Source organism: Apodemus sylvaticus, chromosome 5, assembly GCF_947179515.1.
Source record: "Apodemus sylvaticus chromosome 5, mApoSyl1.1, whole genome shotgun sequence".
Classification (NCBI taxonomy): domain Eukaryota; kingdom Metazoa; phylum Chordata; class Mammalia; order Rodentia; family Muridae; genus Apodemus; species Apodemus sylvaticus.
The window spans coordinates 13,740,237-14,020,797 of record NC_067476.1 but is presented as its reverse complement, the minus strand read 5'-3'; the positions used below and the strand labels follow the sequence as shown (position 1 = coordinate 14,020,797).

Here is a 280,561-nt window from a genome sequence, read left to right as displayed (position 1 = left end):
GGCCATCTTCCTATGGGGGGAGGGGGCTTCAGAAGCTTGTCTGCTCTTTCCCTTAGTTGGCCAATGAATGAAGATAGGTCAAGGGGTTGAATAAGCACAGAGACCAGACAGATATCCTAAAGACCACCATCACCTTTCCAGAGACAATAACTCAGTGCTTGCTGCCCTTGTAGGTGGATTTTCAGAAGACGCAGAAATCCCTGGCATCAAATATGTCCTCTCTCCCTACACACTGAATTTGGTTGCTACTCCTCTTTTCTTGAAGCCCGGGATTCCATTTCCCATCAAGGTAGGTAAGGTGGTAGGAGGCGGAGAGGAGAGAAAGCCATTTCAGATTTGATCTGATTTGAGACATGATCTACTGGAATCAATCTGAACTGTTCTGGCAAACAGGTACAGGTTAAGGATTCACTCGAGCAGTTGGTAGGAGGGGTCCCAGTAACTCTGACGGCGCAAACAGTTGACGTGAACCAAGAGACATCCGACTTGGAAACCAAGAGGAGCATCACAAACTCGGCTGACGGAGTAGCTTCCTTCGTGTTGAACCTCCCGTCAGAAGTAACAGGGCTGAAGTTTGGGGTGAGCTAAAATCTTCTTGCTGTATTTCTTTTAAAACAGCGTGAGCTTTGGTTGTGTGCTTTGACTGGTGTACAGACAGATGTGGCTGATTTCATCCTCAAGTCCTGAGACTAATTCCATTGTTTTGCACCCAAGATGAAGCGATTACCTTATACAATCTGCTAATGTAGTGAGGGGGAAGAACTATCAAGAAAAAATAATTAATTATTTCCTTTCATACCAAAAAGATTATATCAGAATGCAGGCATGTCAGAGTAGCAAAACAGTGTAGATCAGTGGGGGAAATAGTCCCTTCCCATACATGTGTATTTTACCTTTTCCGGAGTCAGATGTGAAAGACCCACCCTCTTTTTCCTGATATATGAGCTATTCTCTTTCACAGTTCATCTTCTCTCCCAGAAAATGTGTTTAAGTTCCCAAATAAAATCCCAGTGAGCTAATAAAATGGGTCACTGGGCTGAAGCTGGCTTATACTGGCGCTTACTGAGCCCTCGTGAGGATAACCCGGGCCACTGGCTGAGGCTTACACTCATTGGCATCTACAGAGAACACTGTGCTAAGAGCCTCATAAAAGACACCTTTCATCAGTGCCATGAACTGAGATCATTTTCTTTGCCGTTCTGTAGCTACAAAGGGGAAGCTTCTAACCTCCCTTAACTCGATAGTGGATCTAGAATTAGTAAGTGATGTGGTTGCGCGGGAATATATCTAACTCCAGGGCATGACCTGCGGCCCCTCCCACTGCCCGAAAGCAGACATCACTGCTCCATGGGTTTATGAGCAATCTTGTGTCACGCCTCTGCATGGAAACTGGGCCAGACCGCCACTATGCTGTGCATCCGTAACTCCTATGCTCCAGTCCTGAGCAGTTATGTCCATCTCCTGGTCATTTCTCTGACTGCAGAGTCATGTCATCCCCCAGGAGGAGTCTCCAGTGCATCAGGATCTCAGGCGTCCATATTCCTGCCTCAGAACACCCTTCTCTTACCTTCGTCAGGCTCCTCCGCAGAGCCCACTCTGCCCTCAGTATTTCCCATACACTTTCAAGGGTTCCATCACATTCCAACTATACAAACAAACACCGGCATGACTGACCAGGGTGTTTCTTCTCTTTAGCAACCAGCATTGTGAAATTTGGGAATCTGAAGAGACAAAGAACTTAAAAGACATGTTTTTACAGAAACCATTACTCACAGACCATGTGGGCTTTTGAAATTTTCCTTTCTAGGTCAGAACTGATGCCTCAGAACTTCCCGAAGAAAATCAAGCCAGCGAAGAGTACGAAGCAATTGCGTACTCATCTCTCAGCCAGAGTTACATCTACATCGCTTGGACTGAAAACTACAAGCCCATGCTTGTGGGAGAATACCTGAATATTATTGTTACTCCCAAGAGTCCGTATATCGACAAAATAACTCACTATAATTACTTGGTAAGGGCAACCATGAGCGATCCCCACCCTTCCCCCACCCACGACACTGCCCTTCTGATGAAGAAGTCGCTGAGACTTTTGCATTCATTTCCAAGCATGTTCAAGCACATCGCCTCCAGCTTTCTCAAACTACTGGGGCAGGCACAAGTCTCATGCTGATTTCAGAGGGGGGATGAGAGGTTACAAGACCACACCTCCTTGGAGTTGAGAAAGGGAAGGCTGTGGTTTGAACTGAGGACTCCTGGTTTCCTATCCAATGATTCCATCCAAGCCAGTCCATCTCGTGTGTCATACACTCTATCTCTCCTCTGTTTACTGGGGCAGTAGCTCTCCCTGAATCCAGAACTTACTAATCAGCTAATCTTGCTACCCAGAATCCTGCTCCTGCCTCCTGAGTGCTGGGGTTACCGGCAGCGGCTGCACCTGCTTGTATGTGGATTCTGGACTTGAACTGGGTCCTCCCCATTTTGTGCCAAGAGCTTTATCTACCTGAGCACTCGTTTCTTTAGTGGAGATAAATATTCCTGTCTCACTGGTGTATTGTGAAAATTAAAGAATTGTAGTAAGTGTGAAACACTCAGCACACCATGGAAACTGTGTGAAATATAGACCCCCTTTTCAGCATAATTTCTGCTCCAGCTCTAAATGGTGCCCTACCAAACAGGTTCCATTTCTGTGTTTTTGATTGTTGCTGCTGTTGTTTAATTCCAGATTTTATCCAAAGGCAAAATTGTACAGTATGGCACAAAAGAGAAACTTCTCTACTCATCTTACCAAAATATAAACATTCCAGTGACACAAGACATGGTTCCTTCAGCGAGACTCCTGGTCTATTACATAGTCACAGGAGAGCAGACAGCAGAATTAGTGGCTGATGCAGTCTGGATAAACATTGAGGAGAAGTGTGGCAATCAGCTCCAGGTAACACATGTCTACAGCACAGTGCGATTCTCTCGTGGCTGGAGGAGTGGGCCACAGCAGTGGCCTCAGATTGGTTTTGTCACACACAAGCGATCTTTTCTTTTTTGAATGACCTCTTAGGTCCATCTGTCTCCAGATGAAGACGTGTATTCTCCAGGCCAAACTGTGTCCCTTGACATGGTGACAGAAGCAGACTCATGGGTGGCACTCTCTGCGGTGGACAGCGCTGTGTATGGAGTCCGGGGAAAAGCCAAAAGGGCCATGCAAAGAGTTAAGTGCACTTGCATGGTGACCATGGGGTGGGGTAGCTTCACAAAGTATGGGGCAGGTTGTGGGGGAATAAGTAAGGGGGCTGTCTTGTTTAGGGTTTTACTGTCATGAACAGACACCGTGACCAAGGCAACTCTTATAAGGACTACATTTAATTGGGGCTTACAGGTTCAGAGGTTCAGTCCATTATCATCAAGGTGGGAGCATGGCAGCATCTGGGCAGACATGGTACAGGATGGGCAAAGAGCTCTACAGCCTCATCTGAAGGCTGCTAGCTGAATACTCACTTCCAGGCAGCTAGGATGAGGGTCTTAAAGCCCCCACACACACAGTGACACCAACAAGGCCACACCTCTTCATAGTGCCAGTTCCTCAGCTGAGCATACTCAAATCATCACAGGGGCCCTGGGCTCCTTTTCTACAGTACATTCAACAAAGAGCTTCTTCTGTCCCTAAAGCACAGGTCAGCCATCTTTTTTGCCGCTTCCAAATGTAGTGCCATCAAAGGCAGATGGGACTATGGAAGCTGCAGTCCTCAGCGGAAGGAGATGGAGGATCTGGGTCAGAGGTGGTGGTAGTTACAAAAGTAGCAGAAGGAACCTTGCTCTAGAGGGAACTAGGAAATCACTGCATCTGTTTGGATTCTCACTTAAGTCTAAATTTAGAATAAAGAATTTGGAAATGGCCAGAGTCCATATGTTCCCATCTATTTCCATGACAGTCAGCTATTATTTCTAGGCTTGAGTTCCTTTGGAGAGGCAGAAAGAACCAAGAAATTATGAAGTTATAAAACACTTAGAGAAGAAAGGATATGTTTTGAGTCAACATTAAAGCTAAAATAAACCACTTACAGTGCTTTCCCGTGTAGAATGTAGACTTTTTTCATAAAACAAAAATTAATGTTGTTAGTTCATTCGTTCATCCTTTATCGAATTAATTTACACATACATACATACATACAATTTATACACATTATACATACATATTAATTTATACATACATATAGCATGTTATATGGTATATGCATGCATTATATTATACATAACATATACAATCATGCATTCTATATAGTACATGCTCTGGGACAATTCCTAAGACTCTAATGCTATTGCTTAAGGCTTCATTCTTGGCTAATTTTAGATAGGAAGGTTTTTAAATATATACAGTGGAAGGAATGAAGTTGGGACGTGAGGTCTTTGGGCATTAGGTGCATGAATGTCCATGTATTTCACAGATGTGTTGACACAGCGTGATGATTAATTTCTTTAGTCCTTTGGAGGAATAAATTCAAGAGATTCACCTTTCCGGACAGGTGTTTCAAGCTTTCGATGATAAGAGTGACCTGGGCTGTGGGGCAGGTGGTGGCCGTGACAATGCAGACGTATTCCATCTGGCTGGACTCACCTTCCTCACCAATGCAAATGCAGATGACTCCCAGTACCGCGGTGAGACTCTCAGCATCTTCATAACTGACAAATACCCCGCAGACCTCACTCATATCCCACTCCTACGCCTGGCAATGGCTGTGTCTCCTTAAGGTGTTTCATGTGCGCATGCGCACGGGAAGGAGGCGACAAGCAGATCCCTCGAGCTCACTAGCCAGCCAGAGAGCTCCAGGCTCAGTGAGGCCAAATCTGAAAAAGTAGAGTGGAGGGAGGGGCTGGAGAGATAGCCCTGTGGGTAAGAGCACCTGCTGTGTTTCCAGAGGGCTGGGTTCATTTCCCAGCATGCACATGGTTCACAACCATCTGCAGCCCCAGTTCCATGGGATCTGATGTCTGCTCCTGGCTTTTACAGGCACCAGGCATGCACACACTTCACGTAGACACATGAAGGCAAAACATCCACAGATAGCAAATTAATAATGGTGGAGAGTAATTGAGGAAAACACCTGACACCTTTGGCTGTCACATGCAACTTCACACATACTAGCACGGACACACACCGTACACACTCAAAAAAAATTTTTTAGAGCTTTTTGTTGTCTTCAAGATAAGATACAACATCTTTACAGTAGTGCTCAGAGCCTTCCCTGGCCTTCCTGGACCTTTCTCACAAGGAAAGGGCCTTGTTCTTGGCTGGTGCTGTGTTATTTTATACCTCTGGATCTTTACCCATGGAGACTGGCTTCCCCTCATAAGCTCATGCGAGCTAGAATAAGAATTACCTCTGATGCAGTGGTGCACATCTACAAACCCCAATCATTCTAGGAACCTGAGCCAGGAGGATTGAGTTTGAGGACAGTCTGGAAAACACACAGGCTCCTGTCTCAAAGGAAAAAAATCATCACTTCTGTGAGGTATCATTTCTGTACAGAATTAATCATGGCTCCGCCATTTCCATGGAGGACTTTATAAAAACTAGATCTGTTTACACTGCAGGCATGAAGACCCATAGGGTGGATAATCTAGTTTAAGTTGCGTTCTAGAATCCTACAGTTCTGTTATACTGTAACCAGTAAGTCACATGGTTGCATGTCCTTATACCTTTATGTCTGACTCACCTCTGGCCCCGAAGCCGTTCCACAGCACACGTCACATGGCAATGGCCTTCTCTCTGTGGCTTTCAAACGTTTACAATTCTACTTGATACCCTGATATCCATCCTTGTATTTACAATAAGGTGGCTCAAAGAACAAATAAGAGAAATAGAGGCCAGGGAGGTGACAGGGTGGCAGGATGGGCACAGGTATTTGCAAAACCTAATGAGCTTTGCAGACCACATTGTAGAAGGAAAGAAGCATCTGCTGCAAGTTGCCCTCTTGGGCCACAAGCACACACACACACAAACACACACACACACACAAACACACACACACACACAAACCCCTAAATAAATATTTAATGAAATTAGAAAAGAAAAAGATAGCTCAATAAAAATTTTGCTTCCTCTAAATGCGTAGGTAGTTCATTAGTTCGCTGTAGTCAGTGGATTCAATAAGCAGTCACATTCAAAACCAAGATCATAAAACCAACCAGGTGTCACATTCAAAGGTGCGACACACCGAGCCTAATCTGTTTCTTTTTTTTCTTGTGTCCTACAATACATCCCAACTGCAGCTTCCCTCCCCCCACTTCTCCCAGATTCTCACTACCTCCCTTCTACCCTGATCCATTCCTCCTCCATTTTCCTTCAGAACATAGCAGACCTCCTGATGCTATTGATGAAATGCAAACCCTCATACAAGGCTGGATGAGGTAACCCAGTAGGAGGAAAAGGATCCCAAGAGCAGGTGAAAGAGTCAGAGACACCCCCTCTCTCACTGTTAGGAGTCCCACAAAGCCCCGAGCTATCCAACCACAGCATGCGTGCACAGGAGCTGGCTCAGTCCATGCAGCAAAGCCTGACCCGAATCATCCTCAGCATGGATTTGTCACATGCACACCGGAGCTGTTTCAAGCGATGACTTTCATGAAACTTATTTTCATTCAGATTTATATGTCCTTTGACCCATGTTCTAATTCTCTGTCTTTTTCTAAACAGACGACTCTTGTAAAGAAATTCTCAGGCCAAAGAGAGACCTGGAGCTCCTACAGCAGAAAATAGAAGAACGAGGTATGCGTGAAGTTTCCTGTGACCATAAAAACATTATGATCACATCGAAAGCTGTAGAAATGAGACACTGTAGAGCCTCCCCAATTCCAGAAGAATAGGTAAAAACAGAGATGTGTGGAGGTCTAGGTCACCCCTTTTAGGAAATGTAGTCCAAACCAAGCCAGTATTTCTCTGGCCATAATCTTGACTCGGGGACTCTCCATCTCTTCTGTTGGCATCATTACAGCTGGGGGTGCGCACAGCTCAGTGTAACTCACGCAGCGCGCACAGACCCTGCATCCAGTTCCCTTCTTAGTATAAAAAGGAAGAATTTCTATCTCTAAAAACTGAAAAATATTTATTTTTATTCATCACAAGTGTTTCCTTTCTATAGACTTCACCTAATAATTAGGAGGCATGGTCTCTAACTTTGTTCTGGCAAAGTCCATGATTAACAAAAAACCTATTTCTTTTCTATATGTAACAGTTAACAGTGCTTAGATCAGCTTTCTCAGCCTATGGGTGGAAACCCCTTTGGGGGTCAAACAAGCCTTTCACACCGACTGCCTCCGACCATCGTAACAATAGCAAACTTGTAATTATGGAGTAGCAACAAAGTTAAGTTTATGGTTGGGGGTCACCACAGCAAACTGTATTAAATGGTCTTATTAAAGCATTAGGAAAGTTGAGAATCACTGACTTAGACTATTCTTTATAAAATATAGCTAATGACAATTATTTAAATGGCAATATGAGAATTAACCATCTTTTTATAATAAATTTTAATTTTACTTACTATTTATTTACATGTTAACATGTAAAGAGTACGAACTAAGAAGGGTAATCTAGACAACTTCATCGGTTTTGATGCTGCCACTAGGAAAGAATGTAGAAAATAGGATGATATCCTTACTGAAAGTCTATAAACCATTTCAGAAAAAATGTTAGAAAAAGCAGGGTATCCAGTTACTATATAATAGCAAAAACCATCTTCAAATATGTCAAAGTCTCCTGAATATTGCATTTGTTTCACTCAAAAGGGGCTGAAGTTTTTGAAAGTTAGCATTTAGCTTAGTTGCTGGGGGCCCTTCGACCATTCAGTATGAATTGGAATGGACTACCTGCTGAGGACACATTATCCCTGCTTTTGGAGAGGTTACAGGGAGAGGCCTGTCAGTCAGCCAGCTGAGGCTGCTGAGTGAGGGGGTCCTCTGATGATAGGGACCAAATGTCCCTTGAGAGTTCTAAATCTGAGGTGCCTCAGCTGCACATGATAAGGGTTCACATGTTGCCACCACTTCAGCTGCTAAATACAAACACCAAATACCAAAGAAATGTTGTTACGATGGGGCCCGAGAAAACAACTACGAAACCTGTGAACAGCGACTGGCCCGGGTTACCATCGGCCCAAACTGCATCAGGGCGTTCAACGAGTGTTGTACCGTCGCAAACAAGATCCGCAAAGAAAGCCACCACAAACCAGTGCAGTTGGGAAGGATCCGTAAGTATGAGTTTTCCTACCAGGATTCTATCTGATGTGGGAGATTCTGTGTAAATTAATGCTGCTAAGACAAGCAGCTTTGATGCTTCCGTTAAAAACTAGAAGTGGAAAAGAGACTTTGTATGTATCTAAATACCTCCATTATTCTTGGGGATTTGGAATGGTACAGTGCCCAGTCAAATCTGGATCCAGATCTGGTGGAACTCTATAGCCAATTCATCCCCAAGTCTTGAGTGATGGTTTATCCTGTGAGCCTCAGGCAGGAACCTCTGCCTGGATAACTGCATTATACGCTTGAACTATAAAATTCCATGTGACGTTAGAGCCACTGAAAATGAAGTTTGTGTTTACACTGACCAAATACAGCAGAAGACTTGTAAAGTGAGCAAAACATTAAGTTTACTTGGGACTGGGAGACTTATTTCAGTTTCAGGCAACAATGTGACTTTTAGAATCTAAAACTTTCTATGTGTTCGAAACGCTTAGGATCTTCATTTATGCATCATTTTTTTTAGGAAAAGAAGCAAAAGCGAAATGGCATCTCCCCCTTTCTACTCTGTTTTGCTTAGTGGTGTGTTGTCTATCTCAGTGGATACATTCCACAGCCATAAATGATATTGCAATTTCAAAAACAAGCTCTTAGGGATCATTTACCATAACCATCTACTCTAAGTTACCTCCCAGTTTTTGGTTCTCCGAGTGTGATTCTGATGGATAATCTTGTACATATTTGTTTTTTTTCAACTGGCATCTTCCAGTTTGCTTTAGCTACATGGCACCCACCCTCACCAGCCCTTCCTCCCTGCTGAGTCTATTCCCCATTCTAGACAGCATGGCCTCCCCACAGCCTGATCTGTGCAGCCATCAGCCTTCAGGGCTGTGTTGTGGCTCTCTGCCTGTCCTGGCTTATGAATGGTCCTGGTCTGGACTTAGAACAGGTCAAAGCCAGTTTGCTTTGCTCAGGGATCTAGGCCCATGCTGCTAATGTCTGGGAGTCGCTGCTTCCCATAGTGTATCTGGTTTTAGGTTTCTGAGACTCAGTCCCTATTAGTCCATCTCAGATGAAGCAGAGGTTCTGTCCATCTTATTAATGGAAATAGAAATTGACAAGCCAGAAATCGCAGAAAACCTCCATGTTTTCTGATAAAAAAAAAACCTGTCAAATTCACAAAATTATAAATAACTTTATAGACTCACTGATGTTTTGTAAAGTCTCAGAAAGACAAAACATTCAACAGGAAACAAATGCCCAGATATTTCTTTGCTGTTTTGTCAGTACAGGAGCATGCTGAGGTCTAAAACCTCAGTTTTAAAACCATTAAGCGATGCCTTACTGACCCTTTTTGAAGAATATAAGTCATAGGTGAATGGCTTTACTTAAAAATTCACCTATAAGCTGAACTAATATTGATTTCTGTAACTAAATATATTTTCTCCAGACATAAAGACCCTGTCACCAGTAATGAAAGCAGAAATCCGAAGCTACTTCCCAGAGAGCTGGCTATGGGAAGTTCACCGTGTTCCCAAAAGGTATCTGTGATTTTCCTCTGGATAAGAGTGTGGAAAGTTACCAAAAATCTGTATTATTGCCAAAAATCTGGACATTACCATTTCCCCTATAGTTAATATAATGCCACTATTGGGGTAAATTTTTTGTGTTTTAATTTTACTTAGTGTACCTTTGTCTAAGAATTGAGTACAGGCTGACATTAATTATTAGTAAAGAAAGATACCACTCTATTTAATGTGTCTTTAATATGCATTTGCTGCATACAGCTATGTGTTAAACACCATATTGGACAACTATTTTCAGTCAAAAGGTATCTATATATAAAACAAAAAGATAAAACAAAACGGAGTTGTATTTTGTTAAACCCTTGGTTAGAGTTTTAATTTTAATGGGAAGGCTCTCTTTAGCAGGTATTGGGCCATGTTGGAGACATGGAGCCCCACCTAATCATTCTCAGGCCAGTCCCACACTAGCGATGGGCCACGGCACTCTCCCTGTGCCTCTCCTCACCCTTCCCATCGGAAATCCTTTTCCACATCATTGTCCACTCCCTCCAACATTGCTCCTAGCTCAGCACTTCTAGTAAAATATTCCAATGCTATCCTGCACCAGAACATGACTGAATTGATTACCCCTGTTTCAGGAATCACGTGGTCTTACAGTGGCCCGTATCTTTATGTATCTTCTTAATTAAAGTAAGTCAATACCTCCAAAGCAAAACCTGACTTCAGATCTATACTTTATATCCAGGACCTGGCCTAGAGTTCTGCTTGTAGAGACCCAGATTCAAATGTGTGGAAGGAACTCTTTCAACACCATCTTGATCCAGGGTTTACACTGACATGCTACTCATTTTTGTAACTTTCTTCCACTAGACAGAAAACCAGTGGACAGCAGGACCATAGCTTACAAACACTGTGTACTTGGTACATTATTGATACTATGCCTGATAAAGAATCCGTAGGCCATAGCTACAGTAAGGACACTGGCTCAGTCATAGGCAGCTGGTTTTAGTTACACAGATTTGTTACAGGCAGTGTTACAATTCATTACTTTACTCCTGTATTTTGACACATAACAATAGGGAATGTATCTTTCTTGTATTACATGCTCTGACAGGGGACCAGTTCAAAGATATCCTTCTCAAATCCAATGTTCACACTGCAGGTGCAGTGTCTCCAAACCTGAGATGGGTGGACAGATGCTGAACATATTTGTCTGGATGCGTTTTTCCTTACTAGCCACTCTAATGTTTCGCTGTGGTTGAATATTGTATTTGTTTCCCTTCCTGTTTCTGTGATGAAATACCTGGCAAAAGCTACTTAAGGGAGGATGGGTTTGCTGTGGCTCACAGTTTTGTGGCTCACAGTTTTGTGGCTCACAGTTTTGTGGCTCACAGTTTTGTGGCTCGCAGTTTTGTGGCTCACAGTTTTGTGGCTCACAGTTTTGTGGCTCACAGTTTTGTGGCTCACAGTTTTGTGGCTCACAGTTTTGTGGCTCGCAGTTTTGTGGCTCGCAGTTTTGTGGCTCGCAGTTCTAAGATTCAGCCCATTGCTGTCGGGAAGTCTTGGGGCATCTACAATTAGGAAGCAAATATAACAAATGTTCTGTTCAGCTGGTCTCTCCTCCTTATGTAAGGACCCAAGCCTAGGGAATGGCACTGCCCACATTTAAGGGGGATCTTTTCTCCTCAGTTGACCCAATCACGAAAATAGTTCCCAGGCACACCCAGAGGCTAACCTAATCTAGAAAACCCTCCATGGGTACAGCCAGAGGTTTGTCTCATGGGTGGCCCAGATCTTACCACAAACAAATCATCACAAACATCAACGTCTGAACTTCCAGGAACCAGCTGCAGGTTGCACTGCCTGACTCACTAACGACCTGGGAAATTCAAGGCATCGGCATTTCCAACAATGGTAAGAAACCCTAAGTCGCATGCTCACTTCAGCAGGATTTGATTCAGCAAGACATAGTTCGCTGACCCTGTACATTTAATTCACCCAGGATATGAGGCCGAGTTTTTAATTTTCCTTTTCAAAAGACTCCAATGTACCTTTGTACCTTTTACCTTTGAATCTCCTGAGGCTCTTCTGCTCTTCTACTAGCTGCCAACTATAAAGCTGCAACCAAGTCCGTGCTTTCCTTCACTTTTGACAGAGAGTGGGAGCTAGAGGAGAGTTAGAAACAACTCTGTTTTCTGCCTCGGGCTGACATTCCTGAGAAGTGACTAATGCAGATACTTTATAAATAACCGCTAGATTACTTTCATTTGTTTAATTGTTCTTTACAAAATCTTGGTCTCTACAATCAAAATTGTATACTCATTAGATGGATCCAACAATAGATGTCTTTAAAGATTTGGTATTCTAGTTAATAAGCATTCTCATGTTTTAAATAGTATTAAATATTTGGCAAGCAAATGAAATATTATTTTTTTGAAGAAAGCAAACATGACCCATTAATGCCAACAAAATGTGACAAGAATTCCCTAACGTGATCCTACTTTGCCTTCCCGTTGGGCTGAAGGTATCTGTGTTGCTGATACGCTCAAGGCAAAAGTGTTCAAAGATGTCTTCCTGGAGATGAACATACCTTATTCTGTTGTACGAGGAGAACAGATCCAATTGAAAGGAACCGTTTACAATTATATGACCTCTGGGACTACAGTGAGTAGTGCTTTATGATATACTAGAATAAAGAGATAAATGTCATTAGGATACACACACACACACACACACACACGTGCCCACAATTCAACTCCAATAAGCACAAGCATTAAATGTCATCCTGGTAGTACGCATTGGTACATGAAGAGGACAGAAAGGTGGAAGGGACAGACTAAAGGTCATGTGAAGCCAGTTGGAAGGACATTGTGCAGTAGATGAGGAAGGTGCTGTGAATGTGCTGAGAAAGGGGAGCTCTTGTGTGGTTCACTTCAGTTTCTCAGTCCTTAGACTCCCACTCTGCTCTCTCGGCCACAGCCTCCTTCCCATTTTCCTAACTCACCATTGTTAATACCCCCACAGCAAGTCTGAGTGACAAAGAAAGGCCCAACCCGCTGACCCAACCCTTCCCAACATCCTCCAATCGGCGGATGCTTTTACTCTCCTCTCTGTCCAAGCTAGTGATCACGAGTCATCATTGAGCAACACTCCCTAAAATTACCTCAGCTCATCAACTCCCCAACCCATGGTGGACAGCGATGAACTCTGACAATGGGGAACCTCAACATCTGTCTTTTCTTTGTAGAGCACCCCTGAAGCTAATTATATAATAGGTTCACAGGTTTTATCACAGTCACAAGATGTTAAACAGGAACCCAGCTTCACAAATCTAATTATATTTTTAAATTTCTAATTTTATTCTTAGGACTGAGTATTTCAGTGATCCCTCAACCAAATTTTGTATATATATATGCATATATAAGTATAAAATATATATGTGTGTATATATATATATATACACACACACACACACATACATACATAAATACATTTCAAAGAAACTATGTATTCCATAAGTATACTTTCAAATCAGCTTCTAAAATTTTCATCTTAAGTTTTTTAAAGATGCCAATCTATAACTTTTTAAACACTTTTAAATACTTAAAAATTACATCAGTAGTTGAAATAAGACTGATATATCATTTAAATGTATGTAGTAGACTCTAACTGGCAAAGTCACCCTTTTTGGAGAAGACAGGATTTATAGATGAAACGGAAGCTTCCAGAGTATACGGCAGCAAACAAGAAAGGCATTTTCTGGGAACCCGTTGCTAAGGTGGCTGCAGAAGAAACAAGGGGTTTGGCTTTACTGTTTCAAGTGTCACTACGGTGGACAGATATTCAGTGCAGAGGAGGAAAGATAGAGGAGTGCAGAGCTGAGTGGTGGAGAGACAGAAGATGAGGCGGGGTTGGCAGTTGTGAGAGAAGCCTGTGGTGGATCTGGGGAAAATGCATTGCTGAGGATGGATGACAGGGTGGGGTGCAGCAGCCTAGAGCTTACACTAGGACTCAGCCCCCAAATACATCGCACAGGCACATGATCAGTCACCCTGGCTCTGAGCAGCAACAGGATGTCCAAGATGAAGAATCACTCATTGTTGCTATTGGACTTCCTCGAAAGACCTCTATGGTCTGTGCTGCCCATGGAAGCCACTTTGCTATCCATGGTACACTGGCCTATGCTCCTACAGTAGCTAGGAGCCATGTTTATGTCCTTGGCTCAAGTTAACCATCAAAGGCCATGTGGATGTCCTTGGTCTGGTCTGCTACCCAAGGCTATGGTGATATCCAAGTCCATCCAGCCATCAAGGACCATGCCCAGGTCTGGGGTCCTACTGCAGCTGGAGTCTATGTCCTAAGTCTATGTCCGTGTTACCACCAAAGACCAAGCAGATGCCACCTGAGCCTCGTTGATGTTCATGGGTTGGGCTGCCACAGGAAACACAGTGATGATCTGAGTGGGCCTGTGTTGCCACCTAAGGCCATGGTCATGTCTGGGAAGGGTCGTGCTGCCTCCAGGGGCCATGTGTGGGTCTGTGTTCCTCCTGCAACAGGGGTCTGTGTTGATGTTCATGGGAGTCCGTGGTCTGTGCTTCTGTCTCAAGAAACCATGATCCTGTAGACTGTAAAGGACAGGGAAGCTACTTTTGCCACGGTATTGATGACTGCAGAGTCACAGTTAGAAAAGGGGGCATAAAAAGCTTGTATAACAAACCCATCCTGTCCCTGCCCCCAAAAAAGTAACAGCCTAAAACAGAAAGCCACTGAAGAGAATTCTTTAAAATTGTGATAAGGATGCTGAGGTGAAGCTCTCCACAGGAGAGGGCTTCTGAAGGGGGCACGGGTGGGAGGGACTCAGTTTCATTTAAGGGGCTAATGACCAGGAGTTTGACCATGCTCCAGTGAGTATATAAACAACACAAATTATACCTTTTTTTCTTTCTTTTTTCCTGTTTTTAGAGGTAGGTTGGGGAGAAAGTCTCAAAAGATGGGAGAGTGAACCTGTGAGGACTGAGAAGTGTACTCAGGGATCATGATGTGAAATTCCCAAACAATCAATATAATTATGAAAAGAAAGTAAAAGTTTACTATTAGTCTAATGACTATGGGTATATATTTATTCTTAGAAATAATAGTAAGTTCAGCAGAAATTCTACTCTAAGTAAATTACAATCATTTTAATAAATCAAAAAATTGGAAAACTAGAATACTGTTAATTTTATTATCCTTATGTCAACATATTTTTATAGAATCATTTCTACTTTAAAAACTGAAATTTGAATTCAGCTTTTTAATTCTATGTCTCTGAATCCTAGCTGTGTAATTCTAGTTTGTACTGTCACAGTAGTGATCCAAAGCCACCGTGACATACAATGACACAATTGACACTTTGGCTTACAAGTGCACTTCCATTACAAGTCACCATGATAGTCCAGAGCCAGCCCTGTTAGCTCCCTCTCCTCTCTTAAGTATAAATTATGTTGTCCTGTGCCCTGTTACCTCATTAATTGAAATTATATAAAGACTCTAGGTTCTATTATGTTTCTCTGTAGAGGTTTGTTTTCATTCTTTAGCAAGCAATTAGCTAGATATCATCCCAAATGCTAAAATCTCTGTTCAGTTCTTTCTGCCTGAGCTGAAATGCTTAGAGTCTATACTGTGCATCGTTCAAGGTTTAGCAGGGTTTCAGTAAAGGATATACGCAGAACTCAGAGTGCCTTCAGTTTTCAGCTGTGGTGACCTTTTGTGCTCTGTCCTTGGTTCCTCAAGCCAGCTAAGCGGAGGTTTCTGCTGGGGTATCACTAATGGAGCCATCCTCAGTTTTACAAAGAGGCTGTTGTTTGCTTAACCAGAAGATGAGAAAGCTCACACAATCTGTTTTCATAACACAGTTCAAACGAGGAAGGCCCAGGTTTAAATCTACATCTTTCTAGAGCAGGTTTTATTAGAGAATGGGTCACGGGACTTCCGTTGGGTACGTATTAGGTAAACCTTTGAAGGAGCTGCATACAGACTTTTCAACCATTTATCACTCTACCATTTATTATAAATCAAAGGCTGAGGTAAAGTCACAGGTAAGACACCCAACAGCTAAACCTAAGGCTCCTGCTACCCAAGAACAAAACAGCTACGTCATAGTAGCATGAACAAAGGATGCTTGTAGCTGTGATGTAATCAAGTGGGCAACACCCTGAGGAAGGCATGACCATTCTAAACTAAGTATGGAGTTTTCAGATACCCCATGACATTGCTATGACCCACATCGGTTTGTATGTACCTGTAGGAAATCTGAAATGAGCCTTCTACCAGGCCTTAGACCCAGAGGGGTTACTTTGATACTGCTAAGAAACCAGGGGAGAGTTTGTATCCAGACCAGCATAATTCAGAGCGAACACACACACATACACACACACACACACACACACACACACACACACACACACGCACGCACGCACACACACACACCAAACATACACACATATACATGTTGGTCTTTCATTAAATGTGGCTCTCAATGGCGAGCTATTCTTACACAGTTCTTTACCTGTTGTATTTCAGTTCTGTGTTAAAATGTCTGCTGTGGAAGGACTCTGCACTGAAGGAAGCTCAGCTGCTGGCCCCCAGACCTCCAGGTCCTCCAGATGTGTGCGCCAGAGAATAGAAGGCTCGTCCAGTCATCTGGTGACCTTTAGCCTGCTTCCTCTGGAAATTGGCCTTCACTCCATAAACTTCTCACTAGAGACCTCATTTGGGAAAGAAATCTTAGTGAAGACATTACGGGTAGTGGTAAGGAAAATATGGTTCTTTAAAAAAAAAAATCTGTTTCTGGGGGAGATGCTATCAACAGTTTGTGTCCATAATGGCGTCTGGGGCCAGGAGCAAGGGAGAGAATGACGGTGTAAACAGAAAATGGTAACAGTTGAGGATTCCCACAGAAGCTCGCACACATTTGTGGTGCTTTCTTGTAATGTACACATTAATCTGAAATTGTGCATGAAATTGCTAAATAGAAAAGTGGTACCTGCTTACTGCAGAAAATAAAAAATACCAAAAGCCACAAAGGAAAAGAAAATCACCAATTAAGCCCAAACTCCGGGATTCCCAAGTTTTGCTATTTGCTGTGCACCTTCTGGGTTACCCCCACCACCCTATTCAGAAAGTATATCTTGAAATCTATGTGCAAGATATCAGGCTAAATACTGAATATAAAGAAGTAACAGACATTTAAAGACCTCGCCTTGTAGATTTCCCACTTTATAAATTGATAATAAGCAGGCCCAGGGTATAACAACATCTCATTAAGTATTGTCGGCCCCTCCATCTGCTGATTGGTCTCCTGACATTAAAATTCCACAATTATGGTTTTCTAATTTTAAAATGAAATATTGTTCCACCAAGTGTTACACGGCTACTTTGGCTAGTTCACGACCTCTCGGGTCGTCTGAAGCCATTATTCTTTGGGTTGTTTTGGGCTATGCCATTAACGTCGGCAAATACGTATTTAGCCCGCACCTTGACTTATTGTCTGTAATCCCAGCTACTCAGGAGGCTGAAGCAAGTTTGAGGCCAACACGGGCAATTTACTGAGTCCCTCTTGAAAAGAAAAGCTGTGACGAATCTTTTGTGCAGATTCTTTTGGGCCCTGCGCATTCCTGCGCATGTCTGGTTCACACTAGGAAATGGAGCGGGCTTCTTCGCTTTCAGCCCTGGCTCCGGAGTTTCCTAGCAGCATTAATTACACAGGATAAATTTACCGATCTCCACGTTGGCGTCCTCTGTTATTGTAGCACCTATCTCCCAGAGGTTCATGGGAGCTGAATGAGTTAATGCATACAACGCATTCAGACCAATAACCTGACCTATAAGAACATCTGTTTAAGCGTTCACTCTGATCAATATTCAAATAGCCAGAACCCTTTCATTGCATGTATGCATTGAAGTATTTAAATCCAGTTTGCCTTTTCAGAGAAGGAGGGTTTTTGTTTGTTTGTTTGTTTGTTTGTTTGTTTGTTTTAAACTGGCAAAGTGGACTGGAGAAATTCGATCCAAGGAAATTCATGTCTTATAAATGTAATAATGCCCTTAACGGAATTCTTTCTGGTTTCTCTTTAGCCAGAAGGAGTCAAGAGGGAAAGTTATGCCGGAGTGACTCTGGACCCTAAGGGAATTTATGGTAGGAAAAATGATTTCAATTTTTATGTGTAATCTTTCAGCTACAGACTTAAAATGTAACTTTAATGTAACTGGCTGGGATCTGTGTGAGTAAGGCTAAACAGACACTCGATATAGTCTAGTCATAACGACAGTACCACGGGCTGTTTGATTATAAAAGCCCCTGTCTAAAGAACACCTGAAAACAGGACATTCTACAACTAAAAATCACCATAGGAGACACTGCAGTCAGATGAGTCACTCAGAGTCCTCTGACTTCTCCGTCTCTTCTTCAACTGATATGCTGTGAATCTTCTCAACGCAAGAGCTTTTCACACATTGGGAACTGAATCTTGGGCTAAGTACAGGCTGTTTCTGAAAGTTACCATGGGCTGGGCTAACAATGTTCAGCGGGACAGACTGCTACAGCCCTTGTTAAATTGTTACATCACTGCACTCGGATCCTTTGTCTGCGTTATTTTTACCCTCAAAAAATTCTTTGAAAACATTGCTACCTCTCTGTAACTAAGGAGTAAAGCAACATAAAGACTCTGGGCCCTGCTTATTGGCACAAACAATAACTAAGTTCCTTAAACTCTGTGCCCTGTCATCCTTAGTTCAAACTTCCTAAACACCTCCACTGACTCATTTTAACACGGTATCTTCAGGTCTATTAAGGGCTAAATAACAAAGATACTTCTTGAGGGATGTTCTTGTATCTTTACCAAAGCCAGGTAGCTCACCCACGAGATCTCAGAATTTATCCATAGCATCTTCCTCTCGCCAGGGACTATGCTAAGTACTAGAGCTGGATTTTCACCATGGTGACTTTGATGAGCCCTACAGTTAAGCTGTGGATCTTGCCCCCCCCCCCCCCCGTACTGTACTTGTATAGTGTTAAAACAATAAAAACATCCAGGCATGGTGTTGCATGCCTTTAATTCCAGCACTTGGGAGGCAGAGGCAGGAAGATCTCTGTGAGTTGGAGGCCAGCCTGTCTACAAAACGAGTCCAGGAGAATCAGGGCTCTGTTACATAGAGAAACCTGGTCTCAAAATATAAGTAAAATAAAAACAGATCTTGCATATAAGACTTTAAAAAAAAATCGTGGAAACTTGGCTTTCTGTCAGTATAGCGATAAATAGTTCCATGTTTTGAGGTGTGGTAGGATATTTTAACAATATTTTTATTCTTTAAATTTTCATACATGACTACAATCTCAATCATAGCTAATCCCCACTACCCACCCAACTTCTCTTAAGTCATCTCCTTCCCAAGTACATGTCTTCTTTTAATCTTTGTATTTATTTTCTTCATTTTTAATATTTTAGCACACTGGATCCAATTAGTGTTGCCCATATATTCATGGATATGAGGTCATCTATCAGGGTATAGGTAACTTACCAGTGTCTAACTCCCTAAAGAAAACTGACTCTCCCTTCTTTAGTGGCTCCCAGTTGCCAATACCTTCCTCAGGGAGGAACAGGGTCTGTTGTGTGACAATAGTTTCCCTGGGGTGATTAAGCACACATCCCCTCATCTGCCATAGGGAACCCCCAACAGACCAAAATCAGAACACCATAAATGTTCAACTTGGTGAACCAATGAGTTATACAGGGATATATACTTACCAGAATATGGGTGACGGGTTACTCACAGAGGCAGACATGATTCACAGACAGATGCATCACCAAAGGTCACTTCAGTGTAAGTGACAATTCACAAAGCTGGGAGCATGGAGCACAGCGCACAGCCTGTCGGCAGCTCGACAGGCTGGAGGGTGTGATTTCCCGTTACCTCTGCTCTAAACCTCCTCCGGGAAGCCTGGTTGGTTTCTGCTTCCCCCAGGCAGCCCGTCTCCTTGCAGACTCTTCTTTACAGCTTGGCTTGTCTGAGAGGCTGAAGTTTTTCTCACTTAGCCTGACAGGGAGTGACCCAGTGAATCTGGTCTTCCTGGAACTTCCTGAAGCTACTTTTGAGTCCTGCTTAAGAGCTTCCTGCAGGGTGGAATGTTTCAATCCTAGAGGAAAGTGTTACACAACAGACCTCAGGGGCCTCTCCCTCATCCCTGCAGGACCTTTTAGCCAGCTTGACCGTGAGCACCTAAGCACCCCTGCCCTGGGCTCGTGGACACAGCAGTCGTGTCTCAGCTCACAGACCGCAGTTCACAGAGCTCTTCCCCATGTTCTGGCTCTTACATTCTTTATGCCCCAACTTCCAAGATGTCCCCTGAGCCTAGGAGTCAGGGGTTCATCTCTAGTATTCACAGCCAGTTACTCTTAGCACTTGGGACAATCCTGAGTCTCTGTGTAACCACTAAAACGGTACTATTTATGACATAAAATAGGAAGCGGCTGTAATTTAAAATCCTCTGACACTGACATTCTGAAGCTGTGGAGCTCTGGGCATATAGAAAACTGCTCAAGTCAGACTGGGGATGGGAGGTAGGAAGAATGTTTGTTCACAATTCCCGACAGAGCTCACAGTCAGACAACCCAGAGATTACGTCAGTGGTCTGGGGCATGCTGCCTCTTCCTAGTGGATAGCCTTGATATATGTAAGAGATTTATCTCATTTCTTATAAAAACCAGGAATCTTTATTAAACAAAACACCAAATTCAGTGTTTTGTTTAAGGAAATTATATAAGACTAGGGTTTGGTTAAAATCCTTGACTATTTTTCTCTTTTTAATACTTTAATGTTGTTATTATAAATGTTCTTTATTGTTAAAAATTATTTGTTAGTATATATAATCTAAAAATAGTTTTTTCCATTAAGAACTCTGGGCATGCCAGAGTCAGGGGATACCCAGGGGAACCCTACCCACTCAGAAGAGGAGGGGAATGGGGGAAGGATTGTGGGAGGGGGTGACCGGGAGGGGCAGTGAGCAGGATGTAAAGTGAATAAGTAAAATTAAAATAAAATTTAAAAAAGGAACTCTGGGCAAATCTATTATTATTTATTATTATCATCATCATCATCATCATCATCATCTAATATTATTATCATCATCATCATTATTTTTACAGGTATTGTTAACAGACGAAAGGAATTCCCATACAGGATACCATTAGATTTGGTCCCCAAAACCAACATCAAAAGGATTTTGAGTGTAAAAGGTAAATCGTAAATCCAGTTTATGGGCCGGGAAGGAAGCTCAGTTGATGGAGCAGCAGCCTAGCGTGCATGAAGCCTTGGTATGGTACAGTGGTGCCTGACCGTAACCCTAGCCCTGGGTACGGTGGTGCCCACCCGTGATCCCAGCCGTGGGAGATGGAAGCAGGAAGATCATCCAAAATCAAACGTATCCGTGATTGTTCTTTATTTCGCTTCATCTCCACACGTAGGTTGTCTTCCGGCAGAACTGTCTTCCATTTTCCTCATCTTCAAACACTTGATTCCTTTTCCAACTCCCTTCCCCCAGTATACTTGGAAATTGCCCTGTGAGGATATGGCGCCTCTTGTTAGCCCAGTGACTTCTCTAGGATGGGGTACAGCTGCTTCACACTTAACTTCCCAGGGTCTCAGCCACCAGTCCTGCCCCCACTAAAGACTCTGCAGCCTGCAAATGTCCGTGAGGTAGCAGCACTACTTCCAAGCCTCGGTCCTGGGGAGGTGGGGCTTGCTTAGCCTTTGTGCAGCTACAATGAAACACCAGAGTCTGGAGGTTTATAAAGAACAGGCTCATATTCCAGAGTTTTGCAAGTCCAAGATCAAGATGATGGGTGCCTGGCCACGGTTGTCCCCTGTTCTTACGGCTGCTGCCGTGGTGGGTCACCCTCACACGGCTAAAGGTAGAAGAGCAAAATGGCAGAGGGTGAACAGCTCCCCACACCCTCCAGAAGCGCTGGCCTTCTAACCCTGTTCCCTGTGTGGGTTAGGCTGCAGCAGCTGGAGGGTCAGAGGCGTTCAGACCGGAGCACGGATTCTCTGTTTGCAGGAGGGGCATTATTGATCAGTTACCCAGAAGCTTCCGTCTTTGCAGTGAGGCAACACATCACCAATAGGACAGAATGTCTTGGCTACATTTCATCTCAGATCAAATGTTGCAATCACAGAGTATCAGACCTAGAAATGGCCTTTTTGATCACGTGCGATCTTGATGTTAGACTTACACGAAATTCGCTTGTCCGGGGTCACATAGTATCGCTCTAGATTGAGGGGGTCAGTGCCTTCTCTGTCCTGGCTCTTCTGCCCTGCATCACCTAGGATGGGTTAGTGTGGGTTATGACGTTGGCACCTAAATATGCCGCCATCTGCCTACCACATTACCTTATCTGCCACCAAGACTTCATGCTCCTAATCAAATCCAGCCTTCTCCCCTGGTTTCGGGGACATAGGTAAACTACTTATATTTTTAAAAGAGAGACATTGATCATTTCCTCTTGAGAGTACACTGTTGGGAGCGGATAGCGAGTGGTTGCGTCCACTTGGGTCTCTCTCTCTCTCTCTCTCTCTCTTTTTTTTCATTTTTAAAAATTAGATGTTTTCTTTTTTTTTCTTTTTTCTTTTTTTTTTATTCAATATATTTTTTATTTACATTTCAAATGATTTCCCCTTTTCTGGCCCCCCACTCCCCGAAAGTCCCGTAAGCCTCCTTCTCTCCCCCTGTTCTCCCACCCACCCCTTCCCACTTCCCTGTTCTGGTTTTGCCCTATACTGCTACACTGAGTCTTTCCAGAACAAGGGGCCACTCCTCCGTTCTTCTTGTACCTCATTTGATGTGTGGATTATGTTTTGGGTGTTCCAATTTTCTAGGCTAATATCCACTTATTGGTGAGTGCATACCATGATTGATCTTTTGAGACTGGGTTACCTCACTTAGTATGATGTTCTCCAGCTCCACCCATTTGCCTAAGAATTTTATGAATTCATTGTTTCTAATTGCTGAATAGTACTCCATTGTGTATATATACCACATTTTTTGCATTCATTCTTCTGTTGAGGGATACCTGGGTTCTTTCCAGCTTCTGGCTATTATAAATAAGGCTGCTATGAGCATAGTGGAGTGTGTATCCTTATTACATGCTGCGGAATCCTCTGGGTATATGCCCAGGAGTGGTATAACAGGATCTTCCAGAAGTGAGGTGCCCAGTTTTCTGAGGAACCGCCAGACTGATTTCCAGAGTGGTTGTACCAATTTGCAACCCCACCAGCAGTGTAAGAGTGTTCCTCTTTCTCCACATCCTTGCCAACATCTTCTGTCTCCTGAGTTTTTAATCTTAGCTATTCTGACTGGTGTAAGGTGAAATCTCAGGGTTGTTTTGATTTGCATTTCCCTAATGACTAATGAAGTTGAGCATTTTTTAAGATGCTTCTCCACTATACAAAGTTCCGGGTCTCTTTTTGTTTCAGGACTGCTTATAGGGGAATTCTTGTCCACGGTTCTGAGTAAGGAAGGCATCGACATCCTAACCCACCTCCCCAGGGGCAGTGCGGAAGCAGAGCTCATGAGCATAGTCCCGGTGTTTTACGTTTTCCACTACCTGGAATCAGGGAACCACTGGAACATTTTTCATCCTGATACACTGACTAGAAAACAGAGCCTGCAGAAAAAAATAAAAGAAGGTAAAAAAATTATTACTTTAGACATCATTTTACAGAATTTTAAGCAAATATCTTATTGAATATAATATTTAGATTGTTAAGAATTATGCATATATGATATTATAAAAAAATCTTAATAAGAAAAAAAACATGGCGTGTTTTCTTTCTGAGGCATTTTGGCTTAACTTACCAAATGCGTGGATGAGAAACAAGACACAAGGTCTGGAGAGATGGCACAGTGGTTAAGAGCATTGACTGTTCTTCCTAAGGTCCTGAGTTCAAATCGCAGCAACCACATGGTGGCTCACAACCATTCATAAGTGTCTGAAGACAGCTACCGTGTAGTTACAATAATAAATGAAGTCTTTGAAAAGAAAAAAGACACGGGGTGGGAGCAGAAGGTTCTATTTAATTCCCAAGTAGTTCACACAGTTCCCATGAGAGACCTGGTGTCAGCCACAGAGCTCATGCCACAGAGGGTCTGATCCAACGTGCCCTGAAGTGAAGGGCTGTGCTCTGTCTCCTCTCAGGGATGGTGAGCGTCATGTCCTACAGAAACGCTGACTATTCCTACAGCATGTGGAGGGGAGCAAGCGCTAGTACCTGGTGAGTAACGGATTCATCTTGTGGTTTCACACAGTCCTTGATCCATTCACTAAGAGTAACGGCCATGGGACCCTGGAGATGGCCCGGTGGGTAAAGGCGCCAAGCTGGGTGGCCTGAAGTCCGTCACCAAGACCCACATGGTCTAAGGAGAGAACTAGCTTCCACGAATTGTCCTCATGTCACACATGCACACAGTAAATAATCGATTAATTGAATGAATGGATGGATGGATGGATGGATGGATGGATGGATGGATGGATGGATGGATGGCTTCCGTAGTGAAGCTCTCTTCCATTTGTTCAGACTGACACCCCAGTCCTTCCTCGCGCCTCTCTCTCTCTTATAACCACATCTGATCTAGGTGAGGGGTGTGGATGCATCTTCAAATACATTCTGGGCTTGACTGCCTTTCCCCAGCTTTGGGGCACCATGCTGGCTGCAGCCAGCTTTCTCTGTTCTCCCTCTTCTGGCTTCAGACTTGATCTCCTGTGCTGACACTGAGCACGGAAGCCCCAGTGGCCTCAGGGCTCAGAGCCATTCAGCCGCTTCTCTTCCCACCTAGGGTGAGAACCCACGTTTCCTCACTTCCCTCTCACCGTGCACCTTGCTCTATGCTCCGCTCGAGCCCTGTGGTCCCTTGTTGCTCCCCTAACACACCGGATCATACGTGCTCCCGGCTCAGGGACTGCACTCTCTCCTCCCTCAGTCTGCCAAGCTCCTTCCTGGGTCAAGACTGGATGCCTTCTTTCCCTCGGGGACTTACTGAAAGTTACCTTCTCAAGGTGGCCTCGGCTGTGTCATTCTGTATAAAACCACACCCCACTGCCCCCAGCGCGTCATCCTTCCTCTCTCTGTGCCCCCACAGAATGTGTGCAGTGTGTGGGCAGCTGCGTGAAGTCCTAGGACCTCGGATGTTCAATAAATCTCATTCAGCGAGCAATAGCTTCTGTAATCTTTATAATTTAAGGGAAGACAGTCGGAAGGAGTCAAATGTGTATACAACAGTCAGTTTTCAAAACATGCTCTCCTGCTTTGGCAGGATTCGTAATTTTATTTACCTTTATTGTTTTTGTATCCTCCCTTTGGAAGATACTTAGTTTTAACAAGTATGAAACCAATAACTGGGCGTGGTGCTGCATACTTACAATCCCAGTACCTGGGAGGAAGAGGTAGGAGGAGCATAAGTTCAAAGCTGGGCTGCATCACAAGGTCATAGCCACAAAGAGAGAAAGATAAAACAAGACTTGATGTGTCCAGCACTCCATAGGCCCTGCCGCACGACACACGCTTACGGTCTGCAGTAATTTAGAGTTTTTTGACAGAGCCTTTTTATGTAGCCCTGGCTGGTCTGAAACTTAACTATTTAGATTGGACCAGGAATACAGCCATCCCCCTGCCTCTGCCTTCACAGTGTTAGGATTGCGCATATGTACCACCATTCTCAGCAGGGTACAGTAAGTGAATTTTAGATGTTTTCAAAATTTTCATCCTTGGCTTCTTATTTCTTGTAATCTCTCTTGAACAGTCTCACTTCTGCTGGAGACATCCATCATGTCTATGTAGACGACTCCTTGACCAGTGTCTCTAATGAACTTCTCTTCTGGCCCCAGATCCACATTTCTGGGTGTCTGAATACAAAGAGCGCCAGATCCGATGCATCCCAAAGCCACTACTCTCTTTCTCAAACACACTTTCCGATTCCTCACTGACCCCTCTGTCTCTCACTAAGTCAGAATCATCAGTTGGCTTTAGAGACCCTTCCCTTTAGATCTCTGTCCAGCCTCAGCTCACAGGGCATCCAGGGCTACACAGCAAGACCCTGCCTCAAAATAAAACACAAAAACCCCAAAGATATGAATGGGGGAAAGTCCCAAGGATGGGAAAATGTAAATATTACACTGGTGTTTTAATGCAGTAGAAGCTGTGTGCTAGCTAACGATGTCATGGATTTGCATTTGTTGGTTGGATTATGGATGCCTGTTGAGAGACGGAAGGGGACTCAGAGGAGAGAGTGTTGTTGTTTAACTGTTCTTTTGTGCTTTGAGATTTTTGAAACATTTTGTTCCTGAAATTTTTTTCTTTAAAATACATATTACGAATACAAGTCAAGCTCTTTCCGCTCTCTCTCATCCACTCTCACCTCTCTGCCCCTTGGGCTCTCCTCCCCTCCCCCTCTCTCCACGTGGTCTTGGCCAGCTTCCACTACTCTCTATTCTCTCCCTCCCCCCCCCCTCTCTCTCTCTCTCTCCCTCTCTCTCTCTGCCTCTCTAACTCCCAACCTGAATAAACTCTATTCTATACCAAAAAAAATAAAAAAATAAAAAACCAAATACAAGTTAAAACAGGATTTTTTCCCAAGATAGAGTATCTCTCTATAACCACTCTGGTTGTCCTGGAACTTGCTTTGTAGACCACGCTGGCCTCGAACTCACAAGAGATCTGCCTGCCTCTGTCTCCCATGTACTGGATTACAGGCATGCACCACCACACCTGGCTAAAGCAAAGTTGTTAAGTCAGGAGAAAAGAGAGTCAAAAACAAAAACAAAAATTAAAAAAATAAAAAAAAAAACAAAGGACACGAGAGGGCTTTCAAGAGTGGGCTCTTGGGCAACTAGCGAGGTCGTGAATTCCGTCTTTGGTGTGGGTCTGGCGTGGCTGTTGGTGGGCAGGCGCCACTTTCTGTCTAAGTAGGTGAGATCAGTAACACTTCTTGGGCAGGGAGGGGTTCTGAGTCTACAGCAGAGCCTAACCGGAAGAGAGGCTGCGGAAAGAAGCCAGACCTCAGGGAGGCTCGGACACCAGTGACTTTCCTCCGGTGCATATGGATCAGTGCTTTGAGTCAAAACTGTTCCCTTCCCCTGTGACCTTTGAATGTCACATGGCTTTTTTGTTGTTGTTGTTTTGTTTTTGTTTTTGTTTTTACCAGAAGTCAATTTTTAGCTGAGTGCTGGCTAACAGTGTCTTAAGCAAAGCTGTCCTGCTTAAAGTTGTTGACTGAATGTTTTGAAGATTTTTCAAATATCTTCTCTTGTCACCTTATAAAACAATGACTTACTCTAGAATTGTATGTCCGAATAAAGTCTTCAAATAAACTACTCTGCCACTAGAAAGCCAGGAGAGAGAGACTCAGTGTTCTAAAATCTGTGTGGGGTTTTGTCTTGAAGGCTGACAGCTTTTGCTCTGAGAGTGCTTGGACAGGTGGCCAAGTACGTGAAACAGGATGAAAACTCAATTTGTAACTCTATGCTATGGCTGATTGAGACGTGTCAGCTGGAAAATGGATCTTTCAAGGAAAATTCCCAATATCTACCTATAAAATTACAGGTGAGGAAACCCGATATGTAAATTAACATTAGTTTTATTTACAGTCTCTCATTTTATTCCCATCCTATTATGGGGGGTTAAGGAAGAGGGGAAAATATACAATTGTCCTAGCTTCGCTATCTTACCATGATAAAATGCCCTGACAAAAGCAAGTTCTGTGAGGAAGGGCTTACCTCAGCTCACAGGTACAGGCCATAGCCCGCTGTACCCAGATAGTCATGGCCGCACGATCCAAGCTAGTCAGACCATGAAGAGAGGATGAATGCAGTCTCCCAGGTGCTCAGCTCCCTGTGACCACTCTCCTGTGGTCCAGGACCCCGACCTAGGGAATGATGCTGCCCACAGGGGGCTCATCTTCTCACCAGCAATTACCTACAAAGATGCCACAGGCCAACCTGATCTAGACAATGCAACTCCCTTTCCAAGTGATTTTAGATGGGGTCAGGATGACAATAAGCATAAAAACCAGACATGAAAGGTTTTCAAGTGTGTTATACTTGTTAATGAAAGGAAGGCCCCTTCATTGACAGCAGGGGATCAGTTCTACATTGGTGCACATGTGATGCCTGGGAAATGTAGGAGGGGCAGAAACAGGACCCTGAGTCAACCGCATGTCTGAATCTTTCTTCAAAGTCAACTGTTTGTGTTTATGATATAAAACCTGGTTTAGAATGTGTATTGGGTATATCCCAAATCTTGTGATTATGAACAGTGCTGCAGTAAACATGGGAGTCTTTGAGATCCTAATCCCCACCACCACCAGGTGAAGCTGGTATACCAGTAGTTTCGTTTTGAACTTTTTGGAGACCTCAGTACCATGTTCTATGTGGCTGGGCTAATTTCCCAGCAATGGTACACAGCCGTTCTCTTTCCTGCACACCCTTGGCAACATTCACATCTTATCTTTCTGTCCTATCCATGGCCACAGCCTGTGGTGGTGCCTCCTTGTACTTCTAGTTTGCTTTTCCTATACCTATTATGCCTGGAAATTTTAATTCCAGAGTGGAGGAGTAAGGAGAAATGGAAAGAGAAGAGAGAAAGGAGAAGAAAGGAGAAAAAAGGGTGTGGAATTTATTCAAAGAACCACACCCAAGAGAAGTAGAGTGTGAGTGCACAGATGAGTCTGGAGAGGTAGAACGACTCCGCTGGAGGTCTGACAAGTGTGGCACTGGATCACCCCGAAAGGCCTGTGCGGAGCCTCAGAGAAGATGTGGCGTTTTAATAGGATCTTGAAGGGGGGATGCATGTGGTGAAGAATCATGAGATGGAGCTGACAGATGAGGATGGGGAGTCAGACTAAGGCAGACGTGACAGAGCTCCAGGGTTCTTTGGCAACAGCAAGCATCCAGCAGCACAGTCTGATGTAGAAACATAGAGACACACCCAAAAGAGATATGGACCAGATCTTTCTCTTCTCTGAAAACATTGTTTGTTCTAGGGCACTTCGCCTGTTGAAGCCCAAGAGAAAACTTTGTATCTTACAGCCTTCTCTGTGATTGGAATTAGAAAGGCGATCGACATATGCCCCACAGTGGTAAGTCCAAGTTTGCCTTCCCTAGCCTGGCTTAGCCTACCACAAGCTCAGGGACAGGTAGGGCTCACCAGAGCACACTTCATTTCACACTGCTTTGCACACTATTGGAAACAGCCTTAAGACCCGAATGAAAGGGTTTCCTGACTGGGAGAGATTCCAGCAGGTTGTCTGACCTGTAGACTCATCATGAGATGAGAGTGGACAGAGCTGACACCTTAACCCGGAGACCTCCCATAGCTCAGTTACTGATCACTAAATTATAGTGCTGGGATAGTTAGCGGGGACTGTGGTGGGAGAATGATTCAATGTGTCTAGGTCCCCACTCTCTTTAAATTTAAACTTGCATCTGTGTGTGTGTGTGTGTGTGTGTGTGTGTGTGTGTGTGCGCGCGCGCGCGCGCGCGCGCGTGCCTGCTTGTTCACCTTAGGCCAGAAGGGGATGTCAGATCTCCTGGAACTAGAAATACGGGTAGCTGTGAGCCACCTGCTATGGATGCTAGGAACTGAACTCGGGTCTCCCTCAAGAGCAGCCGGTTCTCATGCCATGCTGAGCCATCTCTCCAGGCCCTGGGTTCCCACTCTCATCTCTGCTCTCATCTCTGCTAAACCTTGCTCCTGCCTTCAGCAGTGTGGAGACTCCCTGGCATCCAGTCAGTTCTAGTGTTTGGGACTGAACTCTTTCATTTGCTTGGAAGCTGGGGAAGTAAAGAGAACCCCTCCTCCTTACACTAGCACAGGAGGGGAAAGATGGGAGATCAGTAACGTGCTTGCCACTGAGGCATGAGGGTCTGAGCCCAGATCCCCAGCGTGACCATCAAAAGTTAGGTAGACATGAACACCACACAACCACAGCCACGTTCCAAGGCGTAGGAAGGCTGAGGCAGGAGGATCCCTGAGACTTGCCGGGCAGCCAGTCTAGCCTATCAGGAAGCTCCAGGTCTGGTGAGAGTCCATGCTGTAAAGAACAAGGCTGTAAAAGCTTCTGAAGGTTCACAGAGATGACAGCCCTTTGTGGAGAGAGCTAGAGACCTGCAACGAGGTCACGGACTCCTGCCTGCAAAGTCGAGGTCAACCAGACATGTCCTGTAAATCAGGCTACACAACTGAGCTGAAATTTCAGTTCCCAATGAGATTTGCTGAACTCGAGTCACAAAAACAAAAGCATTCGTCTTGGGTACTTCCATGAGCACTGGAGATCACACTCAGGAGAAAATAAGCAACAAGAACCAGGTCCCGGCGGGGCAGATGCTGGCTGACACACCCACAGGATGCACAGGCTGATCTAGGAGAGGAGCCCGGCAGGGTGCCAGCAGGCTTTCCCTGGCCCCTCCCATAGCAGCTCTCTGGCAATCTCAGAACGTGACAGGAACTCTTCCTAGGCATTTGGAGGGCCAGAGAGCCCCGGCAGCTCTGGTTCTTCTGCCGCTTTGGTTCTGTTCTGTTTTGCTTGGATATACTCCTTTCTAACCCGAGACTGTCTCAGTTCTGATGACACAGGATGGAAATCCTGTCTGTACTGGTGCTTCTCCCCAGGGGCCGGGCCAGTGATGAATTAGAAACTCAAGGGACTTCTCAATGGAAACGAGAACTCAATAACAAAGCATAGGCCAAACTGGACACCCCCGTGGTTTCTTCTAAGATAGTCTTCACCCCTTCTCTCTAAAGGATTTTCTTCATTGGTTGTATTCATAGGTCTCCAAGGTCTTCATATCCCACACCTCGCAACCTCCCCCTTCCCCCCTTCCCCCTCCACTCTTCCACCTCCCCTACTTTCCAACCCTTCCCACCTCCCCCACCTCCCTCATTCTCCCACCCAGCGATATGTCAGCACCTTTAGAGTTGCTCTCATCAATTTACAGGCTGATGTTGGAAAAGGAAAGTTAATTGTCTTCTGCTCTTGCTTCTAGAAAATCCACACAGCGCTAGCTAAAGCTGACTCCTTCCTGCTTGAGAACGCCCTGCCATCCAAGAGCACCTTCACACTGGCCATTGTAGCCTACGCTCTTTCCCTAGGAGACAGAACCCACCCGCGGTTTCGTTCGATTGTGTCAGCCCTGAAGAGGGAAGCTTTGGTTAAAGGTAGGACTTGCTCCACACAGTTGCTCAACAGGCGCTGACTGAGCCCTGAAGGTCTGCACTTCCGAGGGCAGTGAAAGCAGAGGAAGATGTCATCCCTGTCCACAGGGAACTAACCATCACGCCAGAGGGTGATGGGTCCTGCTACTCGAATCATTATTCACTCAGAAAAGTCCTCTTCACTCATTCAACACAGAGGTGTTAAGCATCCTTTGCATTCTTCCTATGTCTGGGCACTGTTCTACACTCAAGGGACAAGTCAACAAATATAACCAGAGCTGAATAAATCTAAGCTGCCTGGGTGTGGTAGTGCACTCCTGTAATCCCAACATTGGAGAAACTGAGGCAGGGGGATTGAGAGTTCCAGACAAGACAAAACAAAAAGAAACAAAACATCCAGGGCCAGCAAGATGGCTCAGTAAGGAGAGTGGCTTGCTGCTGCCCAGCCTGACAAGCTGAGTTCAGTCACCGAGACTGGTGGGAGGGGAGACCGGGCTCCTGCAGGTGGTCCCCTGACTCCCACAAGCATGCCGTGCACAAGTGCACCCGCTTCCATACACATACAATAAGTAAAGTTTACATTATGCAACTGGGCGTAAGCCACAAGAAGATGATAGAGCAGAGAGCCAGTGTATTCAGAGAAATGTTTTCCCATTGCATCAGAGTATATTGACATGAACCTAAGTACCATGGCCATGGAGACCATGAGGTACATAATGTCACATGTGGTCTGCCGTTGGCCAAAATATCATTGTGCAGCATATAACTGTATTTAGGTGTAAATATGAAAGAAGAAGCAAGTGTCAAGGCTATAGAGAAGGATGTTTCTGGAAGAGAAACAGCGTGTGCAAATGTCCTGTGGCCTGATCATTCCTGGTGCTTCAGTAGCAGCATGGAGGCCAATGGGGTGCCCAGCAGTAAGAAGAAGAGCAGGGAAGGAGAGGTGAGGGAGCAGTGGAAGGCAGGGTGGGACATTAGGGGTCAGTAGAGGGTCTCCATGATTATGCAAACAGTTTTGCAATGGTTAAAGTGCCTGTCTTGGTGCATGTTCTGTTACAATGGCATACCAGAGACAGGAAAAGGAAAGAGATTCCTTTTAACCAATGGCTCTGGGAATCCAAGCACACAGCCCAGCATCATGGTGGCTTCTGGTGAAGCCCTCATGGTGGAAAGGAAAGAAGACACTCTGGGGAGACAGAAGAGAGGACTGAACTAGAGTAACTAACCTATACCCCCCAGAAAAGCACCCACTTATCTGTCCTCATGACCCGGGCTCTTTCTATCCAACACTGGTTCAGAGAGAGCTAACCAGCATAAGCCACAGCAGAGCCCGGGCAAGCAGATGAATTGAAGCTGGAATTGGCCTGTGCCGCCTCCACTTCCCAAATCATGTTGTCCAGGGCAGGGCTGCCTGTCTCGGGCACAGCAGGCTCTAACTTGCACTCTGAGCCTCCAGAAGCCACTGAGCCAACGAGTGTGTGACCTGACTTACTGTCACTGGGAGGCAGTAGTGGCTGTCGGCGTGGCTGGCAGCTCTGAGCCTTGTACCAGTCCGAGTATTTTAAACATTAAACAAGTTTTATGTGAGGTTTCTGACTGTCTACAAAATGTCACCTTTGTCATCATTTAAAAATGTCTAAGTTCTAACTCCTCGAAACCACTTCTTTGATGCTTCGGAAATAGCACAAAAATGTCTTGGGGAATTATAAATTGCATTATAAAATCATACACTTTAAAAGCTAGGGGAGGAACTGAATAATTCAAATAATATTTAAAAACCTAAATAAACCTTTCATTTTAAGTATGGTGAATCTGAGTAGGAGCAGGATAAAAATATATCTTGTCAGAAGATTAAAAATCATATGATAATTGATTGTAATGAGATACCTCAAAATTATATTAACCTTCCAAAAATATCTTACCTTACTATTTAAAAAAGATTTATTCCAAGAAAGGTTTGCAGTGATTGCTTCATGTTACTGGAGCAGCAGCAAATAGAAGTTACAATCTGTGTTATGGGGAATGCTGCACATAGGAAAACATGGGTGTTTTCCATCATGAGGAGAGATCTGGGGTTCACCTCACACGCTCCATGCTATGATATTTTTTTCCTCCAAGGAGAAAGATATTATGTCAAGTTTGTTCTACCAATGTGAATAACAATAATCCTTCATCTATGGATCGTGTTTGCTGGCCTATAAATTCTTTCTCCTGTGTATCTCTCAAGACTTTCACCAAATGGAAGTGAATATTATTAGGAGACTGGGTCCCACAGAACTAATAAACTTCCTGGATTGATCAAGTCAGTTAATAGGAGAGGATAGAGGCTAGAGACAGATAGCCGGGTTTGCTAAGTCTCAACAGGCTGGCTGCTCCACTGTCAGACTGGATGTATTCCCTGACATGTGTGGCCAGCCTTCTACAATGGGGACGAAGGACACTGTATTATGGGATCTTACTTTTTCTTGGCCACCTTGGTGAAGTTCTTACAGAGAAGAGAACCTTCTAGAAGTGAGAGAGCAGTCACGACGTGCTAGGATTGCATCAGGTTCCCATTTTTTACTTTTACTGAGGAATGTTCTGTGTTGACCTCAGGTGATCCACCCATTTACCGTTACTGGAGAGACACTCTCCATCGCCCTGACAGCTCTGGGCCCAACAGCGGCACAGCAGGTATGGTAGAAACCACGGCCTATGCTTTGCTTACTAGCCTGAACCTGAAGGAGATGAATTACATCAACCCAATCATCAAGTGGCTATCTGAACAGCAGAGGTATGGAGGCGGCTTTTATTCCACCCAGGTAACATGTCCTTAATGTGTCCTTAGCATGTCCTTAGTGTGTTCTTAGCATGTTCTTAGCCTGATCCATGTTCTTGTTTCCCAGATACACCTTTTACTCTCATTCTGGCCTCCATGTCTCTTTCTAACAAATCAGCTGCCTGCCGTAGGTACAAATCAAGTCTAGAATCATAGGACCCTGGAGGTTATCAAATACATTTTATGTTCTGACCACTGTTATGCAGTTGGATAACGCACGGTCATGTATTACATAACAATGCTTTGGTCAATTGCAGACCACAAATATGGTGACTTATAAAATTATAACAGAGCTAAAAACTTCCTATTGCCTACAACTAGATTTGTGGCTGTCTCAACATTGTTTATAACACATTACATGTTTGTGCTAGTGCTGATGTGAGCAAACCTACTGCCCCGCCCATCACATACACATGTAACACCTAAAACTACGTGCAGTGACACTTGGCAGGGATGCAGGCAACTACATTACAGGCTTGTGTGTTTATTTGGGGTTTCTATGGATTAAACACAGGATCTCTCAGCTAAAAAGCACACGTTCCACATCCAAACACATCCCCATCCATACACCCTAACTTGTCCTTATTGAGAATGTATTCATTCTGCTTCTAAAAGGGAATTATACTAATACATGCATGTTTCAGAAGCAGCACACTCAGGTGTCATGTTCACTGGGTCTCTTGTTTGTGATTGACTTGTAGTACCCAGGTTTGTGTGAGCACACTCAGTGATGCTTACACAATTATAAACTTGCCCAGAAATCCATTTTTAGAGCATGCTCTGTCTTGAAGTAGTTCACAACTATGAACCGTGTTTAAAGTTGAGCTCCGATGTTAACATCTTTGCCCTCTAGATGTTTAAATAATGGTAGTTTGTCTGTGTAAGACGTGCAAGGGTTTCTCTAGATTAATATAGTGGTTGTCTAATGGGTTTTATTGAGAAGACAGCTAAAGTTAGCAGGAAAATGTGCTCTATTGATTAGCAGTGCTGCTAGAGACACAGGAGAGGCCAGTCATTTAGTATCTAGTCAACAGTTACTCATATTATAGAAGAAGATCCAGAACGATACAGTTTGTTCAAGTATTTCTTCCTCAAACACTGTTCGAAGAACAGCCAAGAATGTGTCCCTACTAAATGCAATGTCTCAGTCGTGGCTATGGTGGGATAACATCGCTGAGTAATTTATAATTAATAAACGCATATTAGCTCGTGTTTCTCAAGGATGGAAAGACCAAGACTGAGGGACCACAATTGGCTGCATTGTGTACCATCCCAGGAAGAACAAAGGGGAGGAGAAAGAGGAGAAAGAAGAACAGAGAGTGGGGAGGGAGGAGGGGGGAGGGGAGAGGAGAGGGGAGGGGCAGAATCATTCTTTTATAAGGATAATGGCATTTACCTACTTGTGAAGAAGACAGCAATCAAGTAACTATAAACAACAGTATTCTAAACTGAGGGGCAGGAAATGAACATGAAGACGATCAGGAAGGGACAGCTTTGGGCCTCACTGTGGGGTGGCTAAGCTGAGACAATGGGGCAAAAAAGAAACAATCCTACAGAATCAGCGGCAGTTTTCAGTGACTTGCCCAAGCATATGTGTACTGCCTACATATGGATCCCAGACCTGAGGCCATACTTCCTTCCTCTTCCTGCTGAAAGCAATGTCCTCCCAGCAGAGGAGAGCGACCTCCCTTATGCCTCCCCCAATTGCCCCTCAACCTGCTTCACTCAGTCAGCTAAAGTTTCCTCTCCCGACAGTGCTGCCTATCATCTCCCAAGAAGGGAATTTGTAGAGTTGGGTGCGCGTAAGTGTTGGGAGGCGGAAGTAAAAGCATTTCACGTTTAAGTCTATGTATCAGGGTCCCATTCTCAAGGAGATGGGTCTGTCTGTGAGCCGAGCACGAGCAAATGAACTAAATGTGCCTTTGTGCCTTGTGGACTATCGCTAGGATACGATTAATGCCATCGAGGGCCTGACAGAATATTCACTCCTGGTTAAACAACTTCATTTGGATATGGATATCAACGTCTCCTACAAACACAAAGGTGATTTCTACCAGTATAAGGTGACAGAGAAGAATTTCCTTGGGAAGCCAGTGGAGGTAAATTTTTACAATATTTTGCAAACAGATGAGACCATTTAAGCCATCCCTTCCGTTCTTACTGTATGAGTGCTTTTATTCATTGTTTAAACAAGTATTGAGTACCTCCTGACTACTAATCAGGGATCCTATTATATCATCATCACTGGTGATTCAAGAGTAAAACACAAAGAACTCAAGTTCTGGGGCAGGACAGTCATTTAAATAAGCAAGAGTTCTGAAACACTTCTGTGGAAGTGGAGAGGGGGACTCCTGATCCAGGCTGACATGTTCTATATAGGGGAGGGCTTAATATGTCCATGTCTATAGGCTATATCTGGAAGCATCAGAACGGGGTAGCCAGGTAAAGAACAATCATCATATTTAACAGCACACAAAAAAAGTACCATTGAAGAGACATGAAACACATGTTCGTCACCTGCTGCTGGTCCCTTTTACCCCTGGCCTGGCACACGGACTGCAGCTAGCTTGGACTGTAGCTAGGTCTGGGTCTCTAGACTCCTTGCTCCAGGTCTTTTTCCAAAGCTAGATTATTTTTTAAATGGAAAACTCTAAAGGCTTATGAAAGTTTTCCAAAGAAAAAGATACATTAGGCAAAATATATCCTATATTATTATGGTTGACAGTCTACAGTCAACAGTTTGATGCACATTTTTCTACTTACCGTGAGTGAATTTAGTGCATTTGACAGCTAAGCAAATGGAAATAGTCCTCACTAGCTACATGCCCTACAGATCCGTGCTTGTCAGAGTAAAGAGATATGAGAAATAAAACTTAGGTGAAAATCATGAACCGGTGGCTCATAGGAAAGTAATAATATAATAACAATAATAAGGACATGGTCATAGACAAAAATCTATGCCAATAATTAATGATCTAAACATTTCAAATACATATCTGATTTCCAACTTCCTTTTAAAAAATCAGTTCTGACAACAGGGCTATAGACATTAGACATGACCTTTCTTCTCTTTTAAATAATTAGTTTTTATTTCATGCGCATTGGTGTTTTGCCTGCATCAGACCCCCTGAAACTGGAGTTACAGGCAGTTATGTGCTACCACGTGGATCCTGGGAATTGAACCCAGGTCCTCTGGAAGAGCAGCCAGTGCCCTTGACCACTGAGCCATCTCTCCAGTCTAGGGCATGGCTTTTTCCATCTGTACCAGTCACATGAAATATGCATATCCATTTATGTCCATATTTTCTCTCCCTCTGGGTGGCATGCCATGGCCTCTAGGTTGAGAATATGTCTCTTGCCCAAGGGAGCATTTAGAAATGACCAGAGACACAGATTAGGACTCTAAGCTCTAATGAGGGGCTATGGGTCTGAGCGGCATAGCAGGGCTGTAGCCTATTTTCATATCCTGTGCTGTGATGAAAATACCCAACAAAAAGCAATGTATGGGAGAAAAGGTTTAACTCATAGTTCCGGGATACAATCCATCATTGCATGGAAAGTCAAGGAGGCGGAGCTTAAAGCGCTTACTCCTGCCTGTAATCCAACCGGAACTAGAGTGAGTGTGGGAACACTTACATTCAGCTCACTCGCTATAGTTTTCTCAGTCTAGCACCTAGAGAAAGGTGCTGCCCACAGTAGGCGGGCCTTTCTGTATAAATTAGCACAATTAAGGCTTGCTCTACAGACTTGCTCACAGCCAACTCAATACAGACCGATGTAGTCCCTCATTGAGATGCTATTTGTGGGTGATAATGATGTCACGCTGACCTCTAAAATGAGCCACCGCATCCTCCTTTGAGTAGGCAGAATGACTTCTCTCCTTAGGAGTAATGCTGTGAGAGTCCTTTTGCCATCTTAAAAAAGCTCAACCTCAATGTAGATGCTCCCACATGAAACCTGTGCTGCCGGCTTGTCTAGCTTGGAACTCTCTCGGGCAGCTTTCCCTAATAGGGGCCACATGAAGCGATAAGGTAGGTAGTTGACTAGTAGGCATGGGCACGCTAGTCAGAGTGCAGTTAAATCTGGTCTCTAATGTTGAGAGGTAGGGGAGCAGGGATGGGGTACAGTACAGTGCACAGCATTTCCTAGACTCACTGAAAGCTTTTCTCATCCGGCATCTGGAAGCACCCGTTCCCTGAGTAACCGCTGCTATATCCTGTCAGGGAGATCAGGAAAGGTGATCTATTTCCCTGGGTTTACTAAAAGTTGAAGGAAAGATTGGCAAACGTAAATGTGCACTAAGCCCCCTTTGCATCATCGTGCCAGGCAAAGAGACGTGCACAAGGCAAGTGTGGAGAGTGAGGGCTGAGTCTCCAACCTTGATCCAAGCCGTTCCTTCTGTAATGTCCCTGAAGGACTGAACGTGGGGGTGACCGGGTGTCTCTAGGGAGGACCGTTGTTTAGCTGAACCCGTGTCTTCTTTTCTCTCAGGCATGGGAAGAAGAACAGCAAGCAGATTTTTAGCAGGATTATGTGGGGTAGCCAGAGGCTTGGGGTAGAGTTACAGAGCCTTGGGGTGGGGCACCTGGGCAGGGCTTAAATAAGCACAAGCCAGTCAGAAGCAGGGGAGATGCACCATCAAGAAGTGGAAAAGAAGTTGAGCATTTTTAAGATGCTTCTCCGCCATCCGAAGTTCTTCAGGTGAGAATTCTTTGTTTAACTCTGTACCCCATTTTTAATAGGGTTGTTTGGTTTTCTGGAGTCTAACTTCTTGAGTTCTTTATATATATTGGATATTAGCCCTCTATCTGATGTAGGATTGGTGAAGATCTTTTCCCAATTTGTTGGTTGCCTATTTGTCCTCTTGATGGTGTCCTTTGCCTTACAGAAACTTTGTAATTTTATGAGGTCCCATTTGTCAATTCTTGATCTTAGAGCATACGCTATTGGTGTTCTGTTCAGAAACTTTCTCCCTGTACCGATGTCCTCAAGGGTCTTCCCCAGTTTCTTTTCTATTAGCTTCAGAGTGTCTGGCTTTATGTGGAGGTCCTTGATCCATTTGGATTTGAACTTAGTACAAGGAGACAAGGATGGATCAATTCACATTCTTCTGCATGCTGACCTCCAGTTGAACCAGCACCATTTGTTGAAAAGGCTATCTTTTTTCCATTGGATGTTTTCAGCCTCTTTGTCGAGGATCAAGTGGCCATAGGTGTGTGGGTTCATTTCTGGATCTTCAATCCTGTTCCATTGATCCTCCTGCCTGTCACTGTACCAATACCATGCAGTTTTTAACACTATTGCTCTGTAGTATTGCTTGAGGTCAGGGATACTGATTCCCCCAGACTTTCTTTTGTTGCTGAGAATAGTTTTAGCTATCCTGGGTTTTTTGTTATTCCAGATGAATTTGATAATTGCTCTTTCTAACTCTGTGAAGAATTGAGTTGGGATTTTGATGGGTATTGCATTGAATCTGTATATTGCTTTTGGCAAAATGGCCATTTTAACTATATTGATTCTACCGATCCATGAGCATGGGAGGTTTTCCCATTTTTTGAGGTCTTCTTCCATTTCCTTCTTCAGAGTCTTGAAGTTCTTGTCATACAGATCTTTCACATGTTTGGTAAGAGTCACCCCAAGATACTTTATACTGTTTGTGGCTATTGTGAAGGGGGTCATTTCCCTAATTTCTTTCTCAGCCTGCTTATCCTTTGAGTATAGGAAGGCAACTGATTTGCTTGAGTTGATTTTATAACCTGCCACTTTGCTGAAGTTGTTTATCAGCTGTAGGAGTTCTCTAGTGGAGTTTTTTGGGTCACTTAGGTAGACTATCATGTCATCTGCAAATAATGATAGTTTGACTTCTTCCTTTCCAATTTGTATCCCTTTGGCCTCCTTATGTTGTCTAATTGCTCAAGCTAGTACCTCAAGTACAATATTGAAAAGATAAGGAGAAAGGGGGCAGCCCTGCCTAGTCCCTGATTTTAGTGGGATTGCTTCAAGTTTCTCTCCATTTAGTTTGATGCTGGCTACCGGTTTGCTGTATATTGCTTTTACTATGTTTAGGTATGGGCCTTGAATTCCTGTTCTTTCCAAGACTTTAAGCATGAGAGGATGCTGAATTTTGTCAAATGCTTTTTCAGCATCCAATGAAATGACCATGTGGTTTTTTTCATTGAGTTTGTTTATGTAGTGGATTGCATTGATGGATTTCCGTATATTGAACCAACCCTGCATTCCCGGGACTTTAGGGAAATGCAAATCAAAACAACCCTGAGATTTCACCTTACACCAGTCAGAATGGCTAAGATTAAAAATTCAGGAGACAGCAGGTGTTGGAGAGGGTGTGGAGAAAGAGGAACACTCCTCCACTGCTGGTGGGGTTGCAAATTGGTACAACCACTCTGGAAATCAGTCTGGCGGTTCCTCCGAAAACTGGGCATCTCACTTCCAGAAGATCCTGCTATACCACTCCTGGGCATATACCCAGAGGATTCCCCACCATGTAATAAGGATACATGCTCTACTATGTTCATAGCAGCCCTATTTGTAATTGCCAGAGGCTGGAAAGAACCCAGGTATCCCTCAACAGAAGAGTGGATGCAAAAAATGTGGTATATGTACACAATGGAGTACTATTCAACCATCAGAAACAATGAATTCATGAAATTCTTAGGCAAATGGATGGAGCTAGAGAACATCATACTAAGTGAGGTAACCCAGACTCAAAAGGTGAATCATGGTATGCACTCACTAACAAGTGGATATTAACCTAGAAAACTGGAATACCCAAAACATAATCCACACATCAAATGAGGTACAAGAAGAAAGGAGGAGTGGCCCCTTGTTCTGGAAAGACTCAGTGAAGCAGTATTCAGCAAAACCAGAACGGGGAAGTGGGAAGGGGTGGGTGGGAGGACAGGGGGAGAGAAAGGGGCTTACCGGACTTTCGGGGAGTGGGGGGCTAGAAAAGGGGAAATCATTTGAAATGTAAATAAAAAATATATCGAATAAAAAAAGTAGAATAAATATACATTAAAAAAAACAGAGTAGAGTATGTATATTTCACAACTTGTAGGAATTAAATCAACTATTCACCAAAAAAAAAAAAAAAGTGGAAAAGAGGGGCTGGAGAGATGGCTCAGTGGTTAAGAGCACTGACTGCTCTTCCAGAGGTTCTGAGTTCAAATCCCAGCAACCACATGGTGGCTCACAACCATCTGTAATGGATTCAAGGCCCTCTTCTGGTGTGTCTGAGGACAGCTATGGTGCACTCAAACACATAAATAAAGTAAAATCAAAAATGAAAGAGAGGTGCAAATGGGAGATAGTAGAGAACCAGACACATATTGTGGCCACTTCAGAGCCTTGCATCTCACATCTCAGTGCTTATGAAAATAGACCCCACTGGCACATGAGATGCTGAGTCTTCAACTAGACTCCAAAAGAAATTTGTTCACTTAGAAAGGGAAATAAGTATCTGGTTTCACAATGAATATATATGTGTGTGTGTGTATATATACACGCACACATATATATAACACACATATAAATTATACATATATACATATATACATTATATATATTATATATATAATTAGTGAGCATCTAGCTTCATATAGAATGTATTTTATGTATTTTTATAAATATATATGTTATACATATTTTACATAGAATATATATGTATGCACACATAAATACATACATATATGTGTATACACACACACATATATACATGTATGTATGTATATATATATCCCTCTGCTTTGTTGCTTTGGTTGGCTTGCTAAGGAGAGGCGCATCCTGTCACAGGTGAAAGGCAGGGGTGGAGGTCATAGCATCCTTCAGAGCCTGCTGTGTGCAGATCTTCAGTGTCATCCACTTAGTTTCACAAGATCCAACAGAGGAGGCTGGCAAGCCCCTGCCGCCCCAACTCTTTTCCTGGCTCTGTCAGATGAAGAATGAAAGCATGGTTTCTCTGTCCATCCCTGCAGGTACCTCTCAACGATGACCTCATTGTCACCACAGGCTACAGCAGCGGCCTGGCCACAGTACATGTGAGTATCTGATGGGTGCTGAGGAAAACTGTGTGTCTAGGTAACTCAGAAAAAAAATACTTTCCTCAAAGTCACAGAAATATGACTTGGATCGCCATGGCTAAAGTAGGATTCACTTGTCTAATTCTTTTAGATGTCTTAACCATTCTCATGATTTATCTTAGATAACTGGTGATCCTCGTATGCATACCCTCTATGCATTTGTGGGAATTTTTATATTTTGCATATATCATGTCCTGCATCATGACCTTTCTGCCAACAAATGGCTACCTATGTTACAGTCACGTAAGGCTACAACAGCTAGTGATGTCATACTGTCTTAGTCTGTATAAATTTATTCTATGATGTTTGATCAATGAAATCTTTGCCTAACAAAGATGTATGTATACCTAAGGCAACTTGGAAAATATCCACATTGTCACACAGTATGATCTGTAAATTTTACAATTTTGTGTGTGTGTGTGTGTGTGTGCGCGTGTGTTCATGAGGCACATGGCATATGTGTCGTATGATTTGCCATATAGTTGTCTCATTTATTTACTCGGTGTCTTTGGGGGTGGATGTCCTTTGCTCTTTCAGTGTAACCACACAGCTTAGAGCTGCACACCCTGAGCAGAGATCACGTCGATGCTTCTGATTATGCTCCTGCTTTTTGCATGTTTGTTGCTTGAAGGACTGTCTATGAGATGGTGCACAGGAAAGTGGGTTGTCTGGTTTTCCCTCCATTCTGGTTACTGTCAGTGTATCTATTTTTCACAGTATCCTACTCATCCAAATGTTTCCAGGGACTTGTTTGCCTTGAAGTGTAGAGCAGTCAGCTCTTCCTAGGCTAGCTGAGACTAGAATAAGAAGTAAATCTCTTGGCCCAGGGAGCTAGCCTGCACACAGTGAGGTGTGTTAGCCCAGGGAGCTAGCCTGCACACAGTGAGGTGTGTTAGCCCAGGGAGCTAGCCTGGACGCAGTGAGGTGTGTTAGCCCAGGGAGCTAGCCTACACGCAATGAGGTGTGTTAGCCCAGGGAGCTAGCCTGCACACAGTGAGGTGTGTTAGCCCAGGGAGCTAGCCTGCACACAGTGAGGTGTGTTAGCCCAGGGAGCTAGCCTGCACACAGTGAGGTGTGTTAGCCCAGGGAGCTAGCCTGGACGCAGTGAGGTGTGTTAGCCCAGGGAGCTAGCCTACACGCAGTGAGGTGTGTTAGCCTGCAGAACAGGGTGTTAGCATTAGACTGTGCTTGGCCAAGAGTCATCATTTGGGTTTTTCTGGTTCTTCGAATCTCTAGCACAGTCCTGCCAACAGCCTTTCCATTTTCCCATTTTTACATGGACTCTTCTTGTTTCTGTATCCAAACACAGGTAAAAACCGTGGTTCACAAAACTAGTGTCGCTGAGGAATTCTGCAGCTTTTACTTGAAAATTGATACCCAAGATGTTGAAGGTAAGACAGCCAAATGTGTGCAGTGTTTTAGCTACACATTAAAAATGTCAAGCAGAGAGTGTCCCTAATTAGGAAACATGTGCTTGTGCAAAAAAAAAAAAAAAAAAACACAAAAGTTCTTCATCTAGTAGGCTGGCATCCAAGTAAACTTTACTACCATTTATTACAGTAGATGTGATAATTTTATATACCATTTTAATTACCATTACAAATGAATATCAAATGATAGAGCAGCTAAACTGAATGCATTTGGAGCTGCTATTTTGTAATTGGTGCTTTTAAAGAATGGAGCGGGTTGTGCAGAATGGAGCGGGTTGTGCAGAATGGAGCGGGTTGTGCAGAATGGAGCGGGTTGTGCAGAGTGTAGCGGGTTGTACAGAATGGAGCGGGTTGTACAGAATGGAGCGGGTTGTGCAGAATGGAGCGGGTTGTGCAGAGTGGAGCGGGTTGTACAGAGTGGAGCGGGTTGTACAGAATGGAGCGGGTTGTACAGAATGGAGCGGGTTGTACAGAACGGAGCGGGTTGTGCAGAATGGAGCAGGTTGTGCAGAATGGAGCGGGTTGTGCAGAGTGTAGCGGGTTGTACAGAGTGGAGCGGGTTGTGCAGAATGGAGCGGGTTGTACAGAATGGAGCGGGTTGTGCAGAGTGGAGCGGGTTGTGCAGAGTGGAGCGGGTTGTGCAGAGTGGAGCGGGTTGTACAGAATGGAGCGGGTTGTGCAGAGTGTAGCGGGTTGTACAGAGTGGAGCGGGCTGTAAGGCTCAGGGCTGCTTTTACTTCCAGTTGTGTAAGGATTCTATTACAAGAACCCTCCTCTCCCAGGTTTCTTTCTAACCTCATTCACTCCTCCCTGCCCACTTTGTCCTTGCTGTTTCTCTAGTACTCATTGTCTTTTTTTTAAATGTGCTTCCCCCACCTTTCTTGAAATATGCAACCTCCCCGTGCCTCTGCGAATCGGCCTGAGCGTCCATGTCCAAAGCCGAGTTCACCTGCACGCCCCTGCCCTCCTCCTCTGACCTTCGCTCCAGGGTGACAATGCCCTCTGATAGCTTCCTCATCAGTAACTGGGGCCTGTTCCTTCGGGAAATTTCTACTGTGGTTAGTAGCTTTCAGATCTCCACAAATGTCAACCTCCAGATCACAAATCATGCTTCGGTGTGTTTAAAGACTTTCTCATTAACAATTCTGTCAGAGCACGCTCCAAAACAACTTTTCTAAAATGTACTTCCTACTTTGTGATTTGTTTGTGTGTTTCTTTGTCTGCCAGCATCCCGCTTCCCCAGCTACAGTGACTCCGGACACAAGCGCATAGTAGCCTGTGCCAGGTGAGCCCAGGTCCACAGCGTGGAGTGGGTGGGGCTTCTGAGGTCTGGCTTTTGCTGCTGCACCCTCAATTTGGGCCTTTGAACATATCCAGGAATATTTGATTGCTCATTTTTGGTGATGGTTGCCGTGGTGGTTGGTTGGTTGGTTTTGGAGGGTTTGGTTTGGTTTTGTTTTGTTGGTTTGTTTGTTTTGTTTTGTTGTTTGGTTTGGTTTGGTTTTTGGTTTTTGGTTTTTCGAGACAGAGTTTCTCTGTGTAGCCCTGGCTGTCCTGGAACTCACTCTGTAGACCAGGCTGGCCTCAAACTAAGAAATCCACCTGCCTCAGCCTCCCAAGTGCTGGGATTAAAGGCGTGCCACCACCTGGCTTTTGTTGGCCTTTCAAGACAAGGTTTCTCTGTATAGCCCTGGCTATCTTGGAACTCACTCTAGACCAGGCTGGCCTCCAGTTCAGAGATCCACCTGCCTCAGCCTCCTGAGTGCTGGGTATGCCGCCACCGCCTGGCCAGCTGTTTGTTTTTAAGTGTAGAATACAGCAGGAATTCTTAATAGCTGCTTACTCTATCTAGAAGGCCGCTCCGGGATTGCTCCTATGTCATCTCTCCTGGGTTGTTTGTTTGTTTGTTTGTTTTTGTCTTATTATGATTCAAACAGTATATATAATAACCTTTGATAATCTTTCAGAATGGTAGAGATCTTTTATAATTATTAGGGAAAGAAAATACAGAAGGTTGCTTGTATGTGGATCATGTCCTCAGGGGGAAAATATCTCATTCACCAGCAAGACCATCCTTACAGTGGGCTGCTCTCAGCTCAGGCTGCAAATTCAGGTCAGAAACTTCAGAAACACCCAAAGCTCAGGCCCCATCTGATGCTGCTAGCACTGAGAACTGTTGATGTCAAACCATGTGCTGGCTAAACTCAAAGCCCTAAGCTGGTTGCTCTCTTAGTTTCCTGTGGCTGCTAGGCAGTGTCCTGGCTCACTCTGAATTAGAGCCTGGTCATCCTTACGCCTTCTCTGCTCTCCTTCATCTTCCTTATAAAGTGTCTTGTGAGTCCAGTGAATGCCTGCAAATAATACACACACACACACATACACAGAGCACACACCACACACACACACACACAAGTGCATACACACACACACTGAGCACACACCACAGACACACTAACACAGCACACATCATACACACACACAGAGCATACAACACAGACACACACACACCACACACACAAAGCACACACACAAACACACAAGTGCATACATACACATAGAGCATATACCACAGACACATGCACGCAACACACATCATACACAGAGAGAGAGAGCACACCACACACACCACACAAAGCACACATACACACACACACATACCACACAAAACACACACACACCAATCCTGAATCAAGTCACATGTATAAAGCCCTATTACCGTACAACATCATCACAGGTCAGCAGATTAGGATGTGAGCATCTTTGGAGTCAATGAGTCTGCTCGCTGTGGCCTCCTTCCTAGTGTGTCTGTAAAGTGTGCCCTGGTTTTGAAACACACACACTTCTGGGTTTAGTGAGCATAGAGTGAACTGTTAGTGGCAAAGTCAGGGCTAGAACACAAACTCTTTCATCGCCTCTCAGACCCATCTGCCACGTCCTGTCTCCCTGAGTCTTATCAATAACAGGTGAAACCCAAATCATATTTGCTGGCTATACATACCTGTAATCATATATGACATGTCTAATGTGTACTCGATTCTAAGTGGAGGGACTTTGATGGTGACCTAGGAATTCCTGCTGTAGAAATACAAGCTGACATCCAAGGACATGAAGTGACCTGCCACAGTCTCCATTAGAGGCCTAAGCAAGGCCTTGTGAGTCCAGTGAATGCCTCCAAATAACATACACACACACACACACACACATACACAGAGCACACACCACAGACACACGCATGCAACACATCATACACAGAGCACATACCACAGACACACACACACAAATACACATGCACACACACTGAGCACACACCACACATCATACACACACAGAGAGAGAGCACACACCACAGACACACACATGCAACACATCATACACAGAGCACACACACACACAAACACACAAGTGCATACACACACATACACAGAGCATATGCCACAGACACTGGTGCCCACTCAATTCAGTATCTGATACACCTCTCTCAGTCTTTATACTGTAAGACAGTTAGTCCCAAGAAATACCCGCTCCTCCTCAGCTGATTCTCAGCTCTTTCATTTGTCTGCATTTTGTTACCACCTAGGCTCCATTTCCTGGCAGGAAGCCCTCCCTCCCTCCTTAATGCCTCCCTCCCTCCCTTCCTCCTTTCCTCTCTCTCTCCCTCCTTCCTTCTCTCCTAACTTCCTCCTCCTCCCTCCTTAACTTCTTCCTTCCTCCTTCCCTTTGCCCCTCCTCCCTCCCTCCTTCCTTCTTTCCTAACTTCCTTCTTCCCTTCCAGCTTCTGTACTTCCGCCCTTGGCAGTTTTGCCCTCTGTTTCTTCTCAAACCTTTTTCACCCAGTGTCTGTCCTCCGAGGTCACCTCCCTCCCTCCCGGTAGCTCTCCTCCAGCTAACTGCCATCTCTCCTCTCTACTACTCAGGTGCCAGAGACAGGGCAACGCCACAGCTCTCTCTGAAACCTATAAGACAAGTCACAGTGAGGTCTAAGCAAGCATCTGGGGAGAGCTAGGATCAGCACACAGGACCCGAGAGGAGACATCTGGAGCTGGGGGGGGGACACTCTGGGATAAGGGGTGATGCACTTGAGGGTATCCCACTGTGGGGGGGGGGAACACTCAAATAATCCTCAGCAGAGCAGTTCATTCTCTGGACCTTTCCTGTAAAGTGTACCTGGACTGTCCTACCTCTGAGTTTCTGCCAGTTTTGATTGTCCCCAACCCTGCTGTACACAAAAAAAGTGCTTTCAAAAGTCATTCTTGTGACATTTTTGACAAGATGCCTAATGCCAACGGTCAACATACAAAAGAAGAATACACGGCATGTCTCCTGGGGGGTTCCCTTGGTTGGGTTTGGGAGTTTTGTTTTAATGTTTACTTTATTTATTTATTCATTTATTTATTTATTTATTTGCTTATTTATTTTATGGATTAGGGACAGAGGGTTTTAAAAAGGGCAGGTAAAAGTTGCTTTTGGTTCTGTGACACTGAAGTTTGGTTGGATAGATTCCAAAGTAACTACGCAGTCCTTATTCATCAAAGACATTCTTTGCCTTCAAATATTCTCTCCTAATTAAAAAATTGCCAGCACAGGCTCGTGTTCAGTGGTCTTTTTAATTTAGTTTTCTTTCTTTCTTCTTTCTTCCTTTCTTTTCTTTCTTTCTTTCTTTCTTTCTTTCCTTTCTTTCTTTCCTACATCTTGTTAGACTCATAAGAAAAGCGGAGGGGGCTGGAAGGTTTTTCATTTCTACAACAAAATGCCTCTGGGGAAGATTGCTGACTTTGGCACAAGCAAAGGCTTCTTGAAGGAAGGATTTCTGTTCCACGATTGAAACGGTTCCCATGGCAACCAGTCATCAAGCTCCACTGACCTTTTCACAGATACTCCCCACCCTGGAGTCCTTTTGCATCCTGCAGAAGTAGTATTTGCATGTGTGAGCCGGAAATCCCTGCTTCCTGGACCTATTTAAGGGGATGCTGAGATGCCCCTTCTAAGTGGCTCCTTTGGTGGGGTTGGACTTACATTTTTATGAGTCAGGGATTATTTTTAGTGCCTTTATTTATTGTGGTAAATGAGATATTTTTAGATTCCTAATAAGAGCTGTTTTGTGTGCTCTGCTTGGGGAGGCTGAGGAAAAGATACACTTCAGCCTCTGTTGTCCCCTAGTCACCTGCTTCCCAAGACGGCCCCTTAGGGTGAAATCAGTTGTGAACTAACTCTTCATCCTGCTCTCCTGGGCCGGAGCTCCAGCATGCAGATGCTTTTGTCTCTCCTGAGGTGAGGCTGGAGCCAGGGTCACCTGGTGTCACTGGCGCTCTCTCTCCCAGCTTCTCCTACCTCCGCCCCAGGCCCCTTTCTCCTCAGTGCTCTGACTCAGCCTGCTGGTGGCTCTGAGCATCTGCCCTCCAAGCCCAAGAGTCAGAAAGAAGGTTTAAAACACATGTTCATACTCCTGGAAAATAAGAAAATGATTTGTGGACATTGCTCAGCAAGACTGGACATGACCCAGATTGACTGATCCTCTTTCAGAGAGAGAGAGAGGGAGAGAGACAGAGAGAGAGACAGAGAGACAGAGAGAGAGACAGAGAGACAGAGAGAGAGACAGAGAGAGAGACAGAGAGACAGAGACAGAAAGACAGAGAGACAGAGAGACAGAGAGAGACAGAGAGACAAGACAAAGAGACAGAGAGACAGAGACAGAGACACAGAGAGACAGAGACAAAATGAAGGAATAAATGAATGAATGAATGAATTTCAATCTTACCCACTTTGCTTCTTCAAACTAGTCAAATTCCTAGACAACAGTCTTTGGAGAGTTTTTTTTTCCCATGGGGTACCCATGCCCGAGAACCTAGAAAACAGACAAGAGTAAAGGAAAGAAGAAATATAACCAAGCACAATCTGACAGACACAAGAAGGAACTGCTGACACATTAGTTCTTGGGGTTAGAGCTAGTTTTAGGGCTTGTGTTAGGGTTTCAAGTCTCTTTCTGCTATACAACTAATATTTTACCTTGGAAGTAGTCTATTAGAAAAACTAGGATAAAAAGCGAGCCGCCTGGATTCATACACTGCTCTGCATGAACCAGCCGTATAACCCTGAGTGCATGCCAGACTCTGCCTCAGTTTCTTCGTCTGTTGTCATGGAGTGCATGATTTCTATGCTCCAGACGGGCAGTGGGGTAGGATTGTTCCTTAAGGAAAGCGTTAAGATAGACAGCTCCAAGACCTCATGCAGCTCTAAAGCTCTCAGGGTCTGACCCATATACCTTAATACACAGAACCAAGTGTAAATTTTAAAAGCTGGTAACAGGTGTAGTGGCACACGCCTTTAATCTCAGCACTTAGGGAGGCAGGGGCAGGCAGATCTTGGTGAGTTTGAGGCTAGCCTGGTCTACATAGGTAGGTAGCTTCAGGACAGCGAATGGCTACATAATGAGACCCCGTCTCAAAAAAATATAAATAAGTAAAGTCTGCTAAGTAACAGGGCCTTTTCTTAAAGAGTCTTATCATTTATTTAATCCATCTCTGGATTGTTAATCAAGCTCTGATTTATTTTAGCTACAAGCCCAGCAAGGAGGAGTCAGCATCAGGGTCCTCCCATGCGGTAATGGATATATCACTGCCGACTGGAATCGGAGCAAACCAAGAAGATTTACGTGCTGCAAGTGTTTGCTTTGAGATGTCCTGAATGCTTGGGTTTCTTTCCTATGTTGTTTTATGGGCAAACTTCTATTCTTTTACTTCAATATCTCACTCTCATACAACCACCCAAAACATTCTTTCTAAAGCAAATATGTAACTGTGATTTGACTTATGAAAATGAAGCAGGAGCACGCACAGTGATGCTCTCAGTCCAGACTGAGGAACCGTCCTTCCTCTCAGAGTAGTGGGCTATGGCGCGGCTTAATATTCTATCAACAGGGAAGTGTAATTAAACACAAATATTAGAAAAGTAAATTCAAGCTCCCCTCCCCACTTTCTTCCTTAGCTTGTGGAAGGAGTGGATCAACTCCTAACTGATTACCAGATCAAAGATGGCCATGTCATTCTGCAACTGAATTCGGTAAGCTCCGCCTCCGCACCTTAGCACCACATCCTCACCTCACCTCTGAAGCATCAGGAGTACCTCTTCCCGTGCCTTCCTTAAAACCTTCACTTTATCGAGCAGATCCCCTCCAGAGAGTTCCTTTGTGTCCGGTTCCGGATATTTGAACTTTTCCAAGTTGGCTTTCTGAGTCCTGCTACCTTCACGGTGTACGAGTATCATAGACCAGGTAACTGGCTCTGATCTGCTCTACAGTTTTCCAGAATATTCTGCTGCCATCTTCCTGTGACTTAGAACTGCAAGGAGGCCCTCACATCTTGCAGACTACATTTCTTAGTGTGTAACTCAGGAAGCCCATCCTGTACACTCATTTTAAGTTCTTCATTCGACTTCATTCGTAGCGACTTTGCTAATCAACCCAATCAGCTTGCATTTCGGCTTCTTCCTTTTTTTGCCTAACCGGACTGTGTCACCCTCAACCTTAAAATGCTTTGCCTCAGGTTCCTTCGTGGTAGTCACTGCCTGTATCCCTTGAACCTCTCCTCTCTAGAGAAGCCTCATTACTACTCCAATTTTTTCATCAGAAAGACCCCCCACCCTTTCTGTATTCTCACAGTTGGCACAAATCAACAGTTGCCACCTTGCACTGAAATTATATGGTGTTATGCCATTCCCGCCAGTCCCTGACATATGGTCATGTTCATGCCCTTAGTATGTACCGTAGCATCAAGCACATGTGAACTCAGTTCTGCTCCTTCTGAGATGGGGAGGGATCACACACAGCTTTTTTCTACTTTGGGCAGTTCTGTTTGTTAGAAAATCCTTAAGTGGAGCAAATGATGACCCTAGTTTTAACCTCTGAAATCACATAGAACACAGCTAGTCTCTCTTCACCTACATACACATGTATGTGTGTGTATGTATATATCACACGTCTCTCAAATATGTGCATGTGTGTGTGTGTTTGTGTGTGCGTACATGCATGCATGCCTGCTCATCAAGCGAAATAATTATAATTCCCTTTAAAGACCCTGGAGTAATATAATTTACTTTCTTCCCATTCTTTGAAGCATATAATACCTTCATTCTAAGAAATAGCTAATGAACAGTAAAATTCTGAGCACAGAGGCAAATAGCAAAGGGGGAGGGGTTTTCTTCAGGATAGCCCATTCATAATTTAACCTTCTTGGGCCTTGAGCCCTTTCAGAGACCATCTCTGAGGCCCTTTATAAGAGACCCAATGGCCAATAAATACTGTGTTTCAGCCCAACCACTTCCTGTAACCATGTCTCCGTCCTCACAGAGAAGCAGTGCACCATGATTTACAGCACTTCCGACACCAGGCTTCAGAGAGTCTGTGAAGGAGCAGCTTGCAAATGTGTTGAAGGTAAGCGCCTGCTCAGTCTGTCTTTGCGGGTCTGAGGGTTGAACTGGGAAGCGGTTTTGTCAAACGATCCTTTCTCCGAAAGTAGATAGTAATTGCAGCTGAGCTATAATTGCAGCTGACTGAAAAGTAACCATTCCTTAGCGCTCAAACACCTGGATGGGACACTGTTCAAGAATGGACCAAGGCCACCCAGATGGTTGTTGGGGTCCAGGGGACACATGTGCTCTCCTTTTTACTTTCACCTACTTTTTTTTTTTTGCAAAGAACACTAGCCAAAGAGAACAGAGGCAGAACTTGGCCCCCAGGTCTTTTCCTCTCTCTTTTAATTCTGGGGAATCATTTTATGTTCCATTAGGCTCTGAAAATGGAAAGTTACTCCCCACTCCCTTCCTTTGAAGGAAGACTGTGCATTTCTGAAGAGCTGGCCATGGAACCAAGAACTTATGTAATCATAAGTCATATGTTCAAGACTTTGGTCAGCTGGTTTCACTTTCCTTTTGCAGTGTTTCATTTCAGAGAAGGGAAGAAAATGGGCAGGTCTTAGGAATATGGCGTTTGTATGAAAGGTCTCAGCTTGTCTCGGGGCTCAGTAGAGACGGCTCACTCCCACAGAGAACGCCTGCTTCAGTCGACTAGCCTAACTCTCACCCTTCTCCACACCATCCAGCTGACTGTGGGCACCTGCAGGCGGAACTGGACCTGGCCATCTCTGCAGACACCAGGAAAGAAAGAGCCTGTAAGCCAGAGATTGCTTATGGTGAGTGCAGATGTTCAACAGAGCTCCTTTAAATATGAGATGTCATCAGTGCATGTTCAATTAGAGAGATGAGACACTGCACACTGGTGGCACCACAAGGATGTCACACTCCTCTGGGTCCCTTGTTTGAATAGGAGTACTATACTTCTTCCAGGAAAGCTTTAGAAAAAAACCACAGAAGTTGGGACTTAAGGCGTGGCTCAGTGGTTAGGCATGTGCAAATGCTCTTCCATAGAGGCTGAGTTTTAAAACCCCTGGTTTTCCACGAATGCCCCAATTCCCCAATAACAATTTGGAGGGTTATTTATTTATGAATAAATGCCTAGACCATAAGCTTTGGCTCCTTCCCTGACTAGTTGGTAAGTTCTATAATCTGTTTAAACTATTCTGTCTTCTGCCTCTCCTCCATTTCATTTCCAATTTCCTCAGAGTCTGGGATGAATCTCTCACCTCTGACTATCTCCCAGAGTTCCAGTCTCTCTACCGGAACTCCCGCCTACTTCCTGCCTTTTGCTAATAGGCCATCAGATTTTTATTGACAGATGGTGTTTCCACGCAGTACACAAGAGATTGTCCCTACAGAGTTTAGTCCCCAGCACCCATGTTGAGCAACTCACAACTGCCTGTAACTCCATCTCCAGAGATCCAGCCCGTGGCCTCCATGAGCACCTGTATACCTGTGCATAAACTATTGGGCTCTGAGAATCGTTGCACAAACCACTCAAACAACAATCTCAGTCAAATAGGATGACTTATTGATGACCACAGCCCAAGACTGATTGATCGATCGATCATCAGGGCCATTTTCCAGGCTTGGGAGCTAAACCTTGAGTCAGGCTCCTGTAGGACTTTTTAAGCCTGAGCTCTACAAGCATCTGTGCCAAGTTATCCCACCAATCACGATTTAGGGATGGGGTCTTCCTTAGGAACACGTCTTTTTTGTACACTTATCCTTCTCCCACTGGTTGGGGTACTCAACTGTGGCCTTGTCTAACATTCATGTCTTGTCTACCAGGAAGGGACTTGTCTACCATTCCTTTCTTAACTTGTCAAGCAGGATGTCAGTTTCCTACACACATGTCTCTTTCTGCCAAGTAGGATGTCAGTTCCCAGGGAGGTCTTGGGAACTTAAACTTTACTTGACCCCTACTCAAGATGGAAGTCTTATTCTAAATAAGTGCAGGTGCATCTCTTATGTTGGGGTCCATCCCAGGGGAAGGTTATAAAAGCAAATACCATAAAAGCTTACACACAGGTGCAGGGAGTGCTACTGTATGGTTGGCTCAAGTCCAAGCTTATTGTGGAAACTATACAACCAGTTCTACTGACTTCCACCGTGACTTCCAACAGTGACTGGTTTCCAACGTCACAGAATATAGCAGGATGTGTAATCAACGTGGGCATGAGAAAATCTCCTAGTAACAACAGAAACAGCTTATGAGAAAGTTTCCTTATAACGTTAGTAACAGCAGGAAGTGGCAAGTTTGCCAAATAAGTTACCTAGGCCTTAATATTTCATCTAGGTCTCTTTTTTAAGATTTATTTATTTCATTTATATAAGTACACTATTTTACTTATATGAGTACATATAAGTACTTACACTGTAGTTGTCAGACACACGAGAAGAGGGCATTAGATCCTGTTACAGACGATCGTGAGCCACCATGTGGTTGCTGGGAATTGAACTCAGGACCTCTGGAAGAGCAATCAGTGCTCTTAACCCTGAACCATCTCTCCACTCTCCCATCTAAGTTTTAATAATTTACCCAGACCCTAACACAAACCTAACAGAGACACACAGATAATTTTAAAATATTTTAAATTTTTAAAATAAAATAAAATTTAAAATACACATAATTTTTAAAAAAAAATTAAGAAAGAGATAGACAGAGATAGAGAGGGAGAGAAAAGCCACAGTCTTAAGATTTCATCTGTGTGTTCTTACAGTGGAGCAGTAGATAGAGCAGGGGATGGGGAAAAGGGTTACTACTTTAAATTTCTCTTTAAAGCAAAGAAGACTACTAAATGATTTTTGATATGTATGGAGTTACTATCTGTGCCTGAGGCTCTCCTTATTTCTCATGGTCCGGAGCTCAGATCTAAGTTTCCATGCACAGCAGTGACTGTCTCAAGTCCCTGAGAGAATTAAGTCCTTGTGTTGTCTTGGATGAGACTGGCCACCATAGGCTCATATATTTGAATACTTGGTCCACAGTCGGTAGACATGTTTGGGATGGAGATGTCTCACTGGGGATGGACTCCAATCTCTCTCTCTCTCTCTCTCTCTCTCTCTCTCTCTCTCTCTCTCTCTCTCTCTCTCTCTCTGCCTCCACCTGGGTCGAGATACTAGCTCTCAGCCGTTCTGTCGTCTTGAGCTCTGCCGTCATGAGCCCTAACTCTCTGAAGCCATAGGCTGTTCTCTCTGCTATGAGTTGCCTTGATCAATGTATCTAATCACATCAAGGACATTAAATGTTTGCTCAAGGCCATGAGGTGCATAGGAAATGGGAAGATATTTACCAAATAACGTAAGTGACCCTGGTCCTGATGTAGGTACCATTGCTCTCTATGGAATCTTATCAGTACAGTTACTGACGTCAGAATGACTTTGGATTCTTTCTATATTTCTTTCCTTGGAATTCGTCATTTTTTTTAAATCTGGTGAATTGGCTGAGGGGGGTTGGGAAGATCCTTGGAATGAGTGAGAGCTACTCCGGGGTACCCTTGACAGCTGCTGTCTTTGTGTCTCACCTGATGGACGGCAAAGCCCCAGCCTCCACTGTGGGTGGCACTGGCTGTGTTCATCTCACCCTGGTTTGTTTCTGCCAGCTTATAAGGTGAAGATCACATCAGCCGCCGAAGAAAACGTCTTTGTCAAGTACACTGCAACTCTTCTGGATATTTACAAAACAGGTGAGAACTTCCTTCCCCTTCAACCGTGAAAAGCAGGCATTGAATCAGACCCCGAGGAGATGACTTAGCACAGGAGCAGAGGGCTCACCTTCGTGAAGCTTCTGTTTCTCATTGAATCCTCTTATCACAGACCTCAACAAATGCTCTGTATGTCAGCAAAAGTCATAACCACCTTCGCCTTCAGTGTTCCCGCTTCAAGTTACTTAAAGTGCCTTTTAAGTCACATTTATTCATGTGTGCATGTGCGCATATCTATGGAATGCGTGGGGGAAGTCGGAGGGCAACTTGCAGGAGCTGGTTCTCTCCCTCCACCATGTGGCACCTGGGCATCGAGCTCAGGTCATCCCGCTTGGAACCAAGTACCTGTCCCCGCTGAGCCATGCTGCTGGCCTTAAAACACGCTTAAAATGGAATAAGGGACTTATTAAATGACTTAAGCTTATCACCCTATTGATGTCTTCCAAACAGCCAATCTCTCATTTCAGTGAATATGAATTCTCCAGTAGGTGTGATTTTGAGTCTGAATTGTAATGCATTTTTATTGGCATGTATCTTCTTGGTAAATTCTGTCAAGAATTTCAAGTCAGAAAACACTTTGTTCTTGGAGAGGGACAAAGGGAGAGAGGAGGAGGGAGGAGGAGGAAAGGGAGGGGAAGATTAGATTGAGCTATAAAGATATAAAAGAAGTGGGGGGAGGGGGCGGCACTGGGCTACAGTGCTAGAATGTTTCCCTAACCTGTAGAAGACTCCAGATTCAGTCTCTGTTACTATTACAACGGAAGTGAACAGGGCGGGCTCAGCTGATACTCTGAGATGTGAAGGTTAAATACGACTTAAACACACGTGAAACTCACAGGCCAAACATGGGGAAGCCTGCGTTCAGGGCAGTAGTATCAAGTCACGGTTACTTCTGAGTCCCTTAGGAATGCCAACGTTATCTTCCCTTACATTTTTGATCCCTTCACATCATATGGCTTTCTAGAAAGCTGACCACCGCCAGCTACCAAATACTTTGTTGATCAGGGAAATAACACGAATAGATAACTAGTGCACAGCCCTTGAACAGTGGTCCTGGGTCTTTGAGAAGCTGCACCACTCCTCAGCTCTCGCTTTGCTCTCTGCACTTCCCCGGGTTTAAGGGAATAATAGCCCATTCAGTCTCCCTACTAGTTCTGCAGTAACAATGAGTCAGCGCTCAGAGGAGGAAGTACACATCAGTGGCCAGAGCCACACGGTGGGAACCAGCACGGCTGGGCCTTAACCCGGACAGTCTGGCTCCAGAGTCTCAGTCAACCACAGGAGTAGAACACCTTCAGCAATACTCACCTCCCTGAGGATCAGAGCAGCTCAAGAGAGGTCATAACTAAGATTAGTGTGACTGTGATAACCTGCCTTGTGTGTGTGTCTCAGGGGAAGCCACTGCTGAGAAGGACTCTGAGGTCACCTTCATTAAAAAGATGAGCTGTACCAACGCCGGCCTCGTGAAAGGGAAGCAGTATTTAATCATGGGCAAAGAGGCTCTGCAGATCAAACACAATTTCAGTTTCAAGTAAGTCACCAGCATTGACCTCCTCTCTGGCTTGACTGTCTTTTACTCTTAACTACATTCATGACCCATTGGTAATTTCAACCAATGAACCATTAGGAGTGTAAAAGAAGTACCTTGAATTTCAAACGAAGGATTATTGGCCACTATCACAGTACCCAAAGCCTTGACTGAGGGATCAGCCATCAAGAGCATGATAGGAATTGAGAGTACATGTACATATCCTCTGGCCACCAGCCTGCTCTCTCATATGCAAAGAGTTCTAATGTTTAAATATGTATCTTATTATCTGTAAAGAGCTGGCCTTGTGAGCTGAGGTGACAGCTTCGTCAGTGCAGAACTGATGTCAATGACAAGAACCCACATCAAAACAAAAAAATAAAAACAAAAGCAGGCATGTGGGTCTAGAAAGATGGCTCTGTGATGGAAAGCACAGGCTGTTCTTTCAGAGGCTCCAGGTTCGACTCCCAGCACCCATATAATGGCTTACAATAACCTGGAACTCCAACTCCAGGGGAGTGTATGCTCTCTTCTGGGCTCCGCAGGCACCAGCCATCATGTATGGTGCACAAATATACAGGCAGACAAAACAGCCACACACATTAAATTAATAATAAATAATCTGTTTTTTTAAAAAAAAAAAAAAAAGACAAACAGGCTTAGTGGTGCACACTTGTAACCTCAGCGCTGGAGAGACAGACAGGTGGGTCCCTGGGGCGTATGTGTCAGGCCACCTCTCCTGCTGGCAAGTTCTAGGCCAGTAAGAGGCTTTGTCTCAAAAATAAAATAAAATTGTAGATCGTGAATGAGGAAAAGCACCCAAGTTTGGCCTCTGGCTTCCATGTGAACACACACACACACACACACACATCACACACACACACACATCACACACACACATCACACACACACACCACACACACACATCACACACACACATACACATACACACACACATCTCACACACACACACATCACACATACACATACACACACACATACACACACACACACACACACATCACATACACACACACACACACATTACCATCATGTATGGAACACTTCTGCGCTGTTACTAAGCAACGCTGTCTCCCTTTTGCCTTGCTAGGTATATATACCCTCTAGATTCCTCCACCTGGATTGAATATTGGCCCACAGACACAACGTGTCCATCTTGTCAAGCATTTGTAGCTAATCTGGACAACTTTGCTGAAGACATCTTTTTAAACGGCTGTGAAAATGCCTGAGGACGTTCCACTTCGTGGCCTTCCGAGGACTCCTCCTGGTGGCTTTGCTCCTCCTCCTGGGAGCCAGGCTGGCTTGGAAACCGGTTCATCCTAGAATCCCTAAGCACAAGCTGAAGAGTTATGACTTCGTGAAATGCTATAGCCTTGTGGGGAGGTGAAGACAGGTTCCCCCAAGGCTATTGGCCATCAGCACCAGTAAACTGGAACACGTCTGTAAAGTTAGCAGTCAGGGGTGTTTGTTGGGGCCCGGAAGAAGAGACCCACTGAAATTGTAGCCTCTCATCAAAACATGGAAGCTGGAAAGAAAAACACCCAGGACAGAAAATGCCATAAAAGCTTGACTTTGCTCTCAACTGTATTGAAAATGGTGTTATTTCCTGCTGCCTCCGCTTCAGGCACACGGAGGGATGAGACGGGCCTGTCAGTAGAGGACCCTGACCCCGGTAGGCCACCCCCAGTGCCCTGGCCTCCTGAGCGGGCAGGGGAGTTGCTCCCTCTCCTGCTTTCTCTGTGCCCCTGACAGGAAAGCCTTCTGCTCTCCCAGCTGCCTCTCCCTCTCAGTATCCATTTCCCCAGAAACTTACTCTTGCCAGTAATGGCTCCACCAGAAGGCAGACCCCAGCGCAGAAGCCCAGTGAAAGGAAACCAAGACTCAGGAGACTGTCGCTCTGGCCCGGACCTAGTCTCTCTTGGATCCCCAGTCTGTGCTGTATACAAATGACTTATGTAGAGGTTAGATTTCAAGTGACGTTCCATGTCGCACTTCAGGTCTCAGGAGTTCGTGTCGATATCCCCATTCAGCAGCTGGAGAGTCTCACAAAGTGCAGGGACACTCATAATCATCATCTTAGAGTTGCCAAAATGGAGGCTCTAAAACATAAAACAAAACCCCAGGGTCTCCCAGGTCCACACTCCCCGCAGCCCACCGCTTGCACGGCTTGATTTTCGCAGAGGAAAGCAGAAGTAACCAGACTTTCTTAAGCATAGGCTAACTAGTCGCCCTGAATTAACGTAAGAAATGTGTAAACAGGTCAGCCAACTGGGGACCAAGGGCAAAGGGAATCTGCCTTTCACCACCACGGCTGTGAAACTGGCGACGACATGTAGCATTACTGGCACGGACTTTTCTACTTCCAGGAACTTCTGGTATCACAGCCCACACTGCACAGAGTGCGGCCACAATGCCAGGCAAGAGTGGAAGGGCTCCAGCTAAGGGCGCCTGCGCAGGGCTCCAGCTAAGGGCGCATGCGCGGGGTTCCTGCCTCGACTTGCTGATCGGTCCAGGGATAGAGGGGCTCTGCTCCCCTGGCACAGGCCTACAAGATGTTAGGCTCTGTCCCCAAGTGTGGCGGCACCTAAACCTGACCACAGTCACCAGATGAAGCCGTAAATACAGCTGAACTGTTTGTTGATCAAGCCGTAAATACAGCTGAACTGTCAGCTCCTCCCCCACCCCCACCGCACCTTCTGAGCACACTTCCTTTAGTCACGTTTGTGTGTGTGTGTGTGTGTGTGTGTGTGTGTGTGTGTGTGACACTCCAGACTAAACCAAATCCTGACTCAAGACTCTTGCACACCTGCTGTGATTTGATCATCTAGAAATGTGTAGCACCCTGAATCCATTATGAGCATGGGCAGGTGTACCAGTGTGACTGGTACAAAGTCGAACAGTTCTCTGAGGGGGAGTGAGGATGATTATAGGAAAGATGGAAAAGACTCAGAGACAAAAGATTAGACATCGGAAGGGCTGCCCAGTCAGTGCTGCGGCAGCCCCGGGTTTAATTCTTTTAGGCTTTATATATTTTACAGCATCGTGGGAAACAAGGCCACAAGCTAACATAATTTGCTTAAACATACACAAGATATTCATTCCCATCCCGAAGGCCTCTGTTCTTTCCACCGAGGTTAGCAGACTCTTCAGCTCCTAGCCTTGCGCCTCAGGTGCACCCCTCTTATCCGTCCATGTCTCAGCATGCCGGGAAATCTGCCAACAGGCCCTGACCTGCCTTGACTCTGCCTGGCAAGCCTACATTTTCTCTCTTTTTTTTCCCTCTGCTTCAGGGAAGCGGCAAGATGGCTCCCGACAGGCAGGGTCTGAGAGCATTCTCTTCACCTTACTTCCCAGGGCCTGTCACAACGCCAAGAACTTGTCAGGGATTCAGGAAGCTCTTGCTAGTGGGCTACCCTACCGACAGATGGTGAAGAATGTGAAGTTCTAGACTCGGCTTTGCGCCTAACTGCTAGATTAAACTCCCTTAACCTCTCTGATGGTCTGAAAAACAAGCGGCCTGGATGTTTCTCTCTGTAGTGCTAAAATTATCTAATAATCTTATGAGAAACAGGAAACAAAACCAAAGGCACGCATGCTCGCAGCAGTGGGGTGTGTATTTCTGCCCTTAAATGTAAAGAGAGCTGAAGGGGTTGTCCATAGCTTCTGAGAGAAGGATGTGGAGACCTAGGGAGGTAAGGGGGCACAAGGGTCTTTAAGGCAGAGAGGAGACACATAAGCTAATCACCCCAGAGGTTAGTCGGAATAGCAACAGTTTCCACAGAAGAGCTCTATAAAACATATGCTGGGAAACACAGCAGCAGCTCCTCCAAGTCCTGGTTTAAAATGTTCTTTTACCATACATGTGTCCAAAAGCAACTCTGAGGAAAAGTGTTGAGTAAAAGTCTAGATATTTCTTAAAGAAAAGCCAACTTGCCGGGCGGTAGTGGCGCACGCCTGTAATCCCAGCACTCTGGGAGGCAGAGGCAGGCAGATTTCTGAGTTCGAGGCCAGCCTGGTCTACATAGTGAGTTCCAGGACAGCCAGGGCTACACAGAGAAACCCTGTCTTGAAAAAAAAAAAAAACAAATCCAAAAAAAACAAAAAACAAAACAAAAAAAAAGCCAACTTGACACATAAATAGTTGTGATTTAAGAAGTTCATCTTACGTTGGGCAGATGGCAGAGTCAGGAAAACTTAATTTCCAGACTCTTATAAAGATCTGGGAGTGGTGGCATATACTTGTAACCCCAATGCTGGGCAGGTGGGGACAAGTGGGTTAAAAGAGTAGTCTGGCCAACCATCCTTGTTTTGGTGAGTCTCAGACCACGTCAAAGGAGAAGGAGGTGGAGGAGGAGGAGGAGCAGGAGGAGGAGGAGTTAGAGGAGAAGGAGGAAGAAGAAAAGGAAAGGAAGGGTTGGTTTTAATAAGCATATTGCTTGATCATCTTTGTCGTGGCCTGGACTCAAGCTTCTGTAAACACGTCAGGCGACCCAGGTCATGTGGCCTCTGTAGCAGCTGCTCTGCAACCTCGCAGTGCAAACACAGCTGAGGACAACACATAGGGAGCAAGGTGAACTTGACCCTAGGGCAGCAGCATCCCCTCCTTGACCATGGCAACCAGCAGGAGGCAGAGCGTGTGGCGCAGAAGCTAATGGCGGGCGAGCGAACATGCTGAGAAAGCTCATGTCTCAGAAACCAGCAGAAAGATCGTGGAGGCTCAGGATGGAAAAAGCCAACTGAGGCATGCAAGGGAAGTGATCGTCTAGGAGGAGAGAAACCAAGCAGGTTACGGCAGTGTAGGGCACTGTGCTCAGTGGGAGGAGTCCACTGGAGTTTCTCGGCACGAATTTAAAGAGTTACTGGTTATCCTGGGTTCTGGGGTGGATGTTTCCTGCCACTTTCAGAATCTAAAGCCACAGACCATGCAGTCAGTTCAACCAGGAACAGTCGTACTTGGATAGAATCTGTTGATTTTGCTGAGGAAGAACACATCGTAGGGAGGGCACCAGCAAAGACTTATGGGATTTGTGCTGTGGTCAGGGGCGAGTCAAGGGAGCAGAGCTCCTCTCTAGGCTGAAGCCAGGAGCAATCCTAAGTGGACATCTTGACTCTCTTCTAGTTGAAATAAAGATGTCTCTGGCTCGCAGATTAGCCAGAAGATGGGGATGCGATAGTCTTGTGGTTTAGACAATGTTTTTGTTTTTTATTCTCTACTCAAACATCATTATAGAGGTAATCTCTCCTTTTTTGTCTCCAGTTTTGTCTGGCCTTGGCATTCTGTGACACAATACACAATGAACACTACGGCCTGACCTCACACGCCAGGCCAGCTCCTGCAGACAACAAGGCCAATGTCCACGTCAAGGGCCGCTCCCCCTCTCCTGCACAGACATACGGTCTCAGGGGTGCCCCTGAAAGGCCATGCAGAGACCTCTCAGAAGTGAAAACCCTTGTCTCCGGAGCTGAGTATTTAGTAGCCAAATCTGAAGGTCCCTGAAGACACAAGACAAGTCTGGGTTAAGTTTCCTACACCTGAGACTGGTTCTATAGTTAGTGTGACAAGGACATATTACCAGTGACATGATCTTTAACTTTGATGGGGAGATCGGGCTGTACCTTTACAGGGCTAGAGAGACTGTTCAACTGATGATATTCTTGGCTTGCAAGTATGAGAACCCGAGTTTGATCCTCTAAGCATACATTATAAACAAACAAACAAACAAAAACCAGGCTAGCTAGTGCATTGTGTTTTATAAAAACACGATATGTTTTGTAGAGCACAGTATGGTGAGGTGGGAGGCGGTGCCTCAGCAGGCCCATGCTGAGGCGTCCCTCCCACCTGAGGGACCAGCCATAGCATAGAATAGTTTATTTGGGGACATGGGAAGGAGAGTTGAGAAGGGAGAAGACAGAGAGGTGGGGGGGGGGAGGAGAAGAGGAGGGGGAAGAAGAGGAGGAGGAAAAAGAGGAAGAGGAGGAGGAAGAAGAGGAAGAGGAGGAGGAGGCCAGCCAGGAACACGTGGAAAGATGGGGGAGAGGGGAAAGAAGAAACTAAAAAGGGGTTAGGGAGAGAAAAGAACCAGAGAGGCAGGGGAGGGGCAGAGAAAGAGGGAGGAGGGTCCAAATAGCCCCTTTTATAGCAAGCCAGGCCTACCTGGCTGTTGCCAGGCAACTGTTGGGTGGAGCCTAGAAAGAATGCCAACACAGTGCATGCTTACAATCACAGTGGTGACTATGGAGGTCTCAGTGAGCTAGCCATCAGCCGAGGCATCCTGGTGAGTTCCAGGCCATTGAGAAACCATGTCTTGTGGCCTCCACATACAGATGCTCACATGGACGCATGCAACTACATGTGTGCGCACAAACACATACAATCAAATAAAATAAATAAACTATTCACTAGACCAGGACACAAGTCCAAGACCTCTGACTGGACCCACAAAAAAAAGTTGAGGGTGTGGAGCAATCAGTCCTCCTTGGGGAAGCCATATCCTTTTGGCCAGCACTGTTCAATGATAACACAGAACTCTGTAGGAGGAACCGAGCTTCGAGGGGGCGGGGGGGGGGGGGGGGTAACCAGCAAAGTGCAGTTACCATGGTCCAGGAACATCGCATGGGCAGGAGGAAGCAGGCCTTGGTGATGGCACAACGCCCTTGTTGTACCTGTAAGGCAGAATAATAAAGAGCATTTTACCTCCTTGGGTCTCAGGTCTCACACCTCACAACCAGAAGTGCTAATAATTCCCAAGTCAGAGGATCTTTGTATAAAATGGCAGGCACAGGGGCTGGGCGGTGGTGGTGCACGCCTGTAATCCCAGCACTCTGGGAGGCAGAGGCAGGCGGATTTCTGAGTTCGAGGCCAGCCTGGTCTACAGAGTGAGTTCCAGGACAGCCAGGGCTATACAGAGAAACCCTGTCTCGAAAAAAAACAAAAAAAACAAAAAAACAAAAAAAAAAAAAAAATGGCAGGCACAGTCAACCCGACGGACATCTGGCATCACCTACACAACTCTGAATTTGCCTTGAGGGATCTCCTTTATGGGCTGCATTGAGGAAGGAAGACTCCCCCTAAATGTAGGTGAGACCATCCCCTAGGACGGGGATGAATAAAAAGGGAATGCAGACTACTGCGAACCAGCTGCCTCAGCTCCTGCCTACAGTCATGGGCTGTGCTGTCGAACCGTGAGTCCTGCTACATACAACCCTTCCTTAAGTGACTTCACAGCAGTAAAATGGTAACCGGTGCATGCATGCCTCGCATATAACACATTTTCTGGCATACCACAGGTGATATCATTAAACAAACAAAAACCTGCCTCCCTAGTGGACACAGTACTTAAAGTTAGAAACTGTTAACATTCCAGGCCCCCCCAAAGTCACATGATCAGCACCTCCTCGGTCCACAGGTAGACCGAGGAACCAAGGATTTCACAACACTCAGAATCACAGTGCCAGGCTCTACACGCCTCTGTTGGTGGCCTGAGCCACGCCCACCAGCTCCAGGACAGAAACGGCACCAGAGCAGGGAGGCGTAAGAAGAAGTGAGACACTGAATCACGAGTCAGAAGAGTTCTCCTCGGAAGCCCAGTACAAAGAAAACCCAGTTCTACTGCTGTGTAACTTCTGCTTACATGTGGGGAACCGCCCGGCCTGTGAGCCTGGGAAAGTTCCAGAACCTCACCCATAAAGCGAAAGTGACATTCTTAGCCCTGAGGGCCGCAAAGATTAGAGGCAGCTATGTGACAGCCAGGTAGCAACAGCCGCCCTGGCTGTGGAGTTGACCTCCTCTCAGTGCCTCCCTGCTCTTGGCAAAGAGGTAATAGCTCTTCCCAGGCACAGCTTGCAGGCACGAGATGGCTCAGCAAATAGGAGCACTGGCTGCTCTTGCAGATCTTTGTTTGATTCCAGCACCTACACAGTGGCTCACAACCATCTGTAACTCCAGGTCCGAGGGACCTGGCGCCCTCTTCTGGTCTCCATGGGCAACAGGCACACACAGGGAGCACAAACATACATGCTGACAAAACACTTATATACGGGGAATAAACAAATAAATAAACCTTTAAAAAAAAAAAAAGAAAACAGGAGCTGGGCGGGGTGGCACACACCTGTAATCCCAGCACTTGGGAGGCAGAGGCAGGCCGATTTCTGAGTTCGAGGCCAGCCTGGTCTACAGAGTGAGTTCCAGGACAGCCAAGGCTACACAGAGAAACCCTGTCTCGAAAAACCGAAAAGAAAAAGAAAAAGAAAAGAAAAGAAAAGAAAAGATGCTGGTGAGATGGCATATCAGTTACGAGCACTTACTGAGCAGCCAGTGAGGTCATGAGTTCAAATCCCAGCAACTACTTGGTGGCTCACAACCATCTGTAATGAGAAACAAATAAAAGACCTATGGGCCAGAGCGAGCGAGTAGGGACTGGAGTGCTCAGGGCCGGAGCAAGAGGGGGAAAGGGGGGCAAAGGAAGAAAGCAAGCGTGAAGAGCGGTCCAACTAAAAACAGGCAGGCTTAAGGAGAGGCATACCCTGGCTTACAGTTCCTTGGGGTACAGTCAATTACTGTGGGGAAAGCAGGAGTGTGAGGTGCGCTGGTCACACTGCGTAGGCAGTAAGGAAGTGGAGAGAGAACAGGAAGTGGGACTGACCCCAAGGCCCGCCCCCAGTCACATACTTTTTCCTGTAAGACTCCACTTAGAGATCTCACAAATTTCCCAAACAGCACTGCCTGGGAACCACGACTACACAGATTCCTGAGCCTGAGGGGGACTCTTCACATTCAAACCGCCACAGACAGTAAGTAGTAACTAACACCCACTGTATCGCTCTGTGCTGAGGGATCACAGAGACTTTGTACTGTGTTTAAAAACTTTATAGGGCTAGAGGGATGGCATCTTTGTTAGGGTTTTTTAATTGCTGTGAAGAGATACCATGACCACAGCAACTCTATAAAGGGAAGTATTTAATGGGGCCAACTTACAGTTCAGAGGTTTAACATGATGACTTGAAACATGGCAGCCTGCAGACAGACAAGGTGCTGGAGAGGTAAATGAGGATTCTACACCCGGATCCCTGGACAGCCGAGAGAGAGAGAGAGAGAGAGAGAGAGAGAGAGAGAGAGAGAGAGAGAGAGAGAGAGAAGGGGGGACACGAGCGCTTATGGGGGCCATCTTCATCCAAACCGACACAAATGGCTCAGTGGCTAAAGCCCTTGGCACACCGCCATAAGAACCAGACTTTAGACCACCCAAAACCACATAAAAGCCAGCAGACATGGTGGCCACTGTAATCCCAGCACTTGGGAGACAGAGACAGGGAATTTCCAGGGTAAGATAGTTAACTATACTTGTTTAGGAAGTGAAGTTAGAATTCAGTTGAGAGACTCTGCCTCAATAAATACAATGGAAAACGGAAGAGGAAGACACCCAATGTCAACTTTAGGCCTCCACAATCAGACACACACATGAGCATATCTACCCACAATAAACATGTGTATATACATATACTACACGTGAAATGATGTTTGGGAAAATGCCACTATTTTAAAAATATTCTTCCCCACTACTGGCTTTCCCTGTTAGCAGCTGTGTTCTTGCCTCAGTGCCCCTCAAAAAACATGTCCTCTGTCTGGCAGCATCTGTATCACCTAGGAGACTCTCAGACGTACAGAGTCTCAGTCCCGTACGGTCACTGGAAACCTATATTCAACAAGTTTCCAGAAATATTATAGGGGAAATAAAGTTTAAGGAGTATTGTTGGTTCTGATTCTGTGGTTCCTGACTGGGCCACAGCTTTTACATCTACATGGTGCTAAAGATGCAGCGTGGACCATTCAAGACACTGTGCTATTGTGTTGGTTAGTTTTAATTATCAATGTGGTACAATCTAGAATTACCTGGGAAGACAGACTCAATCGAGGAATTATCTAGATCAGGTTGGTCTGTGGGCATGTCTGGGTCGGGGGGGGGGGGGGGGGGGATCCTCCTGATTGTTAACTGATATAGAAAGATCCGGCCCATTGTGGGCGGCACCATTCCCTAGACAGAGTCCCAGGATGATGTGAGAGGAATGGAAGCTTGCTGAGCACAAACAGAAAGAAGCAAGCATTCGTTTGCCTTAGCTTTCGGCCTTGACTTCCTCGGAACTGAGGCTGTAACCTGGGGCTGTCAGCTAAATAAGCCTCTCCTCCCCTAAGTTCCTCGTTCTCAAGGTATCATATCAAAGCCACAGAAATGAAAGTCAGACAGCAATAGACACTGAAGACACGGGGGATGCAATTAAGTAATTCTTGGCAGCCAGAGTACTGTGGGGAACTGCATGGTGTCCTATGCAGAAGTCCACACCAGAGAGGAACATGGGAGAGAGTGCACACGCCATGTGGACTCACACAACGACTACAGAGACATTCACCTAGAGGAGGAAGAGTTCCTCTTGGGGAGCCTTCTTGGCTTGAGGCCCTGAGCAAATTGTGCTAAAGATGGCTATCAGGAAGGAGAGGGACCATGTTCTACAAAAACTGGGTAGGAAGATCCAGGAAATATTGAAGAAAGGCAAGAGAAGAAAGGCCTGGGTGAGAGGCAGGCGTAGGTCTCCACGAACAGATGGTGCGGCAGACCTGTTTGTGCTGAAGGGTTTGAAGGTTTAAGGGAGTGCCCCACCCAAGATGGAGGCAGGAATCTCATTGTTTAGATCCAAACATAACCACAATAAAATTAAGCCCACCTCTGCAGCCATCTATCCACCCCCAGAGCTCTTAAAGCCCCTCATCTTACAGAGGACACTGAGGAAAAGACTCGCTCATACTAACTGCTGTCTAATCGGCATGCTTGCCCAGCACGGGCAGAGCATGCTCACACCAGCCACTTGGGAAGGAGCGAGGCATCACTATCTTGGTAAGAACTTGAGGGAACCGAGACTCACACAGTTCTCTCCACCTGACCCATAGTCATATCCCGGGAGGCTCTGGTCCAGCTCTTCCCTGGACATCTTCCCAGAAAGCCCCACAGGGATGGCCTTCTTTCTATTTTACAGATCATGAGAGAAAGAGCCCCCGGGGGTGGGGGGAGGAAAATGACTTGCCCAATGCCACACTCAGGGCTGAAAACCAGGCCTTTTTTTAACTCCATATCCTGCTGGCCACAGATTATCTTGAAAGAAGAACATAGAGGTGGGGACCCAGGTGAGGCACTCTAGCAATATAGCCCGTGAAGAGGTAGAAACGGAACGGCAAGCCCTAAAGTATGCCCTTCAGTTATTCATCCTGGTGACAGTTTCTCTGGGGCTTGACTAACCTGCTTCCAGCCAAGGCCCTTGTGAGTACCTGCATGACTGAGCTACTGTCCTAGTACCTCTCCTAGTCTGCCTTTTATAGCTACCGGGGGTCGGGGGAAGAATAAGGTTTATTTGGCTTAGACTCTCCATCACAGTTGGAGCAGGAACCCAAGGAGAAGCAAAGGCAGGAATCATGGAGGAGTGCTGCTTCCTGGCTTGCTCCCCATGGCTTGCTCAGCTTGCTTTCTTATACAACCCAAGACCACCTGCCTAGGGGTGGCGCTGCCCACAGTGGACTGGGCCCTCCAACATTAATCATTAATAAAAAAGTGCCCCATGAGCCAATCTGATGGAGGCGAGCAAGGTTCCCTCTTCCAAGTGATTATAGTTTGTGTCAAGTTGACATGACAGAAACTAACCAGTATATCACTCGTGGCCTTCCATCCCAGGGTTCGGCCACTCCCTTGTGGCTACAACGTGTGCACGTCTTACCTGCATTTCTGTCTGGTACCCAGGTTCAGAATTTTTCCTTTCCTTTAAGCAGTTTGTCCTGCCCCTATGGTTTGTCATTCCCTATGAGCCTCTTCAGGACAGGGTCTCTTGCTCTGTCCTCTCTGTCCTAAGCATGAGATCTGGAGCAGGGCAGATACGAATTATGGTCTATGCCACTTAGCAGAACATCAGATCAGAAGTTGGTTGTCTTAGAACTTCCAACACAGCCTGTGGATAAGAGGGAGCCTCTCATCTTGAAGACATCTGGAGCCCCAGAAGGAGGACTCTGGAAGTCAAGCACAGCCAACTTTTGTGCTGACGGTTCAGTGGCTCTGACTGAGGCAGGCACACACTCTTAGCTGCAAGACAGATACAAACACCCCCAGCTGGAAGAACTAACCAGAAGAGGTTCATTCTACAGTGTACCAAATGCAGTCCCTACATGCAGTAGGCAAAACCCATTACATACACTCAGGAATCCACTTTCTCTCCTTAGCGCCTGTAAGAACATATTCAGGAGGAAAGAAGAGGGAGTCCTGTCTCTGCCTTCCATTGGAGCCTTAAACACCTTATGACATTCTTGATCAGCCTTGGGTCCTAGGATCTTATCGCCAGCAAATAACATTCTGTATCCAGTCCTGTACAAATGGAAGATTCCAAACTTGATTTAAAATGTGATCTTTTTACCCAGGCTGGCAGGGCCCACCGCAGGTGGATTCCTGTAGCCTGAGGGTTTGATTGCAATGGCTGCTTTTTCTCTCAAGTCCTCCCTTCTCTGTTTTCTAGCTGTGGTATCTCTGCTGGCAACTATGGTGATAAATCTTAAATGTGTGGTGTGCGATTTACTATCACAGTGTCTGCTGACTGAGCTCCAGCAGCACTGAGTGCATTCATATTCTTCCGCTGCCCTGCCTGGGCAGAGGGACAGATAAGGAGGAGACATGGGGACAAGTGACAGAAGAACTCTCCCCTGATCAAAGCTTTGAAAGATGAGGGTTTTGGTTCTGTGTGCGCTTGTCCGTGGGGTTTGACAACTCCGTCTCTCCGACTTCTCGTCCCCATTTGCGTGGCTGCTCTGTAGCGCCTTGCTAACATCCGCAGCCCTCCGAATCCAGCAGGACCTGATCTCTGATCCCTCCCCGGTCTGTGATTTGTCCTGTCCACCATGAGCGAGAGAAGCCTAGGGGGACGTCACATCTCCTTTGCGTGTGGCCATCGTCTTGTACACAACAACAGGGGGAGCTGTGGCTACTGAGAGCAGAGCCACTTCCCCTCCATCTTGCTTGTCTCAGTGGGTGCCCACCTCCCAGGCTTTCCATCCTATGAGACAGTGTCCACCCGGTCTCTGCTCCTCAAACCATTATGCCACGGACTAACTTTGAGTAAACTCAGAAAGCTTCCCATTCTGGACTTGAGAAGTAGAAAAGCACATTTATCTCCAGCTTTCTTTAGCAACCTCCTTTTCAACCCCAGTCTGTTAATAGCAGAACTGATTAAGTAAGAGTCTCGGGTCTCTTACTGCGCACTGTGATGCCTTTTGGGGGGGGATCATAGGTGAACCTGCTAGTTCCTCAGGATGTTCCACCCACTGCAGGGCCTGTGAGAGAAGAGCGAGGCAGGGTAGTTCTTGCTGGAGTCTGGAGAGAAGGCTCCACAGAAGTAACCTCTGAGAGGGGTTTGAAAGAGTGGCCAGGATTGGTCTCCAGAGCCAGGTGTGGTGGTGTGTGTTTGTAATGCCAGCTCTAGGAAGGCAGAGGTGGGAGACAGGATCCCTGGAGCTAGCGGGCCAGCTAGCCTCCTCTCAAAACACAAGGAGCACAGCTGCTGAGGAGGAGCGCCCAGGGTTGACCTCTGATCTGAACATGCACGAAGGAAAACAATTAATTAGTCAGTCAATTAAAAATAATGGCCAGGATTTGGATTTCAGACAGGAGTCATAAAAGGAGATGAGGACAGGCAGTCTTTTGTGTAAATGAGACAAGGGGGAAGGAAAGCCAGGTGGGACCTGGGGCGGAGGGAACCGTCTCTCGCTGAAATATGTTCTGCATTTCCTTGCGCCATTAACCAGGACCCTTTAAAATGAAAAGTAAACCCAACGCCATCCAGGACCCGTTTTCTTTCAGGACAACTGCAAAGCAGAACTGAGTATCTAGAGAGGCTCCTAGGCCTGAATTCACTGCTCTGGCTGATGTGGGGGAGCCCCAGTAGGGCTGGGAACAGCACCCTAGGAAGAGTCACTTTCATCTCGGAGCTGGAGCACTGTGTTGTGTCTTGTCTTGGACTCTGCTCTGAGCCAAATGGGGAAATCCAAGAGTCTCAGAAGACGAGAGGACGGCAGGTTGGATTCAAATCCCAGGACAGTTCCTCCTGTTCTTCCTCATGTGAGACCTCTGTCTTAATCTTTAAATCGAGAACAAAACTACACAGTCTCAAGAGGCGTAGGTAAACGACAGAGATTTCGCAGATTTAACTAGCCATGGGCAGGTACTCAGAAACGACCCTCCCTGAGTCTCAGCCTCCCACTTGTTAATGTAATGGACACTGAAGAGGCTGAGTTAGATGATGTCCCCAAACTCCTGTCACTGGTCCCACTCAGGGGCCCTAAGTAGAGTCCAGAACCTTTAGTTAGAACTCAGAACGTTTTTTCTTTTATTTTTAATAGTGTAGACACACACACACAAAAGTCTACCCACTAGTAGCACACCCATTAACACATACTTAGGATGAGCACACACATCCCAATATCCTCTTAGCCACCCTTGGTTTCCCCATTCGATGACACTTGAGAGAGTCCAACCACTTCCCCTCTGCAAGTGCCCACTAGGTTGGGAGGGTGGTGCCCAGCAGAGGGCGCTCCAAGTGTAACCTCCTGGCCAAGGTCCTGGAGAAAGGCAATAGGCCAAGGAAATGTCTGGTGGAAAAATAAGGGAAGGATTCCAGGTTTACGAAACCCAGACTTTGAAAAACAAAACTCCCAATTTGTCTTCTGGGTTAGGGAGGGAAAAAAGGAACACCACAGCCTCAGTCAGATTTCCAGGAAACTCTTGGTGAAGACTAGGTGAGGATGGCACAGGGCAGGCAGAGAGAACTCGGGGTGGTCCAGCTTAGTCTCTGATGCCCTAGGAAGCGAGAGATGAGGGCAGGACATGCATGACGGAGCATGGGTATGCACACGCTCTTGGGTATAATGGGCTATGCATGCTTATGTGTACATGTCTGCATACATATTTGTGTGCAACTGTAAGTACAATCCCTCAAGTTATTTGTTGCATGATTTCTATCTTCTTATGTGATTTTAAAAGGTACCATTGCTAAACTCATGGGGCTTAGCAAAGTAACAGGCAATTTCATTTTGGGTGTCTGAGAGGTGGCTTGGGTTGTATCGACAGACACTGGATTTGTGGTCAGACAACCTGGGGTTCCAATCCAGCCTCCCGCTAGCTGCATGGCACTGGGCAACTTCTTCAACATTTGCTCTTCTTAGATGAGAAATGTGAGCATTAAGACCAGTCCTGGGAGAGAGCATGCGCGTGTCAATTTTCAGTGATGGCCGCGATCCACATCTGGATAAACACTTAGAAAGTGTGTAGCCCAGGTGAGTGGCATCTCATCAAATCCACACCTTTATGCACGATGTTTAAAAAATGCCATGTTCAAGCAGAGGTCTGCCACAGTGACCCACAGACAGGAAGTGTGGACAATCCCATGTGGTCTGAGGGGCTTTTTGTTGCTGGGTGGTTGGTTGGTTGATCTTGACTTTTGTTCATGGTACGTTCTTAAAAATCACAGGGAAAAAAAAAATCCAGATTTCCAGTTTCCTTGGGAGGCTTCTGCAGCCATGAGCGTGTGTGTGTGTGTGTGTGTGTGTGTGTGTGTGTGTGTGTGTGCCTGCATGCCACAGCCACTGCTCCTCAATAGACATGTTCTTCCCAGGACACCCTAGTCTCTCGCCTGGTTGGTTCCCAGGGCAGTGCTTGGAGGGGATCTAAGGCAGCTCAGGGATGCTTGCGGGCAGACATATTCTCTGGGAAGGAGAAACAGGGCAGGGACAGAAGTTGATGCTGGAGTACTGGCCTCCTCCATCCCCTCTGGTCTCAATGGAGGACAGAGAGGGCCTGTCTGCCCTCCATGGAAATCTGTGGCTGTGAGCCAGACACTAGTTATAGAAAACAGTTGGCAAAATGCTTGCTGTGGTAGCCTGAGGATCCGGGTTTGGATCCCTAGGACTTACATAATGAGCAGGGCACAGCAGCATGCACCTGTAATGCTGGCACCAGGGAGACCCCTGGGGCGTACTGGCCATGAAGCCAAATCAGGAACTCCAGGTTCAGTGAGAGACCTTGTCTTAAAATAAATGAGGCAGAGGATAATGATGGTCTCACTCCAAAAGCAGTCTCAGGCCTGCACAGGCTCTGTACGCCCACACGCATATGCAGATGTATACATATACAAGTATGTATGCACACACACAAAGATTGCAAGAATAGGTCTGAGATACACACAGTAGACAATAGCCTCCCCAGAAAGTATTTAGCCGTCTTTTTTAAAACCGAGTTTGTTAAATACATTTTGGAAGCTCACGGATGCAAAGCCCAAGAATGATGGTTTCCTGGCGTCACTGGGTCCTCTTAGGATGACAAATCTATTCTAGCTGATATTAACTGGGCTCCTACTGCATGCAAGAGGTAGGCTGGGGTGTGCAGGGGTCCTTCAGAGACATCTCTGTCCTGCCCATTGGCCCTCGGGATCCTGTCTTGAAGAGAAAGCGCCATCTGATCAGAAATAAATGAAACACCAAAAGTAGAAGGTATTACTGAGACGTTCTAGAACAAAAGGTGAGGAGATGGAAGGTGTGTGTGGCCCTTGGACAGACTGCAAGCTGGGTTCTCTCTCTGGGCTCCCCACTCCCCTGTGTAAGGAAAAGAGGTCAGAAACGATGAGCAAGCAACAGCCCCCCTTTCACAGCCTGCCTGGCCCCTGGTTTTTGATTCTTTGAGGAACAGAGGCCACTGGCGTGATTCTCAGTCTTACACTCCCACCTGCATTCCTGCTCCCAAGTCTTGGCTTGTGCTGGGAATTTATCTAGCCTGAGCTGTAAGAGGAATCCATCAGAGGAGTGACTGCACATAGCTTCCCTCAAAAAAAAAAAAAAAAGAATAATAAGTCCATAGTTCAAAAAGACTAGGCCTTAGTAGAAGCTTCCAGCATTTTCTTACCATGGTTCCCGGTACCACTGTAAGCCCAAATATGGAAAGCAACTGGTGTCTTGTACCCGCTCCCCAGCATCAGAGTCTGAATAATAAAGGATACAATGAGAAACTTCTCGCTGCCTTTAGGGGGAAATGTGGTACACGGATGGGGGAGCAGATATTTCTGCCATTGCTGCAGGGGGAGCAGAGGCAGGTATCGGGTTTCTAAGAAAGAGCCCTCCCCACACACACCTTGTGCAATGGCTATTCTTGATTGTCAAATAGACCACATCTAGAGTTAGTAAAACCCTAAGCTGCCAGGCACATCTGTGAGGGATTTTTAGTTTATAGGATCATTTGAGACTGAAGAATCTCCTTAAATTCTTATCTTTCAAGGTTAGAAAACATACCTTTAGTCTAGACCACACCTTCTAGTGGCAGCCTGTATAAAGGGCACAGAAAAAGAAAGCTGTGTGTGTGTGTGTGTGTGTGTGTGTGTGTGTGTGTGTGTGTCTGTGTCTGTGTCTGTGTCTATGTGTGTTTCTGCTTATTTTCCCCCTTGTTGGTAAGTCCATTCCTTCACTGGCATTAGAGTCTACTTTTATGGAATTCTGGTGTATGCTGAAGACCAGCTAAGACATCCAGCCTTGGGGACTGAACACTCCTGGATTCTTGGACTTCCCACTGGTGGACAGCCAATATTGAACTAGCTGGGCCACAGTCTGTAAGCCACTTTAATAAATCCTCTTTCTCAGGAGCAGTGGTTCTCAACCTTCCTAATGCTGTGACTCTTTAATACAGTTCCTCATCTTGTGGTGACTCCCAGCCATAATATTATTTTCATGGCTTCTTCATAACTATAATTTTGTCACTGTTATGAATTGTAACGTAAATATCTCTTTTCTGAAGGTCTTAGACAACCCCTGTAAAAGAGTCATTCAACCCCGAAGCAGCAGCAGCAATCCACAGGTTGAGAACTCTGGCCAAGACACCTTATTTTTCTCTGAGACTGAGTCCTCGGGATGATGTGACAGAGGACCATCAGACTGCATCCTGCTTCCACCAGGTTCCAGCTGCCAGGGACTGAGAACATTAGCCTCATTCTTCTGCACTAGCCAATAGCCAGCAAAAACATGACTCACACAGTGTGGAGTAGTAATTTGGAGGCCCCTGCTGATGTTCCCACTCTTGGGTTCATAAAAGAGAAAGAGATTTAGAGAGTATGGTATACGGCGGTGTGGGGGAAGGGGGTGCCCCAGTGGGCATCTCTTCCCCGGAGAGACCAGACACACACAGATATGGTATGGAGTAGAGTTTATTCAGGGCAGAGGATGGGAGTTAATGGGGTAGTGGAGGCACAGAAAGGCAGAGAGAGGGAGAGAGTGGAGGCTGGCCACCACCACGTAGAGAAAGGGGGAGGGGAGGAGAGCCCAAGAGGGGCAGAGAGGTGAGAGTGCCAAGGGGTAAGAGAGATAAGAGAGAAAGGAGGGGGCCCAGCCCCCTCTTTTTTAGGCCAGGCCTACCTGGCTGTTGCCAGGCAACTGTGGGGAGGGGCATACCTGGCTGTTGCCTGGTAATTGTGGGGTGGAGCTTAGATAGAATCCTAACACCCACCATTGGGAGAGAGCCTTGATTTCCACAGTCCATGAAAGAAGGAGTTGATACACAGCAAAAACTGTCACAGATCATGGTGCATGAGTAGCCAGAGAAGGAAAATAGAAGTGGGCTCTGGTTAAGGCCTTCCCCAGTGTGGGCATCTCAGGGGGTGTGTTTTCTGTCAAGGTCTTTCCCTGGACCTTGCCACCTGCTGTAACCTCCAGCTTTGCCACCTACACCCACGTTCCCCAAAGTAAAGATTCCAAGACCAATTTCTTTTTTAAAAATTGATTTATTTATTTATCTTATATATGTGTGTACACTGTAGCTGTCTCCAGACACACCAGAAGGGAGCATTGGATCCCATTACAAATGGTTATGAGCTACCCTGTGGCTGCTGGGAATTGAACTCTGGACCTCTGGGAAAGCAGTCAGTGCTCTGAACTACTGAGCCATCTCTCCAGCCCCAAAACTGAATTCTTTATGAATAAATGTCTAGACCAATAGCTTTGGCTCTGTTCCCCAATTAGCTCCTATCTCAATAATCCCGTTACCGCTCCTTCAGTTTCATGTCTCTCTCCATCTGTGTTCTGGTGAATTACCCATGCCTCTGACTCTCCCAGAATCCTCTCTGGGCACCGGAACTTCCGCCTCCCTGTCTCCTGCCTAAGTTAACATTACTGACAGGTGAAGCTCCCACACATTGAAAAGATTCCCTTTACGACCTGCTCCCGAGGATGGTGGCCTTTCCGTGACATCTACATCATCTGCAAAGTGCCCAGTCAACAGTTATCCGAGAAAATCCCAGCAAGCCAGCGCTTACAATGCAGAGAACTTCTGCGGGGCTTGGGTATTTTAAATTTAGACTCTGGATCTATTGAGATAGAAAAAAAAAAACACCAGACAGAGTCTCTGCCCTCAACAAACCCAGACTTCTTTTTTTTCAATTTTTTTTATTAACACATTATTCCTAACTTTACAACGTCTGAAGGGTAACATCAAAGGCAAACTTAATGTTTTCTGATGATTTCATTATCCTTAACTACTTTTTCCTGAAATAAAGCATTTATTTACTTGTGTCTGTGCACACACACACACACACACACACACACACACACGCATGCACACACGCACATACACACCACACAGTTGCGGCAGTTGTGTCAGCTCCTGAGATGCTGCCCCTGCATTGCAGAACCCAGCACTTGCTGTTCTAATTGGCTGCTGCTAGTGGCCCGCAGTCATCTGTTTAACCAAAAGTTATGAGTCAGACGTCAGCAGAGATTAAGCTGGTAGTGGCTGGAAAGCCGTCCTGTATGTGTCTTTTCTGACATAACGAGCCCTCTCTGGCCCTACATTTCCTTTTTTCTTTTTCTTTTTTATGCATAAGTACACTGTAGCTATCTTCAGATACTCCAGAAGAGGGCATCAGATCCCATTACAGATGGTTGTGAGCCATCTGTGGTTGCTGGGATTTGAACTCAGGACCTCTGGAAGAGCAGTCAGTGCTCTTAACCGCTGAGTCATCTCTCCAGCCCTGGCTCTATATTTTAAGAAGGGTGAACAAGCAGGACAGTGTCAGGTGGCTGCTTCGGGCCAGGGGGATTCATTCACTTCCTTCCGCACGTTGTCCTGTTCTGGGAGACAGCCACCAGGGCACCAGGACCTTGCCTGTGTGGACTTTACCCGTGACACAGTGGAGCTGTGTCTTCCCCAGGGGCTGAGCTGTCAAAAGAGCCCTCTAAAGTGGAAATGTGCATCGCAGTGATTCAAGGTCAGCAGTCTGAGAAGGAAATGTCAAGAGTTAAGAAGGGATACGGAGTCAGGTGGCCCCAGAGTTCCCAACCATCACCCTAATGATGTCGTCACGCAAAGTGTCAGAGGAAACATAATTTCCATCCTGTAACTTTGCCACTCCACAACTGAGGAAACTGAAGCCCAAAGCGGGAGAACTATGTCAGGTTTGAGTTTGGCTTTGTCTGGTGTCACGGTAGAAAAGTACTTGTATCTAGAGCCCTTCCCAAGGCTGTTTGACCTGAGCCTAGTTATGTATTTCAAGACCTCAGTTTTCTAAAGACGTGAACGAGATGCGTTCAGAGCCATGACTGACATTAACTTAAAGGGAGCCACTTATTCTCGGTCCTACACTTTTACCACGACCACAGACCCCAACGTTCCAGAATGGAGCGGGAGGCTGGTGACCCAGGCCAGGATAAATAAAGCCTTTCTTCTGTAGCAACTCAATCCTAAAGCCCAGGAAGTGAAAGTGGGCGTGTCGGGGAGGGGAGGGGCGAATGGGCGGGGACTGCAGAGGCCGGCTAGCCACAGAGAGAATCCCCTTCCAGTATATGGGACCTGAGAACATCTAATTCCATGCATTATTTGTAGATTGTGTTTCAATGGGGGTGGGGGGTAGAGCCCATGATCCAGTGATCCAGGTGCCGTGGCGGCAGTGGGCAACCCGCGCAAGGCTTCTGGCTTCCTGCCCTGCTTTCATTCTCTCTCCTCTCTGCCCACCTGCTTGTGTATTTGGGCTCTTTATGTTGAAAGTATATGAAGATAAGATCTTATAGACAGACTAAGTTTGAAAAATCCAGTGTGTTTTATGATCATTAAGGTCATTTTCTGCCTTAAAACAAAATCTGGCCGGGCAGTAGCGGCACATGTCTGCCATCCCAGCCCTCAGAAAGCAGAGGCAGGTGGATCTCTGAGTTCAAGGCCAGCCTGGTCTACAGAGTGAGTTCCAGGACAGCCAGGACTTCATAGAGAAACGCTGTCTCAAAAAAACAAACAAAAACCAAAATAAAACAAAATTCTCTAAACTGGATTGGGGAAGACAGTTCGTTCAATAAAGCTCTTCCTACACAGACTTGAGTACGTACCTAAGGCCACACCCTGGAGCCACACAAAAACAAGATTCAGCATTGCCCTGGGCACTTGTAATGCTGGAGACAGAGATCTGCTGACCTCTGGTGCTTGCTCCACAGCCAGCCTGGGTCAATCTTCAAGCCCCAGGTCTCAGTAAGAAATCCTGTCTCTCTAAAACAAGATGGACAGCTCTGGGGTGGGGGTTGGGGGAGGTGGGAAACCCAAGGCTGACCTCTGACCCCCAGCCACACATGCACTGCATACACAAATGCAGAGGGAGGGGTCAAAAGTATCTATAAACTATTATGTCTTACATTTTCTGCTTAAGCGTTCACTTACATCTCCCTTCCTAGAAAACAACTATTTGAGAGACTGAGATTAGCTCCCAGCTCGATGCTCATTCTGGAGTGCCTGGGGCTATATCTGGGTATCTGAGTATCAATGCTATATCTGGGGGTAGGGGCTGGGCACAAAGCCTTTCAGCCCAGCCCTAAGCCATCAAGACCATCTCAATTTTCGCCAGCTTTCTGCTCTGCGTCCTAGAATTGGACCATAAGTCTTCCTCTAGGAAACAGGGCCAGACACTTAGAAGCAGTTCTAGGGCCTTCCCCTGTGTCTTATGCTCCTCTTCAGTGCACAGTGACTCACAACCTATTAATTAGCCAGCATCCCCCTGTTGTTTAGCCCACAGCTGCATGGTAGCTGCCACAAACTCTACATAAACTGTAGAAAGCCAGGCAGTCCCCTTCAATGTCAAAGGTCTGACTGCTGCGGAACTGAGACAGAGCTTGGGACTGAAACCTTTGTGGTTCAGTGCCTCTGAGATCCAAAGGAGCAGGTGTGAGTGAGAAGGAAATGGGCGGAGACGTACGTGATCACGTGTTCACATGATCACGTGCTTCTCTGCATAATTAAGGATAACCATGAGCTTCTGATCCCCTTCACCCATCTTCGGGGTGCTAGAATTACAGGTGTTTGACTCCATGCTCGGTTTCATGTGGTGCTGGGGAGCAAAGCCATGTCCTCAAAAGTACCAAGCAAACACTCCATCAGCCAAGCTATGGCCTCGCAGCCCTTGTCTGCTTTCCTGATCCTCCCACACAGCCCCAGTCACCGACTACCAGACATGAGGCCTTCGCCAGGGAGCCGATTCCTCTTTTGAAACTTCTCTTTAGAAAAGTAAAGCAAGTGGCCTGGGTAGAGGCGAATGGTCTCCAAAAGGTTTATTTTCTTTTCTGAATCGAAAGCTTCATTCATGCTCGGCTTTCGATTTCCACTGCCTGACTGATCCCTGGGCACTTAGGGGTCCTCCGGTGAAGCCCCCGCTGTTTCAAGAGCCCCCGAATTTAAGCCGGGTGACTACAGATGAGTTTTTGGTACTTTCCGAAATTAGACTATTTCCCTTGGTAAATTTCCAGCATATGAGCTCACTCATCTGCAAACAGGATGTGGCATCCGAGGTGTGAAGTCAGATGCCTGCTCTTTTTTCTTTACCCTAGGGCAGAGAGTAAAGAGGGGTGGGAGAAAGGTGGGACCAGAGAGATCTTACAACACCCGAAATGTCACTTCGCCAACTGCACTTGAGAATCAGTGACTTTTGTGTGCAAGAGGTAGATCAGCCATTAAAGCTCAGGTCACAACCAAAACTAAGAGAGAACCAGTGACTTTTAATAGCCAGGACACAGGGAGCTCGTAGAATCCTTTACTGTTAGAATTCAAAGGCCCACAGGCGGCTGAGCAGTGTATTCCTGTGATCCTAGCACTTGAGAAACTGAGGCAGGAGGATTACCAATTCTAAGCCTGCCTAGACTACATAGCAAGACACTGTCTCAAAAAAAATTAAAAAATTAAAAGCAGACAAATGGAAGACCCTTAGAAGTCACCTCTGAGCATGCGTGCACAGATCACAGAGGTTGTGTTTTGGGGGTTCCTGAGACACAATGCTTGTCTTTAGGCAGACATCCCCTTTCCAAGTCAAGCCCCAAAAGTCTTTATTCCACCAGGTGCAGCCCGATGCAGTATCACCTGCCTGCTAGAAACCTGAAGTCAGCAGCAGGCCTGCCATGCAGGAGATATACACACTTCTCATTTCCAAACAAAAGTAAGTGTCCTGCCCGTCCTGCCCGTCATATCAGTGCTTTGGGAAGTTTGGAGTCGCAGGGCTACACGGGAAGACCTTGTCTCAAACAAACAAACAAACAAACAAACAAACCAATCCAGTTAGAAATCAAGTGAGGAGCCCAAGCCAAATTAACCAGGTAAAGAATCACTGACCATCAGACCAGGAGGCAGTAGACGTCTGAGGGCAGCCCTTGTGAGATTGCTGGTTTGCAAAAAATCACACGGCTTGTTTGTTTTTATCTTTTAAACTAAACTTATATCCTGACACCAACTCTTCAGATTGTGTGTGTGTGTGTGTGTGTTTATGAAATGCTGTGTGTGTTTAGCTTAAAAACACTACTTCACCCTGCTTCACCCAATTTTTTTTAGTGCCCAGTGCCAAGAGAACTGCACTATCTCACTGCCATCTGCACCATTCACAGAGACTGGCAGAGCTTGCAGGGCACTGGGCTCTTAACAAGAATCCACTGCAGTAAGGCTTGCGGCTTTTCCACTCATGCCCGGCGGGATTTCAGGCTGGAGCTCAGTGTTGTTTATGTGTGTGTGCTGAGTATCTCCTGTGTGCAGCCACTGAAGGAGTGCTAGGAATCAGCTCCTGTCGGGACCCCAGCAGATGCAATCCAGCTCTGTTTCCTTGAGGAGAAGCGCTCGGGCCCGCCCCGTCCGGCCTCGGAAGCCAGCCCAACCCAGTTCCACCGGCCTGCGCAGGCCCTGCTTCCCTTGGCTTCCGCCAGCCAGCCCGGTTCTCTGCCCCAAGGACGCTCCCGCCCGGTGCAAGCAGGAGGCGGTGCACAGGTTGGTTGCCCCTCACCACCACCACTCACCCACCCACCCCCACCCCTACCCCCACCCCACCCCCCCCATCCCCCACCCAGTCCACAAGTGCAAGCAAACCCAACCCCTCTCCCTTCCAAGCAAGCGGGGTCCTGGTCCTGAAGCTGTCACTTCTGTTCTGCCCTCAGCTCTGAGCTCGTCCTGATGTGGCAGGGGCACATCAAGTGATGAAGGAAAGGGGGTGGACAGGCAAGGGGTCATAGGTAGACAACTGGACAGCATGCCCAGGCTATGGGCAGCATGTGCACCATGGGATCCCAATCTGGGCACTGTCACCCAGACCTTCCAACATGAGGGCTGTGGCCCAGGTGGGTCCCCAAAGACTACAAGGACGCTGGGACGCCTCTGCTCCCCATTCTGGGAGCCTTGGGGATGGGACTAAGAGAGAGTGGGACGGTGAAAGAGGCCCTGAAAGAGTCACAGCAGTATAAAAATTAACTCTAAGGTGGGAGGGAAAGTGCTGTCATAGAAGGGAAGGCTAGAAGCCCATTGTCCCACTTCTGATAGGGCTGAAACTAGGCAGGGCTGGAGCATTTGACAGCGTATGGGCCTAGAACAGGGTTGAGTAGACTCCCTGGAGTTTCAGCAGCTGTGCGGACAATCTTCTTCAAACTTGTACTGCAGCGTGAGAAGAGAGAGTAGATATGAGAGAGGAATTTGGGATAATAGCCAAGTTCATTTTAAAGCGCAGGTCTGGGCTCCGTGTTTCCTGCCTCACTATCTTTAAGGTCTTGAGCAAGTCACTCGATTTATCTATGCCTTGGACCCCTGGGCTATCGAGTAGGGGCTCTCCAAAGACTAGAGGGAAATACTGACAAAATGTTTGTAAAAGTACTTAAAACGAGGCTGAAACTGTGGCTCAGTAAGCAAGCACTTGTACGCAGCCTTGGGTTTGATCCCAGTACTGAGGAAAACAAACCACTTAACTGGCAGCACCAAACAGCAGCCCCGGTTGTTTTAACAGCAGCGCCTATGTCTTACCCCACAGTCCTGTGGGAATATTCTAATGCTGATCCCAGGAGCTGGGAGATGTGGAGACAGGCGGGTAGGAGAGGAGAGGAGAAAAGGACCCAGAACATGGGTGGAGCAGAAGGCTGGGTGACACTCCCTTGGGTCCCAACCAGAGAAGGTCATATGGGTACAGAGGGTTCTTGCACAGGCTGAGGACCGAGTTAAGGGAATGCCTTTCTGAGTGTAGGGGAGAAAGCTGAGCAGGCTGGGCAGGTTCAGTTGAGAATGGAAGTCCATAGGATGGAGTAACCTCTTTGCCAACAGTCACTAGATGTTCTGGAGTCATCCCAGGATGGTAGAGGATTGGCTTTATCTAGAGTCATATCAGAGTCTAACTTGACCTGACTGCCAGGGAGAAGCTGATAGAAGCAACAATAACAACAACAAAGAAAACAAAACAAAACACTATCTAAATGTAATTTGCCATTTGAAACCTCTTTCACTGTGAGGAACAAGAAGGGTGTGGCCACCACCTGAATAAATTATCAAATTTTTGGAGCATGTCACTTCAGACAAGGCCCCTGCCACACCTTTGCCTACAGTGCCAGCTGGCTGTAACTGTGTAACTGTCAACTTGACACATGATCTGCAAAGAGAGTCTCAAGGAGAGGTTGTCTACATTGGGTTGGCCTGTGGGCACAAAGGAGGAGACTGGCATAATTGAGTTCATTGATGTGGGAACATCTGGCCCACTGTGGGTGGCACCATTCCCTAGGCAGGGGATTGTAACTAAGCTGAGTGCAAAGGAGTAGCATCCATGCTTTTTCTTCCCTCTGTCCCTCGCCATGTATGTGATTTGACTCGCTGTTTAGAGTCTGACCTTGACTCCCCGACCCACCCCATCAGTCATGGACTTTAACCTGGAATTGTAAGCCAAATAAATTTCCTCTCATGTTGCTTTTTCTGTTTTGTTTTTTGGCCAGGGTGTTTTATCGCAGCAAAAGAAATGAAACTGGAACACCATCTCATTTGATCGCCTCAGCGACTGGGTAAAATGGACGTTTTCATCCCCCATTTTACAGATACAGAAAGTGAGGCTCAGACGCATTGAAGAGCGTGTTGGTGAGTGGGGTGTGGAGAGTCTGGCCCAGTGACTCATGGTGGTGCTCAACCTCATTCCCAGCACTTGGGAGAAGAAGCAGGTAGAACTCTGTGAGTTTAAGGCCGACCTGGTCTACCTGGCAAGTTCTAAGCCAGCCGGGGCTGCAGAGTGAGACCGTATCTCGAAATAAATAAATAAATAAATATGAAAGACCATGTGATGGATCCCAGAGCTGTCTGGGCTCAGAGCAGCATGTATGTTTATCTCCAAGTCCTATGGCAGTCTGTGGGATGGAAAGGTACTCCCAAGCCTGGGAGAGGCTGAGGCTCGGACACACAGCACGGGCTCTGAGTCGTCACCAAGCTTTCCCATTCTCACCTCTTCCACGTTGGAACAGCGCAGCCCTGGCTCGGCTCCCACAGCTCCACCACAGGCTGTGCCTCCTTGAGCCTCACACCTCCCTCTATTGAGCTGTATGTAGCTACAGAAGGATTGTAAAGACGACAGGAGAAAGTCTGACCAGCGCACAGTCGGCTGTATTTCCCCCTCCCCCCCCGCCCCCCCCCCCCCCGTGTTCTCGTTTCACGCACGCGTGGATCTCCAGTCGGCTGCTGAGAGCAGATCCCATGCACGTGGTCTCCTCTGGTGTTAGTTCTCAACGGGGAAGTGGCAGCTCCTGACCAGAGATACACAGCCGCCTATGACTTCCTGAGTGGGGCTTGGGAGGAAGGCGCTGCTGAGTCTGAGGTGAGGAGGTCTTGCGCTAAGCGAGGGAGGGCCCTGATCTTTTGTCACCATCATGACTCATGCACAATGCCACCGGCAGGGTGGGGTTACCCGAGGCCTTTCTGCTGCCTCTGGTTGCCTCAGTCATAAAGCCTAGAGACCACTTGTTGCAATCAATTTTATTTCAGACATAGGGTAGCTGAGTGACACTATGAGAAAGTGACATTTACCTGAGGCCACCCAGATACCCTGAAGGACCCAGAACTTGAATTTTGGACCCTGCGGATTCCCATCAGAAAGGTGAGCCGCACTGTCCTAGAGGTACCTAGAGGTACTGCGGGTGGGAGGGCGCAAGAGAAGTGGCCAACCCTGGCCTCTCCACCCAGGGCCTGGGAGGGGACGAGGAAACCAGCCAGCGGCAGCCTGTGGTTCTCAGGCAGAGGAACTGTCACTCCGAGAGCCCAGGCACTACTCTCTTCTTCTGAATCTGTCTCTTGCTCTTTCTCACTCTGAAAAATGCTGGGGCACTCCGTAAAGTTTTCAGCCTCTGTCCAGGGGATTTCTTTTTAACCACAAAGGGTAATTCCTACTCCACCCTTGCTGTGACTCAGCTATGACGTCGTACCACACAAGCCAGAGAAGAGAAGATAAAGTCCCCAGAAAGGGTGGCCCGGGGCCAGAACCCACCTCTCTCTACAGACTCCACAAGCCTGGTCCTCTATTCTACTTAACAGACCTTCTGGCCACCTGAAACCTCAAGATGGCCTCCAGCTCAGCCCCTGATGAAAACGAGTTTCAATTTGGTTGCCCCCCTGCTCCCTGCCAGGACCCATCAGAGCCCAGAGCTCTCTGCTGCACAGCCTGTCTCTCTGAGAACCTGAGGTGAGGGGACAAAGAGCCAAGGGTCGGTGGGAAAGACTGCCAGGGAGGAAGGGAAAGACTGACAGGACGCAGGGCTGAAGGGAACTGTGACTATGAGCAGATAACTTTACCTCTCTGGGCCTAAATTTCTACACTCTTTTCTTCTGAATACTGCCCACACTCTGGGCTGTGAGTGGATGGATCAGTGGCCCCAGAATGCTGTCAGTCAGTCCAACTACTATTAAGGTAGAACTTTAAGCATCACTCAACCACTTCCTGTGTGGCCTGATGTGGACCTTGGATGTCTCCAAGCCCTGATCTCTTATCTTTGGAGCTGTCTTCTGCCTCACAGAATTGTTCCAAGACTCCATCAGTAACATTCCCAGAACTTCTTACAGTAATGAATGTGCACCCCCCCCTTGGCAAATATCAAATTGTGATTTAAAAAAAAACACAATTTTATGTTATTAGACCCAGTTACAGGGGGCAAAGATGAAGTAGGGTATACATTTATGCTTAAAGAGTGAATAATTGCATCAGTAGCAGCACTAACACCCTGCCTTGAGCAATTGCTATACACTTGCTGTGTGCCAAGTACCCAGGCCCTGTGCCTGCAGACCAACTTGCAGAAGGTAGTACAATCACTGCCCTATTGCATAGATGAGAACTGCAAAGTCTCCCAAGAGATCAAGTCTCCTTGCCTCCTGTGAGTTTCCTGTAAAGGAGACTCCTAAATGGCCATGGGCCACGAGCACGATCTTTTCTTTGGGACCTTCAGCGTAAGAATATGGGGAAACTAAACCAGACAAGTGAGAAGTCCTCGTTGGGTGACTAAGGGGAGGAGGCTGCAGGAGCAGGGCCAGAGGTTGTGGCTGTGGAAAGGCCAGGCAGGGGTAGAGGCTGAGGGGCTTCCTGGCCATCTGATCCTCTGAGCTTATATGGGGTCCTCCAACCCCCACCCGCTGAGGCAGAAGAGTGAACAGATGCTGACTGGAGCGTGCAGGCAGGGGCCCAGGACATATTGTAGGGGATCCAAAGTTTGGAAAAAGCACGTCAGTGCATGAGATAATTCTTCCAGAAGAGACCCTGTAACCTGGCACTTGCTGGCGTGTGCATGGGTATTTCTCCAGTGGGACCACCATAACCACATCACATAGGTAAGGAGGGGACTCTCAGGTGAAGGCAAGCAGAGCTGCAAACACAGGTAACAGCAAGCTTCAGGAAATAGTACCTGCCCATGGTTTTGAAGACCTTAGCAACAGGGTTCTAGGATTGTAGAGTTACTGCAAGAGGCAAGGTCTGGGCTTTGGAGTCTGTCAGGAAGGTCCGAGTGACCCGTGGCAGGTGGCAGCAAGGTGTGGAACCTTATTTGAAAGACTTGTTCGTGTTTCCCCAGAGATGATGAGGATCGGATCTGTCCTAAATGCAGAGCAGACAGCCTCCAACCTGTGAGCCCAGGAAGCCCTCTGACTCAGGAGAAGGTACGTTAGCATAGACAAGGAAGAAGGTCTGTCCATCTTTTGGAGACTGATGAAATGTCTCTGTCTGTGCCGGCCTGAGTTTGGTCACTAGAACCCATGTAATAAAAGCTGTGTGTGTGAGGAGACGCATGGATCCCTGGGGCTCACTGGCCTACCCTACAGAGTGAGTTCCAGGCTAACCAGAACCTTGTCTCAAAAGAAAATGAAAAAAAAAAAAAAAAAAAGGCAGGGTGGCAAGCTCCTGAGGACCAACTCCTGAGAAAGAGGAGGGAGGAGAGGGGGTGGGACTCAGCCAGATAGATGGATGCAAAGCAGGTAGTTACCCGTGGGGCCCTGCTGGTGCAAGGCAGGGTGTTCACAGTGATGGCAGCACATCACCCTAAGTCACCTGTCGGGCTTTGATCCGTTTACAACTGGAACCACCAACTGTAGACTAGACTAGAGCAGAGGTCTATAAACCGGCTCCTGAGCCGGATCCAGCCCACCTCCTGCTTTTGTCTGCAGCCCACGGGATAAGAATGGTTTAGATGCTTCTAATTGATGGAAGAAGTCACATTTAGGAACTCGAGAAGCCTCTATAAAATGCAGTCTATGTCCACAAATAAAGTTTTATTTGCATCTAGCCAGCTCCACTCTCACCTGCTATCTGTGGCCGCTTTCTCCCTACAGCAGCAGAAGTGAGTACTTACAATAGAAACTTCAAACCCCCAAAATATCTTGGGCCCTTGACTTGAGAAAGTCAGCCAGTTCCTGATACAGAGAGAAGCCATTCTCAGATCACCTCTTGTGTGGGCAAGCTGTGAGTCCAGTAGTAAAAGGACCTTTGGAAGGGGCCAGAGAGGCATACGTATTCAGCACAGCCTTGAAATCTGCCCCCAAAGCTGAAAGGACCTATGTGGGGTACCTGTGGAGCACAGAGGTCTTCAGATCCCACCAGCTCATGACGACATGACAAAAGTGTAGAAAAATATTCAGTTTGATAAGTTCAATTATCTCCGCTTAGAGAGTCAGTCTTCACTCTGAATGTTTCCTTCCTTTATATTTCTTTGTGGGAGTGACATGAAGGTGGCTGGGAGTTTGCAGTCAGTCTTTTACTAGATACACAAAAAAGATGGCAGTCTCTATGTTCACAATTCAAATCCCAAACAAAACTTGTGTGTGTCCGAAAGTCCAACCATGTAGAAGCCACTGCAGAAAACCCAGCTTCCTGGTTTACACGTGAGGAGGACACCTGGGACTTTCAATGCAAGAGCTCCTCAGTGGCCAGTCTAATTTGGTCATCCTCTCTGTGCCCACAGTGAGATCAATACAGGCTGCTTTCAGCCAGAGCTCCCTCTAGCAGTTCACAGTGGCCTATAGATCCACTATAGGTGTGCAGGGCTGGGTTTATGTCCCTCAGTGTGTGACTAGAGACAAAGTCTAGACCCTATCTTTTTCTTGGTAAAATGCTTAGAGATGCTAAGTTGGTTCTAGAAGGTTCATCCCAGGATCTGTTACATCTGAGTCATAGATGAACAGCTGCCAGGGCTCCCTTTCCTCCAACCCATTGGTCCAGATGTAGTGGGGACTCCACACCTATCCCTTCCTTTGCACCAGTCCCTGTCATTCAGAGAGTGCAGGGACTTCCTGCCCTGCCCAGAGCTGACTGAAAGGCTTTCCCTTCTATTTCTCGGAAGCCCTCTCCCTCCCCTCCCCCCCAACACCCAACCTCTGGTGGACTCTCAGACAATAATAAGGATCAAGTTCATTTCCACAGAAGAACTTCTGAGCCTCCCTGTTTGGTTGTCTTTGGATACCAGCTACCACTTGAGAACAGACACAGACGCCTTACCGTGGGCCTCTGCAACCCGTGTGTACAGCACAGGAAACAGGATACTTTTCGAGGTTTGTTTGTCCTTTCCTCTCAGGAAAATTAAAACACACCACTTATATAAATGTTAGGTAACACTGCCCAGATACACTTTAATGCCACTTAATCTGGCAGCTTTAATTATTTTCATCTTTATCAAGATAAAACCCAATACAAGCAGAGGGTTTGGATGGAAGAAGCGCCTGGAGCCAGGTCTCTTACTTAACCCATTTCTTTCTCCTGCCCCAGCATCTAAGAGACTTGAAGGATGTCCAGGGCTCTGCAAGGGCACAGGCTGAAACGTTCGGCCTTGGGACGGATAAAGTAAAAGTCTGAAGAGATGGCTCAGTGGTTAAGCCACAGGGTAGTTACAGTAGGGATGACTCTGCTCCTGCCCTGATGGGAACTTTGGGGGACTTTCGACCTAAGGAGAGTGACTAATACTAAGCCAGCCCTTTGCATGTGGTCACTCCCATGATTGCCTGTGTGTCTGAGTACTTAGGAGACAGAACTGGGCAGAGAGGCCAGGCTAGAGAGTAGATGAGTTCAGTCCGAGGTACCCATCTCGCACACCCTCCCCACACCATCTGCGGATCAGCCCGTTGTCATCCCTAGTCCATGATAGATCAGTATCTCCTTACTAAGGGCCCAGTTACCAACAGAGCAAGCAAATATTAGAAGGTCAATGAAAACCGAGTTCAGAGGAGCCATTTTTGCCTGGAATGAGCTTCCTGAACAATGACAGTGGAGTAGGAGACAAACCAGGGGCTGAGGAAGAGCTGGGCAGATAAGGGTACCTGCCTGGTGTGTGAGTATGGAGACCCAAATCCCTAGCACCCATGTTCAAAAAAAAAAAAAAAGAAAGAAAAGAGCTGGGCGTAGCCATGGATACCTATAACACCAGCACTGTAAAGGGTGGAGACAGGAGGATCACTGGGGTTTGTCTACCAGCCTAGCTCTAGGTTCAGTGAGAGACTGAGTCTCACGGTGGAGAGTGATAGTGCGGGTACACACACAAATCAGGAGCTAGAAAATAACATTTGATTCTATTTGCTGAGACCACTACCCCCCACTCCCAAACAGAAAACTGTTTTTCTCACTTTCTTCCCTCTGAGGTTCAGTCAATCAGAAGATTGATTTGTGGCTCATAATAATGCCATGGCTTTTTCTTGAGCCCCAAATGACAGGAGTTTAAGCAGTCAAGTGGAACTTCCAGTGTGTATATACAGTGGACTTCTGCCACATGGGATTATGTCTAGGAAATGTATGGCACTATCAAGTGACCCACACATACACTCATATATTGCGTTCTGGCCACAGCACTGACATCTTTTTTTTTATACTGAGCTGAAGCAGGTTTCATTTAAGGAAGGCCATTCAGTCTTCTGGTCCCAGGGTCCCTGTGTGTATGAGTAGACACTAATCATTTCTCACCTGCATTTCTTCCCTGTCTCTGTGTCTGTGTTCTCTAAAGTGTGACAACCAGTGTGAACTCCCCATCCTTACACTCCTAAAGTGGACAGTTTGCATCTTTAATCTTGGCACGCCAGTGGAATCCTGGGGGTCCCATTGATAGGCATTATATCAAGGCCCTAGGCAAAGAAGCTTCTGGTACCTGAAGCTAAGTCATACGGCAAAGCTGCTCCCCAATGCCCTGCTTCACAGACTGGTGGTATTTTCTTCATTTCAACCTCAAATGGAAAATCAGACCCAACTGCTTTATACGCGACATATGAACCTGGCAGGAACAATCATGGGAGACAAAGATTGTAGACACGCAGGCTCCTGAGGTGGGGAGAGTGCCCTAGTGCACACAGAATAACCACAGGGGCCTCGTGAGAAGGAGAGAAGCATCTGGGGAGATCGGAGGGCGATGCAGACTTTAAAGTTGGAGAGAGGGTCCGCAGGCCAGGGCTGCAGGCAGCCTCCAGAGGAACATGCCACTGCCAGTGTGTCCTGGTAGACTTGTAGCCTTCAAAACCACGAGATTGTAAGTGTGCATTGTGTTAAACATGTGAGGTGTGTTTTCACACCAAGAGGCAACCACTGTGAGCAGTTATGTATATAGCCTCACAGCCTTATGATAACTGTAAGATGTGTTAGGGCTGTCTCATTTTGCAGATGGGGAAACTAAGACATGGCAACTTAATAACTCTCCCAATGCCATGACACTAAGAAGTAATATGACAGCAACAGTAATACACACACACACACACACATACAGGATGCCTCTGGAGCTCATACCCTGAGTACACCGTAAGGAATGGGTGATTGGTGTCCAAAGCTGGCAGCCTGACTGACCCTAGGGCCTCAGAAGATCTCTTGATCTCTTGATCTGCCCATCTTTCAGGATCCGAGGCTAGTCACAGTAAGGTCCTGTGCATGCCTCCTCATTAGGGTGAGCCAGACATCTACGAGGCCCACAGCAGGCTGTCCTACCCCCAAGCCTGCTTACCTGTGGGTACATCCCACTGTGCAGGCAATGTCCAAATTCCAGTGTTAGCTCTACCACTTTCTTCTCCTTATCCTTCTGAGCACTGTCAACTTCAAGCCACAAAGGGGGGGGGGGGGAACTGTGGACATGAAGGAGTCATCGAACCGTAGAGGGTCCCAGGTCAGAAATACCTGCATCTGGTGTCCCTGGACCACATGGCAACGGCAGTGACCTGTGGGAGAGGCTTCACTGAGATGGATTCCCAGAGCCACTGTGTCTCCCTGATGTGGCCACCCTCTGCTTGCTCCCACTGGACATCTGTTTCCTATTCTTGGTTGGGAACAGCTTGTCCCTGCAAACAGAGGGCAGTGGGGCAGGTGGGTGGGACTTTGCTAGGCTGGACTCTGCATCCCAAACCAACCGCACAAACCAACTGTGAGAAAAGCAAGTCCTGTGGCCTTGTGTCTGCTCTGTCTGAAGCCCGCTGGCTCCCCTCCTTCCATCCTAATCCCCTTTGATTATTCTGTCAAAACAAGTTCTCATAGAATTGAGCTATTATTTACATGTGGAAAAAAGTGCTCATTTTAAGTGTACATTTTGATGAAGTCCTGGTTAATGTACAAAATCAAACAAGTCCCCACTGCCAAGATGACAAATGTCTCTGTCCTACAAAGAGCTGGTCATTCACAGCACACACAGCCCCTCCAGACTAGCATTAGGCAGCATGTCTGCTGTCAGTCATGGCCACCATGCTTCTTCTGGACCTCTTAAGAAGGATATCCTGGAGTAGGAGGTTTTTTAACACTTGACTTCTTTCCTTTAATAATAGCTTGAAAGTTCTTCCATGTTATAGCTGATGTTAGTATTGATTCCATTTGATGTCTGAATAGAGTTCTGTAGGGAGAAGATACTTTTTGTGATCCGTTTGTGATCCATTCTGTGATCCCGCTGGCTGTTCCCAGCTGGTTTCCAGGTTGGGGTACACCTGTCTCTTACTACTTTCTCTCACCCTTCTCCACCCTCTTCCTTCCACCCTTTCAGCCCCTAAGACTAGATAGGAGAGAGAAAAAGGATAGAGAGAAAGGCAAAGCCATCCCTGAATAAAGTCAGGGGCTAGAAAGGGGGAGACACTATTGTTAGACTGCTTCCTGCTGATTAGGGGTGTTGGGTTCTTTGCAACAGGTTTGATCTTCCCAGCAGGTTATCTCATTTCTTTTTCTTCTTTCATCTTCTTTGCGCATGACTACTTAACAAACCACAACCAACAGAGACCAATCAACAACCCGCCCCCACCTCTCGGGCCCTAGCATTTATATACTCTCTAAAAAGTCCCCAGAATCCCAAATGTCACACAAAATCAGAAACTGTCTACAGCTGTCAAAATCCCACCTCTGCTAGAGCACCAGGCAAATCATAGTCAGCTGCTGTGGACAATCTGAAGCAGTCCCGTATCCCCACCCCTGGGATTAAAATGAAAACAGAATCTTATAATATTCCTTTGATTTTTAAAGAAATCAAAATGCCAGGGTTGTCAGTACTTTGGGATTGTTGTGAATTAAGTCGCTATTGTGCATTCACAACGTCTCTGTGCAGACATGAGTTCCTGTTTCCCTGAATAAATTCCTGGGAGTGGAGTATGGTTGATTACGACAAGTAAGTAAGGCTTGGCTTTTTATAAAATACTTCCATAGGGCTGGGAACATAGCCCAGTTAGTAGAATGCTGTACACAAGTTAGTAGAATGTGGCACACAAGGCCCTGGGTTCAGTCCCCTGGTCTCATACACCAGGACTGTGACATATGCTTACACTCGGCATGCAGGAAATGGAGGCAGGAGAATCAGAAGTTCAAAGCTGGCTGAGTATGAGTAAGATACAACTTGCCTCAAGGAACTCAGCCCTCCCTAATCAGCGGGAAGTAGTCTAATGATAGCACCGCCCCCTCTGACCCCGACTTTATTCAGGAATCTCTGTCCTTTTCTCTTTATTCTTTTTTCTCTCCTATCTAGTGTTAGGGGGTTGAAAGTGTGAAAGAAAGAAGGACCCACAGAAGGGCCAAAGGTCACCTGCAGCACAGTCCACTTGCAGCTACCTTTTTTTTGTGATGTATCTGCTCAGCATTCTGAAACCGGAGATTGAGGGCTAGCTCCATTTTGCTGTGTGTCTGTGCACAGTAGGGCTCTGGTCCTCTTTCTGTAGGACAATTATAGAAGGGCTGAGACTCCTAAAGTGGAACACAGTAGGCCAGGCAGAAGGAACAGAGTGGGTCAAGTCATGTGCCTGGCCAGTTCTGGCCTTATCGGTTCTTGTTGCTATGAGTGATCCTTGGGGACGCCTCTCAGCCTCCAGTGACACGGTTTTCATTTCCAGGTTCACCCTGATGTAGCTGAGGCTGGAATCATGTGTCCCTTTGCAGGTGTTGGCTGTCCCTTCAAGGTAAATGACAGTGTCAAATCTCCATGGTCCCAGACCCTGTGTCTCTCACTCTCCAAACCTTCCCTTCTGCATGACTCCTATGCTAACGACCTACCAGGCAACAAATCTATTACATCATTATTGCATTATGGGAAGTGGTTCTTAATGTCTTACCTAAGCTCTTGTTGAAGCATCACTCAAGTGTCCCCCCAACCACCACACCCCTCTCCATGGTCCTGAATTGTTATGATGCTGAAGGGCAGGGCAGGATGGTTACACTAGAGACTAAGATACATAATGCTCCGTTGTGGCCATATCTAAGGACCATATTCCTGCATATAGCTCCACTCCATCTCTACCATATACAGACAGCTACTTCCACTTTGCTTGGATAGTGGGTCTGTCTTTGCTTGGTGGATTTTGTTCCATGTTTCCTTGCTGGTCCCCAGGGTCTCCTTCTATTTCACTGTTTACTAAAGACCCTCACTCACTCTGTCATCAGGGGAGCCCACAATCCATGCAGGAGCACGAGGCCACCTCCCAGTCCTCCCACCTGTACCTGCTGCTGGGGGTCTTAAAGGAGTGGAAGTCCTCACCAGGCTCCAATCCAGGCTCTGCACCCATGGCACTGGAGAGAAACCTGTCAGAGCTGCAGCTTCAGGCAGCAGTGGAGGCGACGGGGGACCTGGAGGTAGACTGCTACCGGGCACCTTGCTGTGAGAACCAGGAAGAACTGGCCCTGCAGCACCTCGTGAAGGAGAAGCTGCTGGCTCAGCTAGAGGAGAAGCTGCGTGTGTTCGCAAACATCGTTGCTGTCCTCAACAAGGAAGTGGAGGCTTCCCACCTGGCACTGGCTGCCTCCATCCACCAGAGCCAGTTGGACCGAGAGCACATCCTGAGCTTGGAGCAGAGGGTGAGTGAGACGGGCATGTCTTCAGAGTCAGCTCAGGGAGCCCCTGTGCCTATCCAGCCTTCTTGCCATTCATCCCTCTCAGTGCAGTTGCCTCCATCCAAGACCAACTCCCCTGTGTACCAGGACCTACTATCAACACCCTGAATCAGGAGCTTGAGTTAAAAACCAAAGCCCCACTATGCAATGCAAATCAGGCCTTCTGCTTCGAACGCTCATTCCATTGTTGACTAGAGGCCATTGCTATAGAATTCTTGCCACAAAACCGGGTCTTCCCTGTATTTGTTCCTGGCTGTGAGTGTGCCCTTCCAGGCCTGTGGAACAACCTGCATCCTCTTCCCCACAGCCACTCAGGACGGAGAGTCAGTGTTCACATCCTAGCAGAAGTCTCCTTCCGTGCCTTCACCTGCTCCTCAGAGCACGGTGGGCTGTGATGTTCTCTTACTCTCTGCTTCAGTCTCTACAATATTCCACATGCAGACTGTAGTCCCAGACTGTAGTCCCAGACTTACTTGAGCCTGTAGTTCTCAATCCCTCTCCTTTACTCCAGAGACTACACTTTCCACAATGTAGCCAGTCACCCTGTTACTTTACAAAAACAGCAACATTGTCTCATTGTCTCCCATTTAACTGCACCTGACTTTAGTTCCACCCCTACATAAGTGGCTGAAAAGTGATCCATTCACCTTCTCTCTCATGACTGAAGTTTGTTCTTTCAAATTTCTTTGGGGAAACCTACACAAGGTCCAGGCAGGCAAACCTATACTATTTACACCCTCACCCCAGTTGAAGAGCACATTCCCTGGGGCAAAGAGTGTTTCCATCTCATCAGACTTCTGGCTCCACTCTAGCAGCTGGGCACTATGCAACGTGTGGACAGAGAGGAAAGCAGCCCACCAGGGGGTGAGGGGGGACAGCAGCGTGGACAGGGTGGAAATCATCAGAACTGTGAAACACAGTGAGGGAGACCAGCCAGCTAGGGCAATGGCTGGAGGCTTTACCAGAAGGGATATTTGGGCTGGGCTCTTGCTGGATGACTAGGAGTTAGTGGCCAGGGGAGCAGGAAGAGAAAGGGACTCCAAGCATGGGGCAGCATGCAATACAAATGCAGGCTCAGGCTCTGGATGATGTTTGGTCAGGAGAACCTCTTTGGGGTGAGTGTATTCCAATGCCCCACTATCCTCAAGAGTCCCTCCCAGTTGGGTGCTGGGCTCTCTGGCTGACCAGCCTTCCTGCAGGTGGTGGAGTTACAACAGACCCTGGCTCAAAAAGACCAAGCCCTGGGCAAGCTTGAGCACAGTCTGCGGCTCATGGAGGAGGCGTCCTTTGACGGCACGTTCCTGTGGAAGATCACGAATGTCACCAAGCGGTGCCACGAGTCAGTGTGTGGCCGGACTGTCAGCCTCTTCTCTCCAGGTGACTCCTCCTCGCGGCCACAGAGTCTGGTAGGAGAGACAGGCCCTAGGGGGCCCGGGAGACATGGAGTGGGAACAGACATGCTAGGTCAGGCTGGGATCCCGGGCAGTGATCTGAGGGAGACAGACACCGTGCTCTGGCCCATGGCTCTTAGGAGCACGGCAGCAGTCCTCTCCCCTCCTGAATGTCACCTGCACTCCGTAAAGAGGAACAGAAGTCAGGCTCTTCTCGAGGTTGTGGGATGAGAAGGGATCTGGGAGCCTCAGCTCAGTGGTGAGAGTGGAGCAGACGAGCGGCTCTCCAGGCTCTCCAGGCTCTCCAGGCGGCCATCTGCAGAGTCGGGCCCTGGGGCGCTGTGTGCACGATGGGAAGACCACGGCAATAGGACATGGGTGGCTCTTTGTTTCTGGGTCCCTTGCTCAGAGCAATGATTTAACAGATAGCCATTGCTATTCACTAATAACAAAATGTTCTTGTGTGTGTGCATGTGTGAAGTATGTGTGTGTATGTGTGTGTAAGTGAAGGGTCTGTGTGTATACATATAGATGGCATACATATAATATTTATACACAGCTCTGGGTCTGTTTAAGCTACACCATCTGCCAGAACCAGGCCATTCCTGGATGTGACATTTGAGAGCCTTGCCAAGTTTTTGTCCTCACAGCCTCATTTTACAGAGAAATAAACTGAACCCAAGGGGGTGGGGTCCCCAGCAGGAGCTGCTTAGAGCTCTGCCCAAGAATGTGCCTCCAGGGATAGAACCCCCATAGGACCCCAGGCTTGGTCCCAGGCCATGTCTTGCTTCTTGGGGCCATTCCCAAGGATTTTTAGCAAAACCAAGAAGTACCCTTCTCATACCAGCCTCCGAGGAGGGCCCAACCTTTGGGCAATAGAGAAAATTTAATGCCAAGATTTGGTAGGCCTGGGCCTTAACCCTAATTCTGTTCCAGGATGTAAAACAATAACCAGCCACTTCCTCTTCCTGGGCTCAGTCTCTGGTTACTTGGTGGTTGGTTAAAATGGCAGCTCCCATGTGTAACTGGGAGATAAGCATCAAGACACCCAGGGAAGTATCAAAACCACAAATGCCAGCTCAACCCCGCTGCTAAATCAGCACCGTCAAGTATGGGACCTTCCCTGTGGTCAGAAGGCCAGGTGCCAGCCCCAGGGCCAGGCAATAAGAGGATGGCCTTCCTCAACACTCTCCTAGAGAAGAGAGCTGGACCCCAAACCCCGATATCCTCAGGTCCCTGCCTGCTGAGCCCCAACCCCCAGCCCCCACCCCACCCCATCCCCCTCACCCCCGATCCACACTGCCCAGTGCCGCCCAGGCGCCCCCGACCGACACTGGCTTGCCCTTGCAGCTTTCTACACTGCCAAGTACGGTTACAAGCTGTGCCTGCGCTTGTACCTGAACGGGGATGGCTCAGGCAAGAAGACCCACCTGTCCCTGTTCATCGTGATCATGAGAGGAGAATATGACGCTCTCCTGCCCTGGCCTTTCCGGAACAAGGTATGGGCCCCAGAGAACATGGTTTGGGGAAGGGCATGGTAACCTGGGTCCTGCTGACTTTAGCCATGGACTTGAGACCAGGGCTACTGTAATTAATTTCATTTTATAAAATGAAGCCAAATGCAAATCCTGTAGCCAAGACCCCCTCTGAGCAGGAGCTGCAGTGTCTGGAACAGAGCACCCCGAGGAGGGTGCAGACCCAAGCACTAGGCTGTCAACGGCCCTCCCCAGGAATTCCGGTGCCAGCAAGTTTAAGATCAGCTTCAGTGGGTGATGAGAAGCAGTGTTTCCTGGGTACATTCAAGGGCTTATGCCAGGGCAGAGTTTGCATCAGGCTTAGGTGAGCCACTTCTCAGGGAGGTTACATGGTCTGCTCGGGGTCTGCAGATTCTCCATGGAAGTCCCAAGACTTGACAGAAGCCCTGCCCCCAGCGGAAGTTTGCTTCTGCTTCTCAGCGGGGGTGAAGGGAGGTCCCAGCTCTCAGCTTCTGAGTCAGGAGCCAAGGCTGGGTCCTGTGTCCAGCCTCCTTGTCAATACATCTTAGTCTCAGCTGCCAGTGTAACCATGACATCAAAATCCCCACTGCTGTTGGCCTAAGGATAAGGCTCAAATGGTGAATCCAGTTCCTTAGAACCCACATCAAAAGCCAGGTACAGGCACTTGTCAGCCCAGAAAAGAGAAGGAGGGGACATGAGGACCCTTGGGACTTGCTAGGCAGCCAGCATACCTTAACCAGTTATCTCCAAGTCTGAAAAATACACACACACATACATACATACATACATACATACATACATACATACATACATACGGAAAGCAATTGAGGAAGGCACCTGATGATGACCTCTGATTTACATACATACATACATATATACATACATACATACACACACACATACATATACACATGCACACACACATACATATACACATGCACACACACACAGAGAATTTCCACTGCCTTCCTGCTGTGTGGGCCAGTGTAGGACAAAGCCTGAAGCTGCCACATGTCCCTTCCAGTCCCTAGCACAGATCTGAAGTCCTGCCACTGCCACCTTGGTGTGAACTAAGGGTCAGAGGCACAGCCCACGCAGTGAGCATGCAGCCCCTTCGACCCCAAACACTGGGCTTCCATGAGGAAGGGCGCCATCCTCTGACCCTCCGCCTGCCCCTACCCTACAGGTCACCTTTATGCTACTTGACCAGAACAACCGTGAGCACGCCATTGATGCCTTCCGGCCTGACCTGAGCTCGGCTTCCTTCCAGAGGCCGCAGAGTGAGACCAACGTGGCCAGCGGCTGCCCACTCTTCTTCCCCCTCAGCAAGCTGCAGTCGCCCAAGCACGCCTATGTAAAAGATGACACGATGTTCCTCAAATGCATTGTGGACACTAGTGCTTAGGGCTGGGGCGTCTCCTGACGGGAACCAGCTTAGACTGGGGGACTTAGCTAGACAGCCAGGCCCCGCCCTCGGAGCCCACAGTCCAAGACAAGGATGGGCCGAGGCTGGCATGACTCTGGCGACACAGCCTGGCTGTGGCTGATGTGAGACTGGAGGAACGTGAGTTGTGCACACAGAGTGGAGGAGAAGACAGAAGTGCTCTCTTCACGAAGTCTAGACAACACCAGGAGGCCAGCACGCCAGCAGGTCCTGACTGTTGAGACCGGCCTAGATCAGGATGAAGAGAGGCTAGCCTGAAGCATGGACATTGAGCCAAGGCTCTGGGGCCTAAGTGGACGGTCACTCCTACTAGGACATTCTCTGGAGGCCAGGGCATAACTGGGAAAATGCCCCATCTCTCTGTTCAGACTCAAAACTAGAACCACAGGGCAGAAGGGTCAGACATTAGTGTGAATTTAACCTGTTCTGGACTGAGTTCCTAGGTTAACAGATATGCAAACAGGTAAACCCAGAAGCTGTCCCGGGAAATGCTTACTGGCTGGATCTGAAGACCGTTGATGTTTTTACACATAAAACAAACAACAAACGCCTTGAATCTCAAGCTTCCTGTCCCCGGGGAGACTAGACCCACAGAGGATTCTGGAGAAATACCCAGGCTCCTCATCCCCTCCAGCTCCCCAGTCACCTAAACCTCTAAACCTAGCAGCCCAGTTACCCAACAGATGGAAGCAGGCCCAAGAGCTTGCCATGCAAGTCTGGAGAGAGCTGCTGTCCAATGCACAATGCAATTCACAACTGCGCACAGTGTCCAGCCAAAGAGAGACTACACTGCTACGGTCTGCCATTCCTCCATCCATCCATGCATGCATCTTCCTTCCTTCCTCCCTCCCTTCCCCTCTCCTCCTCCTACTCTTCCTCTTCCCCCTTTCCCTCCATTCTCCCCTCCCCAGACCCCATCCCCTTCTAAAAAAGGTCTCATGTAGCCCAAACTGGCTTCAAACTAAGTATATAGTCAAGGATGACGCTGAATTCCTGATCCTCTTGCCTCTCGCTCCCAAGTGCTGGGGTCATAGGTGTGTGTCACCCTGCCTGGTTACATGAGGTGCTGGGGATCAAGCCCGGGGCGTCCTGCATGATGGGCAAGCATTCTGCTTAGCTACACCCCCACATCTTTAATGATGCACTTCTGATGGTGGGGGGGGGGAGAGAATGCCGGCTTCACACCGTATGAGAGGCACTGTGCTTTCAGCGAAGTGTTACGGACCGCTGTGTGTGTCGTCTGTGCCTAGACGCCGCAGGGGAAATAGTGAGACAAGCAACCCACTCTCCTGAATCTTCTAGGTCATCGGGAAACAGCATAATAATAAGTATCACTATGAGCAGAATGGCGGGAAAACATAGAATCCATTGGGCAGATGAGGGAAGGCTTCATGGGAGAAGTGAACCTCAAACCAGCCTGAAATATGTTAAAACGCAGAGGATCTGGGTGTGGAGGAGAGGACGGCCTTGGAGGGATGGGATGTATCTTGGCTGCCAACAGGGGCTGGGTGACCAAAGGCTGGACCAGCCAAAACATAGATAGGCCAACTGGCTAGAGCACAGAAATCATCATATACTGAGCTGTTGTACACCTGCAGGGCCCTTGGCCTGTTAACAGAAGGGCAAGACAATGGTTTAAACAGAAAGGTCATTTACCTTCCAAAGAAGCCCTGTGCTGCTTTTTCTCTTCCAGGTGACCGAGGGGGTCAGGGAGGCAGGCCACCGGCAAACCTCATTTCACTGCGTCCACACTGTGCCCACTGAGGTTCACAGGTTTGCACCCATTTGCAGATGGGAAAGCTGAGGCCAGAGCAACCACGGCAGGGAAGCCGACATGCAAGCCTTGCCTTCGGTGTCCCGTCTCCCTCCCCTCCTCCAGGTTTCCCTCCAGTGACACCTCCAGCCATGACAAGGTTGGAAGGCAACGGTCCCTCGCCCAGCCTGAGGACCAACTCTGCGGATATTGCCATCCCTGCATTTGCTCAGAGGCTGCACTGTGGTGTCCACAGGTGGCCCACAGACAAAGATTAAAAAGCGGGATGAACTGATGTGTGCCTTTAACTTTGAGGTTCTATGTAGATGGGAAACACTTGTAGAAAAGCCGTAAAAGAAGCACAGGGCAGAAAGAAAACTCACCTCGGGTCCTAGAGACTCGAGGGCACTGCTGGGGATATTTTAGTAAGTTTTCGTATCTTTTGAAAACAGTACTTCCTGGGTGGAGAAGCCAGCTCAGCGAGGTCAGGCAGTTTTCTCAAGGGCAAACAGGCAGTAAGCAGATCTCTGCCTCCCAAGTCTGAAGCTTACGACTCTCGGTGGTGGTACCCTCCCCAGGGACTTGGGTGAGTGGTAGGACATCAAATGAGAAGTGGCATGCCTCCTGGAACAGCTGCCAGCCCTCCGGGCTCCCTCCAACAGAGGCGCCTTTTGCTCGCAGCACTCTGCCGTGGCGGGAGGCTTCTTGGGTGGGATCCCCTAATGACCCTGCGCCAGAAGCTGGATTTCATTCGCCTCCACATCTGGGGCATGCATGCACACACATGTATGTGTTTAAGCAGAGTGCACGCATGTGGTGCAGATGGGATTTAGGGAGCACGCCAGAGGGGGAGCAGGGTAGTATAGTCACCTGGGCCATTGGCATTCTGCTAGGAACTTTCCTCACGGCCCGCCCCCCCCCCCCCCCCCCGCCCCCGCTAGTCCCAAGATTTTTCCTCCTGGGAAAGTCCGAGAGGTGCAGCGTTAACATGGCCAGCCAGAAACCACTGAAGAGCAATAGGACAATCCAGAGGGGACAGACACTGGATCAGGCCACCTACCAAGTGCAAGCTTTTCCTCCCCTCCCACAATACCTATATCCTCAACCTCCCAGAGCCAACGGAGTGCTCTCTCTCTCTCTCTCTCTCTCTCTCTCTCTCTCTGTGTGTGTGTGTGTGTGTGTGTGTGTGTGTGTGTGTGTGTGTGTGTGTGAGTATAAACACACATGCAGGTGTGTGTGCAGGTGCTTGTAGGTGGCCTTTTATGTAGATGCTGGGACTGAATTCCAAGCATCACGCTTGTGCAGCAAGAACTTTACCGACCAAGCCTTCTCCCCAGACAGGCCCCTTTGTAGAGGTTTTAGGGAAAGAGCTTGGGGGTGAATCACTCAGGGAAGCAACCCCTCCAGAAGAGCCAAGCCACCGAGGGCCTCAGTCTTCGGACCATGGCTCATGGCCTGCCTTACTGGAACAGCCAGGGCCATGCCGGGGTCACTCTGTGGAAGATTCCTTGTACACACAACTGATCTTGCTCCACCCCTGAGGACAGACCCATCTATGCAGTAGTCCCCAGCCAGTAGTGACAGTAGAGACACAGCTCCTCCCTGCTACCTCTGTCTTCCCGGGGACATTCATGTCCCATAGATATTGGGTACTGGGGGGTGATGAGGATACCCCAAGGCCCTCAGAGTCCATGCTGTTAGAACAGTCACTTGCTGTCCCTGAGCTCGAACCACGGGCAGGAGGGTGGTGAGAGACACAGACCCTGAGCAGCAACTATTTCAGAAGCCCACGTTCACTTGGCCTCAGTCTTCCTATCTATTAAATGAGGCCACTAAGCCCTGTGAGCAAACTTAGCACATTACTGCACACTGCCAGAACTCAGGTCTCCTACTACACGGGAACATATATATACCACACACACATACCCCATACTACACACCACACACACACACACACACCATACTATATACCACACACATATACACAGATACTACGCAGCACATACCACACACCACACACGTACATACCATATCACACAACACATACATACAACAGATACATGTATACAGAGATACACATATACTACACACACACAGAAACACACACACATACACAGATACAACATATACCATATACCACACACCAAACACCACACACACATACCACACTATATACCACACACATATACGTACACACTACACAGCATATACCACACAGCACACATACCAAATCACACAGCACACACATATACACAGATATGCATATACCACACACACAGAGACACATACATATACACACATACCATATACCACACACATAGATACATGCATACACCACATACCAAATACCACACACATACACACACACATACACAGATACACCATACACCAAATACTACACACACACACACATACACACACACACATTTCTGCTGGGAAAGCTCCCTTTGCAGATAACAAGCACTTCATCTTCTAATTATGTTGTCTTAATCTGCACAGGTTATCAATTTCACACGTAAGACAAGTGTAGTCGTGTCTTGGGATATGAAGTAACTTGCCCCATGGCCCACAGTTAGTTTGTGACTGAGCTTTGGCTTCAGGAGGAGTCTGATTATGCTCTCACCTTTGACCCCTGGAGCTATCTGTCCAGAACAGTGATCACTAATGCACGTGGGCATATGGCAGGCGCGAGGCAGCGGCTTGACCATGGGAATGTGTCGTGATGAAGTTCAATTTCTTTATTTGAGAGAGCATCTTGGATTCCCCAGGGGGCCCAAGGTCATCACCAGGGGGATTATAAAAAGAATCATAAGAGTCCAAGGCAGAGAAGACAAAAATGAAGAGTGACACAGAGATGACAACAGAAACTTGGGTCTGTAGCTGACCTAGAGGCCCGTGTGCAGCACAGGGGCATGCTGCTGCTGTGTTTGTGGTAATAAGTTCCAGCAGCCACAGGAAATGAGCGCAGCCCTCGGATTGTGGCGGCACCCAGCTGGGAAGTTCTGAGACCTACCCCACCCACGGACTTGATAGCAAAGAGAGAATATTGCTTATCTCATTAGCGTTTCATGTGGCTGACATGCTAAAGTCATTTCAACATTTTGAATATTAGACTTCTAGGAAACTTAGAAATGTATCCATAGGCCACGTGAGCTTGACCCCCCCAGCCACAGGAGAAGACTCTTTCCATCGCCTTGGCCAGAAGAAACAGGCCCTTCCCTCTCCGAGTGGCCTGTGGCCAGCTCTGCAGAGCTGGGGAGGGGATCCCCCTACACACACACCACACACACACACACACACACACACCTTCAGGTGGGGAGTACTGTGGTGGGTGAGTGACCCCTACCCCCACCCACTCCCCACTCCCCGCCCCCGGTGTCCCTTTAAGATGTGATGGTTATTTTTAGCTCATGCTGGCTCAACACAGCTGGCTCTGAAACCTTGCTGGCTATAAGCCAGGCCCAACGGCCATCTTCTTGCCAACGAGGGTCTCAGGAGAGGTCAGTTCAACGGCTCTAGGGCCTTTCTGGGCCTATGAGCAAGCTCCCAACCTCCCTGGCAAGGATAATCATAGTTCATGGTTTTGGGATTACAAAACTGAGGGTCCTTTGAGGCTCGGAGGTGACCGCACTGGATCTTAGAAGGAGACCTTCCTCTGGCACTGTGACACTTGGCAAGGCTGAAGCTGTGGGTCTGTCCGCCCAGTGCCAGATGCTTTGGGGCCTCACACAAGCTTCTCTGAGGGGCAGAGGGGGTGGCACTTTGTACTTTGGGAAGTCTTCTTGCTTTGATTTTTATTTTCAGTGATAGGCTTGACCCCAGAGCTGCTGGTATACTAAGCTCTAGGAAAGTATTCTAATCAAGACAAGAGCGGGCCAGCAACATGAAGGAGGCTGGCACGCAGACCCTTCACTTGTTGAGCGTCCTACCAGCCCAGGGGTAAGAGTGCTTGTGAGAGTTCCTTTTCCTTAAAACGGCATCACGGATGTACTCCCGTACAAGCTCAGTATGAAAGGAGGAAAACAGTCTGCATAAATTCTTAGCCCCAAGCCCGGTTCAGGAAACGATTCGTTATAACTAACGCTAATCGATGCCTCACTGGACCTTCCCAATCACCAGTGTGTAGAACAGAACACATGCGCTCAATTTATGTTTGGTTTTGTGCGGGGGATTGAATCTAGGATCTCACATGTGCTAAGTACATGCTCGACCCAGAGGCTCTCAGTAAACATCCAGTGGCTGTGGTACCTGCTTTTATAACCTGCAGACTGAAACCCAGGCTGTACAGCAGGATCCTGTGAAACGCAGGAGTAAGTTATTGTCTCAAAAAGCTATTAAACGAACCCCTGCTGCTACTGCACCTTTGTCTGCCTAGCCAGGCCTATCTTGATGCCTCCCTCTGCACAGCACTGCTGGCTCCTTGCTTCCGCCTCAGCCTCCAGGGAAGTCCTTGGCTCAGGCTCCTTCCCTTGTTCTCTTCGTAGCCTGAGGAGGGAGCAATTTCATCAATGCCCTGGTTAAATTGAGAGAGCAATCTGGCTTCTTTATGGCCTCTAATTATTCAGTAATCATCTAGGTGTGACTAGAAAGGAATTTTGTGGGTGCCATTACCATTTATAATTGGTCAGTTTTAATGAAAGGATTATCTGAGTTGATCTGTTAGCAGGTGCTTGGAACCAAACTGAGGCATCTCTGAAGCCAAAAGTCACCTTGTGTGCAGGAAGGGCAGCTGGCCTTGCCCACTGCCTGCTCTGCGGTGGGCCAAGGGGGTGTCTACTGTCCTCAGCGGACCCCGCAACCAAGCCAGTTATTTGCAATAAATCGATCTAAATGATTTAGTCTACAAGACCTATTTTGTCCTCACACAATATGATCTCTAAATGTGAGTTTGTTTTTAAGTGTACAAAATAAATCATAATTCAAAGTAAGGTTGCATCTTACTTTAAGTAAATAGGACATCAGCAAAGCCATTCGAATAATTATACTGAGGTGCCATTTAGCTATTATATAAACAGGTGCAGCAATCATGTTCCTAGAACCCTGGATGCTCGCAGCAGAGGAAGGCTGAAGGCTGGCTTCTGTGCTTTGTTTCCTTAAAGGGCCAGTTCCTAACCTTAGGAATCTTAGTTACTATGGGGTTTCAGGGAGGAAACTCAACCAGGAGGCCAGAGGAGATGGAGGGGGCTTCCTCCCTCCTTAGGAAGCTTTAAGACCTCATTGTATCTCCCCCATGCCTTCCCAGAACCCTGCCCAAGGCTAATGCCAGTGCTCTGGGTGCATAGAGAGAACTCAAGGAAGCCGGGCGTGATGGCGCACGCCTGTAACCCCAGCACTCTGGGAGGCAGAGGCAGGCAGATTTCTGAGTTCGAGGCCAGCCTGGTCTACAGAGTGAGCTCCAGGACAGCCGGGACTACACAGAGAAACCCTGTCTCAAAAAACAAAACAAACAAAAAACAAAAAAAATGAGAGAACTCAAAGGCACTGTCTGGTAGCCAGAGGTGTGCCAGTAGCTAAGGGGTAGGAGGGCTTAGTAGCTAGACACATTGGCCAGTGCCCCTGCCCCCTACACCAGGAAAGACATTCCAAAGGAACTCTAAACCTGAGGCTCCTGCAAGGCCCCCTGGGGTGGGGCACATTCAGCTGACAGTTCACCCCCTGGCCTGCAGCTTCCCCCACCCAGCCAGGTCAGGGCCCACCTTGCCTCCAGGTCAGGCCACCTCTTGGGAGGTGATCTGGAGACAAGAGGCCAGGTGGCCCCAGAGATAGCAAATTCCAAGGACCTGTGGCTTTGTTGAAGGAATGTAACCTGAGCCTCTGGAGGCGGGATGGGCAGGGAAGCCTGCAGTTTGGCGGATGGTTTTCTACTTCTCCTTTATCTTCCCTGCTCTATAGCTGAACTTCTGTAAGGAAGTTCATGGCTTCTGGATTTATACTTTCAATCGTAAGTTGATACTCAGGATAGGCGCAAACCTAAAATTTAAACACATAAACCATGTTAAAATGATCCCTAATTCTGATGTCAAAGACTAGAAAGCGAAGATGGCAGCCTGTCTCGGGAAATTCGATGGACTTAGGAGAGTCGTATTATAGGCTATTATGAGGCTGACACTCGGGACCTCATGGGACCAGGGCCCTTTGTCCTTCTCCCTGTAGCTGAGGTCTTATCATGGGGTTGGGACTGTCACAGAACAGGACTGGTGGAAGCCAGTGTGAGGACGCCATTGCTTCACATTCACCATCTGCCAAGCAGGTGACAGTTTCACCAGACTTAGGGACAGCTGCTGTTCACAAACTGAAATCCACTGATACATCCAGAGGTCCCAAACCTGGCTCTCCCATAGGTTATCACACAGAGTACCAGGCAGGTGGTTTTATGGGATGGAGGAGTTGTATTTGTGACAGGCTCCAGTTGGTGCAGATGCCCTTAGCCTGCAAGTCCCTACACAACGGTGCCTCTCTGTCCATGGCTGCCACTTAGGCAGACCCTGAATTCACCACAGGCCACTTGGCAGTGCTTGAGAGTTGGAATTTCCTGACTGTCCTGGACCGTGACTTGACCTTCTGGCTTCATAGTTGTGCATGTGTCACGTGGCATCCTGGAGAGGTCTTGGGGGTGATGTCCAGGATGACACTGGGGGGGCTAGGGGACAGCAGGAAAATGTTTGCCTCTCAAACATGCCAACCTGAGTTTAATCCTCTGACCCGCTTGGACCCATGGCATAGCAGTATGTGCTTTTAAGTGCTGGGGACCTGGAGACAGGAGGATTTCTGAGGCTCACTGACCGGCCAGCCTAGCCTGCTTAGGGAACTCCAGGTTCAGTGGAAGACCCTGTCTCAAAAGAGAATTAAAAGCATTCCTGAGGGTGACATCCGAAATTGTCCTATGATGTGTATGCACACACAACATATACCCGCATGCATGCAACATAAACACTCACAAATACGCATGCACACATCTACTTAAAAACAAAAAAGATGGCTGGAGAGACAGGTCGGCTGTGAAGGATATTGCTGTACTTGGTTCTGAGCACCCACGTGGAACAGCTCACAGCCATCTGTAACTCCAGCTTCAGGGGAACCTGATAACTCTGTTATCTGGGGCATCTGCACGAATGCACACCTATCCACACGAATGTTTAAAAAGTAACCTTTAAAAAGATGACACCATGGAACTCATCTCAGGGCCATGGACAGAGCTGGGAAGCTCACAAAATAATTGTCAGAGACTTCCAGAAAACAGACACGGAGAGGGCAAGGGCAAGTGAGGTGAGTGGTGGGGCAGACAGGAAACCCCTTCATCCCCTAAGCATGCTGGGAGAGTAATGAGGCAGCCACTCGTGGAGCTGCTCGTACCCAGACTTGGTAAGAAGGCGGGGAACAGAGAGAACATGGACACGTGTGGATTTCTTGCCAAGACTCTTGTCACGTAATGGGAAACAGAATGGCCTCACTCGGGCACAAACCTCATCTATTAGATGCCTGAATGACATTTATAGGCCAGGATGAGTGTTGATTATCAAGATATCCTCAGTTGCCTCTTATTAGGTGGCTGTCCTGTACCAGGCACTGTCCCTCCTCAGTCTCATCCAATCCTCTCAACAACTCTGATGAGGCAGGGTCTGGGGTTATCACCCTTGCTGCATAACTGAAGAACCAAGGCTTTGGGGGGGGGCTGTTCATCTCCCGTCTGTAAGCCCCGCCCCCCACTTCACCGCCACCCCGCCCCTGCCCCACCTCTAAGCCCCGCACCGCCCCTGCCCCATCCTGTAAGCCCCTCACCGCACCGCCCTGCCCTGTAAGCCCCTCCCCCACCTCCCCCACCCCTGTCCTGTCCAGAGCACCTGCTCTGTGTGACGCCCTGGGTGGTTCATTCTAGTGGTGACTCATCAGAACAGTCGCTTATCGGTCATCTTTTCTCTTTTGGAGACTCGCTATTTATCTGGACTTACTTGTTTATCACATGCCTTATTCCAGAAAGCACTTTGTGTCTTTGGTGGAGGGGTAAAAGAATATCTTTTGACAGGCTCAGCTATGACCATGTGGAAGGATCAAAAGAAGTCAGGCGTGAGACACAAACTCAAAGGACAGGCATGAAAGTCCTACATACTCTGGGAAGAGGTCCCAAATTGTTTTCAGAGCTTTCTAAAGGACAAAGCATGATTCTATACAACACAGTTACTGGTGTCTGCAGACTCTCAACATGTGGTTGCTGAGGCAAATAAAACTCTCCAAGGCCCTCAGACCAGGAGTCTAAGAGAACACCGCGGGCTCTGAGGGCTGATACCTGAGCCTTGCTCCATGTGGACCCATCACCTGAGAGGAAAAGAGGCTAGAGCAGGCATCTCTCTTTCTAGTTTAATTTAGTTTAATCTGTGGAGGTCAGAGCACACGCCTGTAGCAAATGCTGCACTCTTCTGGGGGCTGTCAGTGACCTGAGCTTTCTTTTAAATCGTTTGAATTAATTGTCACCTTTCAAAAGCTAGAATTTGGCCTGGTGGTGGTGGCAGCAAACACCTTTAGTCCCAGCACTCAAAAGACAGAATCTGGAGGATCTCTCTGAGTTCAAAGCCAGCTCTAGTCTAGTGTGAGTTCCAAGATAGCCAAGGCTATACAGAGAAACCCTGTCTCAAAAACAAACAACAACAACAAAAGAAGTAAGGTTAGAAGCTGGGTGGTGGTGGTGGTGCATGCCTTTAATCCCAGTACTTGGGAGGCAAAGGCAGGCAGATTTCTGACTTTGAGACCAGCCTGATCTACAGAGTGAGTTCTAGGACAGCCAGAACTACATAGAAAACCTGTCTCTAGTAAACCGAAGAAGAAGAAGAAGAAGAAGAAGAAGAAGAAGAAGAAGAAGAAGAAGAAGAAGAAGAAGAAGAAAAGTAAAAAAGTTAGAATTTTTCACATACATATACACATCTAGAGTTTTGCCAGTCTCTTTTAAAACAAAAGTTTTTTGACAAGGAGCCCATATTCTCAAAGGGCAAAAATCAGCTATTCTGTGAATGTCCTATTGGCCTCTAATGCCCCCTCCCCAGCTCTGCAAGATACCTGGAGTCTGCAGACAGTCCTAGGATGTATTGTGTATCAGAACACCAGGTAACCAGTGTCCCAGGGCAGGCTCCTGGGACTGAAGCAGGAAGAGCATTCCTGTAGCTGACTGTGAAAGGTCATGTGATGGGGAGAGGCCAGGCAGGCATCATACAGCCACACAGCGCTGCCTGTCCAGACAAATGGATGGTTTTCTTTCAATATATCATTGGGTTCCAGAGGTTACGAGACTTGGACCACACTCCCTGTAAGTGGATGTTCAGAGCATAGCTCCTATGAATGGCTATGTCAGAGAACCACTTAGAAGAAGCTCTTCCACTCACACTGTCCAATTCCACGCCCAGGGCAACCCTTAACCAGCTCAAGAGAGAGCAGAGTTGCTATACCTTGTACCAGGCATCCCCAAAAACCATGAGGAGCAAAGAAGTGGAGTAGGGGTGCACAAGCAGGGGTATCTAACCTGCCTGTGGGATCCTAGCCACTCCCCCACGGGAGAGACGGAGACTGTCTGGAAGCAAATATCCAGCCACAAAGAACCCAGCCCAGGAGCTTTACTGTCCAAGATTCTAAGTGCACAAATCTTTGCTGAGGCAAAGTTACCAAAGAGGACTTCTAGAAAGGACTCCAGCCTGGGACCAGGAAGAGATAGAAGCAGAAACTAAGGGCCTCATCAGCTTCTCCAGCTAAAGCTGTGGAAACACTTCCTCTTCTTTCCATTCCCTTTCAAACAGTCTGAATCCTTTACCCTGTGTGTAAAGGATGTATTTATCTGCTATTTGAAAGCTGCGGTTTCTCTTTAACAGCTCCTGGGCCCCGTCCTTTGACCAGGCACCGGGAAGGAATGAAGGAGGACCCTCTTGATAATGAGTGAAGTGGGCCTCAGCATGGCCTGTGGCGTCACTGGCTCTACTGCCAGCCGTTTCTCATTTCTAACTGGGCAAAGTTTTCAGGACATTTTTATGGGGCTGCCCCAAAGCCAGCTGGAAGCACTTTTTCCATAAACTCTCCCGGAGACAAGTAGCCAGGTTTCACATATTAAAATGAAAATGTCAAAAGGGCTGCTAAAAAGAAAACATTGTGGGCTCATTTATGAGGCTGCAGCTCACGAATGCGGTAGAGAGGCATGTTGCCCATTGTGTTAGGCTGGGGATGGTGCTGAATTGTTTGCTTGCTCAGTGTTTGTCTAGCACAGGGTCTCATGGAACCCAGGCTGGCCTTGAAACTTACTTCGTAGATGAAGGGGACCTCGAACTTCTAATCTTCATGTCTTTACTTCCTGCAAGTTAAGATTACAGGGGTCCGACGCCATGCCCAATGGTCTTTATGCATGGCTGAACTGAGAACCCAGGACTTCGTGCACCCTAGGCAAGCAACTGAGCTACAGTCCCAGGAACTACAAAACACTTCCTTGAGTTTTGTTGTGCTGTTACTCGTTTGGTTTTTGCAAAAGCAGCGGTCAAATTGGGACAATGAGGATTGCTTGTTTACCAAGTTACTCAGTAAATTGGACAGCTTGAGCAGAGCACCAAGAAGCTACGTCGGCAATCAGTCCCCATTCCCCCTACCACCAGGCTCATAGTTTTCCATTGGCAGCGTCTGTAGGTTCGATGCTCTCACTGCTCAGAGGGAGGGAACCATGGTCCTTCGAGATCAGCTATCTTAACCAAAGTTTTGATCTAGTAGATCTGGCAAAGCTTGATCTTGAGTCAAGCTGGATTTAAGTCTAGGTTCTGTATCGCTGGCTTAAGTTGAGCTACTGCTCCAAAAGGGTTGGCGGTCACTGGGAACCTTCCAAACATCTAGCCCCACCTTAAAACTCCTTTAGGGAGAATTACCCATTTTGAGGAATGGAAATCCTCAAACGCTTACCTTCCAAGGCCAGCATCGTGATAAACGGACAGTAGAACCACCATGTCTCCCTGACAGGAGAGTAGACAGGATGTTTGAAATACAGCTTGGAATGACATCAGATCACATTCTCAGGATGACCCTTGGAGAGGAAGCTGGGCCAGACTGAGCCTGCAGCCTTACCTTGGGTGGAGTTTCTGGAGTTCCCTGACCAAGGTCTGGGACCATTCTCTGTTTGCTTGCTGGTCCTTCAGGCCCTTACTGGCCTCTGCTTTGCCTAAGATGGGCGGTTTAGCCTGGTTGCTGGTAAGCAAGAGTCTCCATGACTAGCACTCTGCGCACAGTTCTTCGTCCTGTTACAGAGCTGGAGGAAATGACCACTTCCTGTAGTGCTGTGGATACCTCTGGATGCTGAGAAAGTGCTGGTAAAGCCTCTCTTGCCAAGGTCTAGGGAACACCATACAACAGACCCCACAAGTGTGACCATATGACAGGCCCAACAGGTATGACCATATGACAGGCCCAACAGGTGTGAGTCAGCCAATGTCCTAAGAGACCAGGCAGAGTCTCACCTGTGACTGTGAGGCTCCAGATCTCCTGAAGTTCTCTCTGGTTCTTCTGTCCCCATCTGGACCCTCCTGGCCTTTGAATGGTCACACGTATGGAGGAGCTGGTTACAGAAAAAGCATGGGTGTCATGAGCTAAAGAAGAAAAGTGGGAGTTTTTTTTTTGTTTGTTTGTTTTTGTTTTTTGTTTTTTTTGACCAGAAGATGAGACTGGCAAGAGGAAAGGAGCCCCACCTGTTGTGGGGTACAGATGAGTGAGCCTCAAGGGGCCTGAGCAGACTCTGTCCTCACACACTCTGAATGAGTGGGTTTCAGTCTGTTTGGCGGGAGACAGAGCCAGTATGAGGCAGACCCATGTCCATAGGTAATACTCACAAGGATTCGATTTGTGGAGTTAGCTGGTAAAGCTGTGTCAGGCCAGCAAGCTTGGAATCTGGAGGGCAGACTGACAGGCTTGTGACTCAGGCATGCTGCAGTCTTGAGAGGAAATTTCCTCTGGAAACCTCATTTTCACTTTGCAGGCCTTCTACTGATTGCCCGGGCTCCACTCACACTAGGGAGGATTGTTTAACTGGTGTGATCTGACTTAGGGTTTACCTTCACAACAACACCCAGACTAGGGCCCCGCAGCCTAACCAAACTGACACCAAAGCTGTCACTAGCCAACACAGAGGAGGTGGCCCTCATTACATCTCCTGTGATACAAGCTACAAGCTGGACGGACTGACTATGGAAATGGGAAATAACAGGGCTGATATCCAGTCATGTAGAAGCCATGGTCACACAAAAGGTAAACATGTTATTGGTGATGTCAGGTTCTCACACAAACAACAGAAACAGATTCAGCAGATTATATTCATATGTATATTTATATGCACACACATATACACATATGTATATATGGAACAAGGATTGGAGAAGAAGGTGATGCCTTGAGAGTGGGGTGGGGCACATGGGAGAAGTATGAGGAGGGAACTGGGAAGGGAAGGCAGGAAAGGGAAGCGGGAAGGGAGATAATTATATTTTAATTTTAAAAGTAAGAAATAATTTAAAGGAAAGACTCCAGGGGCCGCCTGAGAGGGGCCTGCAGATCTGGGCAGCGAGAGACTCATCAGTCTCCCGGCTCCTCCACTGATTTTGGGCTCAGCCTGCAGCAAGTCTTCCCTATGTGTTCTTGAACGAGTTTCCCCGTCAGAAAACGAGGAATTAGGTGCTGACCTAGGAGATCTTCTCAGCCAGCTACTTGATCCCACTTTTTGTATCTAACTTCCAGCTGTGTGACCTGGACTAGGCCACTTAACCTCCTTAAGTTAGTCACACCAAACACAGGGGAGGGAGCTCTGCCCTGCTCCCCGCCTTGCTCTCCTTGAAGCCGCAGTGGGGACCGGGTGAGGTAACACTGGAGAATGAACTAACCGTGGTATCAAAGATGTCTGAGGCTGCACATGGACAGGAGCTGGGGTTGGGGGCACTGAGCAGGCACCAGGGTTAGTGGCTTAGCTTTGTCTCATTTAACATCTCAGAATCAAAGTGTAGCAACACACCATAAAGGTAAGGAGACAAAACAATTCTCAGTGAGGGCCAGTGGTGCTACACACCTCTAATCCCAGCACTCAGGAAGCAGAGCTCTGAGTTCGAGGGCTGCCTGGCCTACAAAGTGAGTTCCAGGATAACCTTGTCTCAAATAGATAGATAGATAGATAGATAGATAGATAGATAGATAGATCTCAAATATAAAGTTAGAACGAGCCAAGTATTTATGTGAGATGCTTTATGACAAATGACAGAAAACCACAGATTTGTTCTAAGTTTTAAGTTTAATCAGTGAGCAACTCTAATGCCCTGGTTAGGTAAGCATGTGTCCCAGGTTACCCCATGAAAGAGACACAGGACGAAGATCACAGGGTCGAAGGATTCAATGACTGAGAATCAGGGGGATACTGGAAGTCCCCTGTGTGCTCAAAGCCAGCCTGTTTATCTGAGCAGTTACCCACTCAAGTGTCTGTCCCCACTTCTCTTCCCCAGCAGCTCTGGGCCAGGGACATCTTGAGGCCAGTGGTCCTCCGACTTGCTTCACCAGCATCCCCAGACCCCCGCAGAGCGTGTGTCCACAGCACAGCTCCCCAACTGACTGCCAGCTGTTAGAAGGAGATATGAAGGACCACTTAATTTTTAACAGATGAACAGACTGAAATTCATAGAAAGGAAGGAGACACTAGATTCCACAGTGACAAGGGGTGGGGTAGGGACAGTGCTGCGAGCTGGCAAAAGATCTCTTTCTACAAGGTAGATGCTTGCCTTCCGCTCTCTACCCACAAAAGTCACACGTAAAAAGCGTTTATGGCTGGGCAACCACAGGCACTTTTGTTTTCAAACGTGTTAATACAATGTTTTCCTCCACCATTTGAAAAATCTGCACCTCCGTGGAGAGAGCATTCTAAATTGACCACCAATTTAGATAATGTCAGCTAGTCACCTGCATGATTAACTTATTCCCGAAAACTAGATATTCAAATATTTTTTTAAAGATAATATTTGAATTTTTGTGAAAAGCTTGTTTTCTCGTGGATGCTAAATTGCTTATGACTTGAGCAAGTGGTCCTGAAACAAAACGACATTCTCTCAAAGTCAGTGACTATGCACAGGAAACAAGTGAGTTATTGTTTGGGAGTCGCGTTCCAGGAAAGGTGGTTCTAGGAGTAAGATGGAGAACTTCCCCAGGGGCATTATTTTCTTCCTTGTATAATCCTACATCTTCCTTAACTGAATGAAAGAGGGGAGCAGTACTGAGGGAGGAGGCACAACTGAGGGGATGGAGCATGTCCTGGTGTGTGTGTATGTGTGTGTGTGTGTGTCTGTATTTGTGTGTGTCTGTGTGTGTGTGCATCTGTGTGTGTATGTGTATGTTGTGGTGTGTATATCTGTATGTGTGGTGTGTGTGTGTGTGTGTGGTATAGTGTATGTATCTGTGTGTGTGATGTGTGGTGTTTCAATGTGTCTATGAGTGTGTGTATGGTGTGTGTATCTATATTGTGTGTGTGTATCTGTGTGTGCATCTCTGTATGTGGTGTGGTATGTGCATCTGTGTGTGTCTGTGTAGTATAGTGTGATGTAGCATGTGTATCTGTGTGTGTAGTATATCTAGGTATCTATGAATGTGTGTATGGTGTGTGTGTCTATGTGTGTGTGTGGTTGTGTTTCTGTATTATATATGTGGTGTGTGTGTCTGTGTGTGTGGTGTATCTGGGTGTCTATGTTGTTTGCGGTTGTATATCTGTATATATGTGTGAGGTATGTGTATCTGTGTGCCTCTGTGTGTGTTTGTGCATGTATGGTATGTGTATTTGTGTGTGTGGTGTATGTGTATCTGTGTGAGTGATATATGTATCTCTGTGTGTGGTGTGTATCTATGTATGTGTATGGTGTGCATATCTGTGTCTGTACCTGTGTGTTTGGTGTGTTTATCTGTATGTATGGTATATCTGTGAATCTATAGGTGTGTGTGGTGTGTGTATCTACATGTGTGTGGTGCATGTATGTGTGGTATATCTGTATGTGTATGTGGTGTGTGTGCGTGTGCTGTGTGTGTATGTGCTATATTAGGTATGTGTTGTGTGGTATGTGTGTACTGCATGTATATGTGTGTGGTGTGTGTATCTGTGTATGTATGTGTGTGCTCTATGTGTATGCAAATGTGTATAGTGTATGTATCTGTGTATGTGTGTGTGCTGTATGTGTTATGTTATACTGTGTATGTGTGCTGTATTTGTGTGTGCTGTGTGTGTGTTGTGTATGTGTGTGGTGTGGTGTGTGTATGTGTGTGTTGTGCATGTTCATGGTGTGGTGTGGTATGGTGTGTAGGAATCCCGCTGCCACTCTAAGCCTCTGCCCTCTCCCTGATGTCTGCCAAGCCTGGCTCACCAAGTTGTGATAAGTCTTAAAGCGGAGGACAGCTAATGCCGACATGGCAGAGCTGTGAGCCGCAGCCACCTGCACACCTACCAAGCTGCCCCGCCTTAATCTTCCCCTCCACAGTTTGCTCAGGGCATCCTGTGCCTCCCGTCTTCACAATGGCCAGATGTCCCAACCTGGAGTCTAACTCTTCCCTAGGAGACTTGAATCAACACCTGTCCGCCCTAATGGCTAACTCTAGCAGCCTGGGTGACTTACAGGCCGCTGCCTTGCCGAGAAGCCCACCCCCTCATAAGTGACAGCTCAGTAGCCACACCCCTGGACCTCCCACCTTACAGGCAGCTTCATCAGAGTGCTCTCTCTCCGAAAAGTGTTTGCTCCCTCGGAGGATGGGCCCATGCTTGTGTGCTTGCACGCGCAAGTGCATTTGGCCACGTGTGCTCTGGGAAGGCCTGAGGTCAAGGTCAGGTGTCTTCCTCTCAGGGTCTTGTATAGCTCCCACCTTTACAAAGACTAGATTATTTGTAATTACTCTTCCCTGAGAGACATAAACACTATTTTTTTTTCTGAGACAGGCTTTCTCTTTGTAACCCTGGCTGTCCTAGAACTTGATCTATAGACAAAGCTGGCCTCCGACTCACAGAGATCTCCTTACCTCTGCCTCCTGAGTGCTTGGAGCTGTTCCAGTTTGTCTGGGTGGCGGAGATAGCTGCCTGCCTCCACTCTGACACAATCCGCTGTGATTGTGCTGCAAGCTCTGGGGACCTGGTATCATACCCTCATTTTTATCAAGCCAGCACCTGGCGCACTGAACCATCTCTCCAGCCCCCTTGCCTAATACTTTTAAAACCTTTTGGAGGAGGTGGGGGGGCTTGTATATTTTCTAATTTTCATGAACTTTTGGGGCCTTGTAGGTTTCAATGCTTCTAGTTACTTTTCCCTCAATCCTGAGGGAAAGTTTCAATCCTGAGGAAAACAGCAACAGGACAGCGTACAACGAGGGAAAGGCGCAGCTAGGAAGAGGAGAGGCAGAGACAGCTATGAGCCAGCCACCCACCTTCATCAAATCCTACACTTCGACATATTTGGTTTTTCTCCTAAGAAGGAAAATCTTACAGACCTGATTAAACCCATCTCTATACTTCTTTCTAATCCCAGGCCTTTCGTTTCCTGTGCGTGGTTGATACTTCTATACTACCTGACGATCTTTAAAACCATGCATGGCAGAGCCTGAAATGTTTAATTTTCTATCACACCATGCCGAATTTCCCCCTAGGGTCCACTGTCTTAGCTTAGTTCCTCCCAGGATACAATTCTATTGAGTGAACCCATCACAATTTATGTATTTGGACTGCTGCTAGTGAGTAACCGATTTCTTTCTTCCTTCCTTCCCCCCCCCCCAAGACAGGGTTTCTCTGTGTAGCCCTGGCTGTCCTGGAACTCACTCTGTAGACCAGGCTGGCCTCAAACTCAGAAATCCGCCTGCCTCTGCCTCCCAAGTGCTGGGATTAAAGGTGTGCGCCACCACCCAGCTTTTTTTTTCTATTTGTTTGTTTGTTTGTTTTTGCATGCCAAGTGACATTTAGCTGAAGGCACCAGCATCTTAAAACCCACTTGACATTACCCAACGGCCCTCCAAAGTCCTAGCAACTGACATCTCCAGCGGCAAATCTGAGAGGCCCCTGTGCTGCACCCTAACTGCCCCCCATCCCCTAAGATGGACAAACTTTAGCTCTTTGCCTCACTGGGGACAACTGATGGTGTGACACAGTCCTCCAATTTGCATGACCATAAGTCCTTCTCGCATGGCTAATAAAGGTGAACATCTCTTATTTTTGGCCACTTTGGCTATTTGGGTTTCCTCTTTTGCGACTCATCTGTTGAGATATTTTGCATAGGTTTAAATTTTAAATCAGTCTTACTTGATGCTTTTCAACATCAACAAACAAGCAGAAAACACAGATGTACAGCTAACAGGGTTCTTATGGGTATGGGGTTTGAATATGCTCGGCCCAGGGAGTGCCATTATTAGGAGGTGTGGCCTTGTTGGAGGAAGTGTGTCACTATGGGGGTGGGCTTTCAGATCCTCCTCCTAGCTGCCTCAAAACAGTCTGCTCCTGGCTTCCTTTCAATAAAGATGTAGAACTCTCAGCTTCTCCAGCACCGTGCCCGCCTGGACTCTGCCATGCTCCTCCTGCCTTGATAATAGACTGGACCTCTGGACCTGTTATCCAGCCCCGATGAAATGTTACCCTTTATAAGAGATGCCTTGGTCGAGGTGTCTTTCACAGCAATGGAAACCCTAAGACAGAAGTTGGTGCCAGGGACTAGGGTATTAGTGGGATAAGCCTGACCATACTTTTGTTTGGAGGAATGTGGATTTTGGCTCTTTGGAAAGAAGCAGAATGCCTTAAGTGGGGCTTAATGGGCCATCCTGAAGACTTCGTGGCTGAAGGCAATTTGAACTGTGGAAGCCTGCTTATAGAGGTTTCAGAGGAGAAGAATTTTAGTGGTATTTTGGTGAAGAATGTGGCTACTTTTTGCCCTTGTCTGAAGAGTCTATCTAAGGCTAAGGTGAAGAGAGTCAAATTAATTGCATTGACAAAGGAAGACTCAAAACAACCCAGTTTAGACTCTGTGCTGTGGTTTAGTCTCATGAAGAGCATTCTGATGAGTTCGAGATCAATCTACAGACAAGTTCCAGAACAGCCAAGCTTACTTAGGCAGTGAGCTGGAAAACAGAAAGCTGGTGATATCGTAATAGAACAAGGGGCCATGTTCCAGACTCAGGAAGCAGCAGAACTTTGGCCATGTGGCTCTGGCTTTAGAATCAAGAGTAGGAGACAACTGGAACAATTGATGTTGGCTAGCTGGAGCTAAGAAATTAGCAGTGATTAAGAAGAGAACAGCATCACTGAAGTGACATCTTTTGGGGGAAGTATTTTTTTTAAAAACACAAAGAAGCTGTGTTCCAGAGATAGCCAAGGTTGTAGCTCATGTTTCAGCTGAACTTGGTAATGTGTAAGAGTCACCTAGGTGGTACTAGTTTTGAAGGCGTCATGGAGAACAGCTAAGGCTTGGCACTGTGAGAGGCCAGGGAAGGCCACTGGTGAAGGTGCAGCCTCAGTTGCAGTGGATGGCCCAGGACTGAAGGGGTCATGCAAAGAAATTGAGGCTTGGCACCATGAAGAGAGCCTATGAGAGGCTATTGGTGAAGCCTAGGTGCAGTAGACGACCCCAGAGTATTGGAGATGCCAGTGCCATGGGGATGATCACCAAGAACAGCAGCAGCAGTGGAATGGAGTCAACCAGAGCCTAGAGTGCTACAGAGTGACCCAAGCCCTTTGAAGGAGTCCAGAAGATTGTGTGTGGATCCCAGACATTGGAACAAGAAGCTGTGAAGGTGAAAGTTGAAGTTGCCTTGTATTCCTCAAGATGTTAGAGATGCCAGAGCTGTGGAATACCTGCTGAGGAAGTCAGAGTGCAGCCAGCCCAGGAGAAAAAAGTTTGTTGCAGTCAACAGAGATGAAAGGAGTTGGAGATCTGAAGAGCACTCTGACATCAGACATGGAGATGCAGAGTTTGGAGTTCGCCCAGCTGGTTTTTGGGTCTTGCTTTGGTTTTCGGTATTTCCTCTCTATGACATTTTGGAATGGTAATGTATATCCTGTGATGTTGGAGGTATGTGGTCTGCTTTTTTGATTTTGATTTTACAGGGGATTACAGTTAAGTGATTGGATGAACATCAGAAGAGACTTTGAACTTTGGACTTTTAACATTATTGAGACTGTTACAGACTTTAGGAACTTTTGAAGTTGGACTAAAGGTTTTAGCATTATGCTGTGGCTAGGTATGGTCCCCATAGACTCACGTGTTTGAACAAGCCTATAGAGGCCAAGGAGTGGAATTGTGGTGGTTTGAAAATGCTTGGCACTATTAGGAGGTGTGGCCTATTGGAGTAGGTGTGGCCTTGTTGGAGGAAGTGTGTCACTATGGTGATGGGCTTTCAGACCCTCTTCCTAGCTGCCTAAAAACAGTCTGCTCCTGACTTCCTTTCATTGAAGATGTAGAACTCTCAGCTTCTCCTGTGCCATGCCTGCCTGGATGCTGCCAGGCTCCTGCCTTGATGATAATGAACTGAACCTCTGAACCTGTCAGCCAGCCCCAATTAAATGTTGTCCTTTATAAGAGTTGCCTTGGTCAAGGTGTCTGTTCACAGCAGTTTCCATAACTAATCAAATTAGCAATGTCACTAAGACATGCGGGAAACATGGTTTGCTCGTGAACCTGCACATCATCCTTGCAGGAGGGTGGGGGGGGGGGGAGGCTGCACACTAACTTTATCTGTATCATTCAAATTTTAGTATATATACTGCCTAAGCAAGTACCGATCAGTTTTTTAATTAATCTATTTATTGGTTTTTCAAGACAGGGTTTCTTGGTGTAACCCTGGCTGTCCTGGAACTCACTCTGTAGACCAAGCTGGTGGATCTCAAACCCAGAGATCCACCTGCCTCTGCCTCCCAAGTGCTAAGATTAAAGGCCTACACCACCATACCTGGTAAGTACTTTTTTTTTTAACATGCATTTCTTTTCCTTGCCAATCCATTCGATTCCCTCCTCCTGAAATACATGCCCCTCTGTTTCTGCATCCTGTTTCTGCATGGAGAAAATACCAATTTCTCCACGGATCCTAGCCTGTCAGCCACTGTGAATGACACACAACCTTCCTTGTGACATTAATCTCCTGTCTTTCGTATGTCAACACCTTCTCCTTTTATACACTGCTTTGGAGTTTACCAAAGCACCTGCTCCTTCTTGAGCTGATGCTAACCTTTATCTAGGTGATGGCACTGTGGGATGGCTGCGCTTTGGAACAGATAGGACAGGGTATATAAATAAACCTTGAGTGCTAGCTTACCCACAATCCCTCTGCTCAGAGGCAAGACTGGCCTCAGGGCAAGTGCCCAATTCCATGCCAAAAATCTTTTTTTTTTTTTTTACATTAGTGTGTTACCCCCATTCTGGCTGTCTCACCAGACTGCAGGCCCCATTTCTCTTACTTGCCTGTGTGCCTGAAGCCGGTTGTAGCCCTACAGGAGAGAACAGTGGATGGATACAGACTGGACAAAGCACAGTACTTACCGTCTGCCCACCCGTGGGGTGACAGGGTCTTTGCATACAGTGCCTCTAACCTTCCCAACAGCTGGGCAACTAAAGTGACACACTCAGTCTCACATCCAGGAATAGGTGGCGCCAGCCTGTGAGCTACAGAGCCAGGTTTGCTCTGTTAGTCTCTGTCCCTGGAATCCTAAAGTTGCCTCTGGCCAGACTAGAGGCTCATGACAGAGCTTCCTGCACAGAGGTGTTATCTCTGCAGAAGCGATGTGCAGCTATGCCTTCCTAGGCTGGAAGAGCCTGTCTGGTGGGGCTGCTACCAACTTCCTTTCCCGGCTAAGCAAAGAGAGAGAGATGCTCAAATGAACCAGATTCTGCTGTGGGTCCAATCCCCAGGAGGACCAGAGGAGCAGGAAGACCCGGGGTAAAGGGGAATGGGGGCATGTGGGCATGTGGGCATGTGGAAGAGGATTCCTGTGTCTCAAGCTGGGGAGAGCAAAGATAAAAGGCAGAATGCCTACACCCCAGGGAGCAGAGGGCCAGTGTGGCTCCTGGAAAAAGAACAGGGCAGGCTCTGGGAGGAAAGAGCACCAGGAATGCACTCACCCCAGCAGGGTGTGTCTGCAGGGGGCTATGCTAGCAGGTGCAGTGGGCAGTCCAGATTGAAAGCAGAGATACAGGTAAGGGGTGTTGACCAGCACTGTCTCCAGCCCTGGCGCCAAGAGTGCGTCTGGTCGAGGACACTCTGGTTTTTTTCTCCTGGAGGGAGATCTTATCTGATTGGAGCCCTATCCACAAGATCTGTCTTAAGTTTGCCCTTTACATGTTTGTGCACATGGTCTGTGCACCTCTCTCGTACACTGTAATCTCTCCAGTGCGTGACTGGCATACTCGAGTGGGTCTTGTGGTCACTGTGTCGCGGGGCTCTATGCTGCCGACTTGTGTGTGCCTTGCACGTGCTTTCGCGGGAGTCTATGCTGAGGGCAGAGTCATTTTGAGTGTTGTGACTTATGACACACATATGTGTGTGTGTGTCCTGTGTCTGATTCTCTTAGGCTTGCCCTGGTCTCCAAGGAGCGGTGTGGAATGTCAGTGCCATTACGATCAAGGTGCTGCTGTGAAAGATCTGTGTGTAGTAGCTGTGTGCGTGCAGTGGGCGTACTCTTGCCCAGCCGTGGGTCTGTGCCGCTGTGTTTCCGCGTGTGCCCGCTCGGCTCGCTGCGCGGGGGCGGCCCCCGGGAGACGCTGCGGGGCCCCGCCAGCCGCGGGCTCCAATGGCAAAGCCGGTGCGGCCCCTACTAATTACATAAGCGGGGACGTCAATAATTCGCGGGAAAACGCGAAAAAGATGGCGCCCCGCGCCCGGGGGGCCCCTTCCTGAGCTCACCGGCCCCTCCCTCCCCGCGTCCCCTCCTCCCCGCGGCGCCCCCGCCCCTCCCCGCCCCCGCCGAGACCCCTACCCCGGCCCCAGGGGCGGACACTCGGCCAGGCAGCCCTGGGCCGAGCGCACCGCCGCCGCCGCCGCCGATGTGCCTGGTGGCCAGACTCCAAGTGGGACCGGCTGACGCGCTGCCTCGCGGTAAGTCCCGCGCTGCGGGCGCCCCGGGAGTGTCCGCGTTTCACGCTTCAATCCCTAAACACGACCCTTCTCCTAGAAACCTAGATTGAGTCCTAAAATCATCCGGGCGGGGGATGGAGTACTGCGGAGCTGCGCGCTTGTGGGACTGGGACGGAGATGGAGCCCGAGCGGTACCCTCAGGGCAGCGAGAGTCCCAGCCACATCGCCTGCGCTGGGCAGGGTGTGGGTGACAGGTCTCCGTTTGCGGCCGCGTGTCTTTTCTTTTCCATTTGAAGCTACGGAGGGGAGGATAGGCAGGGCATTTGGGATTTTGCTCACGTCCAAAGTTAGGCTATGATCGGTTGGGAGCGGGTAAAGTTTGCAGTTAGAGCAACTGAGGAAAGGAGTGTCTGAAGCCGAAGGGGACTTTTTTGCAAGCTATCCTCCCCCCTGAACACCCTTTTAAAAAGCCAACGGCCGCCCTGGAGAGGCCTCGGCGCATGAATCATCCGCGCTTCCTGCCCCCGCCCGGCCCCGCGCGCCCAGTGCGGCGGATTTGAACTGGACTCCGACGGGAACCCGCAAACAAGCATTTCTGTGCCGATGGGTTTGAATCAGCCAATCACAGCCCGCGGGGTCCCTCTGCAGGAGGATGGAGGCGGGATGGGGGGGCCACCACCCGGGGGCCCAGCACGGCCTCAGGGGCGCAGCGACCTAGCCTGCCCCCAAAACTCAGGGGGGGAGGAAATGTCAGTTTGTGAACCTGCCAAGGCCGGCCATACTCCAGGCCCAAGCAAGCAGGGACCTCCCAGCTCCCAAAGAGCCAAGTGCCAGGGGAGAGGGCAAAAGTTCTGACTACAACCCTCACCTGGTGCTTGTGCCTCTGCCCTGGAGTAAGAGACAGGAAGGAGAAGGCCGAAGGAGGTTGACTCCCATCATCCGGGGAGACCCAAGACCCTGACTATGACCCACCACCCTAGATCCCTCACAGGTCCACGTGTATTTAGTTTCGCGTGTAGGACTGGCACACTGCCATAGTCTGCAGTCCTACAGTCTCTGAGGGGGCACTCACATGAAAACACACCCAGAGCTGTCTTCTTGTGGGTTGGCAGGGCACCAGGTGCCTAACACCTAGGCAGAGGGAGGAACCCTGAGCAGTAGCGCCCCCACTGTCCCCACACACTGCAACATAGCTGTGTGTGACCTTAGAAGAGTGTTTGTGAAGGAATATGATACCAGGTGTTACACCCCCCCACACACACTCCCGCGCGGGGGGAGGAAAGCAATAACCGCTGGCCACCAGTGAAGGTTTAGGAAACCACGAACCTTCTGGAAGATTCATGTGGGGGAGCTGGGTGCCCTGAGACGCCCCCGTTCCAGGTGCCAGGCAGTAAGCAACAGGCACAGGAAATAGGCTTGGGAAGGATGAATGAAATAACTGATGAGGAAAACTGAGACAGAGGCGGAAGCAGAACACGCTGGGGAATAGGGCAGGATGCGCCAACCACTCTAGGGCAGAGATGCCACTGTACCAGAAGCCACTGTGGCTGAGGAGCGAAAGGCAGCACTTGAATGAGATGGAGAGAGCCAGATGTGCTCGGGCTGTGCGGGAATGGCTTAGTTGCTTTGAGCTGATGTGTCTGTGGCAGATTTAAATGCCCCGAACTGGTTCCCATGAAGTCATCAGTTAATGGAGAACAGAAAGAGGAGCTACAAAAGGGGTGGGGGCGGCGCGGGGCTATGTCACATGGTTCCCATGCCACCTCAAGAATTTTCATTGCTAGGTGGGCTTTTCTCCGAAGACATTTTAGGGAAAGCATAACATCTTAAGGGCTTGCTCCCTCGAAACTGACACAGGACAAAGCCTCAGCCTCCTGCAGATGTAGTGGGGTTCAGATCTGTGGGTTCGGTGTGCCAGGTATGGTGGGAAGATTCACTCTCTTAGAAGCAGCATGGTGTGAGCCACTTCTTGCATCTCCTGTTCCCCTGTCTGTAGAACGAGATAATAACGTCTCCCTCCCAGAGCTGTCCTGTCAACAAACGTGGTTGAGAGCCTTCAGATTTCAGGAGCAGGTGGCGGGATAAGCATTGTTCTTTCCCCTCGGGTGTCAGCAGAAGCTGATGGAGACTCAAGCTTTGGAACCAGGGACTCAGGAAGCCTTTGGCACCACCAGCCCTAACAAGGGGGCCCTGTCTAAGACCAAAAAGAACTTCAAAGACTTGACGTCTAAGGTGACAGAGGGACAGTTTGTGCTATGCCGGTGGACAGACGGGCTGTACTACCTCGGCAAGATCAAGCGGGTGAGTCTGCTCTGGTCCTTGGCCCGGGCTCCTGTGTCTTTCTGTTCTTCCCTTCTTATCCCTTATACCTAGAAGCTGAAAGTAGAAGGGACCAGAGCCTGGCTTTGCAGGCTCTGTCCCCAGGGGTAATGTGGCCCCGCCCATTCTTCAGAGAACCTAAGCAAACACCCGACTGGGAAGGGCGCAGGTGACTCTCTGGCCTACTCTTCTGCCCTTCAAAGCAGCCCCATTAAGTTGTCCCTGTTTCCCATGGCCTTACCCTGAGGTGGGGAGCGCACCTCTCCTTCTGGCCTGACTTCTGAAGCACAAGGCCAGGAGATGGAGGAAGACTGAGATCCAGCTCCTCCCTGCTGCTCCTCCATGCTGCTCCTCCATGCTGCTCCTCCATGCTCTCCTCTCTTTGCCTCAGGTCAGCAGTCCTAAGCAAAGCTGCCTTGTGACTTTTGAAGACAATTCCAAATACTGGGTCCTGTGGAAAGACATCCAGCATGGTGAGTGTCCAAGTGTCCCCTCCACCCCAGGCCTACTCCACTCTGTCTTCAATCTTTCCTTCCCTGTCACCTTATGTTTTTTTTTTTTTTTTCTTGGCATCTGTGCTAGTCCGTGAGCTCCAGGCCCTGAGTACTCATCCTGGGCCAGTCAGAAATGATAATTCAATTTCTACTCATGGATCCACTTTGGGAATCCATGCTCATGCTTCAGGAGGGAAGCAGGGCCGATGGAAGAGGAACTCGGGCTTGACTTCTTAGCACCGAGGGTGGCAGGACTGGGTCTCTGGCCTGCAGTTTGTGTCCTTCTTGAACAGCATGTGTTACTCTGGGTCTCCTAGAGCGAGAGAAGAGGAGGGGGCCAGAGGAGAGGGGTCGTCGGTTATAGACTTGAACTGTGTTCCCTATTTGCGTGTAAAGAAAATTAGCGGGGGAGGTGAGGGTGACGTGTAACCAGGCCACGCCAAGATGGAGGTGGGTCACGTGGCAGGATGAAAGGGAGCCGGACTATCGTCCCTGCCTTCAGATAGCTGGCATTCTGTTATACATATGGTCAGTTGGGGTCATTCAATCTACGTAGGACAGATTTGGGTGATCACTATGTCACAATACCCATGTGTTTTTATCATGGAACTATGACCATGGCATTGCACCTATAACCATTGGCATGAGCGAAGAAACCTATTAAGTATCATTTATCTTTAACCGAACAGATGTGGCCCACTGAGGCAGGTTCTAGGGTCAGACAGACTCTGGACCTCATTCCCAGTCTATCTACTACACAGCCTTGAGCAATGATGTCACTTATCTGACGTCACTGTTGGGAAACTCAGATATGGTGGTGCATGTGTGTAGAACACTCATCCCAATGCTGCTATGCCATAGAAAGGAAGTTTCTAAGAATCTGTTACTGAAAAAGATAGTTCCAAGAAGACAGCCAAGCAGGCCACGGGATGAAGCCAGTTTTTATGTCTTTCAAACAAACAATTTTTTTTTCTCTCCAAAAATCTGTGACCAGGGGATACTTTTTTTTTTTTTAATTTCCTCTAGTCCCTTACAACCTAAATCTGTTTTCTGTAGATGCAAAGCTATGAGCATCCTCTGCTGGCTACACCTCTATGAAAAGCACAAAACCCCAGCAGCAAAGGAAAGATGTTTCAACTTCTCAGGGTTTAGGAAGCATCCCACTGTGTGCCAGGAATCAGGTGGGGCACAGCAGGCATGTAGGTGGCTGGGCACAGGCTGTCCCATATCCAGCCAATTGTTCCTGACAGGCAGACAACAGACACTTTGGCATCCCCTAAGATGAGTGTTCAAGGCTAGACATAATGCAGTTAAGATATAACACTTTATTAAGGGATCAGAGATTCCACCACCTTCCTTGGCTGTTAAACAAGGTCCTTGCCTGGCCACTTAGTCAAAAAATATATCTTGAACCACCTACTACCTGCCAGAAATATTATTTCTGCCTTTACAAAACTTTCATCCTAAGGAGAATGAGGAGGGAGGATCACCAGTTCAAGGCCAGCCTGAGCCACATAGCAAGACTCAAAATCTCTAGAAACAAAACAAGAAAAATTTCAGGTAGCCTTCTAGAGTAAGAAAACAGAAGGAATGCATCAAGATGTGTTCACGGGGCTGGAGAGATGGCTTAGCAGTTATGAGCATGTACTGCTGCTGCAGAAGACCTGAGTCTGGTTTCCAGAACCCACATCTCAGGGCTCACATCTCCTGGAACTCTAGCTCAGGGCTCTAATGCCTCTGACCTCATAGGACACCCGCACTCCTACACATATATCCGATACACAGAGACATACATATACATGTACATGTACATATACATATGTATAACTGAAAATTAGCTTAAAATCATTTTCAAATTATTTAAGGAGAGTGTGGGAAGGTGGCTCAGTCAATAACATACTTACCTTGCTAGCACAACCACCTAGATTTGATGCCCCAGAACCCATGTAAGAAAGTGGGCATGGGGGCTGGAGAGATGGCTCAGAGGTTAAGAGTGCTGGCTACTCTTCCAGAGGACCCAAATTTGATACCCAGACCACCGATGGTGACTCACAACCATCTGTAAACGCAGTCCTGAATGATCCAACACCCTCTTCTGACCTCCACAGCCACCATGCCCACGAGTGGTGCGCATACACATATCCATGCAGGCAAAACCCATACTCACAAAAAACAATGCATCCTTTAGAGAAAGCTGGCATGGTGGCTCACGCTTGTCATCCCAGCTCTGGAGAGGTAAAGACAGGCCTGGAGCTTACCAGCCAGTCAGCATAGTGAGCCCTAGATCACAGTGAGAGACTCCATCTCAGAAAGAAAGATGGCTGCCCCTGATCAGTGTGACCTGCACACATGTGTACACACATACATTAATCTGCATGCATGTAAATACACCAGAAAGTTGTATTTGTGGGTGGGGGAGTATACTTTACCTAGAACGTACAGTCTTTGATTTCATGCCTAGTACCATTGCACCCTCCAAAAGGAGAAATATATTTAACATAGCCATGCAAACACTTCAGATATAAGAATACACTTAGCAAAAGAAGGCAAAAAAGAAGAAGAAAAAAAAAACAAAGAAGGAGCCGTTCTGTAACTGTACTGGGGGCTGGGGTTTGCCTCAGTGGAGAGAGTACCCAGGAAGCACAGGCCCTGGGTCGGAGCCCCGGCTCTAAAATAAACTAAGATAAACAAATTAACTGCTCACTAAATCTGGACCTTGGATCCTGATTCAAAACACACATTTGTAGTGACATTTCGATTTGCTAGGCATTTGGAAATAAAAGTAACTTTAGATGCAATAAAGGCTATGCAGTGTGATTTAAGAGAACTCTGATTAGAAATGCAACTGCAGTGGTTACAGAAAAATGAATGGGTGTCTGGGTCTTGAATTGAAATAAGTTCACAACTGATGGGAACTTGATTATGAACCTACATTCTTAGCACGTATTAAGCGTTTTAAATGTCACATTTGACACAAAAATGTTTAAACACAAAACGAGTTGGAATAGGCAGAAGAGGGAACCGAATGAGACAGAAGAGCAAAGACTTAGTGGCTGTGTGTTTGAATCCCACTCTCAGGTTTCCCAGCTAAGCAAGGACCCTAACTTCTTGAGCCTCTGTTTTCCCATCTTCAGAGCAGGTGTTAATAGACGCCTCCGAAAGCCTGGGAAGATTCAGCAGCTTGTGGGATGGGCTGTGAAGCGCAGTGCTCAGTGTTCAGTTCTTGCTCTGTGATTTTTATTGTGATTATTTAAACAACTAAAGTCCCTGACAGATTTATGCTTGTACATTCTGGTTACACTCTCCCCAGCCCTCCCTGATCCTCCCTCCCCACTCCCATGAGTGTCCCATGAGGGTACGGTGTGGATGTCTTGTTTAGAGCTGAGCTGCAACTGCCCCTTATTCTGGGTGTTTTATAAAGCTGCTTCTACGCTCTCTGCAGTTCACAGGAAACAGACGCGTCTCTGGTTAAGGCTGAATGGGTATAACATATAATTAGACTCTGTGTCAGCTCAGCTGAACAGCAGAACTAAATTTCCCAGTAGGGGGCCTATGAGCTCCTCGCCAGATCCAAGAATGGATTCCCTCCCAGCAGGTGACTTTTTGACTATTTCTTGGTGGTGTGAGCTGGACCTGAGTTGAGGGGGCTTCTTTTTCAGCTGGTGTTCCAGGGGAGGAGCCCAAGTGTGACATCTGCATGGGGAAGACTTCAGGGCCGATGAATGAGATCCTCATCTGTGGGAAGTGTGGCTTGGGTGAGTGGGTGAACAGCACACACTACTAAGAAGGCCCTGCCCTATGGGCCCCTCCCACTTTGTGGGCTCCTCCCACTTTGGAGCCCCTCCCACATCGCACTCGCTGTGGTCCTAGCTAGCTTCCTATTTCTCCTTCCCTACCTGGCATATCTCCTCCTTCCTGCCTTGGGGAAAGGTGACCAAAAGTATTGGGAAATGTAGTTTGTGGCCCTCCTAGGCAGAGAGAGGCAGGTGCTGAAGCTCGACCTTGGTGCCCTTGCAAGGGCCATTACCCTCTTTTTGTGCCTCACTAGTTATCAGCTAGGTTCCTGGGTGGGTCCCAGGACCCTGAAAGCTGGCAGGCAGAGCTCCCTAGGGCTTGCTGTACCTCGGCTAGCCTCGCTGCCTTTGGCCAACTGGCCTTGGACCACTGCTCCCTTGTGAGTGATTCGCTATCTCTCCCTTCACCCCAGGTTACCACCAGCAGTGCCACATCCCCATCGCAGTCGATGCCAGCTGGCCCCTCCTCACGCATTGGTTCTGCCGACGCTGCATTTTCGCACTGGCTGTGAGGGTGAGCACACACCCCCACCCCTGTTCCCCAGCCCTTGCCCTTCCTGCCTTCCAGATGGGCAGACCAGAGCCCCCACGAGACTCAGGCCTGAGACTTCATCGCTGAGGCTGTACTCTAGGCAGAAGCGTTCCACTTGGACTTTGGAGACACAGTGTGCTCTCTGTCTTAGGCCAGATTTCAGAACCTCTCTAAACCTCAAGTTTCCCCAACCATATAGTGGACAGTTTTGTGTCAGTAGGAGGCCCCCAATAAAGGGCCATTTGCTATTAAAAGATAATGTTATATACCTGCCCCTTACATGTGGTATTATTTTTTAACTTCTTTTAAAATTCTTGTAAAGATAAATATATTCTTTCAAAGAATTATGTGTGTGTATGAGTGTGTGTGTGTGCGTGTGTTGTCCTTATTACAATTGATGTTATTAATGAATATCTTTAAGGGAAGCAGGATGGGTTTAGGATTGGTAAGAAAAAGCACCTTGTTTTTCTGATGCTCATAAAATGTCTGGGTCTCCCCAAACCCTGGCAACATTTCTCCTGACATGTACTGACAAGTGTAGTTGGTGACCTGGGTCCTATCTCCCCCTAGAAAGGTGGTGCGCTGAAGAAAGGCGCCATCGCCAAGACGCTGCAGGCAGTGAAAATGGTGTTGTCCTACCAGCCCGAGGAGCTCGATTGGGACTCGCCGCATCGCACCAACCAGCAGCAGTGCTACTGCTACTGCGGCGGGCCTGGAGAGTAAGGCGACAGCGGGGCACGTGCGGGCGGGCTGCCGGGTGGGACTGACAGGCTCCGGGAACCCCCATCTCAGGGGGCGGGGCCTGAGTGACAGCCTGAAGGACGGGGCGGGGCGGGGTTTGAGAAGCAGGCTCTGGAGGCGGGACCCGGAGGGGGACACTCCGAATGACAGATTGAAGGCGGGGCCTAAGCGTCAGACTCCGGAGGGGCTGACTCGGAGTGACAGCTGGGCTGCGGGGTAGAGTGTCTGGAGGTGGGACCTGGAGGGGCGAACCTGGAGCCATGGGGTGGGGCCTTAGTGTCACGCTGTAGAGGCGGGGCCTAGAGAGACGTGACAGCTCAAGGGCGGGGTCTGAGTGTCAGGCAGTGAAGGCGGGATCTAGAGAGGTGAACCCAGAGTGACAGCCGCGGGGCGGAGCCTCGGTGTCAGGCCTTGGAGGCGTGTCTTGGATGGCCATGGAGTGCCAGCTAGGGGCTAGGACTGGGGCAGACTGGCCTGAAGTGAGAGTTGCGAGGGTGGAGCCTAGGTGTCAGGCCATGGAGGCGGGATCTAGAGGGACGGATCCACGATTTCATTTTAGGGAGGGCAGATTTTAATGTTGAGGCTGTGTCACTTTGCAGGGGGGTGGGCCTTCAGGAAGGAGATCCAGAGTGTAGGGACCAAGCCCAGAGGGTAGGATAGCTGCTCGTTTGGGCTGTCTGCACAGAGGCAGGATCTCTACTCTTAATAGACGGCAGACTGCTCTTTCCAGTCCTGAGTTTTAGAGTGTCTGCAGGTTATGCTTACGGCCCAGCAAGGTCCTAACTATGCCATTTAACTACTTCATCTCTCAAATGGGCTGTTACCTTAATTACCCATGAGCATTTGGGTGTGCTCAGAGGCATTATCAATGACAACAGAGAACAGGATACAGAAATCTATATGACATTAGTAAGTTAGTTCTTCTCAGTGTTTAATAGGCATTTGTTAAAACATGTCCTCACACACACACTTCCAAAAGGCTCCTCTGTAAACAAAGGCAGATCTGAAGCCAACCAGAGAAACTGCAAATTAATCCTATACTTTGAAGCTGGAGCCAATGGTGCTTTTCTCTTTTTTCTTTAATTAATTAATTAATTAATTAATTTTTATCTATATTTTATTCCCCCCACCTCCATTCACCCTCCGGATGTTCCACATCCCATACTTCCTCCCCATCTCCCCCCCCACTCCCCCCCATCTCCATGTGAATGTCCCCATCCCCCACCCCACCTGACCTCTAACCTCCCTGGGGCCTCCAGTCTCTTGAGGGTTAGGTGGACACAGTCCTCTACTGTATGTGTGTTGGGGGCCTCATATCAGCTTGTGTATGCTTCCTGTTTGGTGGTCCAGTGTTTGAGAAATCTCAGGAGTCCAGGTTAATTGAGACTGCTGGTCATCCTACAGGGTCACCCTTCTCCTCAGCTTCTTTCAGCCTTCCCTAATTCAACCACAGGATTAGCTGCTTCTCTCCATTGGTTGGGAGCAAATATCTGCATCTGACTCTTTCAGCTGCTTGATGGTTCTTCCAGAGTTCGGTCTTTTCCTCAGGCTCCTCTCCATTTCCATCCCTGTGATTCTTTCAGACAGGAACAATTATGGGTCAGAGTGGTGACTGGTGACTGTGGGATGTCCCCCCTCTCTCTCATTTGAAGCCCTGTCTTCCTATTGGAGGTGGGCTCTATAAGTTCCCTCTCCCTACTGTCAGGCATTTCTTCTAAGGTCCCTCCCTTTGAGTCCTGAGAGTTTCTCCCCTCCCAGGTCTCTGGTGCATTCTGGAAGGTCCCCCTAACTTCCTATCTCCCGAGGTTGCCTGTTTCCATTCTTTCAGCTGGCCCTCAGGGCTTCAGTCCTTTTCCCTCACCCAACACCAGATCAGGTTCCCCTCTACTCCCTCCCCAACCCCTCATTCACTTTCCCTCCCAGGTCCCTCCCTCCCTCCCTCCCCACTTGTGATTGCCTTGTTCTCCCTCCCAAGTGGGACTGAGGTGTCATCACTTGGGCCCTTCAGCTTGTTGACTTTTGTGAGTTCTGTGGACTGTATCTTGGGTACTCTGTACTTTTTTTGCTAACACCCACTTATTAGTGAGTACATACCATGCATGTCCTTTGGGGTCTGAGTTACCTCACTCAGGATGATATTTTCTAGTTCCATCCATTTGCCTGCAAAACTCTGGATGTCCTCCTTCTTAAGAGCTGAGTAGTATTCCGTTGTGTAAATGAGCCACATTTTCTGGATCCATTCTTCTGTCCTGGGACATCTGGGTTGTTTCCGGCTTCTGGTTATCACAAATAAGGTCACTATGAACATAGTGGAACATGTGCCCTTGTGGCATGGTGGGGCATCTTTTGGGTATATTCCTAAGAGTGGTATAGCTGGGTCTTTAGGTAGATCTATTTCCAATATTCTGAGGAATTCAGATTGATTTCCAGAGTGGTTGTACCAGCTTGCAGTCCCACCAGCAATGGAGGAGAGTTCATCTTTCTCTACATCATCTGCAACATGTGTTGTCACCTGAGGTTTTGATTTTAGCCATTCTGATTGGTATGAGATGAAATCTCAGGGTCATTTGGATTTGCATTTTTCTGATCACTAAGAACTTTGAACATTTCTTTAGGTGCTTCTCAGCCTTTTGAGATTCCTCAGTTGTAAAAGCTCGGTTTAGTTCTATACCCCATTTTTTTATTGCGTTGTTCGGTTTTCTGGTGATTAGTTTCTTGAGTTCTTTATATATTTCGGATATTAGCCCTCTATCGGATGTGGGGTTAGTGAAGCCTCGTCCCTGTCTTGCAAAGGTAGGTGAGTAAGTTGCTGAGCCTGCCTGTGATATGGCTGACTTAGCTCTTCTGTGCCTCCAGGTGGTACCTGCGGATGCTACAGTGCTACCGGTGCCGGCAGTGGTTCCACGAAGCCTGCACACAGTGCCTTAGTGAGCCTATGGTGTTCGGAGACCGGTAGGTGGCTGCCTACCAGATATCATACAAAGGAGGTCTGTGATAGCCTAGACTTGTCGACTGGAGACAGCTCAAGATAAGAGGGCCCCTGCCTTTGCTGGGCCAGGAGACAACAGAGGACACGCTGGGCTACATGCCCGTTGGCTGCTGGTTTGTGGGGAACCTTGAGCACATTCCTGCCTTCACAAGTTCCCGACTCTACAAATATCTCAGGAAGGAGAGGTGATAGGCTCTGCCACTAGGGAAATGGATGGCCTCTAATTAGTAGGGCTAAACTAATGGGAGATATTATATCTGCCAAGTCAAATATTTTACTTCTTTGCCTGGTGGCTGACAAAGTGGAGGGGAGGGGTCTCAGAAGGGACAGTGGTGACCACTACCGCCCAGCCTATGAACTGAGCTGAGTTCTAGGGCAGTGATCTTTGGAAGGCGATGCTATGGGAAGCAGGTAGGAAGGGGAGAGATGGCCTGGGTTGAGGGTCAGAGGCCCTCCCATCACAGCCCCTCTCCTCTGAACGCAGCTTCTACCTGTTCTTCTGCTCCGTGTGTAACCAAGGCCCAGAGTATATCGAGAGGCTGCCCCTGCGATGGTGAGAGGACCTGTCCCTACCAGCTCTTCCTTTCCCCTCTGCCCTCTGCCCTCCGCCCTCTGCCCTCCGCCCTCTGCCTTCCGCCCTCTGCCCCGCCCCCGCCCCTCACTTGGCCCTTGCTTTCTTACCCAGGGTGGACATAGTCCACCTGGCCCTCTATAACCTGGGAGTGCAGAGCAAGAAGCGCTACTTTGACTTTGAAGAGATCCTGGCCTTTGTCAACCACCACTGGGAGCTCCTGCAGCTCGGCAAGGTACGGACGGTCGCAGGTGCCAGAGGTGCCCGCACAGGGTCACTCGGTGCGGGGCGAGGGTCTAGATATCCGAGTTCTCACTCTCAAGCTGCAGTTCCTTGAGTCAGAGTCTCCAAGCCTGTGCCAGGGAGGGGCTTTCTGGCCTCTGGTTTGGGCAGTGGTCAGTTGGCACCGCACTAACTCAGCTGCAGGGAGCTGAGGCATTCTACCAAGTGTAGCTGGAGTGGGCGGGACTCTCTGCTGAGGTATTTGGCAGATTTCCTGGCTAGGTTTGAAATTACAGTGGGTTTGTCTTCTGCTGATCTCGTTCTGCACCGTGTTTCCAGGGGGCCTCAGTGTCCTGTAACTAACAGAGTTTGAAATCGTCAGAGCTGGAGAGCAACCCATGGGGCTCACACAGCCCTCCACCCTAACAATTCCCTCAGAGTCCTCTTTACTACTGCAGAATGAAATGTCTCCCACTCACTACCCAGCCCGTCTTTGATGAGACAGGGTTGTAAACAACAAACAAGGACCATTGAGATGGCTCAGTAGCTGAGCGTGTGCTCCCTCTCCCAGGTCTGAGGGCCTGAATTCCATCAGGACCCAGGGAGTGGAGGGAGAGTGGAGCCCCAAGGTGTTCTCGTCCCACTAAACATGTGCTATGGTATGTATGTGCTACACACACATGCACATGCACACACACGTGTACCATTTACTAGCAGTTCTATATATGTCTCCATTTATAGTGGTGTTTGGTAAATTATAAGGCACACAGAAAGCCTTGAAGAATAGAGTCAGTATTGTTTTTAGATTTATTTAATGCACATGAATGTTTTGTTCACGGGCATGTCTACACACCATATGTGTGCCCCGAGAGCACAGATGCCATAAGAAGGTGTTGGATCCCCTAAAACTGGAGTTAGGGATGGATGTGAGCTTCTGTGTTGGGGCTGGGAATCAAACCAAGGTCCTCCACCGGAACAATTGCTCTTACCATGGAGCTAACTCTATGGGCCCTAGAGTTGAAATTTTTTAATAACTTTTTCTGGTGTGTTTTAAAAAAAATCACGCATAGGGGCTAGAGAGATGCTCAGCAGGTAAGAGCGCTCACACTGCCCTGCCTGCAAGAACCTGAATCCCATACATGCATGGCAGCTTACCAGTACTGTCTGTAACTCAAGTTCCAGTGATCCAGCGCCCTCTTCAGGCCTCCAGTGGGCACTGCACACACACACACACACACACACACACACAAGCAAATAAACACTCAGTGGTGGTGCATGCCTTTAATCCCAGCACTTGGGAAGCAGAGGCAAATGGATTTCTGAGTTCAAGGCCAGCCTGGTCTACAGAGTGAGCTCCAGAACAGCCAGGGCTACACAGAGAAACCCTGTCTTGAAAAACAAAACTATATATATATAATGTTACTAGTGGAAAAATTTTAATGATCAAAACAGAAGGTTTTTTTTGTTTTTGTTTTTTTTTTTTTTTTTTTTTTTTGGTTTTTTGGATTTGGATTTTTCGAGACAGGGTTTCTCTGTATAGCCTTGGCTGTCCTGGAACTCACTCTGTAGACCAGGCTGGCCTTGAACTCAGAAATCCGCCTGCCTCTGCCTCCCATCGTGCTGGGATTACAGGCGTGCACCACAGCCGCCCGGCTCAGAAGTTTATTTTTAAAGATTCATATTTTCACTACTCAGCAATAACTAGAAATAAAGCATGGCTATATCCTGTTCCTCCCCTTTTTTTATGGCTTACAAGAATTTACATACTGCTTTAGGTCATCTCTTCTCAGTTAGTGTTAAGCTGTTTCAGGCTTTTAGTGTTCTCATGACCTTTTAAATGGCTGAACTGATGTCCTCTCTAGTTCACTGGTTGGGTACATAGTTTATCTTCTCTCTGTCTGCCATCAGACCAGTCTGTGTATGTGAAATTCCGTTCATGCTCCATCCCTGATCTGTACCATAGGCCTCATAGGGTGGCAGCACTGGACAGGAGTGTGGATGCTTTGAAGGCAGCCCTGAGGGATGAACCCAGGGCCTTGTGTGTGACAGGCAAGCAGCTTCCCACTAGGCTATGGCCTTGTCCCTGTAAAGCCCCTGAAACACTGAGGCCAGGAGCTTTCCTCTCTATCATAGATGGGGAAACTGACCTCAGAGAGGTTAAAGGTTGCAAGCCAATGGTTCTCTGAGGCCGCTGGAGTATGAGATGGGGTGGCAGGGTCAGGGCCTTCTAAGATGTTCCTGTAGATCTAACTCTCTTGCCGGCCTGCTTCCTGTAGCTCACCAGCACCCCTGTGACAGAACGAGGGGCACATCTCCTCAACGCTCTCAACAGTTACAAAAGCCGGTGAGTGCAGGGAGGGAGGAAGAGCTGGGGGATCCTCACTGGGATTTCAATCTGAAGGCTCTTCCTACCACAAATCCTCTGCTCAAGCTGTGCTCTCCACCTGGCTCTCCTTCCTCCTCCTCCACCATCCAGGGAGTAAAGACATCCAGAGGCCTTTCTTTGCAAAGCCTTCCCAAGCACCCAGGGCCTTGACTCAGTTGTATGCTAAGCTCCATTCCATGCCCCAGGCAGCTAGAGAACTTGGCAGAGCATCAGTCAGGGCTTCAGCTCCCAGGCTACTATCCTAGGCTGTGCCTTCCCATCCCAAGTTTTAGCACACACTTGTTCTTCAGCCATGTTCAAGGCCTTTTATGACACAACCCTTCCTGTCTGCATCTTACACAGTTATCCTTTTGTTTTATGGACTCTGGGGGTCAGCCAGCTCTGCTCAGGCCTTGGCTTCCTACCCATTTGTTGGTTGGTTGGTTGGTTGGTTGGTTGGTTGGTTGGCTGGCTGGCTAGGCTGGCTGATTGGTTGGTTGGTTGTTGGCTCATTGGTTGGTTGACTAGATGGATGGATGAATGGATGGATGACTGGTTGGTTGGTTGATTGGCTGGCTGGCTGGTTCATTGGTTGGTTGGTTGACTGGCTGTTTGATTGGTTGGTTGGCTGGCGAGCTGGTTGGTTGGTTCATTGGTTGGTTGGCTGGTTGATTGGCTGGTTGGTTGACTAGCTGGTTGATTGGTTGGTTGGCTGGCTAGCTGGTTGGTTGGATGGATGGTTGGTTGGTTGGTTGGTTGGTTGGTTGGTTGGTTGGTTGGTTGGATGGATGGATGGATGGCTGTCTGACTGGCTTGCTGGATTACTGAATGGCTGGCTGGTTAGCTGATTCGTTGGTTGGTTGGTTGGTTGCCTGGCTGGCTGGCTGGCTGGCTGGCTAGTTGGTTGGTTAGTAGATTGGTTGGTTGACTGGTTGGTTGATTGGCTGGATAACTGGCTGGTTGGGTGATTGGTTGGTTGGCTGGTTGGATTTTGAGATTGATTATCACTCTGGACCAGGCTCAAACTCTTGATTCCCCTGCCTTAGCCTCCTCCATGCTGAGTTTACAAGTGTGCATCACCACATCCTATATATTGAGCACTTTATTCCTGTCCTTTCCTTGGCTTCTTGTTTCCAACCTTCATTCAGTTTTGGGTTTTTTTGTTTTGTTTTGTTTTTTTGACAGAAAGTAGTTTTTACAGAACTGTAAAAACTTACAGTTACAGTTACAGGCTCTATAATGGGCCTATCTAGAGAGATTCTGAGCGTCAGGGAGATTCTGAGCTACAAGATACAGCTTCTGTGAAAGCTTGTCTGAAGCCTCTTGCAGGGTGACCTCTGGTCACCTTCCTGTGGCTTGAGGTTCGACAGGACCTCCCCTTGAGGATGAGACCCCTTAGCCTCCCAGTGCTCAGCTTCCTGAGAATAGGCCTAGGTCTGAACACCCTCCACACCCTCAAGGCCTCACTCCACCAGTGTTGAAAACAGAGATATGCCTAGAGGTGCTTCCTGGCCATAGAACATTAAGAACTGGCACCAGTACCCGGATCCTATGAGCTCTGCCCTGTGCTGTGGCCTTGCAGCTGGCCAAGGCTAAGAAACCTCAAGGAAGAGCAAGAATAGAATACATTCAGGAGGCAGGGAGGTGCTTGGCAGACTGTGGGTTCATTCTCGGGGTGGCCTTGGGGGCAATCTGCTTCACTCTCTAGAGGATCAGCTGACAGCCCAAGCCTCTCTCCTGCCACCCCAGGTTCCTGTGCGGTAAGGAGATTAAAAAGAAGAAATGCATCTTCCGACTGCGCATCCGTGTCCCACCCGCCCCTCCAGGAAAACTGCTTCCTGACAGGGCGCTGATGCCAAGTGACAAAGGGACCTCTGAGCTGCTTCGTAAGAAAGGAAAGAGCAAGCCTGGGTCAGTGCTGGTGCAGGGCCATGGCTGCAGCCAGCTTGGGGTCTCTGTCTACCCTCCCACCTCCTGCAGACAGTAGAAAGCTATGCAGTGGGCCCAGGCAGTGTGGCAGCACCCCTGTAAACCTGGAGTCCTAGACCCAGCAGGGTCCAGCTATAGGCACTCTGGGAGAGCTAGTGAGATGATCCTAGGTCCGTCTCACCACAGGCTCCCCACTTCCTAGCTCCAGGGAAGCCCGATCCTGGGACCCAGCCCTGCTGCTTTAGGACTGGGACACAGAAGTGTGTGACATGCCCTTGTTCTCCCTGCTGGGCAGAGCCTCATCTCTAGGGGCACTGGGGCAAGGAGACACCTCTCCTTTTTCTACTCTCTAAAGCCCTGCCACATTCACTGCCCCCAGAGGATGGCCTCTTCCCAGGCTCCATCTACCCTGCCCAAACCCTCCTGACCCTGTACTGGCCGCTGCCCCCAGCACTCCTGAGGCCTCTCCCACTGAGCCTCTGCCTGGCCCTCCCCAGCTCTGACTGGGCCACCCTCTCCCTTTTCTGTCTCCACAGTTTGTTGCCTCAGGAATCCCAGCAGCAGAAAAGGCGAGTTTATAGAAGAAAAAGATCAAAGTTTTTGCTGGAAGATGCTATTCCCAGTGTTAGTTTCTGGTTTTCTTATTCTCCAGTTCCACGTGCAGGGACCACACACGTTAGGGGTCCTGTGCAGAAAATAATGCACTGTCCTTGACCCAAAGGGGCTCCCCAATAGCCTACTTCCAATTATAGAGACACAAGGAGGAGCCAGGCACTTAAGACCGCTATTGCCTTATCCCCATAAGTTCTCCTGAGAACACGGTTAGGGCAGGGGTAGATAATATCCCAGTTCCTGTCTGGGCAAAACTGGACTGTGTTGGGGCACCAACTTTCTAGATGGGACACTTGAAGGCATTGGCTGAACCTAGCCTAGAACCAGGTCTCAGAGCACATCTTCCTTCTCTGATTATCCTTACTGAAACCCTCCCTATGAATGATAGTGTTAACAGTGTGCTTCTTTACAGTTTGCAAAACACTTCCATAGTCATGACTGAGTCCCAACTGCTTCTGCAGCCCCCAGTAAGACAGGCTCTGGGTTATTCCCATTTTGCAATGGAGGCAACCAAGACCAGAGAGGTGAATGAGAAGTCAGGTGACTGGAGAAGTCAGGACCAGACAGACACCAGGGGGGCTTGGCTCTCTGCTCACAGAGTCCAGAGGAAGTGGCAGGCCTCACAGCCCTGGCTGAACAGCAGGCGCCCCTCAGCTAGGGAAAAGGCTGCTTGGGGAGAGGGGGTCCGTTGGTCCATTGACTGACCCGGTCTCCGTTGTGTCCACAGAGTGACTTCACCTCAGCCTGGAGCACAGACCATCACCTGGCCAGTATATTCGACTTCACACTGGATGAAATTCAGAGTTTAAAAAGGTACGTGCTAGCCAGGCGGTGGTGGCGCATACCTTTAATCCCAGCACTTGAGAGGCAGAGAGAGGTAGGCAGATTTCTGAGTTCGAGGCCAGCCTGGTCTACAGAGTGAGCTCCAGGACAGCCAGGGCTACACAGAGAAACCCTGTCTTGAAAAAACCAAATCCAAAATAAATAAATAAATAAATAAATAAATAAATAAATAAATAAATAAGATACCTGCTATTCTAGAACTGACAGTAAGGGGGGCTCTGCTCCCTAGCGTGAAGGAGGGGCACATCCTGAGGGTGTGGACACGCCCCACGTCAGCCTTCTGAAATGCCAGCTGAAAGGTCCAATATGCACAGGGCTGCCTGAGAATTTTGTACGCCATAGCTTTCTGCATACCGCCCTCTGCCCTCCAAAGCAGTGGTCAGGGCTAACTTGCCTGCAATCCAACCTCTCTAGACCTCTCCTCTGCCTCACATCTAAGACCAAAAGGGCTATGGCTACCTATTCTGTTTCACCCGTGTTTATACTGAGCCCTCTTCCTAGGCCACCCTGTGCCCTGCCCTCGCCCAGTCAAAAACTCAGAATATTGCTTCCTCCGGGAAGCCCTCATGAATTCTCCCAAGCTGCGGTGGAAGCCTGCTTATATCTGCACATTTGAATATGAAATACCCATATTTGGGTTTCTGAAGGGCAAGAATTTCATCTTTTATTTGACCCCTGAAATCACTGAAGACCACGGTCTTGGTCACGGATCAGGAAGGGGAGGGGTTTAGAATCAGATGGGAGCTCTAGGCCACACCTACCAGTTCTCACTCTACTGCATTAGCTGATGCCTTAATCACGGGAAGGGCTCTTTTCTCCCACTTTGAATCCATGAAATTTCGTACATGGACCGTGTCACCGGCGTGTCCGTTGCCACGGGAGATTGGTCTGGGAAAGTTTTCTCGACACTCAGCTTTGAAGACTGAATGGTGGAAAACAGGACAGACAGACATGGGGTGAAAATCTTGGCAGTGAGGAGATGGCCCTGCTGGAGAAGAGAGTCAGACAGAAGGTAGCGAGGCTCCACATGCCGGGCCAGGCCGACAACAGGCTCCTCCTCTCTCCCCTCAGTGGCAGCTCAGGCCAGACCTTCTTCTCAGATGTGGATTCCACAGATGCTGCCAGCACCTCGGGCTCGGCCTCCACCAGCCTCTCCTACGACTCCAGGTGAGCTCTCTGAGGGTGCGTGCTGGAGCCTTGTGAGGACAGCGGTCCCAGCCCGGCCACCCCCTAAGGCTGGGTGCAGACATATCCAGCACTGCCCGGTCTTCTGTGACTGAGTCTGCTCTGGACCCTCTGTTCCAAAGCACCAGGGTGGAAGCTAAGGTTGCCGTGAGCCCTTCTGTTGTGAGATTCTTTGCCTGCAGTGGTTATGTGATCCCTCTAGCTGAGTGACCCAATTCCTGGACTGTTCGATTAGAGGCCGTTTCCTTCTGGGCTTCTTGGCATCTGTGTGTCATAACTGTGTGGCCTCTGTGCCCAGGACAGCCGGGCTCCTGTCTCAATTCCTAGCTATCTGAGTTGTAGCCTAGGATTGTGAAGATAAAAATTCATTTGTTTTAAGAAGAGTAGAAGGGCAGACTGTGAGGTATGGCCTTATCGCCTGGTTTACTGCTGGGCACAACGCCCTCTGCATTTGTATTCTAGAGCGTGTGGAGACTTGGCGGGTGTAGACTTGAAACTATCTATAAAGATAGAAATCCTCTGCTTGCGCACATCTCTGTCTAGGGTCCTCCTCTGCTGTTGCCTCTGTAGCTTTAAGAACCAAACCCACAGCTTCGTGATTCAGCTCACTAGATTCGTGCTCTGTCACTGAGCTGCTCTTCCCTCGTCTTCCCGCTCCCTGGGTCTCTCACTATTCCTCCATGTCTCGGCATCTGTTAACAAGAAGTTTGTCTGGTGCGTCTGTTTTGCTAACACCTCTGCCTGTGTGGCACAAGGTCCTTCAGTTCCTGTCCCCGTGTAGCTCGCCCAGCTCTTGCAAAGGATCAAGAGGCTCAGCAAGGCCTCTGCACTACAGGACTTTAGAAGCACACACCACAACAACCCACCCTTCTAGATACAAACAGCATATGCTTCAAAATTCCACCCCCAGGGTCAGGCCTAGTCCCTGGTACCTAAGAGCCTCTCAGGTTGAGGAGTCTCATGATTGCTTCAACTCATTCCCAGCATGCATTTCCCTCTCCCCCTCTTGATACAGATGGACAGTAGGCAGCCGCAAGAGGAAGCTGGCGGCCAAAGCGTACAGGCCTCTGAGGGCAAAGCATCGGGCAACTGAGCTGGACGGGCGCTGCGCCTCAGACAGCAGTGCAGAGGGAGCTCCGGGCCCTGAGCAGCAGGAGGAAGGCATCGACAGCCACACACTTGAAAGCATCAGTGGCGATGATTCGTCCCTGTCCCACCTCAAGTCATCTATCACCAACTACTTTGGTGCTGCTGGGCGGTTGGCCTGCGGGGAAAAGTATCAGGTGTTGGCGCGGAGGGTCACTCCAGAAGGCAAGGTTCAGTACCTGTTGGAATGGGAGGGGACAACCCCTTACTGATTCCCCCTCAGAGGCTGCCTGATCCCCACAAACCAAAGGAGGGGCAGAAAAGGCCACTGGGTCCCCGTTTTCTCCAGGCTTGGGGTGGTGGAGAGAAGCAGGCCCCTGCCTGCTGCCTGCTGGGCCAAGGCCTGTGTGCTGCTGTACCTGAATCTCCGAGACACCGTTGGTGCTCTCTTGTTGTCTACAGTACACTCCATACCCCTCAGACTTTTTATTGGTTCCTCTGACAGTACCCTGGCTGTGACCCCTGATCTGAGGCCTGAATCTGTTTTTCATTGTCCCCAATTCTCCATCTTCCGACCTCTCACCCCTTTTCAGCTGTCTTGTGTGGACACACATCTTCCATGCACATACGCTCCTCCATCCCTCACTGGACCGCAGTGAGGGAAGGAAACCCTGGGGGGTCTTCTGCTTTCTCACTAGTACCCCTCACCCCAGGAGGGCAGGGGTGCCTGAGAAAGTTTAGGATGCCTGGGACACAGAGCCTGGGGAGGGAGGGCTAGGTCTCAGCCGAGTCTCTGCAGAAGGGACAGGAATCAGGGTCCTTTACTGAGGCTGGGAGAGGGACTTAGGGAGTCAGGACCAAGGCTCCCTGAAGTTTGCCTGTCTCTAGCTACAACTCTTCACTGTTGTCATGGACTGGGGCCTGGTTTTGCTGCACTAACGTGTTCTTAAACACATAGATCTGGGAGGAAAGGATGGAGAGGAAAACTAGGCCAGATTCAATCCCATCCCAAACACCGTGGGTACAGACATTACATATTCCTGCCAGGGCTCCCTAGCTCCCTGCCTTGGCCTCTTCTGGGGATACATGCAGTAGTTAAATGTGAGAACCAAACTCCTGCCTCCTCTGACCTGTGAACCAGCCTTGGCCCCACAGAGAAGCACAAGATACTCCCCTCTCCTGCATGGCTCCGGCCTTGCCCTGGAGCTGACAATCACTTTTGGGACAGGCCAGGGAGTTAACAAGGGCCTGAATCATTGCTTCCCTTCAGAAAGGAATTCTTTGTCATCGATGGTACAAATAGATTTCTTAGAATGGACAAACTCAGCCCTGTCTGGAGGGAAACCAAAACCAGGGGGTGGACAGGGAGCCCTTACCTTGCCTGCAGAAACAGAAACTTGCTCATTTGGAAAAATAGAAAGAAGCACCTTTGGGGTAGGAGTCAGGGGCACCAGATTGGGACCAGCCTCCCTGACTGCTGTTGTGGCTTCCAGTTGGGAGTGGGAAGATGGACCGCATGGTGACATCATGGTGACATCAGACTATATCAGAGGCGCTGATTTTCCCATGATTGGGTCTGACCCCTCCACACCTGCCCATGAGCATTAAGGGGGGAGGGTACCTGATTGTAGGTTACATGGCCCCTGCCTTAAACCTCAGCAACCATAGTGCCTTGCAAAGGAACCTTGCCTCTCTCTAGACACAGCCACCCTCTTCCCTCTGCTTCCCCGTCTTGGCTCAGGCAGGGATAAGCAGATGGACACAGAGCCCAGTTGTCAGTGCCACAGATGCTGCCACTGAGGTCCCCAAGTGGGGCCTGGTGGAAGGCGAGTTGTGAAGCCAACTCCCAGGCCAGCAGACATGTGGGAACTGGGGTCAAATTTGTGGCTTCCTATTGGCTTCAGTGGGCATGGCAACCTCCTGGAGAAGTCAGAGAACTAGGATGGCTGTTTGTCCATCTGCCCCTCCCCTGCTGTGCCCCAGAAGCTCTGGGACTGAGGAGCAGGAAGGCAGGCGAGGTGCTCATCCCGTTGGGGAAGCTAGTGCAAGGCCTGACCAGGTCACCGGTCTCCCCACGGTAGCATTTCACTCCTACAGATCATAGCTGCATTACTGCCAACTGACGGTATAATCCTGTGCACCTTTGGAAAGATTTTGGTTTTAAAGTGCTGCTTTTAATAATATTTGTTATATTAAAGTTATAATTGATGTGTCTGGTTTACAACGTAAGCGTGTCCTTGGAGTCAGCTGTGGGTTCTTTTCTTGACTTCCCAAAGTTTAGGCAGAGGATGGTGAGGCCAGCCCTCTGGCCACCCCGGCCCCACCCCACCCCCCACATCCTCTGCACCTGTGTCCCCTTAGCAGTGAGCCCCTATTGCCCCTAGAGAATCTCTCTCTCTCTCTCTCTCTCTCTCTCTCTCTCTCTCTCTCTCTCTCTCTCTCTCTCTCTCTTTCTCTCTGCTGTAGAGTAACAGCAAACATTCACCCCTAAGACTGGGAAATAAATTAGAATTCTCAGGAAGCCCTCAAATCATATTAGTCTTAAAATACTTCACTCTTTCCATTCCTTTCCTCATTATTATATTTACCTGAAAACTGTTGACTAAAGAGACATGTCATGCCCTTATATTAGTACTAACAATAAAATACTATAGCCTGGGGTTGACCGTAGAGGCAGAGTGCCGGGTGCATCGTTTGGATGGTATCCTAACACCATGGGTTTCCTGCCTGAACAGCAAAAAAAAAAGGAACCCTCTGTCTGAATTACTAACTTAAGTGTCCCTTTCGCTTCCAAAGTTTATCTCATGCCACACCTCTCTCAGAGTTTGTATAAAGCATTAACCATGTATATAAAATTATTTGTAAGGAAAACTTACCAATAGCAGCAGGCTGGCTGGCATGTCGACACCATAAAGCAAGGCCCATAGATTAGACGGCGGAGCTTTCCCCTGCACGCTCCTGCCTAGGTTCTGCCTTCAGTTCCACACTATGATGTTACCACTGTTGTTCTTTACTTGATGAAGGTGATTTGGTTTGGTTTTGAGAGAGGGTCTCCCTTTATAGCCTAGACTATCCTTGAACTCAAGGTTGCCCTGCCTTAGCCTTGGAAGGGCTAGGACTGTTGGGTCCCCCATCATAGCCAGATGCAAGGATTCTTTTACAGCAGCAGTGCTTATGTAAGATTTAGCAGTTAAAAGATAAGTTTTTACTCATTCCCACAGTGGCCTTTTTAGAGAGATTCTGGAAATTCTAAGAAATGCTAGGAAGGAATTCCCATGTGCAAACGAGTTTGGGACCTATCAGTGTCTTCCACAGCTGCATTCTGGGAGGACAAGGTAGGACAGTGGCAGGTCACTAAATGCTACTCCCCCTTCCTCCATGGAGTGGGTTCCACCTTCCAGATCCGTGGTAAGGAAGAAACACCGCAATGGATGTGCAAGCGTCAGGCTGACTGGCAGGCGTCTGTGGGGAACTGACCAGCCGCTTTGAATAAAAAGCAGAAGGATGCTAGGTTTAGAATCGGACTCCGGTCCACATCCCCACATTCCCCTCAGGTGGCTCGTGCCTTCTGGCCTTAGATTTCACCAGCAAAATGGGGATACAAATAAGCCTAACTTAGCAAGAATAATGATAAGAAGATTCCTAAAAAAGGGGAGGGGAGGACTGGCGCTAAGCGGTTAAGAGCACTGACTGCTCTGCCAGAGGTCCTGAGTTCAATTCCCAGCAACCACATGGTGGTTCACAACCATCTGTAATGAGATCTGATGCCCTCTTCTGGAGTGTCTGAAGACAGCTATGGTGTACTCGTATAAATAAAAATAAATAAATAAATCTTTTTTTAAAAAAAGATTGGAAGCTTCCTAAATAGTTCAAAGATAGAGGGGACTTAATGAGCACAGGGACAGTGGAGGGCAGAGTCACCCATCTGCCACAGAGGGGGACACTTGAGATGGGGGTTCTGAAAGGAAGACCTAGAAACTGGACTTTCTCCACAAAGCAACATGGTCCAGCTGGGGTCATTTTAAGTAGGGTTTTCAAGACTTATATACCTCAGAAACTGGTATTTTAAGACTAAGGGCTTCTCCATTCCTCAGCCCTCAAAACCACCAGTGGTGTTCTCTGGCCCTTTGGAAGGACCTCAGCTGATCTGATGGGCCCTTAAGACCCTTCACCATCTAGTATTTGAGGGCATCGAGGTGGGAGACACACAGCAGCTATTAGAACTGGAATGTGGTTCTATTTGGCTTATGTAACCCCTCCCCCTACTGTCATAGAAGAGACTAGAACATAATGGCTGTCTGTATCCCAACTACCTGTGGTCTGCCCATTGTTAGGATTCATGAATGGGGTTTGTTTAAACTCTCCCTTTACACAGCCTTGGGCTCAGCATCCCGCACCTTCCCTCTTCTCTTCAGAGATGCCTGGGACCAGTGTAGAAAATACTAGAGTGTTTTATGCCTCAGCGTGGTAGGCAAAACCATGGCTAGACTGTAATTCAATATGTCCCCCTCTTTATGGAATTCCATGAAATGCACTTTTTTGTGATAATGCATACAGTGGGGAAAATCACAACAGTGATTTACAGACTTCTGGCAGCTTCACTTGGGATGTGGGTGGTGGCCACATTCCTTGAGAAGTTTAGGGGTTCCTCTGTCAACCCCAGAAGCTCTGTCTAGCAGATCCAAAACACACTGGCCCAGCAGGTTCCCAGGGCTCAGAACCTACATCTCCAGGATATTTGTATTTATTAAATCCAGTTTAAAAAAAAAAAGTCAAGACTTACTCCCAGTAAGTCTTAACATCCCCCCAGTCTGCATAGGCTCAAGCGCCCCTATCCCAGCCTCACCTCTGCAAGATTCAGGAGCACTGATTAATTCTGCTGACCCCTGAATCCAACAGGACTATTCATTGTTTTGAATAGAGCCCATATCAACTGCCTTAGAAGGTAGCTCTCCCACACACACCTAGATGACCAAGGTCACCCATCCCCACAAGAAACAGGAACAATTACACCCTAGGTACTTTATCGTCAGCCCAGAGCCCGCAAGAGGAGAAACCTCGACAACATTGCAGCCTTCCCTCAGTCCCTCATTCTTACCCACACACCCTCGGGCCACCTGCAAACACACACACACACACACACACACACACACACACACACTCAGAAACTGGTTCTGCTTGGTTCTTGCAGGCCTGATTGGCCTTCACTTCCAGCCTTGAAATTCTCAGCCTCCATTCAGCACGCACAGGTCAGCTAGAACTTGTCTGCTGTTAGGAACACTCAGTGGGAGGCAGAAGGTGGCCTGCTTTTGCCCAGAGCCGAGTCAACAAAGGCTAGGGCCAGAAGCCTGCACAATACGGCTCTTTCTTTAGTTCTCCTTCATGCCCTCTTCAAGCCATTGTAAATAGCGAGCATCTCCTTGGTCCATAGGAATACTGAAGGCCTCTGGGATTTCAAAAGGGTGCGCCAACCTTTGGAAAGAAAGCAGAACCACAGTGAGTGACTGTGACAGGACCAACCTACACGATAAAACCCAACCCACAGGCTCTCTAGAGGCCCCGAGCCATCAGCTGAAGCTAGGTGCTCAGTGCCATAGCCCAGCCTGCCTGAGCCTATTTCCCATTCAGCAGGTACTGGCTTAGGTCGGGGGCCTTTAGAGTCTTAGAGAAATGGGTTCAAATTCTATGCCTGCCCTTACTAGTTCTGCAACTACTGGACAAGTCATTTAATTTCTCAGAACATCCCTAAAAAAGAGGATAAAAGCATAGCTTTTGACTGGCTCACTGAGGACTAGCTAAGACAGGGTATCCAAAGCACCTAGCTAGTGACCAGGACTGTACACACCCATGTTCACTACTCCTTCCATCATCATCCATACACATTGCTACATCTCCCTGCCTTTTCCCCCAAAGCCTCCATATCCGTTCCTCCTTAGAAAGTCCTCACTGTTGCTACTGATCAGCCAGAATCCCCTCTCTTGAGCCTCAAGGCCAAACAATCCCTGACTTTCTTTCCCATCGGGCCTGAGCTGACAAGCCTGGCTCAGGCGCCTGCCTCTCTGCTCTGCTCACCTGGCACGAAGCACACAATGCCAGTTCTCTTCACACCCATCTCTCGTGTGTCAGCTGAGGGTAATAATTATTTGCTTGCTTTCTGATCAACTTAGAGCCATTGGAAAGTTCTCATGAGATAACATGTTTAATTAACTGTGTAGGTTTATAAGTAGCTTGGCATTCACAACAAGTAGGACTGTTTTATTCAGAACCTGAGATTATCAATTTGATGAACTTATTTCATGGACACCAAAGCCAGAAACTTTTTTTTCTTTCTTTCTTTTTTTTTTTTTTTTTTTTTTTTTTTTTGGTAAACAGACATAGAATTCAAAGGATCTGAACTTAGCAGTAAGATGAACTGTTGAAACACTTCATGGGTATACTTCATGTATTCTAATATGGATGACAGCCTGGGAGCTGTCCCCCACAGGTTTCAATTTTGGTTCAACCAAGCTGCCTCACCCCCTCACCTTGATGAGGTGGTAAAGAAAGGGCCTTCTCTGTAGTTAGAATCGACACTCAGCTACAGCTGTGCGACCACAAAATCCTAGTCTCTCTAAGATGTGCAGGCAATGGATTTTATCATGCAGAGCAAGGATTTGTAGCTCAGGCTGCATATTACAGTCAACTTAAGGTGCTACTTAAGAATAATGCACTTGATCCCCACACCAGACAAGCAAAATCAGAATCTACGAGGGAGAGCCTATATTGGACGTTTGAAAGACAGCTCCAAGAAAGCTAGTACATGGCCAGCACTGAGACTGCTGGCTAGACCATGATTCAGGTGTCAACATGGAGAAGAGTCACTGGGGAGCTTGTTAAAATATAGTTCCCTTAACAGGTCTGAAGTGACATAAGATCCCATCTCTAATGCTAGGGCTGGAAGGGAACAACTTCCTTACTGCTGATAGAAAAAACCATTCGCAAGCAAAACTACTAAGTTCTGAAACCTTGAATTTGTCATTGTAAACTTAAAGCTGTCCCTAGCAACTACCTCATTAAATCGAAATTTCCATAATGCAAATGGCACCATTTTCTCATTAATTTCTTGGTTTTGAAAAATACGACTTTCCATAAAAAAATCCAGTGTTTGTGTTATTCGGTATATAGGGGTTTTATTATTATCTCAAGTAAGCTAAAAATGGTTTTCAAAGTCCTTAGCACTTATGACTGAACACGTTAACTTTCATGGACTTCATCAAAGTCTTGAAGTCCTTACTTAAACGCCAAGAGACCTCACTTTGTGGACCACCGATATGAACCACTGAGACCCCAAGCTTCAGGACTGCAGTGCTGGCAGCTACAGGAAGTTAATGCATGATGCTTTTGAGAGTCTGAACCATTTTAAACTATGAAGAGGCCCTAAAACCAGTATTTTGAAACCTCCAGTGTAAACAATCTCACTCTACTGTCCAACATCCAGATGGAAACCTGAGACAAGGAGGAGGGCAGGAGTCTTATGGGAGGCAGTGGCTGCAACCCAACTCTCCCACTTCCCAGAGTCCTTTGCTCCGTGCCTAGAGCATCCTGACCTGGTCCTGTGGTAAATGAACCTTACCTCATATAGGCAAACAGCCTGGAGACTTTGGAAGTCTTTGTCTTTATTAGCTGTGACAAGAAGAAAATTAATCAGCAATTTGGGATTCAAACCATTCATTTAGCCATTTAGCATTCCTCCCAGGTCACCAGGCCAGGTCTCTAGCTTGTTAATGCTCCTCAGACGTCTTAGGTGAGGTAAGAACCTCAATCAGTTGATTGGTGCTAATTTTTTCTTCTGTGGGGATCAGACTCAAGGCCTCCCACGTGTAAGGAGTCATCGCTGGGCTACACCCCCATCCCCGCTGCTTATTTCTAAGAACATCCTAGGAAAAGGCTCTGATGTCACGTGATCTCCTATTAAAACCTCCTTTACTCAAGCCTCACTTACCAACGAGACCTCAGTGCCTTCTTCTATTTCTCCTTTCCAAAAGTACCTAAGGAAGAGAACAAATTCCAACTGTCATGCTCACAAGAGGAGCCTGGCGAGTTGTCAGCATGGACCAAGTAGGTAAAGTACTGAAGGGTAGAAACTTCAGAATCTTTCCCAACCCACTGAGCTGGCTGGTTTATGTCAACTTAAGCCAAGCTAGAATCATCAGAGAGGAGGAAGCCTCAACTGAAAAAATGTCTCCATAAGATGGGCTGTGGGCCAGATTATAAAGCATTTCCTAATTAGTAATTGAATGGGCAAGGCCCTGCCCATCATGGGTGATACCACCCCTGGGCTGGTGGCCCTGGGTTCTATAAAAAGGCAGACTGAAGCCAGAGAGTAGTGGCACATGCCTTTAATCCTAGCTCTCAGGAAGTGGAGGCAGGCAGATCTATGTGAGTTTGAGGCCAGCAAAATCTACAGAGTGAGCTCTAGGAAAGCCAGGGCTATTTATACAGGGCTCCTACCTTGAGGAGCCGGGAGGGTGGGCGGGAAGGCAGGCTAAGCAAGCCTTAGGGAGCAAGCCAGTGAGCAGCACCCTCCATGGCCTCTGCATCAACTCCCGCCTCCAGGTGCCTGCCCCGAGTTCCTGTCCTGACTTCCTTTGACAGTGATATGGAAGTGTAAACAAAATAAACCCCTTCCTCCCTAACTTGTTTTTTGGTAATGGTGTTTCATCGCAGCAATAGGAACTGTAAGTCAGCCATGCAAAGATGTCTAGAACTCTTGAATACAGCTACCTAAGATTTCACATAAGGTCTCCCTCCCTCCCTCCCTCCCTTCCTTCCTTCCTTCCCTTTCTTCTTCCCTCCATTAGCCTTCCTCTCCATTTCTTCCCTCCTCTTGCTTTTCTTGTTATGCTGGTGACCAAATCCCAAGGCCTGCATGTTAGGCAAGCAAGCACTCCACAGATGAGCTACACTGTAAGCCTCTAGAGCAGTGGTCCTCAGCCTTCCTAAGGCTGCGACCCTCTAATATAGTTCCTCACATTGTGGTGATCCCCCTACCATCCATACAATTATTTCATTGCTATTTTATAACTGTAATTCTGCTACTGTTATGGATCATATTGTAAATATCTAATATGCAGGATATCTGATATGCAACCCACACACATCAAAGGGTGGAGAGCCATAGATTGCGAGCTATTGCTTTAGGGACAATATGAAAGATTCAGAAATTGGGCCTCACCCTTGGAGACTAACTCAACAGAGTAGGCTGAATCTTAGAGATGAAAATGGAAGCCAGGTTAAAGAGCCACACTCTGTGCTGTGTCAGTCACTGAGCAAAGGTCACGAATGCTGACGGCTAGCTGCAGATTTCAGAATTCCTGTGCTGGGAATTTAATTCCATCGATCATATTGATGAATTTGGACACTGTGACATTTCCCTCCTTTCTCTGAATGCAGTGGTTTGGCGGCTTGATTGTTGTTTTTGTTTTTGCTTTCCTTGGGTGATGAATCTCTGAATGCAAGTCAACTGTGACATGTTGATTAAATATTCTATGACAGGTCACCATTTGTTCCTTGCTCTTGCAATCATCCAGGACCTAACCTTCACACCCCCAACTCCATGCCACTGGCCTTGGCAAAACTCACAGAGAAGAGGTCTTAGGCAAGATGTTCACAGACGAAGCCATCTTCTTATCCAGGATGGCCCTAGAGCAAAGAGAAGACATCATTGGAACCAGTCCAAAGTCTTAAGAGATGAGATGGGAATTTCCCTGAATATCTGAGTCTAGAGACACAAGCATTCAGGATGCCCCTCCTCCACTAAAGCATAGCCCTAAGAATTCTCAAGTTGGAAACTTAATACTCAAAGTCTTATGCTAATGAGGCTGTAGGTGAGGATAATGGGAGGGTGTACAGAGCCATAAAGGGGCAGTCATGCACGTGGTTTGAGTTTGACTTTGGTCAAGGACAATCCCTGGCTTCGGGCAGGAATCTGCCTTTAGGACATAATAGGGAAGTAGGTTAAAGCAGGAATTTTTACCCTAGGGTGGAGAAGCTCAGTGAAGGTTAAGCTCATTGTTCCTCCAGGTCTAGGAATTCCTGAATTAAGCAGGTGACCCACCCAGCTGCCAGAGCACTTGAGACAAGAACCTCCAGGAGAAGCTAGACAACTTCCACCAGAACTCAACCCTGGAGTCTGGGGGGAAGGGTTTGCCCAAACTGTTAAAAGGTCTGACCGCCATTAAAATTTTGGCCTTGATCAGTGAAACATTGTCCTGGCCCTTCTTTCTTTTTGCCCCTTCCTCATCTATCCCTCAGCTTCTGTTCCAGCAACCCAGTTCGTAATAGCTGCAGACAGCTATGGAATACAACAGGAGGGAATTAATATAAGTAAACATGAGAATGGGAGCTGCTGCTGTGTTCACTTAGGCAATGCTAGGAGAGCCCCAGAGACTAAAGAACAGTAGAGCTAAGAACACAAGTTATGCACAATATCTTTCAGCTGAAACTAGCAGAGTGGCTGCATAAGACCTGTGGTCCACCCACTACCCTAAGTATATTGAGGAAGCACAGAATCAAGGAATTTATCCTGAGCCTTCAGAATTCAAATGCTGTTGGATGTTGGTGTTCTGGCAGGTTTTATGCCAACTTGACATAAGCCTTAGTCACCCTAGAGGAAGAACGCTCTATTAGGAAAATGTGTCCATAAGATGGGCTCTGGGCTAGCCTATAGGATATTGTCTTAATTAGTGATTGATGGGGGAGGGTTCAGCTCATTGTAGGTGGGGCCATGCCTGGGGTGGTGGTCCTGGAATTTATAAGAAAGGCTGAGTAACTGGTGGGAAGCAAGCCAGTAAGTACCACTCCTTCGTGGCCTCTGCATCAGTTTCTGTCTCCAGAAACTCCAGGTTCCTGCCCTGTTTCAGTTTCTGTCCTGACTTCCACTAATGATGAACAGTGATGTGGAAATGTAAACTGAATAAACCTTTTCCTCCCCGACTTGCTTTGGGGTCAGGGTGTTTCATCGCAGCAGTAGAAACACCAAGACAAGTGGGACCAGCTATTCCTTAGTTCTTGCTTATTTCTTTGGAAATGGGAATGTCTATTCTATGCCTGCTCCCTCATTGTACTTTAGAAGCAGGTAACCTGTTGGATTTCACAAGCTAGTGAAGTCAGTTTGCATTGGTGTGCCTTGAGTCTCACCCAAATCTGATTCAGATGAGACCCTGGACTTTGGACTTTTGAAATGGTGCTGTAGCTAGTTAAACTTTAGTGCTATAGGGATAAAAGGACTGTGTTTTACATGTCAGGTCATGAACGCTGAGGGCTAGAGGCAGATTTCTATGATTTGAGCATGTCCCCAGAATTCCTGTGCTGGGAATCTAATTCTATAAATCGTACTAATGAGTTTGGAGAGAGCTTTTAGGGGGTGGCTAGTGAGGTTATGAGGGTGAGACTCCCCATGATGGAGTTAGTGGTTTCATAAGGAAGAGAGACAGGGAGTCAGTATGCTCTCGACTGCCATGGGAAACCCTGTGCCTTGTTATAATGCAGGACTGTTACATACCAAGCAGCATGCTACTGGGCTTCCCAGCTCTATAGCTATAAGGTAAAATAAATCTTTCACTCTGTGACATTTAGTTCCAGCAACAGAAGGGCAGGTATCACTCTTACCCTCAGACTTGCATATCCTGTGACCACACACAGGGCCTCTGAGGACACAGAGAAGCAGCTGTGAGGAGGCCACCCTGAGGGCGGCTCAGAGTGCTGTGGGAATGACTGACCCCGGGCCTGCTGAAGACAGGCCTAGGCTCTGCCTGGCTTCCCTGCCCAAAAACGCATTCCTATGCACCTGCTCAGAGACAGGCAGCTCTCCTCTCTACCTTACTAGGAGAAAGACTGGCTTAGCCAGTGGTTTCTAACCTCATTCACTACAGAACGCTCCTTTCCTAATGCTACCCCTAACTCTGCCACACACCCAGCTGACCTGTAGATCCCCATGCAACTGACCATAAAGAACACTTGGGACTCCAAGTAGAAACACATTGGTCAGTGGTGGGTTTGGCAAGTAGAAAGTGTTTTTCAAGGTTTTTTAGTGTTTTATTTTTGTTTTTTGGGGGGTTTTGTTTTGTTTTGTTTTTGTTGTTGTTTTCTGTTTTAAAGGTTTCTTACCACAGCCTCAAGAGCTTGGACCCAAGGCAAAAACTTTATCTGAGCCCTACTCACAGGTCCTTCCTTTTCCTCTGCTGTTCCAAGGGGAGGCTGTGAAGTGAAATGTTCTGGTTTCTTTGGAAAGTCAGTTTTGTTAAAAGATGTCTTGCTGGAGCAGACACAGGTGAAAGGATGTTTTGCTATTGCAGCCTTGTAAAAGCATGCATGATGTTCAGAAGGAATATAAACATGACCCCTCAGACAATGGGAGCTCGAGCACTGGTTTGCTTTGCTCTGCCTCCCTATTCTTCACCAGCGACACGCATGTGTTGGTTCTCCTTACATTGTGTTGCTGAGCTCCGCTTGTGATGACACCATAGAGAGAAGCCTGCTAAAGAACTTCTTGTGAGGCTTCTTGGCTCCTGTGACTTCTGGCTGTTTCTGTAGCCTCAGGCTGGTTGGTGAGCCCTGGTGTCTGCTGACAGGACTAGACTGTAGCTGCTGATTCATATTTGGTGTTTGCTACCGGACTAAACTGTGGATATCCTGATAATAAAGATTGGACTTGCCCCCAAAGAACTATTTCTAAGCAGGTCTACTTCCCCTATGTCCTGATAACCTTTCTTTTCCACTATCTCAGGTGGGTAGTGGGTTGGGGGGAGGTAGAACACTTATTAAAGTAGGTGAGAAAAAATTATGCCTACAGGGCTGTTTTCCTTTCTCTGTACTGAACTTAAAATTCCAAGTTAGGATCACCTCATCGCTATCTACCTTTGTGGCTGCTTTGGAAAATCACCAGTGTACAACACATAAAACAGACCCGTTCATGCAACCTCATCAAGGTTTGCCCACTCAATCTCCCATTGGAAATTTTCAGTTTTTTGGTGGCATAAAACATGAGAGAGAGAAACACAGAGAGACAGAGAAAGACAGAGACAGAGACAGAGAGACACAGAGAGAGACAGACAGAGAAAACCTATCCATCTGTTGCTTGTCCTTCACAGTCTCAGGAATATGAGTTTACCTGCCTGATCACAGCCATCTGTACTTGAGTAATAAAGACTATAAAACCATGGAGATTTTTTTTTAATACAAAAAAGAATTCCAACTGCCAGAGAGAGAGAGAGAGAGAGAGAGAGAGAGAGAGGAAGAGGAGGAGGAGGAGGAGGAGGAAGAGGAGGAGGAGAAAGAGTGGAAGGCTGGCTGGTCTCAGACCAAGCAGGTGCACAAACACTGCAGACATCGAGTCATGCCCACAAAGCTCAGGTCCTCAGAAACTTCAGGAAGAAGAGAGCCAGGCACACAGAGGCCATAGATACAGTACATGGCTTGGCCTGCCGGGCATTTACACAATCTTGACTTGGTTCCCAATAGTTAATATCAGGGTATTTTACATTCACAAGAACACAGATTATCTGGGTCCTCAATTCCAAACCGGTCTTAGTACATTGCACATCTGCCCAACCGAGCTGAGTGCTAGCCGCTGCCTATCTCCAAGCAGGAGCGTTTCGGGCAGGAAAGCCAGGCAGAGCCTAGGCCTGTCTTCAGCAGGCCCGGGGTCAGTCATCCCACAGCACGCTGAGCCGCCCTCAGGGTGGCCTCCTCACAGCTGCTTCTCTGTGTCCTGAGAGGCCCTGTGTGTGGTCACAGGATATGCAGGTCTGAGGGTGGGTATGATACCTGCCCTTCTGTTGCTGGAACTAAATGTCACCGAGTAGACATGACATGGGATTCCTGGGTCAACACACTCCTTTCCTCCTTCCCCCAAAGGAAGACAAAGGTTGTTGCCTGCTATCCTCTTTCACTGTTACACCCTGGGCCAATTTGTCAATCTGTCTGCCAAGCATCTGTGACTGTAACCCTAACCTCCAAGATTCTTCCATGATAAAGCAAGAAGAGAAGGGGAAAGTCCCACTAGCCCTCTTCAGAGATATATTTATAGACAGATAAGGTGGGGGTTTGGATACATTTAATGAGCACCTACTTCATTCCATTTCCTGGGAGGGGGTGTTATACATGTTTCATATTGTAATCTTAACTACAACACTGTGAGGTAGGTGGCATAATGCCATCTTGTAATCCAGCACTTCAGTACTTACCTAACATGTTCAAGGTCCTAAGGTCCATTATCCTGCAACTCCTGTCCTCCATCCCAAAGTCGCATAAATCAAAGTGGCACGGCCAACTTTAAAACTATGGCGTAATTATAAACCTAGTGCTCTTCCCAGATCACCACAATCATTTCTAGAAAAATACCCAATACATGGGCAGCCTCTTCCTTAATTGAGCAAAGGTGATGAGAAAGAGGTTGGACCAGAGATCGAGAGACTTGAATCTCCCCCCGGGGGGTTTTCACAGTCTCTTACTGCAAGCCACCTCTCTCTGTGGGTCTCATGTTCCCTCTCTACCCATCAGCTATTTGACAAACATTCTCTGTCACGACCTGGGAGGGTCGGCGCTGGGTCAGTCTGAACAGCATAATGCAGTGGGTTCCTCATCCCTCCCCCAGCAGAAAGAATGGAGTGCTTTGTACAGGACAGGCTGTCAAAAGCAAGAGAAGGGTTGCAGTGTAGCCTCTGGAGAGCACCCTGGTAGCTTCCCACGCATTCAGGGTGACGCCTGGCCCCTATATGCACTATACCTGGCGATGTCTCGGGCAATTTGCTCATTGGGACAGTTGACAAAAACGATGGAATAAGATCCAGAGATATAGCTCCCAGTGATGGAGGAGTGGAGCCGGAGGCTAAAGGTCCTGAGCATGGGATATGTCAGAACAGCAGTCAGGATCTACATGGTAGAAAAAAACAAAACAACACAATGTCAATGACTTCCGGCTCCACCAGACAAATTATATCGTCACCCCCATTCACAAAATGATTCCTGGGATCTGTCGGTGGCTTTATCACTTGGAGTACTCATGCCCTGGACCTGGGAAGCTAGTTCAGTTCGAGCAAGTGTTTGCAGAGTGGCTTGAAGACCTATGTAGATACCCACAAGCCACAGGGAAAAGTTAGGTTTGGTAATCCACGCTTGCAATCTAAGCACTGAAGATGCAGAGTCAGGCAGGTCCCCGAGGCTCCCTGGACAGCCAGCACACTGGCGGCCCCCACTTGTCATGCTCTAGGCCAACGGTAGACTCCATCTCAAAAAACAAGGTTAGGAGCAAGGCATGTTCTTTCAGAGGATGTGGTGCTCAATTCTCAGCACCCACACAGTAACTTGCAAACATCTGTAACCCAAATTCCAGGGGAGCTGACACCCTCTTGTGGCTTCAGAGGGTACCAGCCACACATGTAGTGCAAGCAAAATACCCATACATATTAAATAAATAAAGAACAATATGAAAGGCTCCTGAAGAATGATACGCCAATGATATTGGCACACATGCATGCACACACACACACACACACATGTGCATGTTCATCCCTAGACATTTTCCTCTGCAACAAAGGGGGAAATGGGGGATCACAAATCAATAAAGCAAAAAAAACCACTCTGCTCAAAACCATAGCTTTTGTTGAAGGCAGAATTTGAGCTCAAGCCTGGGTGATTTCAAATTCAGTTTTATCACACAAAACTGCGGGTGACTGGAGTTGTCTCTCACTGAACAGTGAGCATCCTGTGAAGATTATTTTGAATGGTAATCGCTTGTCTCTCCTGATGTTTTAGTGAATAATTTCACTTGCGTTCATTTCTCCATGCCAGGTATTGTGTATAGATTAAATGCAAGCATACCAGATTTTAAATCATGCCATACATGCTACTGGGGGGGGGGGGATGATTAGATGGACCAAAAGGAAGACACGGGGATGGAGTCCAAACAGGCTTGACTAAGAAGACACTTTCCATATAAGTTACTTTCCTCATTGTCATGACGAGAAGCATCTTGGCTTACAGTTTGAGAGGCTGGGGAAGGCAAGGCAAGAAGCCGTGCTGTGGTGTGAGGTAGTTACTCACATTTTATCTTGCCAAGAAGCAGAGACCAGACAGAGGCTGGCCAGGTCCTAAACCACAAGGCCCATTCCCAGCACCCAATGTCCTCCAGTTAACAGCCACTACCTAAAAAAAACTTCATGATGTCCAAAGTCACACCATCAGCTGGAAAACAAGTGTTCAAATACATGAGTCTACCCGGGACATTTCATATTCGATCCAGAACTTTCTATACCTGACCCTCATAGATTCTTGGCTATCTCATAATGTAAATCTATTCAGTCTACCTTGAGAAGTCCTCATAATCTTACAGTTCCAACATTACTTGAAATTCAATGTCAGGAGACTCAAGGCAATGTCCTGGCCATGAGCCCCTGTAATAAAAAAAAAAAAAGTATACAATACCCTAGTATGAACATTCTCATTCTCAAAAGGAACAGAGGTTTACCATGGAAAATTGAGCCAAAGCACCACCAAAACCCAGCAGGGCACACACAGATCCTGCAGGGGAGACTTCAGTGGACTCAGCCCTCTCTCCGCCTCTGTCAAAAGTGGTGTGTGTGTGTGTGTGTGTGTGTGTGGTCTGTCAGTCAGTTCTGCCAGTGCATACAGCTTTCCTCAGAGAATGCCCCACATCTCTGGCACCCCCAGGATCCTGTGGCCACCACTGCACCCAAGGTTTCACCTGCACAGCTGCATACCCAGCCCGCTCAGGAGCCGCATCCGTGGAATCAGACCCTGATAAAGTGACCATGCAGAGTTGTGGCGTCTCTGTGCAGGTCTCCATGCTCTTGTAACTGGCATTTTATGTGCCTGTAATACTAGTATCATGTGCCGGGCAGTGGTAGTGCACGCCTTTAATCCCAGCACTTGGGAGGCAGAGGCAGGCAAATTTCTGAGTTTGAGGCCAGTCTGGTCTACAGAGTGAGTTCCAGGACAGCCAGGTCTACATAGAGAAACCCAGTCTTGAAAAACAAAACAAAATAAATAAATAAATAAATAAATACCCGAAAACCAAAAAACCAGTATCATATGACTCATGCCAAGTTCCGCTGCCACCTCAGATGTAGCCTGTCCACTTAGACCACAGATGCGGTATTCTCTGTGTACCTTTGAGGTTACACCTGGAGAACCACTCCCCTGGGCAGCCAGTGTCAGAAGGCTGTTCTTGAAGGTCCTCTCTGTGTAAGCACTCTCTCTTCAAGTAAATTTGCAGTGGAGCTTTCTGTGGACAAGGTCTTGCCCTTGAGGCGCCTTTCCTAATGCCCAGGCAGCTAAGTCCAGGTTTCTCCTAAGGGCCAACCTATTCATCAAGTATCACTCTTTCCCCACTCCTGCTCTGTCCTGAACTTAGTTAAATTAGCTCTTTTATTTACCCTTTTCTTCATGAGGGTTTCTATTGCTGCAACAAAAATGCCATGACCCGAAATCAAGTTGAAGGGAGTTATGGGGGGCGAGGGGATGGGGGGAGGTTTATTCAGCTTATACGTCCAGATCATAGTCCATCACTGGCGGATATCAGGACAGGAACTCAAACACGGCAAGAACCTGGAGTCAGGAACTAATGCAGACACCATGGAAGAGAGCTGCTTACCGGCTTGCATGGCTTACTCAGTCTGCTTCCTGACAGAACCCAGGACCAAGAGCCCCCACAGTGGGCTGGGCCCTCCCCCATTGATCACTGAGAAAATGCCTTACAGCTGGGTTTCATGGAGGCATTTCCTCAACAGAGGCTCCTTCCTCTCTACTGACTCCAGCTTGTGTCAAGTGGACACACAAAAGCAGCCAGAAAAGTCTTTGTGACACCCTGAAACCTTGGAAACACAGTTCTAACCACCCACATGTACACAGCCATTCTGGCCTTCTAAACTCCCAGCACAGTGACCCACAGTCTCTATTCACAGCAGCCTACCGTTTCTCTAGTAGTTTCCCGCAACTCCAAACCGTTTTGGATCCCTCCCACAAACCAATTTCAGCGGTATGATAAACAATTGGGATAAGGCTTATCACACTAACAGACCTACTTCTTAGCACCGGTTTTTTCCTTTTTTTTTTTTTTTTTTTTTTTTTTTTTTTTTTTGGTTTTCCGAGACAGGGTTTCTCTGTGTAGCCCTGGCTGTCCTGGAACTCACTCTGTAGACCAGGCTGGCCTCGAACTCAGAAATCTGCCTGCCTCTGCCTCCCAAGTGCTGCGATTAAAGGTGTGCAGCACCACTGCCTGGAACCAATTTTCTCTATTAGTTACACTTTACATCATTTGACCCGATGCTGGATAAGAATCAAATTAAGAGAGGAAGGACTTGCTGGGCAGTGGTGGCAGAGTAAGTAAGCAGAGCCTGCAGAGGCCACATTATAAACATCAAGGCCCCTCTCCAATGACCCACTTCCTCCACAGTCTCTAGCCCTTCCAAGTAGGGCAGCTAGCTGGGGACCAAGGAGCCAAACACATGAGCCTGTGGCTGATGTTCAGTGGGATCAAATAGTACGTCAGCTAGTGATGGGGGCACTAAGGCACTACCCAGCCGCAGCGGTACAGAGGACCTGGACCCAGTTTATATGGGTCTTCCTGTGCAGGTGGTTATGCAAAGTTCAGGAGGAAATGAGGCTGGCTACAATTACAAAGGAAAAGGTCGGGCCATGGAGTCTGTATCTGGATTCAGGTTACAGGCGCTTTGGAGGTTTGAAAGTAGGACAGTAACTATGCTATAGTCAACCAGAGTAGACTATGGAGCAGGCCAGGAATGGAGAGTGACCAGGAAGCAGCCTGTTTAGAAAGCCAACTCACTGGCCTGGAAGAAGACCTCAAGATCTGGAGCAATGTGACAGCAACCGTGTGAGAAACATCTCAGCTGTCATTTTCTTATTCTCTTCTTGGCAGAGGAAAGGAGCAGAAGTGCCTTCCATTGCAGGGTCGTCACTGAATCATTATAAGGGGCAGTGACAACCTAGGAGTCAGGCTGGAACCAAGCCAGGCTGAGCAACTGTGCTCCTCCTGTCTCGCAGCCAGACTTATGTCTTGTTGTAGTGAACTCTGTCCTTCTCTATTTTCTATTTTCACATCAGTCATCACACTAGCTCTTGATAGGCCCCAAGTAATGCTCTTATTCTTGTTTTACATTTTTAAAAAATTTCATATATCAGGGATGTTTTTGCCTGTGTGTTTACCTATGCACCACATGCATGTCTGGTGCCTGCAAAGGCCAGAAGATCCCACTGGACCTGGAGTTGCACATGGTTGTAAATTATCTCGTGGGTGCCGGGAACCAAACCCAGGTTGTCTGCAAGAGCCGCCAGTGCTCCTAGCCACTGAGCCATCTCTCTAGAACACTGTGTAATGTTTTTAGTATTCTGGTTGAAATCTTCTTATGTTCTGGTACTTCCCCTTGCACCTCCATTTCAAGACAGTCTCCTACACTTCTGAACTGACCCAGCAGCCACGCAGCAAAACAAGAACCAGTCTCTTCAAGGAAGCACTCACTGTTGTTTCTTTAATGGAAATTCATCTGGTTATAGGGAGAAATTCAAAGCACCAGAGGGCAAGGGGTTTGGGGGCTGTCATGCCATGGTTGCTAACAGCTTGTGACTTCTAACTAGGTACATGTTACTTCCTTCCCTTCGAGCACCCACAGTGAGGACCTGGAGGTGAGAGTGCTCGCGCTGCCTAACTCAGAGTTGCCAGGGTTCTGATGAGAAGTGCAATCTGTAGTCCCTAACTCAATAAAGGAAGGGCTGATCTTTATGACCACGGCCTCAGCCTAGCTCACGGTACATGGCAGGCTCTCAATAAATACTTGCAGGCTAGTAAAATGGACTGGCAGTATGCAAGTGAGTGCCGAGAGCTTAGCTGGCTTGATGAGGTAAGTAAGGCTTGGGAACCACCCACTGTAAGTGTTACTGGCCTGGCTGCAGTACTCATAGACACGTACGTGTCCCTCGATCTGACCATTAGATTACTGAAACAATGGGCCCAAGAAACTTCTCCCCAGGATCCTCATGCTAGGAGAAGAAAAAGGTTGTACTTGACACTGGCCAGAGAGGGAACTTGACTCTCAGAAACAGATTTCACGGACTGGACCCCAGACCATGATGGGTCAGTGGTGGTACATAACCTTGGCCTGTACAGCCTAGATGTCCTGATCCATGCTTCTTTATATCTCGATTCACAAAGAGGACGGATTTGGTGGGATCACTGGGTCTCTTCATCCCTCTTCCCAGGGTGGCTGTACCTGATCAATCTTCTTTTTTTTTTTCCTGATTTTCACTGGCTGTTTTAATCGACATCCCAGTGGCAGCTGGGGCACAGAATGTGTCCCCAAGTTCAAGTTCCCTAAGATGAGGCTTGAGCACAACTGTAAGCAAATGGGGCATTTGTCACTGACCCACAAACACAGAAAGAACAAGGATGCTAATGTTACTGGAAAGGAACGACGTGCCCTCAGTCTGTTCCTCAGCTGAAATGGTCAGGAAGATCTGGGGCATTTCAGCCAGCAGGTGCCTGGAAGCCTGAGATGAGCTTACAGCCAAAGAGCCAAGAGGCAAGCGACGATCAACACTAAGACAATTCTCAATTCAAGGTAATCGGAGGCGCAAGGTACAGAAACTCATGCCAGGGTGACCTTTGTCCTCCAGGGGAGTGAAAAGTGTCTGGAGACTATTCTGACTCCCGACGGGGAAGGCCATGCTCTCATCCACTAGCAAGTAAGGATCAGAACTGCTGTCACTGTGGTCGCTTCCACTTCCCCTGTCGGACTGGAAGTTGTTGTTTCTGGTCACTTCTGTATTGACAGCACCTTAACACAGTATCAAAGTATCATAAGCAGGAAAGGTCAGTATGGACACAATAATGGAAGGCAGTTTAGGTTTTTTGTTTTTGTTGTTGTTTGTTTGTTTGTTTGCTGTTTGTTTGCTTGTTTTGAGACAGGGTTTCTCTGTGTAGCCCTGGCTGTCCTGGAACTCACTCTGTAGACCAGACTGGCCTCGAACTCAAAAATCTGCCTGCCTCTGCCTCCCAAGTGCTGGGATTACAGGCGTGTGCCACCACGCCTGGCTTGGAAGGCAGTTTAGAAAATGACTTTTATGACTGCAAGATTGATGTATGGAAAGTACCCCACTCCCTGACAGAAACTGTAACGGAAGGCAGCCGCTCTCACCACTGTCAACACCATACCAAACACTCACTTTAATGGGAAAGGAGCTGACTACAATTTGTGTGTTGTGTGTGTACATTTGCATATGTGTGCTTGAGAAGACACATTGAGAGGTCAATGTTGGGTGTCTTCTCTGATTGCTTTCCACGTTTTTTTAAAAATATTCTTCTGAAATTAAAATATAATTATGTCATTCTCTCTTCTCTTTCCCCCTCCACCCCGCCCACTTTCTCTCTCTTTCATTGTTACTGTTGCACATATATAAACACATAAATATATACAAATACAACCTGTTGTATCTACTTAGTGTTACGTGTGTGTGTGTGCGCGCATGTGCGTGCATGTGTGTGTGTGTGTGTGTGTGTATGTGTGTGATTTTAGGCTGCCCACTGGATGCTAGATACCCAGGTGGAGAGCTCCTCCCTGGGGGAACATCCCCAGCTGCCTGTGGTTCTTTGTCTAGGGTCATTTCACGTTTTGAGACAGGCTCTCACTAGCCCCAGAGCTCACTGGTTCCACTAGGCTGGCTGGCCAGTGAGCTCCAGAGGTCTGCCTGTCCTGCATTCCCCAGCATCCCCAGTGCTGAGGTGTAGACAGTGCTGCAGTGCCCGGCTCTTCTTGACACAGGTACCAGGGATCTGAATGAGGCTCATGGCCAGCTCCTTACGGACTAAGCCACCACCCCAAACTTAGTTTTAAAGAAATGTCTTCACATTATAAAGGGCTTATGCTTTATATCTTTTATCTTTGCTATATACCCTTTCTAATTTTACATTTATATATTGTATGTACCTGTTCAGTTATTTCTTACTTTGTCCAGACATTATCCCTTTTTTCATTTCTTTCTATTTTTCTTTTTTAGACAATTTTACTATGCAGCCTTGGATAGCCTGAACTCATTATGTAGATCAGGTGAACCTTGCATTTCCAGGGATTCTGTTGCCTCAGCCTGTGCTGTGATTACAGAGGTGCACCATGCCAGGCTCCTTTCTCTCTGTCTTGGAGTATTTACCACAGCCTCTAAGAGTCAGCCTCACAAGTCTGGGATGAGGCAGAGGAAGTCTCACCTAACCCAGTGGACTAAACTTGTAGCCAACCTAGCTTTAAGGAATCTGTAAAAACCTTGAGATCGACACAACTTTCAGCTTATACCTTTTTCTGGCTATAAATCCAGAACTTATAAAAAAAAATACTCAAATTTACAGCAGTTTCAACAAATAAGAAAATAGTGGCCAGAGAAGGGGGTAATCACTTCAAATGTGGGCACCAGAATCTGGCAGAGCCCTGTGCTCAGGACGCGCCTACAGTCCTGTCCTCATTACCATTGGTGGCCACTACTCCGTCTCCATTCGCTTTCTCGACTTTGCAGAGATGAGATAGCAGCCCGCCAAAGCAGGAGTAACCGCAATTGGTGAAGAAGACCTCTTAAACGGGCTTGGGAGAGACCTTGCCGCAAGCACTCTTCCCCTCGGGGAGCACAACCCCACTTATCCCCTCACAGCAGGCAGGAAAAGGTGCTGGTAACCCATTAACACTGGACGGCCTCCAGGACGGGAAGGACTTCCAAGAATCTCAACTGTTCTCCCACAAGCCTGCTCACTCTTCAAACTAACTACAAGAGCAGCGAAGAGAAATACCTTTCCTTCAGTTCTTCTCCCTCAGTCCCCAGGTAAAAGCTTCAGGGTAAGGAGGATGGTACCATCAACCCGGGCACTCACCAGGAGGCATGTCAGGACCAATAGCCGCAGGGAGCCCTGTGGAGGGCACCGCGATTCAGGCCTGTCCATGGTGGTGTAGGGGATTTAGCCCTAGGCAGTGACTGAACTACAACCTCAGGTAGGGTGCGGGCTGGTAGGCGGGCACTGAGGCCTAAACTGCAGCCTCCTCCACCACCCCCCCTACACACACACCTTTTTCCAGGACACTCTCCAGCTCCGCCCCTCCCAGCCAGGCTGGCCATCAGCAGGGGTGGGGTGTGGAGCAAGGTGTTTGTTTTTCCTTCACTAGTCACACCTCTCCCAAGCTTACTCTTCAGAGCTACTGCTCCTATAACAGCTACTGCCACTTTTCCTTCTGTTCACATAAACATTTAAACCGTAGAGGTAGACAGATAAAAAGACAAGGCCTCTCTTCTGAAACCCCAGCACACAAAGCTGGAACACACAGATAAAATCCTTCTGTCAACAGGCCAAAGCCACCCACGAAAACCTGCAAGTGAATCACACACACATAGAACTGCTTAGTGCAGCAGAGGCAGAGGCAGAGGCAGAGGAGGTAGAGGCAGAAGAGGTAGAGGCAGAGGAGGCAGGGGCAGAGGCAGATGGATTTCTGTGAGTTTGAAGCCATCCTGATCTACGAAGCAAGTTCCAGATAACAACACAGAGAAACCCCATCTTGAAACCACCCCTCAACACACACACACACACACACACACACACACACACACACACACACACAGAGAGAGAGAGAGAGAGAGAGAGAGAGAGAGAGAGAGAGAGAGAAGAAAAAGAACTGCTTCCCTGTCCCCTCCCTGTCCCTGACCCCAGTGAACTGATTCCTCTCTTCCAGGCCAGTTGCTCTGGGAAGCCTTTCCTTTTAACACACATCATACACACTTAGAAGCATTCCAATGGGGGGGGGTGCGGGGGGAACTGCCACAAACAGGAAAAGCAGTAAGCCATTGGCTGAGCGTTGTCCTTCAGGAATGCAGAGTCCTCAGTTGCTAGAGTTTCTAACTTTTTAAAAAATATTCTATTCTGTGCTTGGAGAAATGGCTCAGTACTTAAGAGCAATTGTTGCTCTTCAGAGGACATACATATGTTCAGTTCCCTGAATCCACAGCTCACGACCGTCCGTAACTCTATTCTAGAGGATCCAATACCCTCACAGGCACCAAACATTCAGGCAAACACACACATAAAAGTAAATACTTCTAAGTAGATATATACTTTTAGTTCTTTGGATTTTTTTTAAAAGGAGTTACTATATTTTGTCCATTCATTTATATACTGTATCTGTGTGGTTCTGGTACACGGCCTTGCTGCACCTACAGGAATTGGAAGACACTTTGCATAAGTCCGTCCTCTCTTGTTAACCATGTAGTTTTTGTCCGAGGAACTGAGCTTGGCAGCAAGTGTGCTTGCCTGCTAAGCTACACTGCATTGGCTTGAAGATTTCCAATTTTTAAATTTAGCTCTTCAATGTGGCATGTCCTAACCTGACAGTGATCACGACTCCAGACACAGGGAAAGAGACACAGCATGAAGTGGTTATGAAACTGTTTTGTATCTAGATTATTCTGGTGTGTGTGTGTGTGTCTGTATGTGTGTGTCTGTGTGTGTCTGTGTTTTAGTTCAACAAAATATACACTTATCTGGTGAGTTTGAGCCAGAGCGATGGCTCATTAGGTAAGGTGCCACCAAACCTGATGAATTAAGTTCAATCCCAGAACCCAAATGATAGAAAGAGAGCACATTGCCCTCTGACCTCCATATGTGTTGTAGCATGTGTGTATGTGTGTGGGTCCATATGCCAGCACTTAGACTATGTGCCACGGGGTGGCATCCAGAAGACAACGTGTATGAGTCAGCTCTCTCCTTAGGCCATAAGGAATCAGATTTTCAGTAGGATAGCAACTGCCTTTACCTGCTGAGCCATGCAGAGTCCATGTCAGTTGCAACCAGTGGGGGCTGAGGCCTGGCATCACCACATACACTTTCCTTAGAACTATCTTTAATCTGTGGTTGCAGGGACTGGGCTTCTTGTCTACAGAGATATACTCTTGGTTCACTTTTCCTAGTATTAATTTTAACCAAATCAATTCTACATTCTTTTTAAATCTCATCAGTGCTAGGGAAACACATGTGTGGCCACTCACAGCATACTCCTAAAGTTTCTACCAAGCTTTAAAAATGGCTGGCTATGTGTCTTTTTTTTTGATATAATGATTCTGAATGTCTTGAAAATATTATGATCCAGGGGCTACAGAAAACAAGCCCCTGGGAGTTTGGGAGAGCGAGGTACCCTAGTATCAACATTTAGGGTACACAAAGAATGCGTTTGAATGCTTGGGACTTCTACTCACAATCACCAGCACATTTAATTCAAGATTTTTCTCTGCCAATTAGCTTCTAGGCTTCAAGGGTACGATAATCCTGACGTATCACAAAGAGAAGGTAATGGTTACTGATACTTCTTGGTGTGCATGGCATAGAATGGGGAAGCGGGTAGTCTGACCTTTTCCAAAAGACAAGTGGGATTAGGGTCTTTGTAAAGTCGTGGAGTTTTTTGTCACCTGAGTCCCTGACACGTGCGCGCACACACAGATGAACCTCCCATTTTTAGTCTCTTCTAAGTTTTCTAGATTAGTGTCTCTTTCAAGCACAGGAAGCCATGCGTTCCAAAACAGACTCATCTCCTTGGCACAGAGGAGTAAACGAAGTCTACAACTCTGCCCAAAGGCTTGAAATGGTTGTCAACTAGCTTTTAATGAATGGTTCTTCTCCAACAATCCGGTGTTTCGCAGATGGCAGCGATTTTTAAACTTATTTTTCTCTCTCTCTTTCACGAAACTTACAAGGATTGACCACTGGTTTCCACCAGACACTTCTATGTACAGTTGGCATGGCTGCAAACGGCCATCGAGTCTGAGGCTAGCCAGTCCCTCCACGGCCTGCTCCTCCACTGCGCACCAAATGCTGTGTCGAGCCTTCGGGTGATGACGTCACACGCCTAATCGCGAAGATGCTCTCTGCACATCGCCCCACGTCTCTTAATCAGGCTTTCCATTGACTGACAGATGTCAAAACGGTGCCCCACGTCCAAGTTATTCACGCCTGTGTCCAAGTTTTCGGGGACCATGTACCTCATCTTGATGCCCACGTGGACTCGGATTCGGGTTCACTCATCGCGGTTCCTCCACGGAGGCCTTTGCGGAACGCATGCACAAAGCCTCCGGATTCCCTGCGCGTTCTCATCCTCAGTTACTTGGCTAGCGCAGGAAAGGGGCGGTGACTGCTCTGATCAAGGTTCTCGCGAGACTCGACAGATCTGTTGTGAGGCTACGCTCCCTCAGATCTCGCGAGAGTCGGAGAGGCACACCAGGAACCTGGTAGGTGGGCGGGCACACCGGAGCCAGCAAGATGGCGGCGCAGGCTGTGTCGCTCCTGCGGGAGGTGGCGCGGCTGGAGGCGCCGCTGGAGGAACTTCGTGCGCTGCAGTCGGTGGTGCAGGCTGTGCCGCTCCACGAGCTTCGCGAGCAGGCGGCGGAGCTACGCCTCCGCCCGCTGTTCTCCTTGCTTAACCAGAACAATCGGTGAGAGAACCCCCGGGCTAGGCTGGGTAGGGATGGCTGCAGTGGTTTTTCAGAGAAAAGTCAACGTTGTCCAACTGCGAAACATCCACAACTGTGCGTTGACCAGGTCTTGACGGCTCACCTCCTCAGAAGGCATCTTCTGCTGCTATTGTGGCGGGATCCATCGCACGCACGCCTTTTAAGTTCAGTGTCCAGTGAATGCTTGTCCACTTGAATTAAAATGTACGGTATAACAGGTTTCTGAGACAGCAAAACTTTAAACTAGAAACAACCATATTAAGACCATAAATTATAGCTGCGTAACGTTGTGCAGCTATTTAAGTTTCTGTGTATGTGAGTGAATATGAAAATGTCGAATGTAAAAAAGGAAAACTGTAAAGCTTATGAATAAACCCCTTACAAACGAGAGTAAACTGCACAACCCAGGATTATATGTAGAAATTATTACTGTTGCGTCTGGAGTTAAAATGTTAGGATAGCAACTTTTGATTTAATATGCATCCATAGCATTAAATTAAAAACGTCTTGTATTTGGTAACTGGATCATTTAATGTATTTTTCCCTTTGAATTTTAATTTGGAAAGATAGTGAACTCCAGTCAGTCAACACTGAATGCTTTCAGTGTGCATTCTTCCATCTGTTATGCCACCTCTCCTCAGTATAAGCTCTCATTCTCTTCCTCTTGCTACATCTGCTGAGCTGGTTTTAACAATCAGTGTCTTAATGGTTATTTTCCTTTTCTGACTAGCCCTCACCCTACAACCAGAATTAATGTCTCAGGTCAGTTGGCTTGGCTTGTCCACCCTTGCCTACGGTGTGAAATCATGATTGTGTAGTTTGGTATTTTGGGCCCTTTCTGGTATCTTTCCAGTCTGCTTTTCCAGGCTGATCTTCCTCATTTACTCCACTGGGCTCCTCTGTTCCACTACCACGTTAACACCACTAACGTTCCTGGAGCATGACTTGCATTTTCTGATTTCCACTCGCACCAGTTCTACTGACTGAGGGAGCAGCCAGTGTGCCATCTCTCCAGAAAGGCTTTCTCCAGCTGCAAGTGGCTCTTCCTCAGACACCGTAGTGACATCATCATTTTTCTGTTTATAATTCTGGGCCCCTTTCCCTTGTTATAGTTCTGTGTATGACTTTGTGGTTTCTCAGATCTCTGAAGACAGGAACCCCATTTGTTCCTCTTGGCATCTTCCCTGAAATACACAAAATACACGCTAAATACAAGATGAGGCAGGCCTACAGCCTTTAAAGAGGGTACTGGGTCCAATTTTTGTTGTTAGTTTGTTTTGCTTTGTTGTTTGTTTTGAGATAGGATCTGGCTATATAAAGGTGGTCTCAAACTCAGTATGTAGCTCAGGCTATCTCCCAGGGCTCCTCACTAGCCAGCTTTTCATATTGAAAGTGAAAAGACTTTGAAAAGTCATCCTGCAGGTTGGCAACAAGTTGGGAAGTTTGGGAATAAAGTAAATGGAAAAGACAGTTTGCTGCATGTTGGGGTGGTATTCTAGGAAGCAATTGTAATGGACATTTAGAGCTGATATGTGCTATATATGGCGGTTGCAGTTTGTTAGAGTGATTCTTCTCTGATAGGATTGTAGTCTCCACATTACAGTACTGTTACCTTGGCTAGACCACACAAGAGATTATGCTGATTCGGGTTCTGGTTTCGTTGCTATAAATTTATAATCTTGACGCTTTGCATGAGGGAAATTAACACCTAAAATCACTGATACGCACCATAGAAGTCAAACAAGAATGATGGACTTACCACCTAAAGCTTGTTCAGCAGCTGAGGGTCACATAGGACCTGCTACAGTTTATACACAATACAGTTTAACAGTTTAACCATCAGTGCTTTTAAAAATTCTTCTAGAGAGTGAGGGAGAAGGAGCATGCAAGTGTATGTGTGCATGCTCCAGTGCATACATGCACCATGGCATGCATGTGTGCATACATAGAAAACTTCAGCGAGTCTCTAAACATCTTCCAACTTGTTGAGGTAGGACCTCTATTTTTTGTTTGTTTGTTTATTTTGTTTTTGTTTTTTCCCCTGTTACGGCCTGTTGGACTCCTGGTCAGTGGCTCTCAACCATCCTAATGCTACAACTCTGAGATACAGTTCTTTATGTTGTGATGACCCCCAACCATAAAATGATTTTGTTGTTACTTCATAACTGTAATTTTGCTACTGTTGTGGATTGTAGTGTAAATATCTGTGTTCCGATGATCTTAGATAACCCCTGTGAAAAGGTTGGTCCACCCCACAAAGAGGCTGTGACCCACAGGGTGAGAACCACTGCTCCAAGCTAGCTGGCCTATAAGCACCCTGCTGATTCTACTGCCAGATGCATAGTACTATATATAATGCAGGGTTTTCCATGGGTTCTGCGAGTCATTGGGCATTGCAAGCCTTTTCACTGAGCCATCCAGTTCCTGTAGGTTCTGGGAATCCCACCTCAGCTCCTCGCTTACAGAGCACATGCTTTACCCACTCAAGTGTGTTCATCTGTAGGGCTTTGGATTTGTATTCTTAGTGCAGTCCTGGGAAGTTAGGCCAGTTTACTTCAGTACTGGCTTCAGACGTAAATTAGCCCATTTATTTATATTGCTTATTAAGCAGCAAGTAAATTGTTCTGGGAACAAGATCCATACAAACAGCGAGTAGTTGTGAAGCTCCAATCCTTCACCTCTCTGGTAGCTTTCAAGCCTTTTCCCTCTTCCCCACCTTTGTTGCTGCTCTGTTTCTCTCCTTCGTCACCTTCCACATCCGTCAGCTGCTTTCTACTTGAACAATCTCTCTAACATGCTGCGGAGTGGCTGCTCTTTCTTCCTTTTTCATGCCTTCTTTTGATCTTTCTGTCGTGTTGGCCTTAGGAGTTGGCCCAGGACTTTGTACATGCTAAGTGTGTGTTCTACCACTGTGTCCCATCCCTGCCCCCCAGAGATTGCTGTAAGCTAACTAACTGTCCTGTGTCTGTTCCCTGCTTAAAGTCACCGAATCACTTGGCATTGCTTCTCTGGAAAAGCCTGCATTTCAAGGGAGGCATACGAGACTCTTAGTTTTGTTTTTACCACTCATCTTTACCACTCATCACCCTTCCACCCTCTACCCCTCCCTGGTCCTCACCCCAGGCATAGCATGCTACCTAAGGCTTCTTTGAAGTGTTAGTGCAGTATTTTTTTTCTCTGTGTTCTTATAGGCTGCTACTCCCTCTGCTTCTGAAATGCCTTTCATTCCTGGTTCTTGCCTAAAACCTAGTTCAGCATTACTGCTCCTGAAAATCTTACCCATACCTTGCAAACTTACTTTTAATCTGCTACAGCTATCCCTGGCTTACAGCATTCATCTATACTTTGTCTATCTGTGTGTGGTGTGTGTGTGTGTGTGTGTGTGTGTCTTCTTTTAGAGTGAGCTTTCTAAGATGCTCACTCTAGACAAGATGCCCTATCTGTCCCTCTATCTTAGTGTGTGTGTGTGTGTGTGTGTGTGTGTCTTTTAGAGTGAGCTTTCTAAGATTCTCACTCTAGACAAGATGTCCTATCTGTCCCTGAAGCTCCAACACAGGCATCGTAAAGGATTTAGTGCAAAGATAGACTAATGAGTGACTAGGATCTGCTTCTTTGAAGAAAATCTTCAGGAGAAATTGTCAGTGAGCCAAGCTTTGGGTGTTAGGTTGTTGTCTCCAGTCTGACATGATCTGAATGAGGTCTGTGCTGTCTCCTTTAGGGAACAGACTGCTTTGTGTGTCTCCATTCTGGAGAGGCTGCTCCAAGCTGTGGAGCCAATTCACTTGGCCAGGAACCTCAGGCTTGACCTGCAGAGGGGACTGACTCACCCTGATGACTCTGTAAAAACCCTCACTCTGTCCCAGGTATGGAATCACAGTGCTAAATGCAGAAACATCTCAGTCGCTCACTGAAGTCCTTGGACACGCCAGGTGTCCTGCCATTGCTGTGTGAGGTAACAAGAGAAACCTGTAAGGAGCTCCTGGTCTGTCGAAACTGATTTTTAGGTGTTTAGAAGTTACTTTGTTTTGTTATATTATGTTGTATTGGAGAAGCTTGACCCAAGTGTAAACTTCATAAAGCCAAAACATTATATAATAGTGGCTCTGATCTGGCAGCCAGAGGTCATAGCACTTGTGTGAGCCGCTGCTGGGGTCATGTGTGTTGGGCACCTGCAGCTGGCTACCCAGCAGACAGTCCACGGTTTTCCCTTCTCTTCTCTGTGTTTGCAGTGTGGGTGGGTGAAAAGGTGGTATTTAGTCATTCCCCCACAATAATGCCAGAGACCGTAGCACGGTAGCAGGTACTGTGCCTCATCCACTTAATCGTCTTACTGCCCTAGAGTTAAAAATTATATTCTTATTTTGCTTTAAAAAAAAACTCAAGGTAATTTATCCAAGATATGTGCAACTAAAATTCAACATACTGGTTTAACTCCTGCTGTCTCTGCTCTTTGCCTGCTACTTCTTGTTCCTTTCCATTCAAAAGCATGATTATGCCCTGTGTGTGTTTGGCTTTCGTGAGCTTGTATCATTGTGAAGTTGTAGTAGTTTTGTGATAGCTTTAATAACTACTTGTAAATTACACACTGAAAAATACAAATATCCTGTGTTTACATGTTCTGTTTGGGAAAAGTGTCTCTCTGCTTTTTTCTTTCCAGATTGGAAGAATTGTTGAAAATCCGGAAGCTGTTACTGAGGTTCTGAATAATGCTGAACTGTTGAAACAGATTGTTTATTGCATTGGTGGAGAGAATTTATCTGTTGCTAAAGCGGTGAGTTCACTAGAACTGTCAGCCAGCTGTGCAGTCACTGGTGTCCTAAAGTCAGTAAGGAAGCTTACTGCATGGTTTGTAGGGTCAAGGGAAAAGCGACCCTTCAGCCTTGTGTAAATGTGTCAAACAACACTGAGCTGCTCAGACACCCGTCTGTCTGTGACACCTATCACATGTACATTTCGGTGTTTTCCAGTTACAAATAACAGTAGCAAAAACAGGAATACCTGTTGGATTAGGGTATTTTATGTTCTAAGTTTTACACTGGACTCAAGAAGTAGATAAAAATCTCCTGTACTTTCTGACAAATGTTTTCTTTCTGTGTAAGGCTATTAAATCTCTGTCAAGAATATCACTAACCCAAGCTGGACTGGAAGCTCTATTTGAAAGTAATTTGCTGGATGATTTGAAAAATGTAATGAAAACAAACGACATTGTTCGATACAGGGTATATGAGGTAAGACTAAAAGCACACTTCCTAATGCTTCCAAAACAGCGGAGTACATTACAGAGGACGCCAAGGTGGCTCCACTATACACGTTCATTGAGTATATAGTCTGTGGGCTCCTATATGTGGGATCTCTGGGGTGTGTTCATGGCCTCATGGGAGAATGTCATAAACATACTTCCAGTGCGGTGTATGGATTACACCTGACTCAAGACTGAGAAAAAGTCAGTTCTCTTAGTGGGAAGAATGCTTCTTCCTTCCGCCAGTTTTCTGTTGAACACTGCTAAAAGCCTCACACATGCTGTCATTAGTTCCTTTCATGTGCTTACACTTGGTGTGTACATGTGTGCATGTTGAGCCCAGAGGTCAGTCTCATTCCTCAGGTCTGCCTTGTTCTTTAAGACATGGTCTGGTTGCCCTGGAACCCACTGATTCCACCAACCTGCCTGGCTGACAAGCGCCAGGGACCTGCCGTCTTTCTTACCCAGCATTGGGATTACGATGCATGCTGGTACACCTGGTGTTTATAACATGCATCCCCGTGCTTCTATGCATGCACGTTAGTGACCATTTTTCTTAGCCCCAGTGTAACTAAGTAATACTATAATGTTATATGTTGGTAATCTCGCTACTGAAGATTGAAGAAGTATTTGATCCTAGTCCACACATATAAATAAGTAGCATATCTAAAAATGAAACCATGTGTAATCTAAGTCCCTCCCCATGTTTAACTTACTGCCTTTGCATGCTCTGGTTTTCCCTTGTCTTTCTGTTTCTGGTTCATTGCTCCTTACTGGACTTTTGCCTGTTGAAACTGCAGGAGTGAAGTAAATCCCGGCGTCTGCGGCACATCACACTCAGACAGATTTTATTCTTGAGATTTCAGTTCCCACCTGCATGGTCAGACTTTGTCTCATGAGCTTCTCACCCACACCTGTCTCCTGAGTTAAGACTGTCGGCCTCCGTGGAACTGCTTATTCACTGTTCCTCACGTGCTTGCCCGAACTGAAGTCCTGGTCTGTCTGTCCATTCCCTCTGTGGCTGATGGGTCCTAGGCCTTGACCTCGCTCTTTCCCACCCTGTCAGCTTTACTGAAGCTGTGTGTCTCCTTGGCATCATAGCTGCTGCCACCTGAGGCCAACCTCCCAGTGCCACTTTGTACTGTATTTGCATCCAGATGAATCGCCCTTCATTTTTCTCATCCTTGATTTCTCTTAAATGCAATCAGTATGATTTCCCCAAATTATATTTTAATTGATACATTAAATTACATGTGTTGGTCCTGTAAAGTATGTTTGTAGCGTGTATAAGAATGATCTTTGGGCCATGGTGAGGAAAGGCACTTGCTGCCAAGCCTGATGACCCAAGTTTGATCCTCAGAACACTAGGGTAGCGGGAGAGACCCGACTCCCACAGGTTGTCTTTTGAGCCCACCTCCCTTACACACATACTCCCCTCCACAAAATAATTCAGTGAAGATGTAAAACCAAAAATCCTTGATTCCGCCACATCTGTTAAGGCTTTCAGTATCCTTTGTCTCTCCTTAAGCTTTCAGGACGTGCTTGTCAAACGAACATGTGACAGACAGATACACGATACAGTTTTGGGTTGTGTCACTTAGGTACAGGCCTTGGACATATTAGGGAAGTTCTACTACTGTGTGTGTGTGTGTGTGTGTGTGTGTGTGTATTGCTTTGAATGAGTCATTTTTATGTTTGTTGCTAATGCAAGCCTTATGCCCTGATTAATGCTTTCTTGGTGGAAGGGACACATATACCTAAATGCACTGGAATACTTCTACAAAAGTAATTTGTTTTATGTTCAATGAAGTTTTTCTAGAAACAAATCCTGAATCGTTAATAACTCAGTTCCATATATAGTTCTGCATTTAATTTAAAATGAGAGCTAACAGATTGGACCTTTTTGACCTTTTTTCTTTCTGTTCTCTCAGCTAATTATAGATATATCTTCTGTGTCGTCAGAATCTTTAAACTACTGTTCCACAAGTGGCCTGGTGACCCAGCTCCTAAAGGAACTGACTGGCGAGGATGTGCTAGTCAGGTAGGTAGACCGGGAGAGCTCTCAGGTGAAAAGCCCTTTGCTCCTTAGAGGACCGGGCCACAAAGCAACTGTGGGGCTTATTGCGGCCTCTGTGCTGCTGGAGACTGCACTGCTACGGTCTCAGTGCTCGGTACCCTCAGGAAGCATTTTAGGAAATGGCCTTTTTTATCATGGTAATACATTTAGCTTTGTAAAGTCCTCCAAGATTTTCTTAGCTGTTTTTCAAATAACTATATCCTCTGTCTCAAAGTTTACTCTTTGATTAATATGTTACAATATATGTAACTTAAACTGTTATGAACCGCTTTGATATATGCCCTTTTAGCATCTTGCCAAGAGGTGTTATCAAATAGCACTATGGCGTGATAGAAGAAATACCGAGTTTTTAAAAGAATGAAGACTTGAGCTTCATAGCTCTTAGACCTCTACCTGCTTGGCCTTGGACAAATGACTGTAGCATTTCTGTACACAGTTCCTTTTTCTTTTGCTGCAGTATTAGGGATTGAACTCAGGACTTACAATCACTCTACCACTGAGCTATATCCCTACCCCATTTCCTTTTTTTATTTTGAGATATGGTCTCACCTAATTGCCCAGGCTAGCTTTGAGCCCACATGTAATCCAGGTGAGCCTTGAACTTATCCTCCTGTCTCAGCCTCCCATGTAGTTGGAGTTACCAGCCAGTGAGACCATGTCTGACATCCTCGGTTTCTTTGTTACTGAGAACAATTCTATAAAGAATATATGAGGATTAAGTAAATTAACCATACAAACCAATATAATGGCTAGTGGGGGTCCTTGCTGAGTGTTAGCTGTGTCTCTTAGAGCTCCTGTTGTTCCTGCTCCCAGGTTATCTTAATATTGCCCAGTGTTTGCCATATTCATCAACTTCTTCACTGCTGGGTGCTTATGCCTGTGCCTTTGCTGTTATAATAGCATGGTAATTGCCATCTTTGTATATAGGTATTTCTGTATTTAATGACTTTCTGGTTATCTTTCTTCTCTAGTGTGACTGGATTTGTTAAATCCATATATATACATTGGTCACTGACTCTTTTTGGGGGGAGACAGGTTTTCTCTGTGTTGCCCTGGCTGTCCTCGAACTCACAGAGATCTCCCTACCTCTGCCTCCGGAGTGCTAGAATTAAAGGTATGTGCCACCACCGCTCAGTGCATTTTCATGTCTTGATCAAATGAATAAGGGTGTAATCCTGATGAGGTCAGGCGCTAAGCTCAGCCTCAGCTAAACTGTGCTAGTTATTTATTGTAACTGCGTGCCAGAAGGGACTGAAGGATTACTCATGTGTGGTAATTACTGTCTGAGAAAATGTTGCTGCTTTTACAGACATATATGGGGTAAATGCAAGATGGAAAGCTTTCTTTAAAATAGTTCAGTGGAAAAAAAGATAAAATGTTGATAATTCTAAAAACAGTTATAGGTGCATGGTGTAGCTCATGTGGCTCTGTTCTTGTATCTGTTTGGTTTTTCAAATTATTTTTAAAATAAATCTCTTAGGAAACAAATATGTTACAGAAATAGTATTGGGTCTCCAATCAGGCCTCAGATCTGAACTCTACCTAATAAGCTTGGAAAATGGTGTCACTCTTGTATCCTCATCTGAAGAAGGAACCTTTCAGATTTGGTGAGAATAATTAAATAAAATAGACCCCATGTGAACTCAGTTTTAAAATGCTCTTCATTTTGGTCCTTTTTGACTTTAGAGCCACCTGTATAGAAATGGTGACGTCACTAGCATATACCCATCACGGACGACAATACCTTGCTCAAGAAGGAGTCATTGACAAGATATCCAATATAATTGTTGGCGCAGATTCAGACCCTTTCTCTGGCTTCTATCTGCCAGGTGAGAGCAGCTCTTCCAATGTCTGAGTATACTGGCTCCTGAAAGGCATTTACGCCCTTTGAGGCGGTCTGCTGAAATTTACAGTGATTGCACCTGGTGGACAGTTCCTGCCAGTGATGTCTTCAAGCTTGCATCCCTACCATTGGTATCCATTGGTGTGCCCATGTCCTCTCTCCCTCCCTCCTTCCCTGTCTCTCCCCCTCCATTTCCTTCTCTTCCTCCCTGGCTGTAAAGCCATGTATAACGAGGCCAGCCTGTAAGGCACAGATAGTCCTCTACCTCTGCCCTCAGGCGTTGACGCCTTGGGCTATTTTGTTCTCGGGCTCTCCCCTGCTGGCTGCACAGTGTTTATCTGTCTCCTCCTCCTGCCTGCAGTTACTGATATTCCTGTGGAGACACGGAGCCCCCAATTTGTGTTTCTTATCCCTCTCCTAAAGTACATTTTTGTAAATATTTTAGGGTTTGTGAAGTTTTTTGGAAACCTGGCCATCATGGATAGTCCTCAGCAGATCTGTGAGCGCTACCCTGTTTTTCTGGAGAAAGTATTTGAAATGGCGGATAGTCAAGACCCCACTATGATTGGTGTAGCTTTAGACACAGTTGGAATCCTAGGATCCAGTGTTGAAGGAAAGCAAGTTTTACAGAAGACAGGTTGGTATGACTTGACTTGGCTTTTGTGAGATGTTATTTTTGGCCAGGATTCCATGTTAAGGTCCATCTGCTTGTGGGATGACTGTTGTCGAAACTACTTTTACGGGTGGCAGTCTTTACCCCTGGCATGAACTTGTCTCCCAGGGTCTTGTGATTACTGCTGAAAAGCTGTGGCTTTTTCTCCTCGCTATATGTAGGTTTTCACCCAACAAGAACCACGCGGTTTGCTGCTAATATTTTCCTTGATTTTATGACCTGGCTCATATTGTGTCCAAGTTTCTACACTGACAGAAGCTGAATGAATTTCACTTATATAACTTCTCTGGGCCTCACATTCCTCATTTATCAAAATAGCATAGCAACAGCTTCTTGAGGGACTTGAATATTTCAAAAGCACAGAGAGAGTCAGACAGAACATTTTGTGTCAAGACTTCCGAGCCTGTGCAGACTGGAGCCTTTGATTGCACTCCTACATGATGTTTTACCGTGCTGAATCAGATATACCAATGGTATGTTTTAGGCTGATAATCATAATGCATAAGTACGCATAGCTTTTCACTTCATACCCAGTAGGGTAGCCAGTACCTTTTTTTTTTTTTTTAAGCATAGCAAGAGTTAAGATGTTAGAAAACCTTATGGAAGTTCCACAGAAAAATTAAACAGATTAACCAGCAGTTTCACTTCCTGGTAGACAATGTGGAAAGCAAAGGTTCAAGCAGTATACTCGAGGGGTCTGTCTGCTCCTGTGTACAGCAGTATTAGTCTGCTCAGAGCAACCTAAACCCCACAATGTACACGACATGGTAGAATCTTACTTTGTGAAAGTTTGTGAGGCTGTGACAGAAGCTGCAGCACAGAGCGGTCTGAGGACAGTCTGCTAAGACAAGAGCCAGGCCTGGAAGGCAGGATGTGCACGATTTCACAGACAAGATTATGTTAGGCACATAGGGAGGTCAAGTTCATAGAAGCAGAGCAATGAGTGGGTACCAGGGAGAGAGAAGGGAGGCGGGTTTGTCTGCCTCAGGCTGGGCTGTCGAGCAGCTCTGGACACGGCTGCTTGTGCCAAGCACAGCAGTGGGAATGCATGCGATGGGCAGCTCTGGCTGTGTGCATGGTCGGTTTTATGTGTCACCTTGTCCTTCACAGGAACCCGCTTTGAACACATCCTCATGAGAATGGGATATCAGGCAAAGAATGCTTCCACAGAGCTGAAAATCAGGTGCTTGGATGCAGTTTCCTCTCTTCTGTATTTATCAGTAAGTACACAGAAAAACTGATGAAGGGCAGCGGGCTGTGTTTGGGAGGACGAGCCAGCGTGGCATTTGTCAGTTTAGGAGAATGTTCTGCTGGCACGTACCTTTAATCCCAGCCCTCAGGAGGGAGGATCTGAGTTCCAGGCCAGCCAGGGCTACAGAGAGAAACCCTGTCTCAAGAACTAACAAAACAAAGGAGGGCAGTGGTTTTGTACACCTTTAATTCCACCACTCGGGAGGCAGAGGCAGGTGTTCTGAGTGATGGCAGCCTGGTCTACAGAGGGAGTTCCAGACAGTGAGAGCGACCTTCACCATGTCACTGGAGACATGAAAACTTTGTAAGGGGATTTTTGGGTTTATTGTTTAAGAGCTTCGTACATTTGATTGTATTCGTATATTTGATTGTATCTACTCCTTTCCAATGGCCCCTCCTTTTCCTCCAATGTCCCCTTCAACCTCGTGACTATCTGCTTGCTTTCTTCTTATGTCCGTTGAGTCTAATTAGTGCTGCCCAGATGCACAGGCTTTGAGATCATGGCCACACATGCACGATTGCCCCTCCCTCCCTGGCTGCTGTCCACCTCTAGCTCTTCCTCATCTGCATTGGGGTTTTGGTTGGCTGAGGCTTGTGCAGGGCCCACAGCACCTAGGAGTTAGTGGGCGCGGCCACCCCAAGCTCTACTCCCCTCTTCCGGCTCTTATGTTCTTTCTGCCTCTCGTCTGCAGTGTTCCCTGAGCCGTGAGGAGCAGGGGATTGATACAGATGTCTCACTTTACACTGAGTGTTTAAGTCACTTATTCCCGATAACCACTCACTGCCTGTTGCAAAAAGAAGCATCTTTGACCAGGGCTGAGAGCTGCACAAAGCTAAGAACATCAACATGAGCAGCTGGCAAAATATAGTAGGAGGCACCCACCCTCCAAGGCCACGACTTCCTCAGCCATGGCCATTTTATTTTATTTTATTTTATTTTATTTTATTTTATGTGTATGGGTGTTTACTTGGATATATGTCTGTGTACCACTTGTGTGCAATGCACACAGAGGCAATGAGAGGGCTCAGATCCCCTGGAACTGGAGTTACAGCCTCCTTGTGGGTGCTGGGATCTGTCGAGCCCCACAGCTGTGGCCTTTTGACAAGGTTTACAGAACCAAGCCTGAATCTGTCCTTTGGAGCTGGCCTCAGTCCAGTCAGAGGGCTTGGTTCTTCTCATAACAGTCATTGCACTCTGCCAGTGGGCACAGTGTTCATTGCAGGTCAGAGTGGCAGTGCTCAGGCCCAACACTGGGCAAGAACACTGACATCTTTCCTCCCCTGAATCCTGCATAGAGCAGTTTATGGTTCTGTGAAAGCTAGTCAGCTAAGAACAAGTTTGCCAGATACTGATTTCTCTATGACTTGCAGTCAAACGGTGGGCATCTTCAGGATTAGGGTTATCTGTTAGTTATGATGGACAGCCCAGAGCAACAGGCATAGCCTGCTTTCATGGCGGAGGTGCTCTCTGGGACCTCCCAACTGTAGAGAGTCACTGAGGTGTCCCCTCAGACAGGGATCAGATTCTTTAGTTTTAGTTAGGGTACACATAACCCCTGCACACTTCCTAAACTCTGTCATTATGAATGAGAGAAGGGCATTACAGCAGAGGTGGACATATATAGCCACACATGTGTGTGGGGAGAACACATATATAGCCACACGTGCGGGGGGGGGGGGGGGGGACATATATAGCCACACGTGTAGGGGGGCGACATATATAGCCACCTGGGGGGCAGGGGGGCAGCTTTATAGAGTCAGTTCTCTCCTACTTTATTTACATGAGACCTGGGGATTGAACTCAGGCTATCAAACTCACACAGCCAGGGTTTACCCGCTGAGCCATCTCAACAGCTCGATTACTGATGTCTTAAGTGTAACTTAGGATTACAACGTAATCAAACCAGAGTGACCCTAGTTCATCCCATCCAACAAAAATGGGAACTTTCTGGCCTGGCTTTGGAGATGGGTTCTCCGAGAGTAGCTCACAGAATGCCATTTATACAAGGCTTTCTGACTCCACTGCATGCTTTCTCCAGGCCTGGTAACCTTGTCATGGGATTTCCTTTCTGTGTTGTAGCCTGAGCAGCAGACGGATGACTTCCTGGGAATGACAGAATCCTGGTTCTCCTCCTTGTCTCGAGACTCCCTGGAGCTCTTCCGTGGTATCAGTAACCAGCCCTTCCCGGAACTACACTGCGCTGCCTTGAAAGTGTTCACAGTAGGTATCTCTCTCTGCAGGTCCTTCTGTGACCACCAGCTCAGCACAGAGTACTAGAGTGAGCTAGCCTCTGTGTGCACACAGCAGTTTTTACCCTGCTACATCAGTGGCCACTGAGACACATGTGGCGACGGGTGTCAGTGAAGGGTGTTCAGAGCTGTCTGAGGTTTAAGGAGCTGCAGGTGGATCACAGGTTAACCCAGCTCCTCGACTTCCCCTGCTCGGTTTCAGCCTTGGCTCCTACGCTCTCTTCTGGCACTTGTGCTCTGGTGATGCCAGGCTATACTGCTTTCTGACCTCTGACCTTGGCTGTGGTTACTGACCTCAACACTCTGCTAACTTTGCTTATGAACCTCTGATTTATTCAAGTAGCTCCAGCACACTTTGCTCAGCCTTGTAGAGTAGAGTTAAATGACCCTGGTTCTCATCTATGATATTCTCACCCACCAGACATGAGTGTTCCTCCTACCCTGTTAGATAGGGGGCCCTTTCTCAAACTCCCCATCTATAAATAGAGTTACAAAGTATGTTAGAAAATTATAGCTAAGGGGATGGAGAGATGGCTCAGCAGTTAAGAGTACTGATTGCTCTCCCAGAGGTCCTGAGTTCAATTCCCAGCACCCACATGGTGGCTCACAGCCATCTGTAATGGGATCCGATGCCCTCTTCTGGTGTGCATGAAGACAGTGACAGTGTACTCACATACATAAATAAATCTTTAAAGAAAAAAATTATAGCTAAGGTAAGGATTACACCATGTATGTGTTATGTATAAACTCCTTCCCCACCTAAGGGGACTGTCTGTTTACTTTCTTAGCCCTAATACTTTCAATTTGCTAAGTGTAATCACATTGGTGGTCTTAACCAAGGGTCCAGGCTGCCCATTAGGCCCTGCTGAGAAGAGTGGGAGGAAGAGTTCCCAAAGCAGGTCTTAAGGTTCCAGTGGTTTGGGCACTGCCAATTTAGGTCCAAAGCAGGAAGACTTTACACGTGCTCAGTGCTTCGCCTTGGAGGTCATCTGCGTTGGCATGGCAGTGTTCCTTCCTGTTCTTCTGTCTGAGGGCTGATGGAATGGGTGGGGTGGCTGGTGCTGCTGGCCTGAGGATTCCATTTTGAGAGGAAGGAGCTAAGCCACAAACACACTAAATGTAGTATTAAGCTTTTGATAGACATACAGGTTGCTGACTTATTCTTTTAAAGTTAAAAGTTTAAAGACTGAAAAGTGGGAAATTTTAAATCCCACAGTTGGGTGCTTGCCTCTCATCCTGGTCTTACTATTTATTCATTTGACTTCAGTATTTCCTGAAGAAAGCGTTTGCTGTGTGCTCCTTACTGATGCCTGGTCCCATCTGTGGTCCTCTGTCCCGAAGTCTGATCACCACTACAGATGATACAGGTTTTACAGGCTGCAGGCCTTACAGGATGGTGGGGATGATACTACTACATGCAGTACAGGTCATACATATTCTCACACTTTGGTTTTAAAATCCATCTGGTTTAAAAGAGATCATTGGAAAGTTGGCGTTCCTTTGGCTAGTCACAATGCAAATTAAGATTTAAATATATCTGTACAAATAGTACCACAGTACCAAAGGATTGTCTTGTATACAAGTTTAAGAGTGTCCCTGCTTGGGGTGGTAGTGCACCTTTAATCCCAGCACTTGGGAGGCAGAAACAGGCAGATAGCTAAGTTTGAGGCCAGCCTGGTCTACAGAGTGAGTTCCAATATACCAAGGCTACACAGAGAAACCCTATCCTGAAAAATGGAGAGAGAGAGGGGGGGGGGAGGTGCACGCGTGCATATCTGAAGCAACATTGTTTTCTCTGGTTTTGCTCTTCGTTTTTGCTTTGTTTCAGTTTTGTCTAGAAACTAGTTCTCTGTCAGCAGTTTTCATCCTGTAGGTTGCAACCCCTTTGGCAAATGTGTCTCCTAAAACATTTACATTACGATTCATAACAGTAGCAAAACTACAGTTATGAAGTGACAGGGGGGGGGCTACAAAATGTGGAACTGTATTAAAGGGCCACAGCAACAGCATTAGGAAGGTTGAGAACCACTGTTATACATCTTTTATGTGGAAGATTTACTCCTGCTGTCTGTTAGGTGTTTCTTGTAAATAATTAAGTCTTAAGTCTTTATTACAATGGGCAATAATTTACTTAACCAGGCCCATTATTAGACATATAAAGCTTTTACATTGTAATGAACATCTCTGTATGCAAACCTTTCTTATGTATAATTTTTCTTGTATTTATTTATTTTATGTATATAAGTTCACTATAGCTGTCTTCAGACACCAGAAGGGGGCATCAGATTCCATTACAGATGGTTGTGAGCCACCATGTGGTTGCTGGGAATTGAATTCAGAACCTCTGGAAGAGCAGTCAGTGCTCTTAACTGCTGAGCCATCTCTCCAGCCCCATACAAAGCTCTTGTTTTTGTTTTTGGATTTGTTTTTTTTGAGACAGGGTTTCTCTGTGTAGCCCTGGCTGTCCTGGTGCTCACTCTGTAGACCAGGCTGGCCTCGAACTCAGAGATCCGCCTGCCTCTGCCTCCCGAGTGCTGGGATTACAGGCGTGCGCCACCACTGCCTGGCACAAAGCTCTTAATATATAGAATTTTTTAAAATGTTTCTCAGAAATGTGTTTACTTGGACAAAGGGAGCTGCTTTTCAGGTTTGTGTTATCACATGTGTCTCTGTGTTGTCTGCTCAGGAACTCACCCATAAACTGCATTCTCTTCTGCCTTCAATTTCAGGCTATTGCAAACCAGCCCTGGGCTCAGAGACTTATGTTTAATAGTCCAGGTTTTATAGAATTTGTGATGGACCGGTCTGTGGAACATGACAAAGCTTCAAAGGATGCCAAATACGAACTGGTAAAAGCACTTGCTAATTCCAAGACAGTTGCAGAGATCTTTGGGAACTCAAATTATCTGAGGCTCAGAGCGTACCTCAGTGAAGGTCCGTACTACGTGAGACCTGTTGCCACAATGGCGATAGAAGGAGCTGACTGATCCTTCCGTCCAAGACAGAGCAGAATTTCTCAAGGCACATGGTTCCATCCATGCTCCACGCTGCAGGACGTCCGTCTTCCCAGAGCTACCATGGAGTGTGGCACAGCCTGGCCATCAGCAGTGTTGTCTCTACTTAATGCCACGCGGACCCGGCGCTCATGCTTCCCGAGTCCCCTGGGTACCAGAGTCTTTGCTGCAAGGCCAAGGCTTGTTTTCTCGACATTTCCATGGGTACGCTCACGACCTCATTTAAAAATAAAATGAAGCGAAAATGATTCCAGATTCTCTTAACCACATTTTCTTTTTCCTTACCTGATTTTGCCTCAAAATTTTAGGTAACTTGGGTAGTCTCTAAAAAATAAGTCATTTAGAATCATTGAATTGTATTATTTGTATACAAGGAATAAATAGTTTTAATAAGATTTCTTGCTTACTTTTCCTTTGAAAATAAAATAAATATAAAACTTGTTTGGCGCTGGTACTTCGGCTGTGTGTCACTTTTACCATGTGGTGGTTACAGGGAAGGAGGTGTGGCAATGCCTTAACAAGAAAGTTTCCTTAACTATCATTTTATTCATTGGTGGGTCATCATCACTGAGGGTTTTTAGGGTAATTTTTCAGATCTATGAGGTCTAGTCTTGAGGTAATCAGAGAGAATCTCTGACTCCTAATGTTCAGAGTCAGCAGAGAAGGAACTGCATGTACAGACCAAGGTGCCTTGTCACTCAGAAGGGACAGCATGTACAAACTTAGATGCCATGTCACTGTCTTACAAACGTTTATTTCTTCTCCACCTTTTCCCAGTGTTGCTCTATCTAAACAGCAAAGCTCTCGACACAGAAAAAAAACAACTTGTCCAGTGACACTTTAGAATTGTGACGTGTCTCTTTCGGGCTGTGCTGAGATTGATAAGTCATCCCTTCCTGTAACATGATTTTCTGATTACAATCCCGGTCTAGCTGCATCATTTTTCCTCCACCAACCCTCAGTTTCCTTTTCCCACACTCATCATTTCTCTATGTCCAATACCACAAATTAGGCTATAGCTAGATACTTCCTGGGATAAAATATTCAAAGTGACTTCTTTTAATAACATTCATGATATTGTTTTTCCCTTAACTTTGGTTGCAGTAAAATAAATATATATACATGTAATTCACATGATGAAATAAAATATAACTATTGGAAGTGTACTTTTCAGTGACATTATATATGTGTAGATAACAAATATATATATAAGATATGTTGTACAGTGATTACTGCTGTCCCTCTAATAAACTGTCTTTCAAAACTAAAGTTTTATGTCCATTAAATGGTAATTCCCTCCGCTGCTGCCAACCACCATCCCAAGTCATGCTGTTGACTTAATTATTTAATTTCAGGATTCAGAGGCGCGCCCTCTCGCTTGCATATGGTGTGTATATTCAGTCTGCTTTGTTTTGTTGTTTTTCTGAGACAGTGTCTCTTGTATTCCTGAGTTCCTGGCTGTCCTGGAACTCACTGTGATTCACCTGCCTCAGCCCCCAAGTGCTGGGAATGAAGGTGTGCACCGTTGGCTCTTATTCTGATTTGTTGTGATTTTTTTATTCAGATTTAATTAAGTTATTATTTTGCATTTCATAAGTGTGATGGCTTAAATAGGTCTGACCCGCATCGATTCCTGTTTTGAATACTTGGCACTATCAGGAAGTGTGGCCTTGTTGGTGTAGGTGTATTCTTGTTGGAGGAAGTGTGTCACTGGGTGCTGAGCTTTGAGTTCTCCTATGATCAAACTCCACCCAGAATGGAACAGACTCCTGGCTGCCTTCTGTTCAAGATGTAGAATTCTCACCAGGCGGTGGTGGCACACGCCTGTAATCCCAGCACTCTAGGAGGCAGAGGCAGGCAGATTTCTGAGTTCGAGGCCAGCCTGGTCTACAGAGTGAGTTCCAGGACAGCCAGGGCTACACAGAGAAACCCTGTCTCAACAAAACCAAATCAAAAAAAAAAAAAAAAAAGTAGAATTCTCAGCTCCTCTAGCACCAAGCCTGCCTGCACACTGCTGTTTCCTGCTATGATGACAATGGACTGAACCTCTGAAACTCTAAGCCAGCCCCAATTAAATGCTTGCCTTTATAAGAGTTGCCTTGGTCATGGTGTCTTTACAATAAAACCCAAACTGAAACTGTGTGTGTGAGTGTGTGTGTGTGTGTGTGTGTGTGTGTGTGTGTGTGTGTGTGTGTGTGTAAGAGAGAGACAGGGAGGGAGGGGAAGGAAGGGAGGGAGAGAGAAGAAAAATACTTAGTTACAGGATATTTGGTTATTGTACATAAAAAAAAAAAACTAATTGTTACCAACATATGAAAGCTTAAGTAGATACTGTGTATGTCAGATGTAGTGCGGTCTGTCCTGAAGAGATAGAGTTTGGGTGTGGCTCTAAAAGCCTCTATGGATAAGAATGATGAAGAGTGAAAAGAGCCTGCCTATTTTAAGGCAAGGTGTTCTTTATGCCCAAGGCAAAGTCAGCTGGGTGGCCTTGAGCTACCCCACTGTAAAGGTGAAATGATTCAGCGCCTACTGACAACTTGGAGCTCCCCACCATGATGATGACATGGTTTGGCCTGCCAAGGGTGTATGGGAGGACCTAGAGGCTTTTTTATAAGCAATTAGACTCGGTAGAGCCCTTTTCAAGTCTCTATGCCTTGAAAAAGCCTTTACGGAAGGGGCTCCAGGTAAGAGAGGGATTTTCTCTTTGAGCTTGCAGGACACAGGTAAAACAGTATTCTAGGAAAGAGTGCTAAGAAGCCCTCTTGAGTTTAGAGAAGTTCAAGAGAGAGCTAGCTCAGTAGAATGATACAGATTTCTAAAAAAGCTAGCAGTTAAGTTTTAGGATCAGGCTTCTAAATAGGTATTTTATCTATAGTTAAGAATAAAGTTACCTAGCTGATCTAGCAGGTTTTTACTCAGTTTATGCCTCTTGTATCTTTACTGATGTAAATATTAGATAATATATATAGTTGAGAGACTTTCCACAAACCAAAACAGTCCAGAGAAGGCGCAAGGGCAAAACAAGCACCAACAAAATAGCTAGGTATAAAGACGGGCACAGACATCCGAACGGCCTGCCTCAGAGGTGACCAACAGCCATTTCTGCCAATGAAACCCCAAAGAGGGAGTCGAAGTTATACTGTTCCCCGACTACCTACAGAAACAGCTACTCTACTATTGAAGGGAAAGCTGACCCTTTACAGACTGGCCCACACTCTCTCCACAGTGGCAGTCACCCATGTTCCCACGACACTCTGGTCTCATCCATCTGCCAGCACCTGAGAGAGCATCACAGCCTCTACCAGTAAGCAGGCTTGTACGCCATATTGCTGAGAAACACTGTATATACCAATGTTCCTAATTTCAAGGTTTCACAGCTCCAAGCTTCTGCAGGAAACAAGCTAGAGTACGTACCACAGTGGGGTAAGCAGCAGCTCTGCTCTGAAGCATTTCCACACTGCTCCATGTTTGCACAGGGTAGCAAACCATTTCCCATTCATGTTGGGAAAAAAACTCTGTTTTCCAAAATCAGCTGTCTAGGAAGCACTCCATCTCCTATCCCATTGCTGCTGCATCCTGTCTCTGACTATTTGGAAGCCAGGTCCAACATAACAGCTGTGAGTGACTCCAGTTACTGAGCTACATAGTGCCTTTCCCCTCAAGAAATAGACACATCTACAGAAGAAGCCATTTCCCTTCAAGGCCTACACCGATCTGCTGCCCTGACTCCAGGGCACCCGAGCTTCATCCAGAGGAGCAGCATCCTTGGTGCTTGAACCTTCATGACAGCCCTTCCCAAGGCAGCATCCTTGGCTGGTCTAGCTCCCTACCCTCTGGAAGAACCAGCGTCTCACCTTCCTGCATCTGAACTTGCATTATAGTCTGAGATGCTCAACTATCCCACTTGATGGCAAGTAAAGTCGATGCTGCACTGCTCCCACCCTCCAGTCCATGGCACAACTGTGCCCCATGGCTGCATTGCAGCTCCAATCCCAGAGGCCTGTGACACTGCTGCGTCCTAACACCCCAAATGTGGATCACTACTAAGCTTGAACTTTATGCCAACGTTCCAAGATGCCACTGTGCCTATTGACTTCAGAATCCAAATTGCAGCATTTCCTCTGAGATTGAAAAATATACATCCTGCAAGGAAGCTCTCTCTAAGCAGACAACTCAAAATAATTTCAGGAAGTTCCTGAAGCTGACCAGATTCACTAGGCCTCTCCCTCCCAGAGTAACCAATAAAGCTAAGAGTCCCTCCCAATAAAGCTAATAGTCCCTCTCACAGAAGCCAAACTGCAAAGGAAACTGATAGCTGACCAACTGCCTAGAAGAAGCAGAAACCAGTTTGGGAGAAACCACAGGGTAGCCCCACTGTGTTATTTGAAAAGAACATTCTTCAACCTGTTCAGTTGCCTGCAGGCTCAGATTGGCCTTGTAGGTGTAGGTGATGTAGGTGTCTGAGCCATTTCTGCTCCTGTAATACATTACCCATATTCCTATAAGTAACCCCAACAAGCCTCATTAGTTCACAAAGCTGCACTTTGGTGGTATCTGAACTTTGGTCTGTTGTAGGCTCCCTATCTGGGGAGAGTACAAAGGCATGAAATGTCTCCTCAGGAAAAGTTTTGTCTGGAACACATTCCTCCCTGGACCCACGCCAGAGTTGGAGCCTGATGATGTCACCAGATTCACCGATAAAGACCTGTCCCTTGGGGCTAAGCTGTTGGGGAATTCCCTACAGCCCTTGGCTTGATGGGAAAGCTGTATCTGCCTGTGCCTAAGTGTGAATCTGTGTGTATGTCACAGGCACATCGGGTGGGCAACAGGACACTGAGCCCTGGAACACAGTGGAGTCAGGCTCAGAATCATCAGGGATCCTCTCAGGTAAGTCCGTCCTATGAAAACTTAGAACAGGACTGACCCCTGAAGCACTATCAGTGTTGCCACAGAAACATAGATCCCAGGCTGCTAAAACACCCATAGGCATTGGTAACATTAACTATAGCCAAAGAAGCTGTACAGAGGCAGTGGTGTTAGTTGTAACACCAGGAATCAGAACGGCACTCCCTACCCAACAAGGTCACCTAGGATCCAAGTGCAGGTGAGTCCCTAGGAAAGGCATTCTATACAATTAGAAAAATGACTATTCTCTTGTTGTGCAGATACCAATAGAGGTAAGAGAAATGTGATACTCTAGTGGTTTAAATAGGAATGGCCCCATAGGCTCAACTATTTGAATGTTTGGTTGAGAGTTGGCAGTATTAGGAGGTGTGACCTTGTTGGAGGAATTGTGTCACTGGGGGTGGGCTTTGTGGTCCCAGAAGCCCAAGTCAGACCTAATGACTGTCTGTGTCTCTTCCTGCTGCCTGCTGATCCACACAGAGAACTCTAAGCCACCCTTCTGGCACCATGTCTGCCCACATGCCACCAAGCTTCCCACCATAACAGACTAAATCTCTCAGGCTATAAGCCAGCCCCAGTTAAACGGTTTCCTTTAGAAGAGTTTCTGTGGCCATGGTATCCCTTCACAGCAGGAGAACACTAATGAAGAGAATGCTATCAAAGGAATCCAGTAGTTTTACAGTAACTAATCCCACAGATGGGATTTGTGAAGTGCCTGATGAGGACATCTAAATAATGATCCAAAGAAAACTCCGCAAGATACAAGAGAACACAGGCAAGTCGGTGAAACCCAGGAAGCATTCTTCATGCTTGTGACAGACCACACACACACACACACACACACAATTTAATAGTCTTGGAGCTGAAGAACTGAATGAATAATAAACTATAATTAAAATTTTAACAACAGAGCAGTTCAAACAGAAGAATTTTGGGTTGCAAGATGGCTCAGCAGTTAGGAGAACTTGCTGCTCTTGAAGAGGACCTGAGCTGGCTTCCCAGTACACACATCTAGCAGTTCACAACTGCATGTAACTCCAACTCAGAGGATCCACTGCTCTCTTCTGGGCTCTTTCAGCACACAGATATGTAGATAAAAAATTTTAATCCTTAAAAAAATTTTTTTTGAATCTTAAGTTTTTAGAAATAATGCAGAATGGGACAGGAGGAAAATAAGAAAGACAAAAAAATCCTCTAGGATTGATCAACACATTCTCCAAGATTGACAGGTTGGAAAATGTCCTGAAATGTTACTTAACAACATAATTACAGGACATTTTCCAGCTCTTGGAAGATGGACTTCCAGAAAAAGAAAGAATGCTAATTCAATCAGACTAGTGGGAAATATATGCTCAGGGGAGAGCAAAATACAATATATCAAAGACTGAATCCAGCTCGTGGGATTCATAGGATGATGTGGTAAGGCCATGTCTTTCAATTCTAGGAGCCCCATAGTGAAGGAGATCAATTACTTTAAAGAAACCATCTTAGGAAACCTTACAAACTTCTGGAAAAATAGAAATGCCCAGGTACTGGCAATATAGTGATGCACACCTGTTATCCTAGCTCTCAGAGGACTGAGGCAGAAGGATCACAATCTCAAGACCAACCTAGGCTATATGGAAAAACTTTGCCTCTTCCTCCACCCCTAATAAGTGTCCGCATTACTATCCAGCAATCCAGATGGTCTACTTAATCTGCAGATTTGCATTTAGTCTATTGTTAGAAATAAAATCTGGCGGTTCATTTTCAAAGATGTATTGAGCCAGCTACAAGTGACCGGAAAATACTAGACCTCTGCTAATGTCTGCTAGTCTAGCTATTCCCAAAAGTCTGCTAAGCTAGACACACCAAGCAGCAGCTTAAAAGAAAAAATTGCTAGCATCCAAGCTTGCCTACAACACCATTTTCCTAATAAGTTTAAGAGAAGCAGGATGTAATTCAAGAGAACTTAAGCTACAGAGGGGAAGAGAAAACAAGACTGTGCCCTCTTGATTAGTCAGAAAGGGAGCCGGGCAGTGATGGCCTTTAATCCCAGCACTCGGGAGGCAGAGGCAGGCAGATTTCTGAGTTCGAGGCCAGCTTGGTCTACAGAGTTCCAGGATAGCCAGGGCTACACAGAGAAACCCTGTCTGGGAAAAAAAAAAAACAAAAAAAAAAACAAAACAAACAAACAAAAAAAAAAACGGGAAAAAAAGGAAAAGAAAAGAAAGGAAGGAAGGGTCATGTGTCCTCATCCCCACTGGTTTGCTATTCTAGAAGGACACCCAATTTTGCAAGGACTTAAAATAAATCATGTCACCTTTGCTTCTCTGAGTCTCCAGTAGTCTATTAAGTGAAATTGCTTCTCACATCCAAGGAATCTATCAAAATCCCAATGACGACTCCCATCAAAACAGAAGAGAAAGTTTGTAAGTCATGTCGATGAAAAACAGAGCCCAGTGCATCACACTTACATCAAGCAGGAATAGCAAAGCTAGCTGCATCACACTACCTGACTTCAAAATATACTCCAAAGCCACAGTGAAGAAACTAGCGCAGGCCTGTCATGAACAGACACACAGAGTAGCAGAACAGGACAGAGCCCTCAGAAATAAAATTGAAAGCTTGTGGTCAGTAGCCAAGAAGGATGCCAAGAACAGAATATATTATCTATCCTTAGCAAGTGGTGGTAGAAAAAGCAACATCTACATGTGAAAAGAAAAAATTAGACCTTCAGCCCAGAGCACATACAAAAAGGACATCACAACAGAGGAAAGCCATGAACATAAAGTTGGGAATGTCAAACGACCAGAATAGACTGTAGGGGAAAGATGTGCTGCTGTGGGTTGTATGTTTTCATATGACTCACTAAACACAGGCAACACTGGTGCAAACACGCAGACGAACCCATGGCAAAGTAAAAAGCTACGTAGTGATGGTAAGAGTCAACAGTGCTGATAGACCGTGAAATGGGAGAAAATACCCCATCATCTGCTAAGAGCTGAGAAATCAAAACATATGAGAGAAATTAATTAAAAATATGGGAAATGCCAAGCAGATCCCAGTGGCCTACACCTTTAATCCCAGCACCCAAGAGGTAGAGATAGGCGAGTCTCTGAGTTTGAGGACAACCTAATCTTCAGGGTGAGTTCTCAGACAGCTAGGGCTACACAGAGAAACTGTCCCATAAACAAAAGGGGTGTGGAATTCAATAACAAACAATTCAAAACCAAGCAAAAAGTCCTAAGTTGAAATTTCTCAAAAGAAGATGTGCAGATGGTTAACAGAGCTGGGCACAGTGGTCTGGATGTTCCAGCTGTCAGAGACCATCATGGGTGAGTCCAGAAACTCATGGCCAGCCTGGGCAACCTAGCATGACCCACATCGAAAAACATGACAAAGACTATGGCTACAACTAGCCAAGGTAAGTGAAGAGATACTTATCATTACTAACCATCGGGAAGATACAAATTAGATAGATCTGCAGTGAGCTATCATTTTGACCTACTGGACAGGCTGATGTAAGAAGGACAGAGTGAGGGTGTGGAGGAAAAGGAGTCTGGGCACAGCACTGGGACGAGGGTACACTGTACAGCCATTATGGAAAGCAATGAGGCAGTTCTCAGAAATTAAAGTTAGAACTAAGGTATGCCGGGCCAGAAATCTCTGTTCTGGATATGCTCTGAAAGGACATACAATCAGGATATCAGAATATTTACACAACTACAATCCTTGTAGCATTACCCAAATCCTTTGTAGCACAACAAAGTGTGTAATCAGCCTAAGTGTCCTTCAGTGAATGAGCAGATAAAGATCAGAGCTGAAGAGTCACTCAGCCGGCAACCATCTGCTGCCAAAACTAATTCATGGAGTCTGGTCTCCATGGCAACATAGTAGAGGGAGAGATCTGCTGGACTGTTCTCTGGTGTGCTTTTACACACACACACACACACACACACACACACGCACGCACGCACGCACATGCACACAATTTAAAAAGAAGAAAATATGGGTGGTACTCACAAGAGAATACTATTCCTCCTTAAGAAAGAACTATCAACAGGTGGTAGTGGCACACGCCTTTAATCCCAGCACCTGGGAGGCAGAGGCAGGCAGATTTCTGAGTTTGAGGCCAGCCTGGTCTACAGAGTGAGCTCCAGGACAGCCAAGGTTACACAGAGAAACCCCGCCTTGGAAAAAAAGAAAAGAAAAGAAAAAAATGATTATTTGCACCAACACGGAGGAACAGGAGGACATTGTGGTGAGTGCAATAGGCCAAGCACAAAAGACAACAACACATATGCAGTGTAAAAATGCCAAACTCAGTGAACGTATGGTTTCTAAATTCTCAGGGGTGGGCGGAGGATTGTTAGTCCAGGGACCTGTTAGCCAGGGAGCTTGAGGAGAAGAACAGACTTCCCCGGAGGCAGGCTTCACCGAGGCTTGCTTCACTGTGGGGCCATTTAAACTTTTGTGGGGTGAGTTGCCTTATTTGCATGACAAGGAATTCTAGCTGCTGCTGGCTATGACCTTGTAAGGGGAAAGGAAGTTTAACCTGGCTACCAGGCTACCTGACCTCCTCTGGTAAGGCAAAGGTCGGGCCTTGGGTCTATTTAATGCTGGGACATGCAGGACTCCTACTCCTGCCCACCTCAGGACAATATATCCCTGATTTGGACATGATTTAACCTAACTCTTGCTCCAGGCCTGCCACCCAAACTCCAGAGCTCCCCTGGCCCTACAGGGACCAAACAAATTCAGTTTGATGTGAATAAGTTCAGGAAATCCAGTATACTTCATAGTAATGATAGTTATTCTGTGTGTGTGTGTGTGTGTGCTGAGAGAACATTTTTTTTCTTTTTTACCACAAAAAGTATGTAAGGAGGGACTGGAGAGATGGCTCAGTGGCTAAGAGCACTGGCTGCTCTTTCTGTGGTCCTGAGCTCAATTCCCAGCAACCACATGATAGCTCACAGCCATCTGTAATGGAATCTGATGCCCTCTTTCGGTGTGTTTGAAGACAGCGACAGTGTACTCACATACATAAAATAAATAAACCTTTAAAAACAACAAGGGGCTGGAGAGATGGCTCAGAGGTTAAGAGTACTGACAGCTCTTCCTGATGTCCTGAGTTGAATTCCCAGCAACCACATGGTAGCTCATGGCTACCTAGAACGAGATCTGATGTCCTCTTCTAACCTGCAGGCATGCACTCGTGCAGAGAGAACACTGTACATATAATAAATAAATAAATCTTAAAAAATTAAAACAACAGGTGTGGTGGCACACACCTGTAATCCCAGCACTTGGGAAGCAGAGGCAGGCAGATTTCTGAGTTCAGGAGGCCAGCCTGGTCTACAGAGTAAGTTCCAGGACAGCCAAGGCTTTACAGAGAAACTCTGTCTTGAAAAAAAAAATTAAAACAACAACAACAACAAAAAGTATGTAAGGAAGCATATATGCCAAATAAATGGATTCAGGCATTTGGAATGTGCTCTACCCGGGTATCACTTTTACGGGTCAGTGAGATGGCTCACTGGGCAAGGGTGATTGCTGTCAAGTCTGATGATTTGAGTTCGAGTCCTAGAACATACATGTTGGAAAGGAAGAACTGACTTTTGACTTCCATACATGTCCTGTGACACACATGTCCTGTGATACACACCTGTGCATGTGTGCATGTGCACGTAATCAATAAATAAATTTTTTAAAAAATAGAAAATATAACACTCTTTACATCATAATACATGTTATAATGAAATTTAATGTTTTTTTCTTTTCTGAAAGATTTTATTTTGAAAAGTTTCACACCGTCCTATTTTAAATGTCTTAAACATCAAAATCAAGATGTCAAGATTGAGTACATCAGAACACTAAGAACATCTTGTGGTTTTGCTAGGTATGAATGGATTCAGAGAAGTTACCTAACATGGGCCCAGAGAGTTGCCTTCTGTAAGAGGAAAAACAGCACTTTAAGAAGAAGAAGAAGACATCTCTGGGCGGTGGTGGCGCACGCTTGTAATCTCAGCACTCTGGGAGGCAGAGGCAGGCGGATTTCTGAGTTTGAGGCCAGCCTGGTCTACAGAGTGAGTTCCAGGACAGCCAGGGCTATACAGAGAAACCCTGTCTCAAAAAACCAAATCCAAAAAAACAGAACAAAACAAAAAAAAAAAAAAAAAAAGACATCTCACAGCGAGTGAATACTAGTCACCAAAATACACAGCACGGTCTTTTGCGCTCTCCGAGTGAAAATGCTTGAAGCTGTCAAGGTATGTCAGAAGCTTGCAGGAAATGAGCCCATAATAAGTCTCAAACAGCGAACACTCTTTCCCATCATTCATTTCTTTCCATGCCAGGGAAGTTTCAGCATCTGTAGCTTCTGAGGATGTAAAAATGAACTTGTAGCAGCATTTGTTATATGTGATGTGTCTTTTCCCAGAAAACCTTGAACTGTGGATAGGTATAAGACCCACGGACTTAGCACAGATCCCCACAAATACATCGGCAGGCACCATAACAGGTGCTTCGTTCAAAACCACATACACCATCCGAGCCACATCTTGGGACACTACGAAGGCCTCACCACTACAGTAGTCTGGGTAGTATTTTTCCGAGTACTCACTAAGAGGGACAAATTCTTGACTATGGGGGTCTCTGTTAGGTATATCCTGATGAATAACTCTTCCTAAATAGATACCTTCCAGGTGGCCTTTCAGATTGAGGAGATAGTCTACCAAGCCTGGTAGGTTGATAAACATCTTCTCGTCAGCTTTGAGAATGAACAGGGCATTGGGACAGAAGGCCACAGCCCACTGAGTCATGGAGATGATCTTCAGGGTTTGGTTTTCAGAACTGTCCAGAAAGATCCCTTCAATTATATCATTATTCTTCTGAGACTCCGCATATATCTCTTCCTGCGTAGTTGCCAACGCTGGCATTCCCAGAGCAAACAGCGTGAGAACTGGGTAGCCTTGGACACTGGACACACTACCCCAAGTTTTCCTGATGAGCTCCCGTCTTGTTCCATTCCCTGGGCTACTGAAGATGAGAGAGAGCAGAAAGATGGTCTTCCCGTTACAGACCTCCGGCTGGCTCAGGACATAATACTTGGAGGGATTACCTCTTAAAGGTTCCAGGTTCAATTTTCTTGCCTTGTTCTTAATGTCGAGGATTTTCATATCTACATGAGGCAAAGAACGTAAGAAATACTCTTCTACAAAGTCAGCTCCAAAGAGCAAGGCGTGAAACAGTACGACATTAAAGAGAACGAAGCACCACTGGTGAGTCCGGAGTCGGCAGAGCGCCACCTGAGTGAGAAAAGGAGTTAAGTCCCTTTAAGGTCCGTTCCCATCCCTGTTTATTCCACCGCCGACCCCTGTGTGGGCTTCTTGTGTTCTTGGCAGGACATTCTAGTCTATTATTATTACTTCTCTCCTCTACTGGATGGCTGTCTCCTGGTCACGAGATTCTGTTTCCCTCTTCTCCAGTGTTATGGAGTCAAGCATTTGCCAGAAAGTGGACCCCAAGCCCAATGTCAGTTGTTCACCTCGTTTGGGTGTGTGTGTGTGCGTGTGTGTGTGTGCACACACACACGCACACATAAATAATTATAAACTAGATGTTATGTGAGACTCTGAAGATACAAAGAAGGCTCAGACACTGGAAACATAAATACAGTTCTTGAATGGGAACACCTGGGTCAGGTTCCTCTCTGATGACAAAGGTCGAGGACCATTTTCCATGATGCGGTTGCCTTGGGTGTCCACCATCCCTGAAGGACATTTACATTTTAGTATAACTTTCCATTTAATCTAACCCATCCGACATGGCTGTCAACGCGAGCAGATTCCTATTGTCTGCAGAGAGCATCCTAGTGCACCTGTGCTGGGCTTCCTCCCCTCACCCAGAGAAATAGAAAGTGTCCATCTGCCTGGTGGTGGTGGCACACGCCTGTAATCCCAGCACTCTGGGAGACTGAGGCAGGCAGATTTCTGAGTTCCAGGCCAGCCTGGTCTATAGAGTGAGTTCTAGGACAGCCAGGGCTAGACAGAGAAACCCTGTGTCTTAGTCAGGGCTTATATTCCTGCACAAGCATCATGACCAAGAAGCAAGTTGGGGAGGAAAGGGTTTATTCAGCTTACACTTCTGCATTGCTGTTCATCACAAAAGGAAGTCAGGACTGGAACTCAAGCAGGTTAGGAAGCAGGAGCTGATGCAGAGGCCATGGAGGGATGTTCCTTACTGGCTTGCTTGATAGATAACTTGCTCAGCCTGCTCTCTTAGAACCCAAGAGCACCAGCCCAGAGGTGGCACCACCCACAAGGGGCCCTCCCCCCTTGATCACTAATTGAGAAAATGCCCCACAGCTGGATCTCATGGAGGCATTCCCCCAACTGAAGCTCCTTTCTCTGTGATTACTCCAGCCTGTGTCAAGTTGACACACAAAACCAGCCAGTACACCTTGTCTCAAAAAAAAAAAAAAAACAAAAAAAACAAAAAAAAAAGCAAAGAAAGAAAAAAAAAAAACCAAATCCAATAAACCAAAAAAAAAAAAACCCCACAAAAAACAAAAACAAAACACAAAAACAAAAACAAAACTGTCCATCTGCAGGGCGCATACAGAATTGTAACAGAGCCAAGGAATTTAAAGCAATTAAAACTCTGTTTATTAGAGCTTTACTATTAGGAAGCAAAACAGAGTTACCTCCTATTGGGTCCTTGCTGTGTGCCAGAGACTGTGCTACATACTTTACAGTTTCCTTCATTTAGCCTCAGTGATACCCACCTGAGATAGATAACTTCCAAATTAAGCTTATGCTTTGAACTCAGATCTGTCACCATCTAAAGTCCATGCATAACCACTGAGGAATTCTGACACCTACTTTTCCTTCACCATATCAACTGAATAAGAAAATACGAAACAAATCAAACTCTTGCTGTTACAAACTGCACTACTTGCCATCTTCCCCAGTGATAATGATTGACATGCAGAACAACCTACTTTAATAGCTATCAAATGCTTCGGATGTACATCAGAAACTTACCTGCATGTTGTCTGTGGGCAACTTCAGAAATTATTAAGTTCATATGCCAAGGTAAGTACAATAGGATGTCAGGATATCTGCAGCCAGCCAGCAACTGCAGTACTTTGAGCCTCAAACTTTAAGGATAAGGTTTCTTGCCAACCACCCCGAGCTCTTGTCCCAGAATGCCTGCTGCTTGCATAGGCTAGGACAGTGAATGCTTATCACGTTACAGCCGGTGAGAATCCAGAACAAAGGGGGGGGGAGCAAACCTTTTCACGTGTCCACCCAGTGTGACTCTTTTCGTCACACTGTGTTCCAGGTAAAACACATGTGGAAGTCCAAAGAACCCTTCACCTACATCACGCTCACACAGCATCATCTCCCAAGGAGAGACGTGTGTGTGTGTGTGTGTGTGTGTGTGTGTGTGTGTGTGTGTGAAATAGTGTGTAATCCCCAGTACATGAACATGGTTAAAACTATTCTAAACACTAAGGAATACATGAGAACCCATAATTTCTTCTCCCCCAAAGAAACATCATATATTCAGGTCTTATGTTTGCCTCTTTGGGAAGGATTCTGAATTTCTGGCTTAAGTTATGTAAGATCAATTATAAGAAATACTGCTGCTGCTGGTGGTGGACACCTTTCGTCCCAGCACTTGAAAAGCAGAGGCAGATGGATCTCTGTGAGTTCAACACCAGCCACAGAGTGAATTGGAGGACAGTCAGAGCTATGCAAAGAAATCCTGTATCAGGCAAAATAGCAGCAGACACGGGGAGTCGGTGCATGTATGCAGTGCTGCGATTTTTTTATTCACTCTTCTTTCCTGAACTAATAATATGTTGAGTTTTTTGTGTATATTTGGTCATTGGCCTTTGGGTTGTCAGGTGACACCTACAGAGAAAGAAGATGTCCGTGTCAACCAGCAAAAGTGGAAAACATCCAATGGTGGTTGCATTTTTCCATCCATACTGTAATGCAGGCAGTGGAGGAGAGAGAGGTCTGTGGTGTGCTCTGAGAGCCCTGCAGAAAAAGTAGGTATCCTGAAGCAGTTTATGTTGTGTATACTGGTGACATTAATGTCAGTGGTCAACAGATACTAGAAGGTGCTTTCAGAAAGTTTAACATCAAGTTGGTTCATCCAGTGCAGTTTGGTTTCTTAAGGAAACACTACCCCGTGGAAGATTCCCGCTATCCTCATTTCTCATCGAAGGGTATAGGGTGTTATGCTAAATATTGTTTCTACTTGAAGGCTAAATTCAACTTTTTTGTTTGTTTGTTTTATTTTAATTTTTTTGAGACAGAGTTTCTCTGTAGCTCTGGCTGGCCCAACTCATTTGTAGACCAGGCTGAGTGAATTCACAGGGGTTCGCTTGCCTCTGCCTCCCAAGCGCTGAGATTAAAAGCGTGGCTACTTTTCCGGGCATTGAGCGGATTGGTTTTCATATTCTTGCCACAGCCATCCTGCTCCCATGCCATATGGATCTTCTCAGCACACATTGGCCTCCCTGTCTGCCATGTAGAGCCATTTTGTCATGGCTGATTACGGAAAAGTTCTTAGGGGAGGCAAAAGGAAATGGGAGAGTCAACAAGACAAATTTTGCTTTAAAATGCCATAATGAAACAAAACTTTGTATGCTGATTTGAAAAATAGGTCAAGAACTACTGGACAATGAAAAGAAACTATGGTCACACAAGACACACACACACACACACAGAGAGAGAGAGAGAGAGAGAGAGCAAGCAAGCACGCCTTTAAGGTATCTCAATAACTGTCATTCAGTGTACTGGTTGGTTTCGTTTTGTCAACTTGACACAGGCTGGAGTTATCACAGAGAAAGGAGTTTCAGTTGGGGAAGTGCCTCCATGAGATCCAGCTGTGGGACATTTTCTCAATTAGTGATCAAGTGGGGAGGGCCCCTGTGGGTGGTACCACCTTTGGACTGGTGTTCTTGGGTTCTATAAGAGAGCAGGCTGAGCAAGCCAGGGGAAGGAAGCCAGTAAGAAACATCCCTCCATGGCCTCTGCATCAGCTCCTGCTTCCTGACCTGCTTGAGTTCCAGTCCTGACTTACTTTGGTGATGAACTGCAAGATGGAAGTGTAAGCTCAATAAACCCTTTCCTCCCCAACTTGCTTCTTGGTCATGATGTTTGTGCAGGAATAGAAACCCTGACTAAGACATTCAGTCTTAGGACTTTTTTAAATCTTTTTTTAAATTGAAAGTAAATTTTCCCCAACATAATATTTTTATTAATTATTTGGGGATTTCATACATCGGACCCGATTACACTCACTTTCCATCTCACCCAGGTCCACTCTCTCACCCTTCCCTCTCCCCCAGAAAAGAATATGCCAAGACCAATTTGTGCTGCCCACATGCTCACAGGAGCGTGGTCAAACTCCCAGTGGCCAGCTCCTGGGAGAAAACTGTCCTTCTCCTCCCCCACACTAGACGCCATTGACTGTAAAGAGCTGTACTTCAAACATCTTCATTACAGCATTCAAGGACTCTCTTCAACAGCTTCCTCTCTGGACCATTTCTTTTTTGCAGTGTGGGGTGTCACAGAAGCCTTCAATGTCTGTCATTCTCAGGTATGAGTCTGCAATCATTGATACCACTGCAGAAGAAGCTTCCTTGCCTATAGCACCGACGGCAGCATGGATCATGGACTTCCACTTGGTTTCCAGCGGCAGTGTGGACCGCGGACATCCACACAGCCTCTGGAAGCAGCAATATTGGTCCTGAGTTAGGTAAGATGCAGATGAATGAATTAGCGCCTGTGAATGTAGCTTGCTGGCCAGCGGGCACAGAAGGGTCCTTTGTGCTCTGAAGTTGGTCTGTCCCTAAATCCTATGACTGTAACCTTAGGCAACATACCCTTTTTAGCATACTCTTTTAACATACTCTTTTTTACCTCATCTCTGAAGGGATTTCCTCATCTCTAAATTCAGAGGTAATAATAGTAACTACCTTATAAAGATGTAGGAATTTAAACAATAGCATATAAAGTGTTTACATGTATGGAACACTTGACACAGTTCTGGTTTTTTGAGTTTTTAAAAACTTTTTTATTGATTCTTTGTGAATTTCACCTCATGTTCCCTAATCCACTCATCTCCAGTCCCTTTGTATCTGCCCTCTATCCTTGCAACCTCCATTCCCTCAAAAAAATAAAATAAAACAAAACAAAACAAAACAAAAAATCTGGTCATGAAAGTTGTAGTGTGTCCCACAGTATACTCTTCTGTCCACATATCTTTACTTGCAAATGCTCATTGCAATGAGTCATTGGTCTGGTTTCTGCTACTCACTATCAATACTGGATCCTTACTGAGACTCCATTCAGATTTCCTTTTGTAGCCCTAGCCCCGCGTGGAGGAGGTCTTGCAGCTTGGTGAACTCCAGCAGTTTAGAGATGGGGTAGATGTTGGGGTTGATCTGGGCCTGGGTGGTAGCTGAGTTGGTCAAGCTGCTTGTTCCCAGGCACTCACACTATAATGGTGAGCTCTTCAGTACTGGCCCTGTCATCTCACACAGTGCCTCAGCCAACAATGAACAGGGCCACCTCTCCCACTCTCGTGCCTCAGGGTCAGCTCACCAGGCCGCTGCAGGCGTTGAGGGGAGAAGGGTGAGGAAAGCATCTCTTCTTTGCCCAAGCCCCTGCAGAGCAGACAAGGGGTGGGGTCAGCTCTTAGAGCCCACTACCAGGGCCTGCTCTCCTGAATGCTGCAGCCAACGAGGGGTGGGACCAGCTCTCCCCTGTGCTGCAGCCAGTGAGAGGCAGGGTTAGCTCTGCAGAGCCCTTGGTCATCAATATTGTCCCAGGCAACAGCCTAGACCAGGGATGTCCGCTCGTCCTTTGGCCATAATATGAGCCACAGACACACATCCCCTACTCTTGCACGGCCACAGCCACTGACTCAGACAAGGCCCTCAGGGACAGAACAGGCCAGGATTTCACAATGGCCTCAGGTGGCAGGGCAGGCTGCACACATCAGGCTATTCCTCTCCACCCTCGTGTCTCCAGTTCTGCCTCTCTTCATAATGCTCAACTGCCCGGCTTTTCTTCTTTCCCATCTCGGCACAACATATTTGCACTTGGCAGTGGCTCCCGTGGTGAGTGGGCCTTTGCGTGTCTCAGATCTGGTTCTTAATACTGAGAGTCGCGCTGCTTTCCGTCCAGTCCTGAAGAGTGTGATGAGAGTGATCGGGACAGAGGAGGAGGGCCATGTCTTCCTGGGTCACTGAGCAGGTGTTGAGCATCCTTAAAGCACTGAGATGGTTCAAGAGGTAAAGGGGAAAAAACTAATTCTTGAAATTGTCCTCTGACCTCCACACATGTGATATGGTATGTACACACACACACATACCTTTTATTATGTGTCTAGGTGTTTTGCTTGCATGCGTAACTAGGTATTACTTGTGTTCCTGGTACCCAGACCAGGAAAGTGTGTCAGATCCTCTGGGACTGGAGTTACAAACACTTGTGAACCACCATGTGGGTGCTGGGAATTTAACTTGGGTCCTCTGGAAGAGTAGCCAGTGCCCTTAACTACTGAGCCATCTCTCCAGCCCCTAAAGTTTAATTTAAAAAAACACTGTCAGACTAATAAAAATCATTATTAGTGTTAATGGTAAGTTATTTAAATCCTTACTGAAAGCCCACCTATCCAATGTTCACTTCTTATACATAAGAAGCCGGGGATGTGGCAGTTTGACTCCCTAATTAACATCTGTTGGGTTCTGCCTTGTGCCCCCACTGCCTTGAGCAAAGAAACTATTAGTCAAATAGCTAGTCTATACTACCCTTATGGCAGCTGCCTTGAATACTCCAAGGATGCCTTGAGAAGAATGCAGCTGATTGCCCTAGCTCCTGAAGGTACAACCTATCAGGACTGTATGAAGCAGTTTGAGGCAGATTCCTGGCTATCCCAAGTATTAGTGAACTAAGATGACTTTGTAACTATTTCTGCCTACATCGCAGGTGGAGCACTTTTTCTTGTGGCCTCAACGCTTCTCCGACTGCTATGACTGGTCCAAAGGGAAAAGGCTGTGACTGACCCAAACATAAACTTTCATGACTGTGACTGATTCAGACCCTTCTCTGGCTGTGTGATCAAGCTGCCGAGAGTGCTGTAATCAAGTCACTCAGAGAGTTGGCTGGGAGACAGTCCCCAAGCCTCTCACCCTCCTGTTAGAACATTAAGCCTGGTGAAAGGTCCTTCTCACCAGTGAGCTCGCCAACTTTCAGAACTGTGTGCTGAGCTGGTTACACAACGAGACAGCAGAGAAAGGCTGATGGTGAATGGGAAACTCCCATGGCAGCAGCAAGAGAATCAGTCAGCATGGAAAGCTTAGAAAGTTTTGACAAGGTGATTGATTGACAGCTGGAGCAGCCGCAGAGAAGCTTCAGAGTGGTCAGGGAAGAGGAAGGACAGAAGAATTAGACGGCAAGTGAGGGCTAAAGGGTAAAAGTTTGTAACAATGGAGAAGGGAGAGACTGTGGGTCCTGCTCACCTTCCCAACCCGAAAGTAGACCTTGAGCCCTTGATTACCCTATCTGCCTCTAAAGTGCTGGGAGTTTGCACCTGGGCCACTCTCTCCAGCTTGGCTGTCAAGTCTCTAAAGCTAAGCTTCTCAGACACTGTGGGCCAAGAGTTGCAACACTAGCAGGCGTGAACTAGCAGGGCTGAGGAATTAGGTCTACACAAGGGTAACCCTTGTAGAGCCAAGGATCCAGATACCCAAGGCTATATTAAAAAACCTGTTAACAACTCCTTCTCCTTTTCCCCCTAGTTCGCACCCTACTCTCTGCTTGTTGCTCTAGTGGCTGCTGCAAAACAAGGGAAACAAAAGCTTTAAATAGGAAAAAAAATCTGGGCAATGATGGCACGCACCTTTAGTCCTAGCACTTGGGAGAGACAGGCAGATCTTTGAGTTCAAGGCCAGCTTGGTCTTCCAGGCCAGCCAGAGTTACAGAGAAATCCTGTCCCATCATACAGACAAAGCTTTCACACAGATGCATTTAACGAGCTTCTCGCTTACCACTTCTATCTGGAGAGACTAAAAGGGTTCAGGCTGGTTAGTTGATAAGTTACACGCGTTGCAGAGAACAGTCATCTCCGTGCTCGAGTAACCGCGTTTTGGACAGCGTTTGAATCACGTACTGTGATGGCAGCCCCTACCCAACTCCCTTACCATGTTTTGTTTCCTACAGTATTTGCTTCTCGCTGCATACTGTGTTATGTATGCTGTCTTCCTCCTACGACTAGAAGTAGACCTCACGCAGTTAGGGATTTCTTTAGCTGTGTCAGAACCATGTTTGGGAGGTGCCGAGTGTCAATGGGCTGTTTGAATATAGTCACATGTCAATGTGGGAGCCTCGGCCCTTTCTTCCCTGTGAAATATTATCCTAACTTGGTTTTAAAAACAAAAGAGGTAGATGAGGAAAATCAACACTGTGTAAATCTAGAGAGTCACTTTGTTCGGGATCACAAGGTGTAAGCGCAGACAGGTAGTACGGCACAAATTCGGCCCTTCTCCACAGTCGGAGCCATTCTTTCCCACGTACCCGACGGGCAGGAGCCGGAAGTAGAGCCGCTTCCGCCCGACGCTGGACGCCGGAGGGACGCGCGGAGATGACGCAGCAGCACCGGAAGCCGCTCCCCTGTGAGGCTGCGGACCCAGAGCAGCGGCCGCAGGTCCAGGTCTGTATTTGCGATTGGCCGGGCCGGGCTGGGCTGGGCAGGAATCCCCAGCGCCCGCGGCGTTGCTGACCCGCCGCTCCGGCTTGTCTTCTCCCTTTCCCCGCAGGCGCCATGGCTGCGGAGCGGACCCGGCCCCTGCGACGCTCTGGCGGCCCGAGCGCGCCTAGTCGGTGTGAGCCCGGCGCGAGGTCCCGGGCCCCGGGGCGCTCGCTCAGGTCAGTGCCGCGCGGAACACGGCTTCGGGAGCAGGGGACCAAGGGAGTCACGAACGGGCAGAGAGACTCGGAGTTAATTTTAGAGACAGGAAAATTAGAGCTAAGATTTCCTGCCTTCTGGTGCCTCGATTTTTCTAGCAGCGAAAGGAGTTAACATTAATGCCCCAAGGCTACCACTTTAATTAAAGATGATGGAATGTGAACAGGTGGTTTATAAAATGCAGAACGTTGTAGTATGTGTTGGAAGGCACCATGCTTATGGGTATGCCTTGAAAACAGGTGTGTATTTGGGATGATGTTTTTTTTTAAAGGGGGAGAAATGACAGTATTAGTACTATATTATAACAGAAACTGGCATTTATTGTAGGCTTTTATAGTGTGCCAGATACTGTGCAGAACGCTATTTAATCCTCCCAAACGCTTGTAGGTAAAACAGTACCAGGCAACAGCTTACAAGTGAGGAAATTTGGCTTGAAACACATGAAATGATTTGCCCATGATTACCCAACAAGTAAAATTTTAGAGCCCGTGTTTTATAAACATTATTTGCATTCTTTCAAAGTTTTAAAAAAAAATTTAGTCTCCAAATTAATGGCTTTTAGGCCAAGGGTGGTTGTGGACTCTTAGTCCCAGCACTTTGTGAATTGTGAGACCAGCCTGGGCTTCATTGCAAAAGCTTGTCGAAAAAAGAAAAAGAAAAAAAGAAACAAAAAAGGAAAAACAATTTTCTAAATATCACAGGCAAAAAGAGGAAAAGATTTTTACAATAATGTAATCACTTGGTTTTAAATACAAAAAGGTGTTTTGTTAAAAGGGACTTCATCCCTCTTTTCTCCAGTTTTCTCTTGAAGCAATATTTAATCAGTTTCCTGAATATTCACAGAATATTTTTTGTACACATAATCCTCTGTGTAGACCAGGCTGCCTGGAACTCAGAGCCTGCTTCTGCCTTGGAGTGCTGGGATTTGAGGCATGCGTCATACTCCCGGCCTGCCTCTGCACCTTTTAACTGGGTGTACTTTGGAGGAAAGGGGAGGCAAGGAGACAATCAACAATGAACGTTTATCTTTTGTTCTTTAAAGAAATTATTTTTAGTGTATCTATATGTATATATGTATAGGTAGGATGTTGGAGGGGGCATTGTATATGCCAGTGTGTGTGTGTGTTTGTGTACAGCTTTATGGAATCAGTTTTCTCCTTCTGATTTTACCTGGGTTTGGGGTATGCAACCCAGGTCGGCAGGCTCTTCAGTGAGTTCTTTACCCACTGAGCCATCTCACATGCCTGAAGTTGTGATCCTTACCTGCACAGGTTATGCAGACTAGAAGGAGGGGAAACAGTCAAAGTTTGCAACTACAGTGCTTTGCCTGTAGAAGGTGCAGGAGTGGAAGTTTTGCTTTAGGAGGGTGGAGACTGGGTACTATTGAGCTGTTGTTTCCTGTGTAACTCTGGTAGAGCCATCCTACCTCTTGGGCCATAGACTCTTTGTTGGTAAGGGCAGTAGTACTTATATTTTCTGCGACCCATGTTAAGATTAAGTGTGGTATTTGTAGGTGCTGCTTCAGTTATTAGGACCAATATAAATATAATTGCTTAGAAGCAGAAACCAAATTCCTGCTCTCACCTCCCAGTTTAGGGGTGCTTATCATACTACCCTTTTTGTCAGGGCTTTGTGACTGTGTCTGGGAAGGGTGGGGGAACAAGTTAACTGTTTTGAAAGGGTGAGAGGAGCGAGATAGCAAGGGATATATGTAGAGCGAAGAGATCCAGGAAGCAGTTAGAGCCTCACTTCATACCATATCTCTGCATCATTTCTGATTCACACGCTGCTAAGTTAGAATAGTTTCTGTTTAGCTGAGCATTCCCATGATCACATAGGAAGTAGCTGAATCAGCTTTTTAAAAAAAAATGACTGGTCTAGCTCTTTTATTTATCCCAGCTTGCCACTGTCGCCCTGTCTCTTTATACCATCCTGGAGTTGGCTATTCCATTGTTGAAAGGAATGCTCTGAGGATTAAAAGCACCTCCTGTTGAATTGAAATCCCATTTCCTGAGCCTTCCTGAGGAAGGCTTCCCATGTGCTGCCAGTACACGGTATTAATCCTAGATGCTCTGTGAACAAGTTCAACTTAGACCTGTGGCTTCAAGGAAGTTCCCTCCAAAACTAGTTGATTCTTTTAGGAAAATAAAAAATGGTGGGTTTTACTAGAATGCTCTTCATAGCTAAATGGTTTTAGACAGGCTCTGTGGCACACACCGAGGATCACAAGTCAGGCCAGTTGGAGCTAAATTATGATCTTTTTTCTCAGTAAAAGAGAAAGTGGAAAAAACAAAACAAAAACCAATGGCCAATGGCTCAGGTGCCCACTTCATTGTCTGGGGAACATTCTTAATAGAATTTCTGGCCAGGCAATGGTGGCGCACACCTTTAATCCCAGCACTTGGGAGGCAGAGGCAGGCAGATTTATGAGTTCGAGGCCAGCCTGGTCTACAGAGTGAGTTCCAGGACAGCCAGAGCTACACAGAGAGCTACACAAAGAGGTTTTTTTGGTCTCGAGAAACAAAAACAAAAAATGTAGAATTTCTGTATGTTACAGAGGGAACTGTACTAAGGTTCAGACAAAAGAGGCTTATTTTTGAGATGAGTTGGTAAACTTAAGTGAATTGTTTATTCTATTAGCAGGTAGAGAACTAGACCTTTCATATAAATTAATATATCCTTCAGCCCCAAACCTGACTCTGAATACTTCTTCAGAAGCCCAGGCTGTTAAGTGGAGATAGTGTGTTTGAAACATTTGGTTGAGTCTACTAATATACTGGTTTTTTCTGAAATGTTCTTGCCAAACTAGAAATAGGAACCTGGATTTTTACTCACTTTAGATGAATGAAGTTGGAAGATGAGATCTGACTTTTTTATAGATCTAATCTAGGTAACATGTCAGGAAAGAAACGTATTTTCTCCCAGATTGAACTTTTTTTTAAAAATTAGATAACAATCTTGTAAGTAAAGAGAACTCTTTATGAATGAATGTTCTATAAATCTTTTTGGTGACAGTGCATGTGGCATGCGTTAGACTTCAATAGGAGCAAGTCGTTGGGCAGTGATGGTAGACACCTTTTATCCCAGCACCTGGGAGGCAGAGGCAGGTGGATTTCTGAGTTTGAGGCCAGCGTGGTCTGCAGAGTGAGTTCCAAGACAGCCAGGGCTACACAGAGAAACCCTGTTTCGGGGGAAGAAAGAAAAAAAAAGGGAGCAAGTCACATACCGACATACGTTCCTCTGACATGTTTACTATATCATGATTTTTAGAAATATGTTTTCTTAGATGCATTTTCTTTTGTGTGCATGGGAAATTTCAGATATAGCATAATTAACTGTAAAGTAAGCATAAAGTTGTAATGCCAATTTTTAATACTTCATTTATTATCAGTCTTGCTTGAACGATCTTTTTGAACAGAACTAATACAATATTTTGATGTGCCACAGGTAAATATTTCCATAACCTTATGGAGAGAAAGGACTTTGAGGCATGGCTTGATAACATTTCTGTTACATTTCTTTCTCTGACGGACTTGCAGAAAAATGAAACTCTGGACCACCTGATTAGTCTGAGTGGGGCAGTCCAGCTCAGGCATCTCTCCAATAACCTGGAGACTCTCCTCAAGCGGGACTTCCTCAAACTCCTTCCCCTGGAGCTCAGTTTTTATTTGTTAAAATGGCTCGATCCTCAGACTTTACTCACATGCTGCCTGGTCTCTAAGCAGTGGAATAAGGTGATAAGTGCCTGTACAGAGGTGTGGCAGACTGCATGTAAAAATTTGGGCTGGCAGATAGATGATTCTGTTCAGGACGCATTGCACTGGAAGAAGGTTTACTTGAAGGCTATTTTGAGGATGAAGCAACTGGAGGACCATGAAGCCTTTGAGACCTCTTCATTAATTGGACATAGTGCCAGAGTGTATGCACTTTACTACAAAGATGGACTTCTCTGTACAGGTAAGGGACCTGGGGGGGCTGTGGGGGAGGGGAAACAGTGCCCTTTGTCTTTAATAACTTACAAGGGTTAATTCTTTTAAGTTCCCTCTTGAGAAGAGCAAGTGTTGGTTATATGGGATATTGGTAATGGCATTTCCTCTGATTAGATGTCCCCATTCCCCTCCTGCTCTTCCTCCTGGAGAAGAGTCATTTCTATAAAGATTTATTAGAAAAGTTTTAGACATTCTCTCCAGTATAATGTGAATCAGAAAATTGTAGGCTACTTCTTATTTTGTTTCTTTAAAACATTTTACACTGAGTGTGGTAGCACACACCTATAATTCCAGCAGTCCGGAGGAGGCAGAGGAAGGCAGATCTTTAAGGTCAAGGCCAGCCTGGTCTACAGAGCGAGTTCCAGACAGCAAGGGATATACAGAGAAAAACAAAATAAAAAACCAAGAAAACAACCATTTTAGGTCTAGCAAGAACATTTTAGATGAATTATTTAACCTGTCTGTGTTTGTTTCCTTGCCTTAAAAATAATGGGATGGGACAAATTCCTTGCTCAAAAATCCTGTCACCCTAAGAATTCAATGTTTGAAGTTTGGACATGGCAACAAAGACAGCTGGATTGTTTTGGGTTTTGTGGGGGTTTTTTGTTTGTTTGTTTTTAACAAGGTTGTGTCCAGCACAGACACCCCTCACTTTTCTTTTTTTTTTTTTTTAAAGATTTATTTATTTATTATATGTAAGTACACTGTAGCTGTCTTCAGACACACCAGAAGAGGGCGTCAGATCTCATTATGGAATGGATGTGACCATGTGGTTGCTAGGATTTGAACTCAGGACCTCTGGAAGGGCAGTCAGTGCTCTTAACTGCTGAGTTGTCTCACCAGCCCTGATTTTTTGTTTTTTTAACCTTTTATTGATTGCTTCACATCATTCACCAAGTCCCACTCATCTCTATCCCTTTGAATCCAACCTCTGCCTTCTGCCTCTCCATAAAAGACAATCTCACACAAAGCACAGACATCTCATTATGGAAGCTGTAGTGTATTATAGTGTGTCCTACCATAAACCCCTCTGTCCACCCGTCTTCACTTGCAAATTTCATTGCAATGAGTCTTTGGTCTGGTTCTAAGTCTTTGGCTTCTGTCCTGAGGGGACTCCTGTTATCCTGTTGCTGCCCTGTATTATGGTGATCCTATAGCTTTAGATCAGCAAGAACAGCCCTCTGAAGTGCTCCACCAGTTCACAGAGGATGTAGATTTTGGGGTGGGCCAACTCAAAGCCTTGGATCTGGGCCTGGGTGGCAGCGGGGCTGGTCAGCTTACCAGCGCTCCCACACCTGCACCACTAGGGCAAGCTCTCCAGCACTGCTCCAGATAGGCCACCCATGGTGGCAGGAGGCAGGGCCGCTCTCATGCCCTCAGTGCTGGCTTACCTGCACCCAAGTCTCCAGCACCATCGTGTTGCCTGTTGACATGCAGGGCCTACTCTCCCCAGTGCTAACAGCTGGATGTTTTTTACATTAGGCATTTAAGTGACTGTGAGATATGCTGTTCTGTACTGTCCAAAGAGTGATCTACCTAGGCAGTACTTTCAGTTTTGAATGTGTCTTTTAAGTCTATGGTAAGCAAAAAGCTAGAGAATAAATAGCAAGAAGTAGAACAAAGCAACAGATAGCAAAACACTATCAGACTTAGCACTTTAGACATCTAGCATTAATGGAGCAGCCTGACTGGGAGAGCAAACATAAAATAACACTATCAAGTAGAGGGCTACAAACTTCCAGCAGAAATCAACTGGAGAAGCCCCCTTGAGACAGCCATCTGGCTTTCCCAATGAAAAGAGTCCTATAGAGTGAGATTTCTGAGTAAATAGTAGCAGATGACATCACCAAATCGGGTGCTAACAGCATCCCTAAGAAACTGACGCAGGAAGTTGACAGTCGTTTATATTTGCAATTGAGTTTTCTCTCCATGGATAAGCTTCCCTGGCTGAACTTCTGCCTTCCCACTCCCACTGCAGGCATTTTTATATTATAAACAGTAAGTTTGGTTAGAAATAACTTACCTCCTGGGTATTCTGAAGGATACAGTCTTTCAAACACCCATTTTAGCTGCTTGCTGTTTGTTGTTTTTTCTTCTCATTTATAGAGACAGGGGGTCAACTTGTTCTTGAACAAGGTGTCTTGGAGGACACTTGAAGTTAAGTGTGCTGGACGTCTTAGTCACTTTTCTATTGCTGTGATAAGACAGCATGGCAAAGCAACATAAGAGAAGGCATTTAACTTGGGGCTTATGGGTCCAGGGTCCTTGACCGTGGCCAGGAGCACAGCAGCAGGCAGGGACTGGAGTAGTAACTGAGAAATGAGGCAGAGAAAGCTAACTGGGAATGGCTTGGGCTTCTGAAGCCTCAAAGCCCACGCCCAGTAACATACCTCCTCCAGCAAGGCCACACATAATCCTTTGCCAACAATACCATTAAGTGGGGACCAAGTATCCACTTGTGAGTGTATGGGACCATTCTCATTCAGACTATCACACTGCAGGACAGGACAGGAGAACCTTTACCCTCCGAGTTCATAGTCAACAAAGTGAACGAAGTGGTAAACAAAGCACATGACAGTGTGCCCATGTAACATTATATATGCAACTGGTTTTTATATTTTTTTATTTGATATATTCTTTATTTACATTTCAAATGATTTCCCCTTTCCTGGATCCCCCCTCCCCGGAAGTCCCATAAGCCCTCTTCCCTCCCTCTGTTCCCCAATCACCCCCTTCCTGTTTCCCTATCTTGGTATTCCCCTATACTGCTGCACTGAGCCTTTCCAGGACCAGGGGCCTCTCCTTCCTTTTTCTTGGGCATCATTTGATATGTGAATTGTTTCTTGGGTATTCCAAGCTTCTGGGCTAATATCTGCTTATCAGTGAGTGCATACCATGTGTGTTCTTTTGTGATTGGGTCACCTTACTCAGGATGACATTCTCTAGTTCCACCTACCTGCCTAAGAATTTCATGAATTCATTGTTCTTAATAGCTGAATAGTATTCCATAGTATAAATATACCACATTTTCTGCATCCATTCTTCTGTTGAGAGACATTTGGGTTCTTTCCAGCTTCTGGCTATTATAAATAGGGCTGCTATATGTGCAACTGTTAAGATTACATTGTTGTGTTAATCTATAGTAACACAAAATTATAATGGATGCATTTCTACAAATTATTCAGATACCTGTCTGCATTTAGGCACCATATTTGTTGTTTGTTTTGTTTTGCTTTGCCTTTAAAAGACAGGATTTCTTTGTGTCACTCTTTTGAGACAGGGTTTCTCTAAGTGCAGCCATAGCTATCCTGGGACTCACATTTGTAGACCAGGCTGGCCTCGAACTCACAGAGATCCACCCTAGGCAGCACATTTTGATGGGTAATGTACCCCTTAGTAGGCTGTGTGTGGAATGGTTCTAGGAATTCTTTTGATTTATTTACTAATTTATATGAGTGTTTTGTCTGCACACCCAAAGAAGGGATCAGATCACGAGACTAGAAATATAAATGGTTATGAGCTACTGTGTGGATGCTGGGAATTGAACTCAGGATCTCTGGAAGAAAGGTCAGTGCTCTTAACTATTGAGCCATCTCTCTAGCCCCCAATTTTTTTTTTACTCTTTTATTTTTTAGTTGTTTATACACATGTCTGAATTTAGGTACATACCTAGAACTACATGCTTTAGCAGAGGCCAAAAGTGGGCATCAGACCCTCTAGAGCTAGAGTTACAAGCCTTGTGAGCTTCCTGACATGGGTACTGGGGCCCAAACTAGAGCCCTCTGCAAGAATAGCATGCACTCTGAGTCTTCTCTCCAGCACCGATTCTAGGAATTGTTACCAGCAGTCCAAGCCTGCTTACTTACATCGTATACATTGTATAAGGATAGCTGTCTTTATTTTTCATTCCAGGACATTTTTAAATAAGTATTTTTAGAGTGCCAAAACTGTATAATTTTTGCTTTTAATAAGCATTAGCTGTTCGTTTGTATAAATATGCCATGTAGCTGTTTTCATGCTAAAATATGTTCAGGTTTCTATTTTGTGAACATTCATTTGCACAACCTTTCCCGTTTGGATTATTTTCTTTGACAGAGGCAAAAAAGTTGAGCTGTCAGTTCTATGAGCAAATGATTGTCTGTTACTGCTTTTACGTACACTCATACTGAATGGCTGCTGTGCCCTCAGAAGCCATAAAAAATATAATTACATTCAATCTTGCCAGTCAATCTCAATATTTTTAATAGTTAAGAGATAAGTTCTCGCCTGGCGGTGGTGGTGCATGCGAGGCCAGCCTGGTCTACAGAGGAGTTCCAGGACAGCCAGGGCTATACAGAGAAACCCTGTCTCAGAAAAAAACAACAAAAAGAGATAACTTCTCAAGATTATTATAAATTGTATTTTCTGTATAAAGTACATATTTTCCCATGTGGTTACTTATTCTCTAACATACCAGCTACTTTTCCAGTTTATCATTTGATTATGGCATTTCATGGTTTAAACTTGCTTCATGCTTTGTGTTTTTCCTGCAAGTCTGTTTTTTGGAAAATTATCATCCAGTTTTCTGTCTGTGATGTCCTTTTGTAGTTGTAGTGGTTTATAGTCTTGCGGGTTTTGTTTGGGTTGGTTTTTTTAGATGAAGATATGGCTTTGACTTGGCACGCCGTACGTAAATATTGGCAGTGGATGCACTGTCTTCATGATTGCTTCCAGCTTGATCTTTTGTTTTTCTTTTGTTTTGGGGGGGGTGGGTTAGGCAATGTTTCTCTGTAACAGCCCTGGATGTCCTGAAACTCATTTTGTAGACCAGGCTGGTCTCAAACCCACAGAGATCTGCCTTTCTCTGTATCCCAAGTGCTGGGTTAAAGGCATTCACTGGCCTCAAACCCTGGTCTGCTTTCTATTTTATTTGTATTGTGTGTTTAGCCTGCTTATTACGCCTGGATACCGTGTACAATGCTTGGTAGAGGCCAGAAGAGAGCATCAGATCCCTTGCAACTGGAGTTAAAGATGATTGTGAGCCACCGCGTGGGTGTGGGGAATAATCCATGCCCCCTGCAAGACTTTGTTTCTACCTTTAGAGAAGTTTGTGTGTTGGGGGTGGGGAGGAACAGGGGAAAGAAGGGGAGAGAAGGGATTGAGATTTGAGATAGGTCTCATTTCTATAGCCTTTGCTAGCCTGAAGCATACTACATAATACAGGCTGGCCTCAGATGTGCAGCACTCCTTTTGTCTGAGCCTTCTGAATGAGGATTACTCGCATTCACAGTTATACTCTGGGTCATCATCTCTTTTCATGTAATAAAAGATGAACGGGGGCTGGAGAGATGGCGGCTCAGTGGTTAAGAGCACTGACTGCTCTTCTGAAAGTCCTGAGTTCAAATCCCAGCAACCACATAGTGGCTCACAACCATCCATAAAGAGATCTGATGTCCTCTTCTGAGGTGTCTGAAGATATAGCTACAGTGTACTTACGTGTAACAATAAATAAATCTTTAAAAAAGATTTGAACTGTGGGCTGGGGAGATGGAGAGTGGTTAAAGTAAGTAAAGTAAGTGGTAAGGACTGGAGGTGGGACTATCCGAAGCCACAACGATGCGAGAGCTGTGTGGCAGCCCATTTGTAATTCCTGCTTCCTAAGCAGATGTTAAATCCCTGAGGTAAGACAGTTCTATCCTCAAGTCCTACGGGTGAGCCCTGGGTTTGACCAAGAGACCCTGCCTCCTAAGGAACAAAGGTGAGGAGTGGTAGAGGAAGATTCTGGACATTACCCCATGCAAACATACATACACATATAACCCATACACGTAAGGAGGAAAGACCCTCAGTTGTTTGTTGAAATAGTAAGTGGGAAATACTCTTGGAGTTCTGTAGCTGTTTGTAAAGTTAGTATTTGCTAGTGGTCTCATCGGCATTTTTTGTTTGTTGTCAGTGCTAAGGATAGATGCCTGGGGCCTGTGCATTTTAGCTATGAACTCCACCACTAACCCACATTCAGCCCCCCAAATCCTACAGTTGAAGATTAGTTTCTAAATAGGCATATATTTTTATTATAACTCACCAGGTTTGCATTTGAAAATTATGTTGTGGCTTTTCAAATTGATTTAAAATGTTTGTTTGAATTTTTTGTTTTGTTTTATTCTGCACAACCCTGGCTGTCTTGGAACTTGCTCTGTAGACCAGGCTGGCCTTGAACTCAAAAATCCACCTGCCTCTGCCTCCAGAGTGCTGGGATTAAAGGGGTTACCACCAATACCAGGCTTAGTTTGAAATTTCTAATGCCACATGCCTGAGACATCACAGTGAGAGAAATATGTGTTAAAGAGTTATGTTTGTCTTTTTTAAGAATTTTTATGTGCATGTCTGTGTGACCTGGAGAGGCCAGAAGAGAGCGTCACATTCCCTAGAGCTGGAGTAAAGGCAGTTGTGAGCTGCCCAGTATGGGTTCTGAGAAGCAAGCTCAGTCTTATAGGAGATCCGTAAACATTCCTAACCATTGAGCTCTCCGTCCCACCTTTTTTTTTTTTTTTCCTGTGCCATCTCTTCCTTTGTTTCTTAAGATCTTCAGTGTTCACTGTGGATGAGGATGAGTTGTGGGACCCTGAATTTGGCAGTGAGCTTATGGAAACTCTCAGATTAGCACTTTGAGAAAGAAAGCAGTGAGATGGTATTATCAAAGAGGGTGATGGCTAATAGGCAGCTGTTCCTAGGTAATTCTCCCTCTGTTCTGCAGTTTATTTCTGAAATGTTGAGAGAGGAACCTAGTGGACTTTGTGTCAGTCAATAGCTACTTATTTATAAAACGTCTGCCATTAGAAAATAAGGTAGGAGAAGCAGGGCAGCTCTTTGCTCAGAGGGTAAACATGCTCCATTAGGAGGGTGACATATGTAGGTCAAAGTCTCCCCGAGGACTGTGCCAAGTCACAATGCTTGCCTTTCCAGAATGCAGCCTTGCTCCAACATTACTGTGTAGGACTCAGGCATGGGGTAGCTGGATCTCACTGCAGTAGAAGCCTCAAGTCTGATTATTTTTCAGTATTAATCTTTATCTAGATTTTAAAACACTGTGGTTGGTAGTGTTCAGCTTATGAGCAGCAGGTCTGCTGTAACTTACCTCTGGATTGAGTGAGAAACAGCTCCAGCAGAGGATGTGTGACTGGGAGTAAAACAGAAGTCTTCTATGAGCACAATTCTAACTTGATGCCCCAACTCCACCCCCACTAAAGAAAGAAAAGGTAGTTACTATTTTTTTTTTTAATATTAACAAGTGATTTCTACATTAGGGAAAAGCCAGTGTTGGTTTTAAAGAACTGACCAAAATTAATTTGTTTTCCCCCTTCTCTTTCTTCCTCTCGCTCTGGCCCCACTCACTCAGGCCCATAGGTTCTTTATTTCTCATTATGGATGGTTGTGAGCCACCATATGGTTGCTGGGATTTGAACTCATGACCTTTGGAAGAGCAGTCCATGCTCTTAACTACTGGGCCATCTCACCAGCCCCTATTTTTTTTTTTTTTGGATTTGGTTTTATCGAGACAGGGTTTCTCTGTGTAGCTCTGGCTGTCCTGGAACTCACTCTGTAGACCAGGCTGGCCTCGAACTCAGAAATCCGCCTGCCTCTGCCTCTGCCTCCCAGAGTGCTGGGATTACAGGCGTGCGCCACCACCGCCCGGCCCCTAATTTGTTTTTATACAAAGTATTTATTGATGGCCCCCACTCACAGTAGGTGCTTTAAGTACTGCTTTCTCCAGAAAGAACATCATCCTGTTGGCTTTGCCTGTCAGCAGGCTGACAGAACAGTGCAGAAGCCAACACGCAGGAGTCCTGTTTGTACATGGTTAGAGACCATAAGATTCTCCAGCATCAAACATGGGAATTTTTGATCTGTAAGTAGGAACTGGGGTTGGCTTCTCAGGGCCCCACAGCAGAAAAATCAGACTCCTCCACACAACTCTTGGTTTCAGCATTTTTCTCTAGAACCTTTTGTGAGTTTCAGTGATCCCATAATCCTTGCATTTTGCATCCCTGCAAAGCCAACATCATATAGACAGCACTGCAAGTTCTCCCCCTGGTCCCACCCAGAGCTGTGGTGGCTTCTCTCTGTGTTGGTGATTAAACCTAGCAAGATACGTCCCTGATGTTTATTTTTCCAGCTGAGAATTCTTCAATGGCGTTTTCAGTTCAGGTTCTCTTTTTTCCCAAAAGTAGGTTTTCATTTTCAAATACCTGGCAGAACCATTATGAGTACCCTGCAAAGTGGAAGACAATATTTTTATGCATTGTCCTACTATTGCCGGGTATGTAGCATTCTTGACCTCTGCCTAGTTGATGCCAGTAATGCCCCTTGGCTGCACCACTGTAATAGCTGACGCCCGTCCAACAATTTCTGAAATGCTCCCTTAGGAAATAACCATCCAGCTCGCCTTCAGAGCCCTTAGGCTCTGAGCTGCTAAGCTAAAGTCTTAACCCATTATAGCTTAGGTCAGGCCAAATCAGTCTAGAAATAAGTTACTAAGGGGAAGTGTGACTTTAAAAAATTAAAAAGGAACATTTGAGTGTAAGAGCAGCTGTTAACACTGGACACAACTTGATAGTGAATTGACTACTATCAGAAGTGGCTGCTGGGGTTCTGAGCTCTGTCCTGGGAGGATAGTAGTACTAACAGCAAGGTTAGAAAATGACAGTGGATTTGAGATAATAAAAAGTTCAGTTTGCGATCAGTTAATGTATTCACTTGTTGGATATAGAAGTGGAGATTCCCAGTATATTCGAAAATATAGGGTGAGAGATTTTTGTTTTTGTTTTGGAGAAAGGGTTTCTCTGTATAGCCCTGGCTGTCCTAGAACTCACTCTATAAACCAGGCTAGCCTTGAACTCAGAAATCCGCCTGCCTCAGCCTTCCAAATGCTGGGATTAAAGGCGTGTGCCACCACTGGCCAACTGGGTGAGAGCTTTTAAGAGTACCCAGGACAACAGAAAAATACGGGAATAACATCCTAGCTATGGCTAGAATAGTGAAATGATTTTTAAATTAATTTTTTATTTGTATTTTACGTGTGGGTGTTTTGCCTGTATGTATGTTTGTGCACCATGTGTATCCTGGTGCCTATAGGAGCCAGAGAGTGTCAGATCCCCTAGGACAGTTACAGGTCTCTGCAAGAGCAGCAGCAAGACCCCCAAGCTATCTCTTCAACCCTCAAAGTTTAAGTTTTAAGCACATTAACTTAATTATATTTTAGATTTCTTTCTCCCCTCCCCTTTGTTTATTTGGGGGATGGAGATGTGGCTCAGTGGTTAAGAACCCTTGCTGCTTTCGCAGAAGACCTAGGTTCAATTCCCAACACATGGTAGCTCACAATATCTGTAACAAGGGGATCCAGCACCCCTTTCTGGCTTCCATGGGCATTTGTGCACAGACATCCATGTAGGGAAAACAACTATATGCCACAACCTTAAACAAGTATAAGTGTGTGTATGTCTATGTGTAAAGGTCAAAGGTCAACTCCAGAGCTGGCTCTCCTCCCACCTTTCCATGGTTGCAGGGACTGAACTCATTAACACTTAGCTTGAGCTGAGTCATCTTGCCAGTTTCCATCCTTATCCTTCCAGCGAGTTAAAACTTGAAAGGTTTTTTTTTGTTGTTTTTTTGGATTTGGTTTTTTTGAAACAGGGTTTCTCTGTGTAGCCCTGGCTGTCCTGGAACTCACTCTGTAGACAAGGCTGGCCTCGAACTCAGAAATCTGCCTCCCAGAGTGTTGGGATTACGTGTGTGCCCCACCACTGCCCAGCTAAAATCTTTTCCTCAAACACACACCAAAGCTTGACTTAAAAGTAGTGCTGGCGTAGAGCTGCTGCGGCGGCTGTGCCGAGCCTGAGGCACGCTGCAGGACATTGGCATGTCACCGAGCACAGCTGTAATCTTGGTGGACTTCATCTGAAGTGTTTTCTCTTTTATGCCTTTATGTTTGCTGTAGATTTTTGTTTCCCACTATTGACTGTGTGATTGATATTTTACCTTATTTACCTGTCAGATTAAGGGCACTGAGAGCAGGGTTCTCTCCTGACATAGACATCTTAAACACAGATGTTAACTGAATGAATTACAGGAAACACATAGATCAGAAGGACCTCATTCTTTCTGTGCTCTGCTGTGCTGCACGGGAGCCGGGAGCCAGGAGCTCTGTTGGGTTCTTGAGCTGTGGCTTATGATGACTGAGTTATGAAACGGGAAATACCAGAATGTAAGAGAACAGAGTGCTGTGTTCATATGTCCATACTTTATTTGTTACATGTTGAAGCATTAGCACTTTGACAAACTGAATTAAATAGAATTCTTTTCATTTTTCCAACTATTAGAAGACAAATTATATGTGGTTCCTATTGGGATAACCTTTCTGAGATAATAGGGTTTTAGTTCCTTAACTTTAAATGAGAATACTTTAGCTTCCTGTTTGTGTGGAATTTGTATGCTTATTTCTACATTTTCTGTGGTACTGTAGAACAACTCATAATCTTGCACCTACTAGGCAGGCACTTCACCACTGAGCTGTGTATTTCAATAAAGATCCCTTGGTGATCCTTAAAGTTTCCCGTCCATCACAAATCACCAGCAAACTCTACCCCTCATTTTATAGAGAAGGGAAACAGAGATCTAAATAGTTCCATGTGAAAATCTTGCCTACAGTCTTTGACAAGGAATGGTTATTTAGCCATTCTCTGAAACACTGCCTCTTAACTGAAGGTGGGTTTTTTTCCACCCTTTGGTTTTCAAGAGAGGCTTTCCTCTGTGCAGCCCTGGCTGTTCTGGAACTTACTATGTAGACCAGGCTGGCCTTGAACTTGGAGATCATCTGCTTCTGTTTTCTAAGCACTGAGACTTAAAAGTATGTGCCCCCACTGCCCTGCTGGATTTTTTCTTTTAAGATCTTTTATGTGTATGAGCGCATCTCTATCTATGCCACATGTGTTCTTGGTACCTTCAGAAGCCAGATGAGGGCATCAGGTCCTCTGGAACTGGAATTACAGATGGTTTTGGGCTGCCATGTGGGCACTGGGAACTGAATCTAGAGCGTCTGCAAGAATAGATCTGCTCTGAACCTTGGAGCCATCTCTCCAGCCCCTAGTGGGGGAGTTTTTGTGGTCAATTTTATTTAATCGTTTCAGCTTTTGAAAGCTGGCTTGTTGGTGCTTTTCCTAAATACAGTATCCAGAACAGAATAATTACTTAGTGTTCCTCAAAATGTCTTTTGTTGAACCTCCAAAAGTAAATTTTAAGACAAAATGTAATATTTGGGATTGGTGATTTAATGAAGTTACCATCATGATTAGTGTAACCTTTTCATCAGAAGCCATGCTGAGTCCCACATTCTTGGGCCTGGGAACCCTGAAGAAAGGAAAGACACACATAGTAATGCAGCTGGGATCAGTGGAATTCTCCAACCACAGTAACCCAGAACCTCATTGTATTTATTAGGTACAGATACAGAACACTGGGAGAGACTACTTAGTCTCAGGAGGAGCTGTCTTAGGCAGCCAGTCCCAAACTGTAAACAACCAAAAGATGCTGCAGTTTTTAGTCTCTGCACACATTGATCAGTTGTTTGTAAACATTCACATTCATTCCTAAGAAAAGCTTTGCTGTCCCTTTTAGCCTGACTTGTATGTGCTTTTGTCAGTTTACTATGGGCCAATTGGTCTTAGAGTTAGTCATCAAGTCATGACTAATGCTCAAGTCAAAATACACATTCATTCAGGACTTTACTCACTCAGGGATTCCTCTACTTCCTTGCAGACAGAAATAAAACCAACTTTTCCCCCACAGAATTTAAGATCTTTGTGATTTGATATGAATATCTGTGGGTAATTTATCTCTAGTATTCATTGAAGTTTCTTGACATCTTTCAAGATGGCTCAAGACATTAACCAGTTAGCTTATGTACAAAGTTATCTGGCAATCTGAGGCTTACCTTTACCCCATCTTAGAATGCACTGTGCTTTCCTAGTCAGCATTCCTTGTATCTCAGGACTGAGTCGTGAGTAAACAAGCATTCAAGTGTAAACATACAACCACAGATGACAATGGGCCCAATCCAATAGGAAAGTTCTTAATAGCCAGAGATTTATGAACTGTTTCAGGTAGAAGCCTAAAGGGAGGGCTTTGATGTCATTCTATAGCCAGAAAAATTAAGGAAAAAGACAAAAGTTTCAATTCTGTCTTAGTAAATTTAATGCCATTTTGAGGCCCAACAAGTCACATTATCTTGTCTGTTTAAAGCAGAACTACTACCGAGGCTCTATGGAGCCCCTCTTTAGGGTACTGACTTTCCTCATTCAGGGTGTTAGGTCACACTAACCTTCCTGGTTTTTCTCTTCAAGGGTCAGATGACTTGTCTGCAAAGCTGTGGGATGTAAGCACGGGGCAGTGCGTCTACGGCATCCAGACGCACACTTGTGCAGCTGTGAAGTTCGATGAACAGAAGCTTGTGACAGGCTCCTTTGACAACACTGTGGCCTGCTGGGAATGGAGTTCTGGAGCCAGGACCCAGCACTTCCGGGGGCACACGGGGGCGGGTGTGTTCTCCTTTTTCAAGGGTCTTTTCAATTACTTTAGCCATGCCTCATAAGACTGAGAGTCAAATATTTTAAGGTTTTTTTTGTTTGTTTGGTTGGTTCTTTTGGCTTGCATACTTGCTTTTAATCTACCATTTTCTCTTCTTAACCACTGAAGTTATTTTCCTGCATTTCAGTTACTTACATTTGGAATGTTTTCCACAATTTTGCTTTTCTTTAGCCTTTGAAACACTCTTCTATGTATGCTGGAAAAAGCAGCTGTCCGTCTCCCCCAGTGCATTTCTCTCTTGCTACACAGTCCTATTCTATACTACCACACTTAGACATTCAGACTATTCTACTTACAAACTTAGAGCTGAAAACCCCTGGGCAGAAAGAAGGTGGTTTATGGATTGTATGATCTTCACGGAGTACATGCAGTTAGTGGTTGGCTGCTAAGTGAGTAAAACAGGCAAACACCCTCAGCTATCATGAAGGGGATCTCTGTTCTAGAAGTCGTATTCATGGGCAGACTAATAGAACGTCTGCCTATCTTATTTATTCTTATATCCTGAGTTCCTTATGTTGTACCTGGTGCTTAGTATTTTTTAAAACCTAATTCGTATACAAAACACTCCTCCAATTAAACTCATATTAATTTTTTTTTTTTTAGTTTGCTCTAATTTTTTTTAGAAATCTATGGTTTATAGCCAAGTGTAGTGGAACACATGTTTAATCCCAGCACTTGGTAAGTAGAGACAGGCAGATCTCTGTGGGTCTGAGGCCAGCCTGGTCTACATAGTGAGTTCCAGGACAGCAGAGCTATATGGAGAAACCATATCTTAAAAAGCAAACAAAATAGAAGTCAAGGGCTTAGTACAGACCCCATCCATTAAAGTAATACCACACAGCTTTAGGACACAGTAATACCACAGCTTCTAGGTGATTTCATTCCTTACCTCTAAAAATGTTTCTTGACACTACTGGGCTTTTAATCCACGCTTTTGCTGTCCACTCTACCTTAATTTTTTTCATTTGTTTTTTTTTTCTTAATAAACTATATATATCCTTCATGTCCCAGCTCTAATATCTGTCTTCTCTGAAGTCTTATCGGATAGCCCCGGGCAGATTAGTCATTCTCTTCAGTGTTTCTCTAGCAATAGGTAACCTCTTTTTAAAAAACAAAAATAAAACTTTTCCCTCAGAGTCTTTAGAAGGAAAGACCAGCATCTTCATCTCTAGGTCCCCAATATCCTTCTGAGTTTGATAGACATTTAAAAGCAGACATTGAATATTCACTGTATGTCTTGAACTATTCGCTGGGTGTACGACGGTAAGAAATTAGGCACAGCTGAAAGGATGACTGCGTCTGACCTCTGAGACCCCTGTCCTCTGCCCTGGCCCTTAGGAGCCTGAGTGCTGTTCTGCAGCTTCCTTCCCTCCCTCCCATGTTTGCCTTACTATCACTGCAGATCTTAAAAGGGCTGTCTGGGCTTCTGTGTCCCCGTAAACTAAAGTGTGTGTGGTGTCAAGCAGGCAGCCCTAAGAAAGGGTGTCATCATTTCCATCTCGCTGAAGCTAACACAAATAGAAATTGAATTCTCTCAATTATTCTCAAAGTTTTCTCAACCTTAGGATAAACTATGGTAATAATAATAGGTTTAAAATAGATTTTCTTTCTGTCATAAAATTGCTATCATAAAATTGGATAGTTCAGTTCTTACAGTGCTCTGGTTAGTACAGCTAGGAGAATAAAGGCTACTGTTTTTACAAAGATCCAGTGACAGTGAAGCATGTCTAACTCTGACTGTTATATGCACTAGTGTTCAGTGTTGACTACAGTGATGAACTGGATATTCTGGTGAGTGGCTCTGCGGACTTCGCTGTGAAAGTATGGGCTTTATCTGCTGGAACATGCCTGAATACACTCACTGGGCATACTGAATGGGTCACCAAGGTAGGAAGACCAAAGGAATATCTTTGGGGCCAGGCTCCTCACTGGTGGGGAGTGGCACATGATAGACCTATGTATATTGTAGATAAATTATAGTGGGGTAGACTCACTCACTGGGCATGGTAGTATATAATAGTGAACAGCATGTAAAAGCCACTTTTATCTGGGTGTAGTGTCTATAATCCTGACACTTAAAAGGCAAAGGCAGAAATACTAGGAGTACAAGGCCAGCCTTGGGTACATAAAGATAACCTCAGATTCAGAACTGTAATTTTTGTTTCAGAAAAATAAGTGTTTGCAAGATAGAGATATAGTGAAGTGGTAGTCTGCTTGCCCAGCATGAGTCTCTTGGTTTGATCCTTCAGACACACAACAAAAACCAAAAAAAATAAAAATAAAATAAAAAATAAAAAAAAAATAAAAAAAACCTAAATAAAACCCCCATCACCACCAACCAAAAAAATTAGTATTTGATCTGGAAGGTGGTGGCGCACACCTTTAATCCCAGCACTTGGGAGGCAGAGGCAGGTGGATCTCCGAGTTTGAGGATAGCCAGGGCTACACAGAGAAACCCGTCTCAAAACAAAACAAAACAAAAAAATCAGTATTTGAAAAATGTGAGATAGGGAGGGGTGTTCAGTGATAGAATGGTATTAGTGAGTGGTGGCTATGTTCTGCAGACACACTTTTCTTAAGATCACTGTGCTATTATTTAACAGCCTGGGTATGTAAGAGTAAACAAAACAGACTTTGGACTGATCTGGTGGTTTTAACCTCACAGAGATGGTTAAGTAGAACTGTCAGAGAGGATTCTGTAATTAAGTTCTATGAAGGAGACATATAGTGAAACAGAGTCTAAAACTAGTTAGGTCAGCATTTTGAGAAGGGCAGAACAAGGTGACTAGGAGCTGGCTGCGGGAGGAGCAGAGAGAGTTGGTTCATATACATGTGTTCCGGTAGGAAAGCACCTGAAGGTCAGTGCAGCCGTGCTGTAAAGCAGAGAGCTGGTCTCACATGAGTTAGTGACCACAGTAAGGTTGGTAGATAACGAGAAGTCCATTAGGAAAACCAATGGAAGTTGGCTGGGCAATCTAAAATTTTCTCTGAATAAGTAAAACAAGTAAAAAAGTTAAGGTCAAGGAAATATGTGAGAAGATAGGGAACTGCTTGTTCATTTGTTAAACATAGAAATTATTTATCACCGGCAACTTTAGTGGGTGTGGTCTCAAGATTTTGCCTGTGATATGGACAGTTTCATGACCTGAACTCATCAGTTTTAAGATTACTAAGACCTAACAATAACAGATGACCCCAAGTACTGTGGAATTTTGCCTTTTACTGTTATTCCTGTTTACATGGTTCTATTGGATCTTCACTGCATTTATTTGAAGTAAAGTAATGGGCATTTTGCCTCATATCTTACAAATTAATAAACCAAAAAAGCAATTAAGTCAAGAATATAGCTCAGTGGGAGGCTCTGGGTTCAGTTTCTAACACTAAATGAACAACATACCAGCTACATGGTCTTTTCCAGAACTGCATAGTTTACCAGATCTCTGTGACCAGATTATAGATCTTATTCTGAGTCTGGTACTGTTTCCTTTGTGGCCCACCTACTCATGAAAACCAGATCATTTTGTTTTATCTTTGTGGGCATTTTTCTGTTCTTTATTTAAGGACTAGGTCTTTTCAGGTGGCCATGGTTGACCTGGTCTCACTATGTACACTACGCTAGCCTTGTTCTCATAGAGATCTGCATGTCTCTGCCTTCTACATGCTGGGATTAAAGACATGCATTTCCACACTTGGTTCCTTAAACTTAGGTTGAGTGTTTATGTTGTGTATGTATGTGTGTGTAAGTGTGCATGTCTGTGCCTAATAACAGCAGAAATAAATAATAAACCGAGTGCATTACTAGAGGTCAGACTGGGGCATGTACATGGTAAACAAGTGTTTTCCCATGCTACATCCCTAGTACACACCTTACAATTTTACAATTAGTCGTGATGTTAGCACTTCCAACTAAAGATAAGATTATTTGCTCCCACCTAACGATGGTGGGGAAGCAGAGGAGGGTGCATCTCTGAGTTTGTGGCCAGCTTGATCTACAGCGAGTTGCAGGACATCCAGGACTACACAGAGAAACCCTGTCTTAAGGGAGAGGGAGGAAGGGAGGGGGAGGTTCCCACAACTATTAACAGAATCTGGGTGTAATAAAAATGTTAGGAGTTAACCTAATAGTTTCATGTTATATATTCTAGTATATCTTAACAATTCAAGCTCATTTTCATATTTTAATTTAAAAGCAATATACAAGTAGTCAGGAACAGTGAAAAGTTCTTTGTGTAATGTAAATGCTTATGCTTATAGGTGGTTTTGCAGAAGTGCAAAGTCAAGTCTCTCTTGCACAGCCCTGGAGACTACATCCTCTTAAGTGCAGACAAATACGAGATCAAGGTAAGTCTTCTCCCCCTGTAATTTATCTCATCAAAGAAAAAAATAGCATATAAAAACTAAAAAGGTTTAACAAAGGGAGACCACTGCCAAGGAGAAGTCTCTCTCCCCCTCCCCCTTTCCTGAAACTAGGTTTCATTGTGCATCCCTGGCTGGTTGTCCTGGAACTCACTCTGTAGACCAGGCTGGCCTCAAACTCAGACATCCACTTGTCTCTGCTTACCTTAAAGGCATGTGCCAGCAGCACCTGGCAGTTCAAATCACCTTACACACATTGGAAATGGTATGATTCACCTGTCTGTATGCTGAGCAGTTTCTATGATTTGTAAAGGAAATATATCCAGGAGGCTGGTGAGAGTCAGTACCTGAGTTTAGATTTCTAGCACCCATTAAAAAGGCTAGGAATGGTGCTGAGGTGGCAGAGATAAGGGGACCCTGGAGGCCTGCCGGCCAGATAATACAGCCAAATGGATGAGCTGCAATCCCGTGAAGAGACCCTGTTTTAGAATATAGGGTGGGGGTGATTGAGGAAGCCACCCAGCGTCCACCTAGGCTTCCATATGAACTCACGCCTGTGTGCAAACACTGGCATGTACACACACAAGTGCAAGCACAGAAAAAAATTTTTCCCACATTTCCTTACTGTTGTTTCTTTGTGTATTTTCAGAGGGCTCAGCCATGTAGCCCAGACTGAACTTGTAATCCTCCTGCCTCATATCCTAAGCACTAAGACTCTTAAGGCTCATGCCTCATACCTTCCTCAGTTCTTAGATATAAACCTTGATTTGTTTTAACAGTTTGCTAATAATTTAGAGTATATTCATGTTTTTATTGCATTTTAAAACTTTCTTTGTAGTGTGCATTATCTTTATTTCGAAAGATTAAGGCTAGAGAGATGGCTCTGTGGTTAAGAGCACCAACTGCTCTTCCAGAGGTCCTAAGTTCAATTCCCAGTAACCAATGGTGGCTCACAACCATCTGTAGTAGAATCTGATGCCCTCTTCTGGTGTGTCTAAAAAGAGCAATGGTATACTCATATACATAAAATAAATTAATCTTTTTTTTTAAAGGTTAGATATTTTACCTAAGACCATATAGACTCAGGACTTAAGCCTGTGACTCTTGATTAAAACAGGAGTCTTGGCACTATATTCCCTTTGTGTCTTTTAACAGCTGCCACTTTTTTTTTCCTCAAGCCACATTGTATAAACACCAGTTTTTCTTTAGTAATCATCACACCCCCCCCCTTTTTTTTTTTCTAGATTTGGCCAATTGGGAGAGAAATCAACTGTAAGTGCTTAAAGACACTGTCTGTCTCCGAGGATAGAAGTATCTGCCTACAGCCAAGACTTCATTTTGATGGAAAATACATTGTCTGTAGTTCAGCCCTGGGTCTGTACCAGTGGGACTTTGCCAGTTATGATATTCTCAGGTAATGTTTCCTTGGGCCAGCATGTGCTCTGCCTTTGAGTCTTTACAGTTTAGTAGTCTAAAGAGAAAACTGAATATCTGAGTGTGAGGTCAGTGTCTTCTTTTGAAAAGTACTAACCAGTTAACAACAACAGGGTTGTCTATACAATACTGCACTCAGGCAAATGTTTTAGAAGCAATTGAAAAAGTGTCATAAGCTGAAACCTGATGGTCAGGGTACCATCCCTCTGTTACTGTGAATCATGAGCCCCTTCCCTTTCAGGATTCAAAACCTATTTTCTGGAAAATGGGGGTGTAGATGGAAACACCTTTCCAGCCTCCTTCTGGTCTAATATTTTAAGTTTGATTTCATTGTTGTTTGGTCCTGACCAAATAAAGTCTAGTCAGTAAGTGGCCTTCTGTTGAATAGTAAACTATTTACCAGGTAAACTATGATTCATTTTCTCCACAGTAATTTTATAAGTTTCAGTAACAATTTTGTATCCCACTGAATACTTCGTAGGAATGGGAAGTTTATGTTGGCATGCGTGAGTGTTGTGTGATGAGAGAATTTACTTTGAGGAAAGACTTGAATTTAGGCATCAGAGTCAAAGACGTATATCATGTCCTGTGGTCTTTTTCTAAATTTGTGCTTATGGTGAGGACCTAGGACAGGATGTTTGTGTCTGAGTCATAGAATAATTAATTAGGATTCAGAGCTCTTAGAATCATTTCTCAAGTGGTTGTACTTTAAGAAAAAGGCAGAAGCAGCCTAAAAATTAGTCCTGAAGGAGCCCTATATCCACATCTCCTAATCCAGTGTTCATACAGCCATGGCTGTATTTCTAGTAGGCTAGAAGCTAAAGGCACCAAAAGTGAGAAGAAACTTTGAAAAGAACCCAAGCCAGTATTGTCGGTGCTATAATCTCAGCATTTGGCAGGTATGGGTAGGAGAATCGAGTTCAGAGTCCTCCTTAAACTACATAGTGATTTTAGAGGTTAAACCATGTGAATCCTTTACTCAAAAAACAAAAATAAAGAATCAGTGAGATAACAGAGTGAGGAAAGGTGCTGGATTCCTGGAACCCAGAAGGAGAGAGAGAGAACTGACTCCTCCAAGTTGTCATGTGATAAACAGGGGTGGGAGTGGAGGGGTGGCAGTATCAGTGACCATAAGAGAAACCATCTCCTTTTCAGTTGAATTGTGCCTTTACTGTGAGCTGTCCATCTGGGGAGGGCTCTAAAGGTAAGGTGGAATAGGGGTGACACTGGTTCAGTGCTTCTGTCTCTAATGAGTCCTCAGAGAAAGTTCTAGTGATGTTTTAGAGTTTGGACAAATAAGCTTTAACTAATGAACCTACATGATTGTTTGTTGGTAGGAAGTGCTAGGTTTAATGTTGGAAAGAAACAATTTCATCTCTGCCTTTTCCATCTTCAAACACAAATTAAGGAAACCTTTTTGAAATCCTAGCACAAATCCTGTGGCCTCAGTTCCTAGGAACTTTCAAGTTTTGAAGCTAATTTAAACAAAACAAACCCCAACAACACACACACGCACACGCACACGCATGTGCGTGTGTAGTGCATTGTACTGGAGAATCCCTGTGATCTTGAACAGCGAGGTTCCTCAATCCAGGGCGCAGACAGCCAGTAGGACTGCTTACTTTTCACTACAGTTTCTCTGTGTAGCTCTGGCTGTCCTGGAACATGCTTCAGAGACCAGGCTGGCCTTAAACAACAAAACTACAGTCTGTGGGCGACTCTTCACCTTTCCAAGCAGCCTGGCTTCATGCTTTGTGTAGATGGTGCTGGGCTTATCACACTTGGTAGCTGTTTTTGTTTCCCCCCCTAGTTTCCTTTTGGCTCTTTATAGGAATTTGTGTCTCTGTCCTTTGTGCCACTGCTTTGTTATGAGGTTTTGAAGATCTACCTGTGATTCCGGTATTCTGATGTACACTGGGAAACATAGCTAATTACAGAGCTGGGTATGTCTTGATAGTAGATATCTGCCTAGTTTGTATGGCATGCTGGACTTAACTCCCAATATTATAAACGTTGTTATGGTTTTTTGTTTTGTTTTCCATTTTCAGTCCAGGAAGATGAACTTATGCTCTGGTCTAGTTTTCACACTGAGGACCAGTTGGTGACTGTTTTACTAGTCTCACAGACTATAGTCCTGGTGGGTGTTTCCCCATAACCCCTTCCCTAAGGTCTCAGTATAGCCCTGGCTATCCTGGAATTTAGAAGTCTGCTTCCCTCTGCCTGCCCAGCTGGGTGTCTCCTATATGAGTAAACTGTAGCTGTCTTCAAGCACACCAGAAGAGGGCATCACATCCTATTATAGATGGATGTGAGCCACCATGTGGTTGCTGAGACTTGAACTCAAGACCTCTAGAAGAGCAATCAGTGCTCTTAACCACTGAGCCATCTCTCCAGCCTATAAGATGCCTTAATATCACAAAATTTTGTTGTCTTTTTGTATTTTGTTTTTGAAGATGGCCTAACTCTGTAGTCCAGACTGGACTTCAATTTATGATTCTCCTGACTGAGTCTCCCAGGTGCGTAGGTTATTGGTTATGAGCTGCCATAGCCAGCTTTACAGTTGTTTTTGTTTTCAGTCAGAGATTATAAATTGTAAGAGGAGCATGTGCCCATTATAGAAAAAAATTTTGAGTTGTGTTCCTAGGATGTGCTACCAGGTCTAGACACAACACACAATTGTTTATTCACTCCTCCATGCTCTCACTGCAGTTATCTGGCCTGTGCTTGCTCTTGGTGGTTGTCTCTTACCCCTTTGTGGGAACTGAAGCTCTGTCTTACTAAGTTTCATGCCCAACACATGGTAAATGATAGGTTAAAAAAAAATGACCCTCCCTTCCTAGTGTCAAGTTCAAATCTAGGGGGGGTCTTAGAAGGGGGTAACTTTTTCTTTGAATCTAGTTCATGTTTCCTAGAACTTGTAGTGGGAGGCCTTTTCTACCCACACTCTGCTGAGTGACAGTAATGATGTGTTGTTTCTCTGTCCCTGACATTCTGTACTGCTCTAGCTCAGTGGTTCGCAGCCTGCCTCATGTTGTGGTGACACCAGACAGAATTATTTCATTGCTACTTCATAACTATAATTTTGCTACTGTTAAGAATTGTAGTGGAAACATCTGTTTTTCAATGGTCTTAGGTGACCCCTGTGAAAGGATTGTACCCACAGGTTGAGAAATGCTGCTCTAGCTAATAGCCTTGACTGCTCTTACTTGCCGAGTTTACCAGCCACCCCCGTTCTAGTCGGCCTCTTGGACATAAGCCAGTTGCTGGTGTCCTTGTCAACACCTAAACTAATCCCCCCAACCAAAGAAGCCTAAAGGGGTTGCCATGGGAAAGTGTAGACCTCACCTCAGCTCTTTTCCTAGAAACTCCAAACAAAACATCTGACTTTTCCTGTCAATCTTGTGCTTGACACATGGAAGCTTCTTTGATTTTTGTTTTTCTTTTTTCATCGGTGCAGCTATTGTATTGAGTCTCCAATGTTGTGCCTTAGTCATTGATATTTAGGAACTGCCACCCTATGAAAATTGAGACTGATTTCCCAACTTAGCCGGTTGTTTCTAAAACCTATGAATCCACTGTTAATAGATGCTTATAAATTACTGGCAATTTTTACTATCTCTAGCCAGTAGTACTTTTAGAGGAAAAGTCATTTAGTTTTGTCCTAGGCTTTCAGATGTTCCTGAGGATGAATCAGGCTTTTGTACCTTACTAGTAGGAGCTGACTCTCTCATTCTGGTTTTCATCCCTAACTGACAGATTGTGTAAACCCCTGCCTGTGTGTCAGTTCTTTATGTCTTAAGAGTATAAATGACTAAATAAAGTGGTTTTAAAATATGAATTATAAGTTAACTTGTAGGATCCTTTCAAGGCTAGATGGATATTTTTATCCTCAGTTTCTTTTATCCAAAATTCTTATTAGCTCTAAATTTGCTTGGGAGTTTTAAGTGTCTCCAGCAATGTTTCCTTTGCCTCATGACCCTGAACTCTCTTCCTAATAGGGTCATCAAGACACCTGAGGTAGCAAACTTGGCCTTGCTTGGCTTTGGAGATGTCTTCGCCCTGCTGTTTGACAACCACTACCTATACATCATGGACTTGAGGACAGAGAGCCTAATTAGCCGCTGGCCTCTGCCAGAGTACAGGAAATCAAAGAGAGGCTCCAGCTTCCTGGCAGGCGAAGCTTCCTGGCTGAATGGATTGGATGGACACAATGACACTGGCTTAGTCTTTGCCACCAGCATGCCTGACCACAGTATTCACCTGGTCTTATGGAAGGAGCATGGTTGACACCAGGAGCTACCATCGCTGACTGACTTTGGGTGCCAGGGCTGCGGGTTTTGGGTGCAACGTCTATGGCAGCCAACTGCATGAACCAAAGTTCTCACCTAACGGTATCATCACGCAGTGCACAATCATTTATCTGTTTGCCAGGGGCCAGGGCTGGGGCGGGGAGGGCTTGTTTTACTGACATACACTGCAGCATGCTAATGGGATACACCATTGACTTCATTTGTACTTAGTTATGTTGGTCAGTATAAGCAGTTGCATTTTTGGATTTATCTTTCTGAGTGGAATATTGAGTAAAGAAAGTTAAATGATTCACTAATCTGCTAATTGGTTGCCCATAAAATCACTTGGAGTCTGTTATTAAAAAATTTTTTCCCAATAGCTTTTGTGCAAAATTGAAGCATAGGGTACTATATAATGTTATAGCAACTTTTCTCATATGGGGCTTAGATTTTACAAGAGCCATTGTTTTGGTTTGGGGGTTGTTTTTTTTTTTTTTTTTTTTTTTTTGGTTTTTCGAGACAGGGTTTCTCTATGTAGTCCTGGAACTCACTCTGTAGACCAGGCTGGCCTCGAAATCCGCCTGCCTCTACCTCCTAAGTGCTGGGATTACAGGCGTGCGCCACCACGCCCGGCTTTTGGTTTTTTTTTTTTTTTTAAAGATTTATTTATTTATTATATGTAAGTACACTGTAGCTGTCTTCAGACATCAGAAGGAGGGCATCAGATCTCTTTAAGGATGGCTGTGAGCCACCATGTGGGTGCTGGGATTTGAACTCGTGACCTTCAGAAGAGCAGTTGATGCTCTTACCCACTGAGCCATCTCTCCAGCCCACAAGAGCCATTGTTAAAACATCTTTGAATTCTGTGACATCCATTAACTTTCTACTAGATCCCTTAATTCTAGAAGATGTCTTCCAACGCAGATCTGAGTCTGCTGGTTGACTGCACTAGACTATAAACCATAGTTCTGGCAGAGGCAGGGTTGGCCACGTTAAGATATAAAGGTTTTCTGAAGCTTTAGTTTACATGAGAAAAGCTGGCCCCTAACTGGCTGGTGGCACAGGTGACCTGGAGTGATAAAAAGCTCTGAGCTGGAAACCATGTGCTTTTTCTGGTCCATCTCCTCAGATGTGTAATCAGGTAAGATTCCTTCAGGCTAAAATATACACTTTTACACACACATAAATATATACACGTACACATTTGCATATACGTATGTGCACATAAATACCTATTTTGAGATAGAAAATATACTAGACACTGACAATAAAGCAAATTAATCTGATAAAACTATTTCCAGGACAGGAAAAAAAAAATGCTTACTAGATTTTATTCTCCCTTCCCTAATTTTCTGATTAACTACTAAGTAAGAAAATCTACTTTTTTTTTTTTTAGTTCTAGTACCCATGTCAGATGTTTACAACTGCTTATACCTGCAGCTCCAGAGAGTTCTAACATTGCCTCTGGGGTTGGGTGTACATATCCCCACCACAGAAAACAGTGGATATGAGTTCAAGACTGGTCTAGTCTGTAAAGTGTGTTCCAGGACAACTGGGGCTACACAAGAGAAACCAAAAATAAAACTTAAAAGCACACAACAAGAACTGGAGTGGCTCCAGTTAAAAGAGCTTGTGTAAGACTCAGGTTCGATTCTCCACACCCACATTATATTTATCATTCCAACTACAAATCCAATTCCAGGGGATAGGATGCCCTCTGCCTCTGCCAGCACCAACATACACATGGTGCACATAAATTCACACAGGTACACATACATATATATAAATAACAAATCTTTTCAAAAATTCAGTCCTCATACCACAATAAAATAAACCATAGGAGAATCGGGCTCAAGGGCAGCTTGGGCTACATGATGTTCTGTACCCATAAAGAAGAGGAAAGAAAAGCACAGTGCAGATAAGAATGTTGGCTAGGTTAAAGCTTTAGAAAACAGCAGCAAGAGGATCAGAAGTCTCCTCAGGTCCATAAGGTACATAGTGGGTTGGATTTTTTTTTTCTGCCTGAGACAGGGTTTCTCTGTGTAGCCCTGGCTGTCCTGGAACTCACTCTGTAGTCCAGGCTGGCCTCGAGCTGAGAAATCCACCTGCCTTTGCCTCCCAAATGCTGGGATTAAAAGGCGTGCGCCACCACCGACGCTTTTAAGTCTTATTTTTATTTTATGTATATGATTTGTTTTGTCTGCATGTGTCTGTGAGCCGCGTTTGCCTGGCGCCTATAAAGGCCAGAAGAGGCCATCAGATCCCTTGGAACTGGAGTTACAGGATGTTACAAACCATCAAGTCCTTGCTGGGAATGGAACTTCCAGGTCCTCTGGAAGAGCAGCCAGTGCTCTTAACCACTGAGACATCTCTCCAGCCCCAGCAAGAACTATCTTAAGGTCCAAGCTCAGAAAGAAAACAAAAACAAAACAACTGCTGAGCAGAAAGAACAAATTCAATGACTGAAAGATTCAGGTGGGTAAACATGAGTATCAATTATGTAACTATGTGACGTGTACATCTAGTATGTAAGTGCAAGTTAGGGACTTTCACTACCACAGAAGGTATTAAACATTTTGCATGCTTGTTGACTGGTTTAAATATCGACTTCATGTACCAAAAGCGAAAAATAAACACACAAAGAGCAAAATCTTCCCAAGAGAAATATAATTCACAAACAAAAATGTAATCCTTTTTGGAAAAAATTTGACTTAAGTTCATACCTTAAAATTATCATAAAAACAGCATAAAAGAAATTCAGATGGTTGAGCATTTATACACTTACTGCATACTGAATCCAAGTTATAGAATAGTCACTACCATCAATAGGATAAACATCACTGGGGTCCTAACCTAAGTACTACATTTAGCAAAAGCAACGTTTGAAAACAAGTGCTTTACCAACAGCTTGCTTCCTGTACAGTCCCTTAACACTCACTTTGTTTTGTCTTTTTCTTTCGGGGAGTGGGTGTTTGAAAGAGGTTTCTCTGTGTATTGCCTTGGCTGTCCTGGAACTCACCCTGAAGTATAGGCAGGCCTCAAGCTCAGATAACCTGCCTGTGCCTCCCGAGTCCTGGAATTAAAGGCGTGCGCCAACACCGCCTAGCTACTTTAACAATCCTATCTTGAACTGGGTGAGACCTACTTTGGAAAACGAAGAAAATGACACCTTGAGTTACAGAGGTCATAAAAGCATTTGAACTTCCTGATAGGCAACTGCTTAGTCACTTAAATAGCTGAACAACGCGCTAAGAAACGGGATGCACATCCATTATCAGAAGAAAACTACCACTCCTAACAAGCAATTCAGGGGGGTGGTGAAGCGGGGGCGACTTGTCATTCTCTCCCGCTATGGTCGCATCGATCCCGCCCGCCGGCTTCCCACTTCTCAGGGATTTACACACTGTGACCGCGTCCCTGGAGCAGACAGCAGCTCCTGTTACCTCTGCTGGGAGGACCCCATCCCGGGAGCACTGCCCGCTCGGCCGGGCTCCGTCTCCCGGAGACCGGGCGAGTTGGAGTGAGAGTCTTTAAGCTCGGAGTCCGTGGGGGCCAGGGGATCGTGACATCCCCCGGGATCTCCCCTCAAAGAACTGGACAGCATTCGGGGGATTCGGGCTCCCCTGGTTCTCCGCGTCACGCCGCCTCGGACCCGGTCCTCTCACACCGCGGAGCGCCCTCCGCCGCGCCAGGATCGGGCGCCCGGTAGGGATCCCGCCGAGGGAGAAGGGCGGGCCGGCGGGAGCCCCACGGCCGGAAGGGGCTTGCCTCGCAAGCTGGACGGCCTCCGGCCCGGCTCACCTTCAGGTCGTTTTCTGGAAGGTACTTGCAGTGCCGCGCTATCTCCACATAATACTTGTCCAGATCCAGCTGCGCCATTTTAAGACGAACACGCCGCGTCGTCGCCAGCGGCGGAGGCCGAAGCCGGAACCCTCCTTACGTCACGTCCGACCCGTGAGTGGCGTCTGCGCAGTGACGTCAAAGACTCCCCTGAGCCCTGACACGCCCCGCGTCCTCTGGGGCGGAACTCAGGGCCGCCGGTCTCCACGAGAACCCAGCGGTCCTGCTGATAAAACCTAGGGACCCGTAGCTCTCTGCTGCGGGGAGTGCTGGGATTTGTAGTTTTAATGAAATGCTCCTCTGCTCATACTCTTGCAACAGGCTTCACCTCCGGAAAACCAGATGAGACTTTTTATAGGGAAGACCACGAAGTGAGTAATTGAGAATTCCCTAGCTCTCACTCCTACTGTGTAAAGCACACTGTCAGTATCTTCAGTTAAAGTTAGGCTTACTGTTACCACCGTTCCAGGTCTAGTGAAGACCTGGACTAGACGGTTTGAACAGATTAAACACCCCCAATTTAATAACAAATATTAAAGCCAATTTCTGTACAAATACTGGAGCTTTTTTTCTGTTCAATTCTCATAAGACTGACAGAAATGCAAAACTTAACACTTGTTACTTGCCCCAAATATCAAAGGAAACAGAAGAACTGGAGCCTAGACTGGAAAACAGGCTATACCCAGCTCCCACAATAGACAAAAATCTCTATCATTGTTGCTGGATAGATTGTTCAGTATTTAGGAACACTTCCAGAGGACCCAAGTTCTATTACCAGCACTCAACATAACTACTCACAAGTCCAGTCCAGTTCCAGGAAGACCCAACTCCCTCTTCTGGGCACTGCATGTAGTGCAGAAGTATACTTGAAGGGAAAACAAATAAAATAATAAAATTATAAATTAATGTATAGAGGCTAGAAAGATGACTCAGTGCTTAAGAGCACCGGCTGCTCTTCCAGTGCAGGAATTCTGGCATGCAGGAATACATGCAGATAGAGCACTCATACATAAATCTTTAAAATCCTTAATGGGTAAAAACTGTCCTCAACCTGTAATTTATTTCTGCTAGAGATAAACAAATATAATAAATTACTCATGGCATGTTAGAAAGTGATAGTTGTTAAAGAAAACATCTGGCATACTAAGGAGAATGGGTTGATACAATATTAAGAATTAACCTGGTCGGGCAGGTTAATTAAAATGCCTTTAATCCCAGCACTTGGGAGGCAGAGGCAGGCAGATTTCTGAGTTCGAGGCTAGCCTGGTCTACACAGTGAGTTCTGGATAGCCAGGGCTACACAGAGAAATCCTGTCTCAAAAAACAAAAAAAGAAAAAGAAAAGAGAAAGAATTAACTTGGTCTGGAGAGATGGCTCAGCGGTTAAGAGAACTGACTGCTCTTCCAAAGGTCCTGAGTTCAAATCCCAGCAGCCACATGCTGGCTCACAACCATCTCTAAGGGGATCTGATGCTCTCCTCTAGTGTACTCACATACATAAAAATAAATCTCTTTGAAAATATTTTTTTAAAAATAGAATTAACTAATCAGCTGGCCATAGTAGACCACATATTTGAACCTAGCACTAGTGAGGCAGGTGGATAACTGTGAGTTTTAGGATAGCCTGGTCTAAAACAAAGTTGGAAAAGTGGGAAGTTGTAAGAAAGATACCTAATGAAACATATCTAGATCTTTCGAGGAAGAGCCATACCAAAGTGACTGGAGATCAGAAGAAAATCCATTTATTTTTCTTTTGATATAATGGGTAGCTATTGTTAAGATTTTAAACAGAGATGCAAAATGATGAAACTTATTTGGCTTTTGTAAAATTTTGTTTTGGTTGGTTGGTTGGTTGGTTTGCATCATCTTCTTAGCCTCTTGACTCCCATTTTTAAAAATAGAATTCAAACACCCCTCCAAGAAGTCAGAAATGTGATTTCTATTCTTCAAGGATTGGTTTCTACAATGTAAACCATCTGATAGTCCATTTTTTTCCTTGATTATATACCCTTCTAGCATGGCTTCTTGAGGTAACCCAAACTAAAAGACCCAGGGCACATCAAAGCATTCTGGAGATCTGAGAAGTAATCACTGTCCAAATATATGTTGGGCACATCAAAGAGGCAACCTGACCCTGGTTCTCTCCAGAAGGAGAGCAGAGTGAGTGTGTACCTGTAAATTCTTTGGCAGTCAGTGGGAGCTTTCAGATAACTACAGACAATCACTAAGGCTCAGAAGTTGGAAATATACTGACAAAGTAATGAAGGGAGCTGCAGCCCCTCCCCCCCATTTTACTTTGTCCCTGGAGTTTGGTTATATTTTCAGGTAGCTAAATAAATAAATTGGAGTGGGGGCATTGCAAATATTTTCTGTGTATCATAGCACTTGTATGGTGGAGGCAGCAGAATCAGGAATGCAAGGCCATCCTCAGCTATACAGTGAACTGGAGACAAGTCTGGATTACATGAGACCTTGTCTCAAAATTAAAATCCAAGTTTTTCTTTTATTTGCACTAGTAAATTCTCTCGACAGCTGTGTTTTGATATTGCTATCCCCATCCTATTTGTGAGTATACTAGGGTTCAGAGAGGAACGGACTTGTCAGACATTCCCCATTTAGTGCGAGCTTGTTTGAAGCGGAGTTTGGCTTCCCTCTCCCACTAAAGGTACACTGCCTCTGCTGTTTCTAGTCTGTCTTGAGTTCTGAGAGAAGTTAGTGAGCTCAAAGTATGGCACTCTGATCACACATTGGCACACAGGCGAGCCATCTTTATTTTAGGAAAGACTATGTCCTATAGTTAGGACATAGATCAGAGAGGATGCAGATGAAATTGCCAACAGAGGTAGTTCGTTTATAGATAAAAAATAATCACGGCTTTTACAGAGGACCGGCTCTGGGCCTCCAAAAATATCAGACCACAACCTCTATGGAAATATTAAGATTTCTGTGTCGCTGAGAGAAGACACCCAAAGTATGAATAACTTCCCCCAAGAACATATAGTGTCAGTGAACTTTTTAATTCTTCAGCCTTTACAATAGGACCTCCTAGTTGTCCTTCGTGTTGAATCTCTCCTGAGCTCCCGGAAGGCCAAGGGCCTGTGGTCTGGAACGTGCTGTAACCACAAACGGCAATTATGGAAATGACCCGCGCTTTAGGCTACACAGCTTAAACCAACCTCAAACCTGCACGAGCAAAGCTTTGCATCCTGGGGCATGCAGGAAATCTCACTCGGGAGGCTGGAGCAGAATTCAAGGTCAGCCCGACTTACAAGAGTTCCAGCCCATCCTTCCCCTCCAGAAGTCACTACTAAGGACCGCTGTAACAAACTCCGTCTGAACACGGAATTGGAGTTACCGAACCGATGCCAACCTGTAAGCAGAGTTCCGGGCGGCCGTGACTAGTTTGGCGCGTCGTCGGGGAGACCTGGAGGCGTGAGCGGTTGGCCTGGACGCGCTTCCGGGAACTGGGGAAGGGGACGGGCTCCTAAACTCCGCCCCATGGGTGGAGCCACGTCCAGGAAGAGCCGGGGCTGCGGCAGGTAATTGGAGATCTCTGGGCCCCTCACCAGGAGGAGAGCGGATTCCCTTAAGGCAGAGGGCTTGAGCTGGCTTGAAAGGGTAGTATCCATGGTCTCCGGCCGGTCAGGTTAGGGGAAAGCAGGCAGCCATTTCTCTCTGACCCTGACTTCTTTCGCGCGGAGATGTGGCTGGCAGAGGGGACGCAAAGGAGGTGACTAGGAGAGTCCCCATCAAGCCGGCCCCTCTAAGCTCTGCCTGACCCTGTGGTCCTTAGCCTAGCCCGCTTGTGGGCCTCATCCGCCCAACTCTCCTTTAATTCCATTTCTTCATTCGCGTGCCCTTCACTGCTACTCTCTGCGGGTCCATTGGTAAGTTATCAGAATGAATCAGAAGGCCGGACATGCTACGATTTTGGAATCTAGTCTAGCTACTTTTCTGTTACTTTTATTTCGAGACAAGTCTCACTGTGTAGCTCAGGCTGGCTCCCGCCCCCCCCGCACCCCCCCCCACCCCCCGAGTTCCAGGTAGTGCACCACCATGCCTGGCTGACTACAGATTTTTAAATAGATAATTACATTCAGGGATCTTAGGGTGTAGTTCAGTTGGTAGACTGCCTGCCTATCGAGAACTTAGCGCTGGGTTTGATCTCCAGTAAGGCCTAAAAAGATATGGTGATGTTTGCTTGTAATTCCAGCTTTTGGGAGGTGGAGGCAGGAGGAACCGAAGTTGAAGGTCATCCTTGGTTACATAATGACGAGGCTAGCCTAGGGTACTTGAGACCTTGTCTCTAAATAAGTAATGAGTTTGAAAGAAAAGATAATTACATTTAGAACGACTCCAGTAATAATATGGTGGCTAAATAGATTCTGTCATATAAGGGGTCTAAGCCCAAATCCTCTGATTAAGCCTTCCTGCCCAGTGTATGAGTGTGTGATGTATATTGCTAATCCCTGAGACAGGAGCAGTAACTTGAGAGTCTGGAAAGGGCTTTACTTTTTCTTTCTTTTTCTGGGAATTGAACCCAGGGCTTTGCCTATGCTAAACAGGCATTCTACCACAGAGCCATGCCAACTCCTTGAAACTAGCTTTAACTATCCACTAGCAGTGTGCAAGTTTACAGGAAGGCAAGATAGGGGAGATTACCACTGAATGCTTGTTAATTTTATTAAGTTCCCACCGGGTGAGGCAGTGCAAATTATGGAGGTCAGGGGAGCAACAGAAAGCCCACTGTTTCGGGCAAGGCCCCAGAAAGACACAGAGTGAGATCCTGTCTGAAAATAACAGCAAAAAGATAGAGACCAGAAAGCTTGCACCAAGATGAGGCGGGGTTGGCCCTAGGTGTCCTAGAACTCACTCTGTAGACTAGGCAGGCATTGAAATAACAGAGATCATGTGCCCCTGCCTCTGCCTCACCGGTGCTGGGATTAAAGGTGTGCACCACTATGCCTGGCTCTCAAAAAAAATAGTTTAAACCCAATTTTTAAGTTAGCCTGTAAGATAACGTGTCTCATGCCATTTTCATAGTCTGATTTGTACCCTCTGCCCCATTGCATTCCTTCATACCCTGTGGGTTTTTTGTTTTGGAGGGGATTCTTGTGGGTTTTGTTTGTTTGTTTTTGTTTTTGCTTTTTTAAAACACAGTTTTTCTGGATAGTCCTGACTGTCCTGGAACTCACTCTGTAGACCAGGCTGGCCTCAAACTCAGATATCCTCCTGCCTCTGCCTCCCAAGTGCTGCGACCAAAGGTGTGTGCCACTGCCCCTTGGCTAACCTGTTTTTATCTTTAATAAAGATCTTAAGGCCTCTGACATTTTGATATATGGTCATCCCTTATGAGACTTACAGACAGAAGAAAAACACTACCTGAGAAACTTCAGTAGCTATGTTGTGTCATCCACTCAAGACAGACACTGACCTAGCATGCATAAAGCCCTGAATTATAACTTACCAATCAAGGGGGGAAAACAGTTGGATATAGTGGCTGCAATCCCAGTACTGAGGAGAATTAGGCAGGAGAACTGCCCAGAGTTGGAAGTCAGCCTAGAATACTAGAGATCTTGTTTCTGAACAAGAAAGGATTATCTCAGAAGTGTGGTAATGTTGATTCAGATTTGTCAGGCCTTTGAACTTCCGTACATTCAACCTCAGAGATTTGTTTTGTTTTGTTTTGTTTTTCTTCCTGGTTTTGGGGCTCCAACCTTTCTCATCCTGGGCAAATGCTCTGCCACCAAGCTCCTCCACAGACCAATAAGAAAGGTTCAAGGGGCCGGGTGGTGGTAGCGCATGCCTGTAATCCCAGCACTCTGGGAGGCAGAGGCAGGTGGATTTCTGAGTTCGAGGCCAGCCTGGTCTACAGAGTGAGTTCCAGGACAGCCAGGGCTATACAGAGAAGCCCTGTCTCCAAAAAAACCAAATCCAAAAAACCAAAAAAAAAAAAAAAAAAAAAAAAAAAAGAAAAGAAAGAAAGAAAGAAAGAAAGAAAGAAAGAAAGGTTCAAGGGGGCATGGTTGGATTTGTTGAATTGTGGGAAGATGTCTCAACACTACCTTCCTCTCTTCTGCACAGGGCATCATGAAGCAGCTGCCCATCTTGGAGCCTGGAGACAAGCCCAGGAAAGCTACATGGTCTGTAAGGAAGGATTCAGACACGTATAAGAACTTGAGTCTTTGTTTCATATATAGGTAGTTTACTAACACATCTGATCATCACTACAGAGAGGTAGTGATGAGACCGTGCTAATTAGACTGAAACTGTCTGGGAAGATCTTCAGAGGAAAGCTAGGGGGGCAATAATTATCAAAGAGCAGCTGTTAATTTTATTAAAATCTGTTTACCAGGAAGAATAAAGCACTGGCCATCTGGCGTCCTCAGCTCCAGCCCTTAGGTCCTCCCCTGAGCTGAGCTTTAGGGAACTGGATTGTACTGGCTCCAGTGTGCAGCGGCTGTTTGTTAGACCCTTCCTTCAGCAGCTCACCCTGGCTAACAGTGAGGATGCTGTCAAAGCTCCAGGACCCTAAGGCAAACAAAGGTCCCAATGCAGTGGTGCTGAAGGCAGAGCAAGTGATGGTGCGTGACCTGCACCGAGGGGTCCCAGAAGGGTGGAACAGGCCCCACAGGACTCCAGCTGAGCCCCCGCACCCACATCCCACAATTACCTTGCCCCACAGCCATCACACTGGCTGGAGACATGCTCTAGTGTAAAGCCCACTAGAGAGCGGTAATATAGCTTGGTTATAGAGCTCTGCTTAGCATGTATAATATCCCTAGTTCTGCCCCTCTCCTTGAACAACATGATAAAGCAGGCACCTTAAATGAGGCCCTGCATAATCTGTGTGTACCTGTCTATCCAACCTCAGATGTCTTCATTTATTTTGCTATTTGTTTTGTTGTTGAAACAGATTCTCATGTAGCCCAGGTTGGCTCCTAACTTGGAACAATCCTGGTTTCCTAGCCTCCCAGGTGCTGAGATTACAAGCATGGCCACCAAAAAAGACAAATAGAACTTTTTTATGTTAAAACTTTTCTTTGACTGTGAAAACAAACAAGAGCTATTCATGAACCCTTCAAACGGTACACAAATCCACATGTAGAACAGATCTGGACAAGAACGAGAGGTCCTGGAATCACTGACAATGATGGAGATGGGTGTCCGTAGAAACTGCCAGGACAGGTGAATCAGAAAAGCAGACAGGCTGAGGGAAAGTGAGGGAAAGGGATTCCTAGGATCCTGACAGTTCCGAGGGGGCTGGTGGGAGACAGATCAGAGAAGAAAGGAAACAGCTGTCGAGGTAAGGAAGAGGTGAGGAGAATCAGGTTCTGGAAAAGGTGAAGGAAAGTGGGAGGGTCACGAGTGCCAACATCAGAGAGGTCAAATAAGACAGGACCTGGAGGCAGGAAATGATCATATTCACCGTGTACCCTTGCACACTCCTGTAATCCCACGCTTGGGAGGTAGGGGCAGGAATATTGGGGATTTAAGGTCATCCTGGGCTACCTGGAACTCTAAGGCCAGCCTAGACTGTATGAAACCCTGTCAGAAACTAAATTTTTGTTTCTTTCCAACCAAAAAGTGTGAAATACTTTTCCCCGTTAACCATCAAAATAAATGTAGCAGTGAATGTCCTGATCCTGTCTTGCAGCCCATGAATACTAGATGTAGGTTCCTAGATTTAATTGAGGTTCCAAGCCTGGAAAGTCTTTTAGTGGATTTTTTTTTTTTTTTTTTACAATTGTGAGGCTTAATCCATGTATTGTGGAGGGAGACATCATTGGCCATCGGCCAGGGCCTTGGCATCATAGGTGTCCCTGTGAATTCAGTCATGCCCTAGCTGTGATTTACTAAGCCACTCCCTGCACGCTCCTGGGCTCTGTCTGAGTCATCGCACCCCCCTTTGAAGGTGAGGACTATGGTAACCCTCGCTTTATGTCAGAGAAAACCAAGGTTTGGAATGCTGAGGTGACTCCCAAGTGCCTCCCATCTAGAGAGCACTGTAGCTCACACTTGAACCAGGTCTGTCTGAACCCACAGACCATGATGGTAACACCCTGGCGGTGCCGAAGCACACCAGTGGACACGCCTGCGTGTCATTCCCCCGTCTACCTCAGAGACCCATGTGAGTTAAAAGTCCAGACAAAATTGAAGAGCCAGAGACTGAGAGAAGGGAAGATGGCGCTTCGCTACATACAACTCGGATTGCAGGCCAGAGTCAGTGAGACAGCGCAGCGGGTGAAGGCACTGGCCCAGCAAGCCTGCTGATGTGGCCTCAATCTCTGGAACCCAGAGAAACGTGGAAGGAGAGAACCAGTTCTAGAGTTTTTCTCTGAGATCCACGCATGCACTGTGGCAGGCGTGCTGAGTATGCTCACATAGAATAGTGATTAAATCTGAAATTTACCCACACGCATGGGTACGTGTGCCAGACCTTTCCTCCTGGCAGCTGTTTTGTGAGGAATGGGAGAGTGGTCCCCCACGGGCCTCCTGAACGTGTCTTCCTTTGGCAGGTACACTTTGGCTTGCCCTGGAGACAGGCCCTGCCCTCGAGTTGGCCACAGCTGCTCATATTTCCCCCCAGTTGGCGAGGCCGAGAGCGGGAAGGTCTTCATTGTCGGAGGAGCGAATCCAAACCAAAGCTTCTCAGATGTACACACCATGGATTTGGGTAAGATCAGTGCTGCAGAACATTCCTGAAAACACCAGCTCTGCTGCGGATAGTGGTGCGCATCTTGTGAATTCTATCACTGGGGAGGCTGAGGCATGACTCCCCTGGGAGTCTGAAGCTAGCCTGGTCTACATAACAAGTTCCAGGCCAGGGAAACAGACCCTGAACAACAGCAACAATAATAATGCCTCTGAACAATAATAATAAGAACAACAACAACCATAAAATAATGTCTTAGTTTGGGTTTTATAGCTGTGACCAAGGCATCTCTCTCTCTCTCTCTCTCTCTCTCTCTCTCTCTCTCTCTCTCTCTCTCTCTCTCTCTTTTATGGGGGGGGGTGGTTTTTTCGAGACAGGGTTTCTCTGTGTAGCCCTGGCTGTCCTGGAACTCACCCTGTAGACCAGGCTGACCTCGAACTCAGAAATCCGCCTACCTCTGCCTCCCAGAGTGCTGGGATTACAGGCGTGCGCCACCACCGCCCGGCTAAGGCATCTCTTATAATGGACAACATTTAATTGGAGCTGACCTACAGCTTCAGTGTGTCTGTCCATTGTCATCAAGGCAGGAAGCACAGCAGCATCCGGGCAGGCCTGGCATAGGAGAAGCTGAGAGTTCCACATCTCATCCAAAGGCAGCCAGGAGGGGACACCCTTCATCATTGGGCGGAGCTTGAGCACTCAGAGCCCGCCTACACAGTGACACACTTCCTCCAACAGGCCACACCTCCTAATAGTGCTGCTTCCCATGGGCCAAGCATGTTCAAACCACCACAGTCTGCATTGAGCCCTGGCAATCCTGAAATTAAACTGTTAATATGTAAACAGTTAGAAAGAGTCATTTCTCCTGTTCACATTCTAATGAATCAAGTCCTGGCTTTATGTGTCTCCCGCTGTGTTTGCTCCGTTCTGTCCTCACCACAGTCCCCACCACTGCTGTCTTTCTGCTAGCCCTGCATCATTCTCACTCGAGTCTCCTCGCCTCCGTGTCAGCTCACTGCAGAATGCACGCTCCATACCTGGGCAGAAAGGGTTGCTCTTTGGTTTGGACAGGGGTGTTTTTTAATTTTGAAGCCATCTCATGTGGCTCAGGCTGGACTTGAACTCACTGTGAGACTGACAGCTTGACCTTGAACTTCTGATTCTCCTGCCTTTACCTTGCCTTCCAAGTGTGTATCCGAGCCCCTTCACCGGTCTGTACGATTCGGCTGACCAGACCCTGGCCTTGTGGCCGTGTGTGTGTGTGTGTGTGTGTGTGTGTGTGTGTGGCCAGTGCTCCACCAGCTGAGCTGAGCTACATCCCTATCACTTGTTCCCTCCAAGCCATTGCTCATGCAGTCCCCTCTGCGTGAGAAGCACCTCTCCTGCTTTGTCATCTCTCTGTGGTCCCTGATTCAGTGTCCCTTCTGTCTGGAAGCTAGCACTCCATCTCTAGACTGGTTTGGATACCATATTCTTCCATATCCATAGTGTCATATACGCTCCCATTTCCTCCGTCCAAGCTCTTAGCGCATGCGATTACCTCCTGTACTTCCCACAAGAGCCTTGGAGACAGAGTGAGGCTGTTTTGCTCACAGTTGTATCCCCAGCCACTGCTAGAGCATATAGCCAGAGCAGGCACTTTGTATTTAGATGGATGGATGGATGGATGGATGGATGGATGGATGGATGGATGGATGAGTAGAGCTACGAACAAACTATTACAATATGCTATATTGCTATACGTAAGGCAGAAGTTGAAAATTGGTGACCACATGTAAGTTTGGCCATGAAATATTTCTGTTATATACATGTAAATATATATATGAATGTTTATATATTAATAATATATAATGACAATTTTCAGAGGTCCAACATCAATAGACCTGGAGTGTCACCTCCTGAGGAGGTTCCCACCCAGAGTCACCACAGTCTCTCATTTATACCGTCCAGACACTTGAATCTCTAGTCCCAGCAGGAGGCAAACAAAGATACCTTGACTCTTCAGACCTCAAGGAGCTGACCTTCCAGCTCAGTTATATCATGTCTGCCTGTCTGTCTGTCTGTCTGTTACAGCATCTTCCTGTGCAGTTCATTCTAGCCTAGAATTCTCTGTGTAGCCCAGGCTTCACACTCACAGTCCTTCTGCCTCCACTTTCCACATCCTGGGATCCTGGACTTGTGCTGCCAGGACAGCTTCAATCACAGCCATATTGCAGTTATCCAGTGCCACAGCGACCTTGGCAAGGCCACCTGGACGCGGTATCCTATTAGACAGAGGTGCTAACCGGCTTCATTTACACTTGTGAGGAGCTAGCAGCCTGATGCCTGTAAGGACCTGTATTCATGACTTGCTAACTAAAAGAATTAGTTGGCTTTGGCATTGTCACTCTAATTGCCCAGAGATTCATTGGGGGGGGAGGGAGGGAGATAGATTTCATAGAATCCAGGAGTGTTCTGCAGAATCTAAAGACAAAAAGTAATAGCCCAGGCTGATGAGAGTGGAAACCGTATCCAAACGGCCTGTGTCAGTCAGGCCCCATTAGTTACAAGTAGAAAGTTAGTGACAGACATATGCCATTGGACTCTGTATGGGGAAGAAGAGAAAGAGTTTCCATGAAAGAGGTTCAGGGGCCAGGTAGCCCGCCTGCAAGCATGCACGGGATACCAATCAGAGTTTGATCCTGCTTCCTTTATGCTTGGCCGCTTAGGATTTCCCCGTTCCCCCTGCCCTTGTAATCCAAGCAGAATCAGCAGCTGACAGCCCTAACCTAAGGACCGGGTAAATGTTTTCTAGGGACACACCAGTGGGACATGGCCACCAGGGAGGGCCTCTTGCCTCGGTATGAGCATGCCAGCTTCCGTCCCGCCTGCTCTCCTCACAGCATCTGGGTGTTTGGAGGTGCTGACCAGTCAGGAAATCGAAATTGTCTACAAGTCATGAGTCCTGGTGAGTAGACACAGGTTACTTTCTTTTTTATCATTGTGATGGTTTGAATATGCTTGGCCCAGGGAGTGGCAGTATTAATTAGGAGGTGTGGCCTTGTTGGAGTGTGTGTGTCTGTGGGTGTGGGCTTTAAGACCCTCATCCGAGCTGCCTGGAAGCCAGTCTTCTCCTAGCAGCCTTCAGATGAAGATGTAGAACTCTCAGCTCCCCCTGCACCATGCCTGCCTGGACGCTGGCATGCTCCCACCTGGATGATAATGGATTGAACCTCTGAACCTGGAAGCTGGCCTCAGTTAAATGTTGTCCTTCTAAGGTCATGGTGTCTGCTCACAGCAGTAAAACCCTAACTAAGACAGTCAGATGCTGTGAATGCAGTTATGTTATAGTAAAACCCTAACTAAGACAGTCATACACTGTGAATGCAGTTATGTTATAGTAAAACCCTAACTAAGACAGTCATACGCTGTGAATGCAGTTATGTTATAGTACATTGAATTGCTGTTGCCCCAATTAACCTATTTTACTTTGCTGACCTCATAGAAATAGGAATTTTTGGATTTTTTTATTTGTGTGGCTGTGTGTGCATGAGCGAGCGATCATATACATCCTGTGGTGTCCACATGGAAGCTAGAAGATGACTTGTGGAAATCAGTTCTCTCTTTTTACCATGTGGGGCCCAGTGATCAGGCTCACCTGGGTCGCTCAGGATCCATGACCTGCTCCCTGGAGGTGGAATTATAGGAGTGTTTCCTGTCTGACAGGACTGCATTGTCTTTTGTGTCGAGTATTAAATTTCTTTGTAGTGTTTGAGTGTTTGTAATCTACCGTGCCCTCCCTCTCTGGAATGTAAATGCTTTTTTAAAAACAACATACTTAGTTTTTGTATTTTATGTATATGAATGTTTTGCCCACATGTATGTCTGTGTCCCAGGTACATGGAGTACCCAAGGATGCCAGAAGAGGGAATCAGATCCCCCAGACCTGGAGTTACATACAATTGTGAGCCACCGTGTAGGTGCTGGGAACCGAAGCCTATCCTGTGGAAGAGCAGCTCTCTCTCTCCCTCTCTCTCCCTCTCCCCCTCTCTCTCCCCCTCCCTCTCCCCCTCCCTCCCTCTCTCTCCCCCTTTCTCTCTCTCTGTCTCTCTGTCTCTCTGTCTGTCTCTCTCTCTCTCTCCCTTTCTCTCTCTCTCCCTCTCTGACACTAGCTGTCCTAGACAGCTCACTCTGTAGACTAAGCTAACCTTGAACTCAAACTCACAGAAATCCACCTGCCTCTGCCTCCCTCTGTACTGGGATTACAAACAAACACCACCACTGCTCTCTTTTCTGTTGTTGTTCTGTCTCTTTGTCTGTCTGTCTGTTTGTTTGTTTTTGAGTCTGAGTCTCACTATGTAGCCCTGGCTAGCTGGCCTAGAACTCTTTATGTAGATCAGGGTGGCCTCGAACTCTCAGAGATCCACCTGCCTCTGCTCCTGAGTGCTGGGGGTAAGGCAAACATCACCACCATGGCTATTATGTAAATGCTTTGAGGATAAGGTTTTGATCACTGTTTGTAGAGTCCAGATTACAATCAGATACGAGGTAGACACTGCCCTGACATCCTGGCCTATGCTGAAGCCATTTTATCCTGCACCATCATAGAGTATGATCATTATGCTGGGTCTGGTAGTACAGGCCTGGTATCCCTGTTACCTGGGAGGCTGACGGGGAAGAACCACAAGTTCAAGGCCATTCTGGGCTAGCGTTTGATGACTGACATTTCGAATCAGGCCGGTAGAGTGCTTGCCTGGTGGGTAGGAATCTCTAAATTTGGATTCCCAGAACTTGGGGGAGAACTAGTTCACACGAGTCTGTGCTTTGCCACGCGCTATCCATGAGCTTGAGCCAAGCCTCTCAATGCCTCAGGTTTTCTTTCCTGCCACATCGGGCTATCAATCCCTCCCTTGTGACTTTGCTAAGGATTTCTTTTATATGTATATATTATTTATTTAATGTATGTGAGTACACTGTAGCTGTCTTCAGACACACCAGAAGAGGGCATCAGATTCCATTACAGATGGTTGTGAGCCACCATGTGGTTGCTGGGAATTGAACTCAGGACCTCTGGAAAAGCAGTCAGTGCTCTTAACCACTGAGCCATCTCTCCAGCCCCTGTTAAGGATTTCAATTAAGACCTAACACTTACTCTCTGGTATTGATCCAGACAGAATTTAGAAAGTGGAAATCAGTTCAGGAAGTCCACCTTTAAAAAGGTGGCTGAAAGATATGGGGAATGTTGGGAGACCTGGAGAAGGGTTCCTCACTGTTCTGCCCAGGGCTATCCTGGAACCAAGATCCTCCTGTCTCAGCTTCCTAAATGTTAAGTTCACCAGAGCACACTGGGCCCAGTCCTTTCGGTATCTGGGGAATGCCATTTATTTAAAAACAGAAATCTCCAGTGGTGCACACCTGTATTTTCAGTGTTCTGAAGGCAGAGGCAGGCAGATCTCTATGAATTTGAGGCCAGCCTGGCCAGGCAGGGCTATGTAGTGAAACCCCATCTCAATACCAAACAACAGAAACAGACCAGTGAAGCCCGGGAAAGCTTCTGTCAGGAAAGCTGATTGTCCGCACTGTTCATTTGTCTTGTCTCACTGATAGAGGCTCGCTAGAGTGTCAAGGCTCTCTCTCCCTGCCTCATTCCACACTTACAAGTTTGAGCCACAGACTTTCAGTTCCTGCGATCCAAGCCCTGCCCGAGATCTGCGGCTCCAGAAAGATTTCCTTTTGCTTTGATGGAGTCTGAGGCCCATTCTGAGTGTACGTTCCTGTTTGGTCCCCACGTGCATTGCATATGTCTTGTGTAGTATTTTGTCTGTTGAATCAAAAGCCTTTACAAAAGGCACAGAGTTTTTGTAAATGGGAAATAATACTTGGTTTGGTGGAACTCTGACAGATATGGCTTCAAAATCCTCTCCTCCCCTCCCCTCCCCTCCCCTCCCCTCCTCTCCCCTCCCCTCCCCTCCCCTCCCCTCTCCTCTCCTCTCCTCTCCTCTCCAGAAAGCCTGTTAAAATGTCTGACCTTCCATTCATCTCTCAGGGGTCAGTGGGAACCATGGAGGAGCAGGGCTTGGGGCAACCGACCTACGTGAGGAAGATGCTGTGTATGCATCTGCTCCTATAACATTCAAGTTTTAGTTTGAAAAGAAAGAAACTTCGGTATGCCCGTCATGTAGTAGCTTTTGTTTTCAAGACAGACTGGTAGAAAATGCACAGGCCATGATATTATTACAACTGTTCAAACCTGGCCTGGAGAACTGCTCTGACAGAGAGCCCAGGTTTGATTTCCAGCCCACACAGAGGCTCGCAGCTGTTGGAATTCCATTCCAAGGGGTCTACCACGCTCCCTCTTCTGGCCTCAGCGAGCAACAGGCACCCATATGGTGACACATAGATCCAGACAGAACACTCACATGTACAAGTTTAAACAAACAAACAAACAAACAAACAAACAAACAATAAAGGGGGCTGGAGAGATAGTTCAGTGGTTAAGAGCACTGACTGCTCTTCCAGAGGTCCTGAGTTCAATTCCCAGCAACCCCATGGTGGCTCACAACCATCTGTAATGGGATCTAATGCCCTCTTCTGGTGTGTCTGAATACTGCTATAGTGTACCCACATACATAAAATAAATACATAAGTCTTTTTTTTTTTTTTTTAATTTGGTTTTTTTCGAGACAGGGTTTCTCTGTGTAGCCCTGGCTGTCCTGGAACTCACTCTGTAGACCAGGCTGGCCTCTAACTCAGAAATCCGCCTGCCTCTGCCTCCCAAGTGCTGGGATTACAGGCGTGCGCCACCACCGACCGGCTTTTTTTTTTTAATAAGTCTTTTTTTTTTTAAAGATTTGTTTATTTATTATGTAGACAGCAGTCGCCTGCATGTATGCCTGAAGATTTGAAGAGGACACCAGATATCATTACAGATGGTTTTGAGCCACCATGTGGTTGCTGGTAATTGAACTCAGGAACTCTGGAAAGAGCAGCCAGTGCTCTTAACTACTGAGCCATCTCTCCAGCCCTAATAAGTCTTTAAAAAAAATATTTTTTTAATGTTTTTAAAGGCTGGAGAGGCCAGGCGGTGGTGGCACATGCCTGTAATCCCAGCACTCTGGGAGGCAGAGGCAGGCGGATTTCTGAGTTCGAGGCCTGGTCTACAGAGTGAGTTCCAGGACAGCCAGGGCTATACAGAGAAACCCTGTCTCGGAAAAAAAAAAAAAGGCTGGAGATATGGCTCAGCAGTTAAGAGCACTAGCTGCTTTCCAGAGGCCTGAGTTCAAGTCCCAGCACCTACAGAGCAGGTCATAACTGTCCATAACTCCAGTTTCAAGGGAATCTAACACCCTCCTAACACCCTCATATAGATATACATGCAGGCAGAACATCAATGTACATACAAAATAAAAATAAACTTTTTAAAAATGTGTTTAAAGCCTGACAGCCATTTGCTAACCATACTGTTAAGCAAGTAACAATCTGGCTTGGCTTCAGTTCCAATCTGAGAAGGAGAAATTGACATTTATTTATCCTTTGTCATGCAGTTGTGTTATTATTAGTACCTCTAAAATTGCAGTAAGATTGTTTAGTATATTTTAGTGTGTGTGTATGTGTGTGTGTATATGTATGTGTGTGTATATATATATATATATATGTGCTTTATTTGCATGTATGCCTACATAGCAGAAGAGGGCATCAGATCCCATTACAGATGCTTGTGAGTCACCATGTGATTGCTGGAAATTGAACCCAGAACCTCTGGGAGAGGAGCCAGTGCTCTTAACCACTGAGCCATCTCTCCAGCCGCATCTACTTTCTTTCAATGGCCACATTTTCTAGGAAGTTTGGCCCATTTGGACTCTAGTATCCAGTGGGAATGGACTTGGACTGATTTCTGAAAGCAGAGTTGTTGGCACAGTGGATAAGTGCTCAGACATGCTCCTGACCTCACTCCTGATTCAGCCTGTGGCTCCTTAGCTTTGGGAATTCGATGTCTGGACAACCTCTAATATCATCCTGTTCTTGCTTGGCATTGGGGAGTATGACATCCCTGCCTAAAGCTGTGCTGTGCTGTGCTGCTGTGCTGCACTGTGCTGTGGAGGTCCGGGTCTGCAGAAGTGGATCAGTAGGAGACTGTAAGCCCAGCAGGCCCAGGGTACAGATCCCTAGCTCCTCAGAAAACAAGGAGTAAGGGCAGAGTCCTCAGCCTAGGTCTTTTAAGTGCTTCTTTTCTCTCTGGACTAGAAGCCAGGACGTGGAGCACACCAGAAGTGACCGGCTGCCCTCCATCCCCAAGAACATTCCACACATCATCCGCAGCTATTGGAAACCAACTATACGTCTTCGGGGGAGGAGAGAGAGGTGCCCAGCCCGTGCAGGATGTGAAGCTGCATGTATTTGACGCAAGTATGGGCTGGGGACACAGTGATCTCGGGGCAACTTACCTGGCCAGGGCCACCTCAGCTTCACTTACCTCTCAAACAGGAAACAGTGTCTTAAGATTTTGCACTAAGTAGAGCACTTGCCTAACATGCACTAAATTCTGCGCACAAATAGTCCCTAGCGCCACACAAACCAAGTGCAATGGCGGATATGTGATGTAATCCCAGCAGCCGAGAGATCAGGCCCAGCCTAGAACACATGGAACCTGGCTCAAAAAAAGCCAAGCTGGGTGTATGGGAACATGTCTTTAATCCCAGCACTACAAGGCAGATCTCTTTGCATTTGAGGTCAGCCTAGTCTTCTAGGCTAGCCATGACTATCTAATGAGACCCTGTCTCAAAAACCAATGATAAAAAGGTGGTGACTCTTGGTTGGGTGTGGCACGGAGGTAAAGTATGCACTCAGTATGTACAGCACCCTGGGTTTGATTTCCTGTACCTCTCAAAAACAAACAACAACAAAAGAAAGAAAAAGAAGCAACAGCTCTGAAAGCTTTTCATAGAAGAAGCACACACGCTTGGTTTAACTTTGAGGCCCTTCTTGTTTGAAGCTTAAGGGAATATCATTTTCAGTCCAAAGCAAGAAATGGCTTCCTAATGGCCAGACTGCAAGTCAGCATGCTGGCCTGTTGGCTTTGCAGTCTGCAGCCCTGGAAGTATCCACGTAGAGGCTATATGGTGGGATTGAGGCCTACTGCTGGTAACCTGGGGAGAAGGGCTCCGAGGTCACGTCCTTCTTGGGGTACCATGCCCTGGGAGGTGCTGAAGAGGCAGGCCATCCTGTGTTAATGGCTTTACCTTTGCAGATACTCTGACGTGGTCTCAGCCAGAGACACATGGAAGTCCTCCATCTCCCCGGCATGGTCATGTGATGGTGGCAGCAGGCACAAAACTCTTCATCCATGGAGGATTGGCAGGGGACAAGTTCTTTGATGATCTCCATTGCATTGATGTAGGTAAGTCTGTTAGAGGGCCAGAGGCCTTATATATTCAGTGGTTTTCTTTTTTTTTTGGTTTTTTGGAGACCGGTTTCTCAGTGTAGCCCTGGCTGTCCTAGAACTCACTCTGGGGACCAGGCTGGCCTCGAACTCAGAAATCTGCCTGCCTCTGCCTCCCAAGTGCTAGAATTACACTGACGCACTGTTCCTTTCCAAAGTTCCTACACTTTGTAGTCCCAGCTAGAACCCTGTCAGGCCTTGGCTCTTGCTGCATGTCTGGTGTAGATAACAGAGATGGATGACCAGAACTGCATGTTTGCAGGGCTTCATGGTCAAAACCCCAGGAAAAAGAAAGCCAGAGAGGACCTGAGGACTATCTTCTGAGCCTTTCTGACTGTTAGCTCCATTGAGGGCGGGAGTTGTCTTTCCTTTGTCTGTACATTTCCAGCATAAGTGCAGTCAGCCAGATAGTGGGTAAGTGTTTATCTGCTCATGAGCAGATGGACGAATGCACGAGCAAAGCCTGCCTTACTCCAGACTACAGGGCAAAGGGATGAGAGGCTCAAGGCACAAGAACGCCTCTGCAGAATATGCAAATCCTGTCAAAGCACTGGGTCCTCAGAAGCAGGCTCACTAGCTGGAATTTCTTCATTGACTACTAGGTTTTCTCTTCCTTCCTTCCTTTGTTCATATATATATATATGTAAAAAATGTATTTCTAAGATGGTGTGTCTCTTTGTAGGCCTGGCTGTCCCGGAACTTGCTTTGTAGACCAAGTTGGCTTTGAACTCATAGCAATCCACCTGCCTCTGCCTCCTGAGTTCTGGGATTAAAGGTGCCCTACTTTTTGTCTTGTTTTGCTTTCAAGCTGTGTAGCCCAACCTCACAATCAGTCCTCCTTCAGACTGCCGAGTTCAGGGACTAGAGACGTGTGCACTTGTGCAATTTCAAATAGGCTAGTATTTGTTCTTGATGTCTTGAGACAAGGTCTCTGTAGCTCTGGCTGTCCTGAATTCACTATGTAGACCAAACAGGCCTCAAACTCACAGAGATCCACCTGCTTCAGTGTCTGAGTGCAGTGATTAAAGGTGTATACCATCATGCTTGGCTGATAATTGTTTGTGACTCCATTTTTCTGTGATGAAGAATACCTCCTAGCTATTGCTTTATTCCTTCTCAAATAATATTTTAATCTAAAGTCCAGTGGTATATTATCTCATTTAAGTGCTCCTTTGAAAAGATGCAAAGTTAGGGTTGGCAGCATCAGGCATATCTCTGTAAGTCCAAGGCCAGCCTGGTCTACAGAACAAGTTCTAGGACAGCCAGAACTATATAGAGAAAAACCAAACAACTAAAATAAGACAGTGTTGGGAATGAGCATTGGATCAACAAGTCACATTGTAGAGGACACAAGCTCCGCAGCCTTAGTGTGCCCAGCCGCTGCCCCTTACCAGCAAGGCCCCATCCTTCAGTCATCCTGTGCGCTCATCCACAAGAAGGGCTGTAGATCCACAGGATAGCAAGTCAGAGGGCTGAGCAAGACTTTGCACTCACGCAGTTGCCTTGGAGGAACTGGAGAGATGGGTTGGCATCTTCCAGAGGCCCTGGGTTTAATTCCTAGCACCCACATGGCAGCTCACAGCCACTGTAATTTTAGTCCAATAGAATGAAGTACTTTCTTCTGGTCTTCATAGGCACCATGCACAAATGTGGTCCATAGACAGACATCCAAGTGAAACACATATGCATAAAATAAAAGTGAATCTTTTGGGGCTGGAGAGATGGCTTAGTGGTTAAGAGCACTGACTGCTCTTCCGAAGGTCCTGAGTTCAAATTCCAGCAACCACACAGTGGCTCCCAACCATCTGTAATGAAATCTGATGCCCTCTTTTGGTGTGTCTGAAGATAGCTATAGTGTACTTACATATAATAATAAATAAATTTTCAATAAAATGAATCTTTCTTTTCTTTCTTTTTGTTGTTGTTGTTTTGTTTTGTTTTCCTAGACAGTTTCTCTGTGTAGCCCTGGCTGTCCTGAACTCATTCTGTAGACCAGGCTGGTCTTGAACTCAGAAAACCACCTGCTTCTACCTTTAGAGTGCTAGGATTAAAGATGTATGCCACTACTATCTGGCTAAAAAAATTAAATCTTTTAAAAATGTATTTAAAACATGCAGACATATGAGCATGTGTGCCTGCATATTTGTGTATGCACGTATGCATGCATACGCATGCACACACACACACACACATACATCCCTTACCTATCTGGGCAGTTAACAGTGAACAATTAAAGATTACAGTCACTATTAAAATTTTTTAATTTCTCAGCATGCTCCAAAGAGCATCAGAATCCCACAAGAGGCTTTTTAAAACTATAGGTTCCTTGCTGCAGATTTGAGAATAATTCAAGGCACCCTCCCTTAAAAACAGTTCTGCATATTGAACCTTTCTCTGTTACCTCTTCCTGTGACCCAGGCTTAGTGTTGATTATTTTTGATCCCAGAGTTCAGCTTAAGACCAGCCTGCTTTACACAGGGTATTCCAGACCAGAGCTACATAACTTTGTCTCAACACACACACACACACACACACACACACAACACACACACGTACACACAGGCATACACACACACTCTCTCACACTCACACACACACACTCTCTCACACACTCACACGCAGGCACACACACACACAGGCATACACACACACACTCTCATACTCACACACACACTCTCTCACACACTCACATGCAGGCACACACACAGGCATACACACACACTCTCTCACACACTCAGACGCAGGAACACACACACACACACACTCCCTATGGCTGACCCTCAGCAATCACTTTGCAAACTGCAGCAGATAATTTGAATTCCAATTTTAGCTCATGTGCAAAACTCTCTCTTGTGACAGGTGACATGAGCTGGCAGAAGCTTGGTCCCACCGGGGCTGCTCCAGTTGGCTGTGCTGCCCACGCTGCTGTCGCTGTGGGACACCATGTGTATATGTTTGGAGGAATGACAGCCACTGGAGCACTGAACATGATGTACAAGTATCACACAGGTGAGCAAGAGTCACTCCTGGTCGATTTTCTTTCTTTTAAAAAACATTGTGCCCTTTCCTTTTCTTCTTTAATTTTTTTTTAAGATTTATTTATTGTATGTATGTGAGTACACAGTCACTATCTTCAGACAGACCAGAAGAGAGCATGAGATCCCATTACAGATGGTTGTGAGCCACTGTGTAGTTGCTGGGAATTGAACTCAGGTCCTCTGGAAGAGCAGTCAGTGCTCTTTACCACCAAGCCATCTCTCCAGCCCCAACTCCTGGTCTTTAAAACAAACATCCTTTGATAAGTGATGCAGGCATTTTCTAGTTTGGTGCCTTCATGTCTAAATCCAAAGGAAGTGGCTGGGGAAGTGCCTCAGCAGGTAACAGTGCATTCCGTGCAAACATGAGGACCTAAATTAGAATCCCCAGCATCCGAATAAAAACTAGCCATGGCCGTGTGCACCTGTAACCCCAGCACTGTGGAGCTCTGACAGGCAGATCGCCAGGGCTCGTTGACTGGCCAGCCCACCTGAAACTGCAGTTTCTGGTTCAGTGAGAGACCCCGTCTCAAAGGAAAATAGGACAGATGTGGACAGAGGACCACATTTACAGTCCCACTCACTCTACTCCCCTGAAACACACACACACACACACACATACACACCATGCACACACATGAACTCATACACATGCACACACATACACACATGCACTAATTAAATCCAAAAGAATATACAAGAAGCAAGGTATGGTGGTGCATGTTTGAAATTCCAGTAATTGGGAGGCTGAGACAGGAGGATTTCTGAGAGTTAAAGGCCAGCCTGGTCTATTTATTAAGTTTCAGGACAGTTTGGGCTACAGAATAATCACCTTTCTGTCTTAGACCTGGAGAGGTGGCTAAAGAATAGTTGCTTGCTGCTCTTGCAGCTGCCTGGAGTCCAGTTACCAGCACCCACAGAGCAGGTAACCACTTCCTGAAACTCTAGTTCTTGGGGGTCCAAAGACAACTTCTGGCCTCCCTGGGCACCAGGCATGCAAGTGGTATAGACATGCAGGCCGAACCCCCATGTATATCCTCCTGCTTGTGAATCCTGAGTGCTGGGACTACAGGCGTGCACTGTCAGACCCAACCTGTTTTTCCCTTTATTTCCTCTTTGTGGCTTAACTGATGCAGAACCTCACTGAATACCTGTGGGATGATGTCTTAACAGGAGCCTCTGTTTTGTCTCACTCAGAAAAGCAGCACTGGACCATACTTCAGTTTGACACTTCCCTCCCCCCTGGACGACTGGACCACTCCATGTGTGTCATCCCATGGCCAGTGACGGCTACCTCTGAGAGCGAGGACTCAGATTCTGTCATTCTAACCCTCCAAGCTGAGAAAGGGGATGCTGCTGAGAAAGCAGAGACCCCGAGTGGAGGGTCCCACGAGGAGAGTCCGACTACCGTGTTGCTCTGTTTTGTGTTCGGTGGGATGAATACAGAAGGGGAGATCTATGACGACTGTCTCGTGACTGTAGTGGACTAATAAAACCCATAGTTTCATTACTTGTTACTTTTTACAAAAGTGAAAACTGCCGAGTTACACTGCCAAGTACTTTCTGCACAATTTATTCTCTCAACCCAGAGATGCACACCAGGCTTAGTAGCGCACACCTTTAATCCCAGCACTTGGGAGGCAGAGGCGGGTGAATATGAGTTGGAGGCCAGCCTGGTCTACATAGTGAGTTCCAGGACAACCAGAAAAAAGGGTTACATAGTGAAACCCTGTCTTGAAAAACCAAAAGTGAAATGCATATCCATCTTACACTTAATCAACCTTTGTAACCGGATATAGCTCAGTGGAAACAATTCCACTATAGTTTTACCAGCAATAAAAGGGCTAGATACCCAAGCTAGGTATCGTAGTAGACATTTATGAGTTAGAATCTCTTTTTAATATGCATTAGCTAATCACTAGAAAAAAGTGCAGGCAAGAGGCTGGAGAGATGGCTCAGCAGTTCAGAGCTCTTGTTCTTCCCCTTTCTGCGATCCTGGAGAACTTGGGGACTGAGAACTTCCACAGCTCTGTGAAGCCACAGATTCTGTCTGTGTTTGGTGATATTGTTCTTGCCATTGGTGGAACGTTTAAAAAATACTTAGAGGTTGTCTTGAATCCTCTGCAGCAGGCCTCCCAAGGCCAGGTGGACAAGTCAGACTTGGACATGGTGGGTGATCTGAATGAGCTGAGAGAGAGCTGCTTGGGAGCTTATGCAGGCATCGTCCAGGGATTGAAGGGAGATCAGGACAACGTACACCTGGATGTAATGCTGGTACAACCCAGAGTAGAATTTATTTTGTCTTTTATTGATGACATTGCGGGAGATGAGGATCATACGGATGGAGTGGTGGCCTGCGCTGCTGGACTGATAGGGGACTTGTGTACAGCATTTGGGGAGCATGTACCGAAATTAGTAGAAGCTCGGCCAATGACTCATGAACTAGTAACTGAAGGGCGGAGACCAAAGACTAACAAAGCAAAGACCCTTGCCACATGGGCAACAAAGGAACTGAGGAAACTGAAGAACAGAAGCTTGATCTGGTACCATTGGGATGATGACCTGAGACCCCCACTGGAAATCTCCAATCTTTTGAAAAAACCCAGAAGTGAGGAGTGTGCACGGATGCTGAATGTTTGGAAATGAGAGAATGAGTGACTGAGGCTTGAAAAACACCACAGCCATCTTAGAACAGAGAAGCCATGGATTTACTTACTCATTAAAAACAAACAAACAAAAAAAAGCTGTCTCTTCCCAGGGAAGACTAGAACTAGCTTTCCTGTTTTGGCCGGTGCCGAATGGGTGACTGATGTGGGAGAGGAGGACCGGGGTTCCCCCGTGGGGCTGTGTTGTGAAAGGGAGCCTGGCCCCTGCTACTGAGAAGAAAGATGGAGCCCGGGTCTTGAGCCTACCTTAACTGTACCGTTGCACTTGGTACTGTCTGTGTGCTCTTGAGAAGGTGCGTGGGGGATTTCACAGTCTGAGAATGAGTGTGTGTGAGTGAGGTGGTACCCACATTCTCAACTTCAAGTCATTGCAGTTTCTTTTTCCCAGAAAACAAAGAGGTTTGATGTTGCATCTCATAAACTAACTGAAGTTCTGGCTGCACAATTTTTTTTAAATGAGGAAAGACGCTGTTGAGGTTAGGTTTGGTTTCATTTTAATTATTCTAGGGAAAACACTGATGTGGTCAGAGCTCCTGTCCTGACTTTTTCATCAAGGCACCTTTCCTGATCCTATGGTTCAGCTGTGAATGTAGCTATGGGTGAGGAGGAAGGAAGAAAACTCTGGAGTTAGAGGATATAGAAAAATAAAAGTACAGTTGTTACAAATAAAATGCAGACTTCAAAGACAGAAAAAGCCACAACCCAAACCAAAATTTAAATGCTTAAAATTGGCATCACAAACAAGCTCTCTCCTGACTTGTAATGTGGCAGTCGGAATGCCCCCAGAAAACTGTGCCAAAGAGTTTAGAAAACAAATGTTCAATAAAAATACACTCAAAGCTGGGGGGGGGGGGGGTGAAGAGCTCTTGGTTCTTACAGAAAACCCAGGTTCAGTTCCCAAACCCCACATGGCAGCTGCCAACTCCCTGTAATCCCAGTTCCAGGCATCCAGATGCCTGACACTCTACAGGCAAAACACTCATACAAATAATCTAAATTTAAAAAAAAATAAGTATAGACAAGAGCAGTATGTGAGATCCTTATTCGGCTCATAAACATAATGGTTGGTGTTCACAGAATATATACGTCCCTAAACCTTGCTCAGATGTGAGCAATTACCTACCTTAAAAAGAAAAAAAAGCTGAGTGTGGTAGTATATGTCTACATAGTAGGACCCTGATGTGTTGGTTTCTTTTAAAGGCGTGCTGGTAATGGGGGACAAAGGATGAAGACTGACTCTTATTATTAACTATCCCTGGACCCAGCATGAGGCAGTACAAATCAATTTTAACATTTGACTTGGCCCCAAATACTTGTATTTGAGACAAAAATCTGACAGCATAGGCTGGCCTCAAATTTTGTCATCCTCCTGCCTCAGTGTCCCAGTGTGTTCAGATTACAGACATGTGCTATCATGCCCCCTCCCCCTTTTAGGAAGGGTGAATGGGAGTAAGACAGACGACGAAGGCTCTCACAGTGTAACTATGAACTTGCTATAATTCTCCTGCCTCAGCCAGCCTCCTGAGTGTAGGAACTAGTAGCATGAGCCACCAAATTGGGTTCAAAATGTACCAGATAGTGTACAAAAATGAAGCTCAAGAGTGAGACAGCTGACAGCCGGTGCCCAGTTAGAAAACACTTATCTTTTGCAATACTGAATTTCACGTTTAGCACTGGACAAAAATCTTCACTGATCAAGACTCACTCTCAAAAAATAAGTCAATTAAAAAAAAAAAGTATGCTTCATCATTTGGTTCTAACAGAAGATAGTTTTTATACACCTTTATGATCAGCAAATCATTCTTAAACTCAAATCTTTGACCATATTTGGCCTTAGACATTTAAATCTTGAGTAGTGAGTAGTGAGAGCATTCTCCTGGGCAACTGAGCCAAGTCAAGTCTGCAAGACCAGAATAAACCCCACTGCTTGTGGCTGCAGCTGGGGAGGACAGGGCTCAGATCTTAAAACCACCAAGCTGGCTTCTTGATCTTGGGAAAATGCTAACAACAGTATTTGCATTATCTCCTTCCAAATGTACTGTTAATAAAAAGTTGCAATGTAGTCACACACAAGAAAAATCCTCATTGATCATAAAGATTACCGCCGGGCGGTGGTGGCACACGCCTGTAATCCCAGCACTCTGGGAGGCAGAGGCAGGCGGATTTCTGAGTTGGAGGCCAGCCAGTGAGTTCCAGGACAGCCAGGGCTATACAGAGAAACCCTGTCTCGAAAAAAATAACCAAATCCAAAAAAACAAAATAAAAGATTACCTAGATCATTACTTTGCTGAGGGAGCCAATCTAAACCATCCTCTCAACCAGTCAGTCCTTTGACTATCAACTGATGCTTGTAATCTCAGGGTTACCATATATACCCTACCATTATACCAGTAAGAAAAGGTTCTGACCAAATTAGGTTTCAGAGCATATTTTGGTTCATGTAGTTCTCATGAACTACATAACTGAATCTGGTGTTTCATTAATCCTTCTGCCTCCAGCCTGAGCCACTACACCCAGTATGTGGTGCTGGGTATCAAATCCAGGCCTTCATGCATGCTGGATAAGTGCTCTACCAATTGAGGTAAGTAAATCCTCAAGATGTTAAATATGCAGCGTTTTTGGTTTTTTCTCTACATAGCCCTGGCTTGCCTAGAACTCACTCTATAAAACAGGCTGGCCTCAGAGATCTCCTGCCTCTGTCTCCTGAACGCTGGGATCAAAGGTGTGCCACTATACACTTTCAACTATACATCTTGAAATATAAATCACAAACTAAATACTACCCAATGATACAGAGTGTTTAGTATATCAAGGGCCTGTGGGTACACCACAAAATATAAAATACAAGTGTATTTCAACTTTTTTCCAGTCCAGAGGATTATTAACACAAGGACTTCACACTAGTCCCAGGCAATGCCCACCTTTGAGGATGCATCAGCCTCAGTTCCCTAGACTGGGCTTGGACTAAACACACTCCTGCCACAGCCTGGAACATGATCAATTCATTAAGAGATTCCAGCACCACAGTACTACTTGTAACAAAAGTCAGAAAGGGCCATGGTGGTGCATACTTTAATCCCAGCTCCTAGGAAGGAAAGTCAGGTGGATCTGAGTTCAAGGCCAGCCTGGTCTATAGTGTTGAGTTTAAAGACAGTCAGAGCTAGAGACCTTACCTTGAGAAACTAAAAACCCAGAAAGCAATTTTACAAAGGGAAAGTAGATTTCAACCATGTTCAAGAGAACTGGACTTGGGCACCCTGAAATAACCCTTGCCTAGGGGAGTAAACAGCAAACATCTCTACATTGCTATAAAGCTAGATAAATCTCCAGGAAGAGGTACCACCCCACAGCATCACTCCCCTGCCCACATAAGAAAGACACACCCGAGAATCCAGTCTTAAATTTTAGTTATCTAAAATAAAAGATGGATATAATTACAAACTTTTCACAAAAAATTAGACCAGTGTAAATAACAAACATTTATTGGTGTCACTTATGGTAGAAAAAAGTTCCTACACCACATGTGCATGACCCAATTGTTAAATAGAACATATCCAAGGTGAACACACACCCTGACCCAGCTTTTTCCAGAATTTTAAAATAGCCAATTCCTCCTCTCCCTGACCCCAAGACATGTGAGCAACTGCTAATGAAAAGCAGTAAACAGCCACTTGGGCTATAGCATTTTCAACTCCACTCTGAGGTGAAGATTCCAATTACATTCGAGACTTAAGTTCTCTCAATTTTCTCCCAACGAAAGTTCCTGAGTCCAGTATTTACAATATTACAGCTCTAGCAGATCAGTGCACCTACAACTCATCTCTTTCTGATGTATCCTCTTCTCCAGTTGGGGGAGGGCCTCCACTTCCATAGAGTTTGCTGATAATTGGCTGAACAATTTCTTCTAGTTCCTTCTTTTTAGCTTTAAAGTCTTCAATGTCCGCATCCTGGTGGCTTTCCAGCCATTCAATCTTTTCCTCTACAGCTTTTTCCATGGTTTCTTTATCTTCAGAAGAAAGTTTACCTCCCAGCTTTTCTTTATCTCCAATCTGGTTCTTGAGAGAGTAAGCATAGCTTTCCAATTCATTCCTGGTGTCAATGCGCTCTTTGAGTTTCTTGTCTTCCTCAGCAAACTTCTCAGCATCATTAACCATCCTTTCAATTTCTTCAGGTGTCAGGCGGTTTTGGTCATTGGTAATTGTGATTTTGTTTTTGTTTCCTGTACCTTTGTCCTCAGCTGTCACTCGAAGAATACCATTAACATCTATCTCAAAGGTGACTTCAATCTGGGGAACTCCACGGGGAGCAGGAGGAATTCCAGTCAGATCAAATGTTCCCAGAAGATGATTGTCTTTTGTTAGGGGTCGTTCACCTAGAGTAAAAACAGAAAAAACTTGTTATTGACAAGCCTTAGAGTACTGGGATCCCTACATTTCAACTTGCTAGAATTTATAGGGGGCACTGGACCAAGAGCAGCAACTCACTGGATGCTACTGCTCTTAACTGAATTTCAGCTCTTAAAAGCATTGTAAACCCCTCTCTCCTTGTATTACAAAAGCTAGTGAAGATGAATGCTAAGTACTGAATCTAAAATTCAACACTGGTCCAACAAAACACCTCTTCATTTGAATTACAAAAGATACTTCTTTCCCTGAGCAGTTTAACAGTATTGTTAAACCCAAAGTCACATTCTTTCAAAACAATAATGGTACAATATTTGTGCATGTAAGTTATTATTACCTTCATAGACCTTGATTGTTACAGTTGGCTGATTATCGGAAGCTGTGGAGAAGATCTGAGACTTCTTGGTGGGCACCACAGTGTTCCTTGGAATCAGTTTTGTCATGACACCTCCCACAGTTTCAATACCAAGTGTAAGAGGACACACATCAAGCAGTACCAGGTCACCTGCAAAGAAACATTAATCAGGTTTGGTTTTATTTCGAGTCCTAAGAACACCACCAAGTAATCTCACAATGAACTCTTGCCATCTTCCCCACTGTCATTTGCCTAGGCTCTAACCACAAACACTTTAGGAAAAATGAATTAACAGTTGCCAATGATCTTAACTAAGCCTGACCTAAGTCACTGTACCTTTCTTCCCTGTTAGTCCTAAGAGCTTCCTAAAGCAACAGTCTTCCCATCAAGCTACTCAAACATATAAAGACACAGTGACAATAACCTACCTGTATCTTGATCACCAGACAGGACCCCAGCCTGGACAGCGGCACCGTATGCTACAGCTTCATCTGGGTTTATGCCCCGGGACGGCTCCTTGCCATTGAAGAACTCTTTCACCAGTTGCTGAATCTTTGGAATTCGAGTAGATCCACCAACCAGAACGATTTCATCAATATCAGATTTCTTCAGATCAGAGTCTTCCAAGACTTTCTGGACAGGTTTCATGGTAGAGCGGAACAGATCCTAGCAAAAAAGAAAAGAAAGGCATGGTTACTACTGTGTTGCTGACTACTCAGGCATTTTTAGTTATCCTGCATTCAGATATCCCAAATTCTACAGTCTAAGCGGGTCCCATTAGCACTGTCAAGGAGCATACATACCATGTTCAGCTCCTCAAATTTGGCCCGAGTAAGGGTCTCTGAGAAGTCTTCTCCTTCGAAGAAGGACTCAATTTCAATCCTCGCTTGATGCTGAGAAGACAGGGCTCTCTTAGCCTTTTCTACCTCACGCCGGAGTTTCTGCACAGCTCTGTTGTCTTTTCTAACATCTTTACCAGTTTTCTTCTTGTACAGCTTGATGAAGTGTTCCATGACCCGCTGATCAAAGTCTTCCCCACCCAGATGAGTATCTCCATTAGTGGCCACCACTTCAAAGACACCATTGTCAATGGTGAGAAGAGAGACATCGAAGGTTCCACCACCCAGGTCAAACACAAGGATGTTCTTTTCTCCCTCTCTCTTATCCAGGCCATATGCAATAGCAGCTGCTGTACTGTGAGAATGAAGAGGAGGCAAGAAAGCTTGGTCAGGTTCACAGTCCCACTACTCGGCAAATATGCGGGAGCTCTGGGTCCCATACTTACGGCTCATTGATGATCCTCATGACATTCAGCCCAGCAATAGTGCCAGCATCTTTGGTTGCTTGCCGTTGGGCATCATTGAAGTAAGCTGGTACAGTAACAACTGCATGGGTAACCTAGGAGAACAACAAGATGAGCTAAGTATACTGTGTTGTTACTTCTCTGTCACTCTTATCAACTAGTCAAGCCACAACAGTTTCTAAGTCAGTTTACTGCTAAATCATACACTCATTAGAACTAAGCAGTGAGGGCTGGAGAGATGGCTCAATGGTCAAGAGCACTGACTGCTCTTCCGAAGGTCCTGAGTTCAAATCCCAGCAACCACAGGGTGGCTCACAACCATCTGCAATGAGATCTGACTCCCTCTCCTGGAGTGTCTGAAGACAGCTACAGTGTACTTACATATAATAAATAAAATAAATATAAAAAAAAAAAGAACTAAGCAGTGATAACTTACGACTAGCATTTACCTTGACCTCCCACAAAACTCTAACATAAGTTGAAGCCAGACTTCCCTACACAAGTCATGCAAGGGGAGCAACTGCAATCAAACACTCAACTCGGTTCCACACGTAACTTACCTTCTTTCCCAAATATGCCTCAGCAGTTTCCTTCATTTTAGTGAGAACCATGGCAGAAATTTCTTCTGGGGCAAATGTCTTGGTTTGCCCACCTCCAATATCAACTTGAATGTATGGTTTAGTTTTCTTTTCAACCACCTATGGCATAAAGTAATTTAAAGGTAATTTTTCCGAAGTGGAAACAATGATACCACAAATGATTAAAAAAAAAAAAATCCATTTCCTTTCTCCCATTCATCTCGGTCCCTTGGGGGGAATCGCAACTAAAACTGAGCACAGCTGTATTGCAGACAGTTTTAGTCTGTTTCAACTTCTAGACAGTGTAACAGTGTGTCACGTTTTATAACACACTAAAAACGACTACATGTAAAACCGTTACATAAATTCCGACCACATCCTTTTAAGTAAGTTCTTTGAACTGTGTTTTTCCGCCCAAGTCGCAACCCCTAAATACTCCATCCAGTCACCCCAGCCGCCCCCCATCAGCATAAGAAAAAAACCGGGTCCGACCTTGAATGGCAGGAACTTGATGTCCTGCTGCACCGAAGGGTCATTCCAAGTGCGCCCGATGAGGCGCTTGGCGTCGAAGACCGTGTTCTCGGGGTTGGACGTGAGTTGGTTCTTGGCCGCATCGCCAATGAGCCGCTCCCCTTCGGGAGTGAAGGCCACATACGACGGCGTGATGCGGTTGCCCTGATCGTTGGCTATGATCTCCACGCGGCCGTTCTTGAACACACCGACGCTGACGGGGAAACCCCACAGAAAAGACATCAGCACCTCACTTTCTCACGCTAGCCCCGGAGGCCACGCCCCACTCCCCCCCCCTCCGACGAATGCCACTTACCAGGAATAGGTGGTCCCCAAGTCGATGCCGACCACCGTGCCCACATCCTCCTTCTTGTCCTCCTCCTCGGCCCGCACCGCGCACAGCAGCAGCAGCGCCGCCGCCACCACAGTGAACTTCATCTTGCCGGCGCCCTGGACCAGTCGCTCAGCAGTCAGTCCGGAGTCTCAAGAGTCTAGCAACAGGCTGCAGCCCCGAAACGCGACGGCGGTTCTGATCTGAGGGCGACAGGGACCTCGGGGTCAGGAGGAGCCACGAACCAGACTCAGGGTAGGCCTAGAAGCAGGCCGCGGCGCTTACCTCTCGCACCCGCAAAAGCCTAAGTCTCTCCGTCTGTGTTGTCTCGGCCAGTATCCAGCGCGCTGTCGCCGACTCGCCTTATATACGCTCCCCACAGCCCCGTCGTGGAGGCCTCCGATTGGTGAAGTCGCTACTCGTTGGAGGCCGCTGATTGGTCCATGCTACCAAGCTGGCCGCTGCCGATTCGAAGCGGCCTCCTCCGCAACTCACGTCACTGCTACGCCCCTCGGGCTGACTCATTGGCTACTGGTCATTCTTAACGGCCGCCAATGAGAGGCAGCATCCGCCCTGAGTGCTGATCCTATTGGTTCAGCAGCTGCCTGTCCCTCGGGTGACCTCTCACCCCGAGACCGTTTCCGCCGGTAACCGTTCAGGTCCTCCCGTCACGCCGGGCCCCCGGGGACTGGAGCGGGATCTGCGCGTCAGTTCCCTCGGGGCTGTGGGACTTCTGTCCTCCTTATCTGTCTCTCACTCCGAAGAAGTACGCGGCCTTTGTCCTCGTAGATTCCCTCGCGTCCTGAGCTGCCCGGCCTCAGCTGTGATGCTGTGATCGCCCTTCCCAGCCTCCGCACGTTCTCGGGTGTCCCAGCGATCAGGCCCTGTTACTCACCCGGCCTGCACGTCTCGAGCTGGGGCCTGATCTGGGTTCTGCCTCGCTGAGAATCTTGGCTCTTCTCAGTTAACCATGTTTCTTCTTCACCCCCAGGCTAGCTGTGTGTGTCTTTCCAGGCCTTTCCAGTTTTCGCTTTCCCGGGCTTAAGTCCCAGGATCGGTGTGGCCAATTTGTGTAACCTAGTCCAGAGCCCTTCTCTGCCGCGGATATTCTGTTCTATGGTCAAACGAGCACTTTCCACCATGAGATATATCTTTTTCCCTCTCTCTCTAGCGTGTACCCCCTTAAATTCCCTAACCAGGTCTAGCATTTCCATTTATGACTCAAGTTATTATTTACAAGTCCTTCCTTATTCCCTCCTTCCGGACACCTTCCTACACGACTCTTGGACTAGGTCTGATAATGCTAAAGACATTTAGCAGACAAAAAAGTCTTGCTGATGTTTTACTATTGTATAATAGTATGCTGGGGGGACAAACAAAACAAGTTACTGCTTAAGCGTATAATGTACTTCATTGTTTTATTTGTTTATTTGGAGAGGCATTGTACCCAAGGCCCAAGCCAGCCTAAAACTACTGATCCTCCATGTGTCGTTTAGTCATAATCAGTTCTTGGTATGTCTTTTCCATTTTCCAGAAGAGACAATTGTGACCAAAAGTGATTAAATAGCTAGAATGATTGATTGATAAGCGCTGAGGGTAGAATTAATAACCTGGTTTATTTTACTTCATAGCTTATGCTATTGATTCCCCCGTGTTTGTTTGTTTGTTTAATGACAGGGACTCAGGCCACCCCAGCAGTCCTCAAACACTGTGTAGCAAGTGACTTTGAACTTCTGTTCCTTCTATCTGTACCTCCCAAGTGCTGAGAACATCAGGCATAGGCATGCACTACCATGGGACTTGAATCTGTGCGGGCCAGACAACTGACATTTGTCCCCTGGCCCAGAGCTCAACATGTGCACCAGGCTGGCCTTGAACTCACAGGTCCACCATTTCTGCCTTCCAGGTGCTTATATACATGCTTATGAAGGATGCTTGGACCATTTATTACAGGCAGGGAATGACTTCAGTATTCCTATTAAATGTATTCTGAGCTTCATAAGTACACTGTGCAGCCACTACTGAAACATCACACACACAGTTCACTAAAGGGCTGAGCCTATGAATCAGTGTTCAGGAATTTTTTTCCTTTCTCATTCCTCAAAGTTTATGTTAGTGACTCAGTCAGCTCCATCCTTGCTATAGAAGTTGCATCATACAGCTATTTCAGTAAGACTTGTAATACTGTCATAACATTGATCTTCCTTTGGGTTGCATCAGACTAGTATCAAGATAGAAATCACTAAGCCCAATTTACTGGTGCACACCTTTAGTCACAGCACATAGGCAGAAGCAGGGGATTTCTCTTTAGAAGGGCAGCCTGGTTAGTTCAAGGACAGCCAAGGCTACAATATTGAGACCCTACCTCAAAGGGAAAAAAATGGAAATCACTATTTGACCATATTACAGCTTCATGTCATTTCAAGCATGTCTGTTTCCACTAAAATCAAAACTCAGTTTCACCCTGTCTCTTGACTAGTGGAGGAAATGCTTGCAACTAATTTTTCTAACATTTAGAAATGTGATGCCTGAGCCAGACCTAGTGTCACAGGCCTGTAACTCCAGCTATTCCAGAGTCTGAGGCAAGAAGATCACAAATTCCATGTGTGCCTGGACTACAGAGTGAAATCAAGGTGAGCCTGGGAAGGTTGGTGAAAACCCTGCTCAAAAGGTGAAAGAAATCAAGAAATCCAGCTCTTGTGTTAAAGCACCTGCCTCGGCCAGGCTTACCTCTAATATTCATGTAGTTCAGGCTAGCTGTGAACCTTTTATCCTCCTGCCCCAGTTCCAAAATGCTTCATTTGCAAGTATGTCACCAAGTTAGACTATCTGATCAGCTTCTAGAAAGTTAAGTGTCTCCGTGGCTATAGTATCATTTTCTTTCTTCTTTCTTTGAGAACTGGATATTGCAAGGTTTGCACACTACATATCCCTGGTTGGCCTGGATATTTTCTATATAGATGCAGCTGGCCTTGAACTCACTAAGATCCCCCTGCCTCTACCTTCTCAGTTGCTGAGATTAAAGTCATGAGCCACCATATCTATCTCCTTTAAAATTCAAGCCAGATCGAGCTAGGAAGCTGCTCAGTGGTCAAGAGCACTGGCTGTTCTTTCAGAGGACCCTGGTTTGATTCTAAGCCTCCACATGGCATCTCAGAACCACCTGTAACTCCAGTTTCAGGGGATCCAATACCACCTTCTGGCTTCTGCAGTTACCAGACACACATGTGATGCATAGATATACATGCAAGCAAAATACCCAAACATAAAAAGTTATTTTAAAAAGTATATATACAATTTAATATTGAATTGAATATATATTTGATTCTCTCTCTCTCTCTCTCTCTCTCTCTCTCTCTCTCTCTCTCTCTCTCTGTGTGTGTGTGTGTGTGTGTGTGTGTGTGTGTGTGTTTATATATAAATTGAAGCCAGGTGTGGTGGCACAGGCCATTAATCCCAGGATTCAGGAGGCAGAGGCAGGCAAGGTAGATTTCTGTGAGTACAAGACTAGCTTGGTCTTTTTAGATTGACTTCCAGTCTAGCTAGTCTACATAGTGAGATCCAATTTCAAAAATAAAGAAATAAAACTCGGCCGGGCGGTGGTGGCGCACGCCTGTAATCCCAGCACTCTGGAAGGCAGAGGCAGGTGGATTTCTGAGTTCGAGGCCAGCCTGGTCTACAGAGTGAGTTCCAGGACAGCCAGGACTATACAGAGAAACCCTGTCTCGACAAAAACCAAATCCAAAAAACCAAAAAAAAAAAAAAAAAAAAAAAAAAAAAAAAAAAAAGAAATAAAACTCATTCTGTAGTATATTATGGCCTATTGTAAGGCACACTCAATATTGTGGCTCTCAATAGGTGTATATACACAGGCAGAAGTTATTTGCTGAACGTTAAAGGCGTTATAAACATTAGCCACTAGGATCAGTGTGTGCTCCTTCTTTACTATTTTGTTTTTCAAAACAGGTTTCTCTATGTGGCTGTTCTGGAATTTACTCTGTAGACCAGGCTAGCCTCAAACTCAGAGATCCACCCACCTCTGCCTCCTGGGTACAGAAACTAAAGGCGTGCGCCATCACCATCTAGCTGCTGTTTTGCTTTTTGAGACAGGATCTCTCTCTAGCCCTCGCTGTTCTGGAACTCCCTGTGTAGACCAAGCAGGCTCAAACTCACAGAATCCTCCTGCCTCTGCCTCCATCCTGAGTGCTGAGATCGAAGGTGTTTGTCACCATGCTTAGCTTTCTTTTTATACAGAAACATTTTCCCACCATGTTTTAAGACTTAGGAACTGGGCTGGAGAAATGCTACTAGCTGTTCTTAACGAAACGACCCTGGGGTTTAATTCACAGGACTGACATGGCAGTTCAGACTGTCTCTAATTCCAGTTCCAGTTCCAGGTGATTTGATGTGCACATACACACATCACACACACACACACACACACACACACACACACAGGAATCAAAGGCCCAGGAAATACTGAAGTTGGCCCAAGGGATCACACCTGACAAGTGGTGAACTCAGGGTTTGAGCCATGAAAATTTGATTTTGTTGTCACTGTTTGGTTTAGTTTTTATTAATAGTAAACTCTGTGTCTGTGTGTGTGCACATGAGTACCCTTGGAGGCCAGGAGAGGGTGTTAGATTCCCCTGGACCTGGATCACAGGCATTTGTGGACCACTTAACATAGGAATGGAACTCAGGTTCTCTGGAGGAACAATGTATAATCATAACCACAGAACTGTCTCTCCAGGTCATTTGCTTTTTGAGACAGGGGCTCTCTGTAGTCCTGGCTGACTGAGGATGACCTTATACTACTGATCTTTCTGCATGCACCTCCTAAATTGCTGCCTAAGAAGTGGGAAAAGTTTGATTTTTTTTTGTTTTGTTTTTTGTTTTTTGAGACATGGCTTCTCTGTGTAGCCCTGGCTGTCCTGGAACTCACTCTGTAGACCAGGCTGGCCTCAAACTCAGAAATCTGCCTGCCTCTGCCTCCCAAGTGCTGGGATTAAAGGCATGCATCACCACTGCCCAGCCAGTTTGATTTTGTAAGGTTTATTATTTTCTTATGCATAGGATGCTTTGCCTGCGTGTATACTTGTGCACCACACACACCCTGGGCAGCCAGAAGAGAACATCAGACCATTGTAAGCTGCCTGTGGATCCTTAAAATGGGTCCTTCTTCCAGAGTAGCACAGGCCTCTAACCAATGAGCCATCCTCTAGCCCTGGAAAGTTTGATATTTAATCTGGATGGTGTAGGTTATTATCTTTAAGTTCAGGCTTAGGGAATAGAAAACAGCTGCATATTTTATAAATATTTTGATAAAGAAGTAGAGGCTTTTGTCTGGTAGTTTAAAGTAGCTCATTTCATCTGTGCTCCTATGAAGAAGAAAAGACATTGGATTGGCAATAAGGCTGAGCTAGGGTAGGACTCACTAGGCTTCGATAACGTTTAGGTCCGAACTGAGTCTATGGATTTGCAGCTTGAGGGGCAGTTGGCCACTGGGGTCATCAGTCTAGCTGTCCTCCGAACTTTCAGGGATTCTCTGATCTCTGCTGTCCATCTCATGACTAGGAAGCTGGAATTATAGGAGTACCCTACTGTCTTGCGTTTGTTTGCTGTTTGTTCGGGAGACCCAAACTCTGGCCCTCACACTTGCACAGTAGGTGCTTCAATGCACTGAGCAATCTCCCCCAGCACAGGCTTTTTCTCTGTTCACTAGTGGACCCAAGTTAGATGTGCTGCTTTAAAAGCCATGTCTAAAAAAAAAAGTCTTTAACAAATTCAAAGCAGTGACTGACTAATTTTTACTGAAAGAAATCTTGAAAACTGTCTCTTTAAGGCAGCTGTGATATCTTAGAGCTTATTTACAGGTCTGATGGTTGTGGGGTATTCATCAGAGAGGACTGCTAGGACATGGGTTTAAGCCAATAGAAAGCCCTTATTAGTCAGCCGGTGGTTACACTGGGTGTTCAAGACCTTAATTTAGCATCAAATCTTTCTCAGGGTGGACTTTTATGTTCAAAAAACATATTTTGTGTTGACATACTTCAGCTAACAAGAACAGTTAGCCAGAGGAGAATTGCAGAAGCTGAAAAAGCAAGATTAGTACATTAGAGACTTTCCTAGAACTGTAGACTTTGATGGATTAGGTCATTGTTTCAGTGTTGAAAATAGATGGTGCTGTCCACGTGCATGAATGATACTGGAGTCATGGAGTCAGTAGTGTTAAGGTCTGACTGACTGGGAGCCTGTTACTTGATAACCTAGTTTGATCCTTGAATCCCACAAGGTGGCGGAAGAGAACCAAGTCCTCTGACCCCAAAGGCCTATACACACACACACACACACACACACACACACACACACACACACCACATACACACACAAACACACTAAATAAAAGAAACTGAGTCTCCGGCAGTGCATTAATGGGAAAGTTTGATTAATAAATATGTCTTCTCGGGGCTCAGCAGTTAAGAGCACTGACTGCTCTTCCAGAGGTCCTGAGTTCAAATCCCAGCAACTACCTGGTGGCTCACAACCATCATTAATGGGATCTGATGCCCTCTTCTGGTGTGTCTAAAGACAGCTACAGTGTACTTACATATAATAAATAAATAAATCTTTTTTAAAAAGCTTGAATAAATATGTCTTCTCAGGATTGGAACAAAGGATCAGTGGTTAAGATCACTTACGGATTTTGCAGACAACCAAGGTTCAGTACCTAGTACCCAAATGGTGGCTAATAGTTATCCTAACACCTGTTCCAGGGGATCCAATGCCTCTGTGGGAATCAATCACACACACGTTACACAGACATACCATTCATGCAAGCAAAATACTCGTGACACCTAAAAATAAATCTTTGAATATTTTAAGATGTCTTCTCATAGTCTGTGCACGTGAGGGGCATTTACACTGTGTTCCACCTCACAGAGTGCTTCCATACACTTCAGCTCACGCCATCCCACGGGAAAGCAGAAATCCCAGCACTAAACAGTCACACCTTAAGACTAAACCTCCTTTTCTTCCCAAAGTCACATACATTATCTTTTCATTTGGTGCTCTCTCCAGGGAATCGTCAGAGCAAGCCTCAGTCTGGGTCTAAACACACACTCAATGGCTTAACTAGACAAGACTTTCCCTTTTTCTCCCTGCCCCGTTGATCTCAATTCTTTCCATTTAGAAAGAAAGCTTGAAATCCCAATACTCAGGAGGTTGAGGCAGGAGGATAATGTCTTAGTGTTTTACTGCTGTGAACAGACACCATGACCAAGGCAACACTATATTTTTTTTAAAAAGATAATGCATCCTTTAATTTTATGCATATGAATACATCACCATTGCTCTCTTCAGACACACTAGAAGAGTGCATCGGATCCCATTACAGATGGTTGTGAGCCATCATGTGGTTGCCGGGAATTGAACTCAGGACCTCTGGAAGGGCAGTCGGTGCTCTTATCTGCTGAGCCAATCTCCAACCCCCAAGGCAACTTTTATAAGGACAACAATTATTGGGGCTGGCTTCATTCAGGTTCAGAGGTTCATTTGATTATCATCAAGGCTAGAGCATGGCAGTATCCAGGCAGGTATGGTGTAGGAGGAGTCGAGAGTTCAACATCTTGTTCAGAAGGCAAATAGGAGAAGACTGGCTTCCTTAAAGCAGGTGTCTTAAAGCCCACGCCCACAGTGACACACTTCCTCCGACAAGGCTATTCTCACTCCCACAAGGCCACATCTCCAAATAGTGCCACTCCCTGGGCCAAGCATAGTCAAACCATCAAAGATAATGAGGTCAGGGCCAGTCTAGACCCCACATAAGAGAAACACAAGCCAGGCATGGTAGCTATTTCTGTAGTTGCAGGAGCTTGAGGCAGAAGAATCACCATGATGTCGGGTCAGTGTGGGTTACATAGTGACATAGGGCAGCCCTGAGCTAATGAATGAGACCGTGTTCATCCGAAAGAAACAAAACAGTAAGGTTTCTCAGCATGAGAGCCACCTGCCACCAACCCTGACCACCTGAATTTCTTTGTGTTCCCACAAAGAAATGTGGAACAGTGTGCATATGGAGGCAAGGAAGGCGCTTCATTCCTCAGACCCTGGGCTAGGATTTCTCCAGTTTCTGTATCCGCATACCTACTCAAGGCTAGCCGGCTTACACGCTTGCTTTCAGGTGATGCGCCTGTCTCCAACACTTCGCTGGAGGAGTGCTGGGATTATCTGTACAAGGCACTGTAGCTGACTTTTATGTGGGTTTTACAGATCAAAATCTGAGTCAAGCTTGTGCAACCGATGTTTTGGGCTGCCGGGCTATCTACTTGGCCCCACTATTGTAGATTCTTTTGTTGTCAGTGGTGCATTTTTATATGTTTAGTTTTTGTTGTTCTTGTGTTTTTGTTGTTGTTTTGTTCTGTTTTTGAGGCAGGGTTTCTCTGTGTAGTCCTGGTTGTCCTGGAACTCACTCTGTAAACCAGGCTGGCCTTGAACTCAGAGGTCTGCCTGCCTCTGCCTCCCAAATGCTGGGATCAAAGGCATGTGCCACCTCTGCCCAGCTATTATACATTCTTGATGCAGATGTTTTCTTTCTGTAATTTGGGAGATGTGTACTGACATCTCCTATGGTTTTCTTCATTACTAATGAGATTATGTATTTATTTATCTATTGAGAGTCAGGTGTGGAGAGAGAGGCTGAGGCAGGTGAATCTCTGTGAGTCTGTGGCCAGCCTGGTCTATATATTGAGCCAGCAAGGCTACACAGTGAAATCCTGTCTTAAAAACAACACACACACACACACACACACACACACACACGTATGTATACGTATATGTGTGTGTATATATATATATACATACACATACATATATACTATTTCATAGTATATATTTATAAATATAAAATACTATCTATATAATTCATTTGGTTTTCCATTACATTTACTTGAAGCATGGGGTGGGAGTACTAAGAGGTTGTATGTATGTGGGTGCGCACATACTATAGTGTTCATATACAAGTCAAAGGGAGTTGGTTCTTGTCTTCCACATGAATTCTAGGGATCAGATTTGGCAGCACCCACCTTTACCTGCTGAGCCATGTTACCATCTATGTCGTTGTGTTCATTGTTAGGGACTGAAGTCAGGGCTGCACTAATGCCAGGCAGACACTTTCCCTCTCAGCTACATCTACAACCTCAAACGTATGTTTGTATTCACTATGTGGATTTCTATTATGTTTCTGAAGTTGCCCATGTGACTCAAATTTTTCCAAACCTTACGTTCAGTGACGGTTTTTAAATGTTTTCACCTTCCATGTAGCTCACCACCCACCAGAGGTAGTGGAAAAGAAAGGATACTGGCCCTGTTTAGAGGTTCTTTGGAGCAACTCCAGTCTGTGTTGTCTGGAAATCTGCAGTTCAGTTTACAGGTCAGCAAAGGCAGCTGGATCCACTCGCAGACCCTTCATGGATACACCAGCAGGCCGGTTTGGCAGTGGGGTTAGCAACAGCAGAGTCAGCAGGAGGGTTCAGGAGGGACACCAGGAGAAGTCAGTGTCTCTCAGCGAAGGCACGAGATCCACAAGGGTTGCACAGCCAGGTCTATCAGGAAGCCAAGCTCCGCCTCTACCAAGGTCCCTGGAGTCCTGTTTATACCCTCCACACATCACGTGTCCTCCATGGCTCCTGTCTCAGCACGTGCGTCTGTCTCAGTGATATCACTCTGCCTATCAGCCCGAGTCTGTGGAACCCGCAAAAGAGTTGAGTTTCTCTCTATGGAGTCACCACAAATGGAGCTCCACTACACGATGTAAGGCGGACCAATACATATGTGTTGTCATTGAAGATTCCTTCATCACGTGTCCTTTCGCGTGCTTGCTTTAGCAGAACATCCTTTCTCCCACGTCCGTTTCAGTGAAACATTCCTCCCCGGTCTGTCTTAGCCTTTCACCTGTGTCCACTTCAGGAAAACACTCCTTCACGTGTTTGCTCCAAGAAAACATTATCTAACACAACTGACTTTCCAAAGAACCCTTAAATTTCCACTTCATGCCCATCTCATTTTTCCATTGGCTTTCTTATTCTTGAATTATTTATATTGTAAATATTAGCCATTTTGTCTTACGTATTGTCAGTAGCGCTGGTGTATGTTTTTACCCCCTTACATTTTATTTGTAGTCCAGGCTGGTTTTGATATTTTAGGTAAAGCTCTTATTTTTGTTTTAGCATCTTTCACTTCATGATCTTTCTTTTCTTTTCTTTCTTTTCGATTTTTGAAACGTGATTTCTCTGTGTAGCCCTGGCTATCCTATAATTTGCTCTGTAGACCAGGCTGGCCTTGAACTTGGAGATCCACCTGCCCCTCCCTCTGAATGCTGGGGCTAAAGGTGTGTGTCACTATCATCCCGATTTTTTAAAAATCTTTCTTTCTAGATAGGGCCTTGTTTTTCTTTTTTCTTTTTTTCTTTTCCCTCCTTTCTTCCTTCCTTCTTTCCTTCCTTCCTTCCTTCCTCTCTCTCTCTCTTTCTTTCTTTCTTTCTTTCTTTCTTTCTTTCTTTCTTTCTTTCTTTCTTTCTTTCCTTTTTGGTTTTCAAGATAGGGTTTCTCTGTATAGCTCTGGCTGTCCTGGAACTCACTCTGTAGACCAGGCTGACCTCAAACTCAGAAATCAGCCTGCCTTCTCTGCCTCCAGAGTGCTGGGATTAAAGGCATGTGCCACCACCCCAGCATTTTTCTAGCATTTTTTTCTAGGATAATTTTCAGTAGGAACTTGGTAGTCTCTGATAGATGGGATCTAACATAGGATCAGATAGGTGGCTCAAAGGATAGAGTCTTACCTTCATGTCCTAAAACCTGAGTTTGATCCCCAGAACCCATATGGTAGAAGGAAAGAACTGACTCACACTAGTTGTCCCCTGACCTGCACACACACACACACACAATTAAGATAATAAAAATAAATCTTTTCCAAAGCCAAACACAGTTAGGTGTTGGTGGCAGCTCATACCTTTAATCCCAGCACTCAGGAGGCAGAGGCAGGGGAGTCTCTGAATTTGAGGCCAGCCTGGTCTCTACAAGAATCCCAGGACAGTGAGGACTACACCCAGAGAAATCCTGTTTCTTCTAAAAGCAAAACATAAAAACAAAAACCAGACCAAAACAATAAAACCAAATCCTTATTCATTTATAGGTCTCCAATCAGGTTCTAGGTAAACAAGGGTTAGTGGCATGGGGTTCTCTGACTTCAGGGACTAATTAATGATTTTAAACAAGTCAGGCTGGTGTGTGACTTTTAGCAGTAGGTAGAGCACTTTGCATAGCATGTGTGAGGCCCCCAGTTGGTTTCCTGGGTACAATCCCTAGCACTGCAAATAGACAAGTCAGCAGTGAAAAGAAGGGCATAAGGTGGTGGTGGTGTCACCATAAGGCCAGACTAGTCTACATATCAAGTTCTACATAACAATATAAAAGGGAGAGAGGTGACTCAGAAGGTCAAGGTATTTGCTGACAAGTCTGAAGATCTGAGTTCTAATCCCAGGTACTACTTGATAGAAGGGGAAGGCAAATTCCTACGACCTCCATAAGTGACAATAAATAAATAAATAAGTAGTTTTTAAAAAAATCTTTTTGAGCCGGGTGGTGGTGGTGCATGCCTGTAATCCCAGCACTTGGGAGGCAGAGGCAGGCGGATTTCTGAGTTCGAGGCCAGCCTGGTCTACAGAGTGAGAGCTCCAGGACAGCCAGGGCTACATAGAGAAACCCTGCCTCGGAAAGAAAGAAAAAACAAACAAACAAAAAATCTTTTTGAGAGAAGTTCTATTATGCAACCCTGGCTGTTCTGGAACTCACTGTAGAGACCAAGCTGGCTTCAAACTCCCAGAGATCTGTCTGCCTCTGCCTCTGCCTCTGCTTCTGCCTCTGCTTCTGCCTCTCGAGTGCTGGGGTTAAAGACATGAACCGCCAAGCTAGGTGGCTGCAGCTACAGCTTCATCATCTCCTCCTCCTCCTCCTCCTTCTTTTTAGATTCATTCATTTATTTATTTCATGTACGTGAGTGTGAGTAACATTGCAACTACCCTCAGACACACCAGAAGAGGGCATGGTGGTTGTGAGCCACCATGTGGTTGCTGGGAATTGAACTCAGAACTTCTGGAAGAGCAGCCAGTTCTCCTAACTGCTGAGCCATCTCCCCTGTCCTCCTGTCCTCCTGTCCTCCTGTCCTCCTGTTCTCCTCCTCCTCCTTCTTCTCCATCTCCTCCTCCTTCTCTCCTTCTTGATAAAAGGTCTCATTATATATCCTTGGCTGGCCTGGAACTTGTTATGTAGACTAGGCTGGCCTTGAATTTACAAAGTTACTGCTTTATTTATTTACTTTTTTTTTTTTTTGTAGTTTAACACATCTAATTAATAATGGAGTTTGGCAGATCACCCAATTTTTGTTTGTTGTGTTTTCTCTTGCTTTTCTAAACTGGTTAGGTACACAAGAAAAGAAAGCAATCATTTCAAAAGTTTGAAGTCTGAGTTTGTTACTGCTGTGTGCTTCTGAGGCAGAGAACTTTAATGGGCAGCACAGAATTGGGAGTCAGGACAGCTGAACTTTCATGAAGACCTAGTATGAACTGGCACTGCTGTGGTCGGTTGAGACAAGGTCTTGCTCTCCAGGCTAGGCTGGTGTCAAATTGTGATTCTCTTGTCCCAGCCTCCTAAGCACTGACATTCCCTGTATGTATCACCATGCTTAGCACGATTCAGTGAGAATCTGTGACTGTGCACAAATGATTGTATATGCCTGTATATCAGGGTTGGCTGAGTTGTGTATCAGAAAAAATGTCTTTGGATAGAATTCATTGGTTTTTTTTTTGTTTTTTTAAAGATTTTTTTATTTATTTTATGTAAGTACACTGTAGCTGTCTTCAGACACACCAGAAGAGGGCATCAGATTTTATTACGGATGGTAGTGAGCCACCATGTGGTTGCTGGAATTTGAACTCAGGACCTTTGGAAGAGCAGTCAGTGCTCTTAACCACTGAGCCAACTCTCCAGCCCTAGAATTCATTGTTTTTATTCATTC

The 280,561-nt window shown here is 46.2% G+C and overlaps 9 protein-coding genes and 3 long non-coding RNA genes across 24 annotated transcripts in view; 7 read left to right on the top strand and 5 right to left on the bottom strand.

Annotated features, from left to right (window-relative positions):
* LOC127685284 (complement C5) overlaps window positions 1–58,583 on the top strand; it is a 79,566-nt gene extending 20,983 nt beyond the window's left edge. The window contains exons 10-41 of the mRNA XM_052182292.1: window positions 174–289; window positions 394–579; window positions 1,808–2,011; window positions 2,723–2,932; window positions 3,053–3,202; window positions 4,515–4,647; window positions 6,686–6,757; window positions 8,040–8,237; window positions 9,677–9,767; window positions 11,593–11,666; window positions 12,277–12,416; window positions 16,314–16,541; window positions 17,868–17,928; window positions 20,936–21,025; window positions 23,262–23,474; window positions 23,984–24,059; window positions 27,224–27,383; window positions 28,822–28,917; window positions 30,824–30,995; window positions 33,588–33,793; window positions 35,757–35,909; window positions 41,805–41,867; window positions 43,219–43,300; window positions 44,567–44,624; window positions 49,891–49,993; window positions 50,321–50,395; window positions 50,501–50,606; window positions 51,681–51,764; window positions 52,432–52,521; window positions 55,351–55,434; window positions 56,845–56,983; window positions 58,092–58,583. Of these exons, the coding sequence (XP_052038252.1) occupies window positions 174–289; window positions 394–579; window positions 1,808–2,011; window positions 2,723–2,932; window positions 3,053–3,202; window positions 4,515–4,647; window positions 6,686–6,757; window positions 8,040–8,237; window positions 9,677–9,767; window positions 11,593–11,666; window positions 12,277–12,416; window positions 16,314–16,541; window positions 17,868–17,928; window positions 20,936–21,025; window positions 23,262–23,474; window positions 23,984–24,059; window positions 27,224–27,383; window positions 28,822–28,917; window positions 30,824–30,995; window positions 33,588–33,793; window positions 35,757–35,909; window positions 41,805–41,867; window positions 43,219–43,300; window positions 44,567–44,624; window positions 49,891–49,993; window positions 50,321–50,395; window positions 50,501–50,606; window positions 51,681–51,764; window positions 52,432–52,521; window positions 55,351–55,434; window positions 56,845–56,983; window positions 58,092–58,230 (4,052 nt within the window). The 3' untranslated portion in view covers window positions 58,231–58,583. The remainder of the gene's footprint in view (window positions 1–173; window positions 290–393; window positions 580–1,807; window positions 2,012–2,722; window positions 2,933–3,052; window positions 3,203–4,514; window positions 4,648–6,685; window positions 6,758–8,039; window positions 8,238–9,676; window positions 9,768–11,592; window positions 11,667–12,276; window positions 12,417–16,313; window positions 16,542–17,867; window positions 17,929–20,935; window positions 21,026–23,261; window positions 23,475–23,983; window positions 24,060–27,223; window positions 27,384–28,821; window positions 28,918–30,823; window positions 30,996–33,587; window positions 33,794–35,756; window positions 35,910–41,804; window positions 41,868–43,218; window positions 43,301–44,566; window positions 44,625–49,890; window positions 49,994–50,320; window positions 50,396–50,500; window positions 50,607–51,680; window positions 51,765–52,431; window positions 52,522–55,350; window positions 55,435–56,844; window positions 56,984–58,091) is intronic.
* A 5,019-nt stretch (window positions 58,584–63,602) lies between these two features.
* LOC127685012 (uncharacterized) lies at window positions 63,603–65,596 on the bottom strand. The gene is made up of 3 exons (XR_007977775.1): window positions 65,524–65,596; window positions 65,306–65,365; window positions 63,603–63,664 (listed from the first exon to the last, which is right to left on the bottom strand). It is a non-coding gene; the product is annotated as an uncharacterized LOC127685012 (long non-coding RNA).
* A 101-nt stretch (window positions 65,597–65,697) lies between these two features.
* Window positions 65,698–75,377, top strand: LOC127684122 (uncharacterized). The gene is made up of 3 exons (XR_007977732.1): window positions 65,698–65,791; window positions 72,243–72,353; window positions 74,857–75,377. It is a non-coding gene; the product is annotated as an uncharacterized LOC127684122 (long non-coding RNA).
* An 8,600-nt stretch (window positions 75,378–83,977) lies between these two features.
* Traf1 (TNF receptor associated factor 1) lies at window positions 83,978–99,015 on the top strand. 5 transcript variants are annotated; one of them, XM_052182284.1, is made up of 9 exons: window positions 83,978–84,166; window positions 84,334–84,445; window positions 84,880–85,027; window positions 86,403–86,487; window positions 93,139–93,204; window positions 93,686–94,096; window positions 95,332–95,509; window positions 96,874–97,022; window positions 98,206–99,015. In XM_052182284.1, the coding sequence occupies exons 3-9, from the start codon at window positions 84,906–84,908 to the stop codon at window positions 98,422–98,424; spliced, it is 1,230 nt and encodes a 409-aa protein (XP_052038244.1). In that variant the 5' UTR covers window positions 83,978–84,166; window positions 84,334–84,445; window positions 84,880–84,905; the 3' UTR covers window positions 98,425–99,015. The 5 variants fall into 5 exon arrangements, with proteins under 5 accessions (XP_052038244.1, XP_052038243.1, XP_052038245.1 ...); XM_052182283.1 differs by having other exon boundaries at window positions 84,757–85,027; XM_052182285.1 differs by lacking the exon at window positions 83,978–84,166 and having other exon boundaries at window positions 84,217–84,445; window positions 84,757–85,027.
* Window positions 99,016–120,003: 20,988 nt separating this feature from the next.
* Window positions 120,004–144,172, top strand: Phf19 (PHD finger protein 19). Of its 7 annotated transcripts, none has more exons than XM_052182275.1 (15): window positions 120,004–120,151; window positions 124,263–124,567; window positions 124,977–125,058; window positions 128,739–128,834; window positions 129,287–129,387; window positions 129,976–130,124; window positions 133,003–133,098; window positions 133,620–133,688; window positions 133,821–133,941; window positions 136,205–136,272; window positions 138,043–138,204; window positions 138,759–138,846; window positions 139,562–139,647; window positions 140,749–140,844; window positions 141,878–144,172. In XM_052182275.1, the coding sequence occupies exons 2-15, from the start codon at window positions 124,388–124,390 to the stop codon at window positions 142,218–142,220; spliced, it is 1,737 nt and encodes a 578-aa protein (XP_052038235.1). In that variant the 5' UTR covers window positions 120,004–120,151; window positions 124,263–124,387; the 3' UTR covers window positions 142,221–144,172. The 7 variants fall into 7 exon arrangements, with proteins under 7 accessions (XP_052038235.1, XP_052038237.1, XP_052038233.1 ...); XM_052182273.1 differs by lacking the exon at window positions 120,004–120,151 and adding an exon at window positions 120,232–121,132; XM_052182276.1 differs by lacking the exon at window positions 120,004–120,151 and adding an exon at window positions 122,096–122,287 and having other exon boundaries at window positions 124,382–124,567.
* A 1,004-nt stretch (window positions 144,173–145,176) lies between these two features.
* On the bottom strand, window positions 145,177–165,636 carry LOC127685279 (protein CutA homolog). The gene is made up of 6 exons (XM_052182282.1): window positions 164,873–165,636; window positions 156,716–156,861; window positions 151,570–151,629; window positions 149,930–149,975; window positions 149,561–149,610; window positions 145,177–147,420 (listed from the first exon to the last, which is right to left on the bottom strand). Exons 1-6 carry the CDS (start codon window positions 164,939–164,941, stop codon window positions 147,318–147,320), a joined length of 474 nt encoding a protein of 157 aa, XP_052038242.1. The 5' UTR covers window positions 164,942–165,636; the 3' UTR covers window positions 145,177–147,317.
* A 2,623-nt stretch (window positions 165,637–168,259) lies between these two features.
* Psmd5 (proteasome 26S subunit, non-ATPase 5) lies at window positions 168,260–185,228 on the top strand. The gene is made up of 10 exons (XM_052182280.1): window positions 168,260–168,468; window positions 172,205–172,349; window positions 173,144–173,257; window positions 173,586–173,714; window positions 175,657–175,766; window positions 177,489–177,631; window positions 178,091–178,282; window positions 179,429–179,538; window positions 181,650–181,790; window positions 184,549–185,228. The coding sequence occupies exons 1-10, from the start codon at window positions 168,296–168,298 to the stop codon at window positions 184,804–184,806; spliced, it is 1,515 nt and encodes a 504-aa protein (XP_052038240.1). The 5' UTR covers window positions 168,260–168,295; the 3' UTR covers window positions 184,807–185,228.
* A 10,695-nt stretch (window positions 185,229–195,923) lies between these two features.
* Window positions 195,924–198,770, bottom strand: B3galt9 (beta-1,3-galactosyltransferase 9). The gene is made up of 2 exons (XM_052181013.1): window positions 198,765–198,770; window positions 195,924–197,027 (listed from the first exon to the last, which is right to left on the bottom strand). Exons 1-2 carry the CDS (start codon window positions 198,768–198,770, stop codon window positions 195,924–195,926), a joined length of 1,110 nt encoding a protein of 369 aa, XP_052036973.1.
* Window positions 198,771–205,383: 6,613 nt separating this feature from the next.
* Window positions 205,384–232,775, top strand: Fbxw2 (F-box and WD repeat domain containing 2). Of its 2 annotated transcripts, XM_052182269.1 has the most exons (8): window positions 205,384–205,455; window positions 205,562–205,670; window positions 209,158–209,667; window positions 222,074–222,268; window positions 224,071–224,204; window positions 226,572–226,658; window positions 227,918–228,087; window positions 232,106–232,775. In XM_052182269.1, the coding sequence occupies exons 1-8, from the start codon at window positions 205,387–205,389 to the stop codon at window positions 232,392–232,394; spliced, it is 1,563 nt and encodes a 520-aa protein (XP_052038229.1). In that variant the 5' UTR covers window positions 205,384–205,386; the 3' UTR covers window positions 232,395–232,775. The 2 variants fall into 2 exon arrangements, with proteins under 2 accessions (XP_052038229.1, XP_052038230.1); XM_052182270.1 differs by lacking the exons at window positions 205,384–205,455; window positions 205,562–205,670 and adding an exon at window positions 205,699–205,949.
* On the bottom strand, window positions 217,653–239,701 carry LOC127685273 (uncharacterized). The gene is made up of 5 exons (XR_007977811.1): window positions 239,606–239,701; window positions 237,035–237,101; window positions 236,198–236,361; window positions 221,015–221,081; window positions 217,653–217,947 (listed from the first exon to the last, which is right to left on the bottom strand). It is a non-coding gene; the product is annotated as an uncharacterized LOC127685273 (long non-coding RNA).
* A 2-nt stretch (window positions 239,702–239,703) lies between these two features.
* Window positions 239,704–258,851, top strand: Rabepk (Rab9 effector protein with kelch motifs). Of its 2 annotated transcripts, none has more exons than XM_052182271.1 (8): window positions 239,704–239,774; window positions 242,320–242,378; window positions 244,755–244,912; window positions 247,686–247,838; window positions 253,115–253,276; window positions 254,118–254,267; window positions 257,169–257,318; window positions 258,542–258,851. In XM_052182271.1, exons 2-8 carry the CDS (start codon window positions 242,326–242,328, stop codon window positions 258,832–258,834), a joined length of 1,119 nt encoding a protein of 372 aa, XP_052038231.1. In that variant the 5' UTR covers window positions 239,704–239,774; window positions 242,320–242,325; the 3' UTR covers window positions 258,835–258,851. The 2 variants fall into 2 exon arrangements, with proteins under 2 accessions (XP_052038231.1, XP_052038232.1); XM_052182272.1 differs by lacking the exon at window positions 239,704–239,774 and adding an exon at window positions 239,781–240,122.
* A 4,625-nt stretch (window positions 258,852–263,476) lies between these two features.
* Hspa5 (heat shock protein family A (Hsp70) member 5) lies at window positions 263,477–267,887 on the bottom strand. The gene is made up of 9 exons (XM_052182268.1): window positions 267,776–267,887; window positions 267,476–267,693; window positions 267,142–267,373; window positions 266,632–266,769; window positions 266,054–266,166; window positions 265,572–265,962; window positions 265,197–265,434; window positions 264,751–264,918; window positions 263,477–264,382 (listed from the first exon to the last, which is right to left on the bottom strand). Exons 2-9 carry the CDS (start codon window positions 267,595–267,597, stop codon window positions 263,820–263,822), a joined length of 1,965 nt encoding a protein of 654 aa, XP_052038228.1. The 5' UTR covers window positions 267,598–267,693; window positions 267,776–267,887; the 3' UTR covers window positions 263,477–263,819.
* Between the last annotated feature and the right edge of the window lie 12,674 nt (window positions 267,888–280,561).

Bases quoted from the DNA above. Each gene is read 5' to 3' on its own strand.
- Traf1 (XM_052182284.1), top strand. From the start codon at position 84,906: ATGGCCTCCAGCTCAGCCCCTGATGAAAACGAGTTTCAATTTGGTTGC. The intron at 85,028-86,402 runs GTGAGGGGACAA...GTGTTTCCCCAG, and splicing joins TGTCTCTCTGAGAACCTGAG to AGATGATGAGGATCGGATCT. The intron at 86,488-93,138 runs GTACGTTAGCAT...TTTCATTTCCAG, and splicing joins GCCCTCTGACTCAGGAGAAG to GTTCACCCTGATGTAGCTGA.
- Phf19 (XM_052182275.1), top strand. From the start codon at position 124,388: ATGGAGACTCAAGCTTTGGAACCAGGGACTCAGGAAGCCTTTGGCACC. The intron at 124,568-124,976 runs GTGAGTCTGCTC...TCTTTGCCTCAG, and splicing joins ACCTCGGCAAGATCAAGCGG to GTCAGCAGTCCTAAGCAAAG. The intron at 130,125-133,002 runs GTAAGGCGACAG...CTGTGCCTCCAG, and splicing joins TACTGCGGCGGGCCTGGAGA to GTGGTACCTGCGGATGCTAC.
- LOC127685279 (XM_052182282.1), bottom strand. From the start codon at position 164,941: ATGGACAGGCCTGAATCGCGGTGCCCTCCACAGGGCTCCCTGCGGCTA. The intron at 149,976-151,569 runs GTGAGTTTTGCC...TCTCTTCCTTAG, and splicing joins TTGCCTAAGACCTCTTCTCT to GTACTTTTGGAAAGGAGAAA. The intron at 149,611-149,929 runs GTAAGTGAGGCT...TTCTTGTCACAG, and splicing joins AAGGCACTGAGGTCTCGTTG to CTAATAAAGACAAAGACTTC.
- Hspa5 (XM_052182268.1), bottom strand. From the start codon at position 267,597: ATGAAGTTCACTGTGGTGGCGGCGGCGCTGCTGCTGCTGTGCGCGGTG. The intron at 265,435-265,571 runs GTATGTATGCTC...CTTTTTTGCTAG, and splicing joins AATTTGAGGAGCTGAACATG to GATCTGTTCCGCTCTACCAT. The intron at 264,919-265,196 runs GTAGGTTATTGT...GTTTCTTTGCAG, and splicing joins GTCTGGTGATCAAGATACAG to GTGACCTGGTACTGCTTGAT.
- Rabepk (XM_052182271.1), top strand. From the start codon at position 242,326: ATGAAGCAGCTGCCCATCTTGGAGCCTGGAGACAAGCCCAGGAAAGCT. The intron at 242,379-244,754 runs GTCTGTAAGGAA...TTCCTTTGGCAG, and splicing joins AAGCCCAGGAAAGCTACATG to GTACACTTTGGCTTGCCCTG. The intron at 254,268-257,168 runs GTAAGTCTGTTA...CTCTTGTGACAG, and splicing joins TCTCCATTGCATTGATGTAG to GTGACATGAGCTGGCAGAAG.
- Psmd5 (XM_052182280.1), top strand. From the start codon at position 168,296: ATGGCGGCGCAGGCTGTGTCGCTCCTGCGGGAGGTGGCGCGGCTGGAG. The intron at 178,283-179,428 runs GTTGGTATGACT...TGTCCTTCACAG, and splicing joins GCAAGTTTTACAGAAGACAG to GAACCCGCTTTGAACACATC. The intron at 181,791-184,548 runs GTAGGTATCTCT...CTTCAATTTCAG, and splicing joins CTGCCTTGAAAGTGTTCACA to GCTATTGCAAACCAGCCCTG.
- Fbxw2 (XM_052182269.1), top strand. From the start codon at position 205,387: ATGACGCAGCAGCACCGGAAGCCGCTCCCCTGTGAGGCTGCGGACCCA. The intron at 205,456-205,561 runs GTCTGTATTTGC...CTTTCCCCGCAG, and splicing joins AGCAGCGGCCGCAGGTCCAG to GCGCCATGGCTGCGGAGCGG. The intron at 228,088-232,105 runs GTAATGTTTCCT...TCTTCCTAATAG, and splicing joins GCCAGTTATGATATTCTCAG to GGTCATCAAGACACCTGAGG.